Genomic DNA, 229,774 nt, shown 5'->3' with positions numbered 1-229,774 from the left:
CCCGGAGCATCGGCAGCAGGTGCAGCGTGGACTTTCCATTGCGGAGTGGGGCGAACCCTTGTCGGGGATCGCCAGAGGGGAGTGCTCCGATCGCTGGTCTAATGATGTTGACATGGGGGGGGGGGGCTGTGGTCTGCACAGCTTCTAGCCGCGGGCGTGGCATGGACTTACCATCCGGAGCCTGGGATCCCTAGCCGGGGATCGCCCGAGAAGAGCTCCGACCACCGGCCTGCGGCCTATAACATCCTGAAGCCACGGTTGCCGGTAGGAAAGTGCCGAGTTGGGACCTCCAAGTGTGTTTGCCCGTCCCAACGTCGGAGGATTGAACATCCCGATAAGAGGGGCTGTACATCCGGCTGTCCGTAGTGGTGACTAAGAGGGGTTATGGTCCCGACCACTGGTGAACAAAGGAGGAGGACTGGCTGAACTTTGTTGCCTTCCACCACAGAGAATTGTATCACTGCTGACAAATTAATTTCACTGCACCTTCGGGTGCATGTGATGAATAAAATTGACTTTGACTTTGAACAACCACATAACCTTTTTTGAGTCATCCCAGTGCCAAAAGTTAATGGGTAATGGACGGAGTTGAGAGAATGCATGCTGACTCATTCCTCACTGTGGGCATCAATGTCAACTAAACCAGCATGAGCTATTTGACATCTGTGGCAACCTCCATTGTTTTTACAGACCAACCTCCAGCATCCTATCATCAGGAGTACTCCAGGAACCTAACCAAAATTAACTGCTCATTCTTTCGGAATTCTCAAGAGAGTAAATTTCATACAAGCTTCAGGAACCTGATGGTGCTTAGGTCTTCGTATGTGTAAACTCATCATCCCAATTCCAATCCTCAGTGGGGTCTTCCCCATTTTTTTTCCTACATCCTTCAAATGTAAGTGTTTCTGGCAAGGCTGGCATTAATTGCTCCTTCACTAATAGATCATATGTAGGTGCGGTGGCTCTTGTGAACAGCTCCTTACGTGCTGAAGGCTCTCCCTTAACCTTGTTCACTTGGGACTTCCAGAAATTCACACAGGATGATAATAGAGAAAGATCTATGTCGAAGGCAGGTTGACATTCAACCTGGGGAACTTGGAAATAGTTTTCCCTGCTTCTGCTGCAATGATGGAGCTTGCCTTTTATATAAATGCCTCCATAGAAGAGTGGATGAGGTACTGCAACTTATTTCTTAATGCTATGGTATGCCTGTAATAGAGAAGATCATGTTTAATCAGGGAGATACTGATTGAAGAAGTATGTGAAGAGATTTAAAAGCTTCGGATCTGATAATGAATGGTTCATTACTCTCCTGTGCCCAGCTGTGTACATATGGTTAATCAAGTCAAACTATAGAGTTGAGAATGATATAACCTTTTGATTGGTAACATATTTTTGGCCTTATTGGACTTCTGATGTTCTGTGACCAAGCCATCTTTTGCATATAATCAGGCTATTTGTCTTTTTAACAATTTGGATAGCAGATGGGACTTCTTGTAGTGGTTGTATTCAGCTCCTTGGCAGTACTTATTGCTGATCATCAAGCACTGGTACTGAGCTCCTTTGATCTTCTTGCAGTTGCATCCATTTGTGAAAGCAAAATATTTTCTACCAACCTCCTGATTTGTGCCACATAGAGGTTTTACTGAGTGAGAGCACCAGAATACATGGTCCTGTTTTAATACTCAGGATATTTACAGTGCTTATCTGCCATTGCTTTCTCATGCCCCCATTTAGCCCTCATGATTTCTTCCTTAACCTCCTCAATTCCCTATAGCTCTCCATGGATACACTTGATCCAAACTGCCTGCACTTTACCCATGTCTTCTTTATATTTCCCGACCAGAGATTCAATGTCTATCATCATCCAGGGTTATTTACTCCTACCTGCCTTACCCTTCATTCTGTAAGGAACATGTATACCTTGAACTTACATTATTATACTTTTAAAGACATCCCACTTTTCAGACGGCCTTTTGCCTACAAATAAACTTTGCCTTCAATGAACCTTTGCAGGTTCCTGTCTCATACCAACAATGTTGGCCTTGCCCAAATTTAGAACTTTAATTTGTGGACCATCCCTATCCTTACCCACACTATTTTACATCTAATAGAACCGCTGGCCTGAAAAAGCTCACGTACTGACTCCCTCCCTTAACCAGGTTTCTAAAATGGCCGTAACGTCTCAGTCGCACAAACTTATCCACACCTGAGTTCATCCACCTTATCTGTCAGGCCCCTTGCATTGAAATAAATACAATTTAATACAATTGTCTTTCCTTGCTTCTTACCATGCTTACCATACCAAGAGTATAGGAGCAGGGAGGTTCTACTGCAGTTGTACAGGGTCTTGGTGAGACCACACCTGGAGTATTGCGTACAGTTTTGGTCTCCAAATCTGAGGAAGGACATTACTGCCATAGAGGGAGTGCAGAGAAGGTTCACCAGACTGATTCCTGGGATGTCAGGACTGTCTTATGAAGAAAGACTAGACAGACTTGGTTTAAACTCTCTAGAATTTAGGAGATTGAGAGGGGATCTTATAGAAACTTACAAAATTCTTAAGGGGTTGGACAGGCTAGATGCAGGAAGATTGTTCCCGATGTTGGGGAAGTCCAGGACAAGGGGTCACAGCTTAAGGATAAGGGGGAAATCCTTTAAAACCGAGATGAGAAGAACTTTTTTCACACAGAGAGTGGTGAATCTCTGGAACTCTCTGCCACAGAGGGTAGTTGAGGCCAGTTCATTGGCTATATTTAAGAGGGAGTTAGATGTGGCCCTTGTGGCTAAGGGGATCAGAGGGTATGGAGAGAAGGTAGGTACGGGATACTGAGTTGGATGATCAGCCATGATCATATTGAATGGCGGTGCAGGCTCGAAGGGCTGAATGGCCTACTCCTGCACCTAATTTCTATGTTTCTATGTTTCTATGTTTCACCTGTCCTGTCTCCTGAATGTACTGTGATTGATGTCAACGTCGACTTCCAGCCTCTCGCCTACCTCGTTACTGCATTAGATCTCATCCCCCTACTAATCTAGTTTAAACCAATTACAGTGAGTAGTACCTACCAACCTGCCCACTAGAATATTGATCCCCTTTCAGTTCAAGTGCAACCCATCCATCTTCGCAAGATCACCTCTGCCCCAGAAGAGATCCCAGAAGAACAAAAATTCAAGTCTAGTCAAGTCAAGAGACTTTATTGTCTTGTGTCCCAGATAGGACAATGAAATTCTTGCTTGCTGCAGCACAACAGAATATTAGATTAGATTAGATTAGAATCTTTATTTGCCACGCAACCAGGGTTGGTGGTATTTGGGTTCGGTACATGATGGTACACTGCTTTAGTTACATACCACTAATAACACAGATCACCGTAATAAAGTGCATCCATACCACATCACAAATCACAAATCTCACCAACAATACATAGTGCAAAAGAACAAACAAAGACCATAGACAAGACACTGTATACATCAAAAGTCATATTATTGTCTGATTATTGGACGGAATTAAGAGTTCTTATTGCTGAGGGGAAGAAACTGTTTTTAAAGCGAGTGGTTTTAGTAGCAAGTGACCTGAGGCGCCTCCCTGAAGGGAGAGACTGAAAAAGGTGATTTGCTGGATGGGACAACACCTTACTCTTCTTGGGCACCGGTATTATTGATGCCCTTTTAAAGCAGGTGGGAATCTCAGACCTCAGAAGTGAGAGGTTGAAAATGTCCGTAAAAACTCCAGCCAGTTGGTCTGCGCAGGTTTTTAAACAATGACCGGGTATACCATCAGGTCCAGGCGCTTTTCGAGGGTTCACCCCTCCTGAAGGATCTTCTGACGTTGGCCTCTGTGACTGTGACTGAAATACCGTCATGGCGAATGGGGACTCGGGAAGGCACATCAGTGTTCTCCCTATCAAAGTGTGCGTAAAATGCTTTGAGCTCATCAGGGAGTGATGCTTCGCTGACATTTTAGCTGTCTCCTGATTTTACCTTGCAGGAGGTGATTGCATTCAAGCCCCGCCATAGTTGCCAAACGTCCGTCTCATCCTCCAGCTTGGAGCAGATGTCCCTTTTGGCCTTTTTGATAGCCTTACCAAGGTCGTATCTTGTAGACCTCTGATCTCCAGACCTGAATGCCTGGGATCTGGTCTTCAGAAGAATGCAGATTTCATGGTTCATCCAAGGCTTCTGGTTAGAAAACACTCAGAAGATTTTTTGTTGGGATGCAGTCCTCCACACATTTCTTTATGAAGAATGTAGCAACTGTGGCGTATTCATTCAGGTCCGTTGCTGAGTCCCTGATCCCTGCTCCAACCACACAGTCACACGTTTATCTATCCTATCCTCTGATTCCTACCCATGTGAGCATATGGCACTGCGAGTAATTTGGAGATTACTAACCTTTTCCTACCTATCTCATTTGTGCCAATGTGCACAATGACTTCTGTCTGCTCATTCTCCTCCTTGACGATGTTCTCCTGGGGATTCATGCACTCTCCCTTTCCCTTTCACGGTGTCACTCATCTATTTTCTGCCTTTGTTCAAATTTGAAACTGAGTCGTAGTCTCACAGCACAGAAACAGGCCCTACAGTCCAACTCAACAACACCTCATCGTGGTCTTGTGATCATAAGAACAAAAACAAGTATTAGGAGTAGGCCACTCATAATTTTAAGTCTGCCCTGCCATTAAATATGATCTTAGCTGAAGTGCCCCAGGCCCCATCTCCTCTGCTGTGCCATCAGTTCCTTGTTTTTAAAATAACTACTGTCTGAGTAGTTAAATCTGGATAAAGCAAATTATAAAGGCATAGTGATATTTGGCTTTGATAGATTGGCAAATTCAATTGGAGAATATGGAAGTACACCAACACTAACTGATTCTTAAAGAATTAGTATATGGTTCTCAACTAATTTGTATCCCTTTCAAGCAGAAACACACAACAGGAAACTGTTGTCCAACTATAGCCATCAGAATAATTTTGTTACTGTAAGATCAAAGCAAAAGGCTGTTAAGATTGCCAAAAAAAAACCAATATGCCTGAGGACTGGGAAAAAATTCATGACTCCAAGGCTAAGGAAAATAAAAATACAATAAAGTAGTAAGCTGGCAGGAAACATCGAAAGAGCTTGCAAGAGCTTCTGTTAATATATAAAAAGGAAAAGTTTGCCAACATTTAATGTGGGTCCCTTTCAGACAGAGACTTCAGACAGAAAGGGAGTAGAAGAAATTAAAAGCATTTTTTTCTTTGTCTTCATGGAAGTAGACAAAGAAAATCTTGCATAAATAGTGGAGGACTACAAGTCTAGAGTAAAGATGGAACTAAAAGAAACTAGTTTTATTCAAAATGTGATATTTGAGAAAGTAATGGGACTGAAAGGTGATAAATCCCTTTGACCTAATGATTCTATATTCCACTTTTTTCATCTTCCAAAATTTTACTGATGCCATATAGATTCCTATTGAATGGAAGGCAATAAATGTAACCTCATCAAATACAGGTTGGCAAGAGAACTAGGAACTGTAAAATAATTAGCCTGATATCAGTGTTTAGAAAATAAAGAATGTAACATGCAGTGGATAAAGGAGAACTGAAGATGTACTATATTTAGATTTCTGAAAAGCAATGAATAAGATGGCACATGTAAAGTTATTGAGGGAAATATGTAGGAGCTTACGTACTGGTGAGGTGGAAAGGATTAGTTGGTGAATAGAAAACAAAAATCATTAGTAGACTAGTCTTTATCTAGTTGGCAAGATGCACTTGGTAGGAACACTTGGTAGGAAGTGTCGGTTCCGACACTTCCCTACCATTTCTTGACCTCACTATCTCCATCGCAGGTGATAGACTTCTGACCGACATCCACTATAAACCCACTGACTCCCATGGCTATCTTGATTACTCTTCTTCCCACCCTGCTTCCTGTAAGGACTCCATCCCCAACTCCCAATTCCTCCGTCGACACCGCATCTGCTCCCAGGATGAGGTGTTTCACACCAGGGCATCGGAAATGTCCTCATTCTTCAGGGAACGGGGGTTCCCCACCCCCACTATAGATGAGGCTCTCACCAGGGTCTCTTTCATACCCCGTAACACTGCACTCCCCATCCTCCCACTCGTAACAAGGGCAGAGTCCCCCTAGTCCTCACCTTTCACCCCACTAGCCGTCACATACAACAAATAATCCTCCGTCATTTTCACCACCTCCAACGTGACCCCACCACTCGCCACTTCTTCCCATCTCCCCCCCCCCCCCGGTCTGCTTTCCGCAAAGACCGCTCCCTCCGTAACTCCCTGGTCAATTCTTCCCTTCCCACCCTTCCCACCCCCTCCCCGGGCACTTTCCCATGCAACCGCAAGAGATGCTACACTTGTCGCTTTACCTCCCCCCTCAACTCCATTCAAGGACCCAAGCAGTCGTTCCAGGTGCGACAGAGGTTCACCTGCATCTCCTCCAACCTCATCTATTGCATCCGCTGCTCTAGATGTCAGCTGATCTACATCTGTGAGACCAAGCGTAGGCTTGGCGATCGTTTCGCCGAACACCTCCACTCGGTCCGCATTAACCAACCTGATCTCCCGGTGGCTCAGCACTTCAACTCACCCTCCCATTCCGAATCCGACCTCTCTGTCCTGGGCCTCCTCCATTGCCAGAGTGAGCACCACCGGAAATTGGAGGAGCAGCACCTCATATTACGCTTCGGCAGTCTGCACCCTAGCGGCATAAACATTGAATTCTCCAATTTCTGGTAACCCTTGCTGTTTCCTCCCCCTCTCAGCTCTCCCTCAGCCCTCGGGCTTCTCCTCTTCCTTTTTCCTTTCTTCTCCCCACCCTACATCAGTCTGAAGAAGGGTTTCGGCCCGAAACATTGCCTATTTCCTTCGCTCCATAGATGCTGCTGCACCCGCTGAGTTTCTCCAGCATTTTTGTCTAACATAGAAAGGTACAGCATAGGAACAAGCCCTTCGACCCACAAAGTCTGTGCCAAACAAGTTAATCTCCTCTGCCTGCACATCATCTATATCCCTCAATACCTTGCTTATCCATGTGTCTATTTAACGGCCTCTTAAACACCACTATCATTTCTGCTTCCATCACCACTCCTGGCAGCACGTTCTAGGCACCCACCATTCTCTGCGCCCCTCATTCTGAGATGCTCCACACATTAAAACTTTCCCCTCTGACCTTAAAGCTGTACCCTCTAGTTTTTGACAAAGTCTCTTGTTTCTAAGTAAACAACCCCATCTTATATTCCTTAACAGTGCTATTATCTTCCAGTCCTGACATTATGCTTGTAAACATTCAGTGCGCCCTTGTCAATCTAATCACATCTTTCCTCTTTTATGTTTTAAAGGTATAAAGTATCCAAATGACAGTCTAACCAATGATGTATGCAGTTGCAGCAAAACTTTCCTTCTCTTACGAACCATGTGGTTTTTTAACCACCTTGTTTACCTGTCCTGCTACCTATAAGAAACTGTGGCTGTACACATGCATATCTGTTTAATCTTTCACACCACTCAACTACTTCCTGCTTTGTGTGTGTTCCCATCCTTTCTTTACACTTCTTCAAATACTTTACTTCACATTCCCAGGCACCAAATTACATTTTCTACCTTAGTTTAGTTTAGAGATACAGCGTGGAAACAGGCTCTTCGGCCCACCGAGTCCATACAGCCCATGATCCCCGCACATTAACACTATCCTACACACACTAGCGACAATTTACACATACAAGCCAATTAACCTACATACCTGTACGTCTTTGGAGTGTGGGAGGAAACCGAAGAACTTGGCGAAAACCCTTGTGATCACGGGGAGAACGTACAAACTCCCTACAGGCAGCACCCATAATCGGGATCGAACCCCGGTATCTGGCGTTGGAAGCTCTGTAAGGCAGCAACTCTATCGCTGCCTTACAGACTCTACCTACTTTTTTGCTCAAATTACTTGATCACTGTACCATTGAGGAGCAGGCATTGCTGGATTCCCTCAGGGGAAAAGAAAACTGGGAAAAACAGAAAACATTTAAAATATGTTTGTTATTTAAATTTATGCAGAATTCACAGCAAGCTGAAAATACGTTATTAACAATGATTCATCCATCACAGCTTTGACATTTTTCTTAACACACACCAAATTCAATCCATAAATCTGTTCATGTTTCACAAAAGAAATAATCCTTTGTTTCAAAGTGTGGAGGTTCTTTAATCAATGAGATCATCAAAGACAATCCGGGAGCATAAAAGGAGCATAACAGAACTAAAGGTTAGCCAATTAATCAGATCATTGCCAAGCATTAATATGGGACAAATTTATCAGTTTCAGTTTAAGATTGTAGTTTATCACAATTAATTAAGCAGCCATTGCCAGATTAGGTTTGAGACCAAATGTCCAAACAGTTATTAGAAGATTTTTCCCAATTTGGATCATTTTCTCTTGAATGCCAGTTGAAGGGAGACCTGATAGAAGTACTGTGTATAACATTATGAGAGGCTTAGATAGGATAGACAGACAGACAGAACCTTTTTCACAGGAAGGAAATGTCAGAGATTAAAGGGCTATAGCTGTAAGGTGAGAGGGGCAAAGTTTAATGGAGATGAGTGGGGCAAGTTTTTCACACAGTGAGTGATGAGTGCCTGGAACATGGCACCACGGGTGGTGGATGCAGATACAATCTTTTTCTTTTGAGTCCATCTTGTTACAAATGATGACCTCGCTGTCATCGTCCGTCCTGAAAAGGACGCAAGCTTCCGGTGACAATCAGTGGAATCCATCACTTGTTGCAAGAGATGATGGTGGTAGCAGAATTAACTCAGGATACTTCACAACTCTGTTCATTTCTTTGTTCTATGATTGAATTGTTGATGTGAAATTAAAGAAAAATGTAATTTCAGGTGCTAATTTTTAATGCTTACTAAACTAGACTAAGTGGGACCCGTTGGGTACCAGTCACCACAGGGCGTGTGAGCTGGGGTGGGGGTGGGGGTGGGGTGGGAGGTGAGGTAAGTATGTGGGCATGAGGGGTTTGCGAGGGGGGGAGGAGAGATGTGGGGGGGAGTGGTCGCCGGCTGCTGGTCGCTTCGCTGGATGTTAATTTGTGTTTATTGTGTGTTGTTATTATTACATGTATGGCTGCAGGCAACGACATTTCGTTCAGACCGAAAGGTCTGAATGACAAATAAAGGATTCAATTCAAAATTGCTGGCCGCTTCGCTGGTCGTTATCCTCTGCCGGGATCAGAGTCATTGCTTCACATCGGTGCCATCTCCGACTACACGCCGGGCTGGGCTGGGCCGGGTCGGGCTAGGTCGGGCCGTTTCCCGTCCCTCTGTCCGAAAACTATGTCCGGTTGGAGACCACCAACCGGACATCCAGAGCCTCCCGCAGCTGCAGTAAAGACGCGATGGCACAGGAAAGGGCGGACCGTCCCACGTAGTGGCAGTAAAAGGGACCAATCCAAAGAGGAAGTACTGACACTTTTGAGAAATATAAAAGTGGATAAGTCTCCAGGTCCGGACAGGATATTCCCTAGGACATTGAGGGAAGTTAGTGTAGAAATAACAGGGGCTATGACAGAAATATTTCAAATGTCATTAGAAATGGGAATAGTGCCGGAGAATTGGCGTACTGCGCATGTTGTTCCATTGTTTAAAAAGGGGTCCAAGAGTAAACCTAGCAATTATAGACCTGTTAGTTTGACGTCAGTGGTGGGCAAATAATTGGAAAGGATACTTAGAGATAATATATATAAGCATCTGGATAAACAGGGTCTGATTAGGAACAGTCAACATGGATTTGTGCCTGGAAGGTCAAGTTTGACTAATCTTCTTGAATTTTTTGAAGAGGTTACTCGGGAAATTGATGAGGGTAAAGCAGTGGATGTTGTATATATGGACTTCAGTAAGGCCTTTGACAAGGTTCCTCATGGAAGGTTGGTTAAGAAGGTTTAATGGTTGGGTATTAATGGTGGAGTAGCAAGATGGATTCAACAGTGGCTGAATGGGAGATGCCAGAGAGTAATGGTGGATGGTTGTTTGTCAGGTTGGAGGCCAGTGACTAGTGGGGTGCCACAGGGATCTGTGTTGGGTCCACTGTTGTTTGCCATGTACATCAATGATCTGGATGATGGTGTGGTAAATTGGATTAGTAAGTATGCAGATGATACTAAGATAGGAGGGGTTGTGGATAATGAAGTAGATTTTCAAAGTCTACAGAGAGATTTATGCCAGTTGGAAGAGTGGACTGAAAGATGGCAGATGGAGTTTAATGCTAATAAGTGTGAGGTGCTACATCTTGGCAGGGCAAATCAAAATAGGACGTACATGGTAAATGGCAGGGAATTGAAGAATGCAGGTGAACAGAGGGATCTGGGAATAACTGTGCACAGTTCCCTGAAAGTGGAATCTCATGTAGATAGGGTGGTAAAGAAAGCTTTTGGTGTGCTGGCCTTTATAAATCAGAGCATTGAGTATAGAAGTTGGGATGTAATGTTAAAATTGTACAAGGCATTGGTGAGGCCAATTCTGGAATATGGGGTACAATGATGTCAACAAAATAGAGAGAGTACAGAGGAGATTTACTAGAATGTTGCCTGGGTTTCAGCAACTAAGTTACAGAGAAAGGTTGAACAAGTTAGGGCTTTATTCTTTGGAGCGCAGAAGGTTAAGGGGGGACTTGATAGAGGTCTTTAAAATGATGGGAGGGATAGACAGAGTTGACGTGGATAAGCTTTTCCCACTGAGAGGAGGGAAGATGCAAACAAGGGGACATGACTTGAGAATTAAGGGACAGAAGTTTAGGGGTAACATGAGGGGGAACTTCTTTACTCAGCCAAAAATCGTAGCACTATCGCGGACCATTTTTAGGGAGGGAGGGAGGGAGGGAGAGAGAGAGAGAGAGAGAGAGAGAGAGAGAGAGAGAGAGAGAGAGAGAGAGAGAGAGAGAGAGGGAGAGAGAGAGAGAGAGAGAGAGAGAGACACAGAGAGAGAGAGAGAGAGAGAGAGAGAGAGTTTTTCACATCATGATATAATGTAAAGGTCATTTGCTAGTTAATTATTAAGAGCACATTTAGAGTACTAATTCTCAGTTTTAATTTTCTACCATGGATAGAATATTGGTGCACATGTAGCTCAATGACAGCAGACGCTGAAGAACCATTATTTATTTATGAAGCTACAGAACCAGTAGCGGAAGCAATGGATCCTTGGTCCAAAGCGTCTATCTAAGAAGAGGAGAATCCTTATGTGAGCAGTCAAAACTCAGCATTGTTTACTTATTACAGAGAACTATCATTTAACACTTTAGTTTTTATTTCTTAAAATTATGGTGATTCAATCTACTTTTTAGTTCAGGACTTTTATGATGTAGTCGGTTAGACGCCATAGATTGAAAATCACTGTTGAACAGCATATTCCCCAACCTTCTCAGCCCTACTCTGTTACTGAAGAAGGGTTCCAAAACGCCGTCTGTACATTTCCCACCACAGATGCATGACCCACAGAGTTCCTCCGGCCTGTTGATTTTTTCCCACTGTAATGGCTAGTTTTCACGGGGCGACTTGACGCAAGATGTAGCCAGAGTGGAGTGGTCGTGGTCTAGCACGATATCACACGATATAACGGGGGTAGAGTAAAGAGTTCCCACGGTACTCGGCAATTCTGTCATTTTTGCGAGTGACTTGTCCGTCTCCCGATCTTTCCCGTTAATCGTGAATGAACATCGTGGACTGTAGTGTAGTTAATCACGTGGCACAAATGATGTTACTTTGTGTCACACACTATATTGTTTTTTTTCACCCGAGCTCTTTAATGAGCTGAAGAATAATCTGTGTTTTTTTAGACAAATGTTGTTTGGTGTGATGCACCTTCTCTCAATATGTGCAAGAAGTCGTCTTTTTATTTTGTCAAATATGAATAAAGACTGTGTCTCACATTGACCGTGATGATTGTGTTATTTTATGATCTACTGAGAGGTGAAACTTTCAGTCTGAAGAAGGCTCTCGACCCGAAACGCCACCCGTTCCTTCTCTCCAGAGATGCTGCCTGTCCCGCTGAGTTGCTCCAAGCAACTGGTGTCTATCTTCAAAGGACTGACCAGGACTGCCTCTCTCTCTCTCTCTCTCTCCCTCCCTCCCTCTCACACAGGCATGACTGGAGGAACTCCGCGGGCCAGGCAGCATTTACGGAGGGAAATGGACAGGCGACCCATTCTTCAGGCTGCCTTATGTCTCTCTCCCCCCCTCCCCCCAACTTCCACCCACACACACGAATGCTGGAGAAACTCAGCGGGTGCAGCGGGGCCGAAACGTTGTCTATTTCCTTCTTCCATAGATGCTGCTGCACCCGCGGAGTTTTCTGCAGCATTCGCGTGTGTGTGGGTGGGAGTTGGGGGGGGGGGGGGAGAGAGCCATAAGGCAGCCTGAAAAATGGGTCGCCTGCCCATTTCCCTCCGTAAATGCTGCCTGGCCTGCGGAGTTCCTCCATTCATGCCTGTGTGAGAGTGAGGGAGAGAGAGAGAGAGAGAGAGAGGAGAGAGAGAGAGAGAGAGAGAGAGAGGCACACACAAGGTGGATGCAAAATCTCACCTGCCTGTTTCAGTGACAGACACCCACCGCCAGTAAATGAAGACACCCCCATCTGTCTCCCCCTCCTCTCCCTCGACCCCCCCCCACCTATCCCTCCCAACTCCAGTCCCGTCCCGACCCCCTGGGAAACTGAAGGTTTCCCCGCTGTAATTAAAGAGTTCCCACGGTAGACTGTAAAACTGGGACCCTGGTTCTGGACTCCCCCAACATCGGGAACATTCTTCCTCAATCTAGCCTGTACAATCCTGTAGATACAATTAGACAGGTATCTAGTTATTTAATTCAATTAATGATTTCTATCGCCCAGCCTCTCATCTTTCAATCGGGTTCGGCCAGGAAGGAACTGCAGATGCTGGATTAAAACGAAGATAGACACAACATGTAGCTCAGCGGGACAAGCAGCATATCAGAAGGGTCTCGACCCGAAATGTCACCCATTCCTTCTCCCCAAAGATGCTGCCTGCCGTCGAGTTACTCATTCTCTTTAAACCGGCATCTGCTGTTCCTTCCGACACATACACAAGAAATAAGCAACTTTTCGGGCCGAAACGTTGCCTATTTCCTTCGTTCCATAGATGCTGCTGCACCCGCTGAGTTTCTCCAGCATTTGTGTGTGTGGGTGGGAGTTGGGGGGGGGTAGAGAGATAAGGCAGCCTGAGGAAAGGCTCGCCTGTCAATTTCCCTCCGTAGATGCTGCCTGGCCCGCGGAGTTCCTCCAGTTAGAAACTGCTTTCAGACAAAAAGAGACACACTGACATTAATGAAATGCTTGTTAGCTAGTTTTATTAGATTTGTATGTAAATAGCAAACTGGCTGGATTCACTCTATCCAACTTCCGGGTTCACCGTTCGCAGGAGTTCCCACGGTAACCGCAAGAGTTACTACGGATATCGCACTGGCCACTACGTTCATAAAATGTTGCAATGCTCAACCACAAGTGTACAAGTCACTCTTGGACAAATTCAAACATGTTTGAATTTTCTCCCGAGTACCCAAGTTACACGATTACCTGCCGTTAGCGCCACGGTGGTCTACGAATGCCGTACTGTATTCGCACGAGGTTCCCACGATGTTAAACTCTGGTCACCTCGTGCGTCAAGTCGCCCCGTGAAAAGGGGGTTTCAACTCTATGTTAAAACTATTCATAATTTTGAATTGGCCTACCATAAGAGTCCTTATACTTTTTAAAGAGAAAACCCCAACCACAAGTTGCCACATAACTAAAATTCCTTATCTTTGAAACAATACTTCACAAAGGTGATTGGCCAGTTGAGCTTGTTTTGTGTAGTATTTTGAGAGGAAGGAATGTATATGAAGAATGTTGTCTAACATGAAAAATAAGGCCTTTTGTATGCACCCACCTTTGAGTTACTAGCTTTCCTGAGGTTGTTGAAAAGTTTAAGCTAATTTAATTCAATGATGCATACAACAAGATCTTTCAAATAAAACATTGGGGTTCAGTTCAATGTGAATTTCCATATATTTTGCTATTTCAATTCCTAAAGAACTTCTGCGATCTTCTGTCATGGAATGCAATAACTTTCGTTAAAATTAATCTAAATTGAAATAAGTACTTAAGAAACACACCTATTCACTCAAAATAATAGGAATACTATTTTATTCAGATTCAGATTCAGATTCGATTTTAATTGTCATTGTCAGTGTACAGTACAGAGACAACGAAATGCATTTAGCATCTCCCTGGAAGAGCGACATAGCAAACGATTTGAATAAATAGTAATAAGTGTCCGGGGGGGGGGGGGGGGGGGGGGGGGGGGGGGGGGGGGGGGGGGGGGGGGGTGGTGGGGGGGGGGGGGGGGGGGGGGGGGGGGGGGGGGGGGGGGGGGGGGGGGGGGGGGGGGGGGGGGTGGTGGATTGGCAGTCACCGAGGTACGTTGTTGCGTAGAGTGACAGCCGCCGGAAAGAAACTGTTCCTCGACCTGCTGGTTCGGCAACGGAGAGACCTGTAGCGCCTCCCAGATGGTAGGAGGGTAAACAGTCCATGGTTGGGGTGAGAGCAGTCCTTGGCGATGCTGAGCGCCCTCCGCAGACAGCACTTGCTTTGGACAGACTCAATGGAGGGGAGCGAGGAACCGGTGATGCGTTGGGCAATTTTCACCACCCTCTGCAATGCCTTCCGGTCAGAGACAGAGCAGTTGCCATACCATACTGTGATGCAGTTGGTAAGGATGCTCTCGATGGTGCAGCGGTAGAAGTTCACCAGGATCTGAGGAGACAGATGGACCTTCTTCAGTCTCCTCAGGAAGAAGAGACGCTGATGAGCCTTCTACTAGGTTCTTGCCATTACCATAGTCTACTAGGTTCTTGCCATTATTCCAATGACCAATGCATCCCACAAGAAACGGGATTGGCCGGCATTCACTATGGGCTGTCTAAAATCCACGTGTGGCACCGAGTTTATAAATGAATGAAAATTGAAACTTTTCATGGTTGATATTTATAGACGACATGAAGATTTATTGCTGAAACCTTAAAATTTATTTTTCTAAGGAGGCCTTCAGTTCTATTTTTGGATTTTATTTAAAATTCAAGCCCCAAGGATAATTTGATTCACCATTAGAACAACCTCTATAACCATATTCTCTTATTCTTCAGTCCTTTATGTGTCATCTCCCACCCAACCCCAACTACCCTTTTAATTCTCAGCAATTTCACATTGGAGCCTACACATTCAAGTTTTTAACCTAGTTCAAGGAAGAATCTATCAAAGAGGCAAAATGTGATGGCTCAGTAACATTGTGAGCCAGGCTTGCAGCCTTTCACTCCAACCTCCAATCGAGCAGCATGATGGATGTCCCCTCACTTGAAGTCCCCATATCCCTTGATTCTGATGGCCCTAAGAGCTATATCTAATTATCTCTTGAATATACCCAGTGAATTGGCCTCCACTGCCTTCTGAGTCAGAGAATTCCACAGATTCACAACTGTTTTTGTTTTTTTATTATGAGGTATTGTGTGTACATTGATGATAAAAAAAATGAATTTAATCTATTTTAGAATAAGCCTGTAATGTAACAAAATGTGGAAAAAGTTGTCTGAATACTTTCTGAATGCACTGTAATTCCCTGTTTTCTCTCTCCTTCCTTTCTTAAAAAGTGGGGTTCCATTAGCTACCCTCTGCAGGAACTGATCCAGAGTCCATGGAAACTACAGAGTTGATGTAAATCAATGGAAAATAGCAAATGGGCTAAATGTAGAATTAGCGTAAATTCTACAAGTCGATGGTTGGCGCAGATGAGGTGTGCTGAATAGCCTTTTGGTCCACTACATCCACACTTATCAGTGTGCATCCATCTTTATTAATCCTAGCACATGCCCAGACCATTCAACACACCTCTTCAGTGCTGCCAGCGACTCAACTTCAGTGTTATATGTCTTGATGTCTTATGGAGGCAATCAGAGGCTTGAGCACCAAATCTAGGCAGGCCCTCGAGCGTTGGCTTACTGGTGTGCTGCAATGTTCAAGGTGCAACCTCCAACTTAAAATGTTACGTTGGTTGATCTACCGTTACTGCAATTTCTGATCAAACATTCTTTCCCACCTGGGTCCCAGATCACTGTCCAACATCACTAAAATGCATGGCAGAAAAAAATGTTGGAGAAACTCAGCGGGTGAGGCAGCATCTATGGAGCAAAGGAAATAGGCAATGTTTCGGGTCGCGACCCTTCTTCAGACTGATGTGAGGGTGAGGGCGGGAAGAAGAAAGGAAGAGGTGGAGACAGTGGGCTGAGGTAGAGCTGGGAAGGGAAGGAGAAAGCCGGGACTACCTGAAATTGGAGAAGTCAATGTTCATACCGCTGGGGTGTAAACTGCCCAAGTGAAATACGAGGTGCTGCTCCTCCAATTTACGGTGGGCCTCACTCTGGCCATGGAGGAGGCCCAGGACAGAAAGGTCGGATTCGGAATGGGAAGGGGAGGGGGAGTTGAAGTGCTGAGCCACCGGGAGATCAGGTTGGTAATTGCGAACCGAGCAGAGGTGTTGGGCGAAGCGATCGCCAAGCCTACGCTTGGTCTCACCGATGTAGAGCAGTTGACACCTAGAGCAGCGGATGCAATAGATGAGGTTGGAGGAGGTGCAGGTGAACCTCTGTCGTACCTGGAAAGTCTGCTTGGGTCCTTGAATTGAGTCAAGGGGGGGAGGTAAAGCGACAAGTGTAGTATTTCCTTCGGTTGCAAGGGAAAGCGCCAGGAGAGGGGGTGGTTTAAGTGGGAAGGGACAAATTGACCAGGGAGTGACGGAGAGAGCGGTCTCTGCGGAAAGACGATGGGGGAGGAGGTAGGAAGATGTGGTCAGTGGTGTGATCCTGTTGGAGGTGGTGAAAATGTTGGAGGATTATTTGTTGAATGTGACGGCTGGTAGGGTGGAAGGTGAGGACAAGGGGGACTCTGCCCTTGTTACGAGTGGGAGGATGAGGAGTGAGAGCAGAGTTACGGGGTATAGAAGAGACCCTGGTGAGAGCCTCATCTATAGTAGAAGAATGAGGGCTTCCCTGAAGAATGAGGACTTCTCTGGCACAGAAGGCAGTGGAGGCCAATTCACTGGATGTTTTCAAGAGAGTTAGATTTAGCTCTTAGGTCTAAAGGAATCAAGGGATATGGGGGGAAAAGCTGGAACAGGGTATTTGGATGATCAGCCATGATCATACTGAATGGCGGTGCTGGCTCGATGGGCCGAACGGCCTCCTCCTGCACCTATTTTCTATGTTAGGCTTTTTTGGGTGAAGTTTCAGGTAAATGAAAAGCTTGGCTGTTTTGGCCAGTGCGTGGAGTTGGAGCAGGTCAGCTCTGCCCGTCCTGCCTCTCTGACTGACGTCTACGAGCGCGGCCCCACCTTCTCTTTGGACTAAACTTTCTTCCTTCTTCTGCCGCTGAGTGCAGGTCGGTGCTCAGACGCAACTCGGAGTGTGTTTATTTGCCCTTCGTTTGAGTGATTATTTGAAACAAAATACGTTTGTTCTTTACCCCCTCGCCCTCCCGCTCAGAAAATAAGTTGACAAAAGTCGCCGCCGCCGCGAATGAAGTTTCACGGAAGGCGAAAGGTGGAATGAAAGTTAGTTTTGTTTCCTGGATGAGATGGCATTGAGTCGGTGGAAGACCCCGTTGCTGCTGCTGGGCAGTGTCTTGCTTCAGGTGAGGATACGGCGAATTGAGAGCTGATTACTGACGGTAGAGAGCGGGGGGAGGAGGAGGAGGAGGAGGAGGTGGGTGGGTATGAGAGCTGGCCGACCTGCGGAGGACTGACTGCCCTGTGCACCTGTCGAGCTGTGGCTGACTCTCCTGCTCCAAGAAGCTGCGCTGCCGCTATGGACAGAGATAGCCCGGCTGAAGTCTTTTCTGATCCAGTGTTGGGTCCTTCCTGGGCCCTAACGCTGAGGGATTGTTAAGTTATTTCGGAATTATCTTGACGTTCATGTGTTACAGAATTATGATTTAACCGAGTACACCCATGATTGCAAATTTCAAATTTACGAGTGGAACTAACCCAGTAATCCTACGTATCTGTGTTTGACCTGTTGCAGCAAAACATTAAAAATTAATAGATACATATGGAAGTTAACATCTACCAGGATTTAGCAGAATGTTTTTTTTTACATTTTAGAAATGTAGTGTTTGCTTACGTAACATGTTTAAAATGAAAATATCTTTTGAAAACGTGATGTTTTCCACTGTTATTTCCACCATTCAGAAATAACATTGAACTAAGTCTATGAATGTTCGTCTCCCATATCTTGGCGTGAATTCCAGTCTAATTTTGAGGATCATGTGTATTTGAGGGTAATTTTGAGGACAAGGGACTGCAGATGTAGAATTTGAAGCAAGAAGTGAGCTGCTGGATGAACTCAGTGAGTTAAGCAACATCTGTGGAGGCAAAGGGATTATCAACATTTTCGGTTGAGTCCCTACATCAGGAGGGTTATGACCCAAAATGTTGACTATCCCTATGCCACTCTTGATTGAAAGATGCAGCATGGAAACAGGCCCTTCCCTACAACTCCCTGCCGACCACACCACCTGTTAACACAAGTTCTATGTTATTCCACTTTCACATCCACTCCCTACACACCAGGGACAATTTACAGAGGTGAATTAACCTACAAATCTGCCTGTCTTTGGGATGTGGGAGGAAACCGGAGTAGCCAGAGGAAACCCACGCGTGTAAAACGTGTGAACTCCACACAGACAGCACCCGAGGTCAGCATCGAACTTGGGTGTCTGATGATGTGAGGCAGCAGCCCTACCAGCCATGCCACTCCAAAACTGCCTAACCCGCTGAGTTCCTCCAGCAATCTTTTTTTGCTTTGAGGAATCTGCTGCTCCATTCTTCAGTAATATTGCTCCTGGCAATAGTAATCTGGCTTCTATTCCAGTCAAACAGGCAGTGGATAAAATATCCGACTTACATTTTGTAACTTTCGGTAACTGTCATCCAACATCTATCTGTTCTGATGTCTGACAACACCATTGAGGGTCTAATGAAATATTCTGCTTGAAAGCATTTAATTTAGTCGCTGATATAATTAATGGATTTTTTTAAATTCCAGAAAAAAGTATGATATTGCCTTTATTCTATATCTTTATTCCTTATTAGACATTGCATTTCTTAAAATCTAAAGGCTGTTCTCAATGTGAATGCATTCCAAAAGTAGTTGAAATGTAGTCGTGATAGACTAACACCTTATCAGCTTCATGGGTAATGGTCTATAACACCATTATGATTAACTGCTTCTGAGCAGGGCTGTGAACCTCTCCATCCACATTTGATTATTGTTGGATAAATGGACTAGAAATGATAAAGGTTTACTTCCTTTTATAAGAATTAATCCAAACCAGACACTGACAGAAATTATGTCACATTGAATCAATGCCCCGGGTGGCAGTGAGGGAAATTCTACATTATCTATATTTAATTGACAATTTTGTTTTGTAAAATGAATTTCCTGTTATAGTTTTTTTTAAATTGTAGTTTCGCATGACTGCAAAGTCTGGCCTAGTTTTTGCAGTGTTAGGTACTTCGCTGGTTGTCTGGAGGGCCACTCTTCTCAATTAAAATTAACTCGCTGTCACAATCTAAAAATTTGCAAACAAGATATGAATTTCACAACTCAACTGGAAATATTAAGATTGTTAGTTAAACCATGCCATTTATGTGCATTCCAGTTCAGTGGCACAAAAAAGGCCAGAGGTTAGTCTGGTAATATGCAATATTCATATTGTATAGAGAGAGGCGGCACAGTGACGCAGCAGTGGAGTTGCTGCCTTACAGCGCTGGAGACCCGGGTTCGATCCTGACCACAGGTGCTGTCTGCACAGAATTTGTACATTCACCCTCCGGATACTCCGGTTTTCTCCCACACTCCAAAGATGTACCGTTTTGTTGGTTAATTGGCTTCTGAAAATAAAATTGTAAACATTTTCCATCGTGTGTAGGATAGTGCTGGTGTGTACAGGGTGATCGATGGTTGGCGTGAACTCAGTGGGCTGCAGGGCGTGTTTCCACGCTCTACCTCTAAAGTCTAAAGGGAATATAAAGTGACTGGCTAAATTAACAGTAGAAAAGTGGAGTTACTATTCATATCACAGAAGCCTATTCTGATTCCTTTTTATTTCTTGGGTTTCGCTATTCATTCTGATGCCTTTTTTCCTGGTGTAAATTTAAGGTGTCATACTCTCTTAATCCTAGAATCTGAAAGTTAAAGACCACTTTACGACTTGGTCTGCACAACACAATTCTGTGACAAAATAAAAGAAGACATTGATAAACTTTCAGAATGGACATATATTGTATTTCATTTATTACATCATGTATTTTGCTTGGAAGAATAACGTACAAAGAAAAGATATACAGTGGGATCTTGGGGTCCAAGACCAAAGCTCCCTGAAAATGATAACACAGTAGTTGGAGTGGTAAAGAAGACGTGTACTTCCCTTCATCGATTGGGATAATGAGTGTAAGAGTCAGGAGGTCATGTTGTTCCTTCACAGGACTTTGGTTAGGCCGCATTTGGAGTATCATATGCAGTTCTAGTCACCAGTTGCAGGAAGGAAGTGGAGGTTTGGGAGAGGGTGCAGAAGAGGTTTACCAGAACGTTTCCTGGATTAGATGGTATTAATATAAAACGAGGTTGAAGAAAGTTGGTGTGTCAGAGGCTGAGGGGAGCCCTGATGGAAGGATATAACATTATGAGAGGCGTAGATAGAGTAGAAAGTCAGAACCTGCTATGGTGGAAATGTCCAATGCTCGAGGACATTGCTTAAGTGTGAAAGAGACAATGTTTAAAGGAGTTGGGCAGGCAAGTATTTGTGGGTGCCTGGAATGTGCTGCCAAGGGTGGTGGTGGGGCAGAGATTATAGTGGCATTTAAGAGGTTTTTAGAGAGGCAGATGGATGTGGAGGGATATAGATCATCTGCAGGCAGAGGTTGACCGTTCATGCTCATCTCAAGGGCCTGTTCCTGACAGGCACCATTCTATGTTCTAACTAAGTGGTAGAAATGGTGACTAGATTGGCAGAGAAGCAATGAAATCCAGAGGTGCATGTGCACCACGAAAAGTAGCAATGCAGTTTTATGAAGTAATTTTTAAAAAGGAAACCAAATCAGAGTTGTTTATTTCTGAGGAGATGGAACTGAAATGCAAGGCTGTTCTGTTAGACGTTGATTGGTTTAAAGAACTGTCTGCATTTCTGGTCTCATTTTAAAATATATGTAGGTGGGCTGATGAAGGTGCCAAAAATAATTGTACCGGAACTGAAAGGATATACTTGCAAGAAAAGGTTGAACAGTGGGACTCGTTCCTGTAGAAATGAGGCAGCAGAGAGATAATGTTAAAGGTCATTAAGACTGACAATTCTTTAACAACTGATAAGAAGACAATGTGAAGAAAATGTCCACTTTTGCACAAGTCCAAGTCGTAAATCGTAAGATTCATGTGGAACTTATGCTTTGAGGGATCTTGTAATTGGTGGTAGGGAAGTAAAATATGTGACCATGAGGAATAGATAAGGTAAGTAGAAATAATTAGTGGGAAGCTAGATAAATTCATAAGAGAGGAAGGATTAGAAGGGTTTCATGGAGAGGGTTAGGAAGATGTTAAAATGGAGCGTAAACACCAGCACAAATGAGTTGGGCCAAATGGCCCGTGAATATGCCATGCTTAATCATTATGACCTGATTTAATGCATTATTATTCTTATACTTTTTAAACTCCTATATTGGCCAGTAATAGAGGTTTGGGTTAGCTTCTTTGGCATTACACAGTATTAATAAATTAGACGCCTTCATGAGTTTCAAGTTTATTGAATTGTACTTGCAGGAGTTAATGGATATTCAATATGCTGAATTTTTGTTTTGCACGTTCTCTGGTCTCTCCATGTTCTAGAAGATAGTTAGGCAGCCTACCTGCGACAGCCATACATTAAATACCAACAAGTAAGTCTGGCCATGATCTAAGGCAAATTTTGTTCTATTTCTTTTGTCCTTTGCTGCCCTTAGAATTATTTGGGAAACGTAAAAGAACACCTCTAAACAGTGGCGTAGGGTGGGTTTTGAGCGCCCAGGGCAGTTTAAAGTTTTGCGCCTCCTCATTAGCGGGGGGGAGAAAGGGGAAGGGAAGGGGAAAGGGGAAGGAACACGTTTTTGGTCTCTTCCTTCGGGGGATGCGACTTATTTTGTCGTATATACCCCGTCTCCGCCTGCGCCGAGGCCTAATGGCGGAGCTGGCGGCCTCGGAGCTGGGGCAGAGGCAGCGGTGGCTGGGACAGCGGCAGCGGCGACCAGAACTCGGAGCGGGGACAGCGACAGCGGTGGCCTGGCCTGGCCTCGCTGGGACGGCGGCAGCAGCGGCGGCCTGCAGCAGCGACAGTGGCGGCCTGGCCGCGGAGCTGGGGCGGCGGCAGCAGCAGCGACAGTGGCGGCCTTGCCACGGAGCGGGGCAGCAGCGACAGCGGCGGCCTGGCCTCGGAGCTGGGACGGCGGTGGCAGCGGCTGGGACGGCGGCAGCAGTAGCGACAGCGGCCGCCCGGCATCAGAGCTGGGACGGCGGCAGCAGCAGCAGGCAGCGGCTAACTGGCCTCGGAGTTGGGACAACGGCGACCAGAACTCGGAGCTGGGGCACGTTCCGGCGGCAGCGGCGACTCGACCCGACCGCGGGCCCAACACAGTGGACCCAACACAGATCTGTAGAAGCAAGCCCCGTGTTTTTATACTCACAGCTCCAGGTAACCCCTCCTCGCTCCAACGGCTCCCCGGGCCTCTTAATTCTATTTTAAAAATTTATCCAACCATTTTTTTGCGCCTCTAAAAATTTAGCGCCCGGGGCAACCGCCCCTCTGCCCCCCCCCCCCCGCTACGCCCCTGCCTCTAAACAATACCATTATCACAGAATCTTGCATTTAATAATATAATTTGGGTGCTGCTGTTCTGTTCTTACTGGGGGGCGGGGGGGGGGGGGGGGGGGGGTCACATTGGTCCCAGTCTTTCATCCTTAAATTGTTGAGTTGGTGAGGAAGAGGGAGGCTTTACGTCGATATTTTCATGTACACGAATGTGGCCAGCTGGTGTCAATAGGCAACATAAAGAAGCTCGCTTTTGGGCTAACATATATCCTGGGGTATTCATTTATTTTCTGACTAGGATCATTGGCATATTTTTGGATGATTGGACATTTACTGATTAATGCCTTGTCATGGTTTGCGTGATCAAGCCAACATATTATTAAATAGTTTAGTCTGAATTTTACCTGTTGCCCAAGATGGAATTGAACACTGGAGTAGTTTCTTCTCATTTGCATCTTGCTCACTGTACAGATTGTATGTATCAATTAAATTGATCAGTGCCTAACGGCCATCCTTTTAATGACACCACGTATAGCTTGCAGTCATGGGTTATAATTGTTCCTCAGAGGATCAAGAATGATTATAGCCTGACTCGTCCTTCAACCATGGTTCATTAATTATTAATTTTCTGACACTCAGATGTCCTGATATAGAGTTAAACGTTATTTATACAAGATATTAAAAGCACAGTTAAAATATGTGGTCTGACAGGTTTCTCTGAAATGTTTTGCCTTCGGCAAATCTACTGACTTTTAAAATCATAGCTTGATATTCTTTAATCACCACATCTTATCAACTAGTTCTTATTTTATCTGACCTTGCTCTATCTGTTCAAGAGGAGAGTCTGATAATTATTTGACACCTTTCACAACGTTGGGATATCTCAACATGCTTTAAATCAAAGAAGTGGTACAGTTTTCAGATTGGAGAGTTCTGTCGAAAAACCCCAGGCAAATTGCTGCAATATATTTTATAGATGTAACATATTGAAGTCATGGTACGCTGATGGCAGAGGGTGTACAAGCTTATTGTGAAAGATTAGGTGCCAGTCCAACTTTAGAAAGGCTTTGTGGAGATGTGCCCCCGTCCCACTTAGGAAACCTGAACGGAAACCTCTGGAGACTTGCGCCTCACCCAAGGTTTCCGTGCGGTTCCCGAAGGTTTTTGGGTGGGGCGGGAAGTCTCCAGAGGTTTCCATTCAGGTTTCCTAAGTGGGACAGGGGCATAAGGATTCTTGGTCCAGGATTCCCAACCTCTGAATTGCTGTTGTAATCAAGGTTTTTGGGTGGGTTATCTGGTTGAGTTTCCTGCCAATCTCTTATTGACCCTCCCCAGACAGGAATATATGGATGTTAATTATATTTGGTTTGACTCTTCTTTCTGCAGAATGACACAGCCTGGCTCTAGTGTACAAAAAAAAATTGTTAGCGTCTGTGTGTGTTGCAAGTCGTGTTGCATGTAAGCACAAATTATTTCATAATCTGAGCAGATGTAAATGAAACTGAGCTGCATGCATTCCCATTCCTGACTTCACAATGGCAGAACATCATGGACAAAGGAGCTGTGTATGATTGGGCCGAGGGACACGTAGCAAAATGTTGGGAGAGTGAAGTTGTGAGCTGGGTCAGAAGGTTGGAAGTACAACACCTCAGTTTTATTTTCAAGTGGGAGTGATTTTGAAGGTTTGTCTTCCAGATATGGGAACACATTTGCAGAGAATATGGATGTTGGTTTTATAAAATAAGTAAATAACATTGATTAAGGATGTAATAATATATACTTTAAGGGTGGCTCTCAAAAACCTAGTTTAAACTGCAAACTTAAGGTAGAGGTGATGATTTCAACAACCCAATGGATTATTAAAAGATTGAGTTGGTGAACACAAATAGTAGGAGGTTGATTTTATGAGAAATATTCAGCACGAATATGATGATGTGAATCGACTTACAACACTGAGCCTGCTCAAAGTTATTTATTGCTGTTATTGATTGACCAGGATGTACTATTCATGACAAATGTGGATTGTTGTAATACTGTCCACTTTTACTTAGTCTGGCCAATCTATTTGACACGTTTAATGTTGTATGTTGTCCCAGCAAACCCACAGCTCTATAAAAATAGAACATGAAGGCAAAATAAACTGTTGATGTTGAAGTCTTGTCCAAAACACAAAGTGCTGGAGGAACAAAATTTCTACTATAACATTTAAAAGACATTTGGACAGGTACATAGATAGGAAGGTTTGGAGGAGTATTTGCAGATGGGACTAGTGTAGAGAGGGTATCTTGGTCGGCATGGGTAAGTTGGGCCGGAGGGCCTATTTCCGTCTTGTATGACTTTATTATGACTCAGCTGGTGAGGCCATATCTGTGGAGGGAATGGACAGTCAATGTTTGGGCTGGGTCACTTTCTCAGACTCGGTGTTTTGTTAAAATATTGGAAGCATTCAACAATTCAGGCAGCACCCGTGGAAGGAGCAAACATTTTTGATAATTTTTCTTTCCATAGAATCCTTCAAATCATTTCTACAGTTGTCTGATGCTTGCTGTCTATTTTGAATTTCGCAAACTGTTTTACAATGTGTCTGAACCCTTGTGATAATGAAGTGGGAAATGTTGTTTCACTGGCAGTTACCAGGTCCAGCCATCCTCACATGTCTGACGGATGCTTAAGCAGTCAAATGTAAGAAATGGCAGAAAGATCTTATTTACATAATTTTATTGAAGTGAAAAATGAGAAAGTCACGATTTTTCTCGTGAATTTGTTGCAAGAATGGCGCGTTCTGTGTTGCCTAGATTTACTGACGATGTCTCCCTTCACAAATTGTCATTATAAATATATATATTTCTTGTCAAATTTTGATAACTCCTCCATAGTTGGTATCATGTATTTAAATCACAGAAGCTGCCACGGCCTTTGTGGGCCTGTTTATCTGGTTTTAGGACGGATTGTGCCACCTGTAACTGATCCTTTTGGAATAGAAAATGCAGCTGAGGTAACATGCCAGGCCAGTGTTAAAGGAACAAATATCATCACCAAGTTGTGGGGTAACTCCACGAGGTTAGGCAGCATCTCTGGTGAACATGGATTGGTAATATTACGTAGAAACAAAGAACTGCAGATGCTGGTTTATACCAAAGATAGACACAAAGTGCCGGCATACCTGAGTGGGTTAGGCAGCATCTCTGTAGGAAGAGGATGTGACGTTTCAGGTCAGGAGCCTTTCTCAGACTGAAAGTAGGGGGTGTTGAATTGTCTAATTTTAACTTACTTCAAAGTACACTCTCCTCCCTTCCCCCGCTTGCCCCCTTCCTCCAGACTAATGGTTTCACCAGTTCCACAGTCTCCACATTGTTTCGCTCTTGAGATTACACCTTCCCAGGCCTGCAATGGGCCAACCAAGACTCTGCCGTGCCTGAGGTCACTGGCGGCCAGCCCTGCTAGCAACTGGTTCTTGTCTCGCCTCCAGCTCTTCAACGTCCCCACCCCCTGCTGTCAGTCTGAACAAGGGTCCCGACCAGAAATGTCACCCATCTGTTTTTCCCCCAGAGATGCCACTTGACACACTGAGTTACTCCAGCACTTTGTGTCCCTCTTTGGTAATATTTTGGGTTGGGATGCTTCTTCAGAAACAAAGCTTTGGTGTTTGGTTTTCTAACACTGGACCTGGCCCCGTGAGGTGACAATTTCTCAGGACACTGCTAATGATTTACGTTATGGCTAACAAAATCGAGAAAGAGATACAATGCAACAGGGCCTTTTGTTAATCACAGAAGTACATCATTGAACACAAGTTTGGTGAGCAGCTTGCCAATGGTTGCGAGTTTGGCTCTGAGAGTACCCGTGTACTCAGAATAAACCTTTTGCCAACTTGAATCTATGCTGCCTGGAACAATGTGAGTAGATATGTCCAATTGGAGAGAGTGTATCAGCAGTTGCCATCAGGGCAACAGTAGTTCTGAAACTGATTTCGTAATAACTCGGTTGAATGAATGTTAAATATAGTAACCGATGACAGCATGTGCAGATATGTAGCTAATTTAAGAGTTTGTAAATCCAGTAATTTAAAAAAAACTTCAACAATCTAAGTAGAGCTGGATAAAGAAAATAAGCTTTTAATACCAGCTAACAAAATAAAAACAGGTTATGCTGGAAATATTAATCGGTCTTTCAGTGGCTGAACTTTACATACTCTGGTTATAGTAAAAACTTTAAATGTATTATGTTCCCCATCTGCAACTCCATTTAAACCTTCAAATGCCTGAAAGGTTGGATTTGAAATGGCCTATTTACAAAACAACACGAACCAAAGTATCTAAAAGTAAATGGCAGATAAAACAAATGTGAATGGTTTAATAGTTTCATATATCTGTGAATCACAAATGAATGAATATGTATTGAATGATTTTTCTGTTTTCATCACAACTATCTGGCAAATGGTTTTGGTGGGGTGTCTTATATACTGTTACTCAGTAGTGGAAAATTGATCGATGGTATTAATAGATTGTTTAGGTTGTCACCTTTTATAAATATCATATGAACCACATGGGATTAGAGACGGTGAAAAGAGGAAGTGTGGAATACATTCAGCTGCGACCATTCTGGGTGTAAAACAAATGTCTACAAACAGCCATGCCGGTTCTAATCACTACAAAAATATTTTAAGAAAAGGATGGATGGAACCCATTACCTCTATCTATTACTTTTAGCATGTTTCAGCTTTTTCTCTCCTATCCTTTTCTCTCTCTCTCCATCCCTTTCTCTCTCTCTCTCTCTCCATCCCTTTCTCTCTCTCTCTCTCTCCATCCCTTTCTCTCTCTCTCTCATCCCTTTCTCTCTCTCTCTCCCATCCCTTTCTCTCTCTCTCCATCCCTTTATCTCTCTCTCTCCCTTTTCTCTCTCTCTCCATCCCTTTCTCTCTCTCCTCCCCTTTCTCTCTCCCCCCTTTCTCTCTCCCCCCTTTCTCTCTCCACCCCTTTATCACTCTCCTTCCCATTTTCTCTCTCTCCTCCCCTTTCTCTCTCCCCCCCCTCTCTCTCCCCCCCTCTCTCTCTCTCTCCCCCCCCCCCTCCCCCCCCCCCCCCCCCCTCACTTATGTGTACCGAGATACAGTGCAAAACCTTATTTAGTATACTATTCAGGAAGATTCATACCACGCATGAGTACGACATGTAGTGTAAAAGAGAAAGTAAAGTGCAGAGTACACAGCTGTAGAGAAAGTACAGATTTTAAAAAAGGACCACTAAGAAATATATTGGAAGATCAAGAGTATGTCCTTGGCATACGAGAGATTTGTTCAAAAGTCTGATAGCAGAGGGAAATAAACTTTTCATTAGTCTGGTGGTACATGGTTTAGCACCTTCTGCCTGATGGGATAGAGGAGAAGAGAGGATGTTTGGGGTGTCAGTGGTCCTGGATGGACATGTGGTGGACTGGGCTGTATCCACAACTCTCTGCAGCTCCTTGCAGTCTTAAGCAGAGCAATTGCCACACCTAGCTGTGATGCAACCTAATGGGATGCCTTCTCTGCTCCACCTGTAGAAATCAGCGAGTCATTGGGGATATGCCACAGATCCTTCGTATTTTAAGGAATTGTTGTGCTTTCGTTCCCATACAATCAATGTGATTGGAGCAGCTCAAATGGTTGGTGATGTTTCTAACTGGGAAGTTGTGGCTCTCGACTATGTTCATTGACATAGACTGTGCTGTGTCTCCCCCCCCCCCCCCCCCCCCCCCCCCCCCCCACCCCCCCCTGAGCTCGATGGCCAGCTCCTTCATTTCACTGATGTCAGGGAGAGGCTGACGTCATGACACCATGCACCTCGGCTCTCTTTCTCCTTTCTGTACTCCATCTAGTTATTGTTTGAGATTGGCCCACTACAGTGATGTAATCTGCAAGTTCATAAATGAAGTTAGAGCAGAATTTAGCCATGCGGTGGTGAGTGTGAAGGAGACATAGTAAGGGGCCGAGGATACAGCCTGGCAGCACACCGATGTTGAGGATTATTGTGGAGGATGTTTTGTTGCCTTTCCTCACTTTGCAGTCAATGGGTCAGGAAGTCAAGGATCCAGTTGTAAAGCCGGGTGCTAAGTCCTCGGTCAAAGATGATGTTGAAATATACCAAATTCTCACAGGCTAACAGAGTATATAGAAAATCAGAGCCATACAGCACAGATACAGTCCCTTCAGCACAACTCAACTATGCTGACTGGGACGTCCCATCTAACTTTGTCCCGTTTGCTCGCATTTGGCCCAGATCCCTCTCAACATTCCATGTACCTGACCAAGTGTCTATTAAAAGTTGTTATTGTACCTGCCTAAGCGACTCACATGGCAGCTCATTTCTGAGTGGAAAAAGTTGCTTCTCTGGTTCATCTGAAATCTTTCCCCTCTCACCTTAAATTGATGTCCTCTGGTTCTTGATTCCCCCTACCGTGGGTAAAATACCCTCAGCAATCACCCTCTCTAGTCCCCTCATGATTTTATACACCTCTATAGGATCTCCTCTTACCCTCCTGCACGTTACGTAATAAAGTCTGAGCTTGCCAAACTCTCCCTGTAACTCAGATCCTCAAGTCCTGGCAACATCTTCGCAAATCTTCTCTGTGCTCATTCCAACTTAATGACATCCTTCCTATAGCAGGGTGACCAAATCTGAACACAATTCTCCACCTCACCAATGTTTTGTTAAAATATAATATAACGCCCCGACTACTGTACTAAATACCCTGACTGATGAAGACCAATATACCAAAAGCCTTCTTTACTATTCTATCTGCCTGTGATGCTTCGTTCTGGAAATTGTGTACCTGTACACCTATATTTCTACAACACTTGCCCAGGCCCTACCATTTACAGTGAAGGCCTGGTTCGGCTTCTGAAAATGCAACACCTCATACCTATCTGTATTTAACTCCATGCACCATTCTGTAGCCCACTTACCCAGCTGATCAAGATCCTGCTGTAATTTTTGTTAACCATCTTCACTGATATAAACCACAAGCAGCAATGGGCCCAGCACCAATCCCTGAGACACAACTCAGTTCTCAGGCCTCCAGTCCAAAAAACAATGTTCCACCACCTGTTTCTTTCCATGAAGTCAACTCTGTATCGAGGCAGCTGGCTCTCGCTGGATGCCATGCAATCTCATCTTCCAGTGCAGCATACCATGCAGAACCTTATCAAAGGTAAATGTGGGAAAGGTGTTTCTCCGAATTGAAGGTTTAGACTCGGAGTCAGATTTTCACAATAAGGATTCAGCCATTCAGGCAGTCTGGGTAGAAATAGAAGTAACCAAGCATGTTCTTGAATTCTTATCCCAATGCAGACCAGATTCAAGAGAGACAGTGACCATAACAAGCCTCTTCTCAAACTTCTTTATTATAACAATGCATCTCACCTCCAACAAGATGCTGTTAGAGATAGTACACCATAGTTAGTGGCAGTATATACCTTATTTTACTTTTGTCAGTCAACCTCAAAGAGGATTTCTATTTACAGCAGTGTCATTTCTTCGACTTCCTGAATCAACCATTCAGTATCCTCTGAGCCCTCTGCAGGTATAAAATATGATTGAAGTGGCCTGAATGAATTTCATGTGGGTTTCTTTCATGCTAGCAGACAAATCGTTTCATCTCATAAGCTGGATTTGAGCCCACATGTTGCAGTTAAATCTTACATACTGAAAGTAAACCATTTACTAATTCTTTGGGATGTTGATGTCCGTCTGATAGCCCCGGTAGAAATTCAATGGATGTATGGTCTGGTGTCTAGTGTTATGTCTTAAGACAGAGAAAGAAAGGCTTTTACTTATCATCTCTTTCACAGCTTTGTGATGTATCAATTCTCTTTACAGACAACATGGTGTTTTTGAAATGTGGTGACTCATGTAAGACAACCAAGTCTTGCAAGGCAACCTTGCGCACACGGCATTTTGATAATGACTAATAATCATTTTCCGTGATCATCATCTTCTTCTTATCGAGTCCACACACAAGATTAGAAGTTGTTCAGCCAGAGGTGAACACACTTCTCCGCATCTGCATACAATGGTGTCTGTCTTGTGCTTCTTGTGCGTGGTGGTGGAAATATTGGTGAAAACAAGGTCGCGACGTGAACGCTCATTCCTTGACTCCTTCAGCGATGTTGATTAAGAGTTAAATATTGATTTGGACCCCAGGGATAATTCCCCTGCTCCTTGACAAAATGGCATGTGATATTTTAACACCATCTAAGAGAGTGGACAGAGCCTCAACCTAACCTTCCATCTGAAAGATTGATCGGATGTAATAAGGTAATATAACTGGACATGCACAAAGAGCTTTATTAGTGCCTTAGTTGGCCAAAATAATGGTGATCTGAGCTGATGAAATTGTAAGAATGGTTATAAAATTGTGTGATATTCATAAGGGAAGCAAGGGTCTCCTGCAGCATTTAACAGTTGTAAGATGTGTCATAGACTAGTATCTCTCTTTAGTTTCATGAGCAGTGCAATAACTTAACTATTGTTATCCTTGGCTGTTTTTCCCTTAACCTCCTTTCCCCATTTCTTTCAATCATTTCATCCTGTTTTAGCCTCCACCATTTGTATCCTGTTAATGATTAATAACCCATTTTCTATCACTTCCTTTTATTTATTCCTGCTTTGCCTCTACTTCATGCTTCTAACCCCACTTCATTCTGTGTCTATTCTGAGAAAATATTTCCTTAAGTCACCACGAAAAGCATTTTAATATTTTGGCTGCCTAGATTTTGGCTCTATATTAATCTATATTAATGATTGATTTGCTTAATCATTTCTCACTTTCATCTCTGATTCCCTTCCTCTTGTTTAAAAACTCTTGTCCCTCGGGTTTCAACTGCATCTTTAAAGACTAAGCAAAACTTTCCCCTTCAAACTACTGTCAACACCGCTCAAATACAACCCGAATCAACTCCTCGGTGCTGCAGAGCTACTGGTTCATCTCTAACATCTGCTCCCTGCAACCCCACCCCCAACACCCCAAAGTGCCACCCAATGCACTATCATGTTCATCTTACTCCAATTTCCAATTCAATTGGGTATTCATCCTTCTCCCAGCTTAACAAATTTCCAAGTGCACTCTGTGGAACTGTGATTGTATATTATACTTCATCCCCCACTGCATTTTGTTGTCTCTGTACTGTACACTGACAATGACAATTAAAGTTGAATCTGAATCTGAATCTTTCTGCAGCTTTTGACGCTCTCTAGCCAATCCTCTCTAAACAGTTCCCCCTGTCAACCTTATTGAACTGGTTGTTCATGTCTGGTTTGTTATTCATCTCTGCAATTGTATGCTGCATGCTGTAATAGTTTCATTTCCTTTTGCTACATTGTTACAGAGTAACCTTTCTGACTTCTACCTAAATGTTGCACCTTGGTTATAGAAACCACATCACTACATTCATGCGCTGACAATGTCTTGCTCTGCCACCACTTCCTCTCTTTACTCCCACTGTCTTTCATTTGTTGCTTGCTTCTATAAATGCAAATTATGGATCCGCATTATAGCCTTCTGACGTTAAGATTTAGAAACAATTTGGGGTTTTTTTGGTCCTTGATGTATTCACTCACTTCTTGCTGAAGCAGACTACTTGCAATTATGGTTTAATGTATAATCCAGAGATAAAAATCTTTCTGGTCCATCTAATTCCACCCACTGCTGACCCCGACTCTTTCTCAGCACATTTGCTGAAGCTTTCTCTCATGCCTTTTACCCTTGAGCTTGACTTGCAATGCTCTTCTGACCAACTTCACTCCCTCCGTCCAAAATTCTACTGCCATGTTCTGTCTTAGAAAAAAAGATTTATTCACTCACCATGCCTATGTTTACTGGCCCATATTGAGTGCTGGCATTTAAAATTGCTCTGAGGGGCAGAATTCGCAAGGTCTTGTGTAAAAGAATCTCGAGCAAAATACAAAGTGCTGGAAGAACTCAGGCAGTTCTCGCGTACAGTTTTGGTCTCCTAATCTGAGGGAGTGCAGAGAAGGTTCACCAGACTGATTCCTGGGATGTCAGGACTTTCATATGAAGAAAGACTGGATAGACTTGGCTTGTACTCGCTAGAATTTAGAAGATTGAGGGGGGATCTTATAGAAACTTACAAAATTCTTAAGGGTTTGGACAGGTTAGATGCAGGAAGATTGTTCCCGAAGTTGGGGAAGTCCAGAAACACGGGGTCACAGTTTAAGGATAAAGGGGAAATCTTTTAGGACTGAGATGAGAAAAACATTTTTTACACAGAGAGTGGTGAATCTCTGGAATTCTCTGTCACAGAATGCAGTTGAGGCCAGTTCATTGGCTATATTTAAGAGGGAGTTAGATGTGGCCCTTGTGGCTAAAGGGATCAGGGGGTATGGAGAGAAGGCAGGTACAGGATACTGAGTTGGATGATCAGCCATGATCATATTGAATGGCGGTGGAAGCTCGAAGGGCCGAATGGCCTATTCCTGCACCTATTTTCTATGTTTCTATGTATTGAGATTCTCTCCATGGTGTAGTATCGATGGCACTGGGAGCTCCTGATATGGCTATTTTTCATCTGAGAGTTTAAACAATTGACTTCATCTTGTCCGCATGATGCAGGAGTCTATAATTAAATTTCTGCAAGCATCCAATAACTCAAATATTTCTTGTCCATAAGCAAGGCTAAGACGCACCCTAGTCAATCCCCCTTCTCTCCTCTCCCAGCAGGGAAAAGGTAAAGATGTGTGAAAATACCACCACCAGATTCAGGGAAAGTTTCTTCCCAGCTGTTATCAGGCAACTGATTTATCCTACCACACCAGAGAGCAGTGCTGAACTACCTCTGCAATGACCCTTGGACTATCCTTGATCAGACTTTGCAGGCTTTAACTTGCACTAAACATTTTTCCCTTATCATGTATCTATTCACTGTAAATGCTTCGAATGTAATCATGAATTGTCTTTCTGCTGACAGGTTAGCACGCAACAAAGGCTTTTCACTGTACCTCGGTACACGTGACAATAAATTAAACTAACAGCCCATCTTGTAAGCCAAAACAATACCAGATTCCAGCAGCATGGTTCGAGTCGGGTTAGGACCTTGGTCCCAAAACTCTTCTGCAAGTTTTCACAACCTGTGAAGGCCAACATCCTGTTTTGCAAGATGTCAAACAAAGGTGATTTAAATGTGGCCAAATGCCTTGGAAAAAAATCTGACAAATATAACTGAAAGAAAATGTTTTTAAAAGAAGCTAGAAAAAAGTTTTTAACAACTGAATGGGAATCTACCTTTTCCCCACAGCCCTAGAATTGCACTTAAATCAGTAGAAACATACATAGAACATAGAAATTAGGTGCAGGAGTAGGCCATTCAGCCCTTCGAGCCTGCACCGCCATTCAATATGATCATGGCTGATCATCCAACTCAGTATCCCGTACCTGCCTTCTCTCCATACCCCCTGATCCCCTTAGCCACAAGGGCCACATCTAACTCCCTCTTAAATATAGCCAATGAACTGGCCCTTGGTGGGATCTCATATATTGGTCTCTGCAGCTGGACTTCAGGGAGAGTGTAGCTTCAGAGAGCACTAAAACATTCAGCAATCATTATCGTTCAGAAAGTTTGGAATATCTGCATTTGATTATGGATGCAACCCCAAGATCTCAGAAATTCAAACCCACTGGAATAATGCAGATCACATTGGACGTAGTCACCTTTGTAGCTTATTTCCTGGAGATATTTAGCAGTTGAAAAAGCAAAGAAATGTATATTTATTTTAAAAATTGGATTAAGCTAAAGTAATTAACACTATTAATTAAAGTAAAATAACCAAAACCACTTGGATTCCAGAAGTTCGTACAGACTGTCGCCTGGCATCAAGCCAGAATTTCCCTCTAGAATGGTCTTACGACCATTTATTTTCCAACAAGAGATACTAATTCATAATCAAGATCTGTTATAAAGGCATAGAGTCATACAGCATGAAAACTGGCCTTTCAGCCGACCAATATGCACTATCTACACTAGTCCCACCTGCTTGCATTTGACCCGTATCCATCTAAACATATCCTATCTACGTACCTGTCCACATGTTTCTTCAATATAGTGAGAATGTTTTTGTTATTACTTGCCTTTTGATATTATACCTTATTCAATAAATATATCCACCAGGAGACTTTGTCAGTGATAGCAGCCTCGTCTTTTCGTCTTTTTTGTTTTAAAAAGTATGTGTTAATGTTCTCTGGTTTGTTTTGTGTGGGGGCGGGGGGAAACTTTTTTTTCAATCTCTTGCCTTGCTGGAGATGCGATTGTTATGCGGATCGTATCTCTGGTCGCTCTGCGGCCTAACATCATGGAGCTGGCGGCCTTGCACGAGTCTGACTTTGAGTCCCACCGTGGGGCCGTGGACTAACAATCAGAGCCTGCGATCCCTTGTTTGTGATCAACGCTCCAACCATGGCCTGCGGATTCCAACATCGAGAAGCTCACAGTCTTGGATAGACTGATTTTGGGAAGCTCCAAAGTCACAAATGGTTCAACCAGCCCCGACCCGGGGTCCGATTGCCCGGCGTGGGGAGCTGAGATCTCCCCGATGCGGGAGCTTGATCCTCCCGAAGCAGAGGGCCTGACCGCCAGCTACGGAACCCAAGATTGTCCTGTCAATGGAAGGCTCGAGGCCCCCGACCGCGGGAGAACAATGAAAGGGAAGAGATTGAACTTTTCTTTTCGCCTTCCATCACAGTGAGGAATGTGGAGGAGTCACTGTAGTGGATGTTTACGTTACAATGTATTCTGCGTGTTTTATTGCTTTTTATTGGTATGACCATGGCAAATCAAATTCCTTGTAAGTTGCAAAACATACTTGGCTAATAAAGTATGATTATGAAGATCAAAAGTTTGTTTTCATTACTAACGCAGATCAACCTCCGGTCAAGCAAGTTTAGCTACAGACCCCACCCTCCGTTGACAGAAGTTTATAATCCTTGTTGTTAGCTCTCTACCTCATAACTTTGTGAACAAACCATCACATTCTAATCATATGGCTTCTAGTGAGGGCGAGAGCTCAACAAATAAATTATTTAAATAAATATTGCTTCATTTTCACCTGTTTTAGGCCATGAGCTATTTAGTTCCTGATTTCTCAGAAATTAGCCTTGGGGGCATTAAGATTTTCCTACATAAGTAGTGGCCTGTGACCATGTAAGCCCAACAACACTATGTACAGGACATGATGTGTCTGAATCAGAACAGAAAGCTTACACCCTCGAGCAAAGCTTGGGGAACTAAGCGATCATAGTTCATAAAATGAAAAGCAACACCTCCCCAATGGAGTTTTTAAGTTGTGTGACTTGCAACAGTAAAGAGACGTTGCTACCAACAGCCACCAACAGTCCAGAGGTCCTTTGAGAACTGAGGGGGCAGTGAAGCATGACCAGGTCTCCAGACAAGGACCTACCCCCAGCATTTGTCACTTGTAATGTCCCTTTTTACTGTTTTTGTGTCCCTCATGGTCAGTGACATTCAGCAAATGCTGAACTTGATTTAATATGAAAATTAAACTAAAAGTTAATGCATGAAAAAAACATAGTAGTTATTTAAATTAAACATAGTGTTAATTAAATTAAAACATATCTAGTATAGAGATTCATCGCAGAAACAGGTCTTTCTACCCACCGAGTTCACGCCGACCAGTGATTCCCGTAAATAACACTATCCTACACATTAGGGACAATGTGTAATCATCACCAAAGCCGGTTAACCTACAAACCTGTAGATCTTTGGATTGTGGGAGGAAACCATAGCACACGGGGAAAATCCACGCGGTCACGGGGAGAAAACCGTATATGCCTTCGCTCACTTATCAATTAAGTTCAGTGGCCTATTTCAACTAAATGTAAAACAGCAGAGCGGCCAGTTATGAAGTCAGGGACGGAAATCCGGGTGGGGGGGGGGGGGGTGGCAGGGGCAGGGGCACACGGCACACCCCCCCCCCCCCCCCCCCCCCCCATGTTTTTGAGAGGTGGGGGATATCCCCCCCCCAAGTTTTTGTAATCCAGGATTTTAAAACCCGGTAAAATATTCGCTTTCCACGAGACAGTGGGGGTGGGACTGCTGATCGAGGGCGCCGATTGGACGAGAGAGATGTCGGTCAGCAGGCAATGGGGGCGGGACATGATGATTCAGCAAGATCATTGAGGGGGGGGAGGGTGGGACTGAGGATAGAGTGCGGTTATTAGAGGAGGGAGACGTGCCAAAACACTGTCGGCACAGACCTGCGCCTCAGCCGCAGCCAGGATCGATCCCGGCTCTCTGGCGCTGTCCCGTCCCCACGGGTGGCTAGAGACGTCGGGAGTCAGGCGGGAGCGGTGCCCCCAGGCCCACAGCCAGCGCAGACAAGCAGCGCAAAACCCAGCTCAACTCTGCCTGTCCCGCCAGGTTAACCTACAGCCCTGCCTGGACTTGCAGGAAATATGGCCAGTGCGGTGAAGCAGCGCTGATGTCCCATCAGTCCAGACAGGGCTGTAGGTTAACCCAGCAAGACAGGCAGAGGTGAGCTGCATTTAGCGCTGGATTGAGCCTCCGAAGCCTCGCGCGAGTGTGAGTGTGAGTGTGCGCATGCGTGAGCAGCTGCCAAAAAATTGTGTCCCCGTTGTCCCCCTCCATATTTTGATAGCGATTTCCGTGCCTGTGAAGCCTTGTCACTCCTCAGCACATTAAGTGTACACTTGAAAATCAAAACTAATCTCTTCTGCTTGCACATGGTCTATATCCCTCCATTTCCTATCTGATCATGTGCCTCTCTAAATGCTTCCGAAACATTACTATCATATATGCTTCCACCATTTCCTCTGGCCATGCATTCCAGGCACCTACTAATCTCTGTGTAAAAAAAACACATGGGTGCTATGGGTGAGTGGTGGAATATTGCATTGTGGGAATGGGGTTCAACGTGTCCCACTTGGTCGAAGTAATATTGTAAACTTCTCTTAGGTTACACCACAATCTCCAATGCTCTGAGAAAACCATCCAAGTTTGTCCAACCTCTGCTTGTGATCACGGAGATCATCGTGAGCTTGCACTTCCAACAGTTTTATAGTTTTATGTTCTTATGACGTATTTAGCGCAGATAAGAATCTAACTAATATTGCAGCTTGATTTAGATTGTCATATTTCTAAAACACAGCAGTTATGGTTTCAAAAATGTATCTTTTTGGAATATGTTTTTTATTTATTCACATTTTATCACAACACATTTTAAATTTGAAAGTGGTAGCTGGTGAGAAGTTTCACTTTCTATGTTCCAAGCACAATTTTAATGCTCTGGAAAAAAAAGATGATAAGATGGGTAAAAGGTTTAATTTTTGTTGTAATACAATTTTGCTTGAATGATATCAAGATGTGCTTTCCCAAATGTTGGCTTCACTTCACGTACCTCTTGCCATTGTGTATAGGCAAAACCTAGTGCCACATTTGGAGTCGTCCTGGTCGGAGACAGAGTGTGGATGAGCTCCTGCAGGCCATGGATGGGCAGGCGCCCACTGGAGCTGCTGGTGATTGTGGTGCTGGCGGCAGCAGCAGCCTCCTCCTCCTCTCTTGCCCAGCCCCAAGCCCAGAGCCCTGGCCAGCTCTAACTCCAGGTCGGGGCTGAAGGCCGTCAGCTGCGCGGCCCAATCTAGAGCCAGAACGGAGGAGGCTGAGCCCAGGCTGGCACTCTGGCGCAGGCAGGTCCGGGGCCCTCGCTCGTCAGGCTTGTGGATGAAGTGGCAGCGGGTACCGTAGGGGCAGAAGCCGGTGGTGTGCAAGGTACCGCTTGTGCTTGGGGTAACGGCTGAGGCCATGGGCGAACTGGCACGTCACCATAGCGGCCCATCGGGGCGTGGGTTCCTCTGGAGTTGGAGTGGGGTTGGGCTGGAGTTGGCGCTGGCTGTGGGTTCTGTGAGTCTGGGGCCGTTTGGGTTGGCACTTCTCGGCGACGAGCCTGGGGGCTGGTGTCCCGTCGGTCCAGACATCTCGACGGGGAAGGGACCGGGGACGGTCCAGTGGCGGTTCGGCAGTGCTTGCGGGTCTCCCCCTCCCCGGCCCGGTCTTCTCCCCCCCCACCCGCCCGCCAGGTCTTGCGGAATTTATACGATTTTGATAGGTACAGTTGGATAGGTTTTGGAAAAAGCTATCAATTCAGAAACCGCTCTCTTTCTGTAAGTGAGGTCTGCACAGAGCTGGTCGGGGGAGGCAGAGGAACAACTCCAGGACTACTTGGAGTCTGTAGACTGGGTAATGTTCAAGGACTTGGCAACGGACCTGAATGAATACGCCACAATCGTTACAGACTTCATAAGGAAATGAGTGGAGGACTGCATCCCAACAAAAACCTTCCAAGTGATTCCTAACCAGAAGGCTTGGATGAACCATGAGATCCGCATTCTTCTGAAGACCAGATCCCGGGCATTCAGGTCTGGCGATTTAGAGGTTTATAAGAAGTCCAGATACGACCTTGGTAAGGCTATCAAAAAGGCCAAAAGGGACTTCTGCTCTACGCTGGAGGATGAGATGGATGTTCAGCAACTGTGGCGGGGTTTGAATGCCATCACCTCCTACAAGGCGAAATCAGGAGACAGCTCAAATGACAGTGAAGCATCACTCCCTGACGAGTGCAATGCGTTCTACACACACTTTGAAAGGGAGAACACTGATGTGCCTTTCTGAGCCCCCATTTGCCGTGATGGTATTTCAGTCACAGTCGCAGAGGCCGACGTCAGAAGATCCTTCAGAGGGGTGAACCCTCGGAAAGTGCCAGGACCTGATGGTATACCAGGTCGTGTTCTCAAAACCTGTGCAGACTGGCTGGAGTTTTTGCGGACATTTTCAACCTCTCACTTCAGAGGTCTGAGGTTCCCACCTGCTTTAAAAAAAGTACCTCAACGACTATTGACCAGTGGCACTAACGTCTGTGGTGATGAAGTGCTTTGAGAAGTTTATTATGGCGTATATCAACTCCTACCTCGACTAGAACCTCGACCCACTGCAATTCGCTTACCCCCACAACAGGTCAACGGTGGATGAGATCTCACTGGCTGTCCACTCCACTGGCTGTATAGAAGTGAGATTGACCGATTGACCAAATGGTGCCAGCACAACAACCTGGCTCTCAACACCAGCAAAACCAAGGAACTGATTATGGACTTTGGAAGGGGTAGGATAGGGACCCATACTCCCCTTTATATCAATGGTGGAAAGGGTCAAACATTCAAATTCCTGGACGTGCATACTTCCGAAGATCTTTCCTGGTCCCAGCACACTGATGCAATTGCAAACAATTGCACACTGATGCAAATGCGTCTCTACTTCCTGAGAAGATTACGGAGAGTCGGTATCTCAAGGAGGACTCTCTCGAACATCTACAGGTGCACAGTAGAGAGCATACTGACTGGCTGCATCATGGCTTGTTTCGGCAACTTGAACGTCCAGGAGCGGAAAAGACTGCAGAAAGTTGTGGCCATTGCCCAGTCCATCACCGGCTCTGACCTCCCCACCATCGAAGGGATCTATCGCACTCGCTGCCTCAAAAAAGCTGCAAACATCATCAAAGACCCACACCAACCTGGTCACACACTCATCTCTCTGTTGCCATCGGGAAGAAGGTACAGGAGCCTAAAATCTGCAACATCCAGGTTCAGGAACGACTCTTCCCCACAACCATCAGGCTATTAAACACAACATCAAATAAGCTCTGAACAATGTATTATTACTATTGCACTTTATCTGTTTATTTATTGTGTATATATGGTCTATGGTATATAGACACACTGAACTTTTATCTCCCGTTCTGTATTATGTTTACATATTCTGTTGTGCTGCAGCAAGTAAGAATTTAATTGTCCTATCTGGGGCACATGACAATAAAACTCTCTTGACTCTTGACTTGGCTCTTGTAATTGGCTCTTTAATGCTGTGGCAGCTTACTAAGGCCAGCCTTCAACTTCCACAGTGAGATGTTTATATGAATTCCAACTTTGAATAAATAAGGACCATTTCCACGAAAAACTTGATTGGCTAGACTCATCCGGATTGTTCATGATGTCAAGGTGTCCGTATCCTGTTTCTTCAAACAATTCTCCCATTGCTGTTTTTACTTATATCCAGCCACCCTATGACTACAGCAGGCACAAACTGTGAGTCAATTTGTTGCCCAACACCTATGCCTTCCCCATTTTTCCAACTTTGCTCAATTGGTCTCAGTGGTTGTAGGGAAAATAGGACACGGTTCCTTTTACTGATCTTTCCATAGACCAATGCTTAAAAAAGAAAACATTTGAACAGCGTGTTATGGTTTGATGCTCAATAACATTCAGATTCCAGTCTCGCTTATCAAAAATCTGATCAGGTACCAAAGTTAGGTGATAACTGTCAAACTGAGCAAAAGCAGTTTTTGTCCGTCAGCTAAGAGGAAATGGAAACAAATTAGAACAAAGCCTCCTTTTAAGTGAACTGGGCCTGCGTATACCGTGCGTGACATGAACCTATCCATTTGTTGCAGGAATGCAAAGCAGAGTTTTTAAATTCTAAATACTTCCTCATTCCTATCAGCACTGCTGTTCTTCCACATTTGTTAACTTAACATTCCATAAAGCTAACTACACCAGAACTAAATCTTGTATAAAATATTATTTCTCCTCTGATCTCTCTCTCTGTACCCCTGTATATATCCTACCTCTGCATTGACCTTTCCAGTTGAGTAAAATCTTTGGGCTCTAACACAGCCCATCTTTGTCATTATCTTTTTTGATCTTACTTATGTATGATACAATGATACAATTTATTTGTTATCATTTGAACCTCATTGGGGTTCAAATGAAATTGAGGTTCAAATGAAATTTGGTTTCCGCAGTCACACACACAAGAAAAAGAACCAAGACACAACACAATTTACACAAACATCCATCATAGTGGATCTCCTCCTCACTGTGATGGAAGGCAAAGTCTTATCTCTCCCCTGCACTCCTCATTCTCCTCCCGATGTCAGAGTCAAAGCCCCCAGCGGGCGATGGTAAGCAAGTCCCGCGGCCATTAAAGCCGCGCCGGGCGATGTAAGGCCCCGCTCCAGGTACTTTTCAACCCCGCAAGTCGGGCGGGAGAAGTCGCCGTTGCGGAAGCCCCGAAAAGCGGTCTCCCACCAGGGACCAGCGGGCTCCCGGTGTAACTGTCCACCAGACCTGCGGTTGGAGCCTCCGAATCTCCGGGGTCGGGTCGCAGCCGCGCGCCACCACAGCTCCTCTCGCTCCGAACTCGGCCAGCTCCATGATGGTAAGTAGTCCGCAGCTCTGTGACTGGAGCCCCAGGTCGTTCCGGTTGGAGGCCGCTCCACGGTGCTAGGCCCCAACGACAACGGAGACCCGACAGGGAAAAGGTCGGGTTCTCCGTGCATGGGGAAAGATTTTAAAAGTTCCCCCCCCCCCCCCCCCCCCCCCCCCCCCCGGCCCCCACCCACACACCATACCCAGTTTAAAAAAACACTTTAAACTACATTCAAACGAGACAAAAAATAAAAAATGACAGACGGACTGCAGAGGCCGCTGCGACGTGAGTCGCGCCGCCCACCCAACGATGGTGTGAATTTTTCAACTTGGAGGCAAATACGATAGTGACATGTAAATGCTTTTATATAGACACATACATATTCAGGGAATAGAGGATATGGATATGGATCACTGGCAGGCAGAGAAGATTAGTTTAACGTGTTCAGCAGACATTGTGGAGCAAAGGGCCTGGTCCGGTGCTGTGCAGTTTTATGTTCTATGATCCATTGTTGCCTGAAGCTGGTGGTAACACTTAATGTGATGCTATTGGCTACATTGTGCTGTGTCCATAAACTCTTCTTGAAATCCAATGCGAAGCATAGATCTGCTCAAATTTCCCTGCTATCAGACAGGACACCCTCCGATTCAGGATATAGGAGGTTAAACCTGGTGCAAACAAGTGTGTGGTCCTGTAAAAAAGAATGGAAGAAGAGGGTTGCCAGGGAAACGGTAAATGTACCTTTACAGCACAACGGAAGCATTAATCTTCAATCTTAAACATGACATTTTTTTAGTATTTAAAAAAAATATTTGTAGCCTCTCCACAACCAGCCACTTGCACTTGAAGAGTAGTATTGAACTGGGAACTGCAGCCCTGGCGAGGCACCAAGGTGGAAGACATGGCAAGGTGCAAGAAAAGCTAAGTGTCAGTCTCAGGACCTGTGGTAGATCTAACCTAATGAATGAAGACATGCTACTTATTTGACATGGTTATAACAAACTGGATAAAAGAGTTCATGTGGCTGCAGGTAAATCAGAAGGATCGATATGGCAGTCTTCCAATTATTCAATAAAAACGAGTTGGGTGTTTAAAAGCCAAAACAGGCTAAATTAAACAATTGAACATAACCAATTTTTGTCTGTGCCTTCTGTTCCTTCGTGCTCTGGGATGTGGATTCTTTGCTTTATTTTACAGTTATATATACTAGATGCGATACAGATGTTCCATCAAACATTATTTCAAATGTTCCTTTAGAATGATTCTGGAATATTCTACCAACAACATTCCATTCCAGAGAGCAGTCCATTGCGCGATGCTGCCTATGCCTGACATAGTTTATCATGCAGCAGTGATCTCTACACTGCCATGCTTCTGAGATTACCCACGGCAGGCATCTCAAGGCATGGGAAAAATGGCACTAATGTTATCTCTGCAAAATCTTCAAAATTCTCTAGAATTCAGCTAACATCAGGTTTCTCTCCTGAGCCAGCATTGAGGCCCTAGTTACTCTGGGTCAGCTACATTGGACAGGCCACAGCGTTTGGGTGTGTGATTATAGACTTCCGTAGCACTGCTCCAAGCTCCATTGTTGAAGAGTTGACCAGGTGGACAGAGAAAAAAACTCAAGGATAGGGTTAAAACTTCTTTGAACAAGTGCAAATCCCCATTTGACTTCTGAGGGCTCTGATCCTTGAGTGTCGAAGTGTGTCACACTGACCTGTTGTACAGGGCCCTAGTGAGACCACACCTGGAGTATTGTGTGCAGTTTTGGTTTCCAAATTTGAGGAAGGATATTCTTGCTATTGAGGGAGTGCAGCATAGGATCACAAGGTTAATTCCCAGGATGGCGGGACTGTCATATGCTGAGAAAATGGAGCGGCTGGGCTTGTATACTCTGGAATTTAGGATGAGAGGGGATCTTATTGACACATCTACAATTATTAGGAGTTTGGACACGCTAGAGGCAGGAAACACGTTCCTGATGTTGGGGGAGTCCAGAACCAGGGGCCACAGTTTAAGAATAAGGGGTAAGCTGTTTAGAACGGAGATGAGGAAACACTTTTTCACACACAGAGTTGGGAGTCTGTGGAATTCTCTGCCTCAGAGGGTGGTGGAGACCGGTTCTCTGGATGCTTTCAAGAGAGAGCTGGATAGGGCTCTTAAAGATAGCGGAGTCAGGGGATATGGGGAAAAGGCAGGAACGGGGTACTGATTGGGGATGATCAGCCATGATCACATTGAATGGCGGTGCTGGCTCGAAGGGCCGAATGGCCTACTCCTGCACCTATTGTCTATTGTCTAATATTAATGTGATTGATCCAGGTCCTGATTAATGGTGGCCTACTCCTGCACCTATTGTCTATTGTCTATTGTCTATTGACCTTTACATGTTTACGGATTTAGCCATATCACACTCTGTTTAAGAAAGGCTGCAAAGAAAAACCTGGGAACTGCAGACCAGTTAGTAAGTTTGTGGATGACGCTAAACTTGCTGGTATTGTGGACAGTGAAGAAGGTTATTCTAATTACAGGAAGGATATCATTCAACTAGAAAGGATACGAAAAATATTTACAAGGATGTACGATGAAGGCTCCTGAACCAAAGAGTCACCTATCTATGTTCTCCAGGGATGCTGCCTGACCCGCTGAGCTACTCCAGCACTTTTGTCTTTTTTTTGCAAACCAGCATCTGTAGTTTTTTGTTCACATTTTACGAGCATGCTACTCCCTTTGGAGGTTTCGATTTACAAGAAGAGGCAGTTTAGGCTGGGTCTTGTCCCCTAAAGCATAGGAGGCTGAGGAGTGATCTTGCATCGTTATCTAGCATCAAGAGTCTTTTCAGCATGCACTAGATAAGATGCATGGGGAAACATGTAAAAGGGAACTAGCAGGGAACTCTTTTACCTTAGGAGCATATACCTGGAATGTGGGGTTAAGGTGAAGTAATGGGTTTAAAAGATGAAAGATACATGGGTAAGGGGAAGGTTTGGAGAGGCAACTTTTTTTAGGAGATTAAGGGGATCTTATATATTACAAAATTCTTAAGGGGTTGCTGGCAGAGGAAGATTGTTCCCGATAGAGGCTGGTACAAGGGGTCAGTTAATGGGGGAAATCCTTTAAAATGAGAGAAGAACTTTTTTCGAACAGATACATGGGTAATCTCTGAAAGGTTCTGCCACAGGGATATAGGCCAGATCCAGGAAAATAGGACTTGCTCAGTGCACAGACAAATTGAGTGGCACAGACAAATTGTGCTGAAGAGCCTGTTTCCATGCTGCTTGTGTGTCTGACTCTGGGGCTTGCTCAGCAGTACCATTGAACTGATATCACTTGCGTCCACTCTTGCATGCTGACTGAGTTCATTTCAGGATTTACTGCGATCCCAATTGGGCTTCCGATCATTACTTTATTGTAGCTTCCTTGTGTTCTGCAGTGACACCTTCTTCCAGCACATGTTGCAACCAACGTACCAGTGTGTCATTAATTCTTGCACCTTGAGAACCACACGCAAATAACAAATGATCTACACAAGCTATCCTGACCTTTCTGATGACCTTTAAGTAGTTCTTGGCTCCATACACTGTGATAACCTCTTCCTGATCTCATCTGATCTGACTGTCCATATGTGACTGGAAATTCTCCACTGAAAAATACTTTCTTTTGATTCCAACTGGCAATGCCATCTTTGTCTACATTTCTTCTCCTCCACTCCCTACGTTTGATTGCAGCTGTTCAAACCTGGTTTCTCCAAATCTGTTTCTCCAGTCAATATATTTTGTGAGGATTTAAGCCTGTGTGTGTGTGTGTGTGTGTGTGTGTGTGTGTTTGTGTAGCTGTGCACAAATTTCTCGTATTATCTGGAATGGAACTGCGCCCCTTTGATGCTAAGGACTGCAGTTCCTTAGATGGTTCACAAAGATTGTCAATGATCCTTTGCTTGTGTTGAAGGATCCCACTGATTGAACCTCAAAACAATTGCAGTTGCTTTCTATTTATACGAGGGAGTTGTTTAGTCCCTTTGATTCCATTCATTCAGAAATACCCTGAAATGCCATCTTTTAATTTAGTTTATTATTGTCGCGTGTGCCGAGGTACCGTGAAAAACTCTTTTATTGCGTACTATCCAGACAGCAAAAAGGCTATACATGATTGCAATTAAGCTCCAGAGTGCCTTTTGCAATTTCTCTAGCTGTCACTTTAAATCAATCAGCATGATGAAAATCAACATTTCAAAATATGCTGTGGCCTCTTTGCACAGGAACTTGGAAAAGTTATCTGCAGTAGCATTCTGTTTTAAAGTTTGATGCTCACTGTCGTAATCAAACAGAGACTGACGGCCAATTTTGACACCATCAAAAATGGCTAGCTGGGAATTGTAGTCTGCAGCAAGACTAAAAAGCCATCCTTGTGTGTAAATAAGTAATGTCAAATATAATCGTTAATGTTGCCTTTTTGATCTGTGTATAATTATTTGTGCTTTTAGTCAATGCACAAGAAGCATATATGATTGGTTGGTTATGATCCCGATCCAATGAATGAATGTTTCTGGCTTCAACACGAAAAATTGAGGCATCATGGGAACGGTTCAAGCCCTTTGTATGGCATAGTGGGCCAAGGCTGGTCTTACACTCATAATACACTAATTGTCTGTAGTTTGCCGTTTTGGTTCAATGGTACTTTATTATCACATGTACTGCTGTACAATGGAATACAGTTCAGTAAATTGTTACCAAACATAAATACAATCCCAGATTAAGTACAAAGTGTATAGTCATAGCCCACTGAGACCATATAAAGGCTTTCCAGGTTTTGGCGTCATTAAATGATGAGGATCATTTGTGCCATTCTCCACTATTATTATCCTTTGGGTGGAAGAGGCAGGTAGGATGCCACCATTAATCAGGACCTGGATCAATCACATTAATATTAGACAATAGACAATAGGTGCAGGAGTAGGCCATTCGGCTCTTTGAGCCAGCACCGCCATTCAATGTGATCATGGCTGATCATCCCCAATCAGTACCCCGTTCCTGCCTTTTCCCCATATCCCCTGACTCCGCTATCTTTAAGAGCCCTATCCAGCTCTCTCATGAAAGCATCCAGAGAACCGGTCTCCACCACCCTCTGAGGCAGAGAATTTCACAGACTCACACCTCTCTGTGAGAAAAAGTGTTTTCTTTCCTTGTCTCCATTCTAAACAGATTACTCCTTATTCTTAAACTGATGCCCCTGGTTCTGGACTCCCCCAACATCGGGAACGTGTTTCCTGCCTCTACCTAGTCCAAACCCTTAACAATCTTATATGTTTCAATAAGATACCCTCTCATCCTTCTAAACTTCAGAGTGTACAAGCCCAGCTGCTCCATTCTCGCAGCATATGACAGTCCCGCCATCCCGGGAATTAACCTTGTAAACCTATGCTGCACTCCCTCAATAGCAAGAATGTCCTTCCTCAAATTAAGGGACAAAAACTGCACACAATACTCCAGGTGTGGTCTCACTAGGGCTCTGTACAACCGCAGAAGGACCTCTTTGCTCCTATATTCGATTCCTCTTGTTATAAAGGCCAAAATGCCATTCGCTTTCTTCACTGCCTGCTGTACCTGCATGCTTACTTTCATAGACTGATGAACAAGAACACCCAGATCCCATTGTACTTCCTCTTTTTCCAACTTGACACCATTTAGATAGTAAATGTGGCAGCTTTTTGTTGTTGTACAATTTTATATTCATTTTCAAGAGCTGGGTATTGATGGCAAGCACAGCATGTATTGCTAATCTCTAACAGCCTGTGAGGAGGCCATGGACCGCTGATGTGTACAATTGCAGTCCCTCCCACAGTGGCATCAGACATGGAGGTCCTGGATTTAGACCCACTGACAATGAAAGATGGGCAATGTATTTCCAAGTCAGGATAGTCGATAATACTGCTCTCATGTGTCTGCTGCCCTATGGAAATAATGGTGGTTGGGAAATGTTGTTAGATTCTGGCGGAAAAATGGCAGATGGAGTTTAACCCTTATCAACATTGATGTACCGAGAGATCTTGGGGTCCAATTCTTTAACTCCCTGAAAATGGCAGCACAAGTAGATAGAGTGGTAAAGAGTTTGCCTTCATTGGTCGGGACACTGAGTGTAAGTCAGAAAACAATAAAAGCAGCTTTATAGGACTTTGGTTAGGTCGCATTTGGAGTATTGCATGCAGTTCTGGTTCTTGGGAAAGGGTGCAGAGGTGGTTTGCCAGAATGATGCCTGGATTTGGGAGTATTAGCTACAGGGAGAGGTTGGGCAGATATGATGATTGATTCAAAACAGAACACTGATTTGGATGAATATTGCTAGTGGATACCAATTTATCACCGTGTACACTGAGGTGCTTATAATGAACGCAGGTCGGGCCCTGGGGTACGATATTGGTAGGCAGCAATGATAAAACAACTGAAACTCTTTCCCTCCCATCTAATCCCTCTGATATTGTATGACTCTTGTTTTGAATTGTTGTCCTTTTCCATTGCCAAATCCATTTTTGTCAAATGAGTAATAGCTTGCAAGTTGAACCAGTCATGGTGAGATTTACATCATCCCAAAGGACAAAAGCAGATCTGCTAGTTGAATAGGTAACATTTAAAAAAATCCTAAACACTTTTCTTTTCATCTTATCAGTACAATGGTCTTCGTAGTTTCTTCATGCTATTCATCTTTTTGTTCGTAATGTGATGTCGCTGAAGTGTTTTTTTTAAATCAGCTATTATTTGGAAGGACCATATCCGTGCGTGTTTGGCATAATTTTATATATTTGATGTATTATTAAAGAGATTCAACAAAGCTAAATTTAAATATGAAAATGCTCAAAGTGATAATTAATTATCTCAGGACTGAGCTTTTAGAATAAAAAAAACAGGGATTCGGCTGAATTCACTGTGCTATAAAGACAATTATTTAGGCATTGCGAAAATAACAAGTCCTCTTCATAAAATCTCCTGCAAACCTGTCATGTATTCGTTCCCTTTCTGAATGATAACATTTCTTATTAATTTTGCTGAGCTGAATAGACGTAGTGAGCATCGACTTTGTCCTGTGAACACTTTTACATTTAATATTGATGCTTTTGTATTAGAAGTTCCTTTTTAGATTGTAATAAACTCTGATGTGGTCTTCTCTATTTGAAATACTTCTTAATGAATTGAGGATCTCAGGATAATTGGAACAATGAACCCTGTTGAAGAATAGAGACGTCAAGGCACAGGGAAGTTCTCTTATTCTATCAATTATAAAACAGCTTCTTGTTTTAAATGCGTGTGTTCTGTTTCTGGTTAGTGTGGTATGGAATAGATAACAATGTAAGGATCATTGTGCAGGAGCTGAGTCACTTCCTCATGCTCTTGAGTTTTACACAACACCAGTCTGTTGTGATAATGTGTGTGACATCTTGAATTCAAAGTATGAAGTGGATTAGTTTTGGGATAATCTTTATTGTATTTGTTTCAGCAAAAAAACAAATTTCTGTTTGGAATTATGATCCTCTTTATAGCTTTATTGTCTTCCGTTAATTTACAGACCCATAGTTGATAGAGAGGATTGTGTTCCTTTATTTAAAAGACAGATATATATTTGCAATAGGCAGCTCAGAGGGTCACTAAATTGAAGATTTCCTTGAATGAGGAACGATTAGGTAGGTTGAACCTAAACTCATGGAACTTTGAAAAAATGCAGTGTGAACTTACTGAAATGTATACAATTCTGAGAGGACTTTACGGAATAATGCTGAGAGAATGTTTTCTCTTGGGGAACAAGAAGGCGTAAGACATTGTCATTTAAGATTGCGTCAAAAGCTTTGTGCATTTTAAATAGTTCTCTTGCCCCGGAGAGATGTGTAGGCCAACCCATCAAATACATAGACCATTTTTTGTGCCATACAGAAAGCCAGGCTATGTGGAGCAGATAAGAAAATGTAGTTGAAGCCAAGATCAGACATCCCACAATCATTTTGAATGGCAAAACAAAATCGAGGGGGCTGCAGGGCTTCCCCTATTTTTTTTAAATATTATGATCTTTTATGACCACTTGAATGTCCAGTATTGTCTCATTTCCACGAATGATGTGCCAAAAGATGCTTTACTGCCTTGAATAGTTTTGAATAACTCTGCCTTGATTTTGTGCTCGTGTCTGGAGATGGCCCGGGACTCGGGATTTTCTGACCTGAGCATTAATTGTACACCTGAGCCAAAGTATTTTATACCTGGAATTCACATAATTTTAATCGCCCTAAATTTTATCCCTTTAATCCACCCTCTGATACTTACCTAGGCTTTCCCATTTATAGATCCATTGAGATTTTGGAAATCTGCTTTTTACAGGTAACATACAACATCCTTTCACTGCAACATTTACATTATTCACTGCACTTCATTACAGTTAGATTCTCCTGTATTAGTTAAAGTGGATTTTCTTGTCTGTATTTCTCATTGGTTTTGTCAGTGACCAAATGTATTTTGTTGTTCAATTGAAAGATAATTTGGTTCGAATGATCATTGGTATGAATGGTTGATCCTTTTCAATTAATGTTGATTGGTGTACCCTCACCTGTGGTCTGTATTCCCATTCTGAATTGTCCTTCCTAAAAATGAGATGACTTGCCTTCATTTTTCATCTCAAATGAGGCGATAGACTTCAAAGAGAGGATAGAAATATTCCCAGTGCTGAAAAGCTTTATCTGTTTGCTCAGTGTCTTGTTTTATTTTGGGTTGCCATTATTCCCATTTTTTTAAACGAATTTAAATACATTAAAGGCACTTACTTGGCAGTACATCCTGTAGAACGATGCACCAACGCAACTTGTTTTTGTAATTATCTTATTGTTGCTTACCATTTGAGGTTTATATATATATATATATATCTCAATTCGTTTGTCGCAACATATACCATCCAATAAGCTGTTTCCTATTTCATGTCCATTTTCCTCAGCTTTTATTATTCCAAATTTTCTCCACTCACTGTGACGATAAATTGTGAGTTCATTCTGACCAGCTATCGTCCATTTTCTTTCTTAATTAGCTACTTTTTGCATGGAGGCCTAGCCAGTTTCGCAATAAACTTAGTTAGTGTTGTAATTTGGCAAAACAGAGAGGAAATGATTAATATTTACACAAAACTTTTTTTTACCCTTGTTGATTTTAAGCAAACATTACTTGAAATCTTGCAAAGTAAGAAAATATGGAATTTGTTCAGTTTATGCTGTTCACATGAAGTGTAAAAACTAAAAGTTACCATTCGCTCTGTCGGGTCCATGGCCCGTCCACATCCAAATACAAGCAAATATTTATTACATCTATTGCAGAAATTTGCATTTTCACAGTAAATCTAAGGGTTTTGATTTTGTTGACTACACTAAAGGAAATAAAAATGTTCCTGTTTCCATGTTCCATACACCTATTATTTGCATATAACTTACACTAATTTTCTGGTTCACTAAGGTGATTTAATGGCAGTTTTTGGGACATGATTTGTCTGTGGTAAGGAATAAAATACATTTGCGTCCTTAGAACTTCTCAAAATGCTCTTCTGTATTCATTACTGCACTTCGAAATAACATCGGACTAGTCCAGTTATTCTGCACTATTGATTCCTTTTATTTTGAATCGTTTATAAGTGCTCCATTCGCCTTCAAGTGCAATGGTTGTCACGCTGGATCCAGTTTGTTAGGTGGACAAGCTTGGCATCCAACAGAAACTGAATGATCGATCAGTTAAACTACTTTTAATGTGATCTTGGAGCGAGTTGTGTTAGTCAGGAAAGGTTTTCTACACTTCATCAAATATTCCCGTGAAATCTTTCATCTCTCTTTCAAATCAAATTATTTCAAAATTATATCTGAAAGGTAATATCTGCAACAGGTAATATCCCAACATACAGGCCTGAAATGCTAACCATAATTTAATTCCTATGATCTCAAATTTCGATGCGTATGCTAAAATAATCTCAATTGGATGGATTTACTTTCACTTCCTTACTGCTAAACCATATTTACCTTGTTTATTACAGCCAATTAACAATCATCATTTTTGGAGATGATCTCATGATTTATAAAACATATCATGTACCCCCAATCCCCTTGCAGTATTTCTTCTGAGGTCATGCAAATGTGACGATCAGGCAAATGATCAAAATTTACCTATGACAATAGGTCAGCTAATAATAAATTTAAATTTAAGGAACCCACATTCAAAACTTACTGGCCAATTTGCATGAGATTTGTTTGCTGTTTACATGGTGGAACTTCAAGAATTGTCCTTAAATTTGCTGGACTGCAAAGAGGAGAAAATTGTTATTGTTATTTATCTCTTTCTACGTATCAAATATTAAGTCAGGGATAGGATTGGATTTTTAAGTTCTGAATGACATCTAGACTAACGCTTAAAGAATTGCTATTTGAGTGAGTTGTGAGAGGTTGGCAAATCATACTTCAATAAGAATAATCAATTGAAAGCTTAATTTTACTTGACCGTGTAGAATGGTTGAGCAGGTTTTTCCATCAAATACTTTAACGTGCTGGAATATAAGTATTCTCATAAAATATTAGTTGACTATGGTCTCATGGCTATGTTGAAGAGCCAGCGTATTTCAGCAGGACCTTCATATATTTATGTATAAATCAATTTTATAACATCAGAGCTGACCACAGCACAGATTTTGAGCATTCTGGCATTCCATATTCCCTTTGCAATTGCTCAGATGCAAATCTTTTTCATTTCTCCAGTTTCCTGCTTAATTAGAACTTCTTCACCATAGATTTTAGCTCCTTACCTTTTTTTTGAAAATTTCATTCCACTTGGCATGTTGTTAGGTAAACTCTGATCAACTGACATCATGTGCAAAGGATCAATGGTTGTGAAGCTCTGATCCACCATCACTACACAGTCAAACACAGTGGTTTCATGTCAACAAAATGGAAGCAGTGGTAAGGGAACAATAATAAAGGTTCCTGGACTATCTGGCAGTTCGATAGTTAATGAACCACATGATCAGCAAAATGAAATGCAAAGAACCGCAGAGGTTACTCAGCAAGTCAGCTTTTATGGATTTTTTTTTTTAGTTTCTGACAAAAGGCATCAGACTTTAAATGTTTAAGATGTTCTCTTTCCTCAGATGCTTGGGGAATCTCAAATAGTCGAGGGATTAGCTTTAAGATGAGAGAGGGAAAGTTTTTAAAGGGGATGTGTGAGGTAAGTTTTTACACAGTTAGTGGTAGGTGCAGGGGTGGTGGTGGAAGCAGATATGATAGTGATATCTAAGAGGCTTTTAGATCGACATATAAATATGCAGAGAATGAAGGGGTGTAGATTTTTTTAAATTTAATTCATTGTCACATGTACCGAGGTACAGTGAAAAGCTTTTGTTGTGTACTAACCAGACAACGGAGGGGTGTAAATATTGGGCAGAAGGGATTAGTTCAATTTGGCATCCTGTTTGGCACAGACATGTTTGGAGGACCTGTTATTGTGCAGTACTGTTCTATGTCTGACATGGTGCGAACACTCGCTGTGTTTATTTTTGGATCCAGATGTTATAGCTTCCAACCCTGATCCATCCTACGATAGTGCATTTGTTCTCATGGGTGTGAACATGCATTCACACGGAGGAAAATAAATGAGTCGTGATTGCTATCAAGCGACTCCAGTTGGAAAATGCACTATATGGTGATTAGGTGAGAGCAGAGCAAACCTCCACTCTAACATTTAGTTTGAGCTTAAAATGTAAAGGAACGTTTTGTGAAATCAGCATGTTAAAATTCCATGTTGGTTGTGTACTGGATAATAATCCAGAGATCGGGTTTAACAATCCAAAAACATCAATTAAAAATCCCTTTGATGTATACAGTTAAATACTTAAATTATATTGGAATAAAAATTCTGTCGTCAATGTTAGTGATTTTGCAAACCACTGAATTATTATAGCAGATCTTTTTGTTCATGTGTCCTCAAGAGAAGGATATCTGCCACACTTTATGACCAAAGATCCATACCAATGCATAGTAACTGATATTGCCCCAAATGTGAAATGACCTGGTAAACCATTGTTCAGGAGCAATTAACATTTATGGATGGATAATAAATACTGACGGTGTTTCCTATGAGGTATCAAATAAGCTTGTACCATCTGGCAAAGAATTGGCAAAGGAGGAAAACTGATATTTTTCTAATGCGTTCTTTATTTATTTTCTTCCCCTTTTAGAGCATCATCACTTCTGAATGTAAGTATTTTTTTATTATATTAGTAATATTTATTTATACCTTTTAGTCTATTGATTCCCATACGTATGCAGCAATATTTGAGTGGTGGGGGGGGGGGGGGGGGGAGCTCAAACTGATAAACGGTCAAAACACATTGACAGAGGATTCTCTTTTCATTGGAAAAGAAATGCTCTTCATTTCCCTAATATTTCTGCATCTACCAATTGGTTCACTGTTCCCTTGACTAACTAAGCATCTTTATTTCCATTAAAATCAAGGACCTATAGCCCCAGTAACTTTCCCTGGCAACGTCCTCCTCTCCACTATCTCCAGAATCACAGAAAGCAGATATGCCAGACGGCTGGTGCACTCTTTCCCAGAAAACCCCACAGGAATCCTGAGGTCATTGACCAAAATCTCCTTAGTTGGCCAGGATTGCCCTAGAACACACAGTTAGCCCAAGATTTCTTCGTTGTTCTTGCTGTAGGTCATCTTGAACCTATTTTGTCTTTTTCAAAATCTTGAGAAACTCATGAGTATTCTGTCACTAAAGTTAGGACCGACCTTTAAATGTATCTTCCCCTCGATAATTTTGTCAAACATTTGTGATTCCTTCCAATTCACGCTCAGACTATTTAACTTCCTCTAATCTCTCCCTCTCCTTCTCTGCTTATCTTGTTCATGAGACACAACTTCTGCTCATTTAACCAATGTTCCTGTATACTGCTAACTTTCCTTTCTGATTCATGTGTTGGCTAATGTTCCCACAGGTTTGCTCTCACCTTTAATATTGTCTGCCTCTTCAAACTCTTGTAATCAAATGCCTCCTCATAAATCAACCCATGGCCCATTCACCCCTGCAAACTGCTGCATTTCCTCCATCCTCCTCTGTTTTCTTATCTGTAAACATGTAACACCCCAAATTAATTTTGATATTTTTTTGGTACTCTTTGTTTTAATCAGTCCAGTTGTGCTTCTGCCTTGTCACACAGCAAGGAAGCTTATTTGCAAAGTCCGTGATGACATTCTTAATGATTATGACAGTCATTTCTTATCCTCCTTCTGAAGAAAAAAGAAACTGCGAATGCTGGAATTGTGAGTGTAAAACAAATGGCTGGAGGAAGTCAGTGGTTCAGGGAGCATCTGTGGAGGGAAGTGGGCAGATGATGTTTTGGGTCTTAATCCACTGAATTCCTCTAGCAATTTATTTTTTAACTCATCCTCCTTGTCATGGTGTGTAAAGGCAAGATATTCCTTATACGTGTTTGTAATGTTATTAATTTTCATTATGTTTTAACATGTTTCAATCAATGTTCTTAACATTTTATTGTTTTTAATTATTGACAGCATTTTAATAGTCTGTAAGCGTCTGAGTATTAGAGACATGTTTATAAACAATGAAAATGCCTCATTGAAAGTAGGTGAGGGTCTTGTATCAGGGTTTTTTTGAGGCATGACCTTGGTAGTTCATTTGCAAGCTGCTGCTGAGGCTTCATGATGCTCCACAGAAAATAAAGACTTTCTGGGAGCACTCAGAGCCCACATGCCATGGTGCACCGATGAGCTGGGAGACGCCTTCCTGTAGAAGATTGTGCCCAGGACCTTGCCTGTTTGCATTATTTCTACGATGCTATAGAAATGCAAGAAGTTTTTTTTAGTATTGTTTTTGTTGTTAAAATAACTCAGCCGCATTTAGAATAGATGTGAAGAAGGGTCCCGGCTTGAATCGTTGATCTATTCCCTTCCACAGATGCTGCCTGACCTGCTGAGTTCCTCCAGTAATTTGTTTTTTTGTTGGCTCAAGATTACCGCATCTGCAGTTTCTTGTGTCTATATGATAGGTATTCTTCAGACAAACTTCTCCTTGCAATCTCCCTTGTTTTTTGGTGACGATATCAGAATTTGACACTTTTTAACTGGTGCTGGAAACAGCTTTGTGTTATGATATGTTCACAGCAACATAACCCGGGAATGGAACACTAGCACCACCTTGTGATCTCAAACAGAAATACTACTTCCAGCACAGAACCTCTCATCCACTCAGTCTCCCAACAAATGATCTGAAAATCTTCAATGACATAATGCCTGTTAAAGCATATTAAACCTCTAATCATAAGTCTTAAATCCATGTAATATTCAATCCCATCACAATGTTGTTTTTTTTTAAGTGGTAAATTTGCAGTTCTGTTGAAGCTTATGTCATCAATTGGAGTTAATAGATGTAACTAACACAAAGCAAGTGCATTATTTTTTACATGGCTGTTCACTTTCAAATGCACAGAACTCGTGGGGCATTAGCCTTGAATTAAACAGCAGCTAAATGTTGAGAGTCCTGAGCTCATCAGACATCACCAAGGCCTAAAATCCATTGATTTTAATTAAGAGTTCTATGTGATCCCTAAAGTTCACCATGCCAACAGATATTTTTTCTTATTCTGGTGTAATCAAAATTATGACTACGTTTAAAAAAAAAATAGGACTATTGATCAATCTTTGTTAGTGTACTCACTAAAATGAAAAGAAAGCAAATAGTTTTATTGTGGCTTTGAAGTGCTGCGTGTTGTTATGAGGGCATGGCTGCTGCAATACAGTCACCATCAACATCCTTGGGATCACCATCGAACAGAAACATGATGGAAAGGTTATATTCATATTTTGATTATGCCAATAACTCAGAGGCTAGGTATCCCTTTGCTAAGAAATCCTGATGCCCAAGGCCTTTTCACCATCTGCACGTCAAGAGAATTGTAGAAGAGTCAGCACGTGGCTAGTGGTTTCAATAACTCAAGCTCAACACCTTCCAAGACAAATTAGAGTAAAACAATAATCCAGTACCTTTGGGACTTTGGTAGTGCAAGACTTGCAGACTTTCTTTTGGATGCTACTCCTATTAAAAGCTGAACACGCATTTATTTCACTCTTTTGAAGTATGATAAATTTCCCCCCCAACCCGGTGAGATTAAATGAAGTACAAAATATGCAAGCACTCTGGATCCTGCCTCTGACCAAAATCTACTCCTGATCGTGAGTCTGACACATACTTGCCTTGCATTCTGGACCACGGGCCCAGATTATGGGCTAATGTGCCGGATGCTCGGAGTTTACTAGAGACAATTTGACTCTCTTCTGGTGAGTTTCAAATAACTGGAGACTCTGGACTTTGCGGATTGCTTCCCATATTTCAGAAGCGAGCAAGGGCACACATTGAAGACACAATACACCATCTCATCCAATATGCCAACACAGATTTATGGTGAAAAAGAATTTAAACCAATATCTCATACTCAATACCAAGCATCTTGAAAGGCATGATGTACTTCAAGCCTTTCTCATCAGGCATGTGGATGCATCATTTCTCATCTACTTATTTATGTTCTGCTTTCTTTTCTCCTGCACCATCGCCCCTTTATTGTTATTTGATCTCTTACTTTCCACCCCTATGATTGACCTATTTAATCCCCCTCCTCTTAATCCTCCTGCCTGCTCCTCTCCCCTGAGTATTAGAATAAAAGCAGCAAATGCAACTTTGCTGAAATACTGTACTCCAAATAAGCAGGTATCTTTTGTCATTTGTCACCAAGGTGTTGTGTGGACATGCAAGGGCTGTTGATCCTGAGCCACCAGCTATAAGTTGGAGATCAAGTTCCCATTTCATTCAACCCCTGTCTTGAGTGGGAATAGTTTATTTCAAAAGAATTGGAGGGAAGCCAAAATTAAAATGAGAGAGAATGAGAGCGTCTGAGGAAAGATAAGCAACCTGCATAAATGAGAATCCGAAAGTGTTCCATGAATAAATAGCAAAAGGACAGTGCATGGATTTCAAGAGTTCAAGAGAGTTTTATTGTCATGATAGGACAATGACATTTTTGCTTTGCTTTAGCACACCAGAACATAGTAGGCACTAATACTGAACAGATCAGTGTGTCCATATACCATTGCATAAATATATACATACATGAATAATTAAACTGATAAAGTGCAAATAAACAGATTATTGGCTATTAATGTTCAGAGTTTTGTCCGAGCCGACTTTAATAGCCTGATGGCTGTGGGGAAGAAGCTGGTTCCTGAACCTGGTCGTTGCAATCTTCAGGCTCCTGTACCTTCTACCTGAAGGTAGCAGGGAGATGAGTGTGTAGCCAGGATGGTGTGGGTCCTTGATGATGCTGCCAGCCGTTTTGAGGCAGCGACTGTGATAGATCCCCTCACTGGATGGGAGGTCGGACCCAATGATGGACTGGGCAGTGTTTACTACTTTTTGTAGTCTTTTCCGCTCCAGGACGCTCATGTTTCCGAACCAAGCCACGATGCAATCTGTCAGCATACTCTCTACTGTGCACCTGTAGAGGTTAGAGAGAGTCCTCCTTGAAATACCGACTCTCCGTAATCTTCTCAAGAAATAGAGGCGCTGATGTGCTTTCTTTATGATTGCATCACTGTTCTCGGACCAGGAAAGATCTTCAGAGATATGCACACCCAGGAATTTAAAGCTCTTGATCCTTTCCCCCATCGACCCATTGATATAAACGGGACTGTGGGCCCCCATCCTCTCCCTTCCAAAGTCCACAATCAGTTCCTTGGTATTGCTGGTGTTGAGGGCCAGGTTATGTGCTGGCACCATTTGGTCGGTCGATCTCGCTTCTGTACTCTGACTCGTCCCCATCAGTTATATGTCCCACAATGGTGGTATCGTCAGCGAACTTGATGATGGAGTTTGCACTATGACCGGCTACGCAGTCATGAGTATAGAGTGAGTACAGCAGGGGGCTAAGCACGCAGCCTAGAGGTGCTCCCGTACTGATTGTTATCGAGGCGGACACATTTCCACCAATACGTACTGACTGTGGTCTGTGAATGAGGAAGTCGAGGATCCAATTTCAGAGAGAGTTTGTTAACCAGAGGGGATGATTGTATTAAATGCCGAGCTGTAATCAATGAATAACTGCCTGACATATGAGTTTTTGTTGTCCAAGTGGTCCAGAGCGGAGTGGAGAGCCAGCGAGATCGCATCCACTGTTGATCTGTTGTGGCGGTAAGCGAACTGCAGAGGGTCCAGGTTTTTGTCGAGGTAGGAGTTGATTTGCGCCATGATCAACCTCTCAAAGCACTTCATTACCACAGACGTTAGTGCCACTGGTCGATAGTCATTGAGGCACGTCACCTTGCTCTTCTTGGGCACCAGTATAATTGATGCCCTTATAAAGCAGATGGGAACCTCAGAAGTGAGAGGTTGAAAATGTCAGTTAAAAACTCCAGCCATTTGGTCCGCACAGGTTTTTAAAACACGCCCGGGTATGCCATCAGGTCCAGGCGCTTTTCGAGGGTTTTCGTCGGCCTCTGTGACTGTGACTGAAATACCATCACAGCAATGGGAGCTTGAGAAGTCACATCAGTGTTCTCCCTGTGCGTAAAACGCATTGAGCTTGTCAGGGACTGATGGTTTGCCAATATTCGAGCTGCCTCCTGATCTCGCCTTGTAGGAGGTGATTGCATTCAAGCCCTGCCACAGCTGACGAACATCAGTCTCATCCTTCAGTTTGGAGGAGAAGTCCCTTTTGGCCTTTTTGATGGCCTTACCAAGGTCGTATCTGGACTTCTTGTAGACCTCTGTATCATCAGACATGAATGCCCGGTGTCTGGTCTTCAGAAGAGTGCGGATCTCAAAGTTCATCCAAAGCTTCTGATTGGGAAACACTTGGAAGGTTTTTGTAGGGATGCAGTCCTCCACACATTTCTTTATGAAGTCTGTAACAACTGTGGCGTATTCGTTCAGGTTTGTTGCCGACTCCCTGAACATTGCCCAGTCTACAGACTCCAAACAGTCCTGCAGTTGTTCCTCTGACCCCCCCCCCCCCCTGACCAGCTCTGTGCAGTCCTCACCTTGGGGGGGGTGCGCTCTTCAATTGCTGCCTGTAGGCAGGAAGAATCAGCCTACAGTATGGTCGGTATTTACCAAAGTGAGGGCGAGTGATAGAGGATAAGAAGGAACTGCAGATGCTGGAAAGTCAAAGAGAGACAAAAGTGCTGGAGAAACTCAGCGGGTGATTGTGGTGTAGCAGTGATCCTCTTGTGCAGCAGGAGACATGTTGGTGGAAGTTTGGGAATGATTTCTTCAGGTTGGCTTTATTGAAGTCCCCAGCTATGGTGGTGAACGCCTCGGGGTAAGATGTCTGGTGCTTGTTGACCAAGGTGTGCAACTCCTCCAGTGCCAGACGGACGTCTGCCTGGGGTGGGATGTAGACCGTGGTCAGGATGATGGAGGTGAATTCCCTTGGGAGGTAGAAGGGGCGGCACTTCACCGCCAGATGTTCGAGGTGTGGAGAGCAGGAGTTGGACAGAACTGTCATGTTTGAGCACCACGCAGAGTTGACCATGAGGCAGACGCCCACTCCTCTCCCGTTCCCTGATGCCAGTGTGCGATCCATACGGTGGATGGAGAACCCTTCAGGCTGGATCCATTTAGCACAAAAATGGGAGCTTGCACATTAATGCTAAAGGGCAGTGTTATGGTAGTAAATGCATACAAAGCACTTATCTTCACAAGGGAGGAGAGTGCTTCCAAATTAATAGTGAATGAGGAGCCGTCTGAGACACTGGATACATTAAGAATTGATAGCAAGTCATCATGAATTATGGAATGCACATAAGGATTTTGAGGAAAGTACAAGAGGAAATTGCAGAGACACTAACCTTGATCATTCAATGCTCTTTGGATATGAGGCAAGTGCCAGAACACTGGAGAGTGGCAAATGTTAATCCCCATTGTTGGGGAAAGGGAGTTAGGTTTAACTTTAGCAAATACAGACAAATCATTTTAACTTTGATGGTGGCAAAACTTTGGGAAACATTAGGAAAAGAGTAACAATCACCTGGAGGAACATGGATTAATGAAGTCAAGCCAGCATGGATTTGTTCCTGGTAAAACATCTTGATAGAATTTATCGATGAGTGTATTGCAGATGATATGTGGGCTTTTGATAAAGTGCTACATAATATGTGTATCTACAAAGTAGAAACACGTGACATAATAAAAGGACACTATGAATATTAAATTGACTAATGAGGAGACAGCAGAGGGCAGTGTTCTTTGGGCCATTGTTTTTCTTTCATCCATATTAAGGACCAGGAGTACAGACCCAAACTTTTAAATTTGCAGATGATACAAAATATGGTGGTATCAAGGAATCTAAGTGGGTGCGGTATCTGAGGATATGTGGAAATCATTTAAAGTGGCAGGTTGAGAATACGGCTAATACGACATCAGCAAATTTGCTCTGCCACTTTCAATTATTTCCCACTGTTCCGACACCCTTTTGGAATAATATCTATGATTCGGTATTGCCTCTTCTCATTCTCCACACCAAAATATATCAACTCACATTTCTCACATCAAACTTGTATCATGACCGCGTACTAACCTTCACTCTACACTGACATACTGGCAATCTTTCATCTTCCTGCAAAACTGATGCAGGGTCTGGACCTCAAACACCAACTTACATATTTTGCTTCCATGAATACTGCATGACCCATGAGTTCTTAAAGAAGTCTGTGGAGTAGTTTCCTACTTTATTTCTCAGCTATGTCAGTGGGAATGCCTCCATGAGGGAGATTAAACCATATCAAGGCAAAGTCATTTGGGTACGTAAAAATATAAGAAGGTAAAAGATTTGGTAGAAACTTTTTTTTATGTATGAGAAATACAGTTGACCGCATTGTGTTGAGTGTAGGCTATTTATGGAATGTCATGAAATTCCAACACTTATAATAGTTGGTCAATTGATTTATAGGTTAGGAAATATGTTGGAGCTGTTGCAGTAGCACTCACTACAATGCTTGGCTAATATTTTGATGGTTTTGTCATCTTGTTCGTTGTGAACTCATTGAGTTGTTTAGCATCACCATTTTTGAAGGGAATGTCGCAAGGGAATGTGCTCATTGCTCAGTTTTTCTGGTACATGGGATTTTGAGGTAAAACTTTGAGTGAAGGAAGCAGTTGATCAACGTATTGAATTGTCAATCAGTCACATGAAGTTGCTGATCTACATACACTCTATTGCATGAGATGTTAACTATAATCAGCCGAGCATGACTTCTGGTTTAAAAGACGGAGTTGTCTGTTTTGCCAATCATGTTTGTCTGAAATTTATGTGTTAGTAAGGTGAACAATGTGATGAGGACATTTAGCAGAATAAAATGGGCTTGAAGCATTCACTTGCATGTTATGCTTTCAGTTAATGTGTAAAAATATCCACTATGTTGTTTCACACAGGTGTTCCCAAGCCTGGAGAAATAGTGGTGTTGGACGTTACCAACAATTCCATCTCTCTGGAGTGGGGTCAGCCTTCAAATGTGACTGGCACTCAATACAAATTCAACATTACTTACAATTCTTCTGCCGAAGTAATGACCATAACAACAACAACAAACTCCGCTGTGTTAAACAGCTTAACGTCTGGAACCAATTACAATGTCAAGGTGGTGACGATCGATGTTAATAATACAGCAAGCGATCCTGTAGTTAAAAATATTGTTACAGGTAAGCAAACAGGTTGGTTTGAGTTTTCATTGAGCTGAAGATGTAATTTGCAACTAAGGCTGCAAAAGTTGGCAGAGGGAAAATAATATCTAACTTTTAATGCAAGCTCATTGGCATGAGCCTGAATGCATGATCTCCCTGGTTTATGTGGTCAGTATGGTGAAGAGGCCATTTGGTATACTTGTTTCATTGAGAAAAGGTAGTGACTACAAAAGTCAGGACATCATGTTAGTCATTGGTGAGACCACACAGAGTACTGTGTGCAGTTCTTGTCACCAAGCCATAGGAAGGGAGTCATTAAGTTAGAAAGGTTGCAGAAGAGATTTGCCAGCATGCCACTGGGACTTGTGGGCTTGAGTTACAGGGAGAGGCTTGGTAGGCATGAACTGTGGAGCGTAGGATACTGTGGGGTGACCTAACAAGTCTACAAAATCATGAGGGTCATAGATAAAATTAATGCTCACCAAATTTTTCCCAGGGTAGATGATTCGAAAACTAGAGGGCATAGGTTAGAGGAGAGAGATGTAAGAGGCACCTCGGGCATTGGTTTCACTCTGAGGGTAGTCTGGATCTTGTATGAGCTGTCACAGGAAGTTATGGAAGTGGGTGCAATTGCAACTTTCAAAAGACATTTGGCAGGTGTATGGATAAGAACAGTTTAGAGGGATATGGGCCAAAATGTAGGCAAATGAGGCCTTTGTGAGGATAGATGAGTTATGTTTCATGCAGAAGAGCTCTTTGACTCCCATTGCATCAGTACATTCAAGCAGGGAATTGTTGTGGTGAAATTTGTGTCTGGATTTATGTAAATGTGAATTCAAAGTGCCGGTCGGATAATAAAAAAGGCATAAAAGGGAAACAAATACTTCCCATATTAAATAGAGGCTCCAAGAGGAGTATCTTGTTGCTTTCTATTTAAATTGATGTCTTCTGCAAAAATAGACACACCTTCAGTCGATTGCTGTTCATGGGTGTTTATGCACCCCAGAGTCTGGGCATTATATGATGAGATCCCCCTTATGCCAAGCAGTGGAACCTGGGTTATTTCCAGTTTATCAGCTGTAACAGTTTTCAGTATTGATAAGGTGATTTCAGTATAAAGTTATGGGGACAAAATGTACATACTATTTACATTTAAAATATATAAATTTATTTTGTTTCTGCCCTGTTAATACTGTTCAGATTGTACCCACTTTGTTGTAATTATGCAACGTTGATGTCGAAACTCCAGGTGTTTTTTTTTTGTGCATTAAAACCTTGTTAGTTTTGCTTGTGGATGTGGACGCAATCCATGTTTCATTGCTTTGAACTCATGTTAGTGTAATGATTGACTTTGTTGCAATTCCATTGTTAAATATTTGACCCCATACATAATGGCTGAGTGGATAATGGAATACCTAGTGAAAAAGCGTACCTATCCAACCAACTGTTCTGACAGCTACCTTGTGCAACATAAATTAATGTCAAGCTAAAATAATTATGACCTAGTTTGAACAGGAAATATTGATAATTCAGTTATTAGTTTATATCAATGAATGATACATGTGACTTAGAATTGAACCATTTTATATATAGATCAATTTTGAAAAAACAGACCTCTGTGGTTGCAGTTTCATCATGATGTAGAAGAAAATATTTTGCTTATTTTTAATAATTTTTATGTGTGGTGTATTTAAAGTATGACTGTCATTCTGAAGCAAAATTAGATAGAGTTCCCATTGGCCACATTTTCAAAATGGCTTGATATTGTTTAGTAAGTTTTTGTTTTTTTTTTTCATTTTTGTGACAAAAGCCCAAATTACTGCAATAAATAACTAATTCACTAAAGAAAAAACCATCACAACATTTCACAATTGAAACATGCTGCACAATTTCTCTGTTTCCCATTTCTTTATAAAAGAGCGAAGTTCAGGGACTGCAATGAATGATTCTCATAAGCCAATAAAAGCCTGGGTTCCTTGAGAATTAGAGCTCAGAATCTATCAACACCTCTGAACCAAGTGGTTGAAAAATATAGAGAACAATAGTAACTGGAATGTGAAGGTGGGAGGAGTAAAATAGTTAACGTTTAAAGTGTTATTCAAGTAACAGCACATCATTATTGCACTTAGAGTGGGTAGGTGTTCGTGAATCTTGCCTACATCTTAATATGAGGTGTTTTTATAATATTTTGGACACAATAGAATGCCCATTCATTGAAGATTACTTCAGCGGTAAAAATGTACATCATTCTTGAGCAAAGTAACTAAACATTCCACAAATGTAATCCCATTTACCCGTGTAGGGAAAGAGGATGGTTTCACAGATCTTTAGAAAGATGCAAATCAACTGCCAAAAGAGGGGTGAAAAATCTGTCAAGGCATCTGTATATGGTTAGTTACCCACTTCCACACAGGGTCTTTGGACGATATAGTAATGCTTCATTTCTGATTCCTAGTAAGCTCATGATATTTCTTAATTTGGTACAAGAGTCAGGCTTATTTATAAACTCAAAAGCAACCAATTGATGAGTAAAAGGTTATTAGATGTTTGAAGATTCCTTGTGCTATTTTATATATTGAAACCCTAAAGGAGTTATTTGGCCATGTGAGCATCTTGGAGTTCTACAGTATGGAAACAGGCTCATGCCGACCATGGTGGCCCATCCACGCTAGTCCCACCTCCCCACGATTGGCCTGTATCCTGATAAATGTTTCCTATCCATGTACCTGTCCAAAGCCCTTTTAAATGTTGTTTTGGTACCTGCCTCAACTATCTCCTCTGGCAGCTCATTCCATATCCCCACCACCCTCTATGAAACAGTTGCCCCTCAGGTTCCTATTAAATCTTTCCCTTCTCACCTTAAACCTATGTCTTCTAGTTCTTGATTCCCCTATGGGTAAAAACTGCATTCATCCTATATATTTCCCTCATGATCCTATACAGCTCGATAAGATAACCCCTTAGCCTCCTGTGTTCCAGAACTGACTCCAGTGCTCCTACATGGTCAACTTTGGTTGGTTGACTACTCAAGATAAGAATTAATTAATAATTGTGGCAAAGTGTCTACGATTGAAGTTGAAAGGATCTCCGGAGGGAAAATATTTACAATGGGGTTAATAAATTGATTGTTGTGATGGAAACAAGATTGCTAATGAAAATAAATTGGAATGATATGGACAGATGCAGCATCACTTGTCACAGTGCAATGAAACATGAGGTAGTAGGAGATTGTTATTACTCACATTATAGCAATAATAATTACAGCGCCAAACCCTGTGAGCAATGTAAAGGTTTCAAATCGCAGCACCACTTCAATTACCCTGAGGTGGAACCAACCATTCGGCCACAGGTCAGATTAAACGTACAGGGTGGTATTGAGAGACAATCCCCTACCAAAGGTGACTGCTGATGAATTCATCGTTTTTATGAATCTGGAACCTGGAACTGAATACACATTCAGCGTGTTCACTCTGGTGGCAGAAAATACATCATCAGATCCAGTCAATATCTCCACTGCGACAGGTAAGAATAGTTTAATATGGACTCTGCTTCAATGGGAACTCTTTCCTGAGCAAGAATTTCCTTGAATGATCCTTTGTAAGACAACACGCCTGTGAACAGAATCAAAACATCAAGTTGAATATTCTGTGCATTTTATTAAAATATATTTCAAACATTCAATATTTGGGAATGAAATAGGGTGCTGGCCAGTTGAGATAATTTAAGTAGGGCAGCACAATGGCGTAGCTGGTAGAGCTACTGTCTCATCGCATCAGTAACCTGGGTTCGATGCTGACCTTGGGTGCTGTCCATGTGGAATTTGCATGTTCTCCCTGTAGCTGCGTGGATTTCTTCCAGTTGCTTCGGTTTACTCCCACATCCCAAAGACGTGCGGGATTGCAAGTTAAATGGCCTCTGTAAATTACCCCCAGTGTGAAAGGAGTGGATGTGAAAGTGGGATAAGATAAAACTCATGTGAATGGGTATTCATTGGATGGCATGGATTCGGTTGGCCAAAATGCCTGTTTCTTGGCTGTATCTTTTCATCAAAATTGAATGGCCAGCTCCAAAGTGTTTCCAATGTGATAAGGAAATTATTATAATATAGAAAAATAACACAAATGAAATAAAAAATCTACTAGGCAATGGAAAGGAAAGTGGGTGCAACATCAGTTAATGCTGTTATTGATAGAGATGAGTCACAGTGAGGAATTTAAGAAACTATAAAGCATCACAATGAACACTGCCATCTGTGGCCCTAACCTGTTATAGAACGTAGAACAGTTCAGCACAAGAAGAGGCCACTTCAGCCAACAATGTATGTGCCGAACATGATGCCAAGACTATCTCTTATCTATCTGCGCATAATCCATATGCCTCCATTCTGTGCATAATCCATATGCCTATCCAAAAGCCTCTGAAATGCTACTATTGTATCTGCGTCACCCACCAACCTTGGCAAGTGCGTTACCCTCTATGTAAACAAAATAGTTGGCCCACACATCGCCTTTAAACTTTGCTCCTCTCACATTACAGCTATGCCCTCCAGTATTTGACGTTTCCTGACTCTGACTGTCTGACCTTTCTATGCCCCTCGTAATTTTATATGCTTCTATCAGGTTTCATCACCACTTCTGGTGTTCCAGAGGAAACAATTCAAGTCTGTCCAACCTCTCCTGTACCTAATACCCTCTAATCCAGAACCCCCCCTAAATCTAGGTAAATGTTACGACCATTCTCACCTGAGAAGCCTAGTATTCTACTGTTGGTTGATGATGAGAATTATTGAAGAAAATAATGCATTATCTTCAAAGTAGGAAATAGCCAAGTATCATTACTAGTACTACTACTTAGTGTAGGATTTATGTTTTATTTTAAGTAATAAAACAGTGTTTACTAGATAATTCAGTTAGCACTTCTATTTTGTGCCTATTATGCTTATCATTATCTAATAACCTGTTTTTAACAGTTCCTTTCAAGCCAGGAGCCATTATAGTTACAGACGTAAGCAACAGTTCCATCTCATTGAGCTTAGGAAATCCTGCAAATATGACCATCAACCAATATAACTTCAACATCTCATACGGGATAGCAAGTGATCAAAAGAAATCCTCAACAGAAAATACAAATTTCACCACAATCCAAGATCTGCAATCCGGAACCAATTACACCATCTCTGTGACAACGGGAGAGAGGGAGTGGAGGTGGGTGGGAGTGGGGAAGTGAGCGAGGGGGAGTGATGGGGGGGGTAGAGGGAGAACAGTTGACTGTAAACTATCACAGCTGGAATCTTGCTTTGCTTTACTGTGCGGTCCCTCTGCTGATGCGGAATACCTCCCTACTGGACTCCTCGGTCAGTGGGGTTTTCCACTGGTCTGGCAATGAGCAGATGACCAAGTTCTAGATGGCTTGCACCATGGCAGACGTCTTCGGACTCCCCAATGCCCACCTGCGCCCGGTAAGTGTGTGGGTGGGGGGGGGGGGGGGGGCAGGCTAGAGTGGCTGAGTGGCCTCTGGCATCCTGCTTCCAACGCTCTGATACCTGGAACTGAAAAAGATTTGCACATAGAACTCAAGACACATAAAAAAATAAATTACATAAAACATTTTAAAAAGCCAATGCCAAAAAATTTTCAAAGGCGTACATCTGCTTCTCGATGGCCCCCTTTCAGCCGTTGTGCTCAACCCATATTACCGTTCGCAGGAATTCCCACGGTACTCGCAAGAGTCATTACGGATATCGCACTGGCATCTGCGTTCATACAATGTTGCAACGCTGCTCAAGTCACTCTTGGAGAAATTAAAAAATGTTTGAATTTTCTCCCGACCTTAACAAGTTACACGACTACCTGCCGTTAGCGCCACGGAGGTCCTCGGTGGTCCACGAATGCCGTACTGTTATCGCAGGAGGTTCCCACGATGTTAAACTCTTGTTAAGTCTTGCGTCCGGTCGCACCGTGAGAAAGCCCTTTAAGTCAGTTTACAAGTAAGTGGATGCCATTTCCCTGGTGAGCTGTGGTGCAGCTCACACAGGAGAATGAAGTAATAAAGGTTCTTCTTCTGCCTTGTGAGGTCATTGGATTAAAAAAAAGTATTTGGGCAACAATGTAATATATTGGATTGAAGATGTTCTACCGAGAGTTTAGTTTCAGCATTTGTTTTAAATAGACCTCTGTGCCTCAGAATTGTTGCTCTTTCACCTTGACTGTGGAGAGGTGTTTCTAATACTTTAACTCCAATTATCAGCATCACATTGACATTTGTAAGCCAGAACCATGTCATCTGGGTGGGCGTGGATACTCTTTGTCATCAAATCTGATGAAGAACATATTTTACTGAGCGTGATCCTGACGGTTGCTACAGATTCAAGATAATGGCAATTCTGACTTCAAATCAAAATGTTTCTAATGACTATAGTTGTGAGGAGACAAAGCCTGTTTATAATTGCTAATTGATGGACAAAAGTCAAGCAGATCACATCAGTAGATCTTTCTCTTTAGTAAATTATGTAGCTTTTAGGGAGATAGAAAAGTATGCAGATACTAAATTCTTGAGCAAAACAAACTGCTGGAGGAACTCAGCAGTAAGGACTCTGTGGAGGGAATGGATTGAACAGTCCTGACCCAAAATGTATGTCCATCCCCTCCACAAAAACTGACCTGCTGAGTTCCTCCAGCACTTTGTTTTTTTTCCACGTTTTAAAGCTCAGTTTTCACATGATGAATGGCTTGGCTTAAGTAAATGGGTCAAGGGCATGCAACAGTTATTTTCATCCTGATCTGTTGTTTGAATTGTTTACTTGCATTCGAAGACGTGAGAGTTGCTACAAAGGCAAATATTTTCTACCTATCGCTGTATCCCCTATGTGCGGATATTCCTAATCCACCATCTTCTGCTTTCCTGGTGAAGGAATGTAGAGTTGGTAGGCATTGGGTTTCCAGATGAAGATGTTCCAAAGCTACATTGCTGTCGGCATTATTTTGGTTCATGTACACTTTGCAAATCCAGGCATTGGTTTCTTGGTGCAGAATATTATCCTCTTTTAAACTCGCCTCATAAAATTCTGTCTCTCTTACTCAATTGGCATGGTTAACAAATTCAAAGCTCACCATACCTTTCACTGCAGAAAGGAATTATTGATAAATCTTGATGTCAGCTTCTTGCGAGGAGTTATCTGAACTGGTGAGGTCACTGAAAGGAAGGAAAGAAAGCTCCCTTCAAGACTGTGCATCAGTCAAAAGAGACTTCTGAAACTCAGTTCAAAGGTTGTACAGCAAAATATTCCCATGGGAGATACATTTTCCCAGATAAGGTTCACTTAAACATGAGAATTTGGAAGATTGTCATGACCCAGCATAGGCTTGATCCCCTGTTTGTTCTGGTGATGATGCTCCCAGTGCAGGAATTAATGTTTGCTCAACATTAAATATGTTGTTGTTCATAAAGACCATGTAATGGAAAAGTCCATCATATTTGATCTTCATAAGTGGTCATAGCTGAGCTGGTTGCTGATTAGATTACCTTTCTGGAGTTGTGAGAGTTAGTTGACTGAGAATGTTTGTCAAGTACCCTGATTAAGATTAAATACCACTGAGGAAATTAATGAGGGGAAGTTGAGACGCTGATTGAATGTGATGGCCATGTTTCATTGGGTCCCTTGAAGTTGGCATTAAAGTGCACAGAGCTATGGCTGTACTCAACACTGACTTATCAATGGAGACGTGCATAGGTGCACCATCGTTTGTCAAAGATAATTAATCATTAGGCACCCTGTGATTAGTGTTATTCTCCAGCCATCATTGTCTAATTACTCCAATTGTAGGAATGAATTGTTGCATGTGATTTGTGAATGTGCAAAAATGGGGTTTCCTACATTTATGAGTGGCATATACATGACATTCATTGAATCATGTGATTTGTGTAGTTATATAATTTACTATATCAATTTTTGTGCTTTCACCGACCATTGTTATCCAATTACTTGCCTCTCCAAGCCAGATATTGTTACCATGATGGCCTTCAGTAACAGTTCCATCTTCTTGACCTTAGGGAGACCTGTGGACATGAGGGTCACCCAGTATAATTTCAATATCATGTACAAAACTGCCAGAAGTTCTGATGTTTCCTTGAGTGAAAGTACAGAATCTACTGCAATTCAAGATCTACCAGCTGGAACCAATTTCACCAACACTGTGACTGCTGTTGTCCTCTGTGGAGTGAATAGAGTGGATCTAAATCAGTTTTACAAGTATATGGAATGGAATTTCCTCCCCATCGACTAAGTTGCAGGCCATGTGTAAGAAGCAAATACTTTGGCTTTTGAACTACTTAAGAAGGCAACAGAGAATAGAGAGGATGTTTGCAAGTGGTTGGCCTGTTTCATTGCACCGTGTGAACGTGCTGTTAAATATGCAGGCAGTTTAGGGATGGGTTGGACACTACACTGAGAATAGAAGAGATTGGGATGACATAGATGACTCAACACTATTTGTAATGGATCATTAAATGCAGAGAATCATAAGGCAGTATAAAATCGTTGTTATTCTCAACATCTCATGAATAATTGCAAAACCAAATCCTGTCAACAATGTAACAATTTTAAATCACACACCACTTCAGTTATTCTGAGCTGAGGGCGACCAGTTGCTTACTAAAAGACAGAATATACATATAAGGTGGCACTGAATGGAAATCCTCCAATAATGATGATTGGTGATTAATTCATTACAGTTACACAACTGAATCCTGGATTTGTACGCACATTCAGTGTGTTCATAATGCGACAGATAATACATCAGTAGACCTTGTCAATGTCTCTTCTACTACAGTTAAGGACAGCTTAACTACGTTTTTAATAGGAGTTTCTCTTTGGTGAAGCCTGATGAATTAAGCTAAATCTGCTACCGGTAAATGGGCTGAGGTGCAGCCCACATGTGAGAAACAAGTAAGAAAGGACCATGTTCCAGCTGACGAGAACGTTGGAATTAGGAAAGTACGAGACTAAGTGGAACCCGTTGGGTCCCTATCACACAGGAGGCTTGGTCCCCCAACGCAATATTCCACCACTCACCCATAGCCCCCAACTGCACAGGCGCAGCTGATTTCCGCTCATCCCTAGCACACTCTCCCCCTCCTCTTCACCCTCTTCTTTCCCCTCTCCTCCTCCCCTCCCCAATCCCTCCTTCATCTCCTCTCCCTCTCCTTTCCCCTACCCTCAGTCACTCCCTCCATAACTCCTCTCCCCTCCCTACTCCCCTCCTCTCCCTCTATCCCCTCTCCCCTCCCACTCTCCCTCCCCAGGATCTCGAGGTTGCCGCTCCTCTCCCTTCTTGCGTGCTCCGGAGGAGGATCAGCCATCAGCGCGGATCCTCGGCTTGTCCTGGAATCATCAGCAGCTACGGCGGCGTGCGGGGGTGGAGGAAGAGCTCGGAGAAAAGACGGGGGAAGAGCCATGGGGAAGAGGGAGGTATCACGGGGGAGGGGGCAGGAGCCAGCGAGGGGGACCAGTGGGGAAGGGGCTGGAGCTGCGGAAAGTTGTGATAGCGGTGCGTTTGGGACCCGCAGCGGGCGCTGGACACTCTCCTCCGCTGGGATCAGATTCTTCGCTTTCCGTTTGGTGACATCTCCTGGTCCCTCCGAACATTGTGTCCAGTTGGAGACCTCCACTGGCCTCCCTCAGCTCCAGTAAAGATGCGATGGTGCCGGAAGGGGCGGACCGTCCCGCGGAGTGACAGGAGAAGAGACCAATCCGCGCTGCGCTGACTGGCAGGAGAGGGGATCGATCTGTGCATGCGTGGTTTTTAAGATTTTTAAACCTCGCTAACGTTTACAACAGACCACCAATCGGAACAAAACTTGGCTAACTCGCAGCACAGGAGAACGGTGAGTAAAGTGGCGAAAAATCGTAGTGCTATCGCGTACCGATTTTGCGCAAATAGAAAGACCACGCAAACTGGACGAGCACAAGATCAGTTTTAGTTATGTATAGATAGGTAGATCTGGGAGTCATGTCAGATATTTGTTCCGCATCTCCAGAACAAATCATCTGAAGGTAGGTGTTCTGCAAGGAGTTTTGTTAGTTGCAACTTTTGGTATTAAAGGGTGGTCTATTTCTCTCCCTCACCCTGAATTGGTGTTCTTTTTTTTTCTTTTCTTTTTTTTAAATTTTATTTTTATTAGCAGTACAGTAAATTACATTAATACATCACATATATCTTATTACATTATGTTGTACCACTTCATTTTTTGAGCTTTAAAAAAGATAGAAATAAAAGAAGTAAGGAAAGTAAGCAAGAATCGTGAAGGTGCAGGAAAGTGTTGGGAGGAGTGAATTGGTGTTCTTATTGCTTGAGAAGCTGAATAGCACAGTGGAATAATTAGCAAAGGTCACACTGTTGCTGAAAAGTTCAATGTTGTGCGAATGCAGCTTAATTGATGGTAGGATTTGGCCTTTTTGGATTTTATTAAGTGGCTGAGCATTATTCTGAGTGACATTGAAATAATTATCAGCATCTTATCAACACCTGCAAACCAAAACCCTGTCAACTCTAACATTGGATACCACTAAGGCCATCTCATATAATCTCATCTAGAACAAACTTGATGGTCATGATACGGACAACAACTACAGACAGGAGATGAGGGCAATTCCACCTTCCAATCAAAATATCTGTAATGTTTTCATTGACTGCAGTTGTGAGGAGATGGAACGCACAATTCATAGCAGAGCACCTGCTATTTTGCAGTTTCACGTGAGAATTTTTTCTCTCAAGACAGTCCTAATCTATTTGCTGATCTGGATGACATTCATTTCAGTGTGTAAATGTTAGTCACATTTGATGTGAGCACCTTGCAAGACATTATCTGTTCAAGTTAAATGGAAGGAAAACTCCTTCATGAATTTGCATTTGCCAAAATCACCTTTTAAACTATGTGGCTGCAGCTCCATGGTTCATGTGAGTGGCTATTCTTGAATTAGTTGACCAACCAGACATTTTGTTGACTTTGATTACTTGTTGAGTGCTTTCGATACAACGATTAAATGGTACTGAGGAAATACAGCAAAAGGTCAGCAGAGAGGGTTAGTTGGTTGCCGTGTTTTATTCAAAGTTACATTAAATATGCACTGAGTTTATGGATGGAATGGGCACTGCCTTGCTTCTGGAAAGTAATTGGAAAGATGTGGATTGATACAACACTAGCAGTCAGAAATCAGCTCCAAAGACACATGATTTATTATGTGATTGCTGTAATTCTCTATCTCATTAATAATTGCAGAGCCAAACCCTGTGAACACTCTAGCCATCTTAGATCGCAATACCACTTCAGTTACTCTGAGCTGGAACCAACCTTTCGACCACAAGCCTGAGTATACTTATAAGGTGGCACTGGATGGAAAACTCATCACATTTGTGAATGGTAATGACTTCATTACTGTGACGCACCTGAATCCTGGAACCAAATACATGTTCAGTGTGTTCACATTGTTGGCCAATTATACATCAGATCCGGTCAATATCTTTTCTACTACAGGTGAGAAGTGCTTCTTTGACCAGGACATTTGGGTAGAACTATAGTTCGACCCATCTTGCATGTATCCATGTCAGGGAAGACCTGTGGCCGATTGGGAAAGGGGGAGATGCAAGCGAGACCTGGGTGTCATGGTACACCAGTCATTGAAGGTAGGCATGCAGGTGCAGCAGGCAGTAAAGAAAGCGAATGGCATGTTGGCTTTCATAGCAAAAGGATTTGAGTATAGGAGCAGGGAGGTTCCACTGCAGTTGTACAGGGTCTTGGTGAGACCACACCTGGAGTATTGCGTACAGTTTTGGTCTCCAAATCTGAGGAAGGACATTATTGCCATAGAGGGAGAGCAGAGAAGGTTCACCAGACTGATTCCTGGGATGTCAGGACTGTCTTATGAAGAAAGACTGGATAGACTTGGTTTATACTCTCTAGAATTTAGGAGATTGAGAGGGGATCTTATAGAAACTTACAAAATTCTTAAGGGGTTGGACAGGCTAGATGCAGGAAGATTGTTCCCGATGTTGGGGAAGTCCAGGACAAGGGGTCACAGCTTAAGGATAAGGGGGAAATCCTTTAAAACCGAGATGAGAAGAACTTTTTTCACACAGAGAGTGGTGAATCTCTGGAACTCTCTGCCACAGAGGGTAGTTGAGGCCAGTTCATTGGCTATATTTAAGAGGGAGTTAGATGTGGCCCTTGTGGCTAAGGGGATCAGAGGGTATGGAGAGAAGGCAGGTACGGGATACTGAGTTGGATGATCAGCCATGATCATATTGAATGGCGGTGCAGGCTCGAAGGGCCGAATGGCCTACTCCTGCACCTAATTTCTATGTTTCTATGTGAACAAATTGAAACAGTTAGGTTCGGGATTTGTGCTTAGTAATGACATTAGTCTTTTGGCACTAAGATTGGAATGTTGTCACATCACATTTATTTTATAAGGAAGAACGGCTTCTATGGTTCATGCTCTCATTCATCTGTGGGTGAAGTGGAAATTGTTATGATTATGAAGAGTTAGCAGAAATCAATTATTCCATCTAAAATAAAGTGGAAGCATGCCTGTGAAGCTTCGGGTAGCATCATTCTTGATAGAATGGTGGAATGGTGCTGACCTGATAGTAGTTAGAAGGATACTGAAGGACGCAAATTTATAGTTCCATTTGTCCCCTTTGCTTCACAGCATTGTGCATGGTTAGAGTGTTGTAGGTTGCAGACAATTAACTGCTGAGAATTGTGAAGGGATATGCCTCGTGACTTTGAATATAGAAACATCATACTGAATTATAAGGTGGGAGGAGGTGTGTAATGGGCCTGTCCCACTTAGGCGTTTTTTTTCTGCGACTGTCATAGTCGTAGCAGGTCGCCAAAAAAACAGCGACTGAACCCGCCTACGACAATGTCTAAAACAACCTTTGTCCTAGTCGATGGCAAGCTACCGACAACCAGCGACCCATTAGGACGTCCACCCACGACCACACCTATGACAACCTACGTCCACCCACGAGAAGCTTCGACAAGGTAAGATAATTCCGTCGCCAGTACTTGTCGCTGGTTGACGTAGGTAGTCGCCAATGGAATTCACCGAAGTCAGCACCGGTGACAACCTTTGTCATTCTGGCAACAATCTACATCATCCTGGCGACAGCACCTACGTCAGGCTACGATCGTTGGCGTCAAGCCCCCAGGTGCTGACTGTGGCCGAAAAGTTTTGAACATTTCAAAATCCAGCGGCGACCAGAAAAAAGATACCACTCTTTGGGCGACTGAGGAGACCATATAGGCGACATCCCGGCGACCATGTGTCAACAGCCTAGTCGCCTAAAAATCGTCTAGGTGGGACAGGGGCATTATATATACACACAATGTGGACTGAAGCAGGCAATTTGTATAGATGCTTAAATTATTGTATCAATTTTTGTGCTTTAACTGAACGTTATTATTTCATTACTTCCCTCTGACAGTTCCTTCCAAGCCAGGAACCATTAGTGTGATGGCCATAAGCAACAATTCCATCTCCTTGAGTTTAGGGAGACCTGTGGACATGAGCGTCACCCAGTACAATTTCAGTATTTCATACAGGACAGGCAACAGTTCCGATGTTTCTTTCAGTGAAAGTACAAATTCCACCACAATCCAAGATCTTCAGTCTGGAACCAATTATACCATCTTTGTGACGACTGTTCAAGGTGGAGTGAAGAGTGAAGCCGTGGTTCTAAACCAGTTTACACGTAAGTGGGATGCAAATTCCCTTGTGAGCTGAGGTGAAGCACAAATGGCAGAAGCAAGTAAGAAAGAACCCAGTTCCAGCTTGAGTGGTCATTGGATTTTCAAAGGATTTTGGAGACGGTGTCAGATATTTGGTTGAAGGTGTTCTGCAGAGAGTTTAATTAATTGAAATGTTTCTTATTAATGGGTAGTTGGTTTGGCTGCCTACAATTCAAGTTGTTGCTCTCGCACCTTGGCACCAGAGATGTGCTTGTACTAATGTTACAAGACTTCTGGTGATCAACACAGTCGAATGTTGCCAGGAGTCATATTCTTGGCAAAGAGTTGCACCAACATTGCTTGTGTTCATGTTGATCATTATGGCATTTTATGAATTGGATAAACATTACTTTAGTTGTGATTGAACCAATAATTAGGTCTTGTCAACACATGCAAAATATAACAATGCATCTTTGGCAAGGTTAAAAACTGGTCACAACATGTTATTAAAAGCCATCTGGGGAAAACATTCCTATCACAAGGCTGATGTACTACAACACGGTGATGGAGGAAAGTCCTTGCTCGCATCAAAATGTTTGTACTGACTGTAGTTGTGTGGCGATGGAAAGCTGGAGCATGCTTCTTGTTCAGGCAACCACTTGTTGGAACTGAAGAGGCAAACAACTCCTGTAAGTAGATCCTGTTCTTCTTTGCATGAGTGCAATTTTCAAGCATCAGGTTTGGCATGAAAGATGGCATGGTTGAAGCAGTTGGGATGAAAGTGCGCGACAGCTATCCTCATCATTGCCCATTGTACAGGATTGTTTATTTTTCAAAATAGGAATCTTTGGCAGTGTGAAGATCTACTGCCCAATTGTCCTGGCCTTTGAGAAGGTGAAACTGAGGCAAACATTGATGCTGGATGTGGTATTTCCAGATTGTTCTCACAAAGCCACCTGGCTGTCTCTGTTTTGTTGCATGTGAACATCGCTAGCACAGGTATTGGTCCCTGTGTGTGTGTGAAGTTGTCTGCTTTCAAACATTCTTTTCTCACTCTCTGCCTTGTGAGAAATTGAGAAACCTTAATCTAGTTGTCCTCGATGGCTGCTGGGTGGAAGTGTTGATCCAAACCTGAGGGTTGGATTGTTGAAAGGAAGAAACTCTTCCTGAATGAATTTACATTTGGTGCAAAGCACATTTCAAACTCAATTTAAGGCGGTACTGTGAAAGGAGATGGGCGATTACTGATGGAAATGACTTTCATCTGGAAAAATTCCACTGGCAAATGAGAACCTGGAAGATTGCTAAAACTCTACATGGGCTTGCTAAAACTCTACATGGGCTCGGTTACCAGCCTACCGATGGCATTGGAGTCCAGATGTGCTGGATGTATTGCCATCTCTACCCTGAAGATCTTGTTTGCATGCTGTAACGTCCTGGAAATGTGCATCAATTATGGCAGGTGACTGCAACTCTGCTAGTTGTTTAGTTGTTCAGGTTGTTGCTGTGTGTGGCCATTTTGGAATTAATTGCTATGTCTTGTTGACTACCATGGCTTGTTGGGTGCCTTTGATGATAATGATTAAGTAATGCTGAGGAAAGAAGGCAAAAGGGAAGCTGAGAGGATTATTTGAATGTGGTTGCCGCATTTTGGATTTCTTGAAGATGACATTAAATATACATGGAGATTTGGAATGGAATGGTCACTGCCTTGCTCCTGGAAATGGATTGGAAAGATATGGATTGATGCAACACCAGTTATCAGAGAACAACTGTTTTGTCACAAATCATTGTGAGATTGATATTATTTGCAACGTCTCATTAATGATTGCAGAGCCAAACCCTGTGAACGCAATAACTGTCTTAAATCGCAACACAACTTCAGTTACTCTAAGTTGGGATCAGCCATTGAACCACAAGCCAGAGAATATCTATATGGTGGCACTGAATGGAAATCTCTCCACTATTTTGACTGGCAATGAATTTATAACTGTTACACAACTGAATCCTGGAACCAGATACATGTTCAGTGTGTTCACACTGACGGCAGATAATACATCAGCAGAACCGGTCAATGTCTCTTCTACTACAGGTGAGAATGACTTATTGTGGTATCTGCTTCTATGTGCATGCTATTTTGGTAGAATTGTAGATAGACCCATCTTACATGATCCCATGTGGGGAAAACCCATGAACAGACTTAAAACCATCGGGTTCAGGATTTGTGCTCTGTGATTAAATTAGTCTTTTGGTACTGAGAATGTTGTTACACATTTTGCTCACAAGGAAAAATATTCCTGGGATTCCTATTTTTCATCCATCTAAGGGTGATGAATAAATTGTGAGGAATTAACAGAAATCAATGGTACCAATTATATGGTGGAAATGGATGCCTGTGAAGCTTCAGTTAGTATTTTTCTTGATAAAGATGTGGAATGGTCCGGTGATTCATAGTGAAGGATGTACATTTATAGCTCTATTTCACTTATTTGCATCACGGTCTCATGCATGGTTGGAGTGCATTGCAAGTTGCACCTGAAAATTGAGAGTTGTGGGAAGAGAGTGTCTCCATGTAACTTTGAACATGGAAAAATTAGAGAAAACTGAAGTGGGAGGTGGTGTTCAATAACGTTCAAGACCAACATGTAAAATATTGATTGAACTATGACATTCGCACAGACATTTCATTTGCTGTCTTAGTGTTTTTTGTTGCAGTCATCAACCATCATTGTCCATTTATTTGCCTGACAGTTCCTTCCAAACCAGGATCTGTTACCGTGACGGCCTTAAGCAACAGCACCATCTCCTTGAGCTTCGGCAGACCTGTGGACATGAGGGTCACCCAATACAATTTCAGCATCACGTACAGGTCTGCCAGCAGTTTTAATGTTTCCTTGACCAGAAGTACAGATTCCACCATAATCCAAGATCTTCAGGCTGGAACAAATTACATCATTAATGTAACAACTATTGTTCATGATGGAGTGAAGAGTGAAGCTGTTGTTCTAAATCAGTTTACAAGTAAGTGTAACGCAATTTTCCTTGCGTATTGGATTGCTGCCTGCATGGGAGAAGCAAGAAAGAAAGAACCATGTTTCAGTTCATGATTTAGGAAAATATTTGTGAGGAAGCGTCGGATGTTTGATTGAAGGTGTTCTGCTGATGGGGTTTTTTTTGTGAGTTATAACTCTTGTTATTAATGGACACCTGGTTACTTTTGCACAGAATTTTTGCTCTCCAAGTTTCTCATTTATGACTTTGGAGTTATTGTGATCAAAGCAAGGGAATGATGACATTGTCGGTGCAGAGCTAAATGTTGTTGGCATTGATTGTTGCCGGGGAGTTTTTGGTTGTTGCAATATGTCAGCATTGATCATTTATGATGTTATGAACTTTTAGCATATTACTTTGGGTGAGAGTGATCAAAATTACAGATATTTCCCATGTATGTGCATTTAGAGGCTCTGAAGCACCATGTCATGAAATCCTATCAGGAATAGCCATTAAGATCACCAGTCTGATAATGGCTACAGCTTCAAGATGAGGACCAGTCCATCTCCAATTCGAAAGTTTCCTCAGAATTGCTGTTTTGAGGAGACGGAATATTCGATCCTGCCTCTCGTTCAAGGCATGAACTTGTTGATGCATGGTACACTGGAAGAGCATGTCGGTAAATCTTTTTGGATCATGAATGCAATCTTTAGAGCTCAGATTTCTAATGAGCCTATTTAGATGCAACTTTTGGTGTTGATGGGCAACTTCATTCTGTGCCACAGTTTGCACTGCTGTTCTTAAATTTCACACGAGAAAGAGATCTTTCTTCTTTTAATTGGTCTTGTTGTGACCAACACAGTGGAATAATTGGAAGAAGTGCATCGATGAATGAGGACTTTGTTGATTGTCAAGAACCCTGCATGGATTTTGTTCACGGCTTGGTGGTGGTGTCCAGGTGTGCCAGAATTGATATCTGCGCTATGTTTAAGATCTTGTACAAAACAGATATTGAAAATGTGCATCAATTACTGGAAAGTCATGTTGTGATTGCACTGCCAGTTGTTTTATAGTACAGGCTATTGCTGTGTGGCCCTTCTGGAACAGTCAAGAGTTAGTTGTCCAATATGCTTTCTTGCTATTTGCATGGCTTTACAAGCACATTTAATGGTTATGACTAACAAGTCATCAGGAAAGAAAACAGAAATGAATCTGAGAGGCTGTTTGAGAGTGGTGTCATATTTCATTGTGTCTCTTGAAGCGTCATTAAATATACAGACAATTTAGGGATGTACTAGGAACATCCAAATGATGGAAATCTTATTGAAAAAAGTGCAGATGGCTGCAGCAGCAGTTGTGACATCATCAGATGAAGTGAAGCATAAAGCAGAGTGAGATTGGTGTTATCCTCAACATCTCATTAATAATTGCAGAACCGAATCCTGTGAACAATGCAATTGTTTCAAGTCGCAACACCACTTCAGTTACTCTGGGTTGGGACAAACCGCTTGACTCCAAGCCTGAATATACCTATAAGGTGACACTGAGTGGACATCTCCCAATTATGATAACTGGTAATGAATTTGTTACCGTGGCACAACTAAATCCTGGAACTGTATACACATTCAGTGTGTTCACACTGGCAGCAGATAATACATCAGCAGATCCAGTCTATGTCTCCTCTACTACAGGTAAATACACCAATTGTTTTAATAGGAGCTTCTCTCTGACCAAGGTAGACTGCTTAGTCTGCAGCAAATCATACAATCATGTCTTCATATAGTAGAAGACAAATTAGCTAGTTGTGGACTCAACAATGTGATAAAGGAAGGAGCTCAGTCAGCAATTCTTGATAGATGTATATTGAGGTGCTGACCAGATTATTGCTCCATAGACACTGAACGGTGGCTGTGTGGTCTTGATTTGTCTTTCTTGATTGCCTACCCAGTGTACTGACAGTAGGTTTCATATTCTCACTGCCTAATACTGCAGAGGGTGGTGAAAATTGCCCAACGCATCACCGGGTCCTCGCTCCCCTCCATTGAGTCTGTCCAAAGCAAGCGTTGTCTGCGGAGGGCGCTCAGCATCGACAAGGACTGCTCTCACCCCAGCCATGGACTGTTTACCCTCCTACCATCCGGGAGGCGCTACAGGTCTCTCCGTTACCGGACCAGCAGGTCCAGGAACAGCTTCTTCCCTGCGGCTGTCACACTACTCAACAATGTACCTCGGTGACTGCCAATCACCCCCCCCCACCGTCCCGAACACTCCTCCCACAGGAAAATACACTATGTCTGTATACATGTAACTAGATTTATTTATTGAAATCATATTCTATGTCGCTCTTCCAGGGAGATGCTAACTGCATTTCGTTGTCTCTGTATTGTACACTGACAATGACAATTAAAGTTGAATCTGAATCTGAATCTAATAGCATGGGAGCGAAATGTTGCATGTGATTCCTGAACTTGGAAAAAGCCAACAAATGTTTAAGGGTTATCCTGCAACATTTATGAATAAAATATGTATGACATTTATTGTGCCGATATTTACTTTATATCATTCTCCAACCATCATTGTCCAATTATTATCCAATTACTTGCTTCTGACAGTTCCTTCCAAGCCTGGAGCCATTACCGTGATGGCCTTAAGCAACGTTTCCATCTCCTTGAGCTTAGGGAGACCCGTGGACATGGGGGTCACCCAGTACAACTTCAGCATCATATACGGGTCTGCCAGCAGTTCTGATGTTTCCTTCAATGAAATTACAAATTCCACCAAAATCCAAGATCTGCAGTCTGGAACTAATTACACCATTTCTGTGACCACTGTTGTTCAAGATGGAGTGAAGAGTGAAGCTGTGGTTCTAAATCAGTTTACAAGTAAGTGTGAAGCATTTTCCCGTGTGTGCAATGGTGCAGACCACCGTCCAGAAGCAAGAAAAAAAGAATCTCGTTCCAGCTTCAGATCGTTGGATTTGGGAGATAGAGTTTGTTTTGATTGTGATCTGCAGAAAGATTAATTAGTAGTGGTTTTGTTATTAATGGAGAGGTTATTTCTTTGCCATGGAATTGTAATTATTATTGGGTGTTTCACTGTTGTTCACGGTGGAGTGAAGAGTGAAGCTGTGCTTCTAAATGAGTTTACAAGTAAGGGGGATGCAATTTCCTTGTGAATTAAGATGCAGCCCACAATCGGAAAACAAGTAAATGAGTCTAGGTTCCAACTTGAGATCGTTGGCTAAAGGTAAGTATTTGGGAGCTAATGTCGGATATTCTGTTGTAGGTGTTCTGCAAAGAGTCTATTTAGATGCAGCTTTTGTTGTTGATGGGCAACTTCTTTCTGTGCCACAGTTTGCATTGCTGTTCTTAAATTTCACACCAGAAAGAGATCTTTCTTCTTTTAATTGAACTTGTTGTGACCAACACAGTGGAATAATTGGAAGAAGTGCATCGATAAATGAGGACTTTGTTGATTGTCAAGAACCCTGCATGGATATTGTTCACGGCTTGTTGGTGGTGTCCAGTTGTGCAAGAATTAATATCTGCGCTACGTTTATGATCTTGTTCAGAACAGATATTGAAAATGTGCATCAATTACTGGAAAGTCGTGTTGTGATTGCCCTGGCAGTTGTTTCATAGTTCAGGCTACTGCTGTGAGTGGCCCTTCTGGAACAGTCAAGAGTTAGTTGTCCAATATGCTTTCTTGCTATTTGCATGGCTTTACAAGCACATTTGATGGTTATGACTAACAAGTCATCAGGAAAGAAAACAGAAATGAATCTGAGAGGCAGTTTGAGAGTGGTGTCATATTTCATTGTGTCTCTTGAAGCGTCATTAAATATACAGACAATTTAGGGATGTACTAGGAACATCCAAATGATGGAAATCTAATTGAAAAAAGGGCAAATGGCTGCAGCAGCAGTAGTGACATCATCAGATGAAGTGAAGCATGAAGCAGAATGAGATTGGTGTTATCCTCAACATCTCATTAATAATTGCAGAACCGAATCCTGTGAACAATGCAATTGTTTCAAGTCGCAACACCACTTCAGTTACTCTGAGTTGGGACAAACCGCTTGACTCCAAGCCTGAGTATGCCTATAAGGTGACACTGAGTGGACATCTCCCAATTATGATAACTGGTAATGAATTTGTTACCGTGGCACAACTAACTCCTGGAACTGTATACACATTCAGTGTGTTCACACTGGCAGCAGATAATACATCAGCAGATCCAGTCTATGTCTCCTCTACTACAGGTAAATACACCAATTGTTTTAATAGGAGCTTCTCTCTGACCAAGGTAGACTGCTTAATCTGCTTAATCTGCAGCAATAGTCATACAATCATTGTCTTCATATAGTAGAAGACAAATTAGCTAGTTGTGGACTCAACAATGTGGTAAAAGAAGGATTGCTCAGTCACTGACAAGGTTTCTTGATAGATGTATATTGAGGTGCTCCCCTCCATTGAGTGACCAGATTTGTCTGCGGATTGCTCCGACAAGGACTGGACACTGAACGGTGGCTGTGTGGTCTTGATTTGTCTTCCCTGCGGCTTCAACAATGTACCTCGATTGCCTACCCCCCCCGAACACTGACAATATGTCTGTATACATTAGATTTATATTCTCACTGCCTAATAACTGCATGGTTGTCTCTGTAGTGTACACTGACAATGACAATGTTGCATGTGATTCCTGAACTTGGAAAAAGCCAACAAATGTTTAAGGGTTATCCTGCAACATTTATGAATAAAATATGTATGACATTTATTGTGCCGATATTTACTTTATATCATTCTCCAACCAGCATTATCCAATTATCATCCAATTACTTGCTTCTGACAGTTCCTTCCAAGCCTGGAGCCATTTCCGTGATGGCCTTAAGCAACGTTTCCATCTCCTTGAGCTTAGGGAGACCCGTGGACATGGGGGTCACCCAGTACAACTTCAGCATCATATACGGGTCTGCCAGCAGTTCTGATGTTTCCTTCAATGAAATTACAAATTCCACCAAAATCCAAGATCTGCAGTCTGGAACCAATTACACCATTTCTGTGACCACTGTTGTTCAAGATGGAGTGAAGAGTGAAGCTGTGGTTCTAAATCAGTTTACAAGTAAGTGTGAAGCATTTTCCCGTGTGTGCAATGGTGCAGACCACCGTCCAGAAGCAAGAAAAAAAGAATCTCGTTCCAGCTACAGATCATTGGATTTGGGATAATATATGGGAGATAGAGTTTGTTTTGATTGTGATCTGCAGAAAGATTAATTAGTAGTGGTTTTGTTATTAATGGAGAGGTTATTTCTTTGCCATGGAATTGTAATTATTATTAGGTGTTTCATTGTTGTTCACGGTGGAGTGAAGAGTGAAGTTGTGCTTTTAAATCAGTTTACAAGTAAGGGGGATGCAATTTCCTTGTGAATTAAGATGCAGCCCACAATCGGAAAACAAGTAAATAGGACTAGGTTCCAACTTGAGATCGTTGGCTAAAGGAAAGTATTTGGGAGTTAATGTCAGATATTCTGTTGAAGGTGTTCTGCAAGGAACCTATTTAGATGCAGCTTTTGTTGTTGATGGGCAACTTCATTCTGTGCCACAGTTTGCATTGCTGTTCCTAAATTTCACACGAGAAAGAGATCTTTCTTCTTTTAATTGGTCTTGTTGTGACCAACACAGTGGAATATTTGGAAGAAGTGCATCGATGAATGAGGACTTTGTTGATTGTCAAGAACCCTGCATGGATTTTGTTCACGGCTTGGTGGTGGTGTCCAGGTGTGCCAGAATTAATATCTGCCCTATGTTTAAGATCTTGTACAAAACAGATATTGAAAATGTGCATCAATTACTGGAAAGTCATGTTGTGATTGCACTGCCAGTTGTTTTATAGTACAGGCTACTGCTGTGAGTGGCCCTTCTGGAACAGTCAAGAGTTAGTTGTCCAATATGCTTTCTTGCTATTTGCATGGCTTTACAAGCACTTTAATGGTTATGACTAACAAGTCATCAGGAAAGAAAACAGAAATGAATCTGAGAGGCTGTTTGAGAGTGGTGCCATATTTCATTGTGTCTCTTGAAGCGTCATTAAATATACAGACAATTTAGGGATGTACTAGGAACATCCAAATGATGGAAATCTATTTGAAAAAAGTGCAGATGGCTGCAGCAGCAGTTGTGACATCATCAGATGAAGTGAAGCATAAAGCAGAATGAGATTGGTGTTATCCTCAACATCTCATTAATAATTGCAGAACCGAATCCTGTGAACAATGCAATTGTTTCAAGTCGCAACACCACTTCAGTTACTCTGAGTTGGGACAAACCGCTTGACTCCAAGCCTGAGTATACCTATAAGGTGACACTGAGTGGACATCTCCCAATTATGATAACTGGTAATGAATTCGTTACCGTGGCACAACTAACTCCTGGAACTGGATACACATTCAGTGTGTTCACACTGGCAGCAGATAATACATCAGCAGATCCAGTCTATGTCTCCTCTACTACAGGTAAATACACCAATTGTTTTAATAGGAGCTTCTCTCTGACCAAGGTAGACTGCTTAATCTGCAGCAAATCATACAATCATGTCTTCATATAGTAGAAGACAAATTAGCTAGTTGTGGACTCAACAATGTGATAAAGGAAGGAGCTCAGTCAGCAATTCTTGATAGATGTATATTGAGGTGCTGACCAGATTATTGCTCCATAGACACTGAACGGTGGCTGTGTGGTCTTGATTTGTCTTTCTTGATTGCCTACCCAGTGTACTGACAATAGGTTTCATATTCTCACTGCCTAATACTGCAGAGGGTGGTGAAAATTGCCCAACGCATCACCGGGTCCTCGCTCCCCTCCATTGAGTCTGTCCAAAGCAAGCGTTGTCTGCGGAGGGCGCTCAGCATCGACAAGGACTGCTCTCACCCCAGCCATGGACTGTTTACCCTCCTACCATCCGGGAGGCGCTACAGGTCTCTCCGTTGCCGGACCAGCAGGTCCAGGAACAGCTTCTAACCTGCGGCTGTCACACTACTCAACAATGTACCTCGGTGACTGCCAATCACCCCCCACCCACCGTCCCGAACACTCCTCCCACAGGAAAATACACTATGTCTGTATACATGTAACTAGATTTATTTATTGAAATCATATTCTATGTCGCTCTTCCAGGGAGATGCTAACTGCATTTCGTTGTCTCTGTATTGTACACTGACAATGACAATTAAAGTTGAATCTGAATCTGAATCTAATAGCATGGGAGCGAAATGTTGCATGTGATTCCTGAACTTGGAAAAAGCCAACAAATGTTTATGGGTTATCCTGCAACATTTATGAATAAAATATGTATGACATTTATTGTGCCGATATTTACTTTGTATCATTCTCCAACCATCATTATCCAATTATTATCCAATTACTTGCTTCTGACAGTTCCTTCCAAGCCTGGAGCCATTACCGTGATGGCCTTAAGCAACGTTTCCATCTCCTTGAGCTTAGGGAGACCCGTGGACATGGGGGTCACCCAGTACAACTTCAGCATCATATACGGGTCTGCCAGCAGTTCTGATGTTTCCTTCAATGAAATTACAAATTCCACCAAAATCCAAGATCTGCAGTCTGGAACTAATTACACCATTTCTGTGACCACTGTTGTTCAAGATGGAGTGAAGAGTGAAGCTGTGGTTCTAAATCAGTTTACAAGTAAGTGTGAAGCATTTTCCCGTGTGTGCAATGGTGCAGACCACCGTCCAGAAGCAAGAAAAAAAGAATCTCGTTCCAGCTTCAGATCGTTGGATTTGGGAGATAGAGTTTTTTTTGATTGTGATCTGCAGAAAGATTAATTAGTAGTGGTTTTGTTATTAATGGAGAGGTTATTTCTTTGCCATGGAATTGTAATTATTATTGGGTGTTTCACTCTTGTTCACACGGTGGAGTGAAGAGTGAAGCTGTGCTTCTAAATGAGTTTACAAGTAAGGGGGATGCAATTTCCTTGTGAATTAAGATGCAGCCCACAATCGGAAAACAAGTAAATGAGTCTAGGTTCCAACTTGAGATCGTTGGCTAAAGGTAAGTATTTGGGAGCTTATGTCGGATATTCTGTTGTAGGTGTTCTGCAAAGAGCCTATTTAGATGCAGCTTTTGTTGTTGATGGGCAACTTCTTTCTGTGCCACAGTTTGCATTGCTGTTCTTAAATTTCACACTAGAAAGAGATCTTTCTTCTTTTAATTGGACTTGTTGTGACCAACACAGTGGAATAATTGGATGAAGTGCATCGATAAATGAGGACTTTGTTGATTGTCAAGAACCCTGCATGGATATTGTTCACGGCTTGGTGGTGGTGTCCAGTTGTGCAAGAATTAATATCTGCGCTATGTTTAAGATCTTGTTCAGAACAGATATTGAAAATGTGCATCAATTACTGGAAAGTCATAAGTAGTGATTGCTCTGGCAGTTGTTTCGTAGGTCAGGCTATTGCTGTGAGTGGCCCTTCTGGAACAGTCAAGAGTTAGTTGTCCAATATGCTTTCTTGCTATTTGCATGTCTTTTCAAGCACCTTTGATGGTTATGACTAACAAGTCATCAGGAAAGAAAGCAGAAATGAATCTGAGAGGCTGTTTGAGAGTGGTGTCATATTTCATTGTGTCTCTTGAAGCGACAATAAATATACAGACAATTTAGGGATGTACTAGGAACATCCAAATGAATGAAATCTGATTGAAAAATAGTGCAGATGGCTGCAGCAGCCGTTGTGACATCATCAGATGAAGTGAAGCATGAAGCAGAATGAGATTGGTGTTATCCTCAACATCTCATTAATAATTGCAGAACCGAATCCTGTGAACAATGCAATTGCTTCAAGTCGCAACACCACTTCAGTTACTCTGAGTTGGGACAAACCGCTTGACTCCAAGCCTGAGTATACCTATAAAGTGACACTGAGTGGACATCTTCCAATTATGATAACTGGTAATGAATTTGTTACTGTGGCACAACTAAATCCTGGAACTGGATACACATTCAGTGTGTTCACACTGGCAGCAGATAATACATCAGCAGATCCAGTCTATGTCTCCTCTACTACAGGTAAGGATACCAATTGTTTTATTAGGAGCTTCTCTCTGACCAAGGTAGACTGCTTAATCTGCAGCAAATCATACAATCATGTCTTCATATAGTAGAAGACAAATTAGCTAGTTGTGGACTCAACAATGTGGTAAAAGAAGGAGCTCAGTCAGCAATTCTTGATAGATGTATATTGAGGTGCTGACCAGATTATTGCTCCGTGGACACTGAACGGTGGCTGTGTGGTCTTGATTTGTCTTTCTTGATTGCCTACCCAGTGTACTGACAATAGGTTTCATATTCTCACTGCCTAATAGCATGGGAGTGAAATGTTGCATGTGATTCCTGAACTTGGAAAAAAGCCAACAAATGTTTATGGGTTATCCTGCAACATTTATGAATAAAATATGTATGACATTTATTGTGCCGATATTTACTTTATATCATTCTCCAACCAGCATTATCCAATTATCATCCAATTACTTGCTTCTGACAGTTCCTTCCAAGCCTGGAGCCATTTCCGTGATGGCCTTAAGCAACGTTTCCATCTCCTTGAGCTTAGGGAGACCCGTGGACATGGGGGTCACCCAGTACAACTTCAGCATCATATACGGGTCTGCCACCAGTTCTGATGTTTCCTTCAATGAAATTACAAATTCCACCATAATCCAAGATCTGCAGTCTGGAACCAATTACACCATTTCTGTGACCACTGTTGTTCAAGATGGAGTGAAGAGTGAAGCTGTGGTTCTAAATCAGTTTACAAGTAAGTGTGAAGCATTTTCCCGTGTGTGCAATGGTGCAGACCACCGTCCAGAAGCAAGAAAAAAAGAATCTCGTTCCAGCTACAGATCATTGGATTTGGGATAATATATGGGAGATAGAGTTTGTTTTGATTGTGATCTGCAGAAAGATTAATTAGTAGTGGTTTTCTTAATAATGGAGAGCTTATTTCTTTGCCATGGAATTGTAATTATTATTAGGTGTTTCATTGTTGTTCACGGTGGAGTGAAGAGTGAAGTTGTGCTTTTAAATCAGTTTACAAGTAAGGGGGATGCAATTTCCTTGTGAATTAAGATGCAGCCCACAATCGGAAAACAAGTAAATAGGACTAGGTTCCAACTTGAGATCGTTGGCTAAAGGAAAGTATTTGGGAGTTAATGTCAGATATTCTGTTGAAGGTGTTCTGCAAGGAACCTATTTAGATGCAGCTTTTGTTGTTGATGGGCAACTTCATTCTGTGCCACAGTTTGCATTGCTGTTCCTAAATTTCACACGAGAAAGAGATCTTTCTTCTTTTAATTGGTCTTGTTGTGACCAACACAGTGGAATATTTGGAAGAAGTGCATCGATGAATGAGGACTTTGTTGATTGTCAAGAACCCTGCATGGATTTTGTTCACGGCTTGGTGGTGGTGTCCAGGTGTGCCAGAATTAATATCTGCCCTATGTTTAAGATCTTGTACAAAACAGATATTGAAAATGTGCATCAATTACTGGAAAGTCATGTTGTGATTGCACTGCCAGTTGTTTTATAGTACAGGCTACTGCTGTGAGTGGCCCTTCTGGAACAGTCAAGAGTTAGTTGTCCAATATGCTTTCTTGCTATTTGCATGGCTTTACAAGCACTTTAATGGTTATGACTAACAAGTCATCAGGAAAGAAAACAGAAATGAATCTGAGAGGCTGTTTGAGAGTGGTGCCATATTTCATTGTGTCTCTTGAAGCATCACTAAATATACAGACAATTTAGGGATGTACTAGGAACATCCAAATGATGGAAATCTAATTGAAAAAAGTGCAGATGGCTGCAGCAGCAGTTGTGACATCATCAGATGAAGTGAAGCATAAAGCAGAATGAGATTGGTGTTATCCTCAACATCTCATTAATAATTGCAGAACCGAATCCTGTGAACAATGCAATTGTTTCAAGTCGCAACACCACTTCAGTTACTCTGAGTTGGGACAAACCGCTTGACTCCAAGCCTGAATATACCTATAAGGTGACACTGAGTGGACATCTCCCAATTATGATAACTGGTAATGAATTCGTTACCGTGGCACAACTAACTCCTGGAACTGTATACACATTCAGTGTGTTCACACTGGCAGCAGATAATACATCAGCAGATCCAGTCTATGTCTCCTCTACTACAGGTAAATACACCAATTGTTTTAATAGGAGCTTCTCTCTGACCAAGGTAGACTGCTTAATCTGCAGCAAATCATACAATCATGTCTTCATATAGTAGAAGACAAATTAGCTAGTTGTGGACTCAACAATGTGATAAAGGAAGGAGCTCAGTCAGCAATTCTTGATAGATGTATATTGAGGTGCTGACCAGATTATTGCTCCATAGACACTGAACGGTGGCTGTGTGGTCTTGATTTGTCTTTCTTGATTGCCTACCCAGTGTACTGACAGTAGGTTTCATATTCTCACTGCCTAATACTGCAGAGGGTGGTGAAAATTGCCCAACGCATCACCGGGTCCTCGTTCCCCTCCATTGAGTCTGTCCAAAGCAAGCGTTGTCTGCGGAGGGCGCTCAGCATCGACAAGGACTGCTCTCACCCCAGCCATGGACTGTTTACCCTTTTACCATCCGGGAGGCGCTACAGGTCTCTCCGTTGCCGGACCAGCAGGTCCAGGAACAGCTTCTTCCCCGCGGCTGTCACACTACTCAACAATGTACCTCGGTGACTGCCAATCACCCCCCCCCCCCCCCCCCCCCCCCCCCCCCCCCCCCCCCACCCCACCCGAACACTCCTCCCACAGGAAAATACACTATGTCTGTATACATGTAACTAGATTTATTTATTGAAATCATATTCTATGTCGCTCTTCCAGGGAGATGCTAACTGCATTTCGTTGTCTCTGTATTGTACACTGACAATGACAATTAAAGTTGAATCTGAATCTGAATCTAATAGCATGGGAGCGAAATGTTGCATGTGATTCCTGAACTTGGAGAAAGCCAACAAATGTTTATGGGTTATCCTGCAACATTTATGAATAAAATATGTATGACATTTATTGTGCCGATATTTACTTTGTATCATTCTCCAACCATCATTATCCAATTATTATCCAATTACTTGCTTCTGACAGTTCCTTCCAAGCCTGGAGCCATTACCGTGATGGCCTTAAGCAACGTTTCCATCTCCTTGAGCTTAGGGAGACCCGTGGACATGGGGGTCACCCAGTACAACTTCAGCATCATATACGGGTCTGTCAGCAGTTCTGATGTTTCCTTCAATGAAATTACAAATTCCACCAAAATCCAAGATCTGCAGTCTGGAACTAATTACACCATTTCTGTGACCACTGTTGTTCAAGATGGAGTGAAGAGTGAAGCTGTGGTTCTAAATCAGTTTACAAGTAAGTGTGAAGCATTTTCCCGTGTGTGCAATGGTGCAGACCACCGTCCAGAAGCAAGAAAAAAAGAATCTCGTTCCAGCTTCAGATCGTTGGATTTGGGAGATAGAGTTTGTTTTGATTGTGATCTGCAGAAAGATTAATTAGTAGTGGTTTTGTTATTAATGGAGAGGTTATTTCTTTGCCATGGAATTGTAATTATTATTGGGTGTTTCACTCTTGTTCACGGTGGAGTGAAGAGTGAAGCTGTGCTTCTAAATGAGTTTACAAGTAAGGGGGATGCAATTTCCTTGTGAATTAAGATGCAGCCCACAATCGGAAAACAAGTAAATGAGTCTAGGTTCCAACTTGAGATCGTTGGCTAAAGGTAAGTATTTGGGAGCTTATGTCGGATATTCTGTTGTAGGTGTTCTGCAAAGAGCCTATTTAGATGCAGCTTTTGTTGTTGATGGGCAACTTCTTTCTGTGCCACAGTTTGCATTGCTGTTCTTAAATTTCACACCAGAAAGAGATCTTTCTTCTTTTAATTGGACTTGTTGTGACCAACACAGTGGAATAATTGGATGAAGTGCATCGATAAATGAGGACTTTGTTGATTGTCAAGAACCCTGCATGGATATTGTTCACGGCTTGGTGGTGGTGTCCAGTTGTGCAAGAATTAATATCTGCGCTATGTTTAAGATCTTGTTCAGAACAGATATTGAAAATGTGCATCAATTACTGGAAAGTCATAAGTAGTGATTGCTCTGGCAGTTGTTTCGTAGGTCAGGCTATTGCTGTGAGTGGCCCTTCTGGAACAGTCAAGAGTTAGTTGTCCAATATGCTTTCTTGCTATTTGCATGTCTTTTCAAGCACCTTTGATGGTTATGACTAACAAGTCATCAGGAAAGAAAGCAGAAATGAATCTGAGAGGCTGTTTGAGAGTGGTGTCATATTTTATTGTGTCTCTTGAAGCGACAATAAATATACAGACAATTTAGGGATGTACTAGGAACATCCAAATGAATGAAATCTGATTGAAAAATAGTGCAGATGGCTGCAGCAGCCGTTGTGACATCATCAGATGAAGTGAAGCATGAAGCAGAATGAGATTGGTGTTATCCTCAACATCTCATTAATAATTGCAGAACCGAATCCTGTGAACAATGCAATTGCTTCAAGTCGCAACACCACTTCAGTTACTCTGAGTTGGGACAAACCGCTTGACTCCAAGCCTGAGTATACCTATAAAGTGACACTGAGTGGACATCTTCCAATTATGATAACTGGTAATGAATTTGTTACTGTGGCACAACTAAATCCTGGAACTGGATACACATTCAGTGTGTTCACACTGGCAGCAGATAATACATCAGCAGATCCAGTCTATGTCTCCTCTACTACAGGTAAGGATACCAATTGTTTTATTAGGAGCTTCTCTCTGACCAAGGTAGACTGCTTAATCTGCAGCAAATCATACAATCATGTCTTCATATAGTAGAAGACAAATTAGCTAGTTGTGGACTCAACAATGGTAAAAAGAAGGAGCTCAGTCAGCAATTCTTGATAGATGTATATTGATTGTGTGCTGACCAGATTATTGCTCCGTGGACACTGAACGGTGGCTGTGTGGTCTTGATTTGTCTTTCTTGATTGCCTACCCAGTGTACTGACAATAGGTTTCATATTCTCACTGCCTAATAGCATGGGAGTGAAATGTTGCATGTGATTCCTGAACTTGGAAAAAGCCAACAAATGTTTATGGGTTATCCTGCAACATTTATGAATAAAATATGTATGACATTTATTGTGCCGATATTTACTTTATATCATTCTCCAACCAGCATTATCCAATTATCATCCAATTACTTGCTTCTGACAGTTCCTTCCAAGCCTGGAGCCATTTCCGTGATGGCCTTAAGCAACGTTTCCATCTCCTTGAGCTTAGGGAGACCCGTGGACATGGGGGTCACCCAGTACAACTTCAGCATCATATACGGGTCTGCCACCAGTTCTGATGTTTCCTTCAATGAAATTACAAATTCCACCATAATCCAAGATCTGCAGTCTGGAACCAATTACACCATTTCTGTGACCACTGTTGTTCAAGATGGAGTGAAGAGTGAAGCTGTGGTTCTAAATCAGTTTACAAGTAAGTGTGAAGCATTTTCCCGTGTGTGCAATGGTGCAGACCACCGTCCAGAAGCAAGAAAAAAAGAATCTCGTTCCAGCTACAGATCATTGGATTTGGGATAATATATGGGAGATAGAGTTTGTTTTGATTGTGATCTGCAGAAAGATTAATTAGTAGTGGTTTTCTTAATAATGGAGAGCTTATTTCTTTGCCATGGAATTGTAATTATTATTAGGTGTTTCATTGTTGTTCACGGTGGAGTGAAGAGTGAAGTTGTGCTTTTAAATCAGTTTACAAGTAAGGGGGATGCAATTTCCTTGTGAATTAAGATGCAGCCCACAATCGGAAAACAAGTAAATAGGACTAGGTTCCAACTTGAGATCGTTGGCTAAAGGAAAGTATTTGGGAGTTAATGTCAGATATTCTGTTGAAGGTGTTCTGCAAGGAACCTATTTAGATGCAGCTTTTGTTGTTGATGGGCAACTTCATTCTGTGCCACAGTTTGCATTGCTGTTCCTAAATTTCACACGAGAAAGAGATCTTTCTTCTTTTAATTGGTCTTGTTGTGACCAACACAGTGGAATATTTGGAAGAAGTGCATCGATGAATGAGGACTTTGTTGATTGTCAAGAACCCTGCATGGATTTTGTTCACGGCTTGGTGGTGGTGTCCAGGTGTGCCAGAATTAATATCTGCCCTATGTTTAAGATCTTGTACAAACAGATATTGAAAATGTGCATCAATTACTGGAAAGTCATGTTGTGATTGCACTGCCAGTTGTTTTATAGTACAGGCTACTGCTGTGAGTGGCCCTTCTGGAACAGTCAAGAGTTAGTTGTCCAATATGCTTTCTTGCTATTTGCATGGCTTTACAAGCACTTTAATGGTTATGACTAACAAGTCATCAGGAAAGAAAACAGAAATGAATCTGAGAGGCTGTTTGAGAGTGGTGCCATATTTCATTGTGTCTCTTGAAGCATCACTAAATATACAGACAATTTAGGGATGTACTAGGAACATCCAAATGATGGAAATCTAATTGAAAAAAGTGCAGATGGCTGCAGCAGCAGTTGTGACATCATCAGATGAAGTGAAGCATGAAGCAGAATGAGATTGGTGTTATCCTCAACATCTCATTAATAATTGCAGAACCGAATCCTGTGAACAATGCAATTGTTTCAAGTCGCAACACCACTTCAGTTACTCTGAGTTGGGACAAACCGCTTGACTCCAAGCCTGAATATACCTATAAGGTGACACTGAGTGGACATCTCCCAATTATGATAACTGGTAATGAATTCGTTACCGTGGCACAACTAACTCCTGGAACTGTATACACATTCAGTGTGTTCACACTGGCAGCAGATAATACATCAGCAGATCCAGTCTATGTCTCCTCTACTACAGGTAAATACACCAATTGTTTTAATAGGAGCTTCTCTCTGACCAAGGTAGACTGCTTAATCTGCAGCAAATCATACAATCATGTCTTCATATAGTAGAAGACAAATTAGCTAGTTGTGGACTCAACAATGTGATAAAGGAAGGAGCTCAGTCAGCAATTCTTGATAGATGTATATTGAGGTGCTGACCAGATTATTGCTCCATAGACACTGAACGGTGGCTGTGTGGTCTTGATTTGTCTTTCTTGATTGCCTACCCAGTGTACTGACAGTAGGTTTCATATTCTCACTGCCTAATACTGCAGAGGGTGGTGAAAATTGCCCAACGCATCACCGGGTCCTCGCTCCCCTCCATTGAGTCTGTCCAAAGCAAGCGTTGTCTGCGGAGGGCGCTCAGCATCGACAAGGACTGCTCTCACCCCAGCCATGGACTGTTTACCCTCCTACCATCCGGGAGGCGCTACAGGTCTCTCCGTTGCCGGACCAGCAGGTCCAGGAACAGCTTCTTCCCTGCGGCTGTCACACTACTCAACAATGTACCTCGGTGACTGCCAATCACCCCCCCCCCCCCCCCCCCCCCCCCCCCCCCCCCCCCCCCCCCCCGTCCCGAACACTCCTCCCACAGGAAAATACACTATGTCTGTATACATGTAACTAGATTTATTTATTGAAATCATATTCTATGTCGCTCTTCCAGGGAGATGCTAACTGCATTTCGTTGTCTCTGTATTGTACACTGACAATGACAATTAAAGTTGAATCTGAATCTGAATCTAATAGCATGGGAGCGAAATGTTGCATGTGATTCCTGAACTTGGAGAAAGCCAACAAATGTTTATGGGTTATCCTGCAACATTTATGAATAAAATATGTATGACATTTATTGTGCCGATATTTACTTTGTATCATTCTCCAACCATCATTATCCAATTATTATCCAATTACTTGCTTCTGACAGTTCCTTCCAAGCCTGGAGCCATTACCGTGATGGCCTTAAGCAACGTTTCCATCTCCTTGAGCTTAGGGAGACCCGTGGACATGGGGGTCACCCAGTACAACTTCAGCATCATATACGGGTCTGTCAGCAGTTCTGATGTTTCCTTCAATGAAATTACAAATTCCACCAAAATCCAAGATCTGCAGTCTGGAACTAATTACACCATTTCTGTGACCACTGTTGTTCAAGATGGAGTGAAGAGTGAAGCTGTGGTCTAAAATCAGTTTACAAGTAAGTGTGAAGCATTTTCCCGTGTGTGCAATGGTGCAGACCACCGTCCAGAAGCAAGAAAAAAAAGAATCTCGTTCCAGCTTCAGATCGTTGGATTTGGGAGATAGAGTTTGTTTTGATTGTGATCTGCAGAAAGATTAATTAGTAGTGGTTTTGTTATTAATGGAGAGGTTATTTCTTTGCCATGGAATTGTAATTATTATTGGGTGTTTCACTCTTGTTCACGGTGGAGTGAAGAGTGAAGCTGTGCTTCTAAATGAGTTTACAAGTAAGGGGGATGCAATTTCCTTGTGAATTAAGATGCAGCCCACAATCGGAAAACAAGTAAATGAGTCTAGGTTCCAACTTGAGATCGTTGGCTAAAGGTAAGTATTTGGGAGCTTATGTCGGATATTCTGTTGTAGGTGTTCTGCAAAGAGCCTATTTAGATGCAGCTTTTGTTGTTGATGGGCAACTTCTTTCTGTGCCACAGTTTGCATTGCTGTTCTTAAATTTCACACCAGAAAGAGATCTTTCTTCTTTTAATTGGACTTGTTGTGACCAACACAGTGGAATAATTGGATGAAGTGCATCGATAAATGAGGACTTTGTTGATTGTCAAGAACCCTGCATGGATATTGTTCACGGCTTGGTGGTGGTGTCCAGTTGTGCAAGAATTAATATCTGCGCTATGTTTAAGATCTTGTTCAGAACAGATATTGAAAATGTGCATCAATTACTGGAAAGTCATAAGTAGTGATTGCTCTGGCAGTTGTTTCGTAGGTCAGGCTATTGCTGTGAGTGGCCCTTCTGGAACAGTCAAGAGTTAGTTGTCCAATATGCTTTCTTGCTATTTGCATGTCTTTTCAAGCACCTTTGATGGTTATGACTAACAAGTCATCAGGAAAGAAAGCAGAAATGAATCTGAGAGGCTGTTTGAGAGTGGTGTCATATTTCATTGTGTCTCTTGAAGCGACAATAAATATACAGACAATTTAGGGATGTACTAGGAACATCCAAATGAATGAAATCTGATTGAAAAATAGTGCAGATGGCTGCAGCAGCCGTTGTGACATCATCAGATGAAGTGAAGCATGAAGCAGAATGAGATTGGTGTTATCCTCAACATCTCATTAATAATTGCAGAACCGAATCCTGTGAACAATGCAATTGCTTCAAGTCGCAACACCACTTCAGTTACTCTGAGTTGGGACAAACCGCTTGACTCCAAGCCTGAGTATACCTATAAAGTGACACTGAGTGGACATCTTCCAATTATGATAACTGGTAATGAATTTGTTACTGTGGCACAACTAAATCCTGGAACTGGATACACATTCAGTGTGTTCACACTGGCAGCAGATAATACATCAGCAGATCCAGTCTATGTCTCCTCTACTACAGGTAAGGATACCAATTGTTTTATTAGGAGCTTCTCTCTGACCAAGGTAGACTGCTTAATCTGCAGCAAATCATACAATCATGTCTTCATATAGTAGAAGACAAATTAGCTAGTTGTGGACTCAACAATGTGGTAAAAGAAGGAGCTCAGTCAGCAATTCTTGATAGATGTATATTGAGGTGCTGACCAGATTATTGCTCCGTGGACACTGAACGGTGGCTGTGTGGTCTTGATTTGTCTTTCTTGATTGCCTACCCAGTGTACTGACAATAGGTTTCATATTCTCACTGCCTAATAGCATGGGAGTGAAATGTTGCATGTGATTCCTGAACTTGGAAAAAAGCCAACAAATGTTTATGGGTTATCCTGCAACATTTATGAATAAAATATGTATGACATTTATTGTGCCGATATTTACTTTATATCATTCTCCACCCAGCATTATCCAATTATCATCCAATTACTTGCTTCTGACAGTTCCTTCCAAGCCTGGAGCCATTTCCGTGATGGCCTTAAGCAACGTTTCCATCTCCTTGAGCTTAGGGAGACCCGTGGACATGGGGGTCACCCAGTACAACTTCAGCATCATATACGGGTCTGCCACCAGTTCTGATGTTTCCTTCAATGAAATTACAAATTCCACCAAAATCCAAGATCTGCAGTCTGGAACCAATTACACCATTTCTGTGACCACTGTTGTTCAAGATGGAGTGAAGAGTGAAGCTGTGGTTCTAAATCAGTTTACAAGTAAGTGTGAAGCATTTTCCCGTGTGTGCAATGGTGCAGACCACCGTCCAGAAGCAAGAAAAAAAAAATCTCGTTCCAGCTACAGATCATTGGATTTGGGATAATATATGGGAGATAGAGTTTGTTTTGATTGTGATCTGCAGAAAGATTAATTAGTAGTGGTTTTCTTAATAATGGAGAGCTTATTTCTTTGCCATGGAATTGTAATTATTATTAGGTGTTTTTCATTGTTGTTCACGGTGGAGTGAAGAGTGAAGCTGTGCTTTTAAATCAGTTTACAAGTAAGGGGGATGCAATTTCCTTGTGAATTAAGATGCAGCCCACAATCGGAAAACAAGTAAATAGGACTAGGTTCCAACTTGAGATCGTTGGCTAAAGGAAAGTATTTGGGAGCTAATGTCAGATATTCTGTTGAAGGTGTTCTGCAAGGAACCTATTTAGATGCAGCTTTTGTTGTTGATGGGCAACTTCATTCTGTGCCACAGTTTGCATTGCTGTTCTTAAATTTCACACGAGAAAGAGATCTTTCTTCTTTTAATTGGTCTTGTTGTGACCAACAAAGTGGAATATTTGGAAGAAGTGCATCGATGAATGAGGACTTTGTTGATTGTCAAGAAACCCTGCATGGATTTTGTTCACGGCTTGGTGGTGGTGTCCAGGTGTGCCAGAATTAATATCTGCCCTATGTTTAAGATCTTGTACAAAACAGATATTGAAAATGTGCCATCAATTACTGGAAAGTCATGTTGTGATTGCACTGCCAGTTGTTTTTATAGTACAGGCTATGCTGTGAGTGGCCCTTCTGGAACAGTCAAGAGTTAGTTGTCCAATATGCTTTCTTGCTATTTGCATGGCTTTACAAGCACTTTGATGGTTATGACTAACAAGTCATCAGGAAAGAAAACAGAAATGAATCTGAGAGGCTGTTTGAGAGTGGTGGTGCCATATTTCATTGTGTCTCTTGAAGCACAATAAATATACAGACAATTTAGGGATGTACTAGGAACATCCAAATGATGGAAATCTAATTGAAAAAAGTGCAGATGGCTGCAGCAGCAGTTGTGACATCATCAGATGAAGTGAAGCATAAAGCAGAATGAGATTGGTGTTATCCTCAACATCTCATTAATAATTGCAGAACCGAATCCTGTGAACAATGCAATTGTTTCAAGTCGCAACACCACTTCAGTTACTCTGAGTTGGGACAAACCGCTTGACTCCAAGCCTGAATATACCTATAAGGTGACACTGAGTGGACATCTCCCAATTATGATAACTGGTAATGAATTTGTTACCGTGGCACAACTAACTCCTGGAACTGTATACACATTCAGTGTGTTCACACTGGCAGCAGATAATACATCAGCAGATCCAGTCTATGTCTCCTCTACTACAGGTAAATACACCAATTGTTTTAATAGGAGCTTCTCTCTGACCAAGGTAGACTGCTTAATCTGCAGCAAATCATACAATCATGTCTTCATATAGTAGAAGACAAATTAGCTAGTTGTGGACTCAACAATGTGATAAAGGAAGGAGCTCAGTCAGCAATTCTTGATAGATGTATATTGAGGTGCTGACCAGATTATTGCTCCAAACACTGAACGTTGTGGCTGCGGACTGAACGGTGGCTGTGTGGTCTCACAGCCATGATTTGTCTTTCTTGATTGCCTACCCAGTGTACTGACAATAGGTTTCATATTCTCACATGCCCAGGAACAGCGCAACAATGGGAGGCGCTGTCACACTACTCAACAATTCTAGTGAAATGTTGCATGTGATTCCTGAACTCCTCCCACAGGAAAAACACTATGTCTGTATACATGTAACTAGATTTATTTATGGAAATTATCTATGTCGCTCTTCCAAGATGCATTTCGTTGTCTCTGTATTGTACATGACAATGACAATATGTATGAATCTGAATCTGATCTAATAGCATGGGAGCGAAATGTTGCATTGATTCCTGAACTTGGATAAAGCAACAAATGTCTATGGGTTATCCTGCAACCATGAATAAAATTGTATCATTTATTGTGCCGATATTACTTTGTATCATTCTCCAACCATCATTACTTGCTTCTGACAGTTCCTTCCAAGCCTGGAGCCATTTCCGTGATGGCCTTAAGCAACGTTTCCATCTCCTTGAGCTTAGGGAGACCCGTGGACATGGGGGTCACCCAGTACAACTTCAGCATCATATACGGGTCTGCCAGCAGTTCTGATGTTTCCTTCAATGAAATTACAAATTCCACCAAAATCCATGATCTGCAGTCTGGAACTAATTACACCATTTCTGTGACCACTGTTGTTCAAGATGGAGTGAAGAGTGAAGCTGTGGTTCTAAATCAGTTTACAAGTAAGTGTGAAGCATTTTCCCGTGTGTGCAATGGTGCAGACCACCGTCCAGAAGCAAGAAAAAAAGAATCTCGTTCCAGCTACAGATCATTGGATTTGGGATAATATATGGGAGATAGAGTTTGTTTTGATTGTGATCTGCAGAAAGATTAATTAGTAGTGGTTTTGTTATTAATGGAGATGTTATTTCTTTGCCATGGAATTGTAATTATTATTGGGTGTTTCACTCTTGTTCACGGTGGAGTGAAGAGTGAAGCTGTGCTTCTAAATCAGTTTACAAGTAAGGGGGATGCAATTTCCTTGTGAATTAAGATGCAGCCCACAATCGGAAAACAAGTAAATAGGACTAGGTTCCAACTTGAGATCGTTGGCTAAAGGTAAGTATTTGGGAGCTATGTCGGATATTCTGTTGAAGGTGTTCTGCAAGGAGCCTATTTAGATGCAGCTTTTGTTGTTGATGGGCAACTTCATTCTGTGCCACAGTTTGCATTGCTGTTCTTAAATTTCACACCAGAAAGAGATCTTTCTTCTTTTAATTGGTCTTGTTGTGACCAACACAGTGGAATAATTGGAAGAAGTGCATCGATAAATGAGGACTTTGTTGATTGTCAAGAACCCTGCATGGATTTTGTTCACGGCTTGGTGGTGGTGTCCAGTTGTGCAAGAATTAATATCTGCGCTATGTTTTAAGATCTTGTTCAAACAGATATTGAAAATGTGCATCAATTACTGGAAAGTCATGTTGTGATTGCTCTGGCAGTTGTTTTATAGTACAGGCTACTGCTGTGAGTGGCCCTTCTGGAACAGTCAAGAGTTAGTTGTCCAATATGCTTTCTTGCTATTTGCATGGCTTTTCAAGCACTTTTGATGGTTATGACTAACAAGTCATCAGGAAAGAAAACAGAAATGAATCTGAGAGGCTGTTTGAGAGTGGTGTCCATATTTCATTGTGTCTCTTGAAGCGACAATAAATATACAGACAATTTAGGGATGTACTAGAACATCCAAATGATGGAAATCTATTTGAAAAAAGTGCAGATGGCTGCAGCAGCAGTTGTGACATCATCAGATGAAGTGAAGCATAAAGCAGAATGAGTTTGGTGTTATCCTCAACATCTCATTAATAATTGCAGAGCCGAATCCTGAGAACCATGAAATTGGTTCAGGTCGCAACAGGGAGTCAGTTACTCTGAGTTGAGAGAAACCTCTTGTCTCCAAGCCTGAATATACCTATAAGTGACACTGAGTGGACATCTCCCAATTATGATAACTGGTAATGAATTTGTTACCGTGGCACAACTAACTCCTGGAACTGTATACACATTCAGTGTGTTCACACTGGCAGCAGATAATACATCAGCAGATCCAGTCTATGTCTCCTCTACTACAGGTAAATACACCAATTGTTTTAATAGGAGCTTCTCTCTGACCAAGGTAGACTGCTTAATCTGCAGCAAATCATACAATCATGTCTTCATATAGTAGAAGACAAATTAGCTAGTTGTGGACTCAACAATGTGATAAAGGAAGGAGCTCAGTCAGCAATTCTTGATAGATGTATATTGAGGTGCTGACCAGATTATTGCTCCATAGACACTGAACGGTGGCTGTGTGGTCTTGATTTGTCTTTCTTGATTGCCTACCCAGTGTACTGACAGTAGGTTTCATATTCTCACTGCCTAATACTGCAGAGGGTGGTGAAAATTGCCCAACGCATCACCGGGTCCTCTCTCCCCTCCATTGAGTCTGTCTAAAGCAAGCGTTGTCTGCGGAGGGCGCTCAGCATCGACAAGGACTGCTCTCACCCCAGCCATGGACTGTTTACCCTCCTACCATCCGGGAGGCGCTACAGGTCTCTCCGTTACCAGACCAGCAGGTCCAGGAACAGCTTCTTCCCTGCGGCTGTCACACTACTCAACAATGTACCTCGGTGACTGCCAATCACCCCCCCCCCCCCCCCCCCCCCCCCCCCCCCCCCCCACAACACTCCTCCCACAGGGAAATACACTATGTCTGTATACATGTAACTAGATTTATTTATTGAAATCATATTCTATGTCGCTCTTCCAGGGAGATGCTAACTGCATTTCGTTGTCTCTGTATTGTACACTGACAATGACAATTAAAGTTGAATCTGAATCTGAATCTAATAGCATGGGAGCGAAATGTTGCATGTGATTCCTGAACTTGGAAAAAGCCAACAAATGTTTATGGGTTATCCTGCAACATTTATGAATAAAATATGTATGACATTTATTGTGCCGATATTTACTTTGTATCATTCTCCAACCATCATTATCCAATTATTATCCAATTACTTGCTTCTGACAGTTCCTTCCAAGCCTGGAGCCATTACCGTGATGGCCTTAAGCAACGTTTCCATCTCCTTGAGCTTAGGGAGACCCGTGGACATGGGGGTCACCCAGTACAACTTCAGCATCATATACGGGTCTGCCAGCAGTTCTGATGTTTCCTTCAATGAAATTACAAATTCCACCAAAATCCAAGATCTGCAGTCTGGAACTAATTACACCATTTCTGTGACCACTGTTGTTCAAGATGGAGTGAAGAGTGAAGCTGTGGTTCTAAATCAGTTTACAAGTAAGTGTGAAGCATTTTCCCGTGTGTGCAATGGTGCAGACCACCGTCCAGAAGCAAGAAAAAAATAATCTCGTTCCAGCTTCAGATCGTTGGAGTTGGGAGATAGAGAGTTTGTTTTGATTGTGATCGGCAGAAAGATTAATTAGTAGTTGTTTTGGTTATTAATGGAGAGGTTATTTCTTTGCCATGGAATTGTAATTATTATTGGGTGTTTCACTGTTGTTCACGGTGGAGTGAAGAGTGAAGCTGTGCTTCTAAATGAGTTTACAAGTAAGGGGGATGCAATTTCCTTGTGAATTAAGATGCAGCCCACAATCGGAAAACGAGTCTAGGTTCCAACTTGAGATCGTTGGCTAAAGGTAAGTATTTGGGAGCTTATGTCGGATATTCTGTTGTAGGTGTTCTGCAAAGAGCCTATTTAGATGCAGCTTTTGTTGTTGATGGGCAACTTCTTTCTGTGCCACAGTTTGCATTGCTGTTCTTAAATTTCACACCAGAAAGAGATCTTTCTTCTTTTAATTGGACTTGTTGTGACCAACACAGTGGAATAATTGGATGAAGTGCATCGATAAATGAGGACTTTGTTGATTGTCAAGAACCCTGCATGGATATTCTTCACGGCTTGGTGGTGGTGTCCAGTTGTGCAAGAATTAATATCTGCGCTATGTTTAAGATCTTGTTCAGAACAGATATTGAAAATGTGCATCAATTACTGGAAAGTCATAAGTAGTGATTGCTCTGGCAGTTGTTTCGTAGGGCAGGCTATTGCTGTGAGTGGCCCTTCTGGAACAGTCAAGAGTTAGTTGTCCAATATGCTTTCTTGCTATTTGCATGTCTTTTCAAGCACCTTTGATGGTTATGACTAACAAGTCATCAGGAAAGAAAGCAGAAATGAATCTGAGAGGCTGTTTGATAGTGGTGTCATATTTCATTGTGTCTCTTGAAGCGACATTAAATATACAGACAATTTAGGGATGTACTAGGAACATCCAAATGAATGAAATCTTATTGAAAAATAGTGCAGATGGCTGCAGCAGCAGTTGTGACATCATCAGATGAAGTGAAGCATGAAGCAGAATGAGATTGGTGTTATCCTCAACATCTCATTAATAATTGCAGAACCGAATCCTGTGAACAATGCAATTGCTTCAAGTCGCAACACCACATCAGTTACTCTGAGTTGGGACAAACCGCTTGACTCCAAGCCTGAGTATACCTATAAGGTGACACTGAATGGACATCTTCCAATTATGATAACTGGTAATGAATTTGTTACTGTGGCACAACTAAATCCTGGAACTGGATACACATTCAGTGTGTTCACACTGGCAGCAGATAATACATCAGCAGATCCAGTCTATGTCTCCTCTACTACAGGTAAGGATACCAATTGTTTTAATAGGAGCTTCTCTCTGACCAAGGTAGACTGCTTAATCTGCAGCAAATCATACAATCATGTCTTCATATAGTAGCAGACAAATTAGCTAGTTGTGGACTCAACAATGTGATAAAGGAGGAGCTCAGGATAGATGTATATTGAGGTGCTCAGTCATAGCAATAGCTGTGTGGTCTTGATTGTCTTTCTTGATTGCCTACCCAGTGTACTGACAGTATTTCATATCTCACTGCCTAATACTGCAGAGGGTGCTGACCAGATTATTGCTTGTCTGCGTGGACATCGACAAGGACTGAACGGTGGCTGGGAGTGGTCTTGATTTGTTCTTTTGCTTGATTGCCCAATACCCAGTGTACTGACAATAGGTTTCATATTCTATGTCAGGGAGATGCTAACTAATAGCATGGAGTGAATCTGAATCTGTTAATAGCGAAATGTGCATGTGATTCCTGAACTTGGAAAAAGCCAACAAATGTTTATGGGTTATCCTGCAACATTTATGAATAAAATATGTATGACATTTATTGTGCCGATATTTACTTTATATCATTCTCCAATCAGCATTATCCAATTATCATCCAATTACTTGCTTCTGACAGTTCCTTCCAAGCCTGGAGCCATTTCCGTGATGGCCTTAAGCAACGTTTCCATCTCCTTGAGCTTAGGGAGACCCGTGGACATGGGGGTCACCCAGTACAACTTCAGCATCATATACGGGTCTGCCACCAGTTCTGATGTTTCCTTCAATGAAATTACAAATTCCACCAAAATCCAAGATCTGCAGTCTGGAACTAATTACACCATTTCTGTGACAACTGTTGTTCAAGATGGAGTGAAGAGTGAAGCTGTGGTTCTAAATCAGTTTACAAGTAAGTGTGAAGCATTTTCCCATGTGTGCAATGGTGCAGACCACCGTCCAGAAGCAAGAAAAAAGAATCTCGTTCCAGCTACAGATCATTGGATTTGGGATAATATATGGGAGATAGAGTTTATTTTGATTGTGATCTGCAGAAAGATTAATTAGTAGTGGTTTTCTTAATAATGGAGAGCTTATTTCTTTGCCATGGAATTGTAATTAGTATTAGGTGTTTCATTGTTGTTCACGGTGGAGTGAAGAGTGAAGTTGTGCTTTTAAATCAGTTTACAAGTAAGGGGGATGCAATTTCCTTGTGAATTAAGATGCAGCCCACAATCGGAAAACAAGTAAATAGGACTAGGTTCCAACTTGAGATCGTTGGCTAAAGGTAAGTATTTGGGAGCTAATGTCAGATATTCTGTTGAAGTGTTCTGCAAGGAACCTATTTAGATGCAGCTTTTGTTGTTGATGGGCAACTTCATTCTGTGCCACAGTTTGCATTGCTGTTCTTAAATTTCACACCAGAAAGAGATCTTTCTTCTTTTAATTGGTCTTGTAGCGCCCACCACAGTGAAATAATTAGAAGAAGTGCATCGATGAATGAGGACTTTGTTGATTGTCAAGAACCCTGCATGGATTTTGTTCATGGCTTGGTGGTGGTGTCCAGGTGTGCAAGAATTAATATCTGCGCTATGTTTAAGATCTTGTACAAAACAGATATTGAAAATGTGCATCAATTACTGGAAAGTCGTGTTGTGATTGCCCTGGCAGTTGTTTCATAGTTCAGGCTACTGCTGTGAGTGGCCCTTCTGGAACAGTCAAGAGTTAGTTGTCCAATATGCTTTCTTGCTATTTGCATGGCTTTACAAGCACATTTGATGGTTATGACTAACAAGTCATCAGGAAAGAAAACAGAAATGAATCTGAGAGGCAGGTTGAGAGTGGTGCCATATTTCATCGTGTCTCTTGAAGCGTCAGTAAATATACAGACAATTTAGGGATGTACTAGGAACATCCAAATGATGGAAATCTAATTGAAAAAAGGGCAGATGGCTGCAGCAGCAGTTGTGACATCATCAGATGAAGTGAAGCATGAAGCAGAATGAGATTGGTGTTATCCTCAACATCTCATTAATAATTGCAGAACCGAATCCTGTGAACAATGCAATTGTTTCAAGTCGCAACACCACTTCAGTTACTCTGAGTTGGGACAAACCGCTTGACTCCAAGCCTGAGTATGCCTATAAGGTGACACTGAGTGGACATCTCCCAATTATGATAACTGGTAATGAATTTGTTACCGTGGCACAACTAACTCCTGGAACTGTATACACATTCAGTGTGTTCACACTGGCAGCAGATAATACATCAGCAGATCCAGTCTATGTCTCCTCTACTACAGGTAAATACACCAATTGTTTTAATGGGAGCTTCTCTCTGACCAAGGTAGACTGCTTAATCTGCAGCAAATCATATAATCATGTCTTCATATAGTAGAAGACAAATTAGCTAGTTGTGGACTCAACAATGTGGTAAAGGAAGGAGCTCAGTCAGCAATTCTTGATAGATGTATATTGAGGTGCTGACCAGATTATTGCTCAGTGGACACTGAATGGTAGCTGTGTGGTCTTGATTTGTCTTTCTTGATTGCCTACCCAGTGTACTGACAGTAGGTTTCATATTCTCACTGCCTAATACTGCAGAGGGTGGTGAAACACATCACCGGGTCCTCGCTCCCCTCCATTGAGTCTGTCCAAAGCAAGCGTTGTCTGCGGAGGGCGCTCAGCATCGACAAGGACTGCTCTCACCCCAGCCATGGACTGTTTACCCTCCTACCATCCGGGAGGCGCTACAGGTCTCTCCGTTACCGGACCAGCAGGTCCAGGAACAGCTTCTTCCCTGCGGCTGTCACACTACTCAACAATGTACCTCGGTGACTGCCAATCACCCCTCCCCCCCCCGAACACCCCTCCCACAGGAAAATACACTATGTCTGTATACATGTAACTAGATTTATTTATTGAAATCATATTCTATGTCGCTCTTCCAGGGAGATGCTAGCTGCATTTCGATGTCTCTGTATTGTACACTGACAATGACAATTAAAGTTGAATCTGAATCTGAATCTAATAGCATGGGAGCGAAATGTTGCATGTGATTCCTGAACTTGGAAAAAGCCAACAAATGTTTATGGGTTATCCTGCAACATTTATGAATAAAATATGTATGACATTTATTGTGCCGATATTTACTTTGTATCATTCTCCAACCATCATTATCCAATTATTATCCAATTACTTGCTTCTGACAGTTCCTTCCAAGCCTGGAGCCATTACCATGATGGCCTTAAGCAACGTTTCCATCTCCTTGAGCTTAGGGAGACCCGTGGACATGGGGGTCACCCAGTACAACTTCAGCATCATATACGGGTCTGCCAGCAGTTCTGATGTTTCCTTCAATGAAATTACAAATTCCACCAAAATCCAAGATCTGCAGTCTGGAACTAATTACACCATTTCTGTGACCACTGTTGTTCAAGATGGAGTGAAGAGTGAAGCTGTGGTTCTAAATCAGTTTACAAGTAAGTGTGAAGCATTTTCCCGTGTGTGCAATGGTGCAGACCACCGTCCAGAAGCAAGAAAAAAAGAATCTCGTTCCAGCTTCAGATCGTTGGATTTGGGAGATAGAGTTTGTTTTGATTGTGATCTGCAGAAAGATTAATTAGTAGTGGTTTTGTTATTAATGGAGAGGTTATTTCTTTGCCATGGAATTGTAATTATTATTGGGTGTTTCACTGTTGCTCACGGTGGAGTGAAGAGTGAAGCTGTGCTTCTAAATGAGTTTACAAGTAAGGGGGATGCAATTTCCTTGTGAATTAAGATGCAGCCCACAATCGGAAAACGAGTCTAGGTTCCAACTTGAGATCGTTGGCTAAAGGTAAGTATTTGGGAGCTTATGTCGGATATTCTGTTGTAGGTGTTCTGCAAAGAGCCTATTTAGATGCAGCTTTTGTTGTTGATGGGCAACTTCTATCTGTGCCACAGTTTGCATTGCTGTTCTTAAATTTCACACTAGAAAGAGATCTTTCTTCTTTTAATTGGACTTGTTGTGACCAACACAGTGGAATAATTGGATGAAGTGCATCGATAAATGAGGACTTTGTTGATTGTCAAGAACCCTGCATGGATATTGTTCACGGCTTGGTGGTGGTGTCCAGTTGTGCAAGAATTAATATCTGCGCTATGTTTAAGATCTTGTTCAGAACAGATATTGAAAATGTGCATCAATTACTGGAAAGTCATAAGTAGTGATTGCTCTGGCAGTTGTTTCGTAGGTCAGGCTATTGCTGTGAGTGGCCCTTCTGGAACAGTCGAGAGTTAGTTGTCCAATATGCTTTCTTGCTATTTGCATGTCTTTTCAAGCACCTTTGATGGTTATGACTAACAAGTCATCAGGAAAGAAAGCAGAAATGAATCTGAGAGGCTGTTTGAGAATGGTGTCATATTTCATTGTGTCTCTTGAAGCGACAATAAATATACAGACAATTTAGGGATGTACTAGGAACATCCAAATGAATGAAATCTGATTGAAAAATAGTGCAGATGGCTGCAGCAGCCGTTGTGACATCATCAGATGAAGTGAAGCATGAAGCAGAATGAGATTGGTGTTATCCTCAACATCTCATTAATAATTGCAGAACCGAATCCTGTGAACAATGCAATTGTTTCAAGTCGCAACACCACTTCAGTTACTCTGAGTTGGGACAAACCGCTTGACTCCAAGCCTGAGTATACCTATAAGGTGACACTGAGTGGACATCTCCCAATTATGATAACTGGTAATGAATTCGTTACCGTGGCACAACTAACTCCTGGAACTGTATACACATTCAGTGTGTTCACACTGGCAGCAGATAATACATCAGCAGATCCAGTCTATGTCTCCTCTACTACAGGTAAGGATACCAATTGTTTTAATAGGAGCTTCTCTCTGACCAAGGTAGACTGCTTAATCTGCAGCAAATCATACAATCATGTCTTCATATAGTAGAAGACAAATTAGCTAGTTGTGGACTCAACAATGTGATAAAGGAAGGAGCTCAGTCAGCAATTCTTGATAGATGTATATTGAGGTGCTGACCAGATTATTGCTCCGTGGACACTGAACGGTGGCTGTGTGGTCTTGATTTGTCTTTCTTGATTGCCTACCCAGTGTACTGACAATAGGTTTCATATTCTCACTGCCTAATAGCATGGGAGTGAAATGTTGCAGGTGATTCCTGAACTTGGAAAAAGCCAACAAATGTTTATGGGTTATCCTGCAACATTTATGAATAAAATATGTATGACATTTATTGTGCCGATATTTACTTTATATCATTCTCCAACCATCATTATCCAATTATTATCCAATTACTTGCTTCTGACAGTTCCTTCCAAGCCTGGAGCCATTTCTGTGATGGCCTTAAGCAACGTTTCCATCTCCTTGAGCTTAGGGAGACCCGTGGACATGGGGGTCACCCAGTACAACTTCAGCATCATATACGGATCTGCCACCAGTTCTGATGTTTCCTTCAATGAAATTACAAATTCCACCAAAATCCAAGATCTGCAGTCTGGAACCAATTACACCATTTCTGTGACCACTTTTGTTCAAGATGGAGTGAAGAGTGAAGCTGTGGTTCTAAATCAGTTTACAAGTAAGTGTGAAGCATTTTCCCGTGTGTGCAATGGTGCAGACCACCGTCCAGAAGCAAGAAAAAAAGAATCTCGTTCCAGCTACAGATCATTGGATTTGGGATAATATATGGGAGATAGAGTTTGTTTTGATTGTGATCTGCAGAAAGATTAATTAGTAGTGGTTTTCTTAATAATGGAGAGCTTATTTCTTTGCCATGGAATTGTAATTATTATTAGGTGTTTCATTGTTGTTCACGGTGGAGTGAAGAGTGAAGTTGTGCTTTTAAATCAGTTTACAAGTAAGGGGGATGCAATTTCCTTGTGAATTAAGATGCAGCCCACAATCGGGAAACAAGTAAATAGGACTAGGTTCCAACTTGAGATCGTTGGCTAAAGGAAAGTATTTGGGAGCTAATGTCAGATATTCTGTTGAAGGTGTTCTGCAAGGAACCTATTTAGATGCAGCTTTTGTTGTTGATGGGCAACTTCATTCTGTGCCACAGTTTGCATTGCTGTTCTTCAATTTCACACGAGAAAGAGATCTTTCTTCTTTTAATTGGACTTGTTGTGACCAACACAGTGGAATAATTAGAAGAAGTGCATCGATGAATGAGGACTTTGTTGATTGTCAAGAACCCTGCATGGATTTTGTTCACGCCTTGGTGGTGATGTCCAGGTGTGCCAGAATTAATATCTGCCCTATGTTTAAGATCTTGTACAAAACAGATATTGAAAATGTGCATCAATTACTGGAAAGTCATGTTGTGATTGCCCTGCCAGTTGTTTCATAGTTCAGGCTACTGCTGTGAGTGGCCCTTCTGGAACAGTCAAGAGTTAGTTGTCCAATATGCTTTCTTGCTATTTGCATGTCTTTTCAAGCACCTTTGATGGTTTTGACTAACAAGTCATCAGGAAAGAAAGCAGAAATGAATCTGAGAGGCTATTTGATAGTGGTGTCATATTTCATTGTGTCTCTTGAAGCGACATTAAATATACAGACAATTTAGGGATGTACTAGGAACATCCAAATGAATGAAATCTTATTGAAAAATAGTGCAGATGGCTGCAGCAGCAGTTGTGACATCATCAGATGAAGTGAAGCATAAAGCAGAATGAGATTGGTGTTATCCTCAACATCTCATTAATAATTGCAGAACCGAATCCTGTGAACAATGCAATTGCTTTCAAGTCGCAACACCACTTCAGTTACTCTGAGTTGGGACAAACCGCTTGACTCCAAGCCTGAGTATACCTATAAGGTGACACTGAGTGGACATCTCCCAATTATGATAACTGGTAATGAATTTGTTACTGTGGCACAACTAAATCCTGGAACTGGATACACATTCAGTGTGTTCACACTGGCAGCAGATAATACATCAGCAGATCCAGTCTATGTCTCCTCTACTACAGGTAAGGATACCAATTGTTTTATTAGGAGCTTCTCTCTGACCAAGGTAGACTGCTTAATCTGCAGCAAATCATACAATCATGTCTTCATATAGTAGAAGACAAATTAGCTAGTTGTGGATCTGCAGTCTGGAACCAATTACACAATTTCTGTGACCACTGTTGTTCAAGGTGGAGTGAAGAGTGAAGCTGTGGTTCTAAATCAGTTTACAAGTAAGTGTGAAGCAATTTTCCTTGTGTGCAAAGGTGCAGAACACCGTCCAGAAGCAAGAAGGAAAGAATCTCGTTCCAGCTACAGATCATTGGATTTGGGATAATATTTGGGAGATAGAGTTTGTTTTGATTGTGATCTGCAGAAGGAGTAATTAGTAGTAGTTTTGTTATTAATGGAGAGCTTATTTCTTTGTCATGGAATTGTAATTATTATTAGGTGTTTCCATTATTTTAACTGATCTTGTTCTGACTATCACATTTGCGCTGAAAAATTGAACATTGTATGAATATAAATGGTACAATGAATGTTTGGCTTTGTCATTTTTTGATTTTGTGAAGTGGTTGATCATTACTCTGTGTGATGGAAACAATTATTGGCATCTATCAAAGCTTGACAACCAGACCTGAGTGCAATCAGTGACATTTCCCTCGAGCATGAAGGAGAGTTCCAGCAACCTCATAGGACCTCCTAAGACCACGTGTTGACCATGCTGCGAGTTTGAAGGTCAAAGACACTTCTTCTAAACTGGCAGATTAGGTCACCCAAGTGGTACAGCCCCCTTTACTGTATCTACTTTATGAGATGAAAAGACAAATAGGTGTCATAAATAGATATTTCTCCAATGGCTTGTTCACATTGGAGTGAAGTGTGAAACTGATGATCTGAATCAGATTTCAAGTATGTGGGATGCAATTTGTATTGTGGACTTGGTTGAGCCCATATGTGATAATCAAGCTAGAGAGGACTATGGTCCCATTTGTGAGGGCATTTGAAAACTATTTGCTGGTTACTGTTTCAGATATTTGGGTGCAGGTTTCTGCAGAGTTGGGGGTAACTGCAACTTTTGTTTCCTTTGTTAGGATTGTTGCTCTTTGAAAGACACTTTTCATTTTGTCAATTTGTTTTGTCATGACCAATACACTGGTAAACCTGTCAGGGGCCATATCCTTGCTCTATCATTGAGCCTAGATGGAATAGAACCCAGCAGCATACTATATGTCAAGGTTAATCATTATTTTGTAATTATGACATTTTTAAGCATTGCTGTGGATGAGGTGGATTTGTTTATTGGCATTTCATCAGCACTTGCAAGTCAGCACTATGTGGCTTCAGTGAGGTTTGTGTCTTGTAAGACCGTGTCATTAAATCTTGCCTTGAGTAGACTTTCCGATCACAAGCCTGAAAGAAGTTGTAGCGGCAAGATGAGCAATAATCCATCTATAAATCAAAAGATTTCACATGACAGTGGTTGACAGAGGTTTCAACCCTGATATTCAAAAGTAACTTCATCTTTAAATATGTACCTTCTCCTGATGGAATGAAAGGAAGGACCGTCACTGCATTAATTTCACTAGCAGAGCACTAGTTGATTCCAACAACAGATATTTCATACAAATATGCAATTCTTATCAATTTAGGTTTGATGAAGATTTTGTACGGCTTTGGTAGATGAGTAATATTGTGCAAAATCTTTATTTCATCCTTTCTACAGGATGAGTTGATTGTTGGCTGGGGGAATAATTTATTAGCTATATCAAAGGATTGAAACTTGCATCTATGGTTGCAACTTTCTGCAAAATCGCTGCCATGCCATAAGGCTATAGGAAATTAAGAGGTGGACTAATAAGTTATAATTCAAATAAATAATAATATGACAGAATCCAGAATTGCATTTGTAGTGAGCTAATTGCTTTACCATTACCATATTTACCATACTATTGCAATTACACCTCTTTGCATTTGAAATTTTAATGGGTTATTTCACAGTGAGATGCCTGATATGAATATTTATCTGTAAACAAAGAATCGTCATAAAATTCAACAAACTTCAATGATGTGGTGGCAATTTCCTGTCTATCTCTGTCCGTGAACCATTGCTATTTTATTCATTGCCAAAAATGGAATCATTGGATTTGCATTCAATTGTCCATTTCCTTTAAAGAAGACCCGGGTCTTTTTGGAAATGCCGTGTGCGCTATCTGGCAGTGTAAAATTGCAATGACTTGGTTGTAAGAGACAGTTCATCTTTTTTATACTTTCTCAAATCAATTGGCAAGTTTGCCAATGAACTATCCTGCTCCCCCCTGCTTCCTCCTTACTCTTCCCTTTCACTTTTAATCAATAGTTCTTCTAATAAAACTTACAATTCAATACATTTAATTTGACCCTTGTGTTCTTATGTGATTGAATGTAAGGTTCACCCATTCTTTTAATACAAATCCTTTCCTCTTTGTTCAGTGTTCATCTTTCACTGACAAAATGTTTTGTGTCCTTTCCTAATAGAGCCTAATGAAGTGCAGAATGTGACTGTGGTGACTGTCACCACCAACTTCATAATCCTGCAATGGGTGAAGCCAGTGGATCATAAAGAAGGATATCGGTACATGATACTGACCGAGGGAAACCCACCCCCGATCGATAATTATGGCAATATTACTGTAGAATTTGAGAATGCTACCATAAAAAATCTGACATCTGGAACCAAATACAGTTTTTCCATTACGACATTTGTCGCAGATGGAACTCGAGCAAATCCAGTAAAAGCCTTGAGCTACACAAGTAAGTCTTGCTCTTATACAGTAGCAAAAATACTTTAAAAAACAATTTTTGCTGTTTATTGCTATGCTCTGCATGAGAACATTATTGTCTAAGTTTAATATCACAATAGAGCTTTCCACATTTTGATTTGATGAGAGAGATTATATTGAAATTAAATATATAATTTTTCCTGTACTTTTTTTATAAAGTGCAATGTGATCAATTTTGTCAATAGAGACAAATGGAGACAGGGAGAGAGGGAGGGAAGGAGATAGGGAGGGAAAGGGGGGCAGGAAAAGAGGGAGGGAGAGGGGGCAGGTTGACAGTCGTTAGCGTCTCAATCCCAGATTCACCTCCTCAGCTGAGCTCCGAGCTCCTCACCAGGAATCTTGCATCTTGTTAATCTCTACATTTCTTTTCTGTCTGATGAGGGAATGGGAATGTATTTTCTTCTGAGAGGACTCCTCGTCTGGACAAGCCAGAACTGAGCCTTGGGCAGCTTCCCAGAGGAGTAGAAATTGCAATTTGTATTCTTCTCAGCAGGCACAAATTTAATCTTCTTATTTTCAGAACCTGTACAGATACCAGAAGCTGAGATCTTTCTGTGTTTTAATTCTGTAAATAACATTACTCACCATGCTTCGACAGTACCTACCTGCAAAATAAGTGTTGAGTCTCAATCCTCCTGGAAGACTTAAAACGTTTTTAATTCCACAGAACCTGTACAGATACCAGAAGCGCACATCAACGTGAGTAGCAATGGGACAGTGGACACATTGTTAGTCTCCTGGATTAAACCTTCTGGCAACGTGGAGATGTATTTCATCGTTGTTGAAGACGTGAAAATGTCATCAAAGAAAATCGAGAGTACCAATATCACGTCTACAGTAAAATTCCCTGGTCTTCGACCTGGCCGGGTGTACAAAGTGTCGGTGATTACAAACAGCGGTCCTTTCAATGTAACCTCTGAAAACGTGCAGGGTATAACAGGTATGTGAAATGTGCGAAGAATAATTTTGATTGAATTTGTGTTACTTCTCAGAAATGCCAAATGTTGCCAAGTTTCTGAACTACCACTTAAATTTAGAAGTTAAATCACTTCATTTGAGAAATTTGACGTATTTCGCTGGTTGACTACGATCCAATATTATTGGAGGGGAGGGTGGTCGCCTAAATGGAAGGAATAGAATATGAATAAATTTATGAACAATTAAATATAACTTAAAATTTGTGAAACGTACGTGAGAGTCAACTTGTACGGATTCTTCGTCTCAAGTATGTTGTGTTTATTGTTGTTTGCACAAGAACATTGAGGTACAGCATCTGCTTAATACATCTCGTACCGGCCTTTGAACAATAACCTTGGTCATTGCATTGAAATGACCAATGGGATCTGTGATCCATTGAAATGCTGTAATAGTTAGAAAAACAATTACAAATCTGTTCCATAAGTACTTTGTTTTACATAAATTTCTTTAGAATCATAAAACTACAAAATTACACAGCTTGAGTATCTAAACAGTATGAAATCCATTGATATATTATTTGATATTGCTATTTTTCGATTATAAATCATTATGCCAACTGTTTACTTGTGAGCATTAACATTTCAAGGTGATAGACAGGTGACGTTTCAGGCAGAGACCCTTCACTTCTTGATAATTTTGAAGGTACTTATGGTTTACTCTATGAAGGAAATAAGGTTAAATGCTGAAAATATTCGACAGGTTGGACAGTATCTGTGGAGTGATAGTTTATCAAAACTAGGAAAGCAATAAGATAAAATTTAGAAGAAGGATTTCCTTATGTCGGGAAGTGTGGTGAAATGGGAGCCAATCAACTCTGGCCTGATGGGGTGATCGATGGGAACCTTTGTGAAATCACTTTTTTATTCAAACCAAATAGCCAGAAAGCATGGCAGGTCAAAAATGATGGGAAAAGCCAAACCCAAGAGTGATGTGCATTTCCAGTATTGCCTGTAAACTTCTCCTTTTCATAGCAAGAGGATTTGAGTACAGGAGCATGGAGGTCCTCCTGTAGTTGTGCAGGGCCCTGGTGAGACCACACCCCGAGTATTGTGTGCAGTTTTGGTCTCCTAATTTGAGGTAGGACATTCTTGCTGTTGAGGGAGTGCAGCGTAGGTTCACCAGGTTAATTCCCGGGATGGCCGAACTGACATATGATGAAAGAATGGGCTTTATATTCACTGGAATTTAGGATGATAGGGGATCTTATAGAAACAGATAAAATTCTTAAGGAATTGGACAGGCTAGATGCAGGAAAAATTTTCCCAAAGTTGGTGGAGTCCAGAACCAGGCGTCCCAGTTTAAGAATAAGGGGTAGGCCATTTAGGACTGAGATGAGGAAAAACATTTCCGCCCAGAGTGTTGTGAATCTGTGAAATTCCCTGCTACAGAAGGCAGTGGTGGCCAATTGACTGGATGTTTTATAGAGAGAGTTAGATATAGCTCTTTGGGCTAATGGAATCAAGGGATATGGGGGAAAGCAGGAACGGGGTACTGATTTTGGATGATCAACCATGATCATATTGAATGGTGGTGCTGGCTCGAAGGGCCGAATGGCATACTCCTGCATCTATTTTCTATGTTTTTACTATTTTCCAAGATAAAAACAATCCATATTCAAAAAGCTCTTTTAACATCAATATTAATTCTAAGGCATAACTGATGTGGACAATGGCATGTCAGAACTAACATGGACAATAGCATGTTGTAACTAATATGGACAATAGCATGTCATAACTAGTATAGAAAATAGCATGTCATAACTAATATGGACAAACACAATTTGGGAATTAGCTCTGGTATAGGAGGGACTAATTTTCTGGAAATTTTATGCCACTCAGATCCCAAGCCTCCAGGAACGATCAAAGTGACCAATGTCAGCAACAATTTCATCTCGCTGATGTGGGATGCACCTTCGGATATGGATGACGGAAGTTATACCTTCAAAATAACTTACAAAAATGGTTCTGCTGAAATGTTTATGACAGTAAATTCCAGCTCAGCAATAATTCCAAACCTTGTTTCTGGAACCAACTATACCATTTGTGTGGCCACTATTGGACCGGGGGAATTGCTGAGTGAAAGTGTATCGACATTTCAATTCACCAGTAAGTAAAATCTCTATTCTCAATTCCAGTGTGTAGTTTATAAACAAATACCTTACTTTTATTCTTGTCCTTTTGTATATCTGCCGCACCTGTTCGTCTTCTAATATTGCAGGAAAAATCCATGTGGAGTGCCTTGACCAATATATTTTGACTACTTTATGTGAAATATTCAAACCTCACTATTTTTATACATGAATGAAATTGTTAATGTTTATTAGCAATATATCTATCTGTACGTAACTAAAACTGATCTTGTTATCTTCCGTTTTTTCTATTTGCACAAAATCGGTACGCGATAGTGCTGCAATTTTTAGCCAGCTCACTCACCGCTCTCCTGTGCTGCGAGTGCACCAAGTTTTGTTCCGATCGTTGATATAATGTAAAAGTTAGTGAGGTTTGAAAATCTTATAAACCATGGGTGCGCAGATCGATCTCCTCTACTGCCAGTCAGCGCCGCGCGGATTAGTCTCTTCTCCTGTCACTCCCTGGGACGGTTCGCCCCTTCCTGTGATAATTGCTCGTTTCTAAGCTTCCCCCCAGTCTAGTTTCAGTAAAAACACTGAATCAAGCACTTGAAACAATCACATATTATTTAACCAAAAACGCGTCACAGATCACACACTGTACCTCTCCCACCGCGTGTTCGATCCTCGTGTCTGCCCGTTCAAGCCCTCTAGGCCTCGCTCAGACAGAGGCACTCCAGAAGTTGACGCAGTACCAAGTGCTCTTCCAGAAGATCGACGCTGAGCCTCGTGATCGCGGACTTTTATATGTCCCGGGACCTCGAGGGGCCGAACCACATGGGGGTGGTCTCTCAATAATCCAATTACAGATATCGATTAACCCCATACATAACAGGCATTTCCCTAACCCAATGATACAACAGTTCATACAATGTATAAGAAAGAAACCTCTCGAAGGAAACTAACAAGAACAAACATTGAAACATGTGCCCTGGAAATCAAACAACTTCTCCAAGGCTCAACAGTTCGGCCAATCATCAATTAACAGGATGACCGTCTTGCAACATTATGTATGTTTTACAATGCTTTTGCAGTGGCACAATAGAAATGATGCATTTAAGGTCAGTTTGCAAAATCACTATATATGTTATCAATTTAAGAGAAACCTGGAGAACACCTGGATCCATTACCATCCTGCATATCAGTCTGAGTCTAGACAAGCTGGCGCCAATCAAAGCCTGTAATGTTCAGCTGACAAAGCTTTAGCAATTCTGACAAGTGCATGGGATCCTCCATTTTATGGTGTCTTTAATTTAGCCAATATTAACATTTGCGCCATCGCAAATTGAAGCTGAGGGACGCTGTGGATGGCCTGCGGAGGTCTCAAATCTACAAAATTTTCGGGGGGACCGGAAACGGCCCAGCCCAGTGCGGCGTGGAGTCGGAGATGTCGCCGATGTCGCCAAACGGAAAGGGGAGACTCTGATCCCAGTGGGGGAGAACAACCAGCAACCAGCGCCCGCTGTGAGTCCCCATCGCGCCGCCAGCTCCAGCCCCTTCGCCCTCCTGGTCCCCCTCGCTGGCTCCTGCCCCCTCTTCCCCGTGCTACCCCCTTCTCCTCCATGGCTCTTCCCCGTCTTTTCTAAGAGCTCTCTCCCCCCCCCCCCCCCAAACACCCCCCCCCCCCACGCAACCCCCCCCCCTGCCCCCCCTCCCACATCCCCCCTTCCCCTGCACCCCCCACACACACACACACACACACACACACACACACACACACACACACACACACACACACACACACACACACTATCGGAGCCGAACCTTTGCCTGGGATTGACTCTCCAACCTCGGCCTGCGGACTTTAACATCAAGGAGTTTGCAGTCTCTGGTAGAGACCGTTGATGTCGGGAGCTCCAACGACGCAGAAGATTCGACCAACCCCGACCCAGGGTCTGATCGCTCGGCACGGGGTAGCTGAGATCCCCCCCCTCCGATGCGGGAGCTTGATCGCCCCCACACGAGGACTGAAACGCCAAAGGCTGCGGGAGTCAAGATCATCCCGTCAATGGAAGGCTCGAGGCCCCTGACCGCAGGAGGCCAAAGAAGGAAAGAGATTTAACTTCTTTTCGCCTTCCAGCACAGTGAGGAATGTGGAGGAGTCATTGTGGTGGATGTTTATGTTAAAATGTATTGTGTGTTCCTTTGCTTTCTATTGGTATAACTGTATGGCAAATGAAGTTCCTCGTATGTTGCAAAACATGCTTGGCTAATAAATTATGATTATGATTATGATTATATTTATTATGATAAATCATGCAATCGATGAGATGGCACCAAAGAAACTTGTGAATTTGGATTTTCAGAAACCTTTCGATAAGGTTTCACATAGGATCTTGGTCACTCTGATTAGAGCACGTGGAATTGGTACACACACATGGTTCATGATCAAATATAATCAGAAAGAAAGGTTTTTCAGGTTGGCAGGCTGTTACTGGTAGTGTACTGCATGAATAAGTGTTTGGACCCATGGTTATTTACAAACTCTATCAACAATTTGACTGAGGGGACCAAATGTTGATTATTCTAAACTAGGTAAGTTTATGAGTAAGGGTGAGAGGTGAAGAGGCTTCAGGAGGTTATAGCGAGCCTGTTTGAGGACATGGTGGATGTACAGGTATTATAATGTGAGAAAAATATGAAGTGATTTACTGTGTTGCTCAAAAGGAAATGCAGGATTTTGTTTTAAATGATAAGAGATTGTTTAAATGATGAGATGTTAAGACTTAAGACTTTTGCCTTCCATCACAGTGAGGAGTATTCAACTCGCTGTGGTGGATGTTAATTTGTGTTTTTTGTGTGTTTTTGCCATTTTTTACTACAGGTGCACAACCTTTTATCCGAAGTTCCAAATAACGAAAAGCTCTGAATAGCGGACATTTTCTCGGTCCTTGAAAAAAGGTCCTTGAAGACGTTCACCGAGGGCGGCCCGCAGAGGTGACAGCGGAACCTCCGGTCGGTCCTCGAAGAAAGGGGAACTAAATCCCCATTCATAAAAGAGAAAGTGAGGGTATATTGCGCGGGAGGGTTAATAATTGACAATCTGCTGCTGCCTGCCCGCTGATTTAAAAAAGTTCCCACGGTAGACTCACGATACACAGTGTATCGTGAGTCTTGCGTGGGAACTTTTTAACTCAGCGGGCAGGTAGCAGCAGATTGTCGCTCCCTTCAGTTTCACCCCACCTACACCCCTCTGCTTCCCGGCCATGTGTGTGACCCCTTCCCTCCCCTCTCCAGCTCCCCGCCCATTGCACCGACGCGGGGGGTTTGCACTGTCTTCACGTCGGAGCCAGTGCCAGTCACCGGAGACGTCAGGACCAACGGGACACCGGCCCCCAGGCCCACTGCAAGCACGGAGGTCCCAGAGACCCACAGCCAGCAGCAGCCCAGCCCCGCTCCAACTCCAGAGGAACACGCTCCCCGTAGGGACAGAAGCTGATGGTGTGCAAAGTGCGTCTTGGTCTTGGGGTTGCGGATGAGGGGGCGCAGCTCGGGCTGTGACGTCTCCGGCCACCCCCCTGTACAGGAGCTGAGACTGGGAACTGTGGGGTTGTTTGCAGTTGCAGAGGGAGGGGGATAAGGGCGGTACAGTTCCCAGTCTCAGCTCCATTCCAGGGGGTGACCGGAGACGTCAGGACCAACGGGACACCGACTGCAAGCACGGAGATCCAAGAGACTCACAGCCAGCAGCAACTCTAGCCCAGCCCCGCTCCAACTCCAGAGGAACCCGGGTTGCGGATGAGGGGGCGCAGCTCGGGCTGTGGGCGAACTGCCACTTGTCGCCGTAGCGGCGCATCGGGGAGCGGATTCCTCTGGAGTTGGAGGGACAGGGAGACACAGCGGCTTTTGAGAATGGTGGGCAATCACTTCCAAAGTTCTGCCCACACAGTCAGTATACCTCTCCTACACTTGTCTCCCGCACTAAGATCATCTCGCAGAGAATGATCCCAGCCTAACCCTCCCTATTCTCTCCTATTCTGCAAGAAAAAACTACATTGAAGACTCAAACTCGCGATTGAGTAACTGCCGGGATCGAGGCGCAAACTCGCGACCTTGCGGATATGAGCCGAGCACTCTACCACTACGTTAAAAATCTTCCATTCCGAAAGCCGAAAAATTCTGAATTACGAAAAGTGTCTGGTCCCAAGGCTTTCGGATAAAAGGTTGTGCACCTGTATATGTAGGATTGCAAGGCAACGAAATTTCGTACAGACCGCAAGGTCTGAATGACAATAAAGGCTACTTTGACTTTGACTTTGATGGTCTTTGTATTCAAAATACAAAAAGCAACATGCAGATGCAGCAATCAATATGGAAAGGAAATGCAATGCTGGGCTTTATGTGAGGATTTATTCATTGTCATGCAGCACAGAAACAGGCCGTTTGCCCTATCTCGTCCGTGCCAACTAAGATGTGAGTCAGTGGCTCTACCAGTTGCGCTACTGTGCTAGGGCAGCACAGTTGCACGGCTGGTCAAGCTGCTTTCTCACAACAACAGAGATCCAGGTTTGATCCTAACCTTGAGACTGTCTGTGTGGACTTTGCACATTCTCCCTGCGACTGTGTGGGTTTCTTGCAGGTGCTCCCGTTTCCCTTCACATCCCAAAAATGTGCAGATTTGTAGATTGATTGACCTCTAAATTACCCCTGTTGTGTTGGAAGTAGATGAGAAATTGGGATAGTGTGATTGGGTGATCAACGATAGCAAGGATTCAGTGGGCTAAAGGACCTACTTCTATACTGTTTCTTAAACTAAAACCTGAGACTAAGCTCATCCAATTTGGCCCATATCCCACTAAAACTTCTTTCCATGTACCTGTCCAAGTGCCTTAAAATGCTGTAAGAGTACCTGCCTTAGTACCTCTTCTGGCAGCTCAGCCAATATACCCAATACCCTCTGAGTGGAAAAAGTAGCTACTCTGGTTTGAATTAAATCTCGTCTCTCTCACGTTAGAATTTCACCAATAAATTAGGACGATAGATGGCGCAATGGGCTAAGTGGCAACCTGAAGGTGACCGGTTCGACAGTGTGTACTGTCGTTGTGTCCTTGGGCAAGACACTTCACCTACCTTTGCCTGGGGCTAGAGACGGAAATTAGCTACTGATTGGCTACAATCTCGCATATTTACATGCAAATGTTAATTAATATGCACTGTCCTTATAAACAAAACATTATTATTATTATTAATTATACACATTTTGAAGAGCCTTTCAAAAAGCATTAGATGTTACAGAATAACATTTAAAACCTTGATCAATGGTGTAGACACATTTCCAGGCCTGCTTTTCTTAGCAAGGATTGATAACATGGATCCGTCAAGGAAATGTGCAGTCCCTTAAATTGTTCACACAGAACAAAGAGTACAAAAACGCCACAGAAGTTCTGCGGGGGAAATGCAAATGTAATGAACATTTGGCACCATCTGTTTTACATTAACCATAATATCTGAGCTATTGTAGGTTTCTAAAGTATATTTATCGTCAGTAATAGGTTTGCCTGGAGCATTTCATCAATAAAGTTGTTTTTCTTTATCCTCTACAGAACCAAATATGGTGAGCAACGTACAAATTGTTAAGGTTGACACCACCTCTGTAACTTTGAATTGGACACAGCCAATAGAATATAAAGATAACTATTCATATCTGGTATTGACGAAAGAAAGTTTGAAAACTGCCAACACTCAAAATGTAACTGTAAATATTGAAAATGCGACTCTGACAGACCTGACCCCTGGAATCAACTACACCTTCACAATTATAACACAGGTAGCCAACATCCAGGCGGATGGCGTAGAGATATCCAGCTACACGCGTAAGTTGTGCAGACTATGGCTTCTCTTTATAGTAAATTATAGGAAAAAATTAATTTACAGTGATGAAAACACCCACAAACTGGAAGCTGGTTTGCTGAACACCACCACTCTACGGAGAGTATCTGTCATTTTAATTTTCTGTGCTATTCCTGCTCTGCCTTTGGCTGCTTGCACTATTTCAGTGGTGAATGTAAGCTTGATGTATACCAGCTCATCTTTAAACTTGACTTGAAATGTTCTTTCCGCAGATACAGCTTAAACTGCTGATCCGCGATCCCGCCCCCCCCCCCACCCCCTTTTTTGTCTGAATGACAATAAAGGCTACTTTGACTTTGACTTTGATGGTCTTTGTATTCAAAATACAAAAAGCAACATGCAGATGCAGCAATCAATATGGAAAGGAAATGCAATGCTGGGCTTTATGAGAGGATTTATTCATTGTCATGCAGCACAGAAACAGGCCGTTTGCCCTATCTCGTCCGTGCCAACTAAGAAGTGAGTCAGTGGCTCTACCAGTTGCGCTACTGTGCCAGGGCAGCAAAGTTGCACGGCTGGTAAAGCTGCTTTCTCACAACAACAGAGATCCAGGTTTGATCCTAACCTTGAGACTGTCTGTGTGGACTTTGCACATTCTCCCTGCGACTGTGTGGGTTTCTTGCAGGTGCTCCCGTCTCCTTTCACATCCCAAAAATGTGCAAGCTTGTAGATTAATTGACCTCTAAATTACCTCTGTTGTGTTGTGCCTTTAAGTGCTGTAAGAGTACCTGACTTAATACCTCCTCTGGCAGCTCAGCCAATATACCCAATACCCTCTGAGTGGAAAAAGTAGCTACTTTGGTTTGAATTAAATCTCGTCTCTCTCACCTTAGAATTTCACCAATAAATTAGGACAACAGATGGCGCAATGGGCTAAGTGTTCGGCTGGCAACCTGAAGGTGACCGGTTCGACAGTGTGTATTGTCATTGTGTCCTTGGGCAAGACACTTCACCTACCTTTGCCTGGGGCTAGAGACGGAAATTAGCTACTGATTGGCTACAATCTCGCATATTTACATGCAAATGTTAATTAATATGCACTGTCCCTATAAACAAAAACATTATTATTACTATTAATTAATTAATTACTATTAATACATTTTGAAGAGCCTTTCAAAAAGCATTAGATGTTACAGAATAACATATGAAACTTTGATCAATAGTGTAGACACATTTCCAGGCCTGCTTTTCTTAGCAAGGATTGATGACATGGATCCGTCAAGGAAATGTGCAGTCCCTTAAATTGTTCACACAGAACAAAGAGTACAAAAACGCCACAGAAGTTCTGCGGGGGAACTGCAAATGTAATGAACATTTGGCACCATCTGTTTTACATTAACCGTAATATCTGAGCCATTGTAGGTTTCTAAAGTATATTTATCGTCAGTAATAGGTTTGCCTGGAGCATTTCATCAATAAAGTTGTTTTTCTTTATCCTCTACAGAACCAAATATGGTGAGCAACGTACAAATTGTTAAGGTTGATACCACCTCTGTAACTTTGAATTGGACACAACCAATAGAATATGAAGATAACTATTCATATCTGGTATTGACGAAAGAAAGTTTGAAACCTGCCAACACTCAAAATGTAACTGTAAATATTGAAAATGCGACTCTGACAGACCTGACCCCTGGAATCAACTACACCTTCACAATTATAACACAGGTAGCCAACATCCAGGCGGATGGCGTAGAGATATCCAGCTACACGCGTAAGTTGTGCAGACTATGGCTTTTTATACTAAATTATAGGAAAAAATTAATTTACAGTGATGAAAACACCCACAAACTGGAAGCTGGTTTGCTGAACACCACCACTCTACGGAGAGTATCTGTCATTTTAATTTTCTGTGCTATTCCTGCTCTGCCTTTGGCTGCTTGCACTATTTCAGTGGTGAATGTAAGCTTGATGTATACCAGCTCATCTTTAAACTTGACTTGAAATGTTCTTTCCTCAGATACAGCTTAAACTGCTGATCCGCGATCCCGCACCCCCCACCCTTTTTTTTATTTTTAACTTAACATTTGAGTATGTGCAGAATTTAGTTTAGTAGTCTTTCTAATACATTCTTATCAGTTGCAACCCCATTCAAGATTTACTCCTCTGCTGAGATGTTTCTGTGTTTTTATTTGGTGAATAATATTACTTGCCTCACGTGGAACCGTACGTTCCTGCCAAATAAGTGTTGAGTCTCAATCCTCCTGGAAGACCTAAAAACTTTTTTAATTCCTCAGAACCTGAACAGATACCAGAAGCAAACATCACCGTGAGTAACAATGGAACGGTGGACACGTTGTTAGTCTCCTGGAATGAACCACCTGGCAACGTAGAGATGTACTTCGTTGTTGTTGAAAACGTGATAAATTTGGAAAAGAAAATCGAGAGTACCAAAGTCACGTCTACGGTAGAATTCCCTGGTCTTCGACCTGGCCGGGTGTACAATGTCTCAGTGATTACAAACAGCGGACCGTTTAATGTAACCTCTGGGTATGTGCAGGGCATAACAGGTATGTGGAATATGGGAAGAATAATTTCAATTGAATTTGTGTTACACATCAGAAATTGCATATGTTGAACACTTTCTTAAGCATCCTTTGCCTGGTTTAGGAAGTTAAATCACTGTGAATGACAAATTTAATCTGTTACATTTCACTAGCACTGATTATTTGATCCAGATTTTGTTTTGTGGGTTGGTGGGGAAGAGTTTTGCCCAAGGAGAAAGAGTAGAAAATTATAATTTTTTTACATACTACTTTAGGTTGTCCCAAAGCAGTTGATAATCAACATAGAAATGTAATTTACTGAAAACTCAAAGTATCAATTATGAACACTGTCCCATTCTCACTAAGTGCTGATTATTAATGAGGTTTCTCACTTATGTGTCGACACATCCTTGTGATTGGATGCGCGTTGATTCATTTGATTGTAATTGATCACAATGCTAAGCATGCACTGTGGGTTGCCTTGAAATTTGGTTTGATGCTACTGAACCTTGTTTTATTTCAGTCTAAACAAATAAAACAAATGCAGATAAAGAATGCGATTTAAACCTGTGCATTTAAAATGAGACCATTCACTGCAATTCATCTTTCCATCACATCCACCCTCATAAAAGATGGCACTGATAGAGTTGCTGCCTTACAGTTGCTCAAAAGGAAATGCAGGATTTGGTTTTAAATGATGAGAGATTGTTTTAAATGATGAGATGTTAAGACTTAAGACTTTTGCCTTCCATCACAGTGAGGAGTATTCAACTCACTGTGGCGTATGTTTTTGTGTTTTTTGTGTGTTTTTGCCATTTTTTACTATATGTAGGACTGCAAGGCAACGAAATTTCGTTCAGACCACTAGGTCTGAATGACAATAAAGGCTACTTTGGCTTTGACTTTGATGGTCTTTGTATTCAAAATACAAAAAGCAACATGCAGATGCAGCAATCAATATGGAAAGGAAATGCAATGCTGGGCTTTATGAGAGGATTTATTCATTGTCATGCAGCACAGAAACAGGCCGTTTGCCCTATCTCGTCCGTGCCAACTAAGATGTGAGTCAGTGGCTCTACCAGTTGCGCTACTGTGCCAGGGCAGCACAGTTGCACGGCTGGTCAAGCTGCTTTCTCACAACATCAGAGATCCGGGTTTGACCCTGACCTTGAGATTGTCTGTGTGGACTTTGCACATTCTCCCTGCGACTGTGTGGGTTTCTTGCAGGTGCTCCCGTTTCCTTTCACATCCCAAAAATGTGCAGACTTGTAGATTAATTGACCTCTAAATTACCCCTGTTGTGTTGGAAGTAGATGAGAAATTGGGATAGTGTGAATGGGTGATCAACGATAGCAAGGATTCAGTGGGCTAAAGGACCTACTTCTATACTGTTTCTTAAACTAAAACCTGAGACTAAGCTCATCCAATTTGGCCCATATCCCACTAAAACTTCTTTCCATGTACCTGTCCAAGTGCCTTAAAATGCTGTAAGAGTACCTGCCTTAATACCTCCTCTGGCAGCTCAGCCAATATACCCAATACCCTCTGAGTGGAAAAAGAAGCTACTCTGGTTTGAATTAAATCTCGTCTCTCTCACGTTAGAAATTCACCAATAAATTAGGACGACAGATGGCGCAATGGGCTAAGTGTTTGGCTGGCAACCTGAAGGTGACCGGTTCGACAGTGTGTACTGTCGTTGTGTCCTTGGGCAAGACACTTCACCTACCTTTGCCTGGGACTAGAGACGGAAATAAGCTACTGATTGGCTACAATCTCGCATATTTACATTCAAATGTTAATTAATATGCACTGTCCCTATAAACAAAACATTATTATTACTATTAATTAATTAATTACTATTAATACATTTTGAAGAGCCTTTCAAAAAGCATTAGATGTTACAGAATAACATATGAAACTTTGATCAATAGTGTAGACACATTTCCAGGCCTGCTTTTCTTAGCAAGGATTGATAACATGGAACCGTCAAGGAAATGTGCAGTCCCTTAAATTGTTCACACAGAACAAAGAGTACAAAAACGCCACAGAAGTTCTGCGGGGGAAATGCAAATGTAATGAACATTTGGCACCATCTGTTTTACATTAACCATAATATCTGAGCCATTGTAGGTTACTAAAGTATATTTATCGTCAGTAATAGGTTTGCCTGGAGCATTTCATCAATAAAGTTGTTTTTCTTTATCCTCTACAGAACCAAATATGGTGAGCAACGTACAAATTGTTAAGGTTGATACCACCTCTGTAACTTTGAATTGGACACAACCAATAGAATATGAAGATAACTATTCATATCTGGTATTGACGAAAGAAAGTTTGAAACCTGCCAACACTCAAAATGTAACTGTAAATATTGAAAATGCGACTCTGACAGACCTGACCCCTGGAATCAACTACACCTTCACAATTATAACACAGGTAGCCAACATCCAGGCGGATGGCGTAGAGATATCCAGCTACACGCGTAAGTTGTGCAGACTATGGCTTCTCTTTATAGTAAATTATAGGAAAAAATTAATTTACAGTGATGAAAACACCCACAAACTGGAAGCTGGTTTGCTGAACACCACCACTCTACGGAGAGTATCTGTCATTTTAATTTTCTGTGCTATTCCTGCTCTGCCTTTGGCTGCTTGCACTATTTCAGTGGTGAATGTAAGCTTGATGTATACCAGCTCATCTTTAAACTTGACTTGAAATGTTCTTTCCTCAGATACAGCTTAAACTGCTGATCCGTGATCCCGCCCCCCCCCCCACCATTTTTTTTATTTTTAGCTTAACATTTGAGTATGTGCAGAATTTAGTTTAGTAGTCTTTCTAATACATTCTTATCAGTTGCAACCCCATTCAAGATTTACTACTCTGCTGAGATGTTTCTGTGTTTTTATTTGGTGAACAATATTACTTGCCTCACATGGAACCGTACGTTCCTGCCAAATAAGTGTTGAGTCTCAATCCTCCTGGAAGACTTAAAAACTTTTTTATTTCCTCAGAACCTGAACAGATACCAGAAGCAAACATCACCGTGAGTAACAATGGAACGGTGGACACGTTGTTAGTCTCCTGGAATGAACCACCTGGCAACGTAGAGATGTATTTCGTTGTTGTTGAAAACGTGATAAATTTGAAAAAGAAAATCGAGAGTACCAAAGTCACGTCTACGGTAGAATTCCCTGGTCTTCGACCTGGCCGGGTGTACAATGTCTCAGTGATTACAAACAGCGGACCGTTTAATGTAACCTCTGGGAAAGTGCAGGGCATAACAGGTATGTGGAATATGGGAAGAATAATTTCAATTGAATTTGTGTTACACATCAGAAATTGCATATGTTGAACACTTTCTTAAGCATCCTTTGCAAGGTTTAGGAAGTTAAATCACTGTGAATGACTAATTTAATCTGTTGCATTTCTCTAGCACTGATTATTTGATCCAGATTTTGTTTTGTGGGTTGGTGGGGAAGAGTTTTGCCCAAGAAGAAAGAGTAGAAGATTATAATTTTTTGACATACTACTTTAGGTTGTCCCAAAGCAGTTGATAATCAACAAAGAAATGTAGTTTACTGAATAATCAAAGTATCAATTATGAACACTGTCCCATTCTCACTAAGTGCTGATTATTAATGAGGTTTCTCATGTGTCAACACATCCTTGTGATTGGATGCACGTTGATTCATTTGATTGTAATTGATCACAATGCTAAGCATGCACTGCAGGTTTCCTTGAAATTTGGTTTGATGCTACTGAACCTTGTTTTATTTCAGTCTAAACAAATAAAACAAATGCAGATAAAGAACACGATTTCAACCTGTGCATTTAAAATGAGACCAATCACTGCAATTCATCTTTCCATCACATCCACCCTCGTTGAATTGGAAAGATAGAGTTGCTGCCTTACAGTTGCTCAAAAGGAAATGCAGGATTTGGTTTTAAATGATGAGAGATTGATTTAAATGATGAGATGTTAAACATAGAAACATAAAAATTAGGTGCAGGAGTAGGCCATTCGGCCCTTCGAGCCTGCACCGCCATTCAATATGATCATGGCTGATCATCCAACTCAGTATCCCGTACCTGCCTTCTCTCCATACCCTCTGATCCCCTTAGCCACAAGGGCCACATCTAACTCCCTCTTAAATATAGCCAATGAACTGGCCTCAACTACCCTCTGCGGCAGAGAGTTCTAGAGATTCACCACTCTCTGTGTGAAAAAAGTTCTTCTCATCTCAGTTTTAAAGGATTTCCCCTTTATCCTTAAGCTGTGACCCCTTGTCCTGGACTTCCCCAACATCGGGAGTAATCTTCCTGCATCTAGCCTGTCCAACCCCTTAAGAATTTTGTAAGTTTCTATAAGATCCCCTCTCGATCTCCTAAATTCTAGAGAGTATAAACCAAGTCCATCCAGTCTTTCTTCATAAGACAGTCCTGCCATCCCAAGAATCAGTCTGGTGAACCTCCTCTGCACTCCCTCTATGGCAATAATGTCCTTCCTCAGATTTGGAGACCAAAACTGTACGCAATACTCCAGGTGTGGTCTCACCAAGACCCTGTACAACTGCAGTAGAACCTCCCTGCTCCTATACTCAAACCCTTTTGCTATGAAAGCTAACATACCATTCGCTTTCTTCACTGCCTGCTGCACCTGCATGCCTACTTTCAATTACTGGTGTACCATGACACCCAGGTCTCGCTGCATCTCCCCTTTTCCTAGTCGGCCACCATTTAGATAATAGTCTGCTTTCCTGTTTTTGCCACCAAAATGGATAACCTCACATTTATCCACATTATACTGCATCTGCCAAACATTTGCCCACTCACCCAGCCTATCCAAGTCACCTTGCAGTCTGCTTGCATCCTCCTCACAGCTAACACTGCCCCCCAGCTTTGTGTCATCCGCAAACTTGGAGATATTGCCTTAAATTCCCTCATCCAGATCATTAATATATATTGTAAATAGCTGGGGTCCCAGCACTGAGCCTTGCAGCACCCCACTAGTCACTGCCTGCCATTGTGAAAAGGACCCGTTTACTCCTACTCTTTGCTTCCTGTTTGCCAGCCAGTTCTCTATCCACATCAATACTGAACTCCCAATGCCATGTGCTTTAAGTTGGTATACTAATCTCTTATGTGGGACCTTGTCGAAAGCCTTCTGGAAGTCCAGATACACCACATCCACTGGTTCTCCCCTATCCACGCTACTAGTTACATCCTCGAAAAATTCTATAAGATTTGTCAGACATGATTTACCTTTCGTAAATCCATGCTGACTTTGTCCAATGATTTCACCACTTTCCAAATGTGCTGCTATCCCATCTTTAATAACTGACTCTAGCAGTTTCCCCACTACCGATGTTAGACTAACTGGTCTGTAATTCCCCGTTTTCTCTCTCCCTCCCTTCTTAAAAAGTGGGGTTACGTTTGCTACCCGCCAATCCTCAGGAACTACTCCAGAATCTAAAGAGTTTTGAAAGATTATTACTAATGCATCCACTATTTCTGGAGCTACTTCCTTAAGTACTCTGGGATGTAGCCTATCTGGCCTTGGGGATTTATCGGCCTTTAATCCATTCAATTTACACAACACCACTTCCCGGCTAACCTGGATTTCACTCAATTCCTCCAACTCCTTTGACCCGCGGTCCCCTGCTATTTCCGGCAAATTATTTATGTCTTCCTTAGTGAAGACGGAACCAAAGTAGTTATTCAATTGGTCCGCCATATCCTTGTTCCCCATGATCAACTCGCCTGTTTCTGACTGCAAGGGACCTACATTTGTTTTAACTAATCTCTTTCTTTTCACGTATCTATAAAAACTTTTGCAGTCAGTTTTTATGTTCCCTGCCAGTTTTCTTTCATAATCTATTTTTCCTTTCCTAATTAAGCCCTTTGTCCTCCTCTGCTGGTCTCTGAATTTCTCCCAGTCGTCCGGTTTTTTTCTGGCTAGTTTGTACGCATCATCCTTCGCTTTGATACTATCCCTGATTTCCCTTGTTATCCATGGATGTACTACCTTCCCTGATTTATTCTTTTGCCAAACTGGGATGAACAATTTTTGTAGTTCATCCATGCAGCCTTTAAATGTCTTCCATTGCATATCCACCGTCAACCCTTTTAGAATTAATTGCCAGTCAATCTTGGCCAATTCACGTCTCATACCCTCAAAGTTACCTTTCTTTAAGTTCAGAACCATTGTTTCTGAATTAACAATGTCACTCTCCATCCTAATGAAGAACTCAACCATATTATGGTCACTCTTGCCCAAGGGGGCACGTACAACAAGATTGCTAACTAACCCTTCCTCATTACTCAATACCCAGTCTAAAATAGCCTGCTCTCTCGTTGGTTCCTCTACATGTTGATTTAGATAACTATCCCGCATACATTCCAAGAAATCCTCTTCCTCAGCACCCCTGCCAATTTGATTTACCTAATCTATATGTAGATTGAAGTCACCCATTATAACTGTTTTGCCTTTGTCGCACGCATTTCTAATTTCCTGTTTGATACCATCTCCAACTTCACTACTACTGTTAGGTGGCCTGTACACAACACCCACCAGCGTTTTCTGCCCCTTAGTGTTTCGCAGCACTATCCATACCGATTCAACATCCTCCAAACTAATGTCCTTCCTTTCCATTGCATTAATCTCCTCTCTAATCAGTAACGCTACCCCACCTCCTTTTCCTTTCTCTCTATCCCTCCTGAATATTGAATATCCCTGGATGTTCAGCTCCCAGCCCTGGTCACCCTGGAGCCATGTCTCCGTGATCCCAACTATATCATAGTCATTAATAGCTATCTGCACATTCAACTCATCCACCTTATTACGAATGCTCCTTGCATTGAGACACAAAGCCTTCAGGCTTGTTTTTACAACACTCTTACCCCTTATACAATTATGTTGAAAAGTGGCCCTTTTTGATTTTTGCCCGGGTTTTGTCTGCCTGCCACTTTTACTTTTCACCTTGCTACCTATTGCTTCTACCCTCATTTTACACCCCTCTGTCTTTAAGATCACACATTTAAGAAACCCTTTCCCTTTAACTTCATCCTCCACTATACCATTCGAAACCCCACCCACCTTATTCAGTTTAAAGCCACCCGTGTAGCAGTGGCAAACCTGCCTGCCAGAATGCTGGTCCCACACCTGTTAAGATGCAATCCGTCCCTTTTGTACAGTTCCCCCTTACCCCAAAATCACAGTGATCTAAGAATCTAAATCCCTGCCCCGTGCACCAGTTCCTCAGCCACACATTCAGGTCCTGTATCTCCCTGTTCCTGCTCTCGCCAGCACGGGGAACTGGAAGCAAACCGGAGATAACAACCCTGGAGGTCCTGCTTTTCAACATTTTTCCGAGCTCTCTAAAGCCATGCTGAAGAATATTCATCCCCTTCTTTCCGACATCGTTTGTGCCGACATGCACTACCACTTCCGGATGTTCACCTTCGCCCTTGAGGATTTTCTGCACTCTGTCCGTGACATCCTGGATCCTGGCACCGGGAAGGCAGCACACCATCCTCGCATCCTGTCTGTTGCCGCAGAAACCCCTCTCCGTACCTCTCACAATGGAGTCTCCCACTAAAATGGCCTTGCCTGCCTTAGGCCTTTTTGGTTTTGACTCAACAGCCCTATTCGCATCGCAAGCCAGTCCGCCGCTCACGTCTTCTGTCCCAACAGCTTCTAAGCGGATGAATCTGTTTTCAAGAGGTACACCACCCGGGGACGTTGGCATTCCATGCTTCCCTCCCTTTCTCACTGCCTCCCACCTTCTCTCTTCCAGTACCTTAGGTGTAACAATCGTACTGTAGGACTTGTCGAGGAACGACTCCGTTAAGACTTAAGACTTTTGCCTTCCATCACAGTGAGGAGTATTAAACTCACTGTGCTGGATGTTAATTTGTGTTTTTTGCGTGTTTTTGCCATTTTTTACTATATGTAGCACTGCAAGGCAACGAAATTTCGTTCAGACCATAAGGTCTGAATGACAATAAAGGCTACTTTGATTTTGACTTTGATGGTCTTTGTATTCAAAATAGAAAAAGCAACATGCAGATGCAGCAATCAATATGGAAAGGAAATGCAATGCTGGGCTTTATGAGAGGATTTATTCATTGTCATGCAGCACAGAAACAGGCCGTTTGCCCTATCTCGTCCGTGCCAACTATGATGTGAGGCAGTGGCTCTACCAGTTGCGCTACTGTGCCAGGGCAGCACAGTTGCACGGCTGGTCAAGCTGCTTTCTCACAACATCAGAGATCCAGGTTTGATCCTGACCTTGAGACTGTCTGTGTGGACTTATCACATTTTCCCTGCGACTGTGTGGGTTTCTTGCAGGTGCTCCCGTTTCCTTTCACATCCCAAAAATGTGCAGACTTGTAGATTAATTGACCTCTAAATTACCCCTGTTGTGTTGGAAGTAAATGAGAAATTGGGATAGTGTGATTGGGTGATCAACGATAGCAAGGATTCAGTGGGCTAAAGGACCTGCTTCTATACTGTTTCTTAAACTAAAACCTGAGACTAAGCTCATCCAATTTGGCCCATATCCCACTAAAACTTCTTTCAATGTACCTGTCCAAGTGCCTTAAAATGCTGTAAGAATACCTGCCTTAGTACCTCCTCTGGCAGCTCAGCCAATATACCCAATACCCTCTGAGTGGAAAAAGTAGCTACTCTGGTTTGAATTAAATCTCGTCTCTCTCACGTTAGAATTTCACCAATAAATTAGGACGACAGATGGCGAAATGGGCTAAGTGTTCGGCTGGCAACCTGAAGGTGACCGGTTCGACAGTGTGTACTGTCGTTGTGTCCTTGGGCAAGACACTTCACCTACCTTTGCCTGGGACTAGAGACGGAAATTAGCTACTGATTGGCTACAATCTCGCATATTTACATGCAAATGTTAATTAATATGCACTGTCCCTATAAACAAAACATTATTATTATTATTAATTATTATTAATTACACACATTTTGAAAAGCCTTTCAAAAAGCATTAGATGTTACAGAATAACATTTAAAACCTTGATCAATAGTGTAGACACATTTCCAAGCCTGCTTTTCTTAGCAAGGATCCGTCAAGGAAATGTGCAGTCTCTTAAATTGTGTTGCGTGCAGTTTTGGTCTCCAAATCTGAGGAAGGACATTATTGCCATATAGGGAGTGCAGAGAAGGTTCGCCAGACTGATTCCTGGGATGTCAGGACTGTCTTATGAAGAAAGACTGGATAGACTTGGTTTATACTCTCTAGAATTTAGGAGATTGAGAGGGGATCTTATAGAAACTTACAAAATTCTTAAGGGGTTGGACAGGCTAGATGCAGGAAGATTGTTCCCGATGTTGGGGAAGTCCAGGACAAGGGGTCACAGCTTAAGGATAAGGGGGAAATCCTTTAAAAACGAGATGAGGAGAACTTTTTTCACACAGAGAGTGGTGAATCTCTGGAACTCTCTGCCACAGAGGGTAGTTGAGGCCAGTTCATTGGCTATATTTAAGAGGGAGTTAGATGTGGCCCTTGTGGCCAAGGGGATCAGAGGGTATGGAGAGAAGGCAGGTACGGGATACTGAGTTGGATGATCAGCCATGATCATATTAAATGGCGGTGCAGGCTCGAAGGGCCGAATGGCCTACTCCTGCACCTAATTTCTATATTTCTATGTTCACACATAACAAAGAGTACAAAAACGCCACAGAAGTTCTGTGGGGGAAATGCAAATGTAATGAACATTTGGCACCATCTGTTTTACATTAACCATAATATCTGAGCCATTGTAGGTTTCTAAAGTATATTTACCGTCAGTAATAGGTTTGCCTGGAGCAATTCATCTATAAAGTTGTTTTTCTTTATCCTCTACAGAACCAAACATGGTGAGCAACGTACAAATTGTTAAGGTTGATACCACCTCTGTAACTTTGAATTGGACACAACCAATAGAATATGAAGATAACTATTCATATCTGGTATTGACGAAAGAAAGTTTGAAACCTGCCAACACTCAAAATGTAACTGTAAATATTGAAAATGCGACTCTGACAGACCTGACCCCTGGAATCAACTACACCTTCACAATTATAACACAGGTAGCCAACATCCAGGCGGATGGCGTAGAGATATCCAGCTACACGCGTAAGTTGTGCAGACTATGGCTTCTCTTTATAGTAAATTATAGGAAAAAATTAATTTACAGTGATGAAAACACCCACAAACTGGAAGCTGGTTTGCTGAACACCACCATTCTACGGAGAGTACCAGCTTATCTTTAAACTTGACTTGAAATTTTCTTTCCACAGATATAGCTTAAACTGCTGATCCGCGATCCTGCACCCACCACCCCCCACCCTTTTTTTTTTGTTTTTAGCTTAACATTTGAGTACGTGCAGAATTTAGTTTAGTAGTCTTTCTAATACATTCTTATCAGTTGCAACCCCATTCAAGATTTACTCCTCTGCTGAGATGTTTCTGTGTTTTTATTTGGTGAATAATATTACTTGCCTCACGTGGAACCGTACGTTCCTGCCAAATAAGTGTTGAGTCTCAATCCTCCTGGAAGACTTAAAAACTTTTTTAATTCCTCAGAACCTGAACAGATACCAGAAGCAAACATCACCGTGAGTAACAATGGAACGGTGGACACGTTGTTAGTCTCCTGGAATGAACCACCTGGCAACGTAGAGATGTACTTCGTTGTTGTTGAAGACGTGATAAATTTGGAAAAGAAAATCGAGAGTACCAATGTCACGTCTACGGTAGAATTCCCTGGTCTTCGACCTGGCCGGGTGTACAATGTCTCAGTGATTACAAACAGCGGACCGTTTAATGTAACCTCTAGGAATGTGCAGGGCATAACAGGTATGTGGAATATGGGAAGAATAATTTCAATTGAATTTGTGTTACACATCAGAAATTGCATATGTTGAACACTTTCTTAAGCATTCTTTGCCAGGTTTAGAAGTTAAATCACTGTGAATGACAAATTTAATCTGTTGCATTTCTCTAGCACTGATTATTTGATCCAGATTTTGTTTTGTGGGTTGGTGGGGAAGAGTTTTGCCCAAGAAGAAAGAGTAGAAAATTATAATTTTTTGACATACTACTTTAGGTTGTCCCAAAGCAGTTGATAATCAACAAAGAAATGTAGTTTACTGAATAATCAAAGTATCAATTATGAACACTGTCCCATTCTCACTAAATGCTGATTATTAATGAGGTTTCTCATGTGTCAACACATCCTTGTGATTGGATGCACGTTGATTCATTTGATTGTAATTGATCACAATGCTAAGCATGCACTGTGGGTTGCCTTGAAATTTGGTTTGATGCTACTGAACCTTGTTTTATTTCAGTCTAAACAAATAAAACAAATGCAGATAAAGAACACGATTTCAACCTGTGCATTTAAAATGAGACCATTCACTGCAATTCATCTTTCCATCACATCCACCCTCATAAAGGATGGCACTGTGGTGCAGTGATAGAGTTGCTGCCTTACAGTTGCTCAAAAGGAAATGCAGGATTTTGTTTTAAATGATGAGAGATTGTTTTAAATGATGAGATGTTAAGACTTAAGACTTTTGCCTTCCATCACAGTGAGGAGTATTCAACTCACTGTGGCGGATGTCAATATGTGTTTTTTGTGTGTTTTTGCCATGTTTTACTATATGTAGGTCTGCAAGGCAACAACATTTTGTTCAGGTCTGAATGGCAATAAAGGCTACTTTGACTTTGACTTTGATGGTCTTTGTATTCAAAATACAAAAAGCAACATGCAGATGCAGCAATCAATATGGAAAGGAAATGCAATGCTGGGCTTTATGAGAGGATTTATTCATTGCCATGCAGCACAGAAACAAGCCGTTTGCCCTATCTCGTCCTTGCCAACTAAGATGTGAGTCAGTGGCTCTACCAGTTGCGCTACTGTGCCAGGGCAGCTTAGTTGCACGGCTGGTCAAGCTGCTTTCTCACAACATCAGAGATCCGGGTTTTGATCCTGACCTTGAGACTGTCTGTGTGGACTTTGCACCAGTAGGCGGCGTGACTCTCGTCAGCAGTGGCCTCTGCAGCCCGTCTGCGTTTTTATTATTTTTTGTCTATGTTTTTATGTAGTTTTTGTTATTTTTTGTTGGGGTATGTGTGTGTGGGGGGGTGGGAGGGAGGGGGTAACTTTTAAATCTCTCCCTGCACGGGAGACCCAACCTTTTCTTTGTCGGGTCTCCGTTGTCGTTGGGGCTGCAACGTGGAGCGGCCTCCAACAGGAAGACCGGGGGCTCTGTTGCCGACTACTCACCTCACCGACGCGGAGCTGGCCGAGTCCGGAGCGGGTGGAGCGGTGGTGGAGCGCTGCTGCTGCTGCTGCTGCGGCCCGACCTCCGGAGATTCGGAGGCTGCAACTGCGGGTCTGGCGGACAGCAGCACCGGGAGCCCGCGGGTCCATGGAGGGACACCGATTTTCAGGGCTCCCGCAACGGCGACTTCTCCCGCCCGAGTTGCGGGGTCGAAGAGCTCCTGGAGCGGGGCCTTACATCACCGCCCCGCGCGGCTTGGAATGGCCGCGGGACTGTGCGAGCGCACGCGGGGGGCTCTAACACCAAGACCCGGTCGGCGACCTTGCACCACCCGGCGTGGCTTTAATGGCCGCGGGACAATAGCCATCGCCAGCCGGGGGCTTTGACTTTGACTCTGACATCGGGGGGGGGGGGCGGAGTGCAGTGGAGAGATACGTTTTTTTTGGCCTTCCATCACAGCAACGTGATGGATGTTTATGTAAATTATGTTGTGTCTGGGTCTATTTGTTTGTAATGTATGGCTGCAGAAACGTCATTTCGTTTGGACCTCAAGGGGTCCAAATGACAAATAAATTGAATCTTGTATCTTGTATCTTCTCCCTGCGACTGTGTGGGTTTCTTGCAGGTGCTCCCGTTTCCTTTCACATCCCGAAAATGTGCAGACTTGTAGATTAATTGACCTCTAAATTACCCCTGTTGTGTTGGAAGTAGATGAGAAATTGGGATAGTGTGATTGGGTGATCAACGATAGCAAGGATTCAGTGGGCTAAAGGACCTACTTCTATACTGTTTCTTAAACTAAAACCTGAGACTAAGCTCATCCAATTTGGCCCATATCCCACTAAAACTTCTTTCCATGTACCTGTCCAAGTGCCTTTAAATGCTGTAAGAGTACCTGCCTTAATACCTCCTCTGGCAGCTCAGCCAATATACCCAATACCCTCTGAGTGGAAAAAGTAGCTACTCTGGTTTGAATTAAATCTCGTCTCTCTCACCTTAGAATTTCACCAATAAATTAGGACGACAGATGGCGCAATGGGCTAAGTGTTCGGCTGGCAACCTGAAGGTGACCGGTTCGACAGTGTGTACTGTCGTTGTGTCCTTGGGCAAGACACTTCACCTACCTTTGCCTGGGACTAGAGACGGAAATTAGCTACTGATTGGCTACAATCTCGCATATTTACATGCAAATGTTAATTAATATGCACTGTCCCTATAAACAAAACATTATTATTATTATTAATTACACACATTTTGAAGAGCCTTTCAAAAAGCATTAGATGTTACAGAATAACATTTAAAACCTTGATCAATAGTGTAGACACATTTCCAGGCCTGCTTTTCTTAGTAAGGATTGATAACATGGATCCGTCAAGGAAATGTGCAGTCCCTTAAATTGTTCACACAGAACAAAGAGTACAAAAACGCCACAGAAGTTCTGCGGGGGAAATGCAAATGTAATGAACATTTGGCACCATCTGTTTTACATTAACCATAATATCTGAGCCATTGTAGGTTTCTAAAGTATATTTATCGTCAGTAATAGGTTTGCCTGGAGCATTTCATCAATAAAGTTGTTTTTCTTTATCCTCTACAGAACCAAATATGGTGAGCAACGTACAAATTGTTAAGGTTGATACCACCTCTGTAACTTTGAATTGGACACAACCAATAGAATATGAAGATAACTATTCATATCTGGTATTGACGAAAGAAAGTTTGAAACCTGCCAACACTCAAAATGTAACTGTAAATATTGAAAATGCGACTCTGACAGACCTGACCCCTGGAATCAACTACACCTTCACAATTATAACACAGGTAGCCAACATCCAGGCGGATGGCGTAGAGATATCCAGCTACACGCGTAAGTTGTGCAGGCTATGGCTTCTCTTTATAGTAAATTATAGGAAAAAATTAATTTACAGTGATGAAAACACCCACAAACTGGAAGCTAGTTTGCTGAACACCACCACTCTACGGAGAGTATCTGTCATTTTAATTTTCTGTGCTATTCCTGCTCTGCCTTTGGCTGCTTGCACTATTTCAGTGGTGAATGTAAGCTTGATGTATACCAGCTCATCTTTAAACTTGACTTGAAATGTTCTTTCCTCAGATACAGCTTAAACTGCTGATCCGCGATCCCGCCCCCCCCCCCCACCCTTTTTTTAATTTTTGAGCTTAACATTTGAGTATGTGCAGAATTTAGTTTAGTAGTCTTTCTAATACATTCTTATCAGTTGCAACCCCATTCAAGATTTACTCCTCTGCTGAGATGTTTCTGTGTTTTTATTTGGTGAATAATATTACTTTCCTCACATGGAACCGTACGTTCCTGCCAAATAAGTGTTGAGTCTCAATCCTCCTGGAAGACTTAAAAACTTTTTTAATTCCTCAGAACCTGAACAGATACCAGAAGCAAACATCACCGTGAGTAACAATGGAACGGTGGACACGTTGTTAGTCTCCTGGAATGAACCACCTGGCAACGTAGAGATGTACTTTGTTGTTGTTGAAGACGTGATAAATTTGGAAAAGAAAATCGAGAGTACCAAAGTCACGTCTACGGTAGAATTCCCTGGTCTTCGACCTGGCCGGGTGTACAATGTCTCAGTGATTACAAACAGCGGACCGTTTAATGTAACCTCTGGGAATGTGCAGGGCATAACAGGTATGTGGAATATGGGAAGAATAATTTCAATTGAATTTGTGTTACACATCAGAAATTGCATATGTTGAACACTTTCTTAAGCATCCTTTGCCAGGTTTAGGAAGTTAAATCACCGTGAATGACTAATTTAATCTGTTGCATTTCACTAGCACTAATTATTTGATCCAGATTTTGTTTTGTGGGTTGGTGGGAAAGAGTTTTGCCCAAGAAGAAAGAGTAGAAAATTATAATTGTTTGACATACTACTTTAGGTTGTCCCAAAGCAGTTGATAATCAACATAGAAATGTAGTTTACTGAATAATCAAAGTATCAATTATGAACACTGTCCCATTCTCACTAAGTGCTGATTATTAATGAGGTTTCTCACTTATGTGTCGACACATCCTTGTGATTGGATGCGCGTTGATTCATTTGATTGTAATTGATCACAATGCTAAGCACGCACTGCGGGTTGCCTTGAAATTTGGTTTGATGCTACTGAACCTTGTTTTATTTCAGTCTAAACAAATAAAACACATACAGATAAAGAACGCGATTTAAACCTGTGCATTTAAAATGAGACCATTAACTGCTCTTCACCTTTCCATCACATCCACCCTCATAAAGGATGGCACTGTGGCGCAGTGAGTTGCTGCCTTACAGTGCTTTCAGGGCCAGAGATGTGGCTTTGATCCCAACTACGGGTGCTGTCTGTACGGAGTTTGTACATTCTCCCCGTGACCACAAGGGTTTTCTGCAAGATATTCGGTTTCCTCCTGCACCCCAAAGACGTACAGGTTTGTAGGTTAATTGGCTTGGCATAAATGTAAATTGGCCCGAGTGTGTGTAGGACAGTGTTAATGTGTGGGGATTGCCAGTCAGTGAGGACTTGGTGGGCCGAAGGGCCTGTTTCCATTGCTTTATCTGCAAACTAAAGTAAACTATAAAATGTTTGTTTTCCTGATTTTGATATTCTGATTCCAGGCCTTTGTCTTGGCCACCTTTACTGTGCTTCAAGTTGATGGTGCATTTTTCTAAAAACAATTTGTGAGCAAGTATTGGAGGATATTCTGAGGGATGGGTTATGCAGGCATTTACATGGGCAAAGGCTGATTTGGGATAGTCAGCATGGTTTTGTATGTGGGATGTCGTGTCTCACAAATCTGATTCATTTTTTTTGAAGACGTGACCAAAAAGGTTGATGAGGGCAAAGCTGTAGATGTTGTGTACATGGACCAGTAAGGCGTTAATCAAGGTTCCGCATGATAGGCTGCTCTGGAAGGTTAGATCGCATGGAATCCAAAGAGAGATAGCTGAATGGATAGCAAATTGGCTCCATGGAAGGAAGCAGAGGGTAATGGTGGAAGGTTGCTTCTCAGACTGGAGGCCTGTGACTAGTGGTGTGCCTCACGGTTCAGTGCTGGGCCCGTTATTGTTTGTCTTCTACATCAATGATTTGGGTGAGAACATAGGGGGCAAGATTAGCAAGTTTGTTGATGATACAAAAATTAGTAGTTTTGCAGATTGTGAAAATGGTTATGAATGATTGCAGCAGGATCTGGATCAATTGGCCAGGTGGGCGGAGGAATGGTTGATGGAATTTAACGCAGAGGTGAGGTGTTGCATTTTGGAAATTCGAACAAGGGCAGGATATACACAGTAAATAGGAGGCCTTTGGGTAGTGTTGTAAAGCAGAAGGATCTAGGACAGGGGTCGGCAACCTACGGCCACCGGGCCGAATGCGGCCTCAGGCGTATTTTTTTCCCCGTAATTATCCAGCCCGCAAGCTTCCGTCGTCTATGGTACCGCCTGGGTCCGAGGCCGCGGTGCCCAGGCGCGGTGACGCAAGGAGGCCTGCGCTAGTGGACGCGATGGCGGAGCCACGGATGCCGATGAGTGTCAAGCTCTGGCTATACGGCAACCTGTGCAAAGCCGCCTGCACGGCCGCGCACCTTCCGTGTCTGGGCTTCACTGTCGGGATCGGGGTTGTCAATAGGCCGGGGATGAGTGAGTGTGAGTATTTGAGCCACCACCTTCAGGACAGAGCCAAGCCAATGGTCCGTAGGTATGCCGTGTTCATGAGCGCCAGTAACTAGGGGCCAGTGCTCCATGTGGAGTCCTCGAAGAGGCGGGATCTGTGTGAACACGTGATTTGATGCCTGCCATCCGGGACGGGATGGGGCGGGATCCATGTGTACATGTGATAGATGTGGCCCGCCATCTGCTCACAGACACGCGTCCTGGCCCCTATGCAGAATCATGTTGCCGACCGCTGATCTAGGAGTACAGGTGCATGGCTCCTTGAAGGTCGAATCGCAGGTAGATAAGGTGGTCAAAAAGGCTTTTGGCACTTTGGCCTTCATCAGCCAGAGTATTGAGTATAGAAGTTGGGAGGTAATGTTGCAGTTGTATAAGATATTTGTGAGACCGCATTTAAATTGATGCATGATGAATTGATTCATATTGGAATCAGCGTTTCCAAATAAGAAATACTAAACCCTTCAAAAATCTGCATATATTAGTACCGATTGAAACCACTGTGTACTTTCTTTCCCCTTTCAGTTCCAAACCCTCCTGGTGCTATCAGTGTGTTGAACTTCAATACCAGTTCTATCTCATTAAACTGGGGAGCACCTGCTGATATGGATGATGGATGTTGTTCCTTCAACGTAATCTACACCAATGGTTCTACTACAGAGACTGTAAATGCACCTACAAACGCCACCACAATTCAAAACCTAATTTCTGGGACGGAATACACTATTTTTGTGGCTACCGTTGGACCTGGACAACTGCTGAGTCTAAATCAGTCGATCAAGCACTTCACCAGTAAGTGTAATAAGGACAGTGAAAATGAAAATGTTCATGTTATCAAAGTGAATCTTAATACAAGAGCACTTTGCAAGGTGTAGTTCTCTTTCAGCGAGTCCTTTGCTATTTCCTTACAGTGGAAAATATTGTACTTGCGTGAGTATTGAACTTGGATATACATGAAAGTACATCTTGCATCAATTTTCTCATCAGTTAATTGTCTCTTCAGATCATTTTTTTAAATAATGTGTTACCAATGACTGTCTAATGAGATGGGTCTAATTTACAAATCTATATTTGAGCCAAAACTGTATTGAGATTAAATAACCATATGAGGGATTCTGAAGTCAGTCTTTAGTCCATTCACAAACTGCTCGAGAAACTCAGCAGTTCAAACAACATATGTGGAAGCGAAGGCTTAGTCATCATTGCAGAGTAATTCACATCATAAGGAATTGACCCAAAACATCATCTGGTTTTGACAGATGCGTCTTGACCCACTGAGTTCCTCCAATATTTTGTTTTATGCACCAGATTCCAACATCTGCAGTCTCACTTGTGTCTTCATTCAATTCATGTCAAGTGATTTCATCTAACAACTGAGCACTTGAGATCCAGCAAAAACTCTGGACCTTGCCTTATTCCCCTTATAATGCTGAGGAATTGTGACTGTGCTGCAATTTCCTCCTATAGCCACAGCAATGCCTCAGTTTACTCTGGTATTTTATTTAATTCACATGTTTAATCAATAATGTTTTATTATTAATGTTTTTTGTATCATTCCTAACTGTCACAGTATGTCATGTTGTCACTTGAGGGCAGAGCACCAAGGCAAATTCCTTGTATGTGAATACTTGGCCAATAAACTTATTCATCATTCATTTCCATGCTGATCTTGAGGATGACCTTTGATTCTGTACCCTTTTTACAAGCACTTTGCTACCTTGACATTCAACATGATAAGTACAAATCAATAAGCGTATGGAGAGAGCATAGTGATAATTCCACCCCCACATAGTCAGTGGGAATTAGGGGAGCAGATGTGTACAGAGATTACAGATATCTGGAAGAATAATAGGGAATCATTAGTGGGAGATTTTTTAACTTCCATTATATTGACTTATCACCTGCAGTGCAAAGGGTTTAAATATGGTGGTATTTGTTAACTGTCCAAAAAGGTTCCTTCATTAATATACAGAAGGCACAGCAATGCCATCTTCTGTCTGATTCTCTACGTCGGGGAATATTGTGGAGCAACTGAGCAGTATCAGTCGGGGAGCAGTTTGGCTTGTAGGAAGTAGCGTGACCTTGAACTGTTTACAAATGATCAAAATGGAAATCGAGTCATCTTGGTAGGAAGCTAGGGAAGAAATTGTACTTGCAGAGATATGTGCGTCATCTTTAGATCAAGTTCTGGAAGGTGGCTTGGGTCAGCTAGGTAAGTGGGTCAAGGATTGGCAAATGGTGATCAATTCTGATAAGTACAAGGTGTTGGGAAATCGGTTAGGACTTTTACAATGAATGCTATGGCCCTGCAAAATGTTGTGGAAATGAGGAGTCTAAGTGTTAGAGATAGACAAGATGGTCAAGAGGAGTTTGGCATGCAGGCCTTCATCTGTCAGGGCATGGCGCAAGGAGTTGAAATGTCACATTGTATAAGACATTAGTGAGGCCACACTTACAGTATTGGGCACTATTTTGGTTACCCTTCTTTATGAAAAATGTGATTAAGCTGGAAAGAGTGCAAAAAAGATTGACAAGAATGTTGCTAGGGTGGAAGGAAGAGGTTGGACAGGCTAAGACTTTAGTCCTTGGAGGAATGATCTTATATGGGTATGCAAGATCATGAGGTGCATAGGTAAGAGTAATGCACATAGTCGTCTTCCCAGGTAAGAGGTATCAAAAACTAGAGGGTATTGATTTAAGGTGAGATAGGAAAGATTTAAAAGGTGCCTCAGAGGCAACTTCTTACACAGACGTTGTTGTGTTTCTGGAACGAGCTGCCAGAGAGAGTGGTTGAAGCAAATACAATAAAAACAATTAAAAGATTTTAAATTAGGAAAGATTGAGGGGGATATGGGCCAAATTTGGCCAAATGAGACCAGCTTAGATGGCCATCCTGGTTGGCATGGAAAGCTGGGCCATAGGACCTTTTACATCCCGTATTACTATATGACTTTAAGTCAAGATGTGCCTTTGTCATGTTTAAGTCTGATGCTATGTTTGTTTGTTTTTTCTGTGTTTATCATGCTGGTTTGAGTCAACCACATGCCTTATCATATCTAATAAGCATGTTGCTCTATATCAGGAATTGCCTATCGTCGAGGTGAATGACAATGCAGAATTCCTTCCCTGTGTGGGCATTATTCTGTTTTACAGGAAAATTGTAAAGTTTCATTGTCATAATAAATGATACTGGCTTTTTATTCAAGATTTATTTCACAAACTTAATTGAAGTAACATGCACATTGGGAATTAAATTCTGCTTTCCAAATTATCAGTCCATCCATCTGGACTATCAATCTAGTAACATAACCACTCTGCTGTTATATCTGAACTAGCAAAACAAACCAGGCAATTCTATTAAAACTAGTACAGAAAGTTGAGCTCATGATCATGAGCAACTGGGAATATATATCAAATACTACCAGCATTGTGATATGCTCATGATGAATAGTTTTGCTGAATATTAATGAACAATTGACTTGTGCCGGCTCCTGCAAATGAGCTTTCTTGGTTCTTGAACAGTGCTGATGTTTATCCCTTAAAGTTGTACTTGCAGTTCAAGTTTCATTTCATTATTCTAAAACTTGGGTAGGCAAATTAATAATTCTGGTGGGTTTTTAGCAAGTGAAATTCCTTTTGTGTTCTCTTGATTTCTCCTTTTGTCAATTTTTGGTTTTTATAGGCAGTTTATTTGATGAATGGGATATCTAAGGCTGTTACACAAGCATAATGATGGGCACAGATAACTTAATTTCCCATTGCCTAAAATATAACAATAACATGATTTTACCGCTGGCATTTTGTCTCTCATGTTGACCTGCTGGTTGTAATCACTGAACAAACTGCACTTTTCTACTGTTGTTTTTTAAAAATCAGTCTATCATTTGGATTACAAAGAGCACTTATTGGGTCGCTAATATCTGTACAGAGATATGTTTGCATTAACTCTAACTTGATTTAGTTCTATTTTTGAAAGTTCATCCAATAGGTCTTTGGGTTTGCTATGTCCATACTAAATGTTAGCCAGAAAATATGTTTTCATTGTTTTTATCAACAGAGCCAAACCCCATTCGGAACTTGCGAATACTGATATTTAGTACAAGCAGCATTACCCTAAAATGGACAGAACCACAGGAATATAAAGAAGTATACACATATAGAGTGGTGACAGAGGGAAACCCAGCACCCACAAATGGCAATGGAAATAAAACCACAAATGATAACAATGTGACTGTGGAAGGACTCACATCTGGAACCAACTACAGCTTTTCTGTTACCACACTTGCCGAGGATGGTACTCCAGCAGAATCTGTCGATATAGCCAACTACACAGGTAATCCTCTGGCATTTGAGAATCAAATTAACTGCATAGAATTGGCATTTAATGTTCAAAATAAGAAGTTTGTTCTCATTTAACATTAAACCACTCAATGTAGGGTTCCGGTATTCATTTCTCAGTCTTTCAGTCTTTCTCTCAGTCTGGGGATGATCAGCCATAATCACATTGAATGGCGGTGCTGGCTCGAAGGGCCAAATGGCCTACTCATGCACCTGTTGTCTATTGTCTTTCAGTTTGTAATTCAACAGTGGTTGAAACTGTTATTATCAACATGGAACAATACAGCACAGGACCAGACCCTTCATCCCAACATGTCTAAGACACTCATGATGTCATCTAATTAATCCCATCTACCCACATATGGTCCATCTATTACTTGCTTGTTCATGTGGCTGTCTAAATGCTTCTTAAATGTTACCATCTTATCTGCTTTCACCACTGCCAACGCATTCCAGGCATCTCATTTTCTCTGTGTAAACAAATAACTTGCCCCACACTTTCCCCTCTCATGAGAAAGAGGGGGTGTGGAATGTTTTAAAATAAGAACATTCAGGTGGATAAATCCCAGGACCTCTTGAAATGTACCCCAGAATACTGTAGGAAGCAAGGGAGGAAATTGTTATGGCTTTGTTTGAGATCTTCGTATCATTAAATCATAAAAGATAGGAGCTGAATCAGGCCATTTAGCCCATCAAGCCTACTTCGCCATTCAATCATGGCCATCTCTCCCTCCTAACCCCATTCTCCCGCCTTCTCCCAGAACCCCTGACTAATCAAAAATCTATCTATCTCTGCCTTAAATATATCGACTGAGTTTGCCTCCACTGCCTTCTGTGGCAAAGATTTCCACAGATTCTCCAACCTCTGCCTAAATAAATTCTTCCTCATCTCCTTCCTAAAAGAATGTCATTTAATTCTGAGACTATGACCTCTAGTCCTAGACTCTCCCGCCAGTGGAAGCATCCTCTCCACACCCATCCTCTCCACACCCATCCTCTCTACATCCATCATCTCCACACCCATCCTCTCCACGCCCATCCTCTCCACACCCATCCTCTCTACATCCATGTCATCTCCACACCCATCCTCTCCACGCCTATCCTCTCCACCTCTCCTCTCCACGCCCTCTCTCCACGCCCATCCTGGAAGCATCCTCTCCACACCATCCTCTCTTCCATCCTCCACACCCATCCTCTCCACACCCATCCTCTCCACACCCATCCTCTCCACACCCATCCTCTATACATCCACTATCCAAACCTTTCATTATCTGAACGTTTTAATGAGACCCCCCCTCATTCTTCTAAACTCCAGCGAGTACAGGCCCAGTGCTGTCAAATGCTCATCATATGTTAACTTACTCATTCCTGGGAGCATTCCTGTATACCTCCTCTGGACCCTCTCCAGAGCCAGCATATCCTTCCTCAGATATGATGACAAAAATTGCTCGCAATATTCCAAATGCTACCTGACCAGCACCTTATAGAGTCTCAGCATTACATCCCTGTAATGCTGATAAACGGACTTTGCCCCCTGCCAAAGTATTGCGCACCAACCACCAACCTGGACACACTGCTGCAGAGCCACTGTCGTGCCGCTGCCGATCGAAACGCCTGTTGATGTTTAGTAGAGAGTACTAAAGAGAGTACGAGTGTTTAATTTGTTCATGATATATGTATTTTTATTTCTATTTATTTTTTACTGCACACTGAATGGACACTGGTTGAGCAACGTTTTTTTGTTTCCTCTGGGTATGTGAGTACTCAGGAAAATGACAATAAAGATATACTATACAATACTATACTGTTTCTATATACCAGCCTTCTAGAAATAAATGATAGCATTGCGTTTGCTTTCTTTACTACGGATTCGACTTGCAGATTAACTTTTTGGGATTCCTGCATCTGCATTCCGTAGTTTCTTTGCACCTCCGATTTCTGGAATCCCTCCCCGTTTACAAAAGAATCTACTCTCTAGCCTCTCTAGCCAGTGTTGTTCCTTTGTTCAAGAAGCGTAACATGGGTATTCCATGTTATGACAGATTGAGCCTTGCATCAGGATAGGAAAATTATTGAAAGAAGATTATCCACATTTGGAAAAATAATGTATATGCCTCTCATAATTTTATATACTTCTATCATGTGGCTCCTCAACCTCTGATAGTCCATAGAAAACAATTCAAATTTGTCTGATCTATCCTGCAATTTGGGCAACATCTCGGTGAGCCACTTCTGCACTCTCTCCAAACCTTCCACATCTTTCCGACTAAATGGCAACCCGAATTACAACTCTCCAAATGTGGCCTAATCAAAGTTTATACAGCTGCAACATGACTTGCCAACGTTCATACTGCATGCCCTGACCATTGAAAGCAAAGATGCCTTGCATCTACTTTACCATCCTATACACTTATGTTGCCACTTTCAAGAAGCTATGAACTTGCACCCAAAATCCCCCTCTATATTAATGCTCCAAAGGGGGCCGGCTATTTACTGTATACCTTTCTCTTGCATTTGATCTCCCAAAATCTATCACCTCACACTTGTCTGGATTAAACTCCATCTGCCATTTCTCCGCCAATCAATTTACAATCATGCCGTATCCTGTAACAACCATCATCGCTATCCACAATTCCACTAATTTTCATGTTGAATGCAGTTTCTAATCAGACTACCTACATTTTCATCCGTTATTTATGTTAGAAACAAGGGGGGTCCCAGCTGTGATCCTTACAGAACACCATGGTGACAGACCTCCCATCAAAATAATACCCACCACACTTACTTCTATGAGCAAGCTGTGGACGACCCTCATCCATCTATCAAAAACATTCAAATCAAATTTGTGAGACCTCCCCAGTGCAAAGCTGACTATCCTCAATAATCCAAGTATTTCCAAATGCAAGTAAACCCTGTCCCTTAGACTCCTCTCCAATAGCTTTACTACAACCCATTTTAGGCTCACTAGATTATGATTTTCTGAATAATCCCTAATGCCATTCTTAAACAAAGGATCTACATTAGCTATTTTTTGAGACCTCTCCTGTGGCCTGTCTTTGTTGACACCCCAGCTTACCTCTCTTAATACCCTGTAAATGGATTCTATCAGGCTCTGGGGACAAATCAACGATTATTTTTCTAAATACATCCAACATCACCTCCTCCTCCTTGATATCATTATGCCCTTTAATATCATTATATCCTTCCCTGATCTCACTCATTATCCACGCCCTTCTCCTTGGTGAATACTGCAGCAAAGTACTCATTTAGCACCACACCCATTTTCTCTGGCACCATGCGTAAATTCCCTTCTTTCAACTTGAGTGGACTTGCGCTTTTGCTAGCACCCTCTTGCTCCCAATATACGTATAAAATGCCTTTGAATCTCCTTAATCCAACATGCTCCCTTTAGCTCTCCTAATTCCTTGTTTAAATTATTTCCTGCTTCCTTTATATTCCGCAGGTGTCTTATCTGATTTCAACTTCCTAAACCTTACATATGTTCACTTTTACGTTTTGCCTAAACTTACCTATGGTTCCAGAACTTTGCCTTGATTCTTTTTCATCTCTCGGGAACATGCTAGTCCTGAATTCTTACCAGCTGACATTTAAAAGACTGATTTGCTGTGTCTTTGAGGGACAGACAAGAAAAGGTTGCTGCATCTAAGTTTTCTTTGGTGGACTTTGCTGCAGAATGTGTGGAGACAGCAGATGAGAGTTGTCAGGATTGACATGTGTTTGGAATACAAGATAAGCTAATAAATAGCAGCATGAGCAACTATATAATAAAAAATAAAATGGGTGCAACAGTGGTGCAGCAGTAGAGTTGCTGTCTTACGGCACAAGTTACTTGGGTTCCATCCTGACTATGGATGCTACCTGTATAGTTTATACGTTCTCCCTGTGACCACATGGGTTTTCACCGGGTGCTTCTGCTTTCTCCCACACTCCTAAGACATGCAGGTTTGTAGCTTAATTGTCATCCATAAAATCATCCCTACATGTGTAGGATAGAACTACTGTATAGGTGATCGCTAGTGTGGACTCTGTGGGCCAAAGGACATTTTTCCACACTATATCTCTGGAGTCATAGTGATACAATGGGGAAACAAGCCCTTCGGCCCAACTTGCCCACACCGGCCAACATGTCCCAGCTACACTAGTTGCTTGCGTTTGGTCGATATCCCTTCAAACCTGCCCTAAATTAAATTAAACTGTGATATAGCTACACATAATATGTGTATAATCAGTACACATGCGCATGAATGAGGTATTACTGAAGTATCTTTGAATAACTATATCTCAATATGTTGTATTGGCATCAGAGAGTATTATTGCTCTACAATGTATAGCATTCACAATCAATCACAAAAAGTTCATATCTCCATAATTGCCTTTTGAATTTACGTGAGGCAAAGATACAACCAAGGAGAGAATTCCCAACCTGGACATGATATAAATTAAATCATTGGTGCAGGCTTATGAAAAGGGACTGTGAACCATATGAGTTCATCATTTAGCATCAGTTTAATAGTCTTTAAGGTGTAGAATTGTCTGAACTGCATTTGAAGCTCCAGTTGATGATACCGTGCATGGCATAACCTGTGATTTCCAGCCCATGGGGAAGAATGGAAAATGGTTTAAGTAGTTGCTCATGGCACTGCCATCCATCCCAAATATCAGGTGAAAAAGATTTGACAGATGCACATAGCTGTAGCAGCTAACATTGAAGTATTTGTGTTCAATATGAAAAAGGATGGGATCTACATTGCGTTATTTCCTTTTTCGAAGCAAGGTTTAATGAAATATAAACTTTAAATAATGTATCGTGTAACACTGAGATCCTGTAAGATATCTTAAATTCATCAGCTCAAAGTAGTGTTAAGAAGTGTAATTTAGGAAATTATGGACCAGTAGATTAACAGCATTATGGGCTGGAATTAACATTTCAGTCAAGACCTCATTGTAGGTATGTTGCAAAGCCTACCTGAAGCGTCGCAGAAAATCTGTCCCAGCCCGATTTTGGCGCCGTTTAGAGGGGGGCGGGTTTTTAAAACGCGATTTCCCCTAGGCTGTTCAAATCGATGATGTTCAGCCTAGTTAATTATTAACGAAAAATCGCTGGAAGATTCCGTCGCCTTAGCTATTATTACTTTTAAGGGCTTTATATAATTGTTATAGTAGTTTAAAAATTAACCTCTAAACCCCCGACCGCCGGCAACGGGTCGGATCTCATACAGGGGACAACAGAAGGTAGGCTGTTTATTTTTACATTATAAAGGGCTTCTTAAGATCCCTTTATACAAAGTTTAAAGTTGCAAGTAGCTAATTTTGGGCCCACTTTTTCCCGCAGTATTTTTCTGGGCATTTGAGGGCACAAATCTACCACAATGTGTACGTTCTAAACCAGCACGTTCACAGGATCCCACTAGAAAGCTGATTTAAATTTACTTTAATTTACAGCAATTGAACACTAAATTCCTTCCATTTGGCCTATAAATTAATGTAAATTAGATTTTAAAATCATGTTTTATTGTGAATTATTTGTGAATATTATTTGGGCACTTAGGCTATTTAAAAATGTTAATCATTTATTAAGAAATAGATAGATGTTTAGATCTAGTAATTGAAGTTTGAAATTAGCTCCAATTGGGTAACTAACTAATTATATGCTTTAATTTCAGGTCATCCAAGTAAGATTGTTTTATATGTGTTTCAGAATGCTTCAATCTATGATAACTGAAAATCTCATTCAGTTCTCTTAATTTTTAAGAAAGTTATGGGCTTTTGACTGTCCACGATCACAGCTTTTTTGTTATGTCCATAGAAAATCAATAGGGAACAAGATGCTAATTTCCGAGTATGAAAATGGCCATAACTTTTTAAATACTTGAGATATGAAAGTGAATTAGGTGTCAAATTAAACTTCTTTTTATGTTTTATCTGATGGGATAAATTGCAGACTAGATTTTTTAATTCTCAAAATTTTGTAACATTGCTGCTCATTGGAGCTGAAAATGGTTCAATTTGTAAAAGATGTTAATCAATGCTGAAAATTGGAAGATTGGAAAAAAAGAACAAAATGTGGGGTAGGATATTTCCAAATCCTATTCACTGTGTATAATTGTAATATTATCTTGCTTTAATGCACTTATCTTGCTTTATTTTTGCACAGAACCTGTGAAAATACCATCTGAAAACATCTCTCTGAGCAATGAGAACAGAACTGATACATTAAAAGTTTCCTGGATCCTCCCACCAGGAGGCGTTGAAAATTTCACAGTTGAAATAAAAGATAGAGGAGGATACCACAAAGCTAACACTGTGGGACATTCAGTAACCGAACTGGTATTCAGTGACCTACGACCTGGAAGGTTGTACATTGTAACAGTGGCAACAATTAGTGGGCCTCATCAGATAACCTCAGATAATGTTTCTGAAGCCACATGTAAGTACAATATATTACAAATAGCTTTAGTATCTGAATGGTTTTTAAATTATAAATGGAATATAGTACAGAAATAGTTTCCCCTGGTCTTGACCTGTTAAATCTCACCCTCGGCAATATCAGCACACGTATAACCACAATTTTCCTAATTCAATCTCGTAATTAGACAAGATTAGTTTTTTGACCACGTTTACATTTCACATGACAATGCTGCCCCTCCACTGTCCAGTTTCTGAAGGTTTCACTGATCTCTCCTGTAATAAACAGAGACCTACTGTTATTAGCTTACTATTGTTTGATGCACTGGGCCTGTACTGGCTGGAGTTTGGAAGAATGAGGGGGGACCTCATTGAAATACAGAATAATGAAAGGCTTGGATAGAGTGGATGTGGAGAGCATGTTATGTTTCCACTAGTGGGAGAGTCCAGGACTAGAGGTCATAGCCTCAGAATTAAAGAACGTCCTTTTAGGAAGGAGATGAGGAGGCATTTATTTAGTCATGGGTGGTGAATCTGTGGAATTCTTTGCCACAGAAGGCTGTGGAGGCCGTCAGTGGATATATTTAAGGCCGAGATAGATAGATTCTTGATTAGTCAGGGGTTCTGGGAGAAGGCGGGAGAATGGGGTTGAGAGGGAGAGATCAATCAGCCATGATTGAATGATGGAGTAAACTTGATGGGCCGAATGGCCTAACTCTGCCCCTATCGCTTATGATCCTATGATCTAAAATGTTTTGGTTTGTTTAAAGAAAAAGCATAGACACTTTGGATTGCCTGTCTAAAGTTGCAAATGCTAATTCTACTTTGTCACGAGTTGTAATTTCATTTAATCAAGTGAAGCTTTCAAGTTTATTTTATGAACAGCTGCTTGCCAAAATCTCACTTGATTAAATGAAATCACAACCAGTGACAAAATAGAACCAGCATTGAAACATCAGTCTGAAGAAGGGTTTCGGCCCGAAACGTTGCCTATTTCCTTTAGTCTGAAGAAGGGTTTCATAGAAACATAGAAACATAGAAATTAGGTGCAGGAGTAGGCCATTCGGCCCTTCGAGCCTGCACCGCCATTCAATATGATCATGGCTGATCATCCAACTCAGTATCCCGTACTTGCCTTCTCTCCATACCCTCTGATCCCCCTAGCCACAAGGGCCACATCTAACTCCCTTTTAAATATAGCCAATTAACTGGCCTCAACTACCCTCTGTGGCAGAGAGTTCCAGAGATTCACCACTCTCTGTGTGAAAAAAGTTATTCTCATCTCGGTTTTAAAGGATTTCCCCCTTATCCTTAAGCTGTGTCCCCTTGTCCTGGACTTCCCCAACATCGGGAGCAATCTTCCTGCATCTAGCCTGTCCAACCCCTTAAGAATTTTGTAAGTTTCTATAAGATCCCCTCTCAATCTCCTAAATTCTAGAGAGTATAAACCAAGTCTATCCACTCTTTCTTCATAAGAGTCCTGACATCCCAGGAATCAGTCTGGTGAACCTTCTCTCTATGGCAATAATGTCCCTCTATGGCAATAATGTCCTTCCTCAGATTTGGAGACCAAAACTGCACGCAATACTCCAGGTGTGGTCTCACCAAGACCCTGTACAACTGCAGTAGAACCTCCCTGCTCCTATACTCAAATCCGGCCCGAAACATTGCCTATTTCCTTCGCTCCATAGATGATGCTGCACCCGCTGAGTTTCTCCAGCTTTTTTGTTTACCTTTGAAACTTTGTCCTTTGGAATCCATGATTCATTTCCTCATGATTTCTCGGAGATATTCAACTGTGATATCCCATTTGGCCCCTTAACATTAAGAAAAAATCAACCCACTAGACTCTATGCCAGAAAGCAGAACTGTAGCCATGTCCATCCAGAAACCACTTTGGCTGCTGGGTCTGTACATGATTGCATGCTTCTATCAGGAGCTGCCTGGAGGGTGGCCCTAAAATCATGATCCTGTTATTCTGCCTGGCTTCTCTTTAAATTGTTGTGCTCTTCTAACTTTCAGTGGAGTGTTGGCTTTTTAGTTGATTCATGACCCTTTCCAAGACCCTCATCTGCATCCTCATTAAACATACCTATTGTAAATGTTGTGTTCCATTGGAGCTACGTTCTGTGTTTTTGGTTGTTATTACACAAATCAACTTTGGATCTAAAGATGTCCAATCCACACCCCACAACCTAAACTATCAAGGTTGTGGTCACCAGCAGCCTCATTCCAGTCGAGCCTTTCCTTTTGGCATCAGACTCGTGCAAGGTTATTGCAGATGTGTAGGCTGTTCACTTACTCAATTCACTGTGTTATCGGAGGATAGGGGAAGCAGAGGTGATGTCATTGAAACGCACTCCCTGCTTATAATGAGGGGCAAAGTTTCAGAATGGGGTGTCACCCTTTTAAAATCGAGACAAAGATAAATTTATCTTCAAGGGACAATAGTGGAGTTCTCTACCACAGAGAACTCGAGATATATTCAAGGCAGAGATTGACAAATATTTAAATCGCATTAAAATTATAATAATCTGGTACTTTCAAATCAATGGTGATACCAGACTGACATATTACTTGGACTAATGGATATTTTTCCCGCAATACATCACCCAACACGTCAAATCAAAAGATCATAAGTGATAGTAAAATTAGGCCATTCGGCCCATCATGTGTACTCCGCCATTCAATCATGGCTGTTCTATTTCTCCCTCCTAACCCCATTCTCATGCCTTCTCACCATAACCTCTGACACCCATAATTTTAATCCAATTTTTAAATGCAGCATGTATAATACATATTCCAGCGAAAGCAGGCATGTTTAAAGAGAGCACAGCAAATGGAATTTATCAACAGTGGATCATGGGGAAGGAGTGGGAAATGGTAACACAATCTTAATGAATGAGATTGCAGGCCCGTGGAGCTGAATGGTCTATTACTACTTCATTTCCTGCCGTCTTACATATTCTAAAATTTGTATTTTCGACTCATGGCAAAGTCCCTTTTCACACTAGATGTGGGTGGAATACTTAATCTTTCTTACCACAGGGTCATAAACACAAAATTAAAGGACGTTCCTTTAGAACAAGAGCAATAGTTTATGGGGAATTCTGCCCATGATATAGTGAAACTCTGTCTTATGACTTGTATTCATTTACCAGTACAAAATTTACCACTATTTATTTCTTTCACAGTACCTTCACCACCCGGAAGCATAGAAGTGACCGATGTCACTAATTCATCCCTTCAGTTTAGATGGGATAGACCAGAAAACATGGATATAGGAGAATACGTATTTATTGTTAGTTACCAAACGGCTCAAGCACCAAACAGTGAACATTTTGCCCAAGAGGACAATAACTCTACTATATCTAACCTTACCTCTGGAACCCAGTACACCATAACTGTTCTTACCACTATTCCTCAGAATCTGAACAGTACCATTATGAGAAAATCCATCTACACAAGTAAGTGCTGACATTATTCTCATGCAAGGCTGGAACTTTTTGTTTTGTCTGTTTACATAAAGGAAAACTTTTCAAATTAATTTTGTCTCCCCCAATAGATTTGGTTAGAGTGACTGGATTTGATAAATGGGTTCGAGTAATTGTAATGATAGAGGCTAATTTTTGGATAACAGCAAATTAAACCTTTAATCCCGTTTGTTATTATGTTGATGTTCACAAAGTTCAGCGTTTCAGGAGTTAGAAATGATTCAAGTAAATTTGAGGGCGGGGCGGAAGTTGGTGGCGGATTTTATAAAATTGAATACCGCACCTGTACGCAGTCATTGATGTAGTCGTTGATGCAACGTAGTCGTTGATGGAGCAACAAAGGAGATGGAGAGTGGCATCGGAGTACGTTTGGAATAAAGACTGCTCCTCATAGCCAACAAAAAGTCAGGCACAGCTCAGGCCCGAACAAGTGTCCATAGCTACCCCTTTGATTTGTGCAAACGTGAGAAATCAAAAGAGAAGTTGTGCAAGGTAGGCATGGATGCTGGTTAGAAAGAAGCGGGGAGCCCTTGGACATTCCTGATGGGGAATGTAAATATAAAGGGATGTTGTCCATGGTGAAAATCATGCAGTGGGAGACATGGATTGGAATTAATTAAGATGGAAAATAACAGGCGAGGTGTCCTAGATGTAGATGGGAAAGGTCTAGATAAGATGGAACAAGATAGAATTGAGGTGTGAGGTGATACATTTGGTGGGGCAAGAACAGGTGGAAACAATGGGCCTACCTGGCCAGTTCTGCTTGTGGATCGTGTGTAGGAAATAGAAACAGGCAGAATGGAGTTGCAGAACTATTGGGTTGGAGGCTGCGGAAGGAAGATCTCCTGAAGTGATGTACCTGAAATGAAGACTACCATCTGCATTGGTATGATAGACAGTGGCCTGCTGTTCATTGGCTGAGTTTGTGGTCTTGGGATGGGTATGAGGAGGTGTCTGACAGCTGCCGACAAACCTTTGCAAGGTAGAGTTCTATCCACCAGACCACAACTGCAACAGTCTGATGACGAGGTTCGGTCTGTCGTGGATTTCTTCACTTGTCTTTGGCTTTGATTTTGCAAAAATGTCCTTGTTTCCTAAATAGCATTTGAGTAATTTTATTTTGATTCTGGGAGAAGTGTTTCTCACTCCGGAAAAAATTTTGTTGGACCCCTTTTGTTTTTCGTCCTACGTAAATGAATGTGAGTTGTCATAGATTATCTTGAAATAAATAAAATTCAAATAATATTGAGCATTTTAATATCCCAATTAATTGTATCATTTCATAGATGTGTCCTAAAATTTTCCACTGTAATATATTCTTAGCTGATCACCAGTGCCTAACTTTGAGAATGCTGTCAGGGATATTCTCCTCTCACAGGTAGAAAAGAAAACTCAACTTCCAAATTGCAACCACCTGAGAACCCATTGGCAGAACATTAAGAGCAGTATTATTGACCAATACTATGGGGCTGACAACTGGGTCACTTTCTTCAACTGAGTGAAGCAAAAATAGACGAGCGAGCAAAAAAATTGTAATGATCTTAACATGAACTTTTATTTCCAGAACCAAATCCTGTCAAGAATGTTCGTGTTTCCAAAACAAACAGCATCTCAATAAATCTCACCTGGGATCGGCCAGTTGGATACCAGCCTGAGTACAATTACACAGTGCAAACACATGGAAATACATCTTCCGCTCAAGTGGTCAGTGATGAAAACCTACTTGTTGATGGCCTGAACTCGGGAGATAACTTCACATTCACCATCATCACCCTGGCAGCAGATGGCACCCAAAGCAATCCCGTCAGTTTGTCCCAGTGCACAGGTGAGTTTTAAAGCCTCGGTTACAGTCAAATCTGATTCATCTGACACCCTCGGGTGGTGCCGGACTGGCAGATGTTCCCATCTTTTGAATGGATTTCCAATTAAAACTCCAATGTAATTTTCAATTGAACCCAGTAAGGTTCAAGAAAGCACAGAAACGGGGGCGCTAGTGAGTTTCAAGGAAGTGTGAGAAACAGAACTAGTTGTGTTTAAATGGAGTGGGGGAATTAGCGTGCTCATGGGAATTGGGGACAAGGTTCGTGAAAAAGAGCATACGAAGCAACATCTGGAAAGCTAAGTACCAATCCATTGGGATTGCTGATCTAGGCTTGTCAGTCCCTAAATGTGGTTTCATCAGTTCGTCAGATTAGTCTTCTAATTATCTAATGCTATGTTAGGATGGCAATGTACAGAGGAGGCCAATTAGTCTGTTGTGCTGGATATTTGGAAGAATTACCTCACGTCCCTGCCACTGCTTATATGTACTGGAGGAAACTGGAGACAATGGTTTATGAACTGAGGAGAGGAAAAATAAATCAGAACTCATTGTTGACCTAGCAATAAAGTCCAGTATTGTTTTGCTTTATTCCATTACCAAACATTGTCATAATAGCTTCAGTTTAATTTCCAACCAGGCATGGATGTTGTGATTCCTAGTTTCAGACTGTGGATTAAGATGGTGCAAATCATGCCCATAGGATCCCACTGAAAACCATTACCCAGGAAAATACCTTGTTGTCTCGGCTAATTGGCCATCTATTTATATAAATGAATGTTCACTTTTTATTTTTACTAATTCAATAACCTAAATTGATACTAGAAGTCTATAGACAAAACACCAAATAAACAGCTTCTGGTGAAAATCGTTTTTTTCCCCTTTCTTACGCACTTTCATTGAAGGTGAACTCAGACCCAAGCAGATGCTGCTACTAATCTTGGAGTCTCTAGGCCAGAGAAAATAAAAAAACAATTGTGTTTGCCAACATTGATCGTCCAGCCACAATTCAATGTTTCCTTGTGGTTGAACTGATTGCCAAGTCTTATTAGTTTGGTTGATGCATACAGATCTAGGCAATTAACTGAAAAGGAGTTAAAAACTTAGCTGGTACTTAAGCAAATAATTTCTTCCGAAGAGGAAAAGAAGAATGTCAGAGGGCAGGAGTTGGATCATGATTTTATTTTCCCAAGTCATGAATTCAGTAGGACAAGATTTTCTTCATTGTACCAATGCAAGTTTTTGTTTCCCTGTAGATGCGGCTACAATTAATTCTTCTTCTCTGAGCTGTAAAGGAGTGAACAGCAGGCCTGTGCTTAATCTGATGTGGATATGTCCAAGTGGACTGAACACCGGCTTTACACTCCAAGCAAAACAGAGCTCTGACGTTGTAATAAATGGAATCAGTGCACCGTGTATTTCAAATAAAGAGCATCAATACAACCTGAGCAATGTTGAATTCTCCACAACCTATATTGTCAGTATCACCACCAAGTCATGTGGTTTGCCAAGTACACCAGTCAGTATAAACTGTAGATCTGGCATTGCTGGTAAGTGAATTCTCTCACTATGTCCGTGTGGTTCAAAAATATTATGGTCAGAAGTCTTCCCTGATTCATACAGAATATGCATTCATTTGTTATTTTCTTTAAAAACCAATTTCTGTCATATTTTGTTGAAAAGCAAGATAGCAGGTGCTAGAAATTTGAAATGATATTGGTAAGTGCTGGAAATATTCAACAGATCAGCCAGTACCTGTGAGGAGTGTTCATGTTTTGGGACAAAGACCCATCTTCAGAATAAGGAGCAAATATTTTTTAAATCGGGTCCTTCCTGGACCAAGTGACCTAAAAACATTGTACATTGCAGGTTTTTAAAATACCTCTCCTTAGCTATTTTTTTCCTGCATCTCTTGATATTTATCCTTTCACATGACATTGTTTCTTTGTGAAGATCTCAGTAATTATTCAATAATATAGCCACACTCTCTACATGCAAATGCTTCCTCTTTGGACCGTAATGCAATCTATATTTTCCTTTACAATCCTTTCATTTTATCCAATAACAACATGTCATTTATTTCCTCTGTCACTTTTGGGCAATTAAGGCACTCTTTTTAAATTTATGAATGGAACACTTATGATGCCTCCTTTTACTGTTCCTTTGTAACGTTGGTTTCTGTAGTCATTCAGGATGCTCTGTTTTGTACTATTTCATTTTCCTTTGAATTAATTTGTCAATGATGGGTACCTATTTCTTATTTACTGCTAATATGCCATTTTTTGTTTCCAGTGGACCTGTATCAAATCCCATTTATAGTCCCTTAAATTAACTTTTTTGATTATTGTTGCATTTTGATTATTTTGACTTGTTTTTTACTTCACTCCTATCTGACTTTTCCACTGTTTGGATATCCCTTCGTTCTCATGGTTATATGTCTCCCTGACTTCAAGCACTTTTGTGGGGGGGTTTTGGCGGGTATTTTTCCTTGTTCCCTTCTTACTAAATGCCTAATTCTGTAAATCCACATCTCTTTATAAATGAAAGAACAAACTATGAATGCAGCAACAAAAGGGAAAACATCAAATAAATAATCAGGGGAGAAATATTGCCTTGGCTCTTGTTGAATACTCCATTGACTCCATCTGCACTTCACGTGACCTTGGCAAGGCCACCAGCATAATCAGGAACCAGTCTCGCCCTCTCCTCCCATCAGGCAAGAGGAACAGGTTTGAAAACGCATATCTCCAGATTCAGGGACAGTTTATTACCAGTTGTTATCGGGGAACTGAACTGTCCTCTCAACAGCTAGAGTGCAATCCTGGCCTCCCATCTATCTCATTGGAGACCTTTGAACTATCTTCAATTGAACTTTATCTTGCAATAAATGTTGTACTCGTTATCCTTTATCTGTACAATGTGGACGGTTTGATTGTAATCATGTATAGTGTTTGACTGAATAGCATGCAACAAAAGCTTTTCATGCATATCTTGGTACATTTGACAATAATAAACTAAACTAACTAGGATGTTAAATACCTATTCAAGCCCAGACATCAGCAGACATAGAACAATACACGCAGGAATAGGACCTTCAGTCCACAATGTTTGTGTTGAACATGATGCCACGACCAACTCTTATCTGCCTGCACATGGCCCATATCCCTCCATTCCCTGCATATCATGTGCCTATCCAAAAGGCTCTTAAATGCCACTATCGCATCTGCCTCAACTGCTAGCTGGCAGTGCATTCTAGGCGCATTCCTATCTATGCGCCTCACAATTTTATATGCCTCTATTGAGGTCTCCCCTCAACCTCCAGCATTCAAGAGAAAACAATCCAAGTCTGCTCAACCTATCTTTGTAGCTAAAATTCAGAGGCAATTATGTAAAAGTTGCAAGTGTTTTTAAGTCTGAAACTTTGCATGCCGTGTTCATGGCCAGAACATTGATCACCAAACTTGGCATTCTTTATGTGGTAGAACGATGTTGAATTCAGGAAAATCAAAGCAACATTTTGCCATGGCTTTGGCAGGTGAAGGTAACCAACCCAGCTGGAGGGTAGGTCAGATGATCAGAGGGTATAATGAATAATCTCACAGCTTCCAATGATAAATCTGATATATTGACTTCAAATTGGCTGCCTGACTGAAGCCTTGTCTCTCATTTGAGATTCTCTCTAAGATGCACTAATAGAGTTGTATAAAAGTATTTATTCCACATCCATCTGACTTGAAGGTAAAGTAAAGTGTATCTTCAATAACCAAATGGAATGAATCCCTTCAATAAATAGGAGCAAGAAAGAAAGGCAACGGAAACTTTACCCACAGGATAAAGTGCTTTGACGTTAGCTGTCAGGAAAAGTAATTGACATTAAAAAATAATTTGGGATGCTTTTACTGAAGTGAAAATAAAGGAAGGATATGGAGAACAAAGAATAATGAGTTCAATCCATTAATAAGAAGCAATGTTTTTCGTTTGTATGTTCTAAAAAGTTTATATATTCTAAAATCCCTCCTATTGTTAATACTGTACTGTACTCAATGCATTCAGTGTAATGCTGTGTTATTTGACAATATCCAATTCATTTACAGCTCCTCCGCCACCTCTTAATAAATTAGAATTACTAAATCTTGATATATCCCACAATTCAGTGCGGTTCAATATCAGAAGAGATGCATTTAATTCTACCAACGGTCCAATTTTGACAATTGCAGTGATTGTTACAAAAGATGAAAATGGTAAGTACTTAGTTTTTAATCATTATCATCCTTTTCCTGAGTAGATTAATAATCACTCAGTGATCATCTTGGCAAATGATTTGCAGCACATGTTGCACCAGAAGGCAAAAATATCCCTGGCCCAGAATTTATTTTATTTTTATCTTAGACTGGCTACCAAGCCTCAGCAAGTGATTAGTTTGTAAAATAGATCGCCAAAGGTTTAGAGAATACCCTGATTGTGCCTGAACAGTACAGGGACCAGGAAGTTTGGAGCAAAACCTGACCAAACTTTTGACAGATATGCTGGTCCTTTCCAGCTGAAGGGTAAATTGTATTTTAATTGTATCTTGGGTGCCATTGCTACATTCTTCAGGGGGTGAAAATTGACATCAATGCAGATGGTTCAGGTTGTGGGGTCAATAAGTAGTTGAACATTGCAGATACCATTGATTGGTTTGTTGAAGTAATGGATCAAATAGTATTTGCCGACTTTACTGAACATTTTGAAAAGGACCCGTAGGCTCATAATTATTCATAATGCAATTACTTAGAAATAAACTGTGATTGATGTAACTATATATCATAGAATTGTACATCAGAGAAATGGGTACTTCGGGTCACTCCGTCCACGCCAAATTAACACAAATCCCATTTGGCCGCATTAGGTCCGTATCTCTCTATGCTTCTCCAATCCAAGCAGCTGTCCATATCCCTTTGAAGTATTGTAATTGTATCTACCTCCACCACCTCCTCTGACAACTCATTTCAGATATTCACCATCTCTGAAAAACATACCCCTCATAACTCCTTTTAAAGTTATACCCTCTTTCATTAAATGTATGCCCTCTAGTTCTAGACTCCCCTGCACGTGAGAAATGATTCTGACTCTCTATCTTATCAATACAACCTTTGTGCTGCCACCTGTAATGTAATTGGTTTAAACCACACTGGTTTGTTTAATGGTGCCATGTGCGAGTTGTGTTATAAAAATAACACCCAACCTCTCAAAGGTATTGGGCAGATACAAACATCGAAAATAGATGCAGGAGGAGTCCCTTCGAGCAGTCTATCAATCGATTCAATGTGATCATGGCTGATCATCCAAAAGCAGTGCCCCCGTTCCTGCTTTCACCCCATATACCTTGATTCCATTAGCCCTAAGAGCTATATCTATATCTTGAAAACATCCAGTGAATTGCCCTCCACTGCCTTCTGTGGCAGAGAATTTCACAGATACACAACTCTCTGGGTGAAAAAGTTTTTCCTCATCTCAGTCCGAAATGGCCTATCCCTTAAGGGCCTGTCCCATGTGGCGATTTTTTTCAGCGACTGCCGGCGTCATTGACTGACGTATATCAGGGGCGACAAGAAAAATGTTGCGACACTTGAGGAAACACCGTGCATCAATATGTCATCACGGCGCGTCACTCCGCATCACACCGTGACTTTTTCAGTGACCTGATACGTCAGTCAATGATGCCGACCGTCGCCGAAAAAATCGGCAAGTGAGACAGGCCCTTTATTCTTAAACTGTGACCCCTGGTTCTGGACTCCCCCAACATCGGGAACATTTTTTCTGCATCTTGCGTGTCCAATCCAACGTGACACAATCCCTTAAGAATTATGTATAAGATCCCCTTAAATTCCAGTGAATATAAGCCCAGCCGATCCATTCTGGGCAGGCTAGTACATCATTCCTTGGAGTGAAGATGGGTGAACGGTGATCCTATGAAGCATAACATCAAGAGGGAAAAAGATAGGATGAATACACAAACTCTTTTCCTAGTGGTGTAAATCAAGAAATAGAGGGCATAGGTTTAAGGTGAGTGGGGAACGATTTAATTGGATCCTGAGGGGCAACTTTTTCACACCAAGAGTAATGGGTATGTGGAATGAGTTGCGGCTGCCACAATAACAACATTTAAAAAGTTTAGACAGGTACATGGGTAGGAGAGGCAAAGAGGGTTATGGGCTGCACACGGATGAGTACATGGCAACAGCTTGGATGTGACCTCTTAGTTGGCGTGGATATGTTGGGCCAAAGTGCCTATTTCCATGCTGTATGATTCTGTGACTCTCTCAACTGTATGTTTGAATTTCCAATTGTGATTGCAGTTGCTAGTTTGGTTGTGAATAAGGTCCAAAATAAATCATCTCTATTTAGAACCAAAAGTTTAAATAACTTGTGGATCATCACTCTTGAGTAATTGTAACTCTGAAAATATTAAGCTAAGCATGTTCATGTTTTGCAATAATGACATTGTATGCCTCTTGATTGCAGAGGCACGGAAAAAAACTCTATTGAAGCATTTAGAATGTTTGGTTTGTTAAATAATGTTGATGTGAAGGGAATTGTATAGGTGATGAATGAAAGGAATCAAATTGATAGATGTGGTGTTCTTAGCTCAGTCCATGCTTTATGTCCTTAAGATTGTTTTTTGTTTTGCAGAAAATGCTCCTGATGCCAATGATCTGGCAACAGCATATAGCAGTGGTATATTAACCTATGTGGCACTAGTGATAGACTTGCCACCTGCTCCTCAAAGTACCAGACTAGATGCTCAGACAGATCCCATCTCCATCAATGTAGGAAATAATAGTAAAAGTAAGGGCTATGTAAACCAGGAACTAACTCCTTTGACCGGTTATCGGTAAGTTTTGTGATGATCATGCATCTTAAGTGGCTTTACGAAAAAAACTGTTCTATATGATATGCGATGCGATGATCATTTATGAACCATGAAATTCTTCTTTCAATCTATCCGGTCTTGGAATATTTAAATAATTTAGGCGGCTTCATGTGACAAATGATGCCTGTTGTGTAAACTCGTTGTTATTGTGACCCCTCGCAATGTGTCTCTCGTTGTCCTGAAAGCTAGTTCTATTCCAAATGCAACAAAAATCTTCTTTTGATGCTATTGAATTTGAACTGTGCAGAATTCTAGTAAACAATCTTCAATCTCCAGGTGACAGTGTTTTCTCCCATACCCTTTACTCTGTGCTTTATTTCAGATTTAGTTTGGTTGGATTTACGGAAGTACAATATAATGAGGAGAATAAAATTGATTCAAACAAATCCTTATATTCAACATATGATTATTCGGGGATGATTACATTGAAGCAAAATCCAGGTTTATATGAATTAAGATTTATTTCCTGCATTGTTGAAGATTTTACTGAAGTTATTTGACCTTGCATTTCTTTTTTTCTGTTGCAAGCTTCTTGGCGTTCCCTTACTCCCGTCCCCAGTATTACTCATCTCAAGAGCTAACATTTGCTGCTTCGGATCTTAGGTTTGGAGGAAAATCAGTTGTTGCAATCATGTGACTTATTTTAAATTTTCACTTCAACATCCATCTCCTCAGGTTCTTCCATTGGAGATTGTCAAGTGGACTCAAAGTATTTTAAAGATTCATTCATTTGAACTGCATAAACTTAATTGTTCAATGATTCTACATCTAGCAACATGAGATAGTTTTCACCAAATTAGTCTGGGTTAAGTTTTAACCAATGTTTCAAGGAAAAGGAGTCCCACTGAATAAACAATGTCTGGTAATAATTGACAATGCATTTCCCTTCTTGAAATTACGCACAGATCCAACTCGAACCCTTGGTTCCAGACATTTTCAGGATTATCCGTTTTGCTGGTCCACCAGAGGTCACTGCCTTCGAGAGGAGTCGAATGGTCTGCCTAGGCCGCCAAGGGGTTGAGATACCAGCTCACAAAGTCAGCCTGGGATCTGACGACTCCAGCTGGGCCAGTGTTCCAGAGCCACGGCCACAGGGGGAAAATTCAACCCGCAGATCGGCCGCAGAAGTCCTAATGAAGTTGAGATCAGCTGCCTCATCCGGCCTGGGCAGCATATTTTTGGAGGGGCGTATAGGGAGGCTTTCAAGTGCGCTGTCGTGATTCTGTCTGGATTAAAGGAGGTGAAGGGCCACGAGTTGTCAGAAAATCGGTGGTGGACTTGTAATTTGAAAGAAGGAACTTGATTGAATTAATTCATTTTTATTTCTATTATATTACTAACGTGCACACAAAATCAGACAACCCAAATTCTACCATTCTTGTCACAGTTGTTACCGGCAATTGTAATTCGAGCGGAGTTTTTTCTAACTTTTAGATACGGTGCCATTAAGTCTCGGGGCTTTGACTTGTCTATTGCAGGTGTCATTATTGGAGCTGTGGTTGGAACTATCCTGGGTGCACTTGTCATAATTCTCCTGGCAATACTGCTTATTTGGTGGAAGAAACGGTAAGCTATGTTCTTGATTGTAAATGGAGTGGGAGGGGTATATTCAATCTTATCCTCAACACATTATTTGTGCTAGGAGTGATGAATGTACAGCAAGCCTCCTGCAGAATTTGCAGCTAGTCGAATTAAGCCATTCAAATACAAGTTAATTGGATTGTAAAGAAAAAAGTGTGTGGGGGGGGGGAACACTCAATATGATAATATGAAATTAGTATCATAGTAGCTTCCCATTGCCATATTTCACTACAGTGGCCCTCGAAGGCAAGAAGAGCATAAAGGGCCTGTCACACGAGCATGCGACTGCATGCGGCAAGTGCAACCTAACGTGGTCGCTTGAGCCGTACGGCCTCGCGGGGCCGGTCCCACTTCGATCACCGGAGCCGTATGGAGTTGTGCGGAGCTGGTCTCGACATCGCGCGGGGCTCCGAAAAACTGACGGTGTTCAAAAATTCCGCGCGGCAACAGCCTGCCGGCCCGCAGCCGCATTGAGGCCGTACGCACTGTCTCGACGGGCGTGCGCACCGTACACACCGTTTCGACGCCGTACGCAGCGTCTTGGCGCCATACGCCTAGCGCAAACTTCCCGCGGACTTCGCTCGAACTTCACATGAACTCGTACGGGATCACTCGACCTCCGCACGGCCCCCGTTTCCAGTTTCGTCGTGCTCGCCGCATGCAGTCGCATGCTGGTGGGACAGGCCCTGTACGGGGATCACTCTACCTCCGCGCAGCCCCCGTTTCCGGTTTGGTCGCGCTTGTCGCATGCAGGCGCATGCTCGTGGGACAGGCCCTTTAGGCAACACTGTGGAAACTGGACACACTAATGGAATAACCATAAACTTTGACTAACCAGTTGTGATATTACTAGTAATCAACCTACTTTTCCTGTCTGTTCACAGAACAAAGTCGAACAACAAGAATTTAACCCAACTTCCAATCCCAAATATGAGGTACTTTTATTGGGTACACAAACCAAGGGCTGGGGTCATGCATGTAGAACAACTTTGAAATCGAAAAGAAAATGCCTGAGGTTGATGTACATCTGGACGTAATGTTTAACTTGAGTTCCATGGTCTTTTAATATGTAAGACAATGATGAAGGTTCCATAGTTTTAATTTTCAGCGAATATAATGAGTTAGAGCGAGACATGATGTGGCAATTAATCAAATCCAACAGCAGTGCATTGAAATAAACCATGTGTGGAATTTTTTGTGGTGACAAGAAATGAAAGTTAAGGGAGGAAAGTGCATAATTGCACTGATTGCACAAAGTTAAGATTTAAGTGTAGAAACATTCCATATATTGGCTGATGAACAAGAGAGGACTTGTGTAGGGAGTAGTTTATAGGCCTCCCGATAACACAGGGAATCTGCAGAATGTATGAATCCAATGATTGGATTAACCTTGCAAAATCAAAGTTATTTTAATGAGAGGCTCCAAATGCCATATTGATTGACAATGCAACTCAAACAAAACAATTATTTTTTTGCCCACAATCAAGAATCAGCTAATTCTTGGACATAGCATCAGTAAGTTCTGGAGCTGCTTGGTTGTTAAAATGCAGCATTGTAACAATGAGAATGGTCAGGGTAATCAGGTAAAGTGGAGAGCAATACTCGGAGATTTGGGCATTCTCTTGCCCACCAATTTCCTGGCATGCAAACTTTAAAGTATTTCTGGTATTGGAATATATTAGTCAACAATTAACTCTCTCCTCCCCCCCTCCCTCCTCCCCCTCTCTCTTTTTCAACAGGGTAGCAAGAAAGTAAGTATGAGCCTTAATTTTCTAACTTGGCAACTTGCATTCAATTGTACTGTCATATTATTTAAACACACCTGTGAGCTGTAATCATTTGGCAAAAATGGACCATAGAACCATTTTGAAAGTGTTAGGTTGGAGAGGGTCATTGATGGGGAAAAGGGAGAAGGTACAGGCCAGGTTATAATTGCTTTGTAAAAATTCATAACCACGCACAGAATGTAGCATTTGACTGAAGCAAACATCGAAGACCACTCTACAGGTTAACCCATGATACATCCATTCGAGTACTGGAAATTCATGTTTGCAGAATTTATAACTCGATGGGCGCGGGGGGGGGTGCGAAATATTAATGAATAAATGTTTTTTTCGATTTGCGTTTCTTGACAAAAAATTATAATGCAGCCTGTTTTATAGGGATATTGATATAGGAGTTTTCTTCATTGTGTCAAAACATGGTGTTCTGGAAACCACACAGTCTCACATGGAGACCATGTGGCAAACATACAAGTGGTGGTAAAATAGTCTCGGCACCAGATGAGTACATTGATTGTTCATTCTCTCACTTGGTTTCAGTGTAAATGGGGGTATTTACAGAAACCTGGATTAATCTGACCTGAAAGTATATAGTGGTATAAAAAAAGGAAGCTTTGCTTCACAAATGATCTGTTTGTTACTGATGGTAATGAAGTGGTGGGACATTTTACATTGCATCTAACTTGTGCTGAATCTAACCTCAGATAAAGGATACTGATAGTTATGTTTTGTTTCCTGGCAATGTTTTTATTTAACCTGGAGGACTAAAACTTAATAAAATTATTGACATATCCAACATTTTAAACACATTAATTCTCAGCCCTGAGGAGTGATTTGTTATACATTGGTATTTCTTACAGTGCCATCAATGTGGATTACTTTGAAGGATATTTCAGCAAGCAACATGCTGACTCTGATTGCGGATTTGCTGAAGAGTATGAGGTGCGTTACAAATCCATCCATGTGTTTCTCTTCATTCTGATTTGGTGCATTCTTTCCTCATCTAGGTTAAGTGATCTTTATGGCAAAATCAAGTTTCTCCTTGTTTTCATCAAAATGCGTGTTTTGGCACCCCTGTATTTACAGTTGTAATAATATCCCACTTCCATAATATGTAACCTACCTGGTAGCTTCTGCCACCACAGTTTACTTATTGCCAGAAGAATTCACAAGTCCATCTCCTCCAATTTTTTATTGGATGAAGGGACTGACAGCCATGGATGGCACAGTCATCTTAAGGTGGAGATCCGGAGGTAGCGATGTGTTTGCTTGATCATTGTTTCTGCTGTTTTGCGAATCATACTTTCCAAACATGAGCAAATAAACACATTGTTAACAAGTTGGGGGATCGGGTTGTGATATTTCAAGAATCACTAGAGTTAGGAGTGGTTCTTGAAGATTGGAAAATTTCAAATATCACCCCACTGTACAAGAAGGGAGCAAAACAGAAGAGTGGAAACTATAGGCCAGTTAGCCTGACATTGGTAGGATTTTAGAGTCAACTAGACTAAGTGGGACCTGTTGGGAGGCCTGATCCTCCAACGCAACCCATTCCCCAACCCATTCCCCCTCTCCCCCATGGCTCGTCCCCCGTCTTTTTACCAAGCTCACTCCCCCCCTGTGGAGGCCAAACCAGTGGATATTCTTAAGGCAGAGATAGACAAATTCTTGATTAGAAAGGTGTCAAGGGTTAAAAGATGAAGGCAGGAAAATGGGATTAGGAAGCAGAGATCAGCCATGATTGAATGGCAGTGCAGACTCAATGGGCAGATGGCCTAATTCTACTGCTATAACCTATGAACTTGTGATAAAGGCATGTTAAACTAACACACTCGTATGTCGTTCCTTTTCAGGAACTAAAGACAGTCGGAACATTGCAGTCAACACAAGTCTCCCAGCAACCTTTGAACAAGCCTAAGAATCGTTACAATAATGTTTTGCCTTGTAAGTGATCTTGAGTGTGCACCTGAACACATTTCTCTCTGTTCATTTTTTTCTCACTCAGCCAGAAATATTTTCCTTACCTACTTTGCGTTTCCTTATGTGTCAATCATTCTTTTTCCACACTATGCTCTTTCTGTTTTTGCTCACATTACTCAATACCACCCTTCTGTCCATGCTGTAAACAGGATCATTAAACCACAGATAGATTAATGATGACAATGCTTGAAGCCATTGCCCCTTTTGGAATGGAGTCTGGGTAACTCTGCTCCCTGCTGTTTGCTGTAAAAGGGATGATGGAATACCTCTTATTGCTTTGTTTTTGGTTTTGTTAGGTTGAGACAGCCCTTCCAAATCTTCCAACAGCTCGTTCTCCTGCTTTCACCATCATAAAACCTTCTGAGTGGAATTACCAAGCCCTTTGCAAGAGCTGTTGATTTTGAAAGAGAACCCTACCATCAAAATAGAACATGCCCCTGCCTGTTGCTGATCGTTCATTTTGGTATCACCTGCAGCAGGGTAAAAACTGATTGAAGGGTTGCCACTCAGATGCAATTCATGTCCATTCCAATTTTGGGAACACTTAAAGCTGCACATCGTATTGCCATATTACCATATACGTTGAATCCCCAATATCAGCCAAGAGCAGATAGACACAAAAAGCTCTCAGAACTCAGGGGGACAGGCAGCATCTCTGGAGAGAAGGAATGGGTGACGTTTCAGGTCGAGACCCTTCTTCAGATGGCAGAGGTGTCTCGACCCGAAACGTCACCCATTCTTTCTCTCCAGAGATGCTGCCTGTTCCGCTGAATTACTCCAGCTTTTTGTGTGTATCTTCAGTTTAAACCAGCATCTGCAGTTCCTTCCTACACATCAGCTAAGAGCAATTGTACTTGGGAAATATGATTGAGCTAGACTAAGTGGAACCCGTTGGTTCCCCCAATGCAATATTCCACCTCTCCACCAATTCCAATATTGGTGGCCAGTGGGGGGGCTTTCTGGAGCACTAGTATGGGAGTTGTGGGCTGAAGGGACTGGTTTCCACAGGGCTAGTATGGATATTGTGGGCCAAATGGATTCTTGGGCTGGTGGCTCAGACACTCAAGCCTGTTGTTCTGGCAGCTCACTCACTCACGGCTGGTGGGCTGGCAGTTGACTCACGACTATTCCTTGAAATTCCATTTCAAGCAGGGTGAAAAACCACCAAACTCAAGTGCAGTTACTTACCACTTCAAGCAGGGTGCAAAGCCACTAAAGGCAGCGAGTTGTGACCTCTCCCTCCTCCATCTTGCAGAGACTGAGCCACGCCCACACTACTGGGTAATGTAGTCCTCCTCTCCCCCCCCCCCCCCCCACAAGAAGAGGAGTGGCCTTCACGGCGTGATTGACAGGAGAGAGAATCTCAACATTTATAAACACTAATAACTCTTTTATTTTTATCGAATGGGTTGACTGGGCTTATATTCACTGGAATTTAGAATTTAGTGGGCCATTTAGGACTGAGATGAGGAAAAACTTCTTCAGCCAGAAAGTTGTGAATCTGGAATTCTCTGCCACAGAAGGCAGTGGAGGCCAATTCACAAGGTATATGGGGTAAAAGCAGGAACAGGGTACTGATTTTAGATGATTAGCCATGATCATATTGAATGGCGGTGATGGCGCGGCCTACTCCTGCATCTATTTTTCTATGAAAGACATAGAAGATTGAGATAGAGAGAGAGAGAGAGACACGCTCTGATGCTAGATCAAAGGGATATCATTGAGAATTGTTGGGCTATGAATACAAGGCTAAATGGAAGCTAAGTTTCTTTTTAACTATTTTGGTTTAGTTTAACGTATTCAATTGTGTGTTTTGCATTCTCTAAGTTAAAAAAAATAACTTTCAGTGAATTACAAACTTTGTATTGGAGGTTGGGCTTTCTTCGTATAGAGGGAAGCTTTGTCACTGCTCAGACCAACCTGATGGGGTACAAGAAACATAATTACCAATAACTTCTGTTATCTAAGGTTTTTGTGCGATTACACCTGCACTGCAGTATTGTCCTTGATGTTTATGGATGGATGTTAATTGCATTATCCACAGTTCAGAGACTTACCAAACTAATGCTTGGAATAGCTATGTTATCTTATGAGGAAAGGTTGGGCAAGCTTGGCTTGTAAGCAAGTGTAGAAGCATGGAGAGGGGCTGAATTGAATTGTATAATATCCTGAAGAGTGGCTGGTGAGAGGATGTTTCCTCTTTTGGCTAGAACAAGAAAACACTGCTTAAAAAATAGGTTAAAACATTTCTCTGAGGATCCTAAGTCTTTGAAACTATGAAAGTAGTGGAAGAAAAGTCGTTGAATAGTCTGAATATTTTAAGGAGAGAAGAACAGATTCTTGACAAACAAAATGAAAACTGCAGGTGGCAATTCCTACAGCCATATGCATTGCGAAATAATATCTGAGATGGCTTGATCATGCTATAGTGTCTGAGCAAATGCCAATACCATTGATAAATCTGAGGAGCTATATATCTGTGCTGTCTATCCTTTGATGTTTTATCACACCTAATATGTTTATCTTTCTATTTGTTTCTAGATGATAACAGTCGAGTTAAACTCTCTGTCACTTCAGATCCATCCAGTGATTACATCAATGCTAATTTCATGCCTGTGAGTTACATTAATTCATTCTATATAGAATTGGATGTACATGGATTGTGATAAGTTCATAATTCACGGATGATTTGAGATCAGAGGATGTAAGATCTGTAAAAGTAACATAATGATGAGCAAACTGGTTAGAAATTCAGAAAAAAACCTACGGTGAAGGTAATAATTCACATTTGGAGAAAAAGATTCACGGGACTGTTTATATTTGATTTGAACTCAAGATATTATCATTATTTTCCAAGGACACCAAATTGGAATATATTCAGCAGGGCAGTGACCTAAGGTCTTCATAGACAAGATATAATTATTTAATCCGAAATGAATTTCAATATATATTTCTGTTTGGTGCTTTTTGTGATGAATGTATGGAAGTCACTTACTTCTTCAGAACAGAATCCAAATGGAATAGAGGTGCAAGGGGAACAAAGTGCAGGTTAACCAATTCATAAAGTATAACAAAGCATTGGAACATCATTTAGGAAAGGTTGAAGTTTAGATGCAGAGATATGACCTGCTAAACTATAGGAAGGAATAGGAATATTTTATGGTCACCTGCGTACACAATGTATACGAATAGCAGCCAACGACGGCGCTAACAAAGTTACAAAGCACGCCGCTCCCCCTTTTGTTTCCCCCCCTCTCCCCAACAGTCCCCCCACGCCAGGTCCCCATTGTCCTTTGTTTCCCCCCCCCCCATTGTCCATTGCTCTCCCCCCCCCCCCCTCCCTCACCCGCGGTCCCCCCACGCCGGATCCTCCATTGTTCATCCCCTCGGCCCCCCACAGCAGTCCACCACGCTCTCATCGACCATCGACCACCATCGCCACCGCCACCGCCACCGCCGCAACGCTTCACAACCACCGAGACCCCATCGACGCGAGGCTTCACCGCTCCTACCGCCAAGGTCTCACCCCTACCACGCTCCATTTCACGCCTCCGTGGTTGCGACCCGGGCCCCAGCCGTGGACCCGGACTCCAGCCCACGAGGCACTGGCCGGGCCCCAACCCGGGCTTCTATGCGGCGATTATGTGGGTCTGGACACAGCTACAGAAAGTCATTCATGGTGGTTGATACCATTGGCCAGCCAACATCAGGAAGTTGAACTTTCTGTTCCCTCCTGAATTTTTTTTATGAGTTTCTGAATAGTACCTTTCATGTTTTATTACAGATTGTTTATAATTATAATAATTTAATCTGATGAACTATTTCCTCTTAGGGATACCACTCGAAGAAAGAGTTCATTGCTGCACAAGGCCCATTGATGAATACAGTGAGCGATTTCTGGAGAATGATTTGGGATCATCGTGTACCAGCTGTTGTCATGCTTACCAAGTGTGTAGAGCATGGAAGGGTATGTGAATCATTTTCATTTTTACGGATATTTGAAATACTTCCCAATTTCTTTCAGATGTAAAACAAATTCTAGCCTGTCCCAAATTAAGGGCCTGTCCCACTTGGCAATTTTTCAGCAGACTGTCAAGTCAGAGTGAAACACACACACACACACACATCGCAAAGGCGGGGGCCGAGAACATGACAGTCGCCGGCAGTCCGCTGAAAAATCGCCTAAGTGGGACTGGCTCTTAACTAAAACTACCTACGACTACCTCGACTACACATAACTACATGGCGACCCCACTACAACTGCACCTACAACATCAGGATTATCGATTTTCTCCATGGGGACCAATTTTTGGTCGCAGAAATTTTTTTAATGTGTTGAAAAATTTGCGGCGACCATACAGAGGTCACGGCTAGTTCCCAGAATGCGGGAAATCCTCGCTACCATGAAGGAGACTTGCCAGAGACCACCAGCGAACATATGGTGACCATGTGGCGATCATGAGGCGACTGCAGAGTCTCGTGCACTCGCCTAAAAAGTTGCCTAAGTGAGACAGACCCTTTATTCAGTATGAGCAGGTGGGATTAGTGTAGTCGACATGGCCAAGTTGGGCTGAAGGCTTTGTTTCCATGCTGTATGATTCTCTGACTGAGCTGGATGTTAATATTGTACAACAGGGTCTACACTCTCAACTAGCGGTAGAATGAACCTGAATAAGATGATACCCATCTTGAATGCTGCATTTGAACAGGAGCCTCTTGCTATTATGGCCATGTAGTTTTACATTTACATTAGTGTTAGTAATTCAGAACTTCAAATAATATCAATTTTAGTGGAAACAAATTTCAAAGGCAGTGTGAACGTCACTACATCATCTGTTTAACACATGCAACAGAGGAGGAATTTTCACCCCAGGTCTTGTAATTAAACAATGAGAGTCATTTTTACTGTTAACAAACAGGAATAACTCGCCCATTCCCTTGAATCTGATTATCAGATTGGTACGTTGGCAAGAATTGCATCAACAATATAGCCTTCCGTAAGAACCTCTTCCCTACCAGTTGCTGCCGCACTCTGGCGTACTGATTGTCCTTCATCCCATTCTAACTTAAAGATAATGTGGGAACTCATGAAGGAGATTTCAGCTGCTCATGTGAAACAAACACAAGCTTCCCAGACACAAAGAAGACCATTCTTGTATTAATGCATTGCATGTCGGGCAAGGAAAAAGGCCCTTTGTGAGCCAATCTTGATCGTGTCAGTGAGAGCCAATAGATCTGTGAAATATGGGAAGATTACAGAAGATTTGTAGGTTAATTGGCTTCTGTGAATTGTTCCTAGGGTGTAGGATGCAAAAATGGGATAACATAGAACAAGTGTGCAGGTCACCAATGGTCAGTGTGGGCTTGGTGGGTCGAAGGGCTTGTTTCCTTGCTACATATCTTTAAAAAAACTATTGCTGCCTCAAAGGAGTCTCTGTATGTTAAGTTTAATTAGCGGAGAATGAATTGTCAGTCTCCTCGTTTAGAAGAGTACCGCCACCTTGGAGAAGGAACTCCTCTGTTCATCTTGATAAGTGCAGTTTATTATTCTGCAGTGGTCAGGAAGGATATCCTGATGAGAAGTTTCAATGGGCTCTGGGGTGAAAGATTAAGGAGCATTAAGGATTTCCTGAACAATCTGTTTAATTACTGAGACTTTTATATTTTTACCCTTTGACTTCCAAAGTGTTTGGATATCCTGTGTTGCCTTTAATAGAGTGACTAGGACTTGGTTATTCCCATCAGTGGACCCTGACGATATATCCATTGCAACAATATGAGGATGTGATAATATTTAAGAATGAATTTGTGAGTCAAATGACTTCATTTTTATTATGCGTTTACATTTTTGTACGTTAAAAACAGCTCAACATCCCTGCTTCTGGGCATGTTTCTCATCTGAAGCTGTTACCTGGTCTGCCATCTATTTAACTGTAAAATGTATAACATGATACTGGTGTCTTTGAATTGACATTCTGCTTCTCTATGAAATAAATCAATACTTGAAGTTGTGACTCCTTCAGTCAATTTTGATTGTAATATTCTCTCTGTCACCTTCTAGGCAAAATGTGAGCAGTACTGGCCAACTGAACGTCCACTCATTTTTGAAGACAAGATTGTTACTCTGACATCAGAAGTCATTTATCAAGATTGGACCATCAGGGACTTCTCACTGGTAAAGGCAAGTCATCTATGGCATCATAAACTTTAAAAAATATCAAGGAATTTGGTTCAGGTTTATAATTGTCGTGTGTACTGAGGTGGGGTGAAAAACTTTGTTTTATATGCTACTGGACCAAGTGCAGACACATTGGGTCTGCTCCCCCAACGCACCCGTTCCCTACCTGTAGCCCCCACGGGAGGCGTGGTCCTCCAACACAAGCCGTTCCCAAACATAAGTTTCCAGCACTCTCTGAGCAGTGGGCTTTAAAAAAAATTCCAATTGCACTTGCCCTGCATGTTGCAATAGCAATTCGCCCTCCCCCTCCTGTGAGGCGAAATGTTCATAGTGTTCCTGTGTCGTCACTGCTAGAGGGGGAAATGTGAATCGGAATATGTAAAAGTCTTGTGAAAGTTGGCATTTTTAAAACCTTAATCGCAAATAAAGTCAGATATAGCATGAGGTCTTCAGTGAAGCTGATCACTGCTAGCTGAGCCATTGTGACGTCATCAGTAAAAGCTGGTCGTTTTAAATTCAAAGTCTTTTGATGTTTTTAAACTTCTTATCAGTAATAAAGCATAAAATGTTCAGTGAAGGTGATCTTGGCCTCGAGGGGAAAATGTCAATCGGAATATGTAAAATGTAATTGTTACTGCGTGGTGTTTTTTGAAGATATAAAGACAACCACATATACACACACATATATACACACATACAAGATCTGAGTTTTAATAAGTACTAGACCAAGTACAGACCCATTGGGTCTGCTCCCCCAACGTACCCGTTCTCTACCCGTGGTCCCCACTGGAGGCGTGGTCCTCCTGATCACTGCTAGCCGAGCCATTGTGATGTCATCAGTTGAAGCTGTTTGTTTTAATTTCATAGTCTTTTGATTTTTTAGTCTTTTAATCAATAATGAGTCAAGAATAGGTCAAGAAATAAAGAAAAATGTTCAGTGAAGGTGATCTCTGTCTCTAGGGTAAAAATGTAAATCGGAATATGTAAAAATGTAATCGTAGTACCGCTTAGTGTTTTTGCGAAGATGTAAAGCCAACCACATATACACACACATATACACATGTACAAGTTCAGAGTTTTATTATATACTAGACCAAGTGGGACCCGTTGAGTCCCGTCCTCTCAATGCGCGGTTGTGGGGGGGGGGGGGGGGCACACACACATAAACACGTGCGAACATATACGCATGCATACACACATGCATACACACATGCACATACTCGCACACAAACATACGTGCACACACACACACACACACACACACACTAACTAATGTCCCCCTTTGATATTATACTAATATTATTCTTTCGCTCCTTTTACCCCATCCCCTGCCCTTTCCACTCATGCATAGCCCCCAACTGTTCAGGCACGGCTAGAAAGGGAGAGGGAGGGGAGAGAGAGAGGGCAGACAGAGAAAGAGGCAGAAGACAGAGGGCAGAGACAGGGAGAGGGAAGCGGGCGGACGTTGACTCGAGGGAGACCGCAGGCGGGCGGGCATCGACCCGAGGACCCCATTTCGTCAGCTTCATGTATTGCACACATGGAAGAGACACTTTACATGCTGCTTGCATCTAGTCATCCAAGTGTGCTCTTAATGAAATCTCACATCTTTGCGAGGGAGGGATGGAATGAATGTGACCACCGGCTAAAGCAAAGACATAGTTAGGACAGGGAAATAATCCCACCACTTAATTAACCAGGTTCCCGAATGTAAGAACTATTTATACATATAACATTTTTGTTTTTAAATCAATGTAACTCTTTTTTGATTTTTAATGCCGAGTTATAACCCCGTCCTGTGGGAAAGGCTTTTCGTGTCGAGACCCTTCAGAATCAGTCTTCAGGTCTGAAGAAGGGTCTCGACCCGAAACGTCACCCATTCCTTCCCTCCAGGGATGCTGCATGTTCCACTGAGTTACTCCAGCTTTTTGTGTCCATCTTCGGTCAAAACAGTTTACAAATTATCTGGTGTTTTGTGCATGGGAGCTTGTGTGCGTTACGCAGGCAACCAGACGGTAATGAATGAAACGTGCTTCTTGTTGTAAAGGGGGGTTGGGGGTGGGAGGAGATCAAATTGTTCGTTGCCATGCACACTGGTCATCGGCCTGCCAGGGAATTTGTGCCCCCCTCCTTGTTTTAAAAGGGATTTACTATGCCCCGAGCCATTTGTCCCGGCGGCCGAGGTGGGGATGAATCACCCAGTGTGGGTGTCAGGGTCCGGGGGTCGAGGGGGGGGGGAAATCACCCTGGAGTGGGTGTTGGGGTCCGATGGCGGTGCATCGCGGTCAGTGACTCTGGGTGGGCGGAGGGACCAGCCTGTCCCACACCTCTGCTCCACCCGACCCATAGCCCGTCACAGTGCGGCCTCACGGGGGAGACGAGGCGGAGGGCGGCCGTGGGAGGGTGGGGGTAACCCGAGAGATGCCCTCCTTTGGCCGCTTACAACTGGGTGCTCGGGTTCAGAGTGCACAGTTTGCTATGGCTTGTGTGTGAAAATGACCCCCACCCTCCCGTCTTCACCAACCAGTGATGTGGTGGATGCGGGTGGTTGGGCCAATCGCTGACAAGTCCCCCCCCCCTCCCCCCCGGAGCGTCATGTCCGTTATTTGATTTTTCTGTTGATCGGCCATTCAGTTAGTTGGCTTGTAGGCCACGCAGCCTTTCGTTTAGGTGGCGTTTCGGCAGAGCAGCCATTCGGTGAGTTTGCGTTTAGGCGATGCAGCCTTTTGGTGAGTTTGCGTTTAGGTGTCCCGCCCTTTTGGTTAGTTCGCATTTCGGCATCCCACCCTTTCTGTTAGTTGACGTTTCGGCTACGTACACTTTCGGTTATTTGGCGTTTCGGCTTAGTTTCCATTTGGTTATTTGGCTTCCATTTCTTTGTTTCGGCTTCTCGTCCTTCGACGCCACATCCGCACATGGCAGAATATAGTTCGCAGGGGATAGTTGAGACATATGCCATTGTTCAGATTCTGACAGCCAGCCATGAAGTGTAAAATAGATGCACAACAAAGCTGAGAATGTTAAAACTGCTGTTATTGGCCAGAACTTACCAGTAACCAAAGTTACTGAAGCTCCAATAACACTTGCTGCAGCAAAAGCAAAAATGTTTTCTTGCCCAGAGCATTCTTTTGGGAAATTGTACTTTCAACTCCATCGCTATTTCCAGTGGCTTGGACAATCTAGATGACTCCAAAAGTTGTCTGAACATTGTTGGGAAAATCCTGATGTCATTTTAAAATGTATTATATACAACAACAGTGCTTCAACAAGGCCAACGTTTGCTGAATATATTAGTCTAATATGCCACAAATCCGGACTGGGTGCTATATTCATCTTCTAATCAGAAATCCTGTTCTTTGTCAGCCTAAGGTCATTCTTTTGGAATGATCAATGCTGGCCCCGCTAATGAGAAAATTGCTTATTTTAGCTGTTGATACTCGTGTACCTTTTTTCCCCTGAGCAGGAATGGTTATGAAGAGTATAACTAGGCAAGAATAGTCATTCTACCAACAGCCTTGATCTTTTCTGTCTCGGCTGTTAGGTCAGTTCTCACCATTTTGGTTCTCCTTATTCAATGCTCATAGGTATGTGGAACAATGAACATAGGTGATCTGTGTGGGGTGAATGGTAATTAATGTTGTGCTCTGTTGCCTTTGGTGAAATTGCTGTCTTGTGAACCAAAGAGCTGTATAGATGTGTCCTGAGATTTTTACACTGTTTGCAAATAAATGTGATGTGGGTAGTATGTCTCATGGACTAAATGTACAGTAAATGTACAGCACATTTTGGTTTCGATTATTGTCACATGTCAGTTTAGTTTATTGTCAGAGCAGAAAGACAATACATAATTATAAACGAGCCATCCACAGTGTACAGATGCATGATAAAGGGAATAACATGTCAACGATTAGTGCAAGGGAAAGTCCGATCACAGAAGTCAGAGGATCTCCAATGAGGTCTTAGCTCGGGTCTCCTCTCTAGTTGTTGGTAGGATGGTTATGTTGCCTCACTTTTGTTGTACTTGACCTCCCAAATCATTCACAGAATTAAAGAAAGTTACCGATGAGCTGGGAACACTAGAGCAGTGAATATAATAGCAAAAGATGAACGATAAAACCTTACAATAGACAGTGGTTACAAATATACATTTATCATGGCTTTACCATTGGCATCTGAGATACAATTTCAAAGCATCGTGCTGTAAAATGTCCAAAACGTCCAAGGTCACTTGACTATTAATTGCTTGGCTTCACCTATTCAGCCTCTCTGACAATATATTTGTTTCTTCCCTTGCTTCAGGATAAATCTGGAGAGAAAAACCATGTCAAGCAATTCCACTTTACAGGCTGGCCTGACCATGGCGTTCCGAGCACTACCGGGATCCTCATCAAGTTCAGGAACTTAGTGCGGGATTACATCAATCAGCACCCAGTGAGTGGGCCTACTGTCGTGCACTGCAGGTGATTCTATTTCACTAATTTTTGAGGACTGCCTGATATCTTATTTATCTATCCAAAGTGCAGTATTTAAGTAGCTCTCAGGGTGAGCTGGGAGCTGGTCATACCAATGCCCGTGTAACAATGGATGGTTAAAATGAAGCAACATAATTTAAAATTCTTGCTTTGAAGCACACCCATGTCATCTCCAGATAGTTACCAGGCAATGCTGCCGAAGAGCTATCAAGGCCTCCAAGATTTCAAGTTTTCAATACCAGTGAAGCTTCTGAACGCTTTTGAGGCACCTAGAGAGTATCTGTAATTCTGCCCCCGTTGATAAGGTTTTGCAGCAGCACCTTTCATTTGTTCTACCTTTTGGTAATCTGTTCAGCACCAGTGGTGATGTGAGGGTGGGAGGGGTTATTGTCTCCCCAATCTTTATTTTCCTCTGCTATGTTCCAGCTAAAATGGACGAATAGTTTGCTGGAACATTCAGTAAAACTGAGATAAAATCCTATCATCATCTGATGAATGGGTTTGCCACATATTCCGCAGATTTTCGTTGTAATGTAAGGGAAATAAAGACGCATGTAACAGGGTCAGAAGGGATGAGGTGCATGGAGGCACAGGAAGTCTGAGCTGGCGATGGAGGGAGGCAAACTAAGGCACTGGAGAAGAAATAATTTACTTAGATGGTACTGTTACCATTGGTTTTCTGCTAAATTATTTAATGTGGTTCCATGTTCAGTTTTTTTTCTTTCTATTTATGATGTGTGTCAAGATACCAGCTACTGCTGCTGGAACATTCCATTTCCCAAATTCAGTATTAAGTACCCCCAGATAAAGTTGATAGATCAATTTAAAATCTAGCATTCCCCTTGACACCTTAATATGTTGTTACCATTAATAAATTACAAATAATAACACCTTAGCAGTTGAAAAGCATATAAAGATGCATCAGGGTGATTTTTGATTATCCATTTCCCACATCAGCTGAGTTCAGGTTTGGATTTGTTTATTATCGCTTCATAAACTAGGGTGCAATGGAATTTCTTGTTCGCATGAGGCCCATCAAATAAACAATATAGATACAACAATAATGCAAACAACAAATATCAAACAGTGGAATGGTGCAAATATTGTATTTTTGAACCTGCTGTGTGAAATTATGAATCAATGTTAAATAATTGTCATGCATATGTTGTGTGCCCAAGTTTGAGGTAATAAAGGTTGTTCAAATCACATTCACCCTTATATATGTTGCTCTTCACTCTATAAGAATGACAGTATTTCAACATGCTCCAATGATTAAAGGCTGACATTTAACATTTCTAGCAACAAATATTGAGAGTGGGGGGTGAAGTTTCACAAGGGTGCTTAAATGTCCTTCATGCTTGCAACATGACCAACAATCTTTTTTTTTTACAAAGTGCCGGAGTTGGTCGAACAGGAACATTCATTTCCATCGACAATATGATTCAGCAGATAGACAACAACAGAAAGGTCGATATCTGGGGTACAGTTTACCAGCTCAGAATGAACCGGCCACTGATGGTGCAAACTGAGGTAAGGCACTTTGCTGCAGCAAATAGATGTCGATCCGCAAAAAAGATTAATTACCATTTGGTAACTTACATGGATAACATCAAAAGAACTATAAGGCCTTTATTCACTGGCAGTTTTCCATATGCTGGAAGTGAATGAGATTCCAAACTTTGGCAAAAAACAACCTTTGCGGCTCTCAAAGTACTGTGGTTCTTCAATTTACAGATGTTTTAGTTATGAATTTTTAATGTAAACTAGTGAATCTTTGATTTATGAATCAAATTTTCTGCTATAAAGAAGAGCATGTGTTCAGAGAATTGCAGTACCAGAGGACCCACGATATAATTTGCCCATTCTTTTTGATTTCTGCAATTTTGTTTGAAATATTTTCCAGGAATGCATCCCTTTAGCAAATCAAGGAATTGTTGCATTCTATGCCCAATTAATGAAGGACTGGTTCCCATATGCCGCTTTAACCACTTTATCGTCCTTCTGTCCTACAATTCTCTCTGGAACTTTGCCATTCGTGGTGTAAATCCTCGCCGCAATAGACTCACCTTACATTTATCTGTTGTAAACTCCATCTGCCATTTCTCAGCTTATTTCACCAACATATTCAGATCACCCTGTAGCCTATGACGACCATCCATATTGTTAACAACTCAAATCAAGCTTAGTGTCTTATGTGAACTTACTGATCATGTGCTCTACATCCACATCAAATTATACACATACATTATAAACAGCAAGGGTCCCAGCAATGGACCCTGGAGAATACCATTAGTCACGTCATCCAATCACAAAACCAACCTTGTACCATCAACCTTGTCAACTTGCAAGTCTAACATCAATAGTAAAGTCATGAACATGTACAGCGTGATGTCTAACATTTTGGAGCAGTCTCCTTTGTGGGACCTTGTCAACGACCTTACTGAAGTCCACATGTACTGCAATGCCCTCGTCAATACATGTTATCTACTCAACAAAATCAAACTCAAACTCAACAGATTAGTCAGACTAGATCTGCCCTCAACAAAGCCAAGCTGGCAATTTCTGAATAGCTTCTGCCTTTCCAAGTGATCATTAATCCAGGATGTCATTAAGTTTTAATGGGTGCAAACGAGATTCACCAGGAAGTTATCTGAGGTTGCGGGCTTGAGTTACGGGGAAAGATTGGATAGTCTGGGAATTTTTTCTTTGGAGAGCAGGAGTCTGTGGGATGACTTTTATCGAGGTGTACAAGATCATGAGGGACAGCAATAAATTGAACGTTCAGTCTTTTCTCAATAGAAGATTCCAAAACTAATTGACGTAGGAGGCGAGAGATTTAAGGAGAACCTCAGGCAATTTTTTCCACACGGAGGGTGGTTCGTATTTAGAATCTGCCAGAGGAAGTTATAGAAGTCGACGTGAATGCATCTTTCAAAAGATATTTGGACAGATATGTGGATAGGAAGTGTTAAGAACAATATGGGCCAAATCCACCTCCAGTTTAAATTCCATTTGGAATATTTTGGAGGACCAAGAACCAGGCAAATGGGACTAGGTCAGCATGGGCAAGGTGGTTTAAAGAGTCTGTTTCCACACTGTACGTGTCCATGACTTTACTATTGATGTTAAACTTGCAAGACTGTAATTATCAGACATTTTCCTCTTCCCTTCTTAACAAGGGGCCCACATTTGCTGTCCTCCAGTTATCAAAACTAATAGAACAGTGGTCACTGTCCAAAAGGCACTTCTATGAACACTTAATCTGCCTGTTCCTCCCAATTTCCTAAGACTAGATTTCCTTTTCCCATGTAAGGCCCTCTACATATTGCCTGAGGAAAATTTCCTGAACACATTTGACAAATTCTGCCCCATCTAACCCTTTTTGTACTATGACATTCGCAGTCAATATTGGGAAAGTTAAAATCTCCTAATATGACACTTTATTAGTCCTGCAGCTGTCTGCAATCTCCTGGCATATTTGCACTTCTAATTCCTGTTGACCACTTTGAGGCCTTTAGTAATCACCCCTTTCTTATTTCTCAGCACCTCCCATATAGCCTCACTGGGCGAACTATGGAATTTGTGGAATTCTCTGCCACAGAAAGTAGTTGAGGCCAGTTCATTGGCTAAATTTAAGAGGGAGTTGGATGTGGGCCTTGTGGCTAAAGGGATCAGGGGGTATGGAGAGAAGGCTGGTACAGGATACTGAGTTGGATGATCAGCCATGATCATATTGAATGGCGGTGTAGGCTCGAAGGGCCGAATGGCCTACTCCTGCCATTGGTCCCTTGTATCCTTCCTCCCATGACCCGTGTTGGCATTCTCCAAATCCTTTGAAATGAATGAGGACATGCTCCCCCCCCCCCCCCCCCCCATCCTTGTATAATGATTTAATTTGAAAGGGATATTTCATAAGTTTGCTCATGTTAACTGCTACATCTAAAACCTCTACTCTTAGTCCTTTACTTACAGCATTGAGGCAGAATTAGTAATCACTGTCATACTGAAGAAAGAAAGTGGGAGTAATGCAGCACTAAATTAGTGATGGGTTTGTTTGTCGAGTAATTCAAGCATTAAGCTGGAAGTTGCAATTCTGAGCTGTCCTCGTAGCCTCGTGTCACTAACTTCCCTTTTCTCTCACCAGTCTCAGTATGTTTTCCTAAACCAGTGCGCCATGGAGTATATAAAATCAAGCAAACAGCAATCCGAAGAGGCAATCTACGAAAACGCACCTGCCCTCATCTATGAGAATACGTCTGCCATCCGAGCTGCCCAAGCAAGCAATGGCCACATACTTTAATGGAAATGACCCTGGAGCCTCCGTTTTAAATTTAACTCCACCTTTTTTTAATTTAATTTTGTAAATTGTAAATGGACTTTATTTTTTAGAAAGATTGTATATTCATTTGGTAAGATATATTTAGAAGTTCCTTTTATTGCTGAATTACTATTTTTTCAAATACGTATCTATTCTGGTACAATAGCTGGGCAGTGCTCAGCTACTGCAGGAAATCTTTGCCAATTGTTCCTGAACTTCAGGAATGCCTTCAAATCTTTGATAATCTCTGCATAATTCATTGCAAATTGTGAGTCCTTTTGAGCTTTCTTCACTGATGTTTCCTCATTTGAGTTCATGCTCTCGTTTCATGACAAATGTGACCTATTCAAGGTAATGCCAATTGGTGTTTGAAGCAGTCATTGTTTTCAATATTTGAGGCTTAACTACTCCTGACATATTCATAAAGAAGCACTTGTAAATATTGTTAAAATCCGGCACAAACTTGTTTCCAGAAATGATTCATAAAATTTGATACTTTGATAAGTATCATAAAAAAAATCTGAAATTAAAAATAAAATATTATGTAGGGTTATTGCTTTCTTCAAGCTCATGCCACAGCTTAATTAAGAACCATTTATGTAGTATTGTTGTATAAAGTGAAGTGGAAAGGTAGCTGGTTCATTCAGCAAACCCACCTTTGCATGAATGTTTAATTCTGCTGTTTTCAAGTTCCAGAGAGAAATGATATTTAGCCTGTACTGCAGTGCTGAAATTAAGATACAATCAGTTTACAGGATGTTAACCAAAACCAGACTTCTCAAACAGTGACTATAAAGTATGTCCTGTCAGAGAAGGCACTGCGTACTGAGCCTATAACAGACAAAACAGTGAAAAATGTTGGCTTAAAGAGGGGAAAAATTATCTTCCATGTGAGTGTACTCACAATACTGAATGATAAATTGGATATCAAGTTCTTTATGGGATTAAATGTTTAAGGCAATGCATAATCAAAGTTTTTTTTCTGTAATATTGTCATTGCTATAAGCAGTGAGGCATATCCTAATCTAGCCGAGGTTCTGTAAAGAATCTCTCTTGAATTGGTCAATCTTAAGAAATGCAGAGGTGTGGTTCTGTCTCTGAGTTGCACTGAGGAACAAAGGGAAGTCTCTCTCTGTGATGGCAGTCCGTCACTCCGAGACGGATACGCATTCAATATCTGTTCCATACCTAGTTATTTTAAAGGACCTCATCTTTAAATCTGATTTGATCTAATATTTGTAGTGGAAAGTTAATTAAATCTCTCTTGGTATAAGTAAATTTTATATCCTTTTGCTAAATATTTGTAACCAGATTTGGAAGCTTATTTACTTTCAAACTACTTTAAATACAACCATAATATATTAGCTGGACTTAATCCTGAATAACCAGGAGAGGAAGTCAGTGAACTCCAGCCAAGTATTTTCCAATGAACTTGTTTTGAATTCAAGACCATGATTGTAACTGGTGTATTGATTCATTCTCTTATTAGAAACTGCATCGATTGGAGCAGGATTGTTACGTGGTTTTATATGGTGATCACGTCTTTGTGAAACACTACCTGAGGATTCAGTTTTGCTGTAACCATGCGCAACAGGGTTTCCTTAAGTCTGGCAGGGAATCCCATGTTCAGCAGAAACAGCACATCATGTCTGTCAAGTAGATTTTCATTTCTTGTCTCTCATAGGGAGTGTCACTGACGAAACTTGTCATGATTAGTATAGATGAGCTGTTTGATTTTTCTCTGGGGAGGGCAAACTAATTGAGAAACCCAAGTCCAAACAAGAAAGTTTTTAGCATAAAGTAAAGATCCGCAACACTGCACCAAGTTCAAACTCAAAAAAATGCAAACGCAATCAATGTATGCATTTGGATATTAAAACATAATGATAAACCATTTTTACATTAGGTGATAAGGGAATGTGGTGATTGCATTACTATATACTTTTGGAGCTGATTTAATTTCCATTAAAACTGTTAAAACCATGTACACTCAGAAGTGAATTTTTAATATTTGATTTATAACTGCGAAGGAATTAGTTATTAAGGATCACAGGGTCATTATTTTTATATTATGCCATATGTGAAGGGGGATAGTAGGATGGGGAGGCCAGTTATATCTGGCCAAAGGTACAATAGCTGTTCACTCTCAGGGACTCCAAGGCTCCCTCTCCATGTGAAAATTGGGCCAAATCCAATACAGGGATCTCGTCATGATGGCCAAAAAAATCCTTCTGAAGAATATTTTTTAGCTAGACATATCTAACTATATAATTTAACATTTATTATTCCTCCTTGTCGAATGCTTTGGAGAACTACAACTTATTGATTTTTATAAGCACTTTATCTGGTGAACGTTTAGTGTGTGCAGGCATCTGATTTAAATCAATCACCACCTTGTGATGCATGAACGGGTATCCATGGCATGCTTAACAGAGCTGATTTTGTGCATCCATGTGTCATGTCTGTTTTGTACTCTCCTCCACCATTTCTCCCTTTCCCATTTGGACATTTTGTAATGCAGGTTCTATCTGCAGATACAATTCTTTTCAGTGTGTATCTTCTAAACTGATCAGTGAATATTATCATTATTTTAAAGATGTTTTTACCTCGTCTAACTCTTGTATTTGTTGTGGTCCCTAATGTCAGCTACTGACGAGAAATTACTGAACACAGTGTCAGACCTCGAAGTTGTTACTTGGGTCACAGGAGTATAATGGCTATCCTATTCTGTGGCATTTTGTTTTAATCTAAATCATTCTCCTGAAGAAAGTTAACAGCAAAGCTGTAGGCACTTTCCATGCTTGGAAATCACATCCTAACGGCCATTCCACCTGACTGAGTCCAGGTTGAAGTTATACTTGAACGGTTTTTGTTTTGAGTTTATTTATATTTCATATTCACATGCGATTTTTTTCCGAAGAAAGTCACCCGTGCACCCCCACATGCCCAGCCCTGACCTCCACCCTCAGCACCAGCCCAGCTACGAGGAGACCTGAACTGTTTTTGTCTGCAATCTGTTAATATATGTTAGTCTAGGCCCTTCCAATTATGTATGGCTGTGTGCTGGCCTAAGTGAAGCACAATGACCTCTTGGTAATTTTTACGTAGTTTTGCAATTCTGGACCTGTAGCCCCCCAGCAGAGATTGAAGCTATCATGGGCGCTCTTTTGTCATCTATTTTCAGTGCCACTGTTTCAGTCCTTCCTGCGCTTCTGGAGAGTTTAAGATACAGCTAATTCCTCTACCTTAAAGCTTGAGGAATGGCAAATGCATCAAAGGTCCCCATTCACTCTACTGAAGTACACCTTCTGTCAGCTGATAGCATTGTCATTTGGTGAGGATAGAATTAAAATGCACTGTGCTTGACGAGCCTTTCGTGGGGAAGTAACAGAGTGAAAAGAACATGAAGTATTTTCTGACGTGATATGTTTCCATCTCCATTACAACTCAATAGAACAGCGGCGCTCTTCTGATTTTTGCTGTCGTTTTAAATGTAGAAAAACCTGTCTGCCTTTGGCACAAAGTTTTACAAGGGTAGAAGTGATCAGGGGTATAGGAATAGAGCACAGTGTTGAATGAGAACTATGAGTATTAACACTGCAGGGAGGTAGAAATAAGGAAGCAAGAAACTGTAAGCAATAGCACTTTCTATCAATTGTTTAACCAGAAGGATCAAATTTAAATTAGATATGTGTATGTATATAAGGATGTATATCAGATAATATGTAGCACTGTATTGTTGAATTGCACTGGATGCATCTGGAGGAAATCAATTTATCCTGTCTGTTCTCTGACTCACTGAGATGTAATTTTATCAGATGTAGAGTAATATTTTTCATTGTGATTATCCGATACACCTCCAATGTCATTTTGATCTTGCTATGTTACAATGATGTAAAAATCCTGTTTTATAAGTGACATAATGATTAATTTTGCTATTAAAATGATCTTTTTATTCTGTGACTTTGTGTTTAGAAATATGATCAAGAATTGAACGAGCACGGAAGTAGCAGAAATGAATGAATGAATGCCAGATATTTACACCATCAAAAATGCAAATAGACAATTTTAAGGCAACCTTCCAGCTGATTTAAGCACTCCCTCGTCAGGTACAGCATGATTATAAAGCAGCTTCAAGGGGCTGTCCCACTTTCATGAGGTCATTTACGAATTCTCCCAAGTTTTCCCCTTGATTCAAACTTGCAGAATGTTTGTTTCTTGGTGTCTTGGTCCTCCAAAATATTCCAAATGGAATTTAAACTGGAGGTGGTGGAGGGAAGATTTAACGAGTCCATAGGAGGTCGTAGATATATTGTAGCAGCTCGTAATGCTAGCCGTAGGTACTTGCGGCATCAGGTAAGTCGGGACGTTTTTTCCAGCCTGATACAAAATATCCACGAGTGAAAAAATGGTTGGGATGAAAGAAATTGCAACATTTTACTCGTAAGGAGGGCAACGAAATAGTCGGGAGAATTTGTAGACACACTCGTGGGAGTTCGTGAACACAGACGTGGAAGGTCGTAGGAGTTCGTAGATTGCCACGATCTTGATTTTATTTTTTGGTCCTTTAAGCTCGGTTTTGAATTAAGTCGTGAAAGTGGGACAGGCCCTTCACTGTTTCTCCAACACTTCCCCAAGTTAAAGAACAATCAGTTGGTTTCAACACCACCCGATTGTAAGTGAAAACTTTTCCAGAGCCTCATTTCTCAGCAAACGTCAGAACTCTTGGCAGTATCAGAAAATGTTGGGTATATGCAGCTATTTGGGAGGAGATAATTGCTTATCTTGCATTATAGACAACTTGCATCTAATCTAACAACAGCAAGAGATACCAATAAATATCTACAGTGAAATAAAGTGCCTTGAGAGACTTTGTCTAATTATCATCAAACGTTGACACCAGTCAGAACATGTGTCGAAAGCGAAAATCATGCTTAACAAACCTACTGCAGTTTTTGAGGACGTAACTGGTAGAATAGATAAAAGGGATCAGTGGATGTGATGCATTTAGACTCGCCAAAGATTTCTTTTGAGGTCCCACACAAAAGGTTAGGGTGTAAAAGAAAGATTCCAAGGGGAGTAAGGGGCGACCGTGTCTGACAAGGGAAATCAGGGACAGGGTTAAAATAAAAGAGAAGAAGTACAGCATAGCAAAGATGAACGGGAAGCAAGAGGATTGGGTAATGTTTAAAGAGCAACAGAAGATAACTAAAAAGGCAATACAGGGAGAAAAGATGAGGTACAAAGGTAAGCTAGCCAAGAATATAAAGTAAAAGCTTCTTTAGGTATGTGAAGAGGAAAAAATTAATTAAGACCAAAGTTGGACCCTTGAAGACTGAAAAAGGAGAATTTATTATGGGGAACAAGGAAATGGCAGATGAGTTGAGCAGGTACTTTGGATCCATCTTCACTAAGGAGGACACAAACAATCTTCCTGTTGTACTAGTGGCCAGAGGATCTAGGGTGACTGAGGAACTGAAGGAAATCCACATTATGCAGGAAATGGTGTTGGGTAGACTGATGGGACTGAAGGCTGATAAATCCCCAGGGCCTGATGGCCTGCATCCCAGGGTACTTAAGGAAGTGGCTCTAGAAATCGTGGATGCATTGGTGTTCATTTTCCAATGTTCTATAGATTCAGGATCAGTTCTGGTGGATTGGAGGGTAGCTAATGGTATCCCACTTTTTAAGAAAGGCGGGAGAGAGAAAACAGGGAATTATAGACCAGTTAACCTGACATCAGTGGTGGGGAAGATGCTGAAGTCAATCAAAAAATATGAAATAGCGGCACATTTGGATAGCAGTAACAGGATCGATCTAAGTCAGCGTGGATTTACGAAGGCGAAATCATGCTTGACTAATCTTCTGGAATATTTTGAGGATGCAACTAGGAAAATGGACAAGGAGAGCCAGTGGACGTAGTGTACCTGGACTTTCAGAAAGCATTTGATAAGGTCCCACATAGGAGTTTAGTGGGAAAAATTAGGGCACATGGTATTGGGGGTAGAGTGCGGACATGGATTGAAACATAGTTGGAAGACAGGAAACAAAGAGAAGAGATTAATGGATTCCTTTCAGAATGGCAGGCAGTGACTAGTAGGGTACCGCAAGGCTTGGTGCTGGGACCGCAGCTATTTACAACATACATCAATGATTTAGATGAAGGGATTCAAAGTAACATTAGCAAATTTGTAGATGACACAAAGCTGGGTGGCAGAGTACACTGTGAAGAGGATGCTATTAGAATGCAGAGTGACTTGGACAGATTGGGTGAGTGGGCAGATGCATGGCAGATGCAGTTTAATGTGGATAAGTGTGAGGTTACCCACATTGGTGACAAAAACAGGAAGGCAGATTATTATCTAAATGATGTCAAGTTGAGAAATGGGGAAGTACAATGAAAAGAGGCTCCAATATCATTTCGACTAGTTGGTATGTGAGCAAATGCATGGGAGATGCAGTTTTATGTGGAAAAATGTGAGGTTGGCCATTTTAGTTCCAAAAGCAGAAATATATTATCTGAACAGTGGAAGATTGGTGGAAAACCCATGACAATGGAGCCTTGGTGTCCCAACTTGTCTGCTAATGTTCAGGTGCAATGTTAGTTGGAGAGAAAATGACACATTAGCCTTCATTGCACGAGGATTTGAGTGCTGGAACATGGATGTCATGCTGCACATTGGAGAAATGGGGATAGAGGCAGGAACAGAGTATGAAATGGATGACCAGCTCAGGTCTTGTTAAATGGTGGACCAGGCCCGAAAAACCAAATGGTGTACATTGGCTCCGATTTTCTACATTGCAGAAGGAGATAGTAGAACCAAATGTGTAAACAGAGCATATTTTTCAATGTCACTTTGTAGGAAGAAAGGCGATATTGCAGCCATGTTAGCTGAAGGAATGAACCTAAAAGATAGAGTGATACAAATGGAAGATAAACATGAGACTAGAAGCAAAGGGCTGCAAAGTATAATCAGACAGTAGGAAAGTACAAAGGTGGAGAACAGGAAGATCATGGAGGGATCCACCTTTTTAAATTGAAATTGGAGTAGGCCAGCTGTCCCAGTCGATAAATTTGTGGTGAACTGTTTGCTTTGTGCTTTCTCACCTTACCACCACATTGTTTGCCAAAACTTGTCTCCAATTTCACTGCACTTTTTTGGTCTATTCAAAACTCCAAAGATTTGCAAACCTTTGTATTGGTGAGTTTCTCTTCAAAGACCAATCACTCCTTCATCCTAAGAACAAAAATAGAACAATGAAAGAACTCAATGGATCAAGCATTTTTTTTCTAAATTTCAGCATCTGCAGTCTCTTGGCTTTGTATCTTTAAGTTATAATGTATGTATAAGTTAGCCCTCTTTATTGCTTCATTGTTTTCCCTTGAGTGGAAATTAAATTCATATATCTTATTGTCTCCATTTTTAGTTGCCTCCATTTTTGCCACTATGCAAAGAAAATCAAAATATGTTTAACATGTCAACCACTTATTTGCCACAATAATTTATTATTTCATTTTATTAACAGGATCTTTTTTAACCCCCTACCTTTTTATAATAGTGGAATGTTCTTTGCCGATTTATTACCAATAAATTATTACCACCAATATTTTGGTAAATTGTAGCTGCTACCTAAAACTCTCCCTTGCTACGGCTTGCACTCTAAGCTACTCCATTAAATCCAGTGCTATTGATAACTCTTTTATCCAAGGATGGCTGCATTGAAATTATTTATGTATGAAATAATACTGGGGTGCTGGCTCGTAAGGCCGAATGGCCTACTCCTGCACCTATTGTCTATTGTCTAAACTATTGCGTTATTCTTAGTTTGGCTATGGGTAAACTTTCTATCTAATTTATCAAACGATCTTTACCCATTGACATATTTATGATATGCTTTATTTCAGCTCGGGTCTGGTGTCTTAGTGATCTGTAACTCACCTCAACTGTAAACAAAATTCTATTAAATTGTGACCACTTTTCCTTGGTGAATCCCTCAGCATGAGATTATTTTAAGCAATGAGAAGGAGTTGATTAATAATGTAAAAAATAGCCTGTATCCCAAATATTTTCTATGATCTTTAATACTAAATGCATTTTATAATTTGCTTGCTGTATTCAGCCTTGGGATCTCTTAAACCAATAGATCCTCCAAATTTAATTTTCTAATTTGATTCGCCAAGTTTATGAAGTTTAATGACCTGTGATTTTTGCATTCTCCTCCCAGATGCCCATCAATTTCCCCCTGACTCTTCTGTCACCCACCTACATCAGGTGCAATTTTACAGTACTGAACCAGGTCAACTTTGAGCCAATTTTAACAAGCTCACGCATGCAGAATGCTCGATAAGTGGATCCAGAGCACTGGAAGAGTTTTCCCTGGAGACTATTAGCAGAGCTGCAACGTGGGTAAAAACCAATCACCAGTGTCTCCTTCTCCACCCACTTGTTTCTCAGAATAAGTGCCTCAGAATCTTCCTAAAAGCAGGTTATAGGACAAACAGATAGTGAAAAACAATGAACGAGAAGAGGAAGGGCTGTATTCCAATTTGGCTGAAGCAGACAATATCAAACAGTTAAACAAGCTGCAACAATTAAACTGGAGCTTCGATTACTGCAGCTGTGTCAGAAATTTCAAATGGCAGTGTCACTCGAGTGCCTCATCAGAGCTACCTCGGGCTTTGATCTTCCTGCGTCCTGCTGGCATTGAAACTAATCACTGGGCACAGCTGTCTGTGAGGAGAATACCTTATGGATAAAAGCCAGAAGAACCCAGGACATTACTCATGGCCTGCTGCAATGTAAGTATCCAGGAAGGAGGATGACTCGATTGCTCAGTTAGTTGCAGTTCTGCTGGGTGTTAAAGTTGGCAGCTGTAGAGTGGTGGAAACCAGTGCCCGCTGGCATATCATCCTATTCCGACTCTAAACACTGAGTAGACCTCATTTTGAAAATCAGAATAAAAAGCAAAAATATTTGTTAATGCTATTATTGTGTAAGTAATGGAGATATCTGCTTAGTGAAATGGAATGACTGGTTTGAGAAAAGCTCACATATTTACTATTAATACTATGTGTGCAATGTAATACACGTGATATTAGTACAGAGCTATGTGTACTGTATTATTGTGTATCATGAATGTGTGCATGCTTGTATGTATGCAATTGTTATCTAAAGACTTGTATTTATAATTATATCTCTGTTTTGTGTTGTAATTGAAGAATTGATTACACACAGGACTTGAGTCTGGGAAACATACTACAGTCTACTGTGCCATGTAACGTCGGTGCTGTGGAAAACATTGAGCATTTATTTAATGGTTCCACATGCAGTGTTCCACTGTCACTTCTGTTACTATGCCAGCTGGTGGCATAATAGGCACTGTGTTAAAGGGGTTTACTCTCCATGAATGTTGTGTTATATCATGTTATACTTTGAGAGTCACATAGTTGATCAAACTGCTAATCGAAATGCTGCAATTTTTCAAAGAAAGATAACACTGCCAGTGTTTATTGTTGGTAAAGTGCCAGTTTTGTATTCGTGCATTGCAAAACATTGATAGCACAAATGTTAAGCTGCTCTGAATTAATAAACGGCAGCCACAGATGTATTCGCTCACTATAATTTGGCCTTAATGCCTCTCAGTGAAGGAATACATTAACCATTCTGATACCTCGTATTTGAATTCAAATGTTCATAAAACGTCAAGATGTGTTCCATGTGTTATAATTATTCCCAATGCCTGAGACATGCAGATCCAGTTTTAACTATTAAAAATCACAATGCAGCAGATATTGTAGAATGATGCCAGCTTCAACTTTTGTCAAAGGAAGGGTACCGTAGACCAGTCTATATTAGGTAAATACACAGGGTCAAATCTAGCGACAGGTTAAACGCTACATTAAGTTGATGAAGATTGGAAATGTTTTAACTAGCTCAATGATCTTAAAAAAATAGAATCTTTCCTCTGGGCGATAATGATAGGTTTGTTTTGTTTCCAGTCCTATGCCTTCTACATCCCCAGATGGGGGTAAGAAAGTCAAGGCTGAACTTACAAATAGTGTATGCTGCAAATATTCTGTGAATAGGATAAAAGAAAATACATTTTGTGCCTTGTGCAATGTGTATTCATTGGGCTGAGAGGAAAGCACATTTACTTATGGAAATTGCAATGATAGTACTTGCACACAATGACCCTCATTCAATAGACCAAGTAATGACCCTTGAAAGGCCAAGAAAGAGAAGGGATCAGGACATTCAGGTGGAGTAGTTTATTGCTGGAGGGATCTCGAATATGGGAGAGGCTGGTGGATGCTGCCAATATCATTGTGACCCATGTAAGTACTGTATAATTGCTTTTTTGAAACAGGATTGGCAAATATACCTCCCAGGGCCTGGGAACGGTTTCTGAGGTATTTTAGGAATTCAGATCATCTCTTTCTGCTTTATAATAACATGGCATGCATGCATGATTGGTGATGCTTGTTCCTCCTCACCTTGAGGTCTTTGGTATTTACCCTTCCAACATCGAAGGATCAATTATCCCATTGGGTCCATGCCGCTCTCAGAACCGCATCAGCACCATTCCCCAACTTATTTCCCTGCAACCTGTTCCCTCAGACATGCTCCCCCACCTCAATTCTCCGACCACCCAATTACACTTAGGGAGCTTTACAGTAGCTTTATCTGACAATTGACATGTCTGAGGGGTTTGAGAGGAAACCAGAGCACATAGGTCAGAACTGTGGGACAGCTCAGAAGAAGAGTCCCAACACCTGTCCATTCCCTTTACAAATGATGCCTGACCCGTTGAGTTTCTCCAGCAATCTGTGTTTTGAACTACGTTCAGCACTACCGGACTGAACCTGGTTAGTTGCAATTCCATACCTCGTCAGTTACAATTTATTGCTATATTGTATAAAATGTTACTAACAAATGTGACATCTATGATGGTAGACAAAAATGCTGGAGGAACTCAGCGGGTGAGACAGCAACTATGAAGCGAAGGAAATAGGCAACGTTTCGGGTTGAGACCCTTCTTCAGACTGATATGGTTGGGGGGTGCGGGAAGAAGAAAGGATGAGGCGGAGACAGTGGGCTGAGGGAGAGCTGGGGAGAGTTGGGAAGGGGAGCAGAAAGGAGAAGGGGAGGACTACCTGAAATTGGAGAAGTCAATGTTCATACCGCTGGGATGTAAACTGCCCAAGCGAAATATGAGGTGCTGCTCCTCCAATTTACGGTGGCCATGGAGGAGGCCCAGGACAGAAAAGTTGGATTCGGAATGGGAGGGGGGGTTGAAGTGCTGAGTCACTGGGAAATCAGGTAGGTTATTGCGAACTGAACTGAGATGTTGGGCGAAGCGGTCGCCAAGCCTACGCTTGCTTGGTCTCACCGATGTAGAGCAACTAACACCTAGAGCAGCGGATGCAATAGATGAGGTTGGAGGAGGTGCAGATGAACCTCTGCCACAACTGGAAAGACTGGGTCCTTGAATGGAGTTAAGGGGGGAGGTAAAGCGACAAGTGTAGCATTTCCTGCGGTTGCAAGGGAAAGTGCCAGGGGAGGGGGTGGTTTGGTTGGGAAGGGACGAATTGACCAGGGAGTTATGGAGTGAGCGGTCTCTGCAGAAAGCAGACAGGGGAGAAGATGTGGTCAGTGATAGTATCCCATTGGAGGTGGTGAAAATGTTGGAGGATTATCTGTTGTATATGACGGCTGGTATGGTGGAAGGTGAGGACAAAGGGGACTGCCCTTGTTACGAGTGGGGGGGATGGGAAGTGAGAGCAGAGTTACGGGGTATAGAAGAGACCCTGGTGAGGGTCCTTCTTAAACATATAGATCTATGAAAGTAGATCTGTGATAAATTGGTTGATCAAGATGAGACCACCACAAAGACACAATATATATTACAGTTTATAGGGAAAAAAATTTGCCTGCAAAAGTGGGAACCGTTATATGCAGAGATTTATGCATATTGGGAATCAGCAAAACTTTTGTGCTTGAAGATCTACTTTCATAACTAAGGGTTATTGGCCAAACTGGCTGCATTCCCAAGCATGGAAGCCACAAGGCAAGCATTGAGGCGTCATATTGCATACAATACCCTCCAGAAACAGAATGAGGAATTGAAGGAATGAGACGAGATGAAATCGACGAGCTCTTCAAAACATGAATATTTGTAGGAAGGGAAAAGGACCATGCTGGAGAAAGAGTGTAAGCAATGAAGGATAGGAGTGCACTAAGGGGGTGTGGGAGCAGATGTGACTGGGCATGGGGGGGGGGGGGGGGGGGGGGGGGGGGGGGGGGGGGGGAACAAAGCCTGCAAGCAACTCCTTCCTGCATCCAGATGTTTTTGTGAGGATGTCTGCTGAAGCGATCACTGTTATTTAAAAAGATTCAGAGCTTAGAATATAATACTCTTTAAATAATAGGTTTCTTTAGCCAAGTGCAGGAAAAGCTCTCCTGGCAATCCCTCCGTGAATCAGCTGGAGCTGGAAGTGCTTCAGGACAACAAGCTCAATGTTAATAGGTTTCGAGTAGGTTGTGCTCTGGACTATTCAACGTTGCAAGAAATGTGGTGTCTGTGGGTTTCTTCTGTTTTGCTGCTTGTGCGAGCAGACAGACTGAGGTGAAGCAATAAACAATATATTCTTTATTGAAGGCAGAACTCTCAACTGAGCCTGCGTCTGGGCATGGCAATTGACAATGTATCAAGAGTCATGCCGTGTTCTACAAACTGGTTCTTAAAGGCATATTACGCGTATACATACACCACATTAAGTATTGCGATTGCAGGAATTTGAAAGTATAATACTTTCCCCTACAGTGTTAAACGTTGGAATTTACAATTAAATACAACCTCCCGATGGTGCTGGGTTGAAGTTAGGAGTGATTGAAGCAGGAGCAGAGTTGTAACTCTATCCCCAATTTAAAGTCATATATTTTGCCTTTTTATAGTTTTTTTTAAAATTTGTAATTCCAAAATCCATATTTATACAGAAGATGGGCTATATAAACATGTCTCATGCCATCCTGGGTCTGATGACGTTCTCAGGATCTGCTTTGAAGAGGGATTTGAGTACATTATTGTATTGGTAATTTACGTGGAGACATTGCAATTTGAAATGGAAAATTTGGACACAATTGTTGTCAGTATGAGGTTCAATGTATGTTACATTTGGATGAAGTGTTAGAGATTGTAATGTCCCACAGTAACTGATTTCTGGCTGCCCATTGGCATACTTGCCTATTGTAGCTCCCAATAAAACCCAAGAAACTAATCATTGACTTCCGAAGGGACAAGTCAGGTGACCAGGTACCAGTTTTCATTGGTGGGTCAGCAGTGGAGAGAGTAACAACTTCAAATTCCTGGATGTTAACATCTCAAACACCCTGTCCTGGGCCTGTAACATTGACATCATCAAAAGGATGCAGTGTCAAAGTATCCTGACTGGCATCATGGACAGCTATGGCAATTTGCCCTCTTCTTGCTGCTTCTGTCGGGCAGGAGATGCAGAAACCTGAAGTCCCAAACCACCAGGTTCAGGAACAGCAGAGATTTCTCTGAAACGTTGGGGGTTGAGGTGAAAGAAGTAGATAACATGATGAGAGGCTCAGGTAAGGTTGACAGTCAGAACCTTTTTCCTAGGGTAGAAATGGCCAACACTAGAGGACATAGCTGTCTGGTGAAAGGGGACAAGTTTAATGGAGATATACAGGGCAAGACTCTTACACAGAGAATGGTGGGGTCCTGGAACATATTGCCTGGGGTGGTGGTGGGGCCATACAGCAGTGGTGTTTATGAGGCTTTTATATAGACACATGGAATAGAGGGATATAGATTGTGTGCAAGTAAATGAGATCAGTTTAACTTGGCATCATGTTCAGCACAAACAAAGTTCCTATGCTGTACTGTTCTATGTTCCAGCTACTTTCGAACAACCATCAGGTTCTTGAATCGACCTGCACAAACCTAATCCTACCTCAGGTATGGAATTCTTTGGCTACCTCTGGCACTACCATGGTTTTGCTTATTAAATTGTGTTTTGCATTATTGTCTTGATTTTGCACATTCTTTCTTTTCATATTTATGAAACGGTAGGCGGCGCGGCTCTGGCCAGCAGCGGCCTCTGCAGCCTGTCCGCGTTTTTGTTATTTTTTGTCTGTGTTTCTGTGTAGTTTTTGTTATTTTATGTTGGGGTGTGTGTGTGGGGGGGGGGGGGGGTGGGGTGGGAGGGGGGGGGAAACTTTTTGAATCTCTCTCTGCACTGGAGACCCGACCTTTTTCTCGTCGGGTCTCAGGTGTCATTGAGGCCGCAACGAGGAGCGGCCTCCAACAGGAAGAAGCCGGGGACTCAGGTGTCGACTCACCGTTGCCGTCGCGGAGCTGGCCGAGTCCGGAGCGGGTGGAGCGGTGGAGGAGCGCTGCTGCTGCTGCTGTCCTTGCTGCTGCTGCTGCTGCTGCTACCGGAGAGTCGGAGGCTCCAACGACGGGTCTGTGGACGACGGCACCGGGAGCCCACGGCTCCCTGGAGGGAGACCGCTTCTCAGGGCTCCTGCAACGGCGACTTCTCCCGCCCGAGTTGCGGGATCGAAGAGCTCCTGGAGCGGGGCCTGACACCACTGCCCCGCGCGGCTGGAATGGCCGCGGGACTCTGCGAGCGCACACCGGGGGCTCTAACACCAAGACCCGGTGTGCGACCTCGCACCACCCGGCGTGGCTTTAATGGCCGCGGGACAATCGCCATCGCCAGCCGGGGGCTATGACTTTGACTCTGACATCGGAGGGGGGAGAGTGCAGTGGAGAGATAAGTTTATTTGGCCTTCCATCACAGCTATGTGATGGATGTTTATGTAAATGTAATTATGTTGTGTCTGGGGTCTATTTTGTGTGTAATGTATGGCTGCAGAAACGGCATTTCGTTTGGACCACCAGGGGTCCAAATGACAATTAAATTGACTCTGACTCTGACTCTCTGACTCTGATATATATATTTTTTTTTTGTGTGTGGTTTATGTGCCTGTGACACTGTTACAAGCAACATTGTCCTTGTAACTATACCTCACCATATTCATGCATATGACAATAAACTCAATGTACAGCTAACAACTATCCTATAGGAACTCTTGTTTTCTAGTTTGAATTAAATCTGGATTTTAAATCATGTATTGTGTTTTTTTGTATATAATTTATGTTGAATTTATAAGTGATATAATAAGATTTTATATGTATTTTATGGTGTTTTTATATAATGTATTTTATGTAATATCATCCCTTGTCTGGACCTTGAGTCCGAAATAAAGCTTAATAATAATAATAATAATAATAATAATAATAATAATAATAGGTCAGTGAGCTGCGATGTTCAGGTCACTTAACTGTGTTCATTGACCTCATGACATTGAGGTGGCAATAAATCATTCAGTATGTGTTACTATCACAACCATCCATGAGATCAGCACAAACAGAACCTGAACTGTGCTCAGGCACTGAATTCATAGTTACACATTACATCAAACTTTACACTTGCCCACCCATCTAAAAAGAGAATCAGAATAAATGACGACAGCTGCATATCAGCCATCTGCTTCAAGTACTGTTTTAGACTCTGGACATTGACTTATTGTGGGGGGAAGAAGCAAGTCTTTGCACAAATGGTTGATTATAACCTGGTAACTAACACTCAGTACATGACTGCCTTCACCAAGATAATATTTGGTCCAAAGTCACTTCTTGGCTTTGCAATTTTTGCTTTAGTTCAATAGTCTGTTACCACAGCAACTCAGGTTCACAATGTTATTTTGGTCACTGGGTTAGTTACAATCATCTAATCATTCTTTACTTTCATTGAGTCCCATTTGTGGATTCAACTTTACATAATCACAACTTTCCCTCGAAACTCTCCACCCCAACCTCACCCCGGAACTTGTCTGGGTGGGTTTGAATTTCTTTGTTTTCTGATTCAGACCCAAACCCATTTATTAACGTTGGTTCTCAGAACAGGAGCAACCTGATTTAAAAAGTCTCACAATTGTTTCATATCCCTCTGAGCTCTCCTGCATTTGTCCAATTCTGACCTTGGATAACCTCAGCCTCTCAATTATTGATCCCACTTTGGACTTCTAAGATCCTTAGCTCTCAAATTCTCTACATATATCATTAACTCTTTTAATACCTCATTTGGAACATTCCTTACAATCTTTTAATCATCTGCCTGAATATATCCTTGTGTGACTTGGTGTAAACTTTAATTTGCTAATGCAAGTAAATATAACCTGTTATAGCGAACACGCAGGTTGGCCTCAGTGATTGTGCAGGTTGCAAGTGAATTGAATTGGACGACAGCTAAAGCTTTGTAACCTGCATGATGACTGATGCCAACATACAAATTGTTGCTGGGAATAGATTAGTGGGAGTGTTTAAAGAGAAAATAGATATGTTTGAAAAATCAAGATTGAAAGAAATGAGGAACTAACAGAGAACAAGAGAAGGACTCAAAGTGCCGGAGTAACTCAGCTGATGCAGCAGCATCTCTGGAGAACATGGATAGCTGATGTTATGGGTCATAGCCTGAAGAAGGGTCCCAACCCAAAATGTCACCTATCCATGTTCTCCAGTACATGACCCGCTGAGTTACACCTGCACATTGTATCCTTTTGTGTAAACCAGCAACTGCAGTTCCTTGTTTCTGCAGATGGCAGGATTGGCATGAGCGGCTGAGTGGTCTACTCCTGCTTCTTTATTATATTGAAGGCCAAGCTCATTGTGGTTAATGCTACATGTCAGATTAGATTCTGATGATGTGGTTTATACTGATAGGGTATGCCTGCAAAAGGCATCACAATCTTGTGAATATTGTCAAAAGATCCTCAAATTCTAAGGTTGATTTAGAGTTGCATTCGCCATTGATATTCTGAGCATTGTTCTATTGCGTTTCATAAAGCCTTTGTATTCATGATCTTTCGAAAAGCTATCTAGCTTTTACTGAGAATACTGTTGACTGCCGCTGATATGCACTGGACTATGATCTAACACAATACCTTTCATAGTAAATATAAAAATGTAATGCTCCAGATAAAAATGTTAAAGTGAATATCCTCATTGAGAGCTCCTACCCTGGCTCTCTGTGACCCAGGCAGGTGATTACAGAGAGAGTACAGAGGCCAAAATAAATATTACTGAGGATTTATCTTGAGCAGTTCTGCATTTACCTCAATAAGTATGAACACTTTATACAAAATCTGCCATTATAGTTGCTCAGATTATACTGACATATATCGTCATGGCATAGGAGGAGGCATTTTGGCCCATTGTGTCCATGCCAACTCTTAGCAGAGCAATCCCATCAATTCAATTCCCTTTTATCTTATTCCCCTGTAGTTCTGCAGTTTATTCTCTCACATACTCACCAACTTCCCATTTTCATTATTTTGCCATTAACCCACACCAATGAGCAATATATAGGAGCTAAGTAACCTACTAATCTATTTGATTTGTTCTTGCCAGGATCTATCCTATCATTAAGGATTTGAAAGCATGAATCACTTCCTCCTATCTTTGGTTATCTGTTAATATCAAGATTTTCTTCTGCCTCCCAGATTTTTGCTTCCTCTCCAATTAGTTCTCTGGTCTTTCGTCCTGCTGTTTTACAGTTGTCGGCAGGAGACCTTATTTTCTTATTAATGATGGGAATATTCGTAGATGCAACCAGTTTTCCACCAATAACGTGTGATTTTATAGATAATTCCTGTTCACATGGGTGACATCATCTTTTATTTGTGGTGACTAAAGTATTTGTCCTTACAAAACATTTAACTTCCTGCTGTCTTGGCTATCATGCTGCTGTCTGTCTTGGCACTCTCGTCCCCAAAGAGCAGGGAAGAGCAGTCTTTATATGTTTAAAGCAGAAATGAACTTTTGATAAACAACTGGCGAAAGGTTACCGGGTCGGTGGGAATGCAGAATTGAGGTTATAAGCAGGTCCGCCATTATTTTATTAAATGCCATGGCTGGCTTGAGAGCCCAAAGGCCAATACTAAATAATTTGATTTGATTTGATTCCTTTATTGTCATTCGGACCTTTCGGTCTGAACAAAATTACGTTGCCTGCAGTCATACACAGTAACAATAAATAACAAAACATACAATAAACACAAATTAACATCCACCACAGTGAGTTCACCAAGCACCTCCTCACTGTGATGGAGTCTTAGTCTCTGTCTCTTCCCTCCTTGTTTTCCCTCTGCGCTGAGGCGATCGATCCAGGCCGAAGATGCCGCTCTCCAGTCCAGCGGATACTACAATAATTAAAACTTCCATCTTTGTTTCGGGTTTGAGCACTTCCATCTTCATGCCAGTAACTTCCGTTTGACTTTCACCACCCACGGTCATGAGTCACTGATATCTGAAGGCTGCCACACACAGTAATGGTCATCTCTTCCACTACTATTTCTTCACATATTTAGCTTTTTAGGGACCTGCTTTGTCCGACCATTTCCTCCTCAGGCCAACCTGTCAGCATTGAACCCCCCAATCAGCAGAGACCCTGTGATCAGTCGAGGATGGATGCTGCCCCATCACAGAGGCCAGGAAGGCAGTTGTTGACTGTGCAGCAAGATTTTTGTAACATGTAAGTTTGGTAGGTGAGCGATAATATTTACAGCACACACATGCTAGGCAGGAAGAGATGATTCATTGAATCATTAAGTACAACATTCCACAATCAATATCTCAGAGCTTCCCTTTGACCGGAAACTAAAGTGGACTTGCAACATAGACATTGTGGCTACAAGAGCACTCTTATGAATCTTGTGATTCACTTTGTGACTCCCCATAGCCTTTCCACTTCCTCTGTTGCCCAGGATTTGCCCAGTTATAACTGCAAAAAAAATCTTAAGAATCTCAACATCATCCATGACAAAGCAACTGTTTTCATGGAACTAGCTTGATTTGGCAACTTGGTTGGCAGGGACAAGTTTGGCCCTGACTCTGTGGCCTTCTCAAAGTAATAAAGTACAGACATTAATATTGCTGGTCTTGCCAGAAATTCCCACATCTTGTGACTGTTCAAAAAAATAAAAAAAAAATCTCTTATTGTGGTTCACCAAAAAACATGCAAAGGATCCATTAGTTCCATAAAGAGGATCCTGATATGAGTGTACCAGCAGGGAATGAAGTCAAAATATATGGGGAAAACTAGTAATGCTTAGCCTTTGCTAGATGAAGGAACATTAAATGATAAGGCCTGAAATACAGTGCCAGAGAGATGATGGAGACATATACGATAACAAGATGGGATTAGTTATATATTGGCATCATGACTGGTGCAGTCATGATGGGCTGAAGAACCTGGTCTTGTGCTATACTATTCTATGTAGCAATAAGTCCAGCAACAAAATTAATGTTAAGTAACAAGAGAAGAAACAAAGCTCCAAAGGAACATTTTATAACTGACTTCTCATGAATTGTGTGCACCAAAAAGCATAAGATCTGTTGATAATATTGTAAACAACAGATTTTTCTGAGATGGATGTCATCAGCTGTACTTGGCACTTGATGTGTCAATTATTGACCCTTCATTAAGAATATGGTGGTCATGTGAACCTGTTTCTAACAATCTGTGTAAGTAATTTATCTTGAGGCTACTTGCTAATAAAATGAAGCAAAATATTTATAGTTCTGGAGTATGACCTCATTTAAATCAAATATACTGTACAAACAAATCAATGTTCCTACAGGCTTGGTTCTCTAGTATATAGACAACAGTCTTCAACATACTGCATAACCATAACATCTACCTTTCTACATTTTAATCCTGCATCCATTAATGATGTCTGTGACAGATTAGTGAATGGATTGTCACAGCTTTTAGGGTTCAGCACACCATACACATCGAGCTTTAAAAGAACTTTGGGATTAAAGATATATAACTGTGCTCTGCAACAATGAGAGTGAATTACTGGCCACATGCCCACAGTGCATATAAGATGGCATGATGCCAGACAGGACATTAACACAGAAAACACAAAGCAACATCCTTTTTTAATGTTTGTGTTGCAGAGGTAAATATCAGGTTACACAAGCTCATTTCAGACAGGAAAGAAACATGCTGGTCTTTATTGTTCTAAAGCAAACTTTGTGTCTCTTTCTGTAGATTCAGTGTGAGATTGAACTGTGACAGGAAAGAGTAACCATAGGAAGGAACTGCAGATGCTAGTTGAAACCGAACTTAGACACAAAATGCTGGAGGAACTCAGCGGGACAGGCAGCATCTCTGGAGATAAAGAATGGGTGACGTTTCTGGTTGAGACCCTTTTCATGCTCGACATTTTGGGTTGAGATCCTTCTTCAGACTGATGGGTCTCTATCCGAAATGTCACCCAACCATATCCAATTCCATCTATTTCCCCTCTTGTGCAAGATCTACGGTGTTAATTTTGCTTATTTGCACAATGAAGCAACTGTTTTCTCCAGCCACTTAGTCAGTGCAGTTACTCAGTGGTGTGACGCACGGCAGAAGCATCCAGGTTCAATTCTTGGTCTGACTGAGTTTGTCAATCTCTGTGGATGAGGATTGTAAAGAAGGGTTTGTTATTGTCATTCACTGACTCTCACATGTTTAACCTTATATATTTCTTATAGAAACTTACAAAATTCTTAAGGGGTTGGACAGGCTAGATGCAGGAAGATTGTTCCCGATGTTGGGGAAGTCAAGGACAAGGGGTCACAGCTTAAGGATAAGGGGGAAATCCTTTAAAACCGAGATGAGAAGAACTTTTTTCACACAGAGAGTGGTGAATCTCTGGAACTCTCTGCCACAGAGGGTAGTTGTGGCCAGTTCATTGGCTATATTTAAGAGGGAGTTAGATGTGACCCTTCTGGCTAAGGGGATCAGGGGGTATGGAGAGAAGGCAGGTACGGGATACTGAGTTGGATGATCAGCCATGATCATATTGAATGGCGGTGCAGGCTCGAAGGGCCGAATGGCCTACTCCTGCACCTAATTTCTATGTTTCTATGTTTCTATGTAACCGGTTGCTCCGACAGAATATATGCAAACAATAGTCCAGAATTCACTTGGGCTCAATCACGTTATCCTCACCACCACCCTACACTTATTGATGCTAAAGAAAAGAAATAGTTAAATAGGACAAATACCAGTGAGCCAACAGGGACCATGGATTCAGCTTGGCGCAAGTTACTGCTCCTCCCTCCACTGCAACTGACATCTCTGTGAGAATGTTAAATGTCTACCCCATTTTAACACACCTTTGTATAAGAGAGAACCACACTGGTCCCTATAACCAGTTCTAATGTTTAAAATGTGCCATCGTATTTACCCTATCCTTTACCCTTCACACTTCTTTGCTTTAAAAACAATACAGCTTTGACCATTTATCAAAAACGTTGTAATTAAAAAATTACATATCTTTAAACAGTGCATACTATATTTCAACTAAACCCCAGCAATGTGCCAACAAAGACCTAAAACTTCCACTTGTATTTGCCAAAGCAATGTGTTCCTATTATTCCCTACTTCTAACTATACCTTCTCAGTAGTTAAATATAAACTAACCATTCACCTTCCCCTTACTGTGCTGCCTAGTTACAGAGTTTGTACTCGTGTTAAACATTTATTTTTGTTCAGTTTGCCTTCATCCATGAGAATACTGAAAGCTTTAATAATGTATTCCTAAATCTTCCGTTCTTGCAGTGTAAGCACTCCCAGCTTCCTTGGTTATTCTGTAAATCTCAACCATTTAATTCCCATTTAATCTGATTACACTCCTTTGCAGCGATCTGGTTTCTCTATGCAGTAAGTGGATTGGCAACCAGAACAAAACTTCATCTGGTGATAATACAGCATTTGGGATAAGCTAAATGTTGTTGGGCCCATTCTATCTTTACCTACATACCCCAATATTGTTTCCTTCAAGATGAAATTCAGGAGAATTTGAAAATAAGATACAAAAGATCAATTCAATGTCTCTGCCTAAGTTTTCTCTGTAAAGATATTTTGTTCTAACACGTGAAACTGAAAACAATACATGATTAAGCAGGAAACAACAGTTAAATCCAACACAATCATCAAGTATCAATACCATGTGATAAATATGACCATTTATCAAAAACGTTGTAATTAAAATTACATATCTTTAAACAGTGCCATACTATATTTCAACTAAACCCCAGCAATGTGCCAACAAAGACCTAAAACTTCCAACAAGTCAATACTACTTCAGTACTGTGCTGGAATGTCAGTTCGAATTGCTGGTATGGCAATTTAATCTATGATAAGGCAAGCCGGAAATAAAAATGTCAAGATTTCAAAAACGTCAAGCTGAATAACCACAAAAGAGTGCATATAATGGATCCCATACTCCTGCCTTCCCAAATACCCTCGACACAGCTGTGCTCCAGTCCGTGGTACACAATGCTCACCCACCCACATTGCAGTCAGGTCAACAGAGTCATCTATCATCTCCTCACTGAGCAAAACACTAGAGGATTGTAGTCTCGGACCACAAGGCCTTCTCTCTGTCAGTAACTTGTTTTGCTATTTGGCACTGAGGTCCGTGCTGACCCAGGGGCATCCAGCCCTCTGCAAATATATAGCTTCTGTTGCCAGTTGCTGTTTTTCATTGGAGCGATGCCAGATGGCCAAGGCTGCTTACGCTCGGTGAAACAGTTTAATATATTTGAAGTTAGTGGTTGTTGGGCAAATGGAACCTGAATACTTTTCTCCCGATTACTTAAACAAGAACACAGAGCTTGTCCACTGACTCACATAGTACATTAATTGATCGGTGTGACAATACTTCACACAGATCAGAAAGGATCCCAGGTTTACTGTGTTGGCTTATCTCAGGGCAGCAATTAGCCTTGGGAACCCCTGAAGTGGGAAAGAGCTAAAGCATAGCCAGGACTCATTCTTCTGCTTATCCTCCAGCATAAAGCAGAAGGATAATTCTATCACGTGCTGATGCCCATGGTCAGATCACCCACCATTGGCTTAATGATGTTCTGCATCTGAAAAATAATAGTCCAGTAACAGCCAGATCCTTAATGAGAGAGCATAGTGGAATGGAGGGAGAAGGGGAGTTGATGTGAGAAGAAAAAAAAATTGTTTCTATATTTTTAACTGTATAATTTTTGCAAAGATGCACAATTCAGTAAAAATAGGTAAATAATTTCCAGATGGCGGTTTGGGATTTCTCCCGACAGTTTTTGTTTTCTGGTCACAGTTTCCGATCCTCTTTTGATCCAAACTCCAACCACTGCACATGACATATCTGAGACATGCTTGATGATTCTTTTATTTTTTTTAAAATCAGGTTTGACAAAACTGTTGGTCTTTTTTGAGGCTATCTGGCAGAATAGATAGAGGGAAACAAATTGACGTGGCGTATTTGGACTTTTGGAAGACTATTGTTCAAATGCTGCACAGTACAATGTTACACATTTGGGATTGGGGTAATATACTGGCATAGATTGTGTAGGAGCAAATGGAAAGGCCACGTCAAGCTGGTGTGCACCAGTTTGAATAAATTGTCTGTTTCATTGAATACCAACTTCACGTGGTCTTTAGAAACATAGAAACATAGAACATAGAAATTAGGTGCAGGAGTAGGCCATTCGGCCCTTCGAGCCTGCACCGCCATTCAATATGATCATGGCTGATCATTCAACTCAGTATCCCGTACCTGCCTTCTCTCCATACCCCCTGATCCCCTTAGCCACAAGGGCCACATCTAACTCCCTCTTAAATATAGCCAATGAACTGGCCTCTCTGTGGCAGAGAGTTCCAGAGATTCACCACTCTCTGTGTGAAAAAAGTTCTTCTCATCTCGGTTTTAAAGGATTTCCCCTTTATCCTTAAGCTGTGACCCCTTGTCCTTTCCATTTGCTCCGACAGATTAGCAATCAGTTAATGGTCAGAAAATAGAGAGCAGGAATAAATGGATTATGTTTGAATTGGCCTGCTATGGCAAGTGTGGTGTTGCAGGGTTCCCTTGCTAGTGCCCCCAACTGTTTACAAACTAAACCGATAATTTAGATAAGGTGACCAAGTATAATATATCCAAGACTATTCATGATACAAAGTTGAGAGGCATTATGTTGGGAGAAGGATGCACAGAGACTTCAGAGGGATATAGATAGTCTAGGTGAGTGGGCAGATAGAATATAATATGGAAAGTATGAGGTCATCCACTGTGGTTAAGAAAACAAAAGTTGCAGTGCAATTTATAGACGATGAGAGATAAAGGGAACACAAATGTGGACAAAAGGTGCCAGGATTTATCAAGATGAGGGGTGAGGGATGATGCAGTTCAGATCCAGGGAAGTTTTCTTATGTTTCATTTTCAGAGATCTTGAGAAGATTGTGAGGAGAACTGTGGGATGAGCTGTTGGTACAGGACCTTGCTTGTTGTTTTGGAATTTAGGAATATTGTACAGGAATATGTGATTTGTATTTCCTATCCAAGTTTTCATAAATGGGAAATCACTTTACAGTTTACAATTTGGGGTTCTGCTCCATCCAAGTCTGCATTTCATCCACATAAACCAGAAGAGAAATTGGTAACGACATCATGCCATGTTTCCAATGATTGTTAATGCAGAGCTTCTGTTCCTGTTAAAATCTATTTTTGTTTCACCAGTGAACGCTCATGAAATGAATGTCATGAATATTTTATTTCCTTCCATTTTTTGCCTTTGTATTGAGATTTCTTGTAGTTTTCCCTGAAATTTTCCGAATGACTCCAAGAATAGGTTACACCTAATAAGGCATACATTTTCAGAGGATGAATTTATGGGCATCAATTTTAATGTCCATAGACACTGCAGATGCTGCATTCATTACTGTCAATGTCCATATGCCTGTGGGTATAGATATTGTCACTTGCCTGGAAAGAGCAGACCTGCCCTCGCTGCCTCTCCTTAGTTGCGGCCAAAATGTGTAGCAATTCAGGAGCGTGTTTCCTGATTAATGGGTCCATTTGGGATAAAATTGTTGCAACCACAATGTGCAAATGGCATGCAAAGAGTTTCCATAGATGTTATTGTGGATATCCAGATCAGGTTATGCTCCACATAATAAGATGTACTTTACACACATCCAACAATGGCATTACTTAGGAAAACATCTTCTCAAGGATATTGGATTGTTTACACCACACAATGAAGCCACGTAATTGAAGATACCATTTTTTGAATACAAAAATAATTAGAAGCAATGGATCTTACATTTAGGGAAGCTTTCTCTTTACGAGAACCCCAGATTGAATTTTACTTTCTCCATATTTATTGCTAACTTAGATAATGTCAGTTCAGTTAGTTTATTTTATTGTCACGTGTACCGAGGTACAGTGAAAAGCTTTTATTGCTTGCTAACGATCCAGAAGACGACTCATGATTAAAATTGATTCATTTACGGTGTATAGATACATGATAGCGGAATAACGTTTAGTGAAAAGTAAAGCCAGCAAAGTCTGATCTACGATAGTCTGAGGGCCACCAAAGAGGTAGATAATAGTTTAGGACTGCTCTCTGGTTGTGGAAGGATGATTAATTTGCCTGATAACAGCTGGGAAGAAACTGTCTCTGAATCTGGTGGTGTGCATTTTCACACCTATACCTTTTGCCTGATGGGAGAGGGGAGAAGAGAGAGTGGCCAGGGTGCGACTCATCCTTGATTACGCTGCTGGCCTTGCCAAGGCAGCGAGAAGTATAAATGGTGACAATAGAAGGGAGGTTGGGTTGTGTGATGAACTGGGCTGCATCCACAACTTGCTGCAATTTCTTGCAGTCTTGGATGGAGCTGTTCCCAGACCAAGCTGTGCTGCATCCTGGATGTACATCCAAGAATCAGTTCAAGATTCGGACACTGCAAATTCTCTTTTGCTACCATGTAACATTATAAGAATGTAATTGAAAATCACAATGATCAGGTAAAATGATTAAGCAGCTCTCAATCAGTTATAAGAAACCCTCTACAAAAGTTTCATCCATCAAATATTTAATTTACCAAAGATGAGGTAAAAAAAAGGAATCCATATACAGGAATAGAACTTGTGGAAGTCAATTTCCTCTGGTGCATTAAGCTTTGGTAAATTATTCAAGGGTTTTGTGGGCCCTTGCACTGTGCATTAGTGCTGAATCTATATGCATTTATTTCCTTCAGGTCTTTCTATGCTCTTCCTCTGGAGTATGAGGCCAGAACATTCTGTTCATTGGCTTGACTATAAATGGTGGCTTCACACCCTGGGGCAAGAGGGTCAGCATCCTGACTCCCACCTCACTTCACACATTTAATACAAAATGTATGGATTTTTGACAAACTCGCCGTTGATCACAAATAATATTAAGAATGTCGATCTTGCCACATTGGTTGGTTAACCTTAACAGTTAAACATTGATTGCATAATGATGGAGAAGATGTGGAGGCTTTGGAGAGGGAGCAGAGGAGGTTTACCAGAATGCTGCCTGGATTAGACGGTATAAGTTGTACAGAGAGTTTGAACAGACTTAGATTGTTTCACAGGAATGCCGGAGATTGAGGGGAGACCTTTATAGAATTCATGATAGTTATAGATTGGGTAGACAGTCAGAACTTTTACCCTAGGGTGGAAATATCAAAGACTAGAGGGTACAGCTTTTTGAATTGAATTGAATACATTTTATTTGTCAAATATGTATACATACAAGGAAGTTGCCTTAGTGCTTTGCTCGCAAGTAACAATAAGTTATACAGCACACAATTAAAAATAAAACAATATAATTTAAACATGTGAAGAATGAAATAAAATACCAGAGCAAAAGGAGGCTGTTGAGTAGAGCTACTCCTCATGGAAAAAGCTGTTTTTTATATCTGGCTATGGCGGCTTTGACAGTCTGGAGTCACCTTCCAGAGGGAAGTGCTTCAAAGAGTTTGTGGCCAGGGTGAGAAGGGGCACAGATGATCTTACCCGCTCGCTTCCTGGCCATTGCAGTGTACAGTTCATCGATGTGGGGAAGGTTGCAGCCAACAACCTCCTCGGCTGATTGAACGATGTGCTGCAGCCTCCGGATGTCATGCTTGGTGGCTGAGTCAAACCCAACCATGATGGAGGACAGACTCTACGATGGCAGTATAAACGTGGACCATCATTGCCTGTGGCAGATTTTGTTTTCTCAGTTGCTGCAGGAAGTCCATCCTCTGTTGAGTCTTTTTGACTGTGGAGTCGATGGTGGCCTCCCATTTAAGGTCCCTGGAGATGATGGTTCCAAGGAACTTAAATGACTTCACAGACGTGACTGTGGCATTGTTGATGGTGAATGGGGTGAGGGGATGTTGATCTCTCCTAAAGTCTACAATCAATTCCACCATTTAAGAGCATTGAGCTCCAGGTTGTTGTGATGGCACCATGATGCCCGCTGTGTCACTTCCTGTATGTAGGCAGATTCTTCCCCATCCTGGATCAGTCCAATCAGGGTTGTGTCGTACGCACCCTTGTGAACCTTGACGGAGGTGCAGTCGTTGGTGTAGAGAGAGTAAAGGAGAGGGGAGAGTACGCAGCCTTGCGGTGCTCCTATGCTGCGGGTCTGCAGGTCCGACATGTGCTTTCCCAACCTCGCAAACTGCTTCCTGTCTGTCAGGAAGTTGATGATCCACTGATAGATGGGCTCACGCACAGTCAACTGGGAGAGTTTGGAGTGTAGTAGCTCTTGCACAATGGTGTTGAATGCAGACCTAAAATCCACAAACAAAATCCTTGCATATGTCTCCCGACGGTCTAAGTGCTGGAGGATGAAGTGCAGGCCTAGGTTGACTGCGTCATCCACTAATCTATTTGCTCGGTATGCAAACTGCAGGGGGTCCAGCAGGGGGTTTGTGATATTTTTCAGGTGGGCCAGCACATGTCTTTCGAGGGTCTTTATGATTACAGAGGTCAATGCGACAGGCCTGTAGTCATTAAGACCAGTAATTCTTGGATTTTTGAGTATGGGAACAATAGTGGAGACTTTGAAGCAGGCAGGGTCTGTGCAGGTTTGCAGGATTTAAGGTGAGAGAGGAAAATATAAAAAGCAGACCAATTTATTTTTACACAGTGCGATGGGTGTCTTGAAAGTGCTGCCGAGGGTGGTGGTGCAGGAAAATGTGACAGTGGCTTTTAAGAGACTATTAGGTAGGCACATGGATATGCAATGTATGAAGGAATGTAGGTGTGCAGGCAGATGAGTTTATCTTGGCATCGTGTTTAGCACATACACTGGGCCGATGGGCCTGTTCCTGCGCTGTACTCTTCTATATTCTTGTTTTCAGCTGCTTTTACAGCTTTACAGCTGATCAAACTGAGGTGGGATCAGAGAACTGCAGAAGGCAGAAAATCTCGGGAGAAGACAGAGGATCAGAATGAGATGCAGTTAATCACAAACAAAGGATGCAGAGGATCAGAGAAGAGTAAGGACAAGAGAGGGGTAGGAAGGAAATTAGAGTGGTTAGAGAAAAATAACTTACAGCTGCTTAAACACCCCGCATTGCTCAGAGATACTGCATGACAGGGTACACCAGACCAACATCAAAGAATGTGTCTTGCATTGATTAGTGCCATACCAACACTGAGCATGATTGCTGATAAAGTGGCAATCTTAAGATGTGGTGGAGCTTTACATAATGTGGCTTCATTAGAACATGGTACAACACAGAAACAGGCCCATCACCCCCACAATATCTGTGCCCAACTTGATGCCAAGACCTACTCTTATCTGCCTGCACTTCTTCCATATTCCTCCATTTCCTGCATATCCTGGTGCTTATCTAAATGTCTCCTAAATGTCAATATTGTATTTGCCTCATCTACCATCCCCAGCAGTGGATTCCAGGCACTACTGACCCTCTGTAAAAGACACATTCTGCAGACCTCCTTTAAATGTTGCCCCCCTCACCTTAAAACTGTGTTCTCTACTATTTGCTATTTCCATCCAGGGGAAAAGGTTTAGACTGTGCACCCCAGCTATACCTCACTTCATTTTGTATACTTCTATCAGGTCTCCCTTTATCCTCTGATATTCCAGAAAAAAACCCAAGTCTTTGGGCTGACTAGAAGTGCAGGTAATATTGCAAATGCAGCTTAACTAATGTCCTATAAAGCTGTGTCGTGATCTCCTAATTATACTCAATGCCCCACTTTGAGCTGCCATCTGCATGAGGTAGAAAACATGCCAAGTGCACAGATATCTTAACTAAGAATTGATAAACACTGAATGCCACCTTGAAAAGTAACTTCTCATTGATTTCCACAAGGTATACACCTCTTTGTTTGCCTTCAGGGAAGTTCAGGCTGGTTCGGTGACTGTTGGTAAAGCATTCCTGTTTCTCTTTTGACTCCATATTAGCTGGTCTTGCCAATGCTGCCTTACACCTTGATGATCAGATCTTTTCCTGTACAGGTCCAGGCTCAAACCATGAACAATGTTGGCTAAGGGTTTTTCTCAGCAGTGGAGGGATCTCAGCAGCTTGCTCACTTCTTTCGTGAAGCATTTAGTAATACACCATCCAAATTGCTAGAAAGAGTTGTAGTGAGGCAATGCTATGCCCATAATAGATTTTTATTTATTACAAAGCCGACCCATTTAAATATTCATTATTTCAATCAATTTCTCCCTTATTTCCAGAATGTAGAAACGAAGAACTGCAGATTTTGGTTTATACCAAAGAGAGGCACAAAGTTCTCGGGTAACCAAGCGGGTCAGACTGCAGCTCTAGAGGAAAAGGGTGGCTGACGTTTTGGGTGGGGACTCTTCTTCAGACTAAATTTAGGGATAAAGTAGGCCTGACTGACTGAAGCCTTCCAAGGGCATGTCAACCCATTGAGCAAGTTGCAAAGTCATGGTAAAGTTCACATTCTTACCTGGAAAACATAAAATGTTATAACTAACATGGCCAATATTGTCCATCCCCTTTCCTCACCCTCCTAGTTGAGCCACTGCATCCATCAGTCAGTGTTGAGAGAGTGGCCAGGCTCCAGGAAGCCCAACAGGAACCTGAAGCTGGAAACACGTTCCACCTCCATCCCATTAATGTGGATGGGGATGTGCGTGCCGCCCCTAGACTTTCTGAAGTCTACAATGAGCTCCTTGGTCTTTTTGGAGTTAAGGGCCAGGTTGTTGTCAGTGCACCATGCTGCTAGGAGCTGGACCTCCTCCCTATAGGCCGACTCATCGTTGTTGCTGATGAGGCCAATCACCGTTGTATCATCTGCATACTTGATGATGGTGTTAGTACCATGTACAGGTGTGCAGTCGTAGGTGAAGAGGGAATAGAGGAGGGGGCTCAGCACACAGCCCTGTGGAACGTCGGTGTTCAGGGTGAGAGTTGAATAGGTGAGCTTGTCTAGCCTAACAGACTGGGGTCTGTTGGTTAGAAAGTCCAATGCAGAGGGAGGGGTCGATTGGGGAGGAGTCCAAGTTGCAGAGGGCGGGGTCGATTGACATGAGGGCAAAGGACAGTAACTGACCATTGCACACTCTGATGGCCAAAGCCTGCTCTTCACCTTCGTCAATGGGCTCATCACCTTAATTTAGTCCCATTTTACAAATAGACTATTTGAATGACAAATTGCTTGGTTCTATTCAAATCAACCAAAGAACTAAATCCCCTGGGGAAAAAATCCATCCAGTGTAGTGCATCAAGATAGAATTCATAGTAAGGTTAAGTTTAAAACAAACTAGGTATAATTGTGCACATTTAACAATTAACACATTCACTTAATAAGATTATTGTAAAATGACATGATACATGGAGGCAATAGGTAGTTAAAACATATGTTTACAATTTTAATAGCAGGTTATCTAGAACCAGGGTTAGGTTATGGCTCATGTTGCACTCCAGTATCTTTTACTACATCTAGTTGATGTCCAGCAGGCTCAAAACATGAATGAACTTTATTATTGTCTGATAATTAAATCCAATCAGAATATTAACTTTTAATGAATGGCTCCAAGAAAAATGGAAATTATTTGAGTTATAATTTAGTCAGGGTCAGGGTTATTTAATTAACATTCTAAAAAGTTTCTGTAATTTTATTTGACTCTTACTTGAATGCATTTAATCAATTTGTGGGGTGGGGGTTGAGTTTTGACATGTAATTAAGGAATTAACCATTAAAAGTTTCATAATGAAATTTTATTTTCTAACTTGGGCAGATCTATTTTTAAAAATGCAGTCACTGAAGCGCTAGCAATTGAGCTTCTGTGCAAGGAAAATTACTGAACTAATGTAAAATCTTCATCGTAGATACAATTACCTCATCATTCACATTAAGTACATAGTGGCTTACATAACCCGAGGAAAGACCTAATATGAAAGATAAAAGCCCATATAAAATAAATGTAAGTTGGCAGAGTAATGGACATTTAACTACCAGGATACTCTGGGAGTATCATGAAAGCCATCTCCGCACCCAAATGCTAAATTGAGCTTGGGTTCCATTCCTTTCTGGGATTTCACTCAGTCAAAAGCTTCATGCCAAATCAATACAGTTCACCAAAAACTCTCAGTAGAGTTGGATTGCTGGCCAGGGGATTCAGCTCCCAGTAAAGTTGGGAAGACTGATGGGGAACCCAGCAGGTAGTGGGAAAGTCAGTAGTTCAATAGTCAATAAGAGTCCCTGCCAATCAACCCACCTACTAACCTGAAAGAATGCGGAGCGGTACAGTGGCACAGCTGGTAGGGCTGCTGCTTCACAGCACCAGACACCCGGGTTTGATCATGACCTCAGTTGCTGTCTGTGTGGAGCTTGCACTTTCTCCCTTGGGTTGGGTTTTCTCCGGGTGGTCTCGTTTCCTCCCACATTCAAAGGACGTATGGGTTTGTATGTTATAAATGGCCTCTGTCAAATTGTCTCCAAAGTGTAGTGAGTTAGTTGAGAAAATAGGATAACATTGAATTCTCGCGAAAGGGTGATCGATGGTCAGCGAGGACTCGGAGCCGGGACCACAGGGACCTGTTGCTGTTGCCATGCTGTTTCTCTCAACTAAATTAAATTAAAACTAAGTACAGGCAGTTACAGCAGTAAGTCCCTTTAGCGAGATTAGATGATCCAGCCCAATGCCTTTCATCAAACCACTTCTGAAAACAGTTGTGAGGTTTGCCAGATCTTTCCTCAGCCATCCTTCAATGGAACTATGTTATACTGATGAGTTTCAGTAAGTAGGAGGAACATATTGACTCAGAACGAAACTTTAAAATTGACTTTACTATCATTCTCATAGGGTACGTATTCAACTGAAATTGGAAGTTGCTCTTGCACCCGAAGGCAACTTGTTTGTGGTTTTCTGATGTGCTGTTACTTGAACCTCCCAGCAACGCCCCAAACCCACATCCTGTATGAGGTTACAATTCACAGCATATTTCAGCTTTCCAGCATCCATCCATGATCGCTGATTCCTCACTTTACAGGGTAAGAATTTCAGATTAATTTCTGATCATGATTTCCCTTGCACACAAAACATTTATTTGAACATTACTCAGATATTGACTTCACCAACCATTCCCAGCTACTGTGATGGCCTTTTAGAGAGTGGCAGTCTACCAAGATCAAGGTCCACTCTGGTTCTGTGAAAAACACAAAGTGCTGGAGTAACTCGAGACAGATTTTTTTTTTTTAGTCAAAGGGTGGTGAATCAGTAGAATTCATTGCCACAGGCGGCTGTGGAGGTCAAGTCATTCGGTATTTTCAAAACGGAGAATGACAGATTCTTGATTAATTAGGATGTCAAAGTTAAGGGGAGAAGGCAGGAGAATGGGGTTGATAGGGAAAGATAGATCGGCCAAGATTGAATATCGGAGTATGCTCGATTTGCCGAATTGCCTAATTCTGCTCCAATGACATTGTGTGGATAGGTGGATAGTTTGTTTGGTTGTTTGTTTGTTTTTCTTTTTGCACAAAGTCCGCGAGCATTGCCACTTTTCATTTCACTGCACATCTCGTATGTGTATGTGACGAATAAACTTGACTTGACATTTCGGGTTGGTAGCTCCAGTGCCATTCATTCTCTGTCTACACTACTGTGCTGCAACTTCCTGGGGTTCACTTCCCACTTCCTTGTTCCCATCTAAACATAAAATGGTGTTGTCAGTTTTAAAGTGTGAAAGAGAGGTAGGGGCTGGGTGCAGAATCACAAAGTTTGGCAGCTAGGAATGACCATCTCCAACAAGAGAGTGTCTAATCAACTTCCCTCAATAATTGCCATTCATTACTACCAGACTCCTCCACCATTGATATGCTGGGTGTCACTGTGACCAGAAGTGGACCAGTCACATAACAATTTGAGAAGAAGAGCAGGACAGAACCGTGGGTTTACAAATCCATTTCCTGACTTTCCAGAGTGTTTTCATTATTAACAAGACATTAAAAGGAACAATATGTGCCACTTAGCAAAATGGAAGGTGATATAACTTTGAGGAAGCTGAACACCACTGAGCTTTAAGCTGGTGGGTGTGGTGTCTCCTAGTTTGGGGCCCCATCCACCAGCTAATAAGTAGACATGGTCCAATACATTGCACGGTGGGAGCAAGTTGCAGGAACTCACCACAACTTTTTAAGAATCTTCTTCAGACTTTTGTGAGTTCTAAGACGGCGAATTAGGTCAATGTGGAAACATTCATCTGCAGGTGCAAGACAGATGGTTGGTGTGTGTGAGGGGTGCATTCCTTCCGCTGCTGGTGTAGCATTTTGGTGTGTTCCAATGCATGGGCTGAGGTTCTCAGTACCATCCTGAATGCTCCTGCTTCACTTTGAGTGCTCATGGGCTAGAGATTCCATGGAATCAGTGTTGATGTTGCATTTATATGCGAGGTTTTGAGCACATCCTTGAAACTTTTCCTCCAGCTGTCTCGCAATATGTCTGACTTAGAAGAAGGGTGCTGACCTGATATCATGTCTCTCCGTTCCCTCCGCAGATGCTGCCTGACCCGCTGAGTTCCTCTAGTATTGTTTAGCTGGACTTTGAAATAGATTGTCTTTCTTAAGAGTCTGGCCTCAGGTATGTGACTGATATGGCCAGCCCAATGGAATCAACTGGGGTTGAGTGTCAAGCAGTAACAAAATTTTGCACCGAAGTTTCACATCTCATCCTCGTTGTTCATTTTCTGAAACTCTTGCTAGTTAATTGGATACCTAAATGCTGAAATATTTGATTTGTTTTATTGGCCAGTGTTTTGTCTGCAGAAAAGAGTACAGCCATACAATGCACTTTGTGCAAGGTGTTGGTAAGCAACTGGTTAGTTGCTATGTGTCTGATGATAGTAAATAATAGTGAATCAACCCAGTGACAGTGATTCAAACACCATCAATATTCATCCTTGAGGTTGTGAACATAAACTTATCCACGTGTAATTCACTCCACAAGTAATGGTTCACGGAGTCGTAAGCTGCAGATCTTGGAATTGTGAGCAAAACATGACGTGCTGGAGCAACTCAGTGGATCAGGCAGCATCTGGAAGGAAATGGACAGTTGGAGTTTGGGTTGGGACCCTTCTTCAGAGTGATGGGTGTCCAAATTTATACATACTGAAGAGTGCCAGGGAGAATAGTTAAATTAGCAAAACACTGTCAGGGCTCGAGTAAGAGTAATGCAGATGTCCACGACAAAGCCTAAATTAGAAGACAAAAGTTAGCCAGAATGATCAGGATCTCAGTATCACGGAATGGTGACTGTACAACAGGAGAGCGTTTGGCCCTTCCAGTCCAGACCAGCTCGTAACAATCTGACAATCCCGCACCTCTGCCTCTCCCCATCGTCCTGCAAGTTGTTTCAAGAAGGCTCATCAGCGTCTCTTCTTCCTGAGGAGACTGAAGAAGTTCCATCTGTCTCCTCAGATCCTGGTGAACTTCTACCGCTGCACCATCGAGAGCATCCTTACCAACTGCATCACAGTATGGTATGGGAACTGCTCTGTCTCCGACCGGAAGGCATTGCAGAGGGTGGTGAAAATTGCCCAACGCATCACCGGTTCCACGCTGCCCTCCATTGAGTCTGTCCAAAGCAAGCGCTGTCTGCGGAGGGCGCTCAGCATCGCCAAGGACTGCTCTCACCCCAACCATGGACTGTTTACCCTCCTACCATCCGGGAGGCGCTACAGGTCTCTCCGTTGCCGAACCAGCAGGTCGAGGAACAGCTTCTTTCCGGCGGCTGTCACTCTACTAAACAACGTACCTCGGTGACTGCCAATCACCCCCCCGCCCCCCCCCCCCCCCCCCCCCCCCCCCCCCCCCGTCCCCCCTCTTATTATTTTTTTATTCAAATCGTTTGCTATGTCGCTCTTCAAGGGAGATGCTAAATGCATTTCGTTGTCTCTGTACTGTAAACTGACAATGACAATTAAATTGAATCTGAATCTGAATCTGAATCTTTCAAATATTTACCTGGTTCCCTTTTGAACATTACAGTTGCATCATCCTCTGGCAGTGCATTTCAAGACATAAACATTCAAGGTATGAAATATTTCCCCTCCTAACCCCAAGTCACGGTTCATTTTGCATTTACTTTCATGCCATCTCAAGATCCCTCTGCCTACACGAGCCATTTCTCTTCATCTATACCCTTTATGAATTTGAGTTATAGGTAACTCAATCAAATTTCCTCTCCGCTTATTTCACAATGAGAACAGCCCAAACTTCTCAAGAGTAAGTCCATCTGCCCTGAAATGATGTTGGTAAATTTCTACTGAACCATCTCTAAATATTTAACAACCTAACTGGATACAATTCTTCAGCTATGGCAAAACCAATGCCATAAAGTAGAAATAAAGATGCTGGTTTACAAAAGAAGAAACAGGCACTGGAATAACTCAGCGGATGTTGGGGGTGAAGGTAGTCAGTCAGACCTTTTTGCAGGATAGAAATATCAAAGACTAGAGAAATTAGCTTTAAGGTGAAAGGGCAAAGCGTAAAGGGGATAGGTTTTTTACACAGAGGGTGATGGACTCAGGAAATCACTGCCAGTGTTGGTATTGGAGGCAGATGCGATAGTGTCATCTACAAGGCCTTTAGATGGGCTTATGGATGTTCATGGAATGGAGAGGTAAAGATCATATGCAAGCAGACGAGATTAGTTTAGCTTGGCATCATGTTCAGTACAAACATTGAAGGCCGAAAAGCCTGTTCCTGTGCAGTACTTCTCATGTGCTATGTTCTGTCTTCCCTCCCACTGAAAACTAACTTGCCTTTTTTTTCCCAGGTGAGAAGAATGGTAGGAAACCCAAAATGTTAACAGTATCTCTTTCCATAAATGCTGCCTGACTTGCTGAGTTTTTCCAGTACTTCCTTTCTTGTTTCAGATTTCCACCGTCTGCATTTTTTTAACCTACTGATTCTGTGCCTTGTTAGTGTTTTTAGAGCTTTCATTCTCACTAAGATGAAAAAAAACCAAAAAATTGACGACCCCCCTGCTGCCACGGTTGCTGCCTGGCCTGTTCAGTTCCTCCAGCAGTTTGACTTCTGCTCCAGATTACAGTATCTGCAGTCTCTTGTGTTTCCACTAAACTTTGCTGCGCTATTGGGGTTATTTTATTTATTCCTAAACACTTTTTTGAACAGTACAGTAATATAATATTTCCAGTCCTCAGACACCACCTCTGAATCTATTGATTCTCACAAGGTATTGCCAGAGCCAATTATTTTTTTCCTTTATTTTTCTCAGTTATCCAAGACGCATGCCATCTGAACCAAGCGATTTATGTCCTGAAAGTCTGCACATGTCTGGACCGGGTGATTTAAGGCTAAATCCAATTTGCCTTTCTACTAAGCTCTCTAAATCAACTTTTTAGCTCATCAAGAATCTCAACTACATCTTCCCTAATGGGGAAGATAGACACAAAATGTTGGATTAACTCAGCGGGTGAGGGAGCATCTCTGGTGAAAAATAATTGGCGTTTCGGGTGGAGACCCTTCTTCAGACTCAAACTGAAAGGTCGAACCCGACTCAAACCGAAAGTCTCAACCCGAATCGTCACCTATTCCTTTTCTCTAGAGATGCTGCCTGACCTACCGAGTTACTCCAGCATTTAGTGCCTATCTTTGGTGCAAACCAGCATCTGCAGTTCCTTCCTACGCATTCCCTCAGCGTGACTCTAGCAGAATCTTTCTTCCTTAGTGAAAATGATGTAAAGTAGTCATTTGATATCAAAGCCATGCCCTGGCCTCAGTGAGTAGATTTCCCTTTAGGCTTCAGCTCAGCCACATTTTTACTTTTGTAACCCTTTTGCTGCTTGCATGCCTTGAGAATATTTTTGGATCTTCACCTTAGGCCGCCTAATTCCACTTTTGCTTGTGAGGCTTTGATTCCAATTTACCCTGGACACATCTGTTCTCACATTATTGAAACTGGCCTTACTCCAACTGCATTTGTTTAAAACTTGGAATAGTCTACATACTTTTACATTCTGACTCTAAACCTAAACTCTTATGTTTGGTAGTTCCAAGGGGAATCCACACCCTATCCCATCACTCGTTCTTGCCCCACTTGATCTGGCTCATTTCCAAGAATCAAGTCCACCAGTGCTGCCCTACTCTGAGCTACAAACATACTGACCTGGGGAGTTCTCTTCCATAAACAGAAATACAGCGTGGAAACAGGCCCTTTGGCCCACTGAGTCCACGCTGATCAGCAATCACCCCGTGACTCTAGGGACAATTTACAATTCACAGAAACCAATTAACCTACAATCCTGCACTTCTTTGGAGTGTGGGAGGAAACCGGAGCATCTGGAGAAAACCCTTGCAGTCACAGGGAGAACGTACAAATTCCATACAGACAGCAGGATTAAATTGTCAGGATTAAACCCGGGTCTCTGGCACTGTAAGGCAGCAACTCTACCACTGCGTCTCTTTGCCGCCCATATTCCTGCTCTTTATCACTTATTTTCACACAAAGGGTGGTGGGTGTATGGAACGAGCTGCCAGAGGAGGCTGTTGAGACAGGAACTATTGCAAAGTTTAAGGAACAATTAGACGGGTACATGGATAGGACAGGTTTGGAGGGACATGGGCAAATACAGGCAGGTGGGACATATTCGTTGGTGTGTGCAAGTTGGACCAAAGGGCTTGTTTCCATGCTGTATAGCTGTTAATACTATCTTAGTCTATTTTTGGCAAATTGAAGCTCCCATTAGCAATACTTTATGACTTTTACTCATCTCTGTGAAAAGCCCACAAATTTGCTTTTCAATATTCTTCACACATGTTGGAGGTCTGCAGGATAAACTCAGCAGTGTAATCATACTTGTATTAATTCTTACTCTAAGCAGATGGATCTTGTCCTTAATCATTCCAGGACATCCCCTCTCTCCTGTGCTGCCAGATTCTCCTTAATCAATATTGTCACTAGTCTTCTCTTCTTCCATCCCCTATCTTTACTCTCTTTAATGAATATATTAGGTCTTGGGATGGCACAGTAGTGCAGAGGTGGAGTTGCTGCTTTACAGCGCCAGAGATCTGGATTCAATCCTAACTATGGGTGCTGTCTGCATGTAGTTTGTATGTTCTCCCTGCGATCATATGGATTTTCTCCTGGTGCTTTGGTTTCTTCTCACATTCCAAAGACGTAAAAGTTTGTAAGTTATTTGGCCTCTGTGAATTGCGACTAGTGTGTAGGATGCGAAACTGGGATAACATAGTCGGCACAAATTTAATCATGTGATAGGATGATATTCTCATCCCAGGAAATAACCCAGGGAACCTCTTTTTGATTGTATCTAATGATACAATTAGAATGTTGCCTGGGTTTCAGCAACTAAGTTACAGAGAAAGGTTGAACAAGTTGGGGCTTTATTCTTTGGAGTGCAGAAGGTTAAGGGGGGACTTGATAGAGGTCTTTAAAATGATGAGAGGGATAGACAGAATTGACGTGGATAAGCTTTTGACACTGAGAGTAGGGAAGATTCAAACAAGGGGACATGACTTGAGAATTAAGGGACAGAAGTTTAGGGGTAACATGAGGGGGAACTTCTTTACTCAGAGTGTGGTGGCTGTGTGGAATGAGCTTCCAGTGAAGGTGGTGGAAGCAGGTTTGTTTTTATAATTTAAAAATAAATTGGATAGTTATATGGACGGGAAAGGAATGGAGGGTTATGGTCTGAGCGCAGGTATATGGGACTAGGGGAGAATACATGTTCGGCACGGACTAGAAGGGTCGAGATGGCCTGTTTCCGTGCTGTAATTGTTATATCGTTATATGATAGTCTATCCTTTCTTAAATAAGGGAACCAAACCTGCACTCTGGTATGGCCTTACCAGTATCCTATACAATAGTAACAATATTTCTTCATTTCAAAACTCCAGTCCTCTTCAATTAAGACCAATAAGCCATTTGCCTTCCTAACCATTAATTGCACTTGTTGCAATTGGTGCAAATGAGCATCAAGATCAAGGGTTCCCAAACTGGGGTAAATTGTGCCTACCCAGGTGGTAACTTTGTTGATTCTGGATTTGTACATATTTTTTCTTATTGACTGACTGTGTTTGGTTCTGGTATACTGGTATCTGTTCATCATTAATTGTTCATAAATAAGTGAAATAACATTGTTATGTGCTATTAAAGTTGCCAGGGGTAAACGGGACGAAAAAGGTTTGGAACCTGTGACCTAGATCCTTTTATTTTGCTCATTTGCATTCTTTCACCATTTAGATAAGATTAGACTAAATGGGACCTGTTGGGTCCCAGTCACATGGGAGGCTTGGTCCCCTATCGCAACCCGTTCCCCAACGCAATATTCCACCACTCACCCATTCCCCCAACGCAACCCGTTCCCCAACACAATATTCCACCACTCACCCATAGGCCCCAACTGCGCAGGCACGGCTCATTTCCCCTCATCCCCAGCACTCCCTCTTTCCCCTCTTATCCTCCCCTCCCCAATCCCTCCCTCACCTCCCCCTCCCTCTCCTTTCCCCTACCCTGTCACTCCCTCCCTCCCTCTATAGCACCTCTCCCCTCCCTACCCCCCTCCTATCCCCTCCCCACTATCCCACCTCGTCCACTCCTCACCTCCCGGTATCTCCCCCACTATCCCTCCTCATCTCCCCCACTGCCCTCCTCGACCTCTATTCCCCACTCCCTACCTCTACCACTGTCCCCCTCCTCTCCCTCTATTCCCCCTCCTCCCCCACTCTTCCTCCTCACCTCCCCCAGCTCCCATCCACTCCCACCCTACCCCCTCCTCTCCTTCAATACCCCCACACTCCCTCCTCACCTCCCCAGGATCTCCAGGTTGCCGCTCCTTTCCTTCCTTGCAGACCCCAAAGCCAGCAGCGCCGTCGCCCTCAGAGCCAGACTCAGCGCCCAGGCCTCGGAGGGAGAGCCCGAGGCCGTGGCCTGCCCTGACACGGGTACCGCGTACTCCAGCTGAGGGCTGCACCGGCTGTGGCCGTCCCCTCCAGCTGCGACCGGCTGACTGGCTGTGGCTGTGCAATGCCAGGCGAAGCGGACGCCGACGGTGAGTGACAGTTGACGAGGCCAATCAGTGCGGCAAGGGTGCAGGAAGGGGCGTCGCCATCCCGGCCGCGGTGTTTACGGACAGGAGAGGAGATCAATCTGCGTGCCGCTGACTGATAGAAGAGACCAATCTGCGCATGCACAGTTTTTAAGATTTTTAAACCTTAATAACGTTTTAAATATACCAAAGATCAGAACAAAACTTGTTGCACTTGCAGCACAGGAGAATGGTGCTATTGTGTACCAATTTTGCGCAAATAGAAAACCCACGCATACCGGAAGAACACAAGATCAGAGTTTTAGTTAAGGATAGATATAGATAGATAGATAGATAGATAGATAGATAGATAGATAGATAGATAGATAGATAGATAGATAGATAGATAGATAGATAGATAGATAGATAGATAGATAGATAGATAGATAGATAGATAGATAGATAGATAGATAGATAGATAGATAGATAGATAGATAGATAGATAGATAGATAGATAGAGATGATTGTACATTCCATGGGTCTGGGTTGATCTGCTATGCCTCATTGTCAGGTAACCTAATTCAACCGAGAAAAAAATACTAAAAACACTAATATTTAAAAATGACTATTTAAAAATAATGTTAAAATGTATTACTTAGCCTGAATGATTTTGTTTTAACTCGCTGACTTTTTGTTTAAGACAAAGGCCTGTTTAAACTCACTAAATTTTGGTTCTCACAATTCTTTCACGTTGGAAAATGCTTTTTCTGGACAGGATCGAATGGTTGGCAGAATAAGAGAAGCAATTGGGATGGAAATAAATCAGAGTATCTAAAATGTTTATCAGTCATATTAATGAACCTATGAAGCCAATGTAATCTCACTAGCAAACTCACATGAGTTAATTTTCTTCTGATCTTTGCAAGCTGGAATGTTTGTCAGTACACTGTGCTCCTTCTCACAGCGTCACGAATTGGAGGGGTTTGGACATTCACAAAACACTTAAGCTGAGTTCACAGGAAAATGAGACGAGGCCAATACTCACATCAATGGAGAGGGGAAAGTTGAACTTCTACCAATGGTGATGCAGTGGCAGCTTGGCTATTTCTTCACACAGCCTGAGGAAATATGTGAAAGAATGTGACAAATATCCTACTAAAAACAGCAAGAAGAAACATTAGCATGCTGATTGATCAAATATGTCCACGATTCATTTTATTCTTATATATGTGCCTGTGGATATGTTCAATGCCACCATTTATTTTCTGACCCTTTACTGTCTTTGATAAGGTAGTAATGAGCCACTCTCCTGAACCACTGAAACTGCATAATAAAGGTGTTCCTATGATACTGTAACTAGGAAGTTCCAAAATTTGGATACAACAATCATGCATTATTGGCAATATAGATCCAATGGAGGTGTGAGTTGAATGTCAATTTGCATTGCCATACATCATGCACTGTCCTTGCCCTGCTTGGTAGTAGACTCATAGTTTGAGCAATGCTGCTAAAAAAAAACTCATGGAGAGTACCTGCATCATGCTCGCACCATGAAATGTATTGGACTGAGTCCATTTTTTAGTTGGTTGATGGGGTCCTAAACCACATCCACCAGCATAAAGCTCAATGGTGTTTAGCATCAGTGCAACTTTCAGGAAGCTAAACACCATTGAGCTTTGTGGTAAGGGGCAAATAAGGTTCCTTTTTTATATCCTGTTAATAGTGAAAACATTTTGGGAAGTCAGGAAATGAATTTGTAATACCCATGCTCTGTCCTGCTCTTCTTCTCAGATTATCTCAGTTACTGGTCAAGTTCTGCTCTCATTGACACCCATTATATCAATAGCGGAGGAGTCTTATAGTAATGAAGGGCAAATAGTTTTTGAAGTTGATTAGACACTCTCTTATTGGAGGTGGTCATTGCTAACACTTGTGTAATACAAATGTCACTTGCCACTTACCATGTCTAAATGGAACTGTACCCTCTCCAATCATCAGTGAACATCCCCACTTCAGATAAGATGAAGGGTGGATCAGTGTCCTTGAAGCAGCTGTGGACAGCCTTTAGAATCTCGTGCAGCAAGATTCCTGAAATGATTGGCTTCCAACATTCACAACCATTTTTATTTGTGCTAGAAGTCTATAGTTTTTCTGCATTGCCTGTAGATTACGACTTAAATTGATCCCCTAATGCTACAATCAGTCAAATGGTGCCATACTGTCAACGGCAGTGATACTCACCTCGCTCTGCCTCTATAATATACTCCTGCAAGTCTGGAGCAGAGTAGTCATGGTGGAATTCAAACAGTGCATCATAGGTCATAGGTGAATATTTGGCTAATTTGCGGACAACTTCTTTTTTCATTGAGATTAAACGGATGGGACTAGATTTATTCTGAAGGCCTTTTATTCTGGAACATTTATTCAGAAGGGCTTGGACCATGTTTGACTGATGTTGTTATTTATTGATTATATCTGGACTTAT

At 42.0% G+C, this 229,774-nt stretch overlaps 2 protein-coding genes across 2 annotated transcripts; both read left to right on the top strand.

The window, feature by feature from the left end:
* Positions 1-16,352: 16,352 nt before the first annotated feature.
* Positions 16,353-190,797, top strand: LOC129706006 (titin-like). The gene is given in 70 exon segments (XM_055649976.1): positions 16,353-17,733; positions 54,452-54,470; positions 62,723-63,024; positions 66,370-66,493; positions 67,851-68,175; positions 73,398-73,408; positions 74,249-74,503; positions 76,459-76,725; positions 77,544-77,629; positions 78,368-78,794; positions 79,361-79,801; positions 81,127-81,384; positions 82,306-82,682; positions 83,654-83,954; positions 84,545-84,814; positions 85,947-86,284; positions 86,949-87,516; positions 87,630-87,665; positions 88,523-88,780; positions 89,256-89,525; positions 90,658-90,995; positions 91,579-91,632; positions 91,879-92,137; positions 93,262-93,519; positions 93,996-94,265; positions 95,397-95,654; positions 96,609-96,859; positions 97,958-98,261; positions 98,737-99,006; positions 100,145-100,402; positions 101,096-101,466; positions 105,042-105,342; positions 105,961-106,230; positions 107,362-107,619; positions 108,529-108,933; positions 109,915-110,172; positions 110,647-111,019; positions 112,086-112,309; positions 114,804-115,079; positions 115,776-116,048; positions 117,925-118,191; positions 123,758-124,027; positions 125,509-125,778; positions 126,302-126,574; positions 128,763-129,032; positions 129,562-129,834; positions 136,423-136,692; positions 137,143-137,415; positions 140,446-140,715; positions 141,247-141,519; positions 144,062-144,328; positions 147,594-147,869; positions 154,050-154,322; positions 157,495-157,767; positions 159,359-159,619; positions 160,870-161,163; positions 163,708-163,854; positions 166,286-166,487; positions 166,849-166,967; positions 168,005-168,092; positions 168,992-169,081; positions 169,790-169,858; positions 170,749-170,830; positions 171,742-171,832; positions 174,410-174,483; positions 175,701-175,835; positions 177,930-178,049; positions 182,346-182,506; positions 183,913-184,048; positions 186,663-190,797. Coding segments are annotated over 70 exon segments (16,542 nt in total). The 5' UTR covers positions 16,353-17,676; the 3' UTR covers positions 186,819-190,797.
* On the top strand, positions 79,824-83,645 carry LOC129705826 (receptor-type tyrosine-protein phosphatase eta). Its single transcript, XM_055649660.1, has 2 exons — positions 79,824-81,384; positions 82,306-83,645. The coding sequence occupies exons 1-2, from the start codon at positions 81,258-81,260 to the stop codon at positions 82,713-82,715; spliced, it is 537 nt and encodes a 178-aa protein (XP_055505635.1). The 5' UTR covers positions 79,824-81,257; the 3' UTR covers positions 82,716-83,645.
* Positions 190,798-229,774: the final 38,977 nt, after the last annotated feature.

Source organism: Leucoraja erinacea, chromosome 18 (assembly GCF_028641065.1).
Source record: "Leucoraja erinacea ecotype New England chromosome 18, Leri_hhj_1, whole genome shotgun sequence".
Lineage (NCBI taxonomy): Eukaryota > Metazoa > Chordata > Chondrichthyes > Rajiformes > Rajidae > Leucoraja > Leucoraja erinaceus.
This window is presented reverse-complemented; position numbering and strand designations above follow the sequence as displayed.

What these genes read in the sequence shown, in the direction of transcription:
- LOC129705826 (XM_055649660.1), top strand. Translation starts at nt 81,258, where the DNA reads ATGATAACTGGTAATGAATTTGTTACCGTGGCACAACTAAATCCTGGA. An exon ending in CTATGTCTCCTCTACTACAG is followed by an intron (nt 81,385 to 82,305) that starts GTAAATACACCA and finishes TGCTTCTGACAG; the next exon opens with TTCCTTCCAAGCCTGGAGCC.